We start from the raw sequence: 288,358 nt of genomic DNA on the forward strand, positions 1-288,358 counted from the left end.
TTATATCTACTATTTGACACAAAAATATCACACATAAATATGATATGAATAACTCTTGATTACAAAAACTCTGTCATATGTCAAAAGAGGAGGAAAAGTGTGCTATGACTTTTCCACCTTGAATTTTGCAAGAAAAGAAAATAATAAATGCACAATGAAACTAAATGTAACTGAGAGTTGACTCATTACTTAATCAAGGTGTGAGGAATTCATTGATTTTGGTTTTAAAAAGATATCGAAAATAGTTTTTATTGAAATATTTTTAGTGATCTTGATCCTTCCCTATGTTTGTTCATTTTAACTTTCCAATCTGTTATTATTTCCTGATCTCTGTTAGCCGATGCATACATTTCATGAATTTTTAAATGGTTGAATTTAACTGTAAACAGGGTCATATTATCCTCCAGTTTCCTGTGGGAGATTAAAAAGTGACCTATCTAAATCAAATACAGCAATACAAATTCAATCAATAAAAAGGAAAAAATCACAATTTTAATTTTTCTTATATACTTCAATAAAATCTACAAACATGTTACATAACTGTGATGAAAGATTGTTTATAGAAGTGGGTACTTCTTTGAAGGTTATTGCAGTTTCCTCCTGTGCCTGCATGAGCTCTTCTATCGCATCCTCTTTTTTTTTTCGTTGTGGCGTCCTGTTCAATAAAGCTGAGGCTGTTTCCTCTTGATGGGAAGGAACAGTAAGGGATACATCAACAGGTCCTGAAATGTGTATTCAAGTGAAGGAGATTTAACAAATAATACCTCCTAATCATATCCATTATGCATCAAACTTTCAGACAGTTATATACAATAATCATACAACCCAATGCCATCATGTCATAACTGTATGTGTTATAAGTTTCTGAAAATGCAGGGCAGTCTCAAACCTGGTGGGAGCCTATGCATTAAGACGGCACTAACTGGAAGACCACAAAACTCAATGGAAAATGCGTGAAATATTTCTGTATGCCAGAGGTAATAGGCTTATATCCCTGGAGGGACAGAGCCTGGGCCGCAACAGGAGCTCGACCATCTACTTGTCCCCGGTAACGATTCTATCGTTCACTCAGCGATTTCTCGTTATGAGCGATAAAAGGGAAGTTTTTGCGACCATATTCTTAGTGAACGATAAACGCGGATCGCTGGGAGGGACAATTGTGAACGAGAGCCGGGAACCTCTCGTTCAGCGGAAGGACAATTATTTCAGTAGGCTTAACAATGGCGATGGCGTCGACTTACGTGTTGTTAAATGATTATTACGATTCTCAAATGCCTGCACGTGCTCCGGTTTGAAATAGATACGTCATGGATGCGTTTGAGCTGTCGGATAAAGAATTCGTGAACCTTTTTAGGTTGAAGAAAAATGCTACGAGGAAAGTGTTCGAGGAATTGCGCCGATGTTGGCCCATAGGTCGGAACTCGAGACACCGCTGACAGTTGAGAGGAAGGTAAGTAATAATTAACGTTTAAATTAAAATAATTATAATCAGAAATTATTCGTTGTAGTGGTGTTTCATTTTGAATGAATGTTTTTTTATTAATAATGGAAAACGAATCAAGTACTTAACGTAAGCCTATTTAGGCCTATACATTTTTTATGTTCACGATGTTTTCAGGTAATTTTGATATTCATTAAAAAACACTAGGCTTTCAAACTAAAAGTATTTTGAAAAACTCATCCACAAAATATGTAGTTCTGTGCAGTGCAGTCTTAACACGTGGGGCCCCTTCCGGGCACAACCCGATGTGCATAAGTGGCCTCGTAAGAGTGAGAGTTGGTGCTATGATTTGAGCGAGGAAAGCATAAAATTTATAAGCTACAGGCCCTTTCAGTTAATTAAGGGGGTCCTAGAATATAACCTTGCCTGAGGCCCATGCATGGTACCCACAAGGGTGGGGCTGAAGGGGCCCGGGGACGATTTCTATCATTTTTCATTGTTTTACACTCTAAATTCACCTTTTCTGGAAAGGACCGGCAAAGATCCAAGCGTAGCGGTCCTGCGGAATGGGGGCACATGGACCCATTGCATTCTTGAGACAACCCCAGACCTGCGATTTCCAAATTTTGCAGGGCAGCTACGAAATTGGGCTGGCGCCTAAATATTTTTTCCATTTGTTAAGCCTTGCCTGTGTATATATGTGTGTGTGTAAAATTAATAAGTACCCTACACAAGTTTACAGTATTTTGTTTAGATCACCCTTTGTCCATCACAGTTGTTCCAATGAAATATTCACTTAATGGTTTACCTATTTTTGTGAGTACTGAAGCAATTGCACACTGCATGGATAATAATGCTATTCGCTTGTATACTTCTCTCACTGAGGGCCGCAACTAGATGCTTGGTCACCCAGAGCAAGCGAGTATTTTGACGCCCCTCTGTAACGTTTTGAAGGAGAGGTATCAGAATAAAATTTGCACCCCCCTCGGGTCTAGTGCCCGAGACCCATCTGCACCCCCCCCCACCCCCAGTTGCGGCCCCGCTCTCACTTATGCATGTTTTTCCCTTGTACTTTTGCACTGGGGGATGAGTGAGAGATACGGTATTCAGTCTATATGCTCATTATAATGACCTCATTTAATAGCAACCATTCCATTACTAACCGATAGCCACACTATATATCATTGTTTTTCATGTTTTTGGAGGGGGGGTGGTTACATTTACCGTGAGCGTGTTAGCATTTGTTTCTAACAGAAGTTTCTTGTAGCACTTTACCATTACATTAGTTTATTCAAATATAATAGTTTTACAATATATCTTGAACAACTACCTCATGTTTGATTTAACTTTTGCGCAGGTTCTATGTGCATGCCACTGGTGCCTACCAAAGAAGCCTGAGCCAAGACGTCTGTTTGGGGATGTATGAACAGTCTGTGAGTAACTCTATCCATACAGTTACTGAGGCCATCAATACGTTGATGCTACATAAGTATGTGAGATGTCCCAATATTTCGACGTGCAAGAGAGTTTTTGGGAGAAGATCAAATTCCTGGGAGTTATCTGTGCCATAGACTGTATACGCATTCCTGTTGTGGCACCATAAAAGTTTGACAAGAAGTATCCAGAGCCTTCCTACGTCAACGGGAAGCAGTTTCACTCCGTCAACGCACAATTGATGAGAAATATAGTATTACAACTTCTTGCCAATAATCATCCTTTATGATTTTGAAATTTGGGAAACGTCTGTGGAAAGGGAGGGGTTAATTTTTTAAAAGCGCCAGTTATATGGTTTTTGCATTTATACGACACCATTATTTGAGCCTGAACCTCTCCCTCCAAATTTTCAATGAGTTTATGCCCATGGGTGCCACATGGCATCACTATAACAAACATTAGACAGAAACAAGCTTCACATTAGGTCCATAACATGGACACGCACATTCAAACATGTATCAATTTGCTAGAAGTTCCGCAGAGCAATATGGCTGAGGTGCATGTCTGGTTTAGTAGTCATTTATGATACGTTCCATGAAAACTGTCGCTATGCAATGACATAAAATAAGAAAAGGTGTGATATCTTTATACAAACTATCAAACAGAATTTGTTCTTGTAGTACTATACACGTATGTTGTCTGAACACTGTTCTCAACCTTTATGTAAAGAAATTTTTTTTCCATTACTAAATTTCAGGATATTTGTAACGATTTCTGTCTGACACAATGTCAGGTTTTAGTAATTCACATGCTTCTATGCAGTCTTTTTAACTATCATTACATAGTTTTTTTTATTATTTCAGACAGAACTTCTGACTCTTAACATCGAGGCAATGGATGCTCAGCGGTAATGATGACTATTGCAAGTGAACTGTGTGTTTTTTGTTTTTTTTAAACGGTAAACACTGACTGCGGGTGTGTTTTTCCAACCTATAGGTGTGGATGCAGTCAAAAATAGGGAGGGAAAGTGTTATTGACCAGAAGGGCATGCACAAATGTTGCGTTTGTCTTCCAAGTTTTATCTTTGTGAATTTTTGATTGTGATGTTTTCAGTTTTTGAACATAGTATTGCTTATAAAATGTCTTGTGTTTCGAATGTTTTATGCTGCAATGTATTGTCCCGGCAGTTAAATTCTTGCCATACCTCAAATTTTGCAAGAAAAGAAAATAATAAATGCACAATGAAACTAAATGTAACTGAGAGTTGACTCATTACTTAATCAAGGTGTGAGGAATTCATTGATTTTGGTTTTAAAAAGATATCGGCAATAGTTTTTATTAAAATATTTTTAGTGATCTTGATCCTTCCCTATGTTCGTTCATTTTAACTTTCCAAATCTGTTAGCCGATGCATACATTTCATGAATTTTTAAATGGTTGAATTTAACTGTAAACAGGGCCATATTATCCTCCAGTCTCCTGTGGGAGATTAAAAAGTGACGTATACAAATTCAATCAATAAAAAGGAAAAAAATCACAATTTTAATTTTTCTTATATACTTCAATAAAATCTACAAACATGTTACATAACTGTGATGAAAGATTGTTTATAGAAGTGGGTGCTTCTTTGAAGGTTATTGCAGTTTCCTCCTGTGCCTGTATGAGCTCTTCTATCGCATCCTCTTTTTTTTTTTCGTTGTGGCGTCCTGTTCAATGAAGCTGAGGCTGTTTCCTCTTGATGGGAAGGAACAGTAAGGGATACATCAACAGGTCCTGAAATGTGTATTCAAGTGAAGGAGATTTAACAAATAATACCTCCTAATCATATCCATTATGCATCAAACTTTCAGACAGTTATATACAATAATGATACAACCCAATGCCATCATGTCACAACTGTATGTGTTATAAGGTTCTGAAAATGCAGGGCAGTCTCAAACCTGGTGGGGACCTATGCATTAAGACGGCACTAACTGGAAGACCACAAAACTCAATTGGAAATGCGTGAAACATTTCTGTATGCCAGAGGTAATAGGCACAGTGTCCCAAAAGTCAAATTTAATGAGATCACAATGTAAAGCAGCTCTTCGCTTGTGAGAAAATGTGACATTGGATGAAGTGAATTTCACTTTTTTTTCACAGCACTCTTGTAGTGAGTCCATGTCTACACAAAAAGAAATGTTGTGGTTTAAATAATCATCCTATGCATAACTGCCACATTAATTCAACCTTCAAAAACCAGATTCAAAAAGGCCTGTTTGGACCGCTGTTAATTTTTGTAACATTCTACCATTGTTTATATAAACCACATAAAAAACAATTACATTAGATTTTTTTTTTCCTTTGAGAGATGCTGATAAAAAAAAAAAAAATTTAGTTTAAGCGATTAAATGCAATATTTCCTTATTTCGTTCCTGTAATTTTTCTAACATCAGCAGGAAACAAAACTTTTGGTTTTATAAACGAAACATATTTAATAAATTAACTATATTTCATAAATTACAAGGTAAAATTCAACAAACTTGGAAGTACTCACCTTTTTCCAATCCTTCCCGTCTTTGCTGGGACCATACGGAATGGCATTTAATTTTTTCATATAGTATATTAATTTATGTTTAATTTTCTTTTATTCTCTCTTTCCCCACACACACACACACACATATTTTTAAATTAAATTATTGGAAAATTATGTTACTTACAAAAACATAGTTGTTTTATTTCCTTAACATAGCGCTGATTGGTCAGAAGATGAATTACTCTCGAAGAAGAATTTTCGCGTACTTATCGTATCACGTGGTCTGAACGAAAATCTTCAACGAGTGGAAAATGGTCGCTCAGAATTGTCGCTGAGAATTTTGTCTTTCAGAATTTGTCCTTCAGCGAGGGACAGATTGTTATGAACGACAAGTAGATGGTCGAGCCCCAGATTCTGCGCGATGATTGGGCGAAACGAAGGTTGCCGGAGCGCTGTCTGTTTGGTTACTTTCCCTTTGCTTGGCTAGTTTCTCATTCTACGTCGTGTCATTCTTTTTCAGTGATGGTAAGTCGTGGGATATTTCCCATATTCGTGGGAAAAATTGGCCACAATTTGGCCAAGTGGGAAATTTTGAGAGTTCATCACGCAAAAGAATTTTTTGAAAAAAATATTAATGCAGTGCAATACTTTTCTATTGTAAAATACTTGACTAATTTTCACCGGTTTATTTTACGATAATTGCAACTATATATGAGAATATTAATCTCCCACATTTGTCTTGAACGTTTGTTTTTCGTGGAATACATTTTAATCTACGGCAATTTGCAGCGATGCATCATTTCCCGCCATTGTGATTTTTCCGTAATTTCAACAATATTTGGCAACTTTGTTTGGTTTTGGCGTTGTTTTTGGCGATAATTGGCGGTGTCCTGTATTTTGAATCCCAATGTCCCGTATTTCTCTCGAAGAAATATGGTCAGCCTAGTCAAAAGGGAAATTTTGCTGGGAGAGGTTACCATCACGTTCTTTATACATTTTTCTCGCTTTATTTTTCCCCTTTTCGATTTTTATCTTTTAAATTTTTAATCTTACGCTTAATTTTATTAATTTAACAAAATTCGCTTCTCAGGACCAAATCACATTGATCGCAATGGAGGATCTTCCTAGTAATTACTGTTATAAAGTAATCAGAAATGACGAGGAGAGAAAAATCGTTGTTTTTAGAGTAAAAGATGTGACAAACGAAGAAACCGCTATGGAATTATACCAGAGGGCTTCAGCGTGTGGCCCGCTGATCATTTTCTGAAAATAGTTGAAAACATTGAAAAACGATTTATTCCAGAGAATTTTAATTGAAGAAATAATTTCGAAATCAAAGAAAAAAGTAATTTCAGAATTTATGCAAGAAGAAATATATACTGTAATTTCAGAATTTATGCAAGAAGAAATATATACTGTAATTTCGGAATTTATAAAAGAAATAATTCTAGAATAAATGAACGAAATAATTCTAGCAATGAATTGAAGAAATCTAATATTTAGTTAAGAAATTATTCCAAAACTAATCGAAAATTCAGAATTAATGATAGAGATAACTCCAAAATTGATGAGAATCCTGAATTATTAGAATAAATAATTCCAGAATCGATTCAGAAATGAAAAATTTCCTATGTGAAGCTCAAGACAATCACCCACATGATTGAAACACTTCTGACACCATGGAGAAGTGATCAGCCCAGTTTCCCAAACTTTAAATTTTTTCCTCCTTGTCAGCCAATAACTTCTGAGGGGGTGATGAAATGGCCCAGAGGAGCGAAAGCCGTAACGAGATGCCTTTGAATTTCCCTATAGATTAATGATTTCAAACTCATCTCGCCTATTGCTTGCTAGCACCCAAGAGTGCTGTTCAACAGCCCAATTAGAAACCACTTCAAGAATTAACATTATGCTGGTTGTAGTCAAAGAAGGGGGTAGATTTCTCTCTCCCCGCAGAAAACATTTCTGCCTATGTAAGAGAAATTCAGATCTTAAACAGCTACCTGAGACGCGGGTGGATGTGTGGCCAAGATTTTTCTGAGGTCCTACCTGACTAAAAATGGTCTGCCTATGAATTCACATGTATACTAAAGGAAATTTGAAGACGATCCCGCCAAGCTCGAGTGAGTTTGTGTTAAGACGACACTGTTCCACCCGTGTAAGGCATACATAGACAAGTTCTGGGGGAAGGGCACGATGATATGCAATATATAATGGTCGCCATGGCCCCCGCAAGGTTAGGTAGGGCCCGGGACAATCATTTCCCTTCATGCTACAAATTCACTGTTGAAGGGCCCATGAAAAGTTTGGTCTGCGGGCCCACAAAATATCCCAGCCTAGGAGCCTTGCTTCAGGCTGTGGGAGCCACGATGGTCCATAATCACCGGATTTATTACATTTACGGTAACTTACACAAAAAATGTATAGGTTACCCCACATCAATCAGCTGAGATCTTTGGCGTCCCATCCCCCACAGTAAATTTGTTCTGTGAAAAATATAAAAAAGTTAAAAGAATCATCTCCTAAGCTCTGTCAGACCCGTAATTGTGGGTGGACATGGGTCACCAGCATAGGCGGAGATAGACTTGAACATCTGGGGGAACACGTTGACGTCAATTCATGTATTGTATATATTTGCCTACGGCTGGGATCTCAGGGCCGCAACCACGGCCTCCACATGGGCGGGGCTGACAGGGCTCTAGCTCTGGGGCCCGAGACAATTCTCATAATTTTTTGCTTTTTCACGCTATAATGTAGCGTGGAATAAACTATAGAAGGACCCGTGGAAAATCTGACCGGGGGGGGGGGGCGCGTAAAACATCCCAGCCTAGGGGCCCTGCTCCAGGATATGGGCGCCTTGACCGCAACTGGGGGGGGGGCAGGTTGGTCTGGTGCCCCTGTCGCTGAACCAGAAGGAGGCGCCGAATTTCTTCTACATCAAGAGGCGCCGAAATGCCGGCTTGCCCCGGATGTCAAAATATATAGTTGTGGCCCTGCTCGGGGTATACACCTCAGGAATCAACTTTTGCAAAGGCCCTGGGCATGGCTCCCCACGAGAGTGGGGCTGACAGATCTCCAGCCCTGGGGCCCAGGAATATGGACGAGATGGCCTAGGACGCTTCTCAATATTTTTCACGTTATAAATTCATCATCATATAGGGGCCCGTGAAGGATCCCAGCCTAGGGAGCCCTGCTCCAGGATGTGAGGACCATGGCCTTGGGCAAAGCAGACATTAAATAACCCCCCACCCCTCAACTTGGGGAGGGAATTTTTTTTCATTATATAATGTGCACTAATAAATCCGCTTGAACCGAATAGGACCATTTGCGGTCGGAAGAAACGTAAAAAAACTTAATTATGCTAGGTGTTTGTATTTTCCTAGCGTGGCGCATCTGTTCCATCGTTTGCATATCCACATATTTTTGCCTTTTTACACAATAAAGAAGGAAGAGAAAAAGCGATGAAATGAAAAAAAAAATTATTTCTTGAAATTAATATTAATATCACAAAAAAATCAAATGAAAATGGGGGGGGGGGTTTCTTTTCAATATTTGCTATTCCGCTTCAAGTTATTTTTTCCCCGTGGTATTTAGTTAGTATGTTTGCTAACGTTATTATTTTTTCGCCAACGATAAATGGCCAGGCCTGACCACCCTCTACTAAATTAACCAATCTGGGAACAGAATAAGGGCTTCCGAACATTTTGTCTGTAGATATCGTGAACATGCAGTTTTCGCCTTGAGCTTGGCGCTCTGTGTCCACGCTCGTTGGCTCTTTGTGGCGTTAGCATTTCTCCTCCAATTGTTTTTCGGGAATTTTGGACATCCGCGAAAATTAGCTGGGTGGGGGGCCTAAGTAATTTGTGCACTGTACTTCGTGCTTCCCCCCTCTTGTTCGTGCACAGCGTCGTATGATGGTCGCCAATACATTTGACGCAGCGTGCCAAGTTCCTAAAATTTTTGGCGACATGTCGCCAATTGTGGCAGGAATGGCATTGGACCACTCCTTGCCTTTTCCTGTAATATTCTACAGTAATTTTCAGAAAGTTTATGTTGTCCAACTGATAATTGGTTTTACTTTTATTATTACGAGGATGCTCGATAAGCCAAATCGGTAATAAAACCACTATCTTATCTGGGTGACGCCCTCTATAGCTTTTTAGCTGAGTAACGCTAATTGGCCCGAAACTTAGTTCCTTGAGGGCTTCTTCTAGCTCCTCTTTTTTGGTTTCGTACTCCAGCCCTTTAATGACTACTTTCATTGTTTTATCAGACGGGAGGGTGTACGTCCTGTACCTGATCTCGCCGGTGTCGAATATTCTTGTTACTGCCCTATGGTCGTCTTCGGCGTGCAGTTGCAAAACGAGATTTTTTTTCCCGCCACTTTGGCTGAGTAAGGGGCCGTACACACATCTCTAATCTTATTTTGAATCTCGCTCCAGCTACCATATTTAGTTAAATGGAGTGGGGGTATTTTCATTTCCGATCTCCTGATCCTCCTTCCATGCGGGTTCTCCGGATCCGAGTCCTCGAAAGGGACGTTTTCTTGTTGTCACTGAGCTATAAGTAAAGTTTACTTATAGCGTTATAGCTCAGTAGTTGTTTATCTTGGGTGTCCGCCGCGGCGCTGGTAGCGCCATCTATCGGCGGCGTATTGTCGTTAGAGTTTGATGGTTCCTGCGAATTATTAATTTCATTTTTATCATTAGCATAGCTGCCAACTTTTGAAAATGAAAATTCGGGAGATTTTCGCGCAAACCCGTATTTTATGCTAAAACCACTCCCTAATAAATACAATAGGGATTTTTCCAAATAAAATAGGGATTTTCCAAACATAAAAGTTAAAGCGTAGGGAATAAAATCCCTACTGAAGTCAAATTAAAATAAGCATTTCACACACATGGAAGTTAAAACCTTGGGAATAAAATTCCTACTCAAAAAACAAGTGAAATTGGAGGTAAAAACTTCAATGATGTAATAATCAATATTGTGTTCAATCAGAAACGCTGTGAACAAACATTCTGCGCGAATGACCCCAAAATCATCGGAAGATGAAGGAAAACACCGTCAATTTTTGAAGAACACTGGCTTTTTGTGACACTTGCTTGATGGTTTTTTTTCACTTCACGAGTGATGATGGCAGTCCTTCCATGACCGATGTTTATGTCCGTAACACAACTTGTACAAAAAGGAAAAGTCGGCCCTCTTCTGGAACGTTTGATGAAAGGAAATTCATCGGAATAAGTATCTTTAAAATTGATTAAATATGTTTTTGCTTATCATTATTCATGCTTTGTTATATCGCACGTACGTAACTTAAACAAAAGAAATTTTGACCATATGCGCGTCACTAGAATCTTCAATTATTATCCAGAACTATTGGCTGCTAAGCCATTTCCCTGCACGATAAGACAAACAACTTTCTTGTTACCATCAGAGGGTTTGTAAAACTTCCTTAAAAAGGGAATTTCCCCATTTACGACGTGTGACGTCATTTCGAAAGGGGAAAAAAAAGAGGCTTCATGCCCCACAAGAAATTCCTTAGGGATTGTTTTCATAAGCGGGGATTTTTTTTTAATGAAGTAGGGAATTTTTAGGGACAATTAGGGATTCTTGTGATTTTCATAAAAATTCGGGAGATTTAAGAACTTTTCGGGAGGTCGAGCGATGAAGCTAAAATTCGGGAGACTTGGCAGCTATGCATTAGGGTCACCCAAGACAATTGAGATTTTCTCACTCGCGATAACTTCTTTTTTCTTCTTACCTTTTTCTTCCGTCCTTTTCGCAGTGGTTTTACCCTTATTTTTTGTTTTTTCTGCGGGCTTGTTTTCTTTATTTCTAGCGTCTTTTTTAAATTTACCACATTCTGTGAATTTATCGCTCGTTAGCAAATTTAGCGCGCCTACTAGTTCTGCTTGACTGTTAATCAGCTTTGTATCATTAGTGCTACCTTCAATTGCTAGCAATATTTCAAGAACTTTACGAAAAAGTACATCGTACGCGCATGGGACATCGCCATCTCTTATCAGATCGATTGCTCTCTTCATATTCGGGCAATATGTTTTAACAATATTGAGACACACCGAAGTGGCGTTTTCTAGGTCATCGACCTGTTCTTCGTCCAGCTTGAAAAGGTGCTCGTCAATCACATATTTAATCTGGTTCCAGTCGTCGAGACTGTCTTCATGAATTACATGCGAGTGTACATAACTATTTTTACTCCTAGCGGGGGCCATGGCAAAAAACGCAAATACACACTAGACAAAGCGGATAATGTGACTCACCGTTTCTGCCGCTGAAACCTCTGGTTGTCGAGATTCGACGATTTAACCGGGGTTTGCGACAAAAACGCGTAAAAGAGCGCTAAAACCTTTTAGAAAAAATCCAACATGTCCGGACTCGGGGGGGGGGGGGGGAAGGGGGAATCTCTCCTCGCTGCCATCCTGGGTTGAATGAGCCTCCGGAATTTTCTCCTCTTCGATTTCTCGTCCTCCTTCACTGGTGAGTGACCATTTAGCTCAGATCGAAGCACTTCCTCACTTTCGATACAATTTGTATGTGACCTTTGTTCTCTGGCTATAAAAAATGGCGTCCTCCTCGGACAACGGTCAAGCGTCTTTCCAATTAAGTATATACATTGTTAAACGTCACCAACAAAAATTTCACTGTCATCACTCATTTCAGCCAATCACGATGCGCTAAATTTCTGTAATGTAGCTAGGAACGTAAGGATTGTTTATAAGCATCCTGGCCCCGCCCACACAGAGCACCAACTCATCCCGATACTCATGAACAGCTGCACCTGCTCTCCTCGCCCTCTCTCAATAATAATAATTCCATAACCATAAATATACTTCTAAAAATAAGGAAAATTCAAAATGTCATAATTTTTTATTCACATTTTAACTTTTTTTTGCAATTAATTCAACATCTTATCACATGAACAGAAATCGTATATATAAATGTGAAAGTATGTATGTCTGTATGTCAGTTCTTTATACAAATCTACAGTTTTAGGCCGATCGTCGCCAGATTTTGCATTATACTGTTGGCAGGTCCTGTTATATATTGGTCCTGTTTGGTATATATTTTTTTTGGTATATACCAAACAGGACCGGGATTGATCCGTAGTTCAAAACCTTAATTAATTTCTTTTTGGTTGAGTTCAATCACTTAATAGTATCTTGTTACTTATGCATTGATGCTTGATGCACTGGAAAAAAATGAAAATCGTTCGAAAAGAAAATTTTCTTGTATGAAATTTGCAATTACGTCAACTCTCGAGCGCAATTTTAACAATAACAAAAATTTGAAGCTTAAATATTTTGTTCTCTTTCAAATCATTCGTGAAGGTTTAATTTGTGTATAGTCATTGCACTCATTAAAAAGGTTTCATTTTACTGCGAAATGATTGATTTTCTATGCCACTCGAAATGTTTAACGCAACAAGTTTTGAGACGGTTAAACTTGACGTTGTACGAGTTACACAGGGTGGTTATAAATAAATTGACACTACCCAGACGTGTATAGCCAACACCCACTAGAAAACAAGGCCTGTACACGGTAACCCAAAAGTAGTTGTGACGTAGCATAGTTAGGCCGAAGAATTAAATGGAATGGTTGCCATCAGCCTACGATAAGCCATTAGTTATTCGAAAAAACGCGCCAAGTGATAAAAAGCTATTTTTCTTCAACACATGTAGGCACGCTGTTTTCTCGCCAACAAAGCACGTTGTTTGGCTTCTACCTTGTATCTTCCACGTTGTTATTGTCAGACATGTGCGAAAACGAAGCTCTTAAAATCGTTCTTTTTTATTCGTTTCTGTGAATTTGAACACCTAAAAAAATTTAACAATCATGCCATATAAATGTTGTGTACCTTATTGTCGGGGAAACTATGTTAAAGGTCCCAAAGTATCAGTATTTTCATTCCCGGAGAATGCCATGTTGAGGAAGCGTTGGCTTTCAGCCATTCCAAGAAAAGACTTCGTTCCGACACAGAATCACAAGGTAAGTGCATAACTAAAATTATTTTTGAATATTGGAATTACGTAATTGCCAGATTTTAGAAACAAATAATACATATTTCATATTGTAGAATTTTCTTTTTTATTCCCGAAATTTGATACAAGTAACTGAAGCTAAAAATACTGATTTGAATAATCAATTTGCTAATGAACATTTGCTAACGAAAAATTTCTGATTTAAATCAGACTAATGTTTGAAGCAATTTTGAATATGATTATTTTTTAACATGTGTGATGTAATACCAGTAAAGTGAAGATTGGTTCATATTATTTACACATTAATATTTAAACAAATGTGATGGAGTTTTTTTTTGGGGGAGGGGCGAGATAAACAATTGGTAGAATTTGATGTCATTGGTATGCCAAATGAGATTTTTAGTATGTTTTAAAGACAGATCTTCAGAGCTTAATAATATTGCCTATAATTTAAAAACTGAGAACTATAACTGTTATGAAAAATATTTGATACCCCCTATTACAAATACCACAACAGACAAAATGTCCAATGAGGTGGCTGACAAAAGCTGCCCTTAAAAAATATGGATGTTAAATATATATCACAAATACAGCAACCCAATAAGAGCAATTAAACACCAATAATTATGATAAAACATAAATATACTGCCCATAAAAAATTATGGTTGTCTCATTTTTTATTATGTATAGTTTCTTGATTAATACCCATATGTTTATCACATTTCTTTTTAATATGTGACAGTTGTATTAGAATTCATGACCCCCAAAGGAAAGTTATTCTATTTATTCACAACACAGAGGAAAACGCCCTGCAAAGTTGAAATTTTCGATTCGACTCGAAATTTAGGAAAAATTAAATATTGAATTTTTTTTTCAAAATTTGGTTTTTTTGGAGCAAACAATTTTTGTCAAAGCTGACTATAGTGCTTCATTATCTTATCATGATCCTCATCAGGCATATTTTCGTATGATTTAATTGATATTTTAATGAATCCTTGTAAATCAGTGGATTGCCAAGTAAAATTCTCTTTTTCTTACACAGATGTGTGAATTACATTTCAGTGAAAATGACATTAGAAGAGTCGCTCAACATTATGATCCAGCTTCTGGCAAGAAACTGGTCGTCAAGCTCTCACAACCTCGACCTTGTGAAGGAGCCGTACCATCAATATTTCCAGGATGCCCAAAGTATTTGTCATCGAACAAAAGCTGTCGAGAAGATCCTGATGCAAGAAGAACGAGGCTCGAAAATGATCATCTTCAAGAAGGCATAGCTCAAAGTGTCATTTCTGAAAATGACTATAAAAACAAAAACCACTTCAAATCTGTGGAAGACCTTCAAAAGCTATTGGAAAAGGTAAATGTTCCACAGGAATATGATGTTATTTTCAAAAACGATATGGCTTTGTTTGTACATCTGAGTGTATTTCCATGCCCTGCAGTTTCTTATTGTGTGACTATCGACCAAAATTCGAGTGTATCAGTGTATCATAATAACTTGGTACTCAATGATGTGAATGGCAAACAGTTTCCTCGAAAAATGGAAAATATTTTTGAAATAATTTCTCTTTTAAAAGAAGTTACCAAACTCATAGTTTGCCCGAAAGAGAGTTGTAAGTTTGATTCCATAATTAAGTTGGCAAAAAGTGTTGTTGAAAATTTGAAGGGGTTGAAAGAAGAAAATGACTATGTTGTCGATTTCTTATTAGAACAGTTGTCATTAATCAATTCATCTTGCTCAACTCAACGACGTTATTCATCTTCATTGTTAATTTTTTGTTCATTGGTTTTTTCAATATCACCACATGCTTACCGCTTCATCAGAAATAGTGGATATTTTGTATTATCCCACCCATTCACTTTGAAAAGGTTATGCTCAAAATTCCAAACTGATCCCCACCATGAGCAGTTGGCAGACACATTTTTAAAATATGTGAAGGAAAAAATAACTTACTTGGATGATAAGGATAAATATGTCAATTTAATGATTAATGAAATCCATATAAAACCTTTCCTGGAATATAAAGGTGGGAGTATTATTGGATTTTCACACGATAGTGATAAAGTGGCAAACTCGGCCTTCACATTTATGGTGCAGAGTATAAGATCTAATTACAAAGATGTTGTACATATACTTCCGGTTTCAAAAATATCAGCTGAAATATTAAATGGGATAATATTGAAAGTAATAAAAGGGTTGGAAAGTGTTGGATTTCGCGTTATGTGTATTAGCACTGATAATAATGCTATTAATAAAAAATCCATCTCACTTTTAACATCTCCTCCACAGCTAAGCATTTGCTATCCGCACGATGCTGAACGTCCCCTTTTTTTCATTGTTGATTGTGTTCATATATTGAAATGCATGCGTAACAACTGGTTGAACCAGAAAACTCCTGGCATTTGCATGCATTATCCAAAGTTCTCATTCAGTTGTTCAGATGGTGAATGCAACTGCAATGGAAGTTCCCTTAAGTATGCTTCATTTTCAGCTATTAGAAAATTGCATGACATGGAGTCAGATTCTAATGTTAAGCATGCACATACCCTCACTACAAAATCTTTATTTCCTTCAAACATAGAGAAGCAAAGTGTAAAATTAGCGCTTCAGGTTATAAACCGGCATGTTGCTGCTGGGTTGAAAGTGGCAAGTGAAGCTTACGACATACAAAGTGTAAATGATACTGCAGATTTCATTGATATAATTTGTTCTTGGTGGGAAATTATGAATGTGAAAACATTATTTCTAGGCTCGCATAAACTTAATGAATTTCAAAAGCCACTGACCAATAAAGCTGGAGATACACGTTTGAAATTCTTAAATGATTTCCTACATTGGTTGGAATGTTGGGAGAGTAATTCTCAATGTGGTGGTTTTACCAAAGAAACACAACTTGCCTTGAAGCATTCTACCTATGCTATTACTGAAATGGTCAGTTATTGTAATGATGAACTCGGTACGAGTTTTATTTTACCAGCTAAATTCCAGACTGATGCTCTGGAAGACCGTTTTGGTCGTTATCGTCAGCTGGCTGGTTCCCAATATCATGTGTCATTGACACAAGTATATGAAGTGGAAAAAAAACTAAGGCTACAGTCCCTTCTACCACTGACTTTGAAGTCCAGTACATATGGTGTCTGTAATGTGGGTATTGATGATGTTGATGAGGGGCATAGTTGTGATCAAATAGAAAATGATGAGCCAAATGTAAGTAAAATACTTTCAAATGAAATTTCCATTTCATCTAATGACATGGAAGAATTAAAAATTTTCATTCCATCTATTACATATATAGCAGGCTATTGTATCCATGCTGTGCTAAAAAAACTTCAATGTCTTGTTTGCAAAGAAGTGCTCTTGACCGAAAAGTTATTGGCCGAGCAAGATAAAGCTGTAGTGCTGTCCACACGATGGCGCTGGCGTATCTTCCCAGCTTGTATAATTATTAGTCTATTTTCTGCTGGTGGCATCACAACAGAAATCGGGAGTCAAAGGCGTCTGGCTCGTTTTGTTGATGGTTGATGTTGTCTCACTCACCGACGCGCGTGTCTGCGTCTCATCATGCACGGGCCACATTTTCCTCTACCAGCATCCCCGTTTGTATTGTGTAAATATTATCCGTTGTAAATAAAGTGTAAATATATAAACGAAATCATTTCATAGATCAACTAAAGATTGGCGACATCGGACGTGAAGCAAAAGAAACCACCATGGCAGAGGTGAGTGCCGTAGTTATACCGCCATTCAACGTGCGTGATGTATCGTTATGGTTCATGATGTGTGAAAGCACTTTCGAGTTAGCCGCTCCGAAACCGATAACAGAGTCAAAAACAAAATACAACTACATCGTTGCAAATCTTCCTCCAGATAACGCATCTCTAGTACGAGACATTCTCATGAACCCGCCAACTTCGGAGCCATACGAAAAACTAAAGCACGAACTAGTCGCACGTTGCAGTGAATCCTCATCTACACAGCTTAAGAAACTTCTCGCTTGTGAGCCATTAGGAGATCGGAAACCGTCTGACATTCTCCGTGAATTAAAACGAAGAGCGGAATCTCTCAGCGTTTCGGACGAACTATTGACAGAACTCTTCCTGCAACAACTACCCAAATCTACTCGATCTATACTCGCTGTCGTGAGCCCACTAACCCTTGACAAAACGGCTGAGCTGGCCGACAAGATCCAAGAAGCAAGCCCACCTCATGTAGACGCCGTGAACAAAAGTCAACAATCGGACACGATCGCACAACTCCAAGAAGAGATCGCCCAACTACGCCGCGAACTGAAAACAGTTTTGCGTGTGCGTTCCCGTAGTGTTTCGCGCTCGCGTTTCTCCCGTTCAAAGAGATCAACATCACCACCTACGTTGCCGGATAGGCAATTTTGTTGGTACCATAAGACATTTGGCAATCAAGCCAGAAGGTGCACTTCACCATGCAGGTTTACAAAAAACGACGAAGGCGGAGAGTAGTAGCGACATGCTCCCTGCCAACGACATCTCGTCGCTTATTCGTAGCCGATCGAAGCAGCAACATTTCATTCCTTGTAGACACTGGATCTGACGTTTCAATACTCCCAGCGTGCAGCACTGACAAACGTCAACCACTTCTCCAACTTTCCGCTGCAAATTCGTCTCCAATAAACGTCTATGGTGAGCGAACAGTCACTTTAGATTTTAAACTCAGCAGAGTCTTCCGGTGGACTTTCCTCTTGGCCGCGGTACCAAAACCGATTCTTGGAGCCGATTTCCTGTATAACTTCAATTTGCTTCCGGACTTACGACGACGATGCCTCCTCGACATGCGGACGAAACTTACTGCAAACTGTCAACCAAAGAAGTCAGAAGTGCACTCAATCAAACTTTTCGACGGTGACTCAACTTATCAAAGCCTGCTCAGCAAATCTTCGCTGAACTCCAAACCATGCTGTGAGCATATCATCGAGATAACAGGTAGGCCAATTTTTGCTAAAGCTCGCCGTCTCTCTCCAGAAAAGTTATCTTGCGCCAAAAAGCAATTTCTGGACATGCAAAAACAAGGATTATGTCGGCCATCAAACAGTGCATGGGCCAGTCCAATTCATATGGTCAAGAAACCTAATGGTGCGTGGCGTATCTGCGGTGATTACCGTCAGCTAAATAAGATCACCACACCAGACAGATATCCCATTCCTCATATCCATGACCTAACCCACATGCTTCATGGGACTGCAATATACTCGACCATCGACCTCGTCTTGGCGTATCAACAAATTCCAGTGGCAGAAGCTGACGTGCCCAAGACTGCCGTCATCACGCCTTTCGGGCTTTATGAATTTCCTTTCATGCCCTACGGACTTTGCAATGCCGCCCAGACATTTCAGAGGTACATCGACCAAGTGTTGGCTGGTCTCAGTTTTTCAGCGGGATACATAGATGACATCCTCATCGCATCAGCGAACTCTGAACAGCATAAACAGCACCTGGACATAGTTTTCAAACGACTGGCCGAACATGGTCTAAAGATCAACTCTCTGAAGTGCAAATTCTTCCAAGATGAAGTCACATTTCTCGGACACAGAATATCATCAAAAGGAATTTCTCCTCTTCATGATAAAGTGAAGGCGATAAAAGATTTCCCAAGACCGGCAACCATCCAAGAACTTCGACGTTTTCTAGGAATGTTGAATTTTTATCGGAGATTCCTTCCTGGGTTAGCAGAAACACAAGCTCCACTATGTTTATATCTTCAAGAAAAAGCCAAAAGCAACGCGAAGATTGAGTGGACGGAAACATCAAATCAAGCTTTCGTAGATTGCAAGAAAAAACTCATTTCTGCAACCCTTCTTGCTTTTCCACATCCATCGGCCGAACTCTCTATCATGGTAGATGCATCCAATACAGCAATCGGTGCTTGCCTACAACAGCTTGTCAACTCGCACTGGCAACCTCTCGCTTTCTACACCAGGAAGCTTATCAAAGCTGAGATGAATTATAGCGCTTACGACAGAGAGCTATTAGCAGCATATGCGGCAGTGAAGCAGTTTCAACACATGATCGAAGGGAAACATTTCATCCTCTACACCGACCATAAACCCTTGACATTTGCATTTCGTCAAAAGCCTCACAAGACATCTCCCAGACAAACACGACATCTTGACTTCATTGGACAGCATACCACCGACATACGTCACGTATCAGGCGTACAGAACCTAGTCTCTGATGCTCTTTCTAGAATACAAGCCATTGCATGCCCTCCATCAATAGACTATTCCAAGATCGCAGCAGCTCAAGCTACCGACAGTGAACTTGACTCTCTCAAGCATTCCTCCTCTTTAAAACTCAACATCTGCAATTTAGTTGGTATAGACAAACCACTCTGGTGTGACACATCCTGCAATCGAGTACGCCCATATATACCGAATACTCTTCGAAGACACGTTTTCGATGTTCTTCACAATCTATGCCACCCAGGCATCAAAGCAACAACACGTCTTGTCTGCGATCGCTTTGTATGGCCTTCAATTCGGAAAGACTGCACCACCTGGACTCGATGTTGTGTGCCTTGCCAAAAGTCAAAGGTGCACAAACATACTGTTTCCGCTCCAGGAAAAATAGAAATGCCAGATGCTCGTTTCAAGCACGTTCACATCGATATCATTGGTCCACTTCCGTCATCCCAAGATTACACATATTGCCTCACCTGCATCGATCGATTCAGCCGTTGGATCGAAGTTTTACCGATGAAGGACATGACAGCAGCCACTGTTGCTTCAACATTCTATTCTGGTTGGATCAGTCGTTTCGGAACCCCAGAGAAAATAACAACAGACCAAGGTCGACAGTTCGAAAGCTTCATCTTTCACGAACTCACCAAACTCCTTGGCATTCAGCACATCAGGACGACACCTTACCATCCCCAAGCTAACGGGATGATAGAAAGAGTTCATCGACAACTGAAAGCAGCTCTGATAGCTAGGTCAAACATGAACTGGGTGAACACACTTCCAACAGTCCTGTTAGGGCTACGATCCTGCTACAAAGAAGACCTCAAAGCCACACCAGCACAACTCGTATACGGCACAGAGCTCAGATTGCCTGGCGATCTAATCACCAACAGTAGTAACAGCATACCGTGTCCCACAGAATTTGTCTCCATTCTAAGGGACCAGATGCAGCAGCTACAACCAACTCCTGCAACGGCGCATGGTGAAAAGAGACTGTACATACATTCGGAACTGAAGAACACCACCCACGTCTTCCTGCGGTCAGACACAGTAAAACGAGCTCTCGTCCCCACTTACAACGGACCGTACGAAGTGCTGAAACGTGGTGAGAAGACATTTTGCCTTCTCATAAAAGGAAAACCTTCCATGGTATCGGTCGACATGTTAAAACCTGCCTTTCTGCTCACCGGCAGTGTGCCTCAGCCAACCAACAAAAACACAGATGTATCCGTGCCAAAAACTTGCTCCGTCGTTCCGAAAAGCATCCTAAAAAAGACAACGACCTGCAAAAATATTTGGAAAAACCGTCTACGTTCATCGAAGCACGTGACTTTTAAACTTTAATTCTTTCTCTTCTGTCCTCGTCCTTCGGACTGCGAGGGGGGTACTGTAGTGCTGTCCACACGATGGCGCATCTTCCCAGCTTGTATAATTATTAGTCTATTTTCTGCTGGTGGCATCACAACAGAAATCGGGAGTCAAAGGCGTCTGGCTCGTTTTGTTGATGGTTGATGTTGTCTCACTCACCGACGCGCGTGTCTGCGTCTCATCATGCACGGGCCACATTTTCCTCTACCAGCATCCCCGTTTGTATTGTGTAAATATTATCCGTTGTAAATAAAGTGTAAATATATAAACGAAATCATTTCATAGATCAACTAAAAAGCTTTTGCTCTAATAAAAAATTTAGACCGAGGTGGTTTAAAATATCCTAATGATGTTATTATAACTATTGTTTACTATAATTATGTTGTTGTTTCGAAATTGTTAACAGTTTGTGAAACGGAATTTCTCAAAGTGAAAAATAAACGCAAAATTTGTTGCGATGTAACAATGCATATTTTAAGATGGTATGAAGTTGAGATACCAATGGATACATGTGGCAGTGGTCATTCTGCAGATTTAATAGCAATTTCTGTAATAAAACGAGCTACAAATGTATTTTTGAAAAATTACTGCAAAAAAGTAAATGATTATCAAATGATTACCTTTTTCCCATGGTCCAAATAACGTATATATACCAAAAGTTTCATCAAAATACTACCACCGCAACGGGCGCTACATAGGTCAGAGAAGTGACAGTAAAATTCAACTGGCACTACTCAGCTTAATTATACCGACACTACTCCGACCTATGTAGCGCCCGTTGTGGTGGACCTATTTCATTGAAACTTGGTATATACACGTTATTTGTACCATGGGGAAAAGACAACTGCGATAAAAAAAGCTCCACTTTTTCACCTGATGGTCAAACATTGAGCTTTTATATATTAAATCTTTCTTTTCCTCCATGGCCCATAGTTATATCTCATATACCAAGTTTCGTCGAAATACCTCCATCATATCAGAATGGACACTATATACGTCTGCGTAGTGTCGGTTTATTTATAACACCCTGTATATTGATCAAGACCTACGACACATTCTTCCTGCTCAGCACGAGGTGACATGTTTGTGCTCAAGATCTAGGGAGATACGGGTACTGCCCCCCCCCCTCCCCAAGCGTCATAGGTAGAGTCGAGTGATCTAATTTATATATGAATTGACATCATGCCCTCTTCCCAGACTATGTTGCAATGATAGTATCTTTAATGGCTCAGCGTAAAAGAAGAAAATTACAAACTTTTACAAAAATATAAAGGAATTTGATGGTTTGTGCGATACAACTGTTTATGAAATATAATATTTTTTAATAAAGTGTATATAATTTTGTAAATAAAGTTTAATGAAAGTTATCTTGTTCTCCTTTACTGTTATTAAGAACCATTTTATTAGCTTTTGAATATTAACATTCTGGCTTGTGTGTAATGAAAAACATTTGAAGGAAATTTTTAAATTATTGCTTAAATTGTTTGAGAAGACAATGTTTAAGCAGATAATGTTTTCCCAATTCGTAAAATATATTTGAAAATATTAATTTAAAAAAAACTTCCACTTTCTGTTGATTTTTTTTTTCTCTGTAGGTGTGTGATATGAAACTTGATTGAGAAAAAAAAATTCATATTTAAGTTATAAATTTATTTTCCTAAAACCCATTTCCAAGGAGGAAAAGGATAATTTCAATGGTTCTGTGAACCTAGACAAGTACAGGGAATTTTTTGTATTTTTGTCTGAACTGAAAAATGGGGAGGGGGGGGGGGTGATTAAAATAAAAAAATATAAATATATATAACCTAAATTCATCTAGTAAAACGTTAAGGCAGAAATATTTCATAGCACCAATTTCACTCGCGGAATAATAAATGAGTACGGTACATATATCAAGTCGATTCCACAGTGCGTAGCGCAAGCAGTCGCCTAAGTTTAGTGACGTCACGAGCTCGTGTTGCGGCCTTGAAAATTCTCTAGTAGGTGTTGGTATAGCACCCATTCTGATGGAGGTATTCTGATGAAACTTGGTATATAGGATACATGGACCATGGGGAAAAGATAGATAGGCCTACAATATGAAAAAATATAGTTCGATTTCTGACGTCCAGTTGAAAAGGTGGCATTTTTTATCGCAGTACCTTTTTCCCATGGTCCAAATAACGTATATATACCAAAAGTTTCATCAAAATACTACCACCGCAACGGGCGCTACATAGGTCAGAGAAGTGACAGTAAAATTCAACTGGCACTACTCAGCTTAATTATACCGACACTACTCCGACCTATGTAGCGCCCGTTGTGGTGGACCTATTTCATTTAAACTTGGTATATACACGTTATTTGTACCATGGGGAAAAGACAACTGCGATAAAAAAAAGCTCCACTTTTTCACCTGATGGTCAAACATTGAACTTTTATATATTAAATTTTTCTTTTCCTCCATGGCCCATAGTTATATCTCATATACCAAGTTTCGTCGAAATACCTCCATCATATCAGAATGGACGCTATATACGTCTGCGTAGTGTCGGTTTATTTATAACACCCTGTATATTGATCAAGACCTACGACACATTCTTCCTGCTCAGCACGAGGTGACATGTTTGTGCTCAAGATCTAGGGAGATACGGGTACTGCCCCCCCCCCCCAAGCGTCATAGGTAGAGTCGAGTGATCTAATTTATATATGAATTGACATCATGCCCTCTTCCCAGACTATGTTGCAATGACTGGATTAGTTTCGTTTCTTCTGAACTTTTTCTTTTGATCAAGCCCTCTTTTGAGGTGAAGGGAACTGCGGATAGAAAAAGTTTAGAAGTCACTGAAATACTGGTTAAGAGACGCAGCCTTTGAAAAACTTTTGAGTGGTCCACCTAAAAAACTGGCATCAAGGTTTTTACTCAACCGATATATTTCAGCTCAACCAATATAAACCCCCTGTAACAGGCAAGCTGTTAACAAGGATGTACAGTAATATTTTATTCACGAGACACGTGAGATTTAAGTTGTATCGAGAGACGAAGACATTCTCGAGAGTTCGATTTTAACCTTCATCACGAAGGGTTGTGTGTTTCGCATGTTAATGCAAAATAAAGGAATGCTTCATGTCCGTCGCTTCGTATACACCTCACCAATCGTCACATTGGCGCCCAACGTTTAAAATAGACGCGTGAGTGTTTTTAGCTAAGCGGACATCCTAATTAGGTACCAAGTGAGTGAAAATGGCATACTTGGCGAAATATCGAAAAGACGAACTCCGTCGCCTTGCCGAAGAGATGGGCGAACCTACCGAACCCGAGATGAAAGTGATAGAGCTGAAGAAGCTGATTACGTCCAGTAAAGAATACGATGAGGTCTTCGCAAAAGGAGTGCTACAGACCCTCGTAGAAGAGAGAATTCGACACGAAGAAGCAGAAGAAAGAATTCGACGAGAAGAAACAGAGGAGAGGATTCGACGGGAAGATGCCGAAGAGAAAGAAAGAATTCGACGAGAAGAAGCAGAAGAAAGAATTCGACGAGAAGAAACAGAGGAGAGGATTCGACGGGAAGATGCCGAAGAGAGGAACCGGCGAGCAGAAATGCAGTTCGAACTCGAGAGACTGAGGATAGAAGCGGAGAAGTGCCAAGCTTCCGTTCGACCGGCTGTGACAAATCGGGACTTTCAAGTGTCGGTTCCGCGTTTTGAATCATCAGATGACATTTCACTGTTCCTGGTCCTGTTCGAACGACACATGGGATTACACCAGATTCCGGAAGAATTGTGGATTACGTATCTCATCAATAGCTTACCGAAGGGGGTGGCTAGGATCTGTGCCAGGGAGCCTGACGAGAAGTTCAAGGACTATCGGTATCTCAAGGAACTGCTGTTAAAACGATTTAAGCTACATGCGGACAGATTTCGACAGCTTTTTGTAGAGCATCGGAAGAACTCGGAGAGTTCATGGCGTGATTTTTATTTTGAGTTGAAAACGTATCTTGAAGGGTGGTTAACAGAAGTTAAGGTCACAACATTCGAGGACTTGATTAATCTGGTCATAGCTGATCAGATGAAGAAGAAGTGCCCTCCACAAGTGAAAGAACATTTCATCGATGTATGGGCCATGTTGATCTCCCCATCGGAACTAGCGGAGAAACTCGACGCGTATGAAGATGCCAGGAGTACTTTCCCAAAGAAATTCAACCAACAGTACGATGTCGAGGGTCGTCGAAAGCAAACACCGAGGAAATATCCATGGACGTCATCAAAACCAGTGATTCATGCAGATGAACAGACACTTCCCATGATCAGCCTGGATGAACAGCGACCTCTAAGCTGCTACGGATGTGGATACCGAGCGCAGTGTCCGACCTGTAATCCCGAAATGACAGCGACAACCGCTCAGTTTGGTCAGTTGGAACTGAATCTATGCTCTTCTGTAACAAAACCCGTAGCATTGTTAAAAATTCATGTAAATGGCAAAGTGGGAACTGCCTGTGCCGACAGCGGTGCTACGCACTGTATCGCAAGTGATACTCTGCATCGTATTTTGAAAGAGCAAAACGCCAAATTCCATCAGGAAACTATCGAGATGCGTCTTGCAAACGGACAGCAATCAACGGTGAATGTGTGGACCACAACGGTATTGGTCAACATCCAATGGAAGCGACTAAGGACGAAATTTATAGTTCTTCCTGGAATCGTCGGTAACAGAACTCTTTTGGGAATCGACTTTCTAGAGAAAGCTGGTATCGTGTTGGATCTCAAGCGAAGGCAATGGTTCTTCGGGGAAAATACTCGGAAGCGATTCCACTTTGTGAACGAGTCTACGATTAAAACTGTTCAACATGTAGTAGAGCATGTTAACTTGAATTCTTGCCAACTACGACAAGTTGAAGGAGAGCAACGGAAACAAGTGCTGAACAGGTCGTGGAAAAAGAATGAAAATTTTTTCAGTCCAGGGGGAGGAGACACTCCCGAAGGCGAAGTTCACCATGGTGATATGGCATCGGAACCTCAGCGGTGGGATCGGTCTAGACGTCTCAGGAACCAAACAGGTCGCGTCCGTGACTATCCACGTCATGTTTCTGGCTATCCACGTCCTGCTGTCCATAGCGAAATCCACCGATCCGCAAGAAGCTTTCATCACCAATCGGTGCAAAGGCAACCACGAGTTACTCCGACAGGCAGGCAAGTACTAGACTTACGTTTCCGCAGGAACGAACGAGTCGAACTTTCCGGTGCCAGGCGACGCAGTCCAGGATCACCAGGATATTATCACATACTGCATCGTTGTAAAATGCCAAGCCAAACAATAACGTCTAGCAATAGCTTCCATGAGTCAAGGACCCAAACAAGTATAAACAGTGCTAGAGAAGGGAACGATAAATGCAGGGGGAGCGGCATTAAATATTCGGATCAAACCCCTAACGCGCGTCGATCAGAAAGTCGCAGCCATGCCCAAAGAAGTCGTGAAAACAGGTTGACTCCCATGCAAAGCCTTACAAGAGTTTCTGTGAAGCAGAAAGTGGAACAAAAACGGGATGAACGCAAAGGTTATGTTGACAACGGTTCCAAACCGAGTTCTCGAAGGAAGAACTGGTCGACAAAGTTCACGCCACAACGAGATGGACCGTACCCTGTGCTAGCCCAGAGATCGCCTACGAGGTACATAGTCGCTGATCCGGCCAAATCGGGTGTCTCTGTCAGCGTATATCGTACTTCTGCTCTCACACCATGTGCGAAACCGGATGCTGTATCCATAGTGTCATCACGAAAGAAGGGACGACCACTCAAAGTTGGAACTAACAAGAACACTGAACAACTTCCCATAACGCCTATTGCTGGTTCCTTGCCGGGACGTCCGCGAAACCAGAGGGGGAGTATGTAACAGGCAAGCTGTTAACAATGATGTACAGTAATATTTTATTCACGAGACACGTGAGATTTAAGTTGTATCGAGAGACGAAGACATTCTCGAGAGTTCGATTTTAACCTTCATCACGAAGGGTTGTGTGTTTCGCATGTTAATGCAAAATAAAGGAATGCTTCATGTCCGTCGCTTCGTATACACCTCACCAATCGTCACACCCCTTTCTCCCCTTTAAAAAAAGGTGATGTTGTCATTGTTTCCCAAAACAATGTGGTAAGCTGTATAGTTTTCTAAAGCCGTTAATCGAAAGTCACCCTAAGAGGTATGCGATTTTGTGCGGCTGCTCCAAGTCCTACGCTTAAGAAGGCGGCTTCATTCGCAGAGAATAGGAATATAAGAATAACATTTATAATTTTTTATGTCCTTCGATGGGAAAAGAGTTCATGAAAATCGAAATGATGTGAGGAATTAGTAAACATTATACAATATACTCAATTAACTTACCGCCGCCAGGCTGAGGGGTCCGCACTTCTTGATGTTTTCTGTCACTCTGTCTCTGTGTTACTACTTCTTCCTGAAGGTCTCATCTTATGTCGCCAAACACCTTCTTGTGCGCCAAACAGCGTAGTGTTCCCAAGTTATCGCTTACAGTTACGGTTGAATTATGAGGGAAACTATCACAAATTATTTCTCTCTATCAATATATATATCGATTATTTCGATTTTGCGCTGAGAAAAAAAAGGTTTTGAGCACAAATGGGTTTAAACTGTTACGATTATATCCCTCTAAAATCTTGGATGTAGTACGCCTTCACGTAACGATAAATCGGTCTATAGCGATGGTTTACAAAATATCGTTACAGATCGATGTTCAGGAAGATTCCAACTTTTTGAAACTCAAACTATCGGCTGTAAGTGTTATAAGAAATCCAAGAAATATTGTACACATTTTACGATAAATTTGATAATATCCAACTTAATTTCAAGGAATATAAAATCCATGTAAACCGTATATGCTCAACCCTTAGCCCGCGGGACAAATGTGGCTCTAGGAGTCATCTGATCTGACCCGTGATCTCAAACCTACATTTATAAATATGAACTAAGCGGCACATTACCAGATCACTTAAGTGAACTGAAACACTGTTCAGATCACTTAAATCACCGCGGCACATTTTCACTTCAATTTAGTACCCCGCACAAAATTTACAGATCTCTCAAGTGAGCTTGGACACATCCACAGATTACTCAAGTGACCCGCGGTGCTGCTCCACATCACTTAAATGGTCAACGTCACATTGTCAGATCACTTCAACTTCCGCGGCACACATTCAGATCACTTAAGTTGCCCGCGACACATTCCCAGATCACTTACGTGAAACGTGGCACATTTATAATTCACTTTAGTGTCCTGCGGCACTTTTGCAGATCATTTAAGTGGCCCACGACATGTATTCAAACCAATGAAGTGGTTCGCACTCCAAAAGGTTGAGCACCCTTGATGTAAACTATACACATAACTGTAATATAACACTAGATCGCGCATGCAGGGTTGTTTTTTGTTCCCTGCACCTAACCACGGGACGAGTGGGTACTTTCACAAGTGGTAAGAAGAAATTCCATGTTATTCCATTGGCCACTCCTTGGGTAAACACCGTGAGTGTTTAAGAAATCATTCGATATGCCGAAATCCTGCTGTGCTTTTGAGTGTAATGTATTGTTACGAACTTTCGACGATAGATGGCGCGATTTGTTCGATAGAAATATCGATTCAGCAATATCGATGATACCGGTTTCGGTTATGAGCGAGAAGGTCCGATTGGCGGAGATTGGCAGGGCGTGTAGAGAAAAATCTAGAAAGTCCCGCCCCTCCATACGGTAGAGCCGCCGACTAGGAAACAGTAATATAGAATTGTGTGGAATGTTCTTTTTCTCGAAGTTTCTATCCGGGTTATAAATACCGTGGCGCTCACAAGATGGCAGACTGAGAAAGATTGAGAAAGACTCAGAGAGACTGAGAGAGGCTAGACAAGGCTAAAAGAGACTCGAATAGCAGACTCTATTGCTGAAGTCAGTCGTGTTTAAACTTTGCGAGAAAGTTGTTAGCTCTCTGATTAGCTTGTAAATACGTGTAAAGTGCTGTTCTGTAAATAAATCTGTGTTTGTCCGTCGAACCGCTTCTTGTTTTGCAACATCGAAGTCTTGTGGAAAATTATCCGGAACAATTTGGTGTCAGAAGTGGGATAATTCAAGACTCGCATGAAGACAAGGAAGATGGACATGGACGAGATGCGAGAACAGCTGAATCAACTGATGTCTGTGATGGGCCAGATCAAAACAGGCATCGAAGAGAATACGAGCAGAGCCATGAGAGACGTCAACACATCCATTGCAGCCGTGAATGACAGAATAGAGGCTACGAGCGCTGCAATGAAAGATGATGTCACCACCCCCATTGCTGCTGTCACCACCTCTATCGCTGAAGTAAAGGAGAATGTCACCAACTCAATTGCTGAAGTAAAGCCAGACATCGCCTCCGCCCTTGCCGGTCTGAAGGAAGACATCGCCGCCGTTGAAATTAGAGTGGACGGGATGGTCGACGCCGTAAAAAAAGAACTCACCCAGGAAATGAACGCTGTCACGGATCGAGTGATTGCGGTCGACGCGAAGCTCTCGAAGAAGCTACAACAGCTAGAAAAGAGCATTCAAGAGCCTACATTCTCCACGGACGCGCACCAGGTCCTGCCAGCCACAGCTGATGTCAATCGGCCGAACATCAAGCCCTCGACGTATGACGGGAGGACATCGTGGTCGATCTTCAGGACCCAGTTCGAGATGATCGCCTCAGCGAACGGATGGGACTGTGTACTCAAGGCCTTTCACCTAGCCGCCGCCGAGAACCGATCCAGCTATGCAACCCTGACGAATGTGCTCGAGCTGAGGTTCGGAGAAAATTACCTCAAGGACTTCCACAGGCTGCAATCGAAGACCCGGCAGCAGAAAGCGGGTGAGACATTGCAAGAACTGGCCATGGACATTGAGAGACTCTCGCAGCTGGCATATCCCGATTGCCCGCCTGACATCAGGGACGGATTGACCCTACAAGCCTTCGTCGATTCCGTCAAGGACCCCCGACATCCAGCAGGCGCTGCTTCTGGGCGAGCACAAGGACGTGAGAAGTGCTCTTGTCTACGCCATGAAGTACGAGGCAGCCCGTCAAGCTTCGAGGGGAGAGCGACGAGGGGCCCGAGGCTCTGTTACGGAGGATGCCGCGGTGGACATCATCAGAGAGCTGAAAGATCTCCTAAAGAGCGCCAAGAACGATCGTGAGACATGAAGAGACAAGTCGTTGGGAACCTGGAAACGCCAGGGAAAGAGCCACCTGCGGAGCGTATGCTGAGTCACAGCTACCGGTACGGAAGATGTGCCATGCCGAGTGTACCACGTCTCACAGCTGCACGGAGGAGACCACGGACTCCACGTAAGAGGCGAGATTGAGGGACTGCCGTGCAGGATGGTCATCGACACCGGAGCCAACGCGAGCATCGTCAGGACGGACCTGGCTCGGAAAGTCCAGCAACGACTTCTCTATGTACCACCATCGTTAACGCTGCAGACAGTCACAGGAGAGAAAATGACTGTGCGAGGAAAATTGGAAGTCTCACTGAAGTTCGCCACGGTCACCTATCGACACACCGTCTTCGTGGCAGACATAAGGGATCCGTGCATCATCGGAGTGGACTTCTTGAGGAAACACGGATTTTCCTTGAACATGAGGAATGACCAGTTGCACACGCCGAAGGAGCGTATCGCCCTGCTCGGATGTGGTCGTGACGTGATGTACCTCCGAGGAAAGGGATAGACATTCCAAAGGCGGAAAAAGAGTGATGGATCGCCAATGCAAAGAAGACCAATGGCAGACCCGGAACTGTGCTCTCACGAAGGTCAGATGGCAGGAAGAGGACGATCCAGCCTCGTAAAGAGAAAGCGCATGGAAATGCCGACGCCCTGACGAAAGGACCGGGTCCACAGAACCGTTGTCGTTGCCCCAAGGCAGAAGAGGAGTGCGGACCGGTGGCATCTAGTGAGACGGATAACATCTCAAGTCTCAAGTGGCGATCCTTGGAGCGACGAAAACACCCGGAAGGCCCAACTAGAAGATCCCGACATACGGCCGATAATGGACTTGAAAGAATCCACCGGTAGTAAACCAACATGGCAAGACGTCGAATCTTTTAGTCCCACGACCAAGAGATACTGGGCGCTATGGGACTCTCTGGAGATCAGAGATGGCGTGCTGTACTTCACCGCCGCAACGTCGAAGCGCCGTTGGAAAGAATTCGACCGTTACCGAGGACCGCCCACAAGAGCACCGGATACTCGCCATCGCTGATGAGAGAGTCGCAAGCCAGTTGATCTGATGTTTCGGCAACCGAGAGATGCTGTTCTTCTACCGGAAGAATACGTCCAGGGACTCCAGGAGCGCCTCGAGGACATGCATCGAATCACCAGGCACCAGATCAACATCCGCCTCGAAAAGATGAAGAGCCGCTACGATGTGAGAGCTACGCCTCATGACTTCAAGGAAGGGGAGCTCGTCGGGCATTGGAACCCGAAGCGCCGGAAAGGACTGTGCCCGAAACTTCAAACGTCATGGGAAGGACCCTACAGAGTCGTGAAGAGACTGAACGACGTCGTAGCTCGGATCTAGAAGACGCCATCCTCGAAGTGCAAGGTGGTCCACTTCAACAGACTGGCCTCTTACCACAGTGACAACCCGCTGGACTGAACTGTCGAGACGAACAATTCTAAGAGAGGGGCAATGTTACGAACTTTCGACGATAGATGGCGCGATTTGTTCGATAGAAATATCGATTCAGCAATATCGATGATACCGGTTTCGGTTATGAGCGAGAAGGTCCGATTGGCGGAGACTGGCAGGGCGTGTAGAGAAAAATCTAGAAAGTCCCGCCCCTCCATACGGTAGAGCCGCCGACTAGGAAACTGTAATATAGAATTGTGTGGAATGTTCTTTTTCTCGAAGTTTCTATCCGGGTTATAAATACCGTGGCGCTCACAAGATGGCAGACTGAGAAAGATTGAGAAAGACTCAGAGAGACTGAGAGAGGCTAGACAAGGCTAAAAGAGACTCGAATAGCAGACTCTATTGCTGAAGTCAGTCGTGTTTGCGGAGTCACTACACAGAGCGACAGCTTCGGAATAAACATTTATTACGACGACACACAATAATTATCTGGGTTGATGAAAAAGTAAGACAGGCATAGAAATTTTCGAACCTCACGCTTTCGTGTGCAGTGACTCTCTGCTCTGCTGTTTTCCAGACGGTCGTCTCCAGTACCCGGGATCACGTGACACACTCGAGGTCGTTGACCCGACTCTTGGGGGGGGGGGTCGTCTGCGTGAGACACCACACACTCCCTCCCCAGTGATCACGAGTAGTAAGAGGTGATCGCGTACTATGGAGTAGCATCAGTGATCACGAGCACTGCAGGCGATCTGGAAAGTGGACAGTACGTCCAGAACGAGTGGTTCTGACTGGTTTCACAGCAGAATCAGCTGCGAGTCTGTCAGACGTAACTGCAGTTGGTACGTTTGGAGATACAGGTACCGGCTCCCCCGTCGGATTCACGAGAAATGCCGGTTTAAGCCGATCGACTGACACTGACACAGTTTTTCCTCTTATGTCCACGTTGAACACTTTGTCGGTCCGGCTGATCACTCTGTATGGTCCTTCAAATGGCTGTTCCAGTTTCACCCTATCAGTTCTTACGGAAACGTGAGAAGTAGTTTTCAAATCATGGTGAACAAATGTAGGATGTCCTCCATGCCGTTTGATTGGTCGTGGCTGGAAAGTTTGGACGTGAGTTCTCAGCATTTGTAGAAACTCGGAAGCGTCAGTTGAGTTGGAATTAGCTCGTGCTTGGAAAAATTCACCAGGTAATCGTAAAGTTTCTCCGTATAGTAGTTCTGCAGGTGTGCACCCCAAATCTTGTTTCAGAGAGCACCGAAGACCGAGTAGAACAGTAGGTAATGCTTCAGTCCATTTATGGGTTTGGTTGCATTTCAACGCGGCTTTGAGAGGGCGATGCCACTCTTCCAACATACCGTTTGCTTGTGGATGGTATCCAGTTGTTCTAACCCTTTTTGCTCCGATGAATTTGGACAGCTCTCGGAATAGCTGCGATTCGAATTGGCGACCTTGATCAGTTGTTACTGTTAAAGGTGTGCCGTATCGAGAAATCCAGGTGGAAAGAATAGCTGGAGCTACCGTGGTTGCTGTGATGTCGCGGATAGGTACCGCTTCTGGCCATCGTGAAAATCGGTCTATCATTGTCAGGCAATAAGAATATCCATTGGAAATGGGCAGTGGGCCAATGATATCCAAATGAATATGTTGAAATCGTTGGGAAGGTTCCACAAACGATTGTAGTGTGGATCTCGTGTGCTTGTGCACTTTGGATCTTTGGCATGGTATGCACACTTTTGTCCACTTAGTACAGTCTTTAGCTAGACATGGCCAAATGAATCGCTTTCTGACTAAATCAATAGTACGTCTAATTCCTGGGTGTGAGAGTTTGTGCATATTCCAAAACACATCATATCGAAATTTTTCTGGAATATAAGGTCGAACAGCACCTGTTGATAAATCGCAGTAGAGCGCTTTAGCTGCGTCTGGAAGAAATACTTTCTTCAGTTGCAAAGCTGATTTGCTCTTTAGAAGTTCCTCTAGTTCTTTATCCCTCTCTTGTTGCTCAGCGATGGCAGTAAAATCGAGAGGTCCAGGAACTGAAATTGCTGTTACGCGTGATAAGATATCAGCGGAAATATTTTGCGATCCAGGAATATGGCAAATGTTCGTTGTGAACTGCGATATATAATCTAAATGCCTTAGCTGTCTAGGTGAGCATTTTTCACTTTTTTGTCGAAACGCATAGCACAGTGGTTTATGGTCACTGAAAAGTATAAACTCACGAGCTTCAAGCATGTATCTGAAAAATTTTATGGAAGAATATGCGGCAAGAAGTTCTCGATCGTATGCGCTATACCGTGTTTCGGTGGGCGAAAGTTTACGTGAGAAAAAACCTAGCGGTTGAAGACCATTGTCCGTCACCTGGTGCAGTGCACCGCCTATAGCATAGTCGGAAGCATCTACGTGTAGAGCTAATTGGGCAGACGGGGATGGATGTGCCAACAATGCGGCATTAGCTAGTAGTTTTTTGCAATCTTCAAATGCTTTCAAAGTTGATGTAGACCACACAACTTTTGTTTTGTCTTTTCTTCGTAGAACCTTTCAATAGATCATGCAGTGGAACTTGTGTCTTAGCTGCATGCGGTAGGAAACGGCGATAAAAATTTATGAGACCTAAAAATTTACGCAATTGCTCAATTGTTTCCGGCTGCTTGAAATCGAGTACAGCTTGCACTTTGTCTGGACGAGGTGTGATACCAGATGGTTTGATCACATGTCCCAGAAATTCAAACTCAGAAACACCAAATATGCATTTTGACACATTTAAAACTAAGCCATACTGTTGAAGACGTTGGAATATTTGTTTTAAATGAATTTTGTGTTCTTCGGCATTTTCAGAAAAGCATGGAGTGTCATCAAGATATACATAGCAGAATGGTAAACCTCGTAATACTTCATGCATGAATCGCATAAAAGTTTGAGCGGCATTTACGAGACCGAAGCTCAATCTTGTATACTCGAATAAACCCCAAGGGGTTGTGATTGCGGTTTTTGGTATATCTTCTTCGGCAATGCCAATTTGATGATATGCCTTGAAGATGTCTAGTCTAGAAAAAATAGACTTACCATGAAATTCTTGAGAAAAGTCTTGAATATGTGGTATCGGGTAAGAATCAAATTCCGTAACACTATTTAGACGACGATAATCACCGACAGGACGTACAGTACCATCTGCCTTGGGCACGATATGTAACGGAGAGCTCCAAGGGCTTTTGGAGGGCCGGATAATCCCTTGTTCCAAAAGGAATTCAAACTCGGTTTTCACCTGTTGTTGAATTTTTGGATTGAGACGTCGAGGCTTCGAATCCACCGGTGGTCCTCGAGTGATGATATGGTGTCGCGTCACATGTTTCACCGATCTGTGAAGGGTTGAAGACATCTGGGAATTCTTGAAATATAGCACTGTATTCAGAATCTCCAATGGTAGTGACGGAAGGTTGTGTTGTGGGCTTGATCGATCCGAGTACCCGTAATGATGTTTGCGAATCGATGAGTCGTCGGTTTCGCACATCAACGATTAGGTTGAAGTTGCTGAGAAAATCAGCTCCAAGTATTGGTGAAGTGACGTCAGCTACGAGAAATGTCCAGGAAAAAGGTTTCCGGAGACCTAAATCAAGTTTCTTGACAGTGGAACCATAAGCAAGAATCTTGCTGTTGTTTGCGGCGAACAAATGGAAACTTGGATGTAGTGCTGACGAATTTTTTTTAGGTGGGATAACAGAAACTTCACTGCCAGAGTCAACAAGGAAATGGTCACCCGTAACTCTGTCAATCACGAAGAGCCTGCTGGATTTGCTGCCCGATTCCATCATACCAGCGATGATGGAAGGTCGTCGTTTTTTGTCTGGAATTTACATGGCTGACGGCAGTAGCGGGCTTTCTCACCGAACTTGTTGTGATAGAAGCAAATATCCCGTGCTTGACTTGAACGAGATGTTGAACGCTTAGCTCGTCGCTGTTGGGAGCTATTACGATATCTCCCTCTGGAGAGTCGATTCACCGTAGCCGTTAGCTCTGCCACTTGTTTGGTGAGCGTTTCGATGGCTGATTTCGAATCGGTTCGATCTGGAGTCGACTGCATTTGAGATGACGACGATGGCTGGATTCGACACACGTAATTTTGGGTAGTGACTTCAGCCACTTTGTCGGCTAGGACAGCAAGTTGATCTAATGGTTCACTCGAAACCGATAACACTGCTTGAATATTTTGCGGTAAGCGTTGCATCCACAAGGTGCGCAAGAACTCGTCAGTGACTTTGTTGCCGGAGAGTTCTTTCATCTTTCGCAGCAGTTGACTTGGCTTTTGATCACCCAGCTGTAGCTCGTTCAAAAGTTGCTTGACTTTTTGATGTTCCGTCGCGGTGAACTCCTTTATGAGGCGATCCGACAAGGCTTGATAGCGGTTGATTGCCGGAGGATTTAATATCAGATCCGAGACGAAAGACAAGCATTCTCCGTCCAAGGAAGAGACCAAGGCTGCATACTTCGTGTCATCGTTAGTGATTCCACTGAGTTGAAAAGCACTGTTGCACTGTTGAATCCATAGTTGCACATTCGATTTCCAAAACGGAGGTAATCGAAGTCCAATCCTCGAAACTTGAGCATTTTCTTCCGCCATCGCTCAGCTCCAACGGGAGAGAGAGAAAAAAAAAGAAAAGAAGAGACGAGAGAGAGAGAGAGAGGAGGAAGAAGAGCAGACGATGATGCGTGGGCGAGAGGGGTCTGTTCTTCAGGGGCCTGTTTGAGGGAAGAATCGAGTCGTCGTAACCACAGACATAATGGAGGCTCGGAAAGAAGAAAATTTCCGAAAATGTATGAGATGAAATCTTCAATGAAGATGGACTTTTTTTGATGGTTAATGTTCCTAAACGTCGCTGGTCACCACTGCAGAGTCACCACACAGAGCCACAGCTTCGGAATAAACATTTATTACGACGACACACAATAATTATCTGGGTTGATGAAAAAGTAAGACAGGCATAGAAATTTTCGAACCTCACGCTTTCGTGTGCAGTGACTCTCTGCTCTGCTGTTTTCCAGACGGTCGTCTCCAGTACCCGGGATCACGTGACACGCTCGAGGTCGTTGACCCGACTCTTGGGGGGTCGTCTGCGTGAGACACCACATGTTTAAACTTTGCGAGAAAGTTGTTAGCTCTCTGATTAGCTTGTAAATACGTGTAAAGTGCTGTTCTGTAAATAAATCTGTGTTTGTCCGTCGAACCGCTTCTTGTTTTGCAACATCGAAGTCTTGGAAAATTATCTGGAACAGTATCATTTATTAAAGATTACCTTTCACAGTTAATGAGTTAAATTTTCCTTTTCTTTTTTGTATTAGCATTTATTAATTGCATATTTTGTTCCGTGAAGCGTCCCACTGCCCACTGATGGAAGATTTGCGTACAATTTCGTTTCCGATAACGTTTTTTTCGCTTTGCTATACGTTAAAATACTGTACTTTATTTAGACAAATAAGAATGTTTATTGCCATTTTATAATGATTTAAAATGAATATATTGCGAATAACATTTTTGAAAGTGATAATTTTGGGTCTTCGAATGAGAAATATGTTTGGCGCGCCAAGTTGGCAAGATTTTGACAATTTGTCAGATGTATAAAATCTGGGTATGGAATGTTCATGAAAATTACATTTTATACAAATACAAATACAACGCCACAACAGGCAAAATGCCCAGCGAGGTGGCTGATAAAAAGATGCCCATAAAAATATGCTCTCTCAGCATCTCTTTATATCTCTCATATCTCTCATATCAGCTCTTTCAGCTAATTCAGAGCCGTGAATCATCAAATTTTTCCCCCTAATATTCTGGCCTTAGCCCGCGGGGCTCCAGTTTGGAAGCCTGGAACAATTAAAAAAAATTTTTTTTTTGGTTTTTCCTCACTTAAAATCATAAAACAGGGTCTCGTGAAAAATCTGGCCAAGAGCCCAGAGGCGTATGTGAGGGAAGAGGAGGACTCATCTCGAGCACTTCCCCCACCCCAAAGCCAACCAGAAATTAGAAAAAATAAATTAATATTTCGGTTAAGAAATTTGAAATATCGAAAACAAAAACCGATGTGGTGTTTTAATAAATTTCTGTTAATTAAAATGCCGGGGGGGAGGGGGTAAACTCTCAAAATTTCTAGGGAAGCCTATTTTTGTGTCCCTTCCAAAGGTCGATCCTATGAACGCCCCTGCTAGGGCAGACGAAAAATTCCAGCTTAGGAGTCCTGCTGCAGGACTCCTAAGCTGGTGGAAGCCATGGCAATTCCATAATGGAAAACTTTCGTATATTCCTTTTTAATCTACCCGAAAGATACATTTTTAAATCAAAAATGATGTCTGTCACACAATGTTATAAAATTCTCAGAGAACTAAAATTGAACTAAACGCATAATCTTTTATTTTATCTTCATGCTGATGATTTTTTTTTAGTTCTTGAATGCAAATTACTTGTAGGTTATATGAAGCTTCGACAAGTAATTACTAATATTTAATTTTTTGATACTGCGAGATGATTTTTCTTGAACAAAATACCATGCTTGCCTCCTAAGAAATCGGGCTCCTAAATATTTTTCGATTTGTCAAGCCCTCTGGTACAGTAACATTTGTTATGGGCTGTTGTTTGTATCGATGTTTTTTTCTTCTTTCAAATTGCTGTATAAGTTTCGAGAAAAATAGGACTAATAAAATTGTTATTGTTTGCAGTTGTTATCTTATACATTTCCCTGTCAAGACAACAAAACCCTCCAACGAATATGCCAAGAACTAATGGCATATATTACTAACATGTGTGAGCAGACATTTCCAATTCAAAACCTCGCATGGTGGAATGATGAACTAACGTTAGAAAGGAAACGTCTGAGGGCACTAAAGAGGAGGTGTGAAAGAGAAAAGGATCCAGACAATCAAATAAGTTTAAAGCAATTATATCGTGCAAAGATATAATTGCAAGTCAACAGTGAAAAAAAAGAAGGCTGGATGAAGTTTTGTGAAAAAGCGACGGAGCCTTTTTGGGAAAGCGTACAAGACTGTCACAAATACAAGTTCATTTCCTCCACAAACATTCCTCGTAAATCCTGATCATCCAACAACATCTTTGCAAGCTGCCCAAAACATTTTAGAAGAAATTTCCCCCCAAAATAATGGGGGAAACGAAAATACTGTAAGGCAGTCAAGAAATATACAGAATACTGATACTAGAAACGATCCACCTTTCTCAATTCAAGAAATTAATAGATTAATTGATAAACTAAATGTGAAAAAAGCTCCCGGTTCTGATGGAATAACAAACGCATTGATTAAAAGTATACATGCTTTCCACAAATTCTTTTTCCTGACTCTATTCAATAAATGCCTCAGCTTCAATATTTTCTCTACAGCATTCAAGAAAGGGCAACTGATACTATTTCTAAAACCAGGAACTCATGCCGTCCAATAGTTCTTCTAAACACAGTGGGCAAAATTCTCGAAAAGTTGCTGACACAAAGGATCAACTACTACATCGAGAAAACGAAGTGGATCAGTGATAAACAATATGGATTTAGAAGAGGATTCTCGACTGAGACAGCACTCTCAAAGATTCATGACAGCATACAAACATTTAAGAGCCAAAAACAAGATGTTGCCCTAATATCAGTAGATATTAAGGGAGCCTTCAATAACATTTCACATAAAACAATAGTCTCAAAATCTCAATGCCGGACAATGTGAGAAGAATAATGATTGATGCAATCAGAGAAAGACATATATCCCTTTTTACAGAGGGCGAGGCCACTATAGTTCAAACGAAAGGGTGCCCTCAAGGTTCCTGTAGTGGGCCGATGCTGTGGAACCTTGTCATAAATGACTTACTCACAAAAAACTGGCCTGAAAATACAAAAATTCAAGTGTATGCGGATGATATTGCTATGGTAATTGGTGATTCTACAATCCGCAAGGTCACTGAGCACGCAAAAGCAGCAATGGTATTATTGGATACTTGGCTCACGAAAAATAATTTAGAGATCGAATTCTCCAAATCAAATTACTTGTGGATTTCTCACAAAAAGGGAAGACCAACCATTAGACTGCGAAACAATCCAATAAGACACAATATGAACATCAGATATTTAGGAATAATGTTTGATAGAAACCTGACATGGTTCAAACATGTGAATTATCTGATCACGAAAACACAGAAATGCTTACAAAATTTTAAAAGAATGGCTGGTCCTGCATGGGGCATTAATACAAGAATTAGAAATACGCTTTATAAAGTTGTCGCCATCCGCATTATAGCATATGGTGCCATCGCATGGTTCGGTGATCCCAAACAGCAACTAAGAAAAAAAGTAGACTCTCTTCAAAGAAAATTCCTGCTATTCATCACTGGAGCCTTTTCCACAACACCAAACAGTGCTTTACAAGTATTAACTAACAATCCCCCACTACATGTACTTTTGGACAACGAAGTACAGAAAGCAAATTTAAGGCTAAAGCGTGAGATTAAAATAAACAATGTTACATATCTTCCTACAGATGTAGAGCATAAACATCCACCATGGACGTATCACCCGGTGAAAGATATTTTGCCGACACAGGTCTTGACCACAGATGCAGAAGAATCAACAAATCGAATTATTTTCACAGACGGTTCAAAGACCGTGGACGGTGTAGGGGCCGCCTACGTCAGTATATACATGGGTGAAGTAACGGACAAATGGAACTGCCGATTGCTCAATAACAACACTGTATTCCAAGCAGAGTTATACGCAATCTGGATGGCGGTCAATTATGCAAAACATTTTGCAGAGAAATCAACTATATGGACAGACAGCATGTCATGTATACAGGCAATACGAGACGTAGAATCCCCTCATAGCCTAGTACATGACATTAGAAAAATACTGATGGACAGCAGGAAGATTACAATACGGTGGGTAAAAGCTCATGTAGGCATTGAGGGGAATGAAATGGCGGATAAATTCGCGAAAGAGGCTACAAAACATCAACATGAAAACCACCTAATGAAATTACCGGCATCCTACATTAAAAATCTTCTCTCGCAAGAAGCGTCAGAGAAATGGCAACACCATTGGCAAATATGCACAACTGGAAGAAAGGTCTTCGACGTTATACCAAAAGTGGGTAAAATGAAAGAAGTCATGCCGAGAGAAATAATAATGTTCCTCACAGAACACGGTCCATTCGGTGAATACATGCAAAGGTTCAAAATCAGCCAGACCAGCACGTGTAGATGCGGCCATCAGGGAAGCGTGATACACTATGTGAAACAGTGTGAGTACACAAAGGGATACCATTTGGAGGCGCCGCCGAGCGGAAGAGAGATCTTGTGGAAACGGAAAATTATTTTGCAAAGATCTGCAACGAGAAAACTACAACAAGTCTTGGGCTATTTGATGAATAATAAAGAAACTATTTTGATAATAACTGAAAGCAGGGAACAATCCACTAATGATTCGGAAGTAGAATCTGAAACAGATGCAGATTCAACATAGAGGGGCGCACTTAGGCTCCTAAACCATAATATTTTAGTAATACACCCTGCATAAATTATGAATGTTTTTGTATATACAATTTCATAGTATGATGGTGGTTTAGTAACCTTGAATATTTGTATGAGCTCATTATGGCATTTTTTCCAATATATGTGTCGTGCATAGTAATGTTTATGTGTATCAACAATTATATAAAAACGGAAATTTATATTATGTAAATAGTGTATATTATATATGAGTAAATATATTATGTAAATATATGTATGGGAAATTCAAATGTGATCGCTGCCACCCAGCACTGTGAACGGGGGCTGTGTTTGATTGTTCCAGCCGCACTTTTATAGTATGATAGTAATTTTGTAACCTTGAATATTTGTATGAGCTCAGGGTGATATTTGTACCCAATACTACCTTCATAGTAATGTTTATGTGCATTCCCAATAGTATAAAAAAGGGAAATTTTTGTAAAGTAAATAATGTATGCATGTAATTCAAATGTGAATGCCCAGCACTGTGAAACGGAGGCTCTGTTTGATTGTTCCCGTCGCAGTGCGAGCTATGTGTGTATTCTGTGTGTGTATATATTGCATGTTCTGTAAGGGGAAGAGCGAGCAGAACACACTGTTCAGCGCTGTGGACGGAGGCTTTGTTTCTTCGTTTCCCGTCACAGTCGAGGCGCTGTATATATGTAATTTGTATGCATTGTGTATTTAGACCATTCTCAAATCTCTTCCACTTCAACATGCCAGCTTCTTTTTCTTCTTTCTTGTCCACAAGTCTTTTTCACCCTTCTTATGAAATCCCAGGCTGCGGTCTCCGGCCCTTATGTGCACCTGCAATTTTTCTCCCTAGTCATTGGATTCAGTCACCCATTTTTGTCAAATGGCTTGTACGTTGCATCGAGTTGATGGCTGTCTTCATGGGGAGAACGACGCGAGTAATTCGAAACTTGCGAGCACGGGGCAAGGGGAGCCACCGCTATAAATCTTTGCTAACTTTTCCGACACAACTCTGCCTCTTTTGAGGTAACGGAAGTAAGGTGCTTTGCATCAGTCCGGGGCTGTGAGCGGTTCTATCTATCTATCTATCTATACATTTCCCTAAAACAAAAGTAGAAAAGAATTATGGGAGAAGCTTTACAAAGAGAAGATTTTGTTGTAAAGGATCATACATTTATATACTTCAACATTTCGATGATGGCTGTTTGGACAGAGCCAAATTGAGTTGTTTTATGGTTAAAAGAGTACAGTACCAGGTTTTAATTATTTTAAATTTGTGTGAAATGTTTGTTCAAAGAAATGACCATTTTACACGAAAGAAAAAAAAAGACTTTTCTCTCTGCAGAAATTTACTTTTCAATTAAAAGAGAATAAAACTCTGCGTACAATATATTTTCGATTTATTATCCTGTTTCAGAATCAAGAGACTAGGCTTCGAATTAAAAAAATATATTGTGGCCAGAGTGTTTTTCATATAAAAAGTTCTATTGAGATAAGGAGATGATATATATAAAATATATACATATATATATATATATAATATATACACTGCTGGCCACCCAAATTGCAATACCAAGAAAGACAAGAGATATCGCAACAATATTTATTTTGTAGATAACATGTTGACCAAGCATCAAATGATTAAATTTATAGACTTCTGTGAAGTGTGGTTCCTGCCAAAATCAGTAGCCAGAGTAGCCGCCATTGTTGGAGATCACCGATGCCACACGCCTCGGCATTGATTCAAAGAGACGGATTTGGATGTGTTCTTGGGGTACAGCAGACCAAGCAGCTTCCACGCGTTGCCAAAGTTGATCTGGTGTGGCAGCTGGGGATGTAATCTGGGTCAATCGTTGAGCAACCATGGACCACATGTTTTCTATCGGCGAAAGATCCGGAGAGCGAGCTGGCCAGGGAAGCAATTCAATCTGGCGATTGACGAAGAACCTTTGGACAATGCGTGCCACGTGTGGTCGCGCATTATCCTGTTGAAATATGGCTGTGGGCAAGCCCTGAAGGTAAGGAAGAACAACTGGCTCCAACACCTCGGAGATGTAGCGCTGGCTTTTTAAAGTACCGGCAATGCGTACTAGAGGAGTGCGAGAGTGATATCCAATACCGCCCCATACCATAATACCCGGTGCAGGACCAGTGTGGCGGTGCATAACGCAGCTGTTCAGCATCCTCTCTCCACGGTGTCTCCAGACTCGAATCCGACCATCGTGGTGTTGCAGACAGAAGCGTGACTCGTCAGTAAAGACAATTTCATTCCATTGTGCCGTCCACATCCTTCTTTCATCGCACCATTGGCGGCGGAGACGTCTGTGGTTCTGCGTCAAGGGTAGACGAAGCAATGGACGTCTTGCGGACAGATCACTCTGCTGTAAACGGCTTCGAATGGTACGCGCAGACACTGGATGATGCGGTACAGACTGAATGTGCTGTGCTATGGTTCGTGATGTGGCTGAGCGATCCGTCACTGCCATACGCACAATACGCCTGTCATCACGTGAAGTGGTGCACTGAGGTGGATGCGATCGAACACGTCGGTCCGTCGTACCCTCCTGCATCCAACGATCACATATCCGCATTACAGTTGTTTGGTTTCGTCCAACACGACTACCGATTTCCCTGAAAGATAATCCACAATCTCGGTAGGCCACTATCCTTCCTCTGTCGAACTCGGATACTTGATCAAAAGATGATCACTGTTTTCTGCGAGGCATAATTGATCGTTTTTTTGAAAAAACCACAAGAAAAACACAATTGCCGTACTTCAAATCGTCGAAATCTCCAAGCCTTAAATAGCGCTTTGAAGTGGCGCCACAGGCGCACGTGATGTGCGTCTGCGCTGAAATTCTAATCATTTGCATATCTCACCTCCGCTAATGCATGTTGCAAATTTTATATTATTTGCATGCTTCCTTCAGGGTGTTGCATTTACGGTGGCCAGCAGTGTACATATATATATATATATTTTTTTTTTTTTTTTTCAATCATGTAAAATTATCAGAAACGTATGCAGGGAGAAGCACAGGGGGCTCGTGCCCCCCCCCCCACAAAGTGATCAAAAATTAGAAATATTTTTAAATATCTTTGTAAAAATAGTTAAAATATCGAAAGAAAATACCTTTATATGATATGTTCATCAATTTCTGTTAATTTAAAAAGCTTTTTTTGAAAAAAGGTCAATGACTGAAAATTCTCTGAAATAAATTCGCCGTGTTTCTCTTAAACCCGGTGTGTCCCCTCCAAAGGTCAATCCTGCGGACGCCCCAGTGTAATATCAACCACAAAAAAAGCGAAAAATAAGAGGAAAAATAAGAAATTTCTAGCACAAAAATAGAATTACTGCACTAATTTTGATTAGGGATTTCATCAGCGAAAGTTAGATGCCGTATACTTATTACTCTTGTATAATAAAATGCGCTTTATTTCCACTTTTAAATAAAACCACGAATAACGCGAATCTAAATTTTCTTCACTCTTCACGCGTTACAAGAAATGTGTCGTCAACTAAGAAGATAGCGCACAAGTTATGGATACCATCGTCTTGTTATTCACCTCGTCACGGATGGGGATGAGGGAGAGGGGGGGTAGCATGCTTGAAAAAAGAGGGGAACTGACCACGAGGTCGTGAACTGACAATAGGGTGCACAGTCTAGTTAATCTTATATCTATGGCTATACAGTATGAATACGTAAACTTTTAAAATAAACAAAATATTAATGTAGAATATATTTTGTAAGATATTTGCAAAAAATAAATTTATTTTACTGTTATTTCACAATAGTCGCGAACCGGATAATCAAGAGTACTGCAGTTAGTTATTCGTTTTGATGTCGCGATTGATTTATATGACACTTTTTTTTAATCAAACTTCAAAAGTTCGTCTCCATATCACAACTGATATCAGTGGCGTCGAAGCCGAGGGTGCTGTGGCTGCTCAGTGTTTTGTAGGACGGAGCAGAGCAAAGAGAAACTGCAAGAATTGGGAAAGAGAACATGGGACAACAGGAAAGGAGGAAAAAGTAAAACATCAAACAAATAAATTTGGGGCCGAAACATTTCTCGAGAATTCACAACAAAATGCACTCATTGCCATAAAAATTTGCTCACCCAGAAGAAGTCGTCAAAATGAAACGAAATTTTACACATGTAAGTACTACGTTGATATAAGTAAGTGATTAGAAAATCCAAGAAAAAGGATCATTTATTGCAGAAAAAAGTACAGATGAACAGAAGTTTTAGTACTCTGTTGGACCCCCCTCTAGCGCGAATGCACGATGCGATACGAGCGGGCATTGAGGCATACAAGTTCCGTATGATGTCCTGAGACATCTCGTTCCACAGTCGTAGTTCGACCAACCTCGTAGGGTGTCCAACTTGCCGTCCCAAATGATCCCAGATATGCTCGATTGGTGACAAATCTGGGGATAGAGCAGGCCAGGGAAGGGTGGTAATGTGGCGGAGGCAGTCTTGTGACATCCTTGCTGTGTGTGGCCTAGCATTGTCTTGTTGAAAAATGGCTCCTGGGAGCCCTGCCATGAGTGGCAACACATGTGGCTGAAGGATGTTATGGACGTACCGCTGGGCTGTCATTGTGCCATGGATCAATATTAGGGGTGACCGTGTATCATAAGCAATGGCACCCCATACCATGACACCAGCTGTGGGAGCGGTGTGTCGCTGTAAAGCGAAGGCAGAATTGAAGCGTTCACCCCGTGGCCTCCACACACGAACACGATTGTCATCACTGCTCAAGTTGAATCTCGATTCGTCGCTGAAGACGACCTGGTTCCATTCCGTTGCAGTCCAATCCCGTCGTGCTCGACACCACTCCAAACGGAGGCGTTGGTGGGTGGGTGTCATTGGCAGCACACGTAATGGGCACCGCGATACCAGATGTCCTTCATTAAGGCGCCTTGCGATGGTTCGGGAAGACACAGGGGCCCGTAGTGAAGCTGCTGCCTGTGTCTGGATAGCGGCCAATGAGGCAGTTGGCTCTACGCGTGCGTTTCTGATGATGTGACGGTCTTCTCGACGACTGGTCTGTCGAGGGCGTCCTGAACCTGGTCGCCGTGTAAATGACGTCTCTTCTGTCCACTGGTCCCAACACCTCCTCACAGTAAAATCAGAACGGCCTAGTTGACGAGCTACTCGCCGAGCTGACCACCCAGCTTCCATCATCCCGATGATTCTTCCCCTATCGAACTCTGACAACTGCTCATATGGTCTTAGACGGCGGCGTAACGGCATGTCTACCTCAGCATTTCCTTTGCAAACGATTAAATACACTCCAGCAAGCTCTGCTTACCTGTTTTATACTCCAAGGAGTTCGAAGTTCAACGCCCTCTAGTGGCATTACGCAATGCTCAATCACGCTGCATTTCTAATCATTTGCATATCTGCCCGACATTTACCTTCAGGCCAACTTTCGTTTCGATCCCACAATTATTTCTTGGTGCGCAAATTTTTATGGCAATGAGTGTATAACGAGGGATGCCGAATTAAATAAATAATAGTAAAATAAAATTAACATAAAAAAAGAAAATACGAAAAAAGAATGGAAATTTTTAAAGATTCTGCATTCCCTGAGCCGGGCACCATTCCATTTTAATACTAATATAAAATTTTATCTTTAAAAATCAGGGATTCCCAAACTATTCACGTTCACAGCACTCAGAAATTTTAAATGTTTCCAACCAGCGCTGCAACAAGATGCTGGATCAGCCGGGGCGAGCACACATTTTGTCACCCCCCCCCCTTGCAATGTTGAAGGAGAGGTTAAGGGGTGAATTTGTGCCTCCTCTGGTCTTGCATCCGGGACAACAGAACCGCCTGTTACACCCCTCCCACCCCCAGTTGTTGCCCAGTTTCCAGCTCCTCAGCCAACTCCTAGTCACACATCATCGGACATTTGGACTGAGATCTCTCACGAGGTCCCAGGGTAGGATTTTTTACAGGGAGTCTGGTCTGAAGTGATTCGAACCTGTCATAGCAGTAAACATGTATTGGGCCCATGGGCTCATGCCCCTTCACCAACAACTCTGCAGAGCAGTCTCAGCTTCCCCTCCCCTCCCCACAAAAAAATCGCATGTATATGTTTTCTACACCTGGACTCGGAAAAACAATTTTATGATAAAGAATTACTCCAAAAAAAAAGTTGGGGGAAAAAATCATATCCAAATTTCATTTTGTTACTTCTTTTTTTTTTAAATCTCAAACGCACCCTCGCTATAGGTGCCGGAACCTAGAGGTTGAGGCCATTTGAGTTTCCCCCCCCCCCAATAATTTTTGAAAAAAACAATGCAGCGCCTCAGAAGTACTGTGTACTTCAAGTTCTGTGTACTGCTTCAGTACACAGAAGCAGTTCCATTCATCCGTAGGCGATCCCTAATTGGAATATAAAGAAATCACTGTATAAAAGAAATGTGCCATAGGCGGGGTATAGTGATTCCGCTTACTATAAAATTAGAACAGCTCTGCTTGGAGCTCCTTGAAGTACTACTTGTTTTTCCTTGAAAAAAACCACTAATGTTGAGATTGGCAGATACTACATTCGTACTCAGACTGTTAGGTACACACACAGTTACTACTCACTAGGTAGTAAATCACCCATAGATGGTGATGTGTGGACCTGAGTTGTACTCGGTTTGAAAGAAAGACCCCCCCCCCCACCCCGGATCCTGCTTATAACGTTGTTCAAAAACTGTCATAGAAAACGTTGTAAGCAGGAAAACACTTTAAACAGGAAATCTTAATGAGAATTATTTACAGTTGGGATGACGAAAATAATTCGTACTAAGGGGAAAAACGTTCTAAATGGGAACGTTATAAGCGGGATCGACTGTATATTTGTTTTAGATTTATTACTTGTGCTAAATTCCACATGTTCAATTATCAGAGGCTTTTGCTACTAGTAGACAATGAAAGTAAATGAACCTTCGGATATAACATGTTTTTAGAAATGAATTATTTATTTCATTCACAGAGAGCTATTAAGCTTGAGCTATTTTAACAGCATCATGGGAGGGCCTTGACAAACTGATTTTTCTGGGGGCCCTCTCTACCAGCCTACCAATTTGCATACTAACTCTCGCAAATTGTAAACAGATCTACTTGTCACGAGGTCCTCGGGTTGTGACCGGGTGAGACCCATGCACTAATAAAACAAATCATTATCATTCCCAACCATCAAGGCCGTAGCGGGGGGTGGGGGGACTTGGGGGTCTGCTCCCCCCCCCATCCCGAAATATGAGAAAATGACCGAAAAAGGGGAAAAAGATGGCCAAACCTATTGTTTTATCACTTTGGTCCACCCCCCCCCCCCGAAATGAAAGTTGTTCCTCTCTGAAACGGAAGTCGTGGTTCGAACGAAATTTCTGGCTATGGGCCTGCCAACCAATATGATCAATACTAAATCAATACGAAAATTATGAACTAAGAAAATATATGTTAAAGAACAAAACAATTTGTTCTATTATTTAAGTTTATTATTTATTTATTACGGTTTTAAATGCATCTTTTCTATTTTTCTCGGTGCATATTCATTTACAAAAAAATATTCTCATGCAAATGACTTCAACATGTATTTAATTTAGTAATTTCTAGTTACTAGTACTGTAGCTGCTCACTAACAGAAAGAGAAATTTGCTCAAAAAAGAAGCAAACTACACGTGCACATCAGTAACAAAACATAAATAATGACAAAAATGGACAAAATTTTCTCCTTAGAGAGGCATTTTACTGGAAAAAATTAAAAATAAAGAAACATGACAATCGAATAAAGTGTCCATTGTAGCTAGAAGTTTCTGGGAGTTGATCCAGCCAAATATCAAACTATTTTAAAATTTCCAATTTCCAATTCTATGGAAAATGTTGACAGGTCCATATATCCATGGGAGTGAGCAGTAATTCAGACTTTAAATTGTTCAGTTGGTTGACTAAACAACTTTGATGATACAAAATCCCACGCAAAAACGCCTTGTACTCTTAGGGAATCAACTGCTTTGAGATCAAAAATCAGTTTCATGACTAGAGTTCTGTTCATTCGTAAATATTAGAACGAAATTATCTCAAAGATGTTTTAATGCAGATGAAGCAGCAATTTCCAAAAATTTTATATCCTTAAAGACGAAAAAGTTGAATTCGTTTATAATGAGAAGTACGTTACAACGAAAATTTTTCTCGTGGTTGTGAGCTGTCGTTATAACGAACGTTTGTTGTATTATGAGCAATATTAATTCGAAAAATTATAAAAATGTAATTGATCTTCCGCAAAAAATTGAAAATGTGCACTTATTCTGAAAATTTTTCAATTACATACATTTGTACGCATTAATGCTAAAAATAGATTAAAATCTGTAAATGCAAAACAACAGGACTCTAGTCATAACAAATTTATATATAAGATATACAGAAGACTGGATGTTGTGAAGATATTTATTATTTGAGATGTTAATTTTTTAAGGAAGGAAAAAACTCATCTCTGCCTCTACCGGGAGACGAACCCGGTTGAGATGAGTTTTTTCCTTCCTTAAAAAATTAACATCTCAAATAATAAATATCTTCACAACATCCAGTCTTCTGTATATCTTGTATTAACAAGTGGAGAGCGACATTCATGTCATACAAATTTATATATAAATAGTGCAAAAAAATCAAAAATAGACAAGTCGATTTCTCGTTCCCCGCTGGGTGACCTTTCGTTAAATTAAGTTGTGCAATAACCGAGAATGGCTACCAAAGCAGTGTTTTCCAAAGTGGACAATATCCATGGAGGAAAGAATACAAGGAGGTGACATCAGGCACGAAAATTGAAGCCGTTGTGGCAACCCTATGGGCTGACAAGTAAGCCCAAACAAACCGCTCTTTTCCCTATACTTAACATGTGTTTTGCCGGATCGAATTCTTTTAAAATATTAATAACTAAATAAATTTAAGCATCATGACTGTTTAATGCGTCTTCAGGTAATCTACATGATCCAATAAAGGGGGAAAAATAAAATCTTATCCTTATATAAGGGGTTGTTATATTTTTAATTTATTTTTGAAAAAGGGGAAGATCACTTTTCACTCTCGAATCGTCATACGTTTTTAGTTCAGTGCCTTCAATTTATTTAAAAAATTCGATGTATCACATTAATGTCCATGGAAATATGATTAATTAAAATAATATGAAGCTCCAATAAAATGCAATTTTCATAATAATTTACGAGCCGCGATAAGTCATCTCTCTGGCCTATAGTATTTAGGAAAATAATCACTTGGGCTGGTTTTTTCCCCCCTCTTCATTTTGTACCTATTACTTTGCTTTTAAAGTGGCATGTGAAGGAAAATTTGACAAAAAACAGTTTCGAATTGAATTTTGAAATCTAAAATTGTCTGTGCTCAAGTTTTTGTTGTTCTACCTAGACTGGAAGTATTTCTACAATATTTTAATATAAACAGCTGGAAGGCATTATATATGCTAATGTTTTGCATATATGTATAATGTTTTTCGCAAAAAAAAAGTCAGATTTTTTCAAACACCGCTTGTTCAAGTGTCTTTAAACATTGTCTCTCTCTCAGCACTGAGGTATTGCATGCTTTGGTATAATTTTTTTTTAATTAAAATGAAAGTTCTCCATATGAAAGTCCGACGTGAATCAGACTGCAAGCTAAACCCGGACTCGTCGAAAAACATCACACAAACCCACTGTGACGATGTCCACATTGCATGTTCTCTACTCCAGGCTAATCGCTGCGAACAGTGAGTTCCCGTGAGCGGAACACATCTGACAGGCCTGCGAGCATATAGACCAATATCTCCCAAACGTCTGTTCACGGTTTGCCTTGAAACTGTGGTACCCGTGGCTGCAGATAGCTGACGAGACAGGTCGGATGCTGTGCTCCGCCTGCTTCTTTTGGCAGTTACTGCCAAATACCGGTTTTCATTCGGCGTTGTAACTCGGGGGCGACCTGTACTGTAACGTCTACTGACATTTCCGTTCTTGGAATCGTTGCCAAAGCCTAGAGATGACACTTTGGGCAATTCCAAGTTCCTCGGATACTTCCATCTGAGTACGCCCACATTCCAGGCGGCCGATAATTCTACCACGTAAAAAATCATCCACATGCGTCCTCTGTGTCATAACTATTCGCTTACGGCACTGAGCACCTTACAGAACTCTTGTGAACAATTTTACTTCTTTGCCACCATTCCTTATATACCCCCCTCTTACACTCTCGTCATTGTGACGTACTATCGGCATCATCTGGTGGCTTCCTGAAATTTGCATATCATTCTTGCAGATGTGTGTGATAATTCTACAGGTGAAATTTTTTCTTTAGATTTCGATTTCCGCGTGATTCTGAATTATCCTTAATTTATGGACATGAGTGTATAAGGTTAAGTATTAGCAAGCGCGTGCTTCAGAATGAAACTGGTTTTGACGTCACCCGATTCCTCATGTGACCCACTCAAACGGGAGCATAATGTAAAATTGTTGGTTTTTAATGAATTTTTTCGCATAGTCTTTAAGCTCAGAACTTCATTTTTTTTGAGCGATGCCACAAAAACCGCTTATTGCCAAGATATTTTTTTTTTATTTTTTAAAAATTTATTTGATTTTTAATGAATTTTTTTCCCAACTCATGTATGCAATGTTAAGTCAATGGAAGCAGCTTCTCCTTGCACGAGCGGGAAATTCTAGAAACCATGAGGGAAGTTATCAGGGACGCGTCTTCACGGAGAAAAAAACATACAGGGAAAGAAAAATATTAGATACATTTGAAATTGTTTAATAATTTTGGTTGAATTGAAAAAAAATTATTATTAATTATTAATTATTATTTATTATTAATTATTATTTATTATTAATTATTATTTATTATTAATTATTATTTATTATTAATTATTATTTATTATTAATTATTATTACACATTGCATTCAAGGATTGAAATCATCCTGATTTCATGCATTCGTATGTAAACTTGCTGTAAGGGTGCTCTTCTTTTGATGATGAGTACAGGCAGTGCTCGCGACTAGAAAAAGGTTGAAGAACCCTATTTTATAATACGTTTGGTTAAACCTAGCGTGCACAACTTCCGGCCCCCCAGGGCCGAAATTAGGCAGCTGCAAAGGGTGTGATCGCACCGGGCCGTAAAAATGGGTTTTACTGCATTGATTATGTATAATATTTTACGCTAACTACATACTTTGAAAAGTCAAAACTTGAAATTTTATTGAATCCATTAATGAAAAATACGTCGATTTGTTAAAAGACACACACATATGGTAGTGCAGCCCCCCCCCCCCACATCCTTGGATGGGGGCCTTAATTTTTGAAAGGACCCCGAGACTAAGATTTTTATCTAGCTTCTTTGGTTGAAATTCAAGAAAATTTATATTTTTATATATTTATAAACATAAGACCGATAACTAAAGCCCCTACAGCCCGGTCTGCCTTTCCTATAAATTTGCCATGCCTTAACACTGTCATTAGCCGGTGCAAGGGACTCATCCTATCAGACTTAAAGCGCCAGTCATCCCGATTCAAAATCTTATTTCACAGTATTAGACATCAGGGCCGCAACTAGATGCTTGGTCAGCCGGGGCAAGCATGCATTTTGGCTCCCCCTCATAATGTTGAAGGAGAGATTAAAGAGTGAAATTTGCGCCCCCTCTAGCACAGCGCCCGGGGCACCAGAGCCGCCCTCAGTTGCAGCCCTGTTAGACATTACATTGTTTTACATATTTCTCATGAATGTGAAGCTTTGTCACCACCTGCACTGCCCATACCCAGTCTGCCCATGCGCTAGAACGACCCTACTTACTGGGGTCTCCTCCTCGGAAAGATTTTTTACGGATCCAAATTCGAAGACCCTCCCCCGCCCCTAAAAGAAATTTCGGTGGATTTATAGAGCAAAAATTAATTAACCTATCACCAGGACCGCAAAACTGTTCTTGCACCGGCTGAATGACTAAATCCGGTCCTTCCCCCGGGCCATAGGCACTGGAACCTGGGGTTGAGGCAGTTCGAGCCCCTCCCTAATAAATTTTACGAGGTGACTGAGCTCCCCCCCCCCCATAGTTAATAAATATACAATGCAACAACCACTGCCCCTCCCGCATAAGGGCTAGAGTCCCGTATATACGGGACAACCAGTCCCCCATCCATAGTGGCGGGATGACAAGAGATTCCATACGACTCGCGAAAAAGTGTTGTTAAGAAAGTACCAAGTGCTTACCACACGATAATTGTATCAGAGAGAGTTTGTGGCCCGCAGCTAAAAAGTACACGCCTGGGTAACACGTGTGCGAATTATATAATGCACTAATGATTGTGATGCAGTAGTAACTATGCGGAAATTATTCAAGCATCAATTAAACATTTTGAAATTAATTTTATCCCTGTTTTCATTGTCATATGGCCCGCAAACCGAGGAGTTTGAACATTCATGTCGGGGCCCAAATCAGACATGGGGGTTATCCGTGACCTGGATCAAAGACGTTTTGTTAATCAGTGAACGCATGTTGTTTAAATGTTGGAGCTAGTAGGCAGGGCCGTAAACGGGAGGGGAACGGGTGGGTCTGGTGCTCCGGATCCTGGGCTAAATTTTATCCTCTGACCTTTCTTTCGACATTACAAGGGGACGCCAAAATACTTGCTTGCTTGCTGGGGGGGGGGGCAGGTGGGTCTCGTGCCCAGGGCATGCCCCCCACAAGGGGTGGGCTGGCAAGGCTCCAGTCCTGGGGCCCCGGGACGATTTTCATTACCTTTTGTTTTTCACGCTATAAATCCATCATAAAACGGCCCGTGAAAGTCTGGTCGGGGGGTCCGCAAATTCCAGGCTAGGGGTCCCACTCCAGGATGTGGGGGCCATGGCCCAGGGCGCTGGACCAGAAGGGGCGCAAATTTTATTCCCAAACCTCTCCTTCAACATTACAAGGGGGCGCTAAAATGCGCACTTGCCCCGGGTGACCAAGCATCTAGTTGCGGCCCTGCTTGTAATGTTCATTGAAGGAGGGGAGAAAAGATGAAATTTGCCCCCCCCCCAGACCATATCCGCCTGCTCTCCCCTAGTTGCGGCTCTAAATGTAAGGCCGAGTTATAAGAAAAAGATGAAAACATAACTTATTCCAATCTATACATTCCCACTGAACGTTGAATATCTATCTAAAAGGCCATAATTTATGGGGAAAATGTTTTTTCCCCCATTCTGATAATTCCCTTTCCGTTTCCCTTTTTGATTTTACAAACGTGCACACTTCCCATTGATTTAACATTGCATACATGGGTCGGAAAAAAAATCTGTCAAAAATAAAATAACTATCAAAAAAGAAAGAGGCGAACCGGGAAAATACACGTAGCTCTTTCCACGTTGAACGCAGGATCACAAACTTCGACACGAAGATGGTCGGAGGATCACTTTACACACTCGCGAAGGAAGAACGAGGAAATATCCAATTGGCGACGAGTTATTACGTTAAAAAATCACTTCGCGAAAGAAGGAAATTTATCCTTTCGTTGTCGAGTAGCTCACGACGAAGTTAGGCCAATGCCTTAACACCACACGTCGGCAGAGTTAAAACGGAAGCCCACGTCGGCGGGAGCTCATTTTAGCATGACCTCACTCCTCAAAGGTCCGAGTAGTCTCCGCATGGGCCCACCCGGGCACGGCCCGGGGGCCTCAAGAGAAGAGGGGCCTCACAAAAATGAGATCCGGTTGAAATTTTCTAGGATTTACCAGGTAGGGCCTCCGGAAAACCACTTGGCCCGGGGGCCCATGATACTCTTAAGACGGCCCTGCCTGATGGCTAGTGTTCAATGTCAAAGTCTCTCGATTAACGGTAATACCACTATTATGGTATATTTTCCTTCGTCCGCAGAATATCGATATACTGAGATTTCACTGCAGTTTTATCATGCATAATACTAGCTACAATACCCGGCGCTGCCCGTGTTTTCTTCATTTATTGGGAGGATCGGAAAAGTGACAAACCATTACAAAGGAATAAATATATATTACTGGCAGGATTAAAGAAGTGACAAGCCATTGTAAAGGCACGAATAAAACGCATTACTAGGGAACCATGGTAATCAAAGTAAACATTCCAAAAGTGATTGTTGAGGCCCAGAAACCATTGTTGCCCGACGATTTTTCGTCCATTTCGGGTATCTGCCCTTCTCTGACGAACTTTTGAAGTAGCCCATTATTCAATCCGGGCCCTGTTTGGTATATATCCAAACTTTGATGACGATCGATCTAAAATTGTGGATTTGTATAGAGAACATACACACAGACAGAAAATCAATTATATATAGATATATATGCACAGTATCAAATTTATTCTTAGTTTCTCTCAGATAAGATATCCACCGCATCTTTATAGTTTCGTTGTTCACCAAGCAAGCAAGTATACTCATACTACACCAAATGAAACTACTGTAGAATCTCTACACATGACGAACCAGTTTGAAACGTGTTTTACACCAAACAAAATTTCTATCCAAACATTTAACTTCAATTTAGAACATCAAAGATTATTCCTATAACGCACGGGTTATCAAACTGTGCGCCTCCAACCTTTGTCATGGTGTGAGGTTTTCGAAAATATTCTTTGTTAAACAGCTCTGCAGAGCTGGTGGAGCTCGCGGATAAGCATTGAATAGGGGGAAAGGGCGCCTCAGTTGGAAAAAGTTTGAGACGCCCTGCTCTAACGTGAAGTTATTCCATGAAATGATTTTTTTGATAAAACGAAGCGATTCCGTTATGCCAGGCGATTCACTACAGGCGTGCAAAAAGAATAAATAAATTTAGTGAATTAAAGAGTTAATGTAATAATACTGAAAACTATTTTCATTGGCCTTGGTTGAAGCACCGGCCTGAAAAATTGTGTATGAGAACTGAAATAATTGAAATATTTATGTTCACTTCATCTATTCAACTGAGCAACTTTACAATTCTGTTACAGTCGTTTATACAACGTTCAAGAGGCCGAGTCAAAACGTTTTATGTATAAGTCGAAGTGAATATAACAGCCCTTTTAAAAAATTATCTCCCCCTCCTTCATACATATAAAATGTTATAAAATTTTATGTGTTATAATTGCATTCGAATTCTGTTCTAAAAAAATATTTCATACTTGAGAGGAAATTAAATCACATTTCAAATCATTTAAAGAAATAAAATTTGGCACAACATTACCTTTGGGACACGACATTGGGTACAAAGTTGCAACAATCTTCTCGACTTGCAAAAATTTCCCCATCTCGGACATTTTTTTTGGCAGTAGATGATTATCAATTAGGAGCTTGCTCTTTGGTTGTTTCTCTACTTTATAATCGTTTCAAAAAGTTGAAACGAACATATTCAACTGGTTTGCAACTTTTTCCAGGGGGGAAAACACGTGTACTCAATGTATGTGTACAACGCCACAACAGGCAAATTGCCCAACGAGGTGGCTGACTTAAGAACATCATGGATCCCCGAGCCATTTTTTGGAGGCCCTACCTACTACTGCTACACCACAAATGCACCCCGCCCCCCCCCCGATTGCACCGCCCCCGGAACCCCCCAACGAATCGGTACATGCGGGAATGTGCGTGTACGTGTAGTGAAACCTGACGTGAAGTTTTTGTTTCTCTGTAATGCTTGTTATGTGTAGTGCTGCCATCTGCCACCAGTTTTTCTAACTATGATATATATATTTGTATATATATACCATTTTTAGTGTATTTTCAAAAGCCAGGGTGGGGGGCCGTTGCCTCCCTAAATGACGGGCCTGTTTGCAAGATGAACTTTCGTTATCAATTTAAAATTCTTGTTGAATTCTTCGAAAATTTCCATTTTTTTTTAGAGAGAGCGTTTTTCGTTTTTCCGACATTACGAAAGACGAATTTGACACAGTTAGCAAGCAGTGCCGTCTGAACGCATGGACCCACTCGAGCACGGCCCGGGGGCCTCAAGAAAAGAAGGGGGGGCTCACAAAAATGGGAAGTAATTGAAATTTTCGAGAATTCTCTAGGTTGGGCCTCAGAAAAATCAATTGGCCCGGACGCCCACGATGCTCTTAAGATGGCCCTGTCAGCAAGCAAAGCACCACATCGAAAGAAAGTTCTACAGGAAATGATCGAAAGAACTTGCTGTGCATGTGTACCTATTTTCGGCAGACCTGTACCCCCCAAATGCTTACAGTAGACTTTCTCAACCTCTCGGGATAACGTTGAAAACATAGGGAGAGAAAAAATTCTGAAAGATCATACGGCCGTCAAAACAATTGAAACCCATTTCTTCGGGACTCTCCACATCTGCGTATTCTCAGAAAGAGGCAATAAACAAATCACTTAAGTCCACTCTAAATGGTCGTCAGCCAATTTTCGTATACATCAGCAATCACCCTAAAATTTATGTCTTTTGCGGTGACAATATGCTAGAACTGTTGCAGCAACGCTTTTTCACTGCATACAAAAATTTTGTGTGCATTTGATGATATATATTGCGTTTTTCTTTTTTCAAAAGTTTCCGAGTTTTAGTCGAAGTGAAAACGTCGAATAATTGAGGTTTTACGTTAAATAAATGAATGAAATATTTTAACATTAAAATGTATTTGTTGTATTGTTGTTTAAAATGTATTGTTACCAATTGCTACCCAAGTTAAACGTCGTATAAACATGAAAGTTGTATAACTGAGTGACGTATGAACGAGGTTACTCTGTAATTTGTAATATGCCCTATTAAAAATAATCGTTTTTAAACTTTATGAAACACAATTCAAGAAACATCGCAACTGGCCTCGATGCAGCGCCAAACTCTTCTGACATAGATTTATTATAGTTAACTCTTAATGCTCAAAATAAAAATTTAACAAAAATTCAAATTTTTAGTTTTGCTTACCGTTCTTTTGGGCTAGAACCGTAGGATTCATCCACGTGGGAAAAAAATTAATCCTTTATGTACGCAAACTCGTTCAACTATTTTACTAAAAGATTTCGAACTGTATTTTTGCAGACGCGAACCGTAAATATTTTTCTGTTCAACAATATCGTCTGTGAATAGAAGTTTTGAGGGGAGATGTATCCTCAAGACAGTACAGCGAATAAAAAAGGCCGATGCGGAATGTAGCCTTTTTCTTTCAGAAGCAAGGAAAAAACCCCTTGATTTGTTCCGACTGGGAGAGGGAGGGGGGTTACTAGAGGGGCCGTGAGCGAAATCACGTGATTCAGTACACACGTCATTACAGCCATTTCGTACAATACTTTTTGCGGGAAAACGCTTTAAACGAGAAATCTCGATGAGTATCAGTAATAAGAGTTGGCACCAGAGAGTAGCAGGACCCAAGGAGGAAAAAGTAATGCGGGATCCACTTTATACAAAAGCTTACAGCAAAGCTGACTCAGTATTGTAACCCGCCCACGAGAGTGGGGCTGGCGGAGCTTCAGGCCTGGGGCCTGGACTATTCTTGTAATTTTTTCTCTTTTTTCCACACTATTAGTTCACTATAGAGGGGGTCCGCTGAAATGCGCAGCCTACGGGCACCTGTTCCAGGTTGTTGGGGGGGAGGGTTCATGTGCTTTATCGGCACCCAGAGGCAATTTCACTGTCGAATACGACGTCTGTTTACTCCAATTTTCATTCTATCGAGACATTATGGCCTTCTACGAACTGAAACAGCAGGGGTCACGCGGTAGCCCTGTAGGTCCCTACACACGCTCGACGACTAGATAATCTAGTGGCTATAGCCCTGAGGACACACAAAATGCTGGTGTCCTTGACGTCTCAGTAGCCATGACTATCACAATGTCTTTTCATCTTCCTTCCTAGGAGAACGACTGCCATGAGAGCCGGGGGGGGGGCGGGTCCTTGTACAATGTTCTTTTCTTTGTTTCCGGGGAGGGGTTTCGTTTTTTTTCGTTTACTTGTACATGTGTATAGTTAAAAAAAATTCAATGAGATCTAAGGTACGTAGTTCAAGATATCCGTCCATACGAGTACAAATTGATATGATTGATATTAAAGAGTCCTGTCTATTTTCCTATGGGACATATCTGAAAGAAAAAAAAATCAAAAAGATCTTTCCACGGGGGCCCCCCTGACTCCCGGGCCCCAGGGCTGGAGAACTGTCAGCCCCCCCCCCATGTGGGGGCCATGTGCATATCACCAGAAGGGTATGGGAATGGGATATTGGAAAATGATAATTTATCAAAAAGACAGGAAGAACAATTAAAGGAACTAACTCAGAAAAAACAACCAGGAAAAGTTACATGGGGCAACGAGGACAAAAACGCATTTCAGGTTCTAAAGGGCCCTACACACGCTCAGGTATAACTGAGCGTGTGTAGGGGCCGTCAGTTGACCTGCACAGGCGACCTGAAGGGAATGGTTTTTCGATTCGGTATAACTGTACAGTTATGCCTGCGCAGATATAACTGAGCGTGTGTATGGGCCATCAGGTATAACTGCACAGTTATTTTTTCCCGCTTTCTTATATTCGCCCTTCTTTCTTCCCTCTTCTTTTTTCACTGATAATGTAATAGAACAATAATAACTGAATAACTTGTTTTGGAGAGGGATTCCATTTAATTAGAAGAAATTTTCCGAATGGCGTAATTTTCACGATATTTTCTTACAATTTCATATCGAATAAAAAAATCGAAATAAAATTTTAGAAACATTTCGACCATTGTTAAAATTCGCAATTTTGTTTCTGGAATCACTCTTTTCATAAATTTGCCCGAAATTATGCACCGAAACACACAAACTCTATATTCAAATAATGTGCTATGACTATTAATTGTTTATTGATTATTTAGAGGAGGTCTCTAACCAGGGTTCTTGGAGATTTTAGGGGCCCCGTGACATCAGATTATTTTAGTATTCTTTCACATGTACTTCCTTTAGAAATCAAGCAGGTGTTTATACGAGTCAGTTAATGTTTGCAATTGTTTGCAATTTCAAACGCAGAATTCCCACTCCTTTCTTGACCGAAAACCAGCAAGCATCAACAGGACAAAAATCACTGCAATTTATTATTTTCTTTTACATGTAATTCTTAATGAATCGCATTGAATTTGTTTTTTGGACACATCTCGTCAGATTGCAACGAATTTCAACTTTCAGCTCAAACATTGAAAGAAAAAAATTCAGATAAAATTACGCTAGTTAAACGTAAGAAAACAATCGAAAAACTCTTTGAGAGAGATATACGATTGAAAATATAATTATATCATTGAGTAATACTATTAATATACATACTGTGCTTAATAATAAGTCAATTTCTAATTGAGTTAAATTAATCGTAAGAGGTCGCGTGAAAATGCAGTTTTCTTTCAAGGAAAAACACTACGTAAGTTACCGTAAAAATTTTCAAAAAATTTAAAAAAAGACGTAAAAAAATTTGAAATTAAGCTTTAATTCTTTGAAAATATGGAAAAAACATGAAAAGATGATTTAGGGCAACAATTTGGTTACATGTAAACGATAAAAAAAAGCACTGTTTAGACATGATGCATGAGTTTCAATAGGGCGTGTGGTCTCCTCGAACAGCTAAGACTGCTGCACACCTGTTTGCCATGGATGCGATGAGGTTATCGATCAGACTTTGGGGAATACTGTTCCACTCCTCAAGAAGTGCAATCTGCAAGTCTCGGACAGTAACACGCGGCCTTGGTCGCGCAGCAATGCGTCGCATTCAGGTCAGGAGAGCACACTGGCCATTCCATACGCTGTATTGTTTCAGCTTCAAGCATGTTCTCCACCAGACGAGCTCTATGCGGTCGGGCATTATCATCCTGGAAAACAAAGGAATCTCCAATGGCTCCAGCGTAAGGGATGACATGAGGTCGCAGTATCTCGTCTGCATACCTTCGGGCCGTCAAAGTGCCATTCCGAATGATATGCAGGTCCGTACGTCCGCCTATGCTGATTCCACCCCATACCATCCAACCAGCTCGTCTGTATCGTGACCTTTCACGAACGAACGCGGGGTTATTTCGAGTGCCCCTGTCCCTCCATACCAAAACACGTCGGGTGTCACACTCCAGACTGAATCGGGACTCGTCTGTAAACAGCACTTGGCTCCAATCATGTTGCTCCCAATCTCGATGTTCAGCAGCCCATCTTCCCCGGGCCGCACGGTGGCGTGAGGTCAACGGAATGCAGACCATTGGCCTACGTGCATAGAGCCCTCCCTCATGAAGCCGATTACGTACTGTTTGGCTGGACACCCTTCGTCCTGTTGCCAAGAGCAACCGTCTTTGCAACTGCGTAGCATTCTTTGTTCTGTTTCGACGGGCTGTTAACCGTATATACCGGTCATCAGTTGCTGTAGCGGCGCGTGGCCGACCTTGCCCTGGTCGACGTCTAACATTTCCTGTTTCTTGGAATCGATTCCACAGCCTTGCAACAACACTTCTGGCGACTCCAACAGCGTCCGCGACACTACGTTGTGCTTGTGTTTGCCCGGATTCCTATAACACGCCATGCCATGGATTCCGGTAAATCACGTTGTTGAGACATCCTCAAGTCACCTTGTCCCAAAAAAAAAAAAATACTGCGCAATCGAATTTCACAGTTACGACAGTAAAACAGACGCTTCTGCAACATCCCGATTTCTGCCCTTATCTCCTTTTTCTGGTTTTTGACGTCATGAACTTTGATTTGCATATGAAGTTTTCTTCTTCCGTTTCCTGCTAGGCTTTAAATTATGGATGATTCATTTTATGTTACTTATTGGTATACATCTTTGCGTAATTTTGTTAAAACCATGTGCTCCCCTAATTGTTTTGAGCAGTGTATTTTTTAATTTAAATTTGATTAACGAAAAAGCAAAATAAACATAATAGAATACAGTAAAAATAGAATAAATCCCTTGGGGTCACAAAGTGTCTGTATCATCCTAATGTTACTTTTTGTGAAGTTTATTGTTTTGTGTTTTTTTCAGTTTTATTTGTATGTTTTATGTGTTGTGTTCAGTCCAATTAAAAAAAATATATTTTTAATCAATGTAAACTTTGCACTTGAAGATGGCGCAATGTCATCAAGTTACTCTTTACTGGATAAAATTTTTATTTTTTCCAAATTAGTTTTTTTTGTGTAAAAGATTTTGGTTTCATTGAGAAATGTCAGTTGTAGCTTCCAAAATGTGCATTCTTATAATGATAAAAATCGCAAAAAGTGGTAGCAAGCAGTTTTATTAATTTTATTCTCTTCCTGCGGATAAAAGTAGTAATGAGGGAGTAGCCACACAAATGAATCACAATTGAAAAGTTCAACCTTCCACATCGTTTTCAACAATAATACATGTATCAAGGATATAGGTTGATGTTGTAGCCCTACTATGAATTTAAAAAAATGAACTAAAATACGTGTGAAAACTTTTTTATATTTTTTTGAACCATTCATTCCAAAGAAATCATGTACGCAGTGACAAAACTGTTCATGTGAACATAATAATGATTCATTATCAGAATTAAAGCCCATCGGAAAATATAAATAATCAGATTTTCAAATAAGAAAATTATCAGTTTCTTGACTTCAATTTCGATACGCTCAAAATCTGATATTTCATTGGATGTGAGAAGCTACCTTCAAGTGGCTTTTTGGTTCATAATGTGACCGCTCTCTCGCAGGCGAACGAAGCAACGTGCGTGTTGGCTTAAACACAACACAATATTTTACATAACAGTCCGTACTATATTTAATATACAGGTCGCATAGGTAACGGGGCATATGGCATTTTACTGGCGAACCTAGATTGGTCCTAGAGGCATACTTCCAGTTGGAAAAAGTACCCAAATAATATGTAGTACTCAGATATTTGATTCACGTTGCCAGGGGTTACATAATTATAAAAATAAAAATGTTAACTTTTTATATGAACACCCTGTGCCCCAAAACCCAAGTGGAAAGTTGTTTCCCGGTCTCCCACAACAAAATTCAACGTGTCTAACTTCAAATTTTCACTGAGATATTCGAAGAAAGTTAGAAAAAGAACAGCATTAAATGAGGAGAAACCATTTTACCCGCATTTAATGCTATTTTTTCCCAAATTTCCTCAATTTTTCGAATTCGCATATCTCGGTGAATATTGCACTTAGAAACGTGAAATTATTTTAGTTGGCATCGGGAAAGACAGAGCAACAACGTCTTAATTGCAAGGGCGTAAAGTTATTGAAAATGTTGGGGGGGCTCAAGCCCCATACAATGGAACCTCGTTTATTCGTCGCGTCGTATAAACGAGGTTTTTAAGCATGTCGCCGAACAGTCGGGTCAAAGCGTCGTATAAATGCAAAAATCGTATAACTGAAACGTTATCTCCACCTTACTCTTCCGCAAAAATTTCCCTAAGAAAACTAAAAATTATTGTAATTCAAAACCATATTTCATGAAATTGAAATGAAGAAAAAATTATATTACAAAAAAAAAAATTACTCGAAATACAGCTCTAAGATTGACATAATATTGCTGTTTCATAAACCTCAAGCACTCTTATGATGTTCCTTTCAAGATTTGAAATACAAAAATGCGTTATTTATAAACTTAAACAAAAAATTCGTCTGTGTTGTTCGATTTCTATATTCAAGAAAAAAGTCAATAAAGCATCGAGTTCAGCTCTTCTGAAAAAAATCAGTTCTGTTTTAAAGAACTGTTTTTGCGTGCATCTACGGTCAACAATCAACCTCCGTTAGCAGTCAGTTCATTTCGGAACTTGCAACAGATATTGTTGAAGCCACCTCCATTCCGTGGTCGCATCCGCAGGAACACTTTGAAAATGATTATAATTTTTTTCAAGGACTTTTAAAGACTTGAAAATGAACTTTTTCTCCAAGGATTTTCAAGGAGGGTCCGAACCCTGTCCCTATATACCAGGGCTTGACAAATCTCGGGCTCCAGGTCACCATGGCGAATAGAAAATCGGTATCGGCACCAAACATTCTCTGCATGTGATTGCTAGAATGGAATCATAGGATGACGAAAACAGTGTGGCTTTCAACATGGGAGAGGGGGGGAGGGGGTCTCCGTAAGTCCTGAAAAAATCTAAAAAACATCATTTCGGACCGTTTTTCTTCAGCAAAAACCATGCTTGGCTCTTCAGGAATATGGCTGTTTCCTACATAGTTTTTGATTTGTCAAGATCGGCTATATTCAAATGACATCAAAACAGGAATCATTCAATGTTTTAAAACAGTATTGAAATTTATACTCGATGAAAAATTCAAAAAGCATGGTCATATAGGCTTATGCAGCCAGAGCCGCTATCCTATAAAATGTTTGACAAATGATTTTACTTCATGTTCATTTCTTTTTCTCTTTAGGGGTGGGGGGAAGAGGACAAAATCACTGAAAATATTACGATTTGATATTTTGGTTTTTTGTTGGTCGGCATTTCTTCGAGCAGAAATACTTAATTTCGTTTCATTTGTGTTCAATAATGTGCATTTCAATATAGTACAGGAGTACCGTATTTGATTTGCAAAAAATTCAATATAAACAAACAAAACAAAAATATTAAAATGTCTGAGTGAGTACAGTGTTTAAAGAGAGGAAAAATGCAACACCATACTGAGCTCTTTCACGTATTAATAATGAGAAAATTATTATTGCGTAATTAATGACAAAAGTTCGGTGTAGATAATATCTGATATGGTGATAATCTCATTATGAAATCAATGATGCAATAATTTTATTGCACCAATTAAAAAAATGTGAAGGAAGGGCAACTTTTTTGTGCATTAACCCTATATAGTCCCATTGATTTTTGAATAGACATGGTAAATGGTCAAAAAACACAAACAGGTTTTTTGGTATTTCAGAAAGTACATCCTTTAGTGTCATTTCAGTACAAGGTACAGCTATATAAGTACAATAATTTTTATCTATCTAGAAAAAGCTGATTCCTTGTTGGTGACATATTTGAGAGCTGTCTCAATTTTACGTGCTCAGAGATTTATATTATAGCACCAAATTGAGGGAAATGGAAATAAAATTCAAGGACGAAACTATTCAACTTTGCTGAGCAAAATTCTATCTGTTTATAGATAACATTAAAATTAAGGCAGACTATATTTTACCCTTAATTAGTTATTTTAGCTAGTTAAATCCAGTATAATTAATTAAATTGCTGTGATGATGTATTGTTTCAGTTAAAAATATGCTAACAGTGCCAATTTACATCGGTTTCTGGAAAAAAAATAATTTTCAATACGTTTTATGGAGGAGAACCATAGAGGGTATAAAAACATTGGTTTCGATTTTATTTGGCCAACATAGGTGATCAGTTGCTATTAATATTAAGGTGTGCCGCAGATAGCAAACGTTTAAAAATCCATTGGCATAGCAGCTCGCTTATTTTTCTTAACAACAAACACTTCAGTATTAGTATAATACTGAAGTCATACTGATATCAGTAAAAGTATAAATACTTTTTTTTTAAATCCATAAATCAGAAGGGGGAAAATCTTTGTTTACATGTAATATACGTCTGAGCGAGTGCTTATTAACCGAAATTTTAGTATTTGTATAACACTTATATTCAACGTATAGTGTTTTTTTGCTCATATACTACTGATGTATGTAAAAAATTTCAACGTTGAAAGACCTGCAGGACCGGTAATTATTTTTGGTCAAGCATTATCTTATTTGCAATCATTTTCAATAAATCAATTGGTATCAGTTTTGACCATAAACACCCACGTGATAGATATGCCATTCATATTTTATCCTAAAAATTAATTTTAACAAAAATAATCTAACGATATAAAAATTTTCAATCATGTAATGCTGACCACGGCGTATCAAAAACCACAGTTTAAATCACCAGGAATAACCAAACATAGCAGCAATAGCAAACAGTTTGAATGAAACGCATATTTATACATTTCGTTGATTTAAAATAAATATTTCTTGTATCCTCATGTTGTTCATGTCAAATACTCACATTTAAATTTACGCCAAAAATACACACAAGAACCTAGTTATACAATTATATGGTTTCTGAACCGGTCCTAATTTCTGCACGAAGTGGCCCATTTAATTTAAACAGCACAGTATTTACTCTATTCGCTAATAACTAAACATCTTTGACCCTATTTATGCAGGGTTATAATTGTCCACTTTTTTCTAGGGGCACTTCAAGTCAAAGGTCCTGACTTGCAGAAAAACCAAAAAATTTGGGTGTCATAAGATGTTTTTTTACACAAATTATTTTCGACTTATTTTGTTCCTTGTTATTAGAGACCACTGTTTAAGCAAAACAAATTTGAATAATCCAACTCGCAGTTTCCCAAACTTTTTGTTTCATTGTCCTCTTCAGAATTTGTTTTTTTCCTCAATCCCCCCCGGACCTTTCCATGCCCCCAAGGGGCGATATTGCCCATTTTAGGATACTCTGATCTAACTGATCATAACTTCAATAACAATCTCTGTTCCCATTCTTCTAATCACTATCACCGAATATTATTACCAAAATCTCTTGTGTTGTCTGATCAATAATTTCATGGTCGGTTTTCTTTCACCTTTCGTAGTTTTGTAATTTCTGAACTCCGGATAATCCACCCTCGGATAATCGAGGTTCTACTGTACTTTAGATTTCTTTAGCAATCTTGTTCCAAACAATGTTTGTCGTAAAAGCTTTTGGCCTCAAGAATATCTGTATAAACATTTTATGCAATCGCAAAATTCCCAAAAAATTAGAGAAACTGCTAATGAGGTTGTACTTACCAAGATTATTGTTGCTCTGCTACAAATTGGGCTTTGATGATGATTCCTTCATCATGAAGGATGAGTAAGGATGCAACGACCGATCAGCGTTGACTTGAAAATTTGTAACATGAACACTCAACGATGACACTTGTATTCAAAAACAACTGGATGCTTCTTCCTCTTCTTATATGCTATAGTTAATATGACAATCCTGTTTTCGGTATTGTCAACTCTGTACAGAAAAATTTCTCACGTCTTCGTGCGCAACCATTTGTCGGCAATTACCTTTTGCAACTACTATAGTTCGAATTCATCTTTTGTGAACATTTCGGATGTCTTATTCTTCGTTTTTTTCTCATGGTTAGTACATCTGGACAACATAAAAATGTAACACTGTGCTAGCTTCCTGAAGGAGGGACACATAGATGTGTGTTACTTAAACACCTATAAACACGATTCAGTTAGATGGCTGTATCCATGACTGAAAATTTCGGGAAAGTTCTCACGCTTCCTCAGGGAAAAATTTCCAATACATCTGGCTGCCCATTCGTGTGCGTCTTTGTTCGGAATTCGTCTATATATATGTGTGTGTTTGTGTATGTTCCGCCTCGCTTCAGGGCAGTTGTATTCTAGAAAGGCTACTAAATTTCTACAGTGGAACAAAAATAGTCAAAGCGCCGCTGACAGGAAAACTACAACATCTATTATTGCTATCATATAATACATTGCTACCTCCAGAGGGGTGTACAAACAATGAGGAAGGAGATCGTACAGGAAGCGATATAGACCCGTCAACCAGTTCCCAAGTTAACAAGTGGGGGGGGGGGGGGGTTTGGGGTGTATTCTGTTGAACAGTTTTCTTTCTTTTTTTTAACTCATAATGGGTATCTGTCACAGGCATAGTACAGAAGTGCATTCAAGAGGATTCACTGATGGCATTTTCTACTTCTGTGGCCAGCCAATCTACAGTGACAGTAAACAATCCTCAGCTCTAAGAAAAAATAAATTAGTGATTGCTCTTTTCTGATGCCCGTGTCAGAAGTACGTGCTTTGTTGTCCTCAATGGTTAATCCTGCCTATTGCGACCCAACGCTTTTCTTTGATCTTGTCCCAAAGCGATTTGCCTTTATCTACCCGCGAAAGCTGGTTGTCTGGAATAACTACTATATGGTCATACAGGCCCCCTAACTAGGCTGGGCAACCGGGGCATTGCACCAGGGCCACATGCCTAATTGGGCGCCACAAAATAATGTACATTTATTTTGCATAATAATAATCCTTTCCAAGGGCCCCCAGAAAAAGTGTGCCCTGGGGGCCCCGAAAAGGCACGCTATGGTCCTGTGTTCATAGAAAAAGAATTTTCTCCCTAAACATGGAAAGAAAACCTATAATTTTTCCTTTGTTGAATTAATTTTCAATTTGAAATCTTATAAACGGATGACAGAGAGAGAGGCTTGAAAAGATCTCTCGTCCAAAGATCTTGTTGTAAAGTCATAACTATTATCATCAGACATACATTGCACTATAAACATGCCCCCCCCCCCGCTCAACGGTGGGACTAACCAACACCTTCTAGAGCAAGCTGCTTTAGAAGGTATTGGACTAACAGGGCTCCAGTGCGGGGGGCACGATTCCCCTCCCCTATCATTTTTTGTTTTTCACACGAAAAATTCACTATATCCACCAAAGGCCCCAGCCTGAGGCGCTGATGCAGGATAGGGGATGCCTATAACATCTCTTTTATAGTCCTTGCCAACAAAATTAGTGAAATGGGATTACTCGTTATCAAGTTATCGCAGCTTCTAGTCATTTTTATTTGGTCCCCGAGTGACGTTATACCGAGGACTGACTATTTATGATTTATTGAATTTTAAATAGATAAATTTTGCGGCGCTTACATACCGATATTGTGCATGCATTTCACTATTTATAAAGGGGTGGCCAACCTGCTTCCTTAGGTAATTGAAGATTAATTTTTACTTTTTAAATTGAAGAAATTCTTTTCAATTTGTGAGCAATATTTTTCTTATGAATGAATGAGTCTTGTAGCCAACTTGTAGGCTATATCCCCCCCCCCACCGATAATGTGTAGTAGGCCATCTTTGCAATGACCTAATTGATAACTTCTTATTGAATTAGTTTTAGTTTCGTTTTTCATCTTCGAAATTCCCAACCAGATGGGGAGAAAACGTTGAGGGGGCGGGGATATCACATACCTCATTGGCGTTGCTGTCACTGCCTTTTCAGTCACCTCATCAATAAAAATTATACAGTTTGTACAATTTTTATTGATACACATGCACAATTTAGATTAGGATGTTCAGTTTTCCTACTCAAAAATTCAAAAAAAAATTCTAATTTTCTTTCCTAAATGAGCATTCTTACGAAAACGAAGAGCCAGTCAAATTATATTAGTGGAGGGTGCAAATCTGTTCCACAAAACAAGGGTTATGGTGTTGACTACACTCTTTAGGAAGACGTTGGCTGAGGTGTTGGGCAACATCTAAAATTTCCATGAGTGCTGCGAACGTAAATAGTTCAGGAATCCCTTAGTTATAAAGATAATATTTTGCATTAATTGTTAAAATGTAGTGGTGACTTAACGAATGGGCCAATAAAGCCCGGTCGAGGGGTTGGTCTTGGATCTTTGAAAAATTATCATTTATTTTTCATTTCCTTTTTAAAATCAATATTATAATTCACTTGTTGTTTATTTGATTCTATGTTCTACCCCCACCCCCAGTCAAATTTTATTGTAAAGGGGCTTGAAAAATGTTTCGGCATCGGTCCTCAATATCTGTTATGAATGGGCATTTAGAATGTGCTTTTTTCCCCAATATTTTTCAAAAAAACATTGGGGGGGGGGCTAAAAGATATTGGTCCTCCCGCATATACGGGACTCAAGCGTGTACGAAGGAGAGGGAGAATGCATTGCACAATGGTTTTTTTCAGTAATTACTGGGGAGGCTCAGTCCCCTTACAAAATTTATTGCGGGGGGGGGGGGGGGCTCAAATGGCCTCAGCCTCTAGGTTCTGGCACCTATTCTCTATAGAGTGTAATTTATTTCGGTTTCAATATTATTGCTTCCCAATTTTCAACCTCCCCCCCTCCATGCATCTTTGGGCTTATTTTCATGTCGGTGCCATGGCCGTCCTCCGGTCGCAGTGAACAAAAGAAGAGACACTCAGTTTTTGCCACAGGCAAAGAAGAAAGAGCCCCCTCAACACCTCAAAGAATCTTCCTCTCAGCCGTGCCTTCTGGCAGTAAGATTGGAACCGATGGAGGGTGCAATTGGGGATTGAACGGCAGGGAAGAAATGAGATAAACGTATTGTCATGGAACAAGAAAGCCAAAGACCATCCAGATTTTTTAAAAGAACTAAAATTTTAAGCAGATTGTTTCCATTAACTAATTCATAATTAGGCCAACTTTTGGTTAAAAAAAAAAATTTTCATCATTGCAAAATGAATAAGCCATATTCATAGGAATTTTTGGGGGGGCTGAGCCGCGTCTTCAAAAATGTTGGGGGGGGGGGGGGCTCGGGTCCATGGGCCGTATAGAAGTTTACGCCTATGCTTAATTGGGTTCTTTGGCACACGGGGACGGTATAAAAAGTTGTTTTTATTTTATTTTATAGCTATACAACCCCTTACAACATGAATGACATATCTGAGTTGGACACGTGATTTGGATACTTTTTCTAGTTGGGTATGTCTCTAAGATTAATGGCTCACCAATAAAGTGTCATACGCCCTGTTACCCATGCAGCCTTCAAATACACGTAAAAAAATAGTTTTAGACGAAATATAGTGAACTCTAATTTTAACAAATACCATTATAACGGGAAAAATATCGTTTTAACGAAAACTATTTTTATCCCTCGGATAGGTTTACATAAGAACAATATAAAAATCTGGAATTCCTTTGTAAATAAATTTTGTTATTAAGAAGTGATTTCTCGGGTCTCTCGGAGTTCCGGTCTAATGGGGTTTGACCAAAGCTTAATAAAGGGTCTTTAATACGCTTTGGGTTTGACTGTATTTCCCCCCAAAAAAATCTGACATTTTTGCAGTAAAGTAATTAAACTTCAGCAATTTGAGTCGAAAACAGTCCTTTTTACTTTTATAAATTAAGGAAGGAAACAAAAGGAGGGGGGGCGGGAGAAAAAGAAAAATGGTCAAGACGGGCTCGGTTGTGCGTAAATGCCTCGAAATTCCACTTGTGCGCAAGGGGTATAAAATATTTCATTTATACGAATTTCAATTATTTGACATTTTCATTTTGATTCGAACTCCAAATCTTTGGCATTTAGACATTTCCAACTATCAAATGCAAGCAGTTTTTGCAGATTGTGAAAACGCGTCGCTGAATTGGTTTTGCATGCGTATTATCAACACTAAAAACCATAAATTTTAGGTTGAGAGATACAAAGAGACGCATTAAGCGGGTTATGGACATTTCAAAGTGAAGACGTAGGTGAGAATTTATCACACTTTTTTTTAGAAATCAGCAGATGCAGTGAGTCTCTAATAAACGGATTTAAATTACGCCTTTTGTCATACGCCTTTTTAGAATTTTTTTTCTAATGTCCATAACATTGTTCTTGCAGGATAGGAAAATTGCATTGAAATTATTTAGGATGCTGCAGGCCATTAGTAGGGCAGTTAAAAGGAAGCATTACAGTATCGATTAAAAAAACTTCAAAGATGTTGTGCCAATCTTGGAGGAAGTCCCAATCCCAAGGGGCGGCTCGAGTGTACCTGCCGCCCGGGTACGAAGCCTCATGTGCCGCCCCTGTCAGGAGGCTAATAGGGCTTCGGTGAAGGGCACCTGGAGATAAACCTGATTTTTTTTTTTCCAGAAAACCGTACATCATTGCTTACAGTGCAAAATGTGTGTGACCATATGTCCCGCTTTTGAAGTAAAAAATTTTGTCTCTGTTTTTTGTTCTAGAATTATTTTACCATTCTTAAGAAATGCCAGATAACTTAATTCTTGAAAGTGCACTTATTTTTGTGAGCCACCATCACTTATCCCGTAAAGATGATATTTAACAGGGAAATTTTTATTAAGAAAATTTTTGCAAAGTTGTTTCTGGTATTCCAGGGGCCGGACAAGTGAAAAATCAAATTTTTCCTTTGCCTTCATTTCGCTATTGTGGATCAAATTCTGAGTGAGGGTATGGGCCCCTAGGCTGGGATTATTTTGCAGGCCCCCTCCCAGTCAGATTTCTCACGGGCCCCTTCTATAGTTAATTTATAGCCTGAAAAAGCCAAAAAATTATGAGAATTATCCCGGACTCTTGTGGGGGCCATGGGTGAGGGAGCCAAAATGCACACATGGTCCTTGTGAGTTACCCTTGTAGGCCCTTGTAAATGTTACAGGGGTGGCGCTTGGCCATGCGACCCATTGCGGCCACCGCTTAATAGGATGCTAAATCCCGGGTGAATGTGTGAAAAAAAATTCCATTGGTCTAAAAAAACCAAACTGTCTGCTCTGGAGAGGCGCAAAATCCGAAATGAAGGGCCGAAAAAATGTTTTGTTACGAAATGTTTGGATAAATTGTGAGGGAGGGGCATGACCTTCTAAGGGTAGGGCTGACAGGGCTCCAGCTTGAGGCCCGGGACTAAATCCTTATAACATTTCTTTTTTCACTCTATAAATTAACTGTAGAAGGGGCCCGTGGAAAATCGGGCATGGGCCCCACGAAAGATTCCCTGACGCAGGAGATAGGGGCTCTGGAAGGAGCAATAGGTAGGAGCCGCAAAAAATAAATCCCACACGGGTACAGATTTTGTCTCGAGCCGCCCAGATAGCCCATCGGAAGATGAAGGGAAAAAAAGCATCCATTTTTGAAGAACACTGACTTTTTGTGACGTTTGATGTTTATTTGATTTCACATGGGTGACGATGTCAGTCTTTCCACCATGACCGATGTTTATGTCCATAACACAACTTGTACAAAAAGAAAAAGCCCTCTTCTGGAACGTTTGATGAAAGGAAATTCATCGGAATAAGTATCTTTAAAATTGATTAAATATGTTTTTGCTAATCAGTATTCATGTTTTGTTATATCGCACGTAAGTAACTTCAACAAAAGAAATTTTGACCATATGCGCATCACTATAATCTTCAATTATTATCCGGGACTGCACGATAAGACAAACAACTTTCTTGTTACCATCAGAGGGTTTGTATAACTTCCTTAAAAAAGGAATTTCCCCATTTATGACGTTTGATGTCATTTCAAAAGAAGGGAAAAAATAGCTTCCTGCCCCACAAGCAATTCCTTAGGGATTGTTTTCATAAGCAGAGATTTTTTTTAATGAAGTAGAGAATTTTTAGGGACAATTAGAGATTTTTATGATTTTCGTAAAAATTCGGGAGATTTAAGAACTTTTCAGGAGGTCGAGGGATGAAGCTGAAATTCGGGAGATTCCCGAAAAATTTGGGAGACTTGGCAGCTATGTGCAAGGGATTATATAGTTATTAAATTTAAAAAATTAACTTTTTATATGGGCACCCTCTGCCCAAAAACCAAATTATATAGTTGTTACCCAGTCTCTCCTGATGCCAACAAAAATATTCCATGTCGTGAAGTACAATATATTCACTAAGATATTAGAATTCGAAAAATGCAGAGAAGTTGGAAAAAAAGAGCTCAACGTTGTTTTTCCCCCAAATTTCCTCCATTTTTTGAATATCTCAGTTAATATTGCACTTAAAAACACGGATATTTTATTTTGGTTGACATCAGGAGAGACAGGGCAACAACTTTCTAATTGGGGTTTGGGGCACATGGGGACTGCATAAAAAGTTATTTTTTTATTTTAATAACTCTACAACCCATCGAAACATGAATGAAATATCTGAGTACTACATGTTATTTCAAAACTTTTTCTAATTGGAAGTACAACTCTAGGATCAATGGTTTGCCAGTAAAATGTCATACCCCCCCCCACCATTCGCTATGCACCCTGTATATTGCAAATTTATCAAATTTACCAGTGACTTATGCACAATCAAATAAATTATTTCACATTATATCCACGAAGCCACCAAACACAGGAATTATGCAGATTTATATGACAATAATAATTCATTACCATGAAATATTATTTAATATTATTACATTGAGAAAACTAATTGCTAAAACAGTAGTAAATATTTTTTTACATAGACAGAAAAAATAACTGGCTATAAACTCCTTGTTGAAGCTTCAGGCAACAAAATCCAAAGGTCTGTTGAAACCACCTTTCCTGTTCATGTATTGTCTATAAGATTGAATAAGAAATCAAGATATGTAATAGCTGATTTAGCACAATACTAAACTCATCATATTAAAATCAAATACATTTTATCCACCCAATTTTATTTATAAAAATAAAATTTTCTTTTCTAAGACTTGGACACGCAATTACATAATTTCTACGGATGTCCCAGAACTATACTGCCAAAATGAGTGTGGAGATAGTTTTCTTCAAGACAAAAATTTTGCAATGGAAATTGAGGGTTTCAACCCACTTATTCGAGGGATACATACATTACAGCACTTCAGAAGCCACCAAAATATGACAATCTTGTTCTCATCATGAAGAGCTAAAGGAGGAATTTCATAAGCAGTGAGAGAGAGAAAAAAAATCTTTCATATCATAAGCCAATTTTTCCATCAGAAAAAAAAAGAATACTGCCCCTAAAGCTCCATTTACTTGGAAAATAAAAAAGATGATATATTTTACACAACCAATATGGGGAAATCACAAAGGATTATGGGAAAGGTGACATTAAACTTCATAAATCCATCCTAAAATGATGATTCAATATTTTACCCACCCCCTTTATTTCTCCATGAGAGAACTAAATTACCAAAAATGGGTTCATATTCACCTAATGAACTACCAGGGATTTTATTGTAAATCAGTAGATTAAATCAATTTTTTCAGATATGAGAATTTTTCATTTGAAAAAATTATTTATGCAGCATTAAAGTGATGTAGTCTTTTTTATTAAATTATTTAAAATATTGTATGTGTTATCAAACAGGGTGATAAAGTAGTCTTTATTGATACTACTGACACATCCAGCTCATCACATACTGGAAATTACTTAGCAAAATTATATTTCAGTGAATTCAACAGAAGAAAACTTCAAATGTAAAATATCAAGTTTTGTTACAGACAATACTGCAAATATGGTTTCTGCCAGAGAGACTCTGGATGAAGAGCTTGGCTTTTCAGGACTTGCATATGGGTACAGTGCCCACATTTTAAACCTGCTAGCCAGGATTTGGATAAAACTGATGCAACAAAGCATGTTACAAGTATATTAAAATATTTTCACAATCATCTCCTGAAAGCAAGGCCCAACTAGGGGGTCTCGTGCGCTGGACCAGAGGGGGCACAAATTTTATTCTTAAACCTCTCCTTCAACATTACAAGGGGGTGCCAAAATGTGCACTTGTCCCAGGTGACAAGGCATCTAGTTGCAGCCCTGCCTGAAAGCATGGTATCATGCAGAAAGTGGAAGTGCATTGGTACTTCCTGTAGATATACAATGTGATACTTATTGCGATTCTCTTGAATCTTATGTTAAAAATTAGTCAATTCTTACCAAAGTTTGTGAAGACTTCAGATAGATAGCGAGATCTCTAGTAAAATCTTAAATATTGGTTTAAAAAGAAATGTTGAGGACATGATTGCGATTCTGAAACCAATAGCCAAAACTATTGCTTTTGTACAAAGGAACAACTACTGCTTAGCTGAATGTGTATTAATATGAATAAAGATGGAATTCAAGATAAAAGAAGCATCAACATCAAACAATAAAAAAAAGTCTTGCCATCAGTATATAAAAATACACATGAACAATCATTAATAAATGCATACATTGCTGCATTTATTCTAAGCACCATCAGTATTAATTTCTAATGTGGGAATTGATGTCACAAAAGAAAAAAATATGGCTCTGGTTTCCTAACAATTATATTAAAATTTTTGGGGAAGTCTGAACCATTTCATACCGAAGGTTTTTAACCCTAAGGTTGTTGAGACAATTGTTGACAATAGCTTTTACTGTTCCAGGTAAAGATATGATTGTTATCTATTATTGCATATCATCTCTCAAAGTGATATGCAATTTGTGAACATGTTACATACAGCCAAAGCATCGACTGCCTGTGTTGAAAGGATTTTTGATGTATTTCTCTTTCAACAATTTGGAATGGAGTACACAAAACAAAAACTGTTTCTAATGAAGCAAATGAATAATTATTGAAGGTAAAATTATTTAATACTGCTGCAAGATACAGGGTGGGCAAAAAGCCCATAGAAACTTTACAAATTTATAAAAACTGGAAAATAACCGAAGTAAAAAAACAGTTTGCAGAGTTAGGTCACTGGAATTTTCCACTACCATTCAACTCCAATTTTGCTCATGTAGAGATGCTGCTGTACTCTAATTTACCTGGGTCTGGGACCCAGGATACTCGAAAAATCTGGGTCCCTCTTGAAAAAAATTATCTTTAAAAAGGGGGATGGTTCCTCCCCCAATAATTCACTGGTATTTCAATGAATTTTTTCCAGCTTGCCCAAGGTTTTTGATCATCAGCTTATATACTACGTTGAGACAAAGTGGTGAGCCATGTTCTGGGTAGGAGGAGGTATCTCTGAATCAAATGAATAAATTCATTTCTAAAAGCATGTTCTATCCAAAGGTTAATTTACTTTCACTGTCTATCAGTAGGAAAAGCATCCGAGAATTGAACATGTGGAATTTAGAACATGTAATAAATCTAAAACAAATATACAGTCGATCCAGCTTATAACATTCCCATTTAGAATGTTTTTCCACTTAGTACAACTTATTTTTGTCTTCCCAACTCTAAATAAGTGTCATTAACATTTCCTGTTTAAATTAAAAATATTTTCGTAGAAAATTAAAATATTGGAGAAAATATGATCTTGTACTATGTTAATTTAAAATTCTTTTTGACCCACAATTTCTGTGGAAGAAATCTTTGTGCCCCTCCAAAAGCCGATTCTGCCTACACCGCAGCAATTTTCGCTATGCGAAATGGTGACTACCGCATAGCAACTAGATGACACAACTGGATATTCAAGGTAGAGTTTATACACTTTTTTTTAACTATCTCAGAAAATGTTTTACACTAAGAACTGCAACGTTTTCATCGCATTAAGGGTTTTTGTATGCGTCGCTGCAAGTGACCAGGCAAAGACAAATTGACAATGAACAAATAATTTATTAGGTTTTCTAACAAAGAATACTGAACTTGAAAAGTTAGTCACCTTCACGAGTCGGGGAATTCGAAGGGGTCGAGATAAGTCCACAAAAATTTAGTCCTCTTGACAGGTAGTAACGAGTCTGTAGGATCCGGTTGATAACGAAGAAACCATACAATCCGATTAGCAGCGACGAGGAATCAACGGTGATGAGCCCGGCAACGACAAGGTCATAGGGTCCGATAGGCGGCAGTGAACGATCGGTACAAAGATTGTAGAATCTGGTTGGCAGAGAAGAACGGTCGGCGACGAGTCCGTAGGTTCCAGTCTGTGGCGATGAACAACCGACAGCGAGTCCGTAGGCTCCCAATATTGGATTTAGTCCATCTGATGATGATAAAGCAAGAGCGTTCAGGAATGGTAAGTTAGTCCAACGTAGCAGATCGAGAGGAATCTGACAACTCAGCATAGGCAACTTCTGGTAGAGGTGACCCTCAGTGAAGGGGGAAGTTCAATCCATTATTTTTCAGAGACCTCAGCAACGATTTGGCAGATCGCTTCCAAAGATGGAGAACTCCTAGCACATCAGCAGTGCTCACGTGCTAACAAATCACAAAAAGCAGCAAGTAAGAAGGAGCTACGCCTTCTTATACAAGTTAAAGTGCTCCAAGCGCCACCTAGGCTTATTTGCATACCAGGAAGAAATTCTCTCTACACAAGTGCAGTGACGTAGCCGAAAAACGTACATCTACGTGAGAAAGATGACGTCACTCCCAGGGAGACGTACAATCTAGGATCATTGTGCTATCTCGGATCGCGGAGATCGTCACATTTCCTCCTCCTAAACATGTGTAACTTATACATAAGTCACGAACATCACTGCCAGGAACAGTTATTTGACCATTGAAATTAAAGTTTTCCTTGGCAAGAGCTACACCTTGGAACCTTAAATATCGTTCCACTTCTTTGCCATTACGAAATTTTTGACCACCTGGAGAATAGTAGTAAACATCAGTCCTGTTCCCATCCTTTCGATGAATCATTTCTCTTTTCCAACCCATTTTTAAGGGTCTTTCTAACAGACCTCCAGTGAAAGAGTAAATCTGAGCCTGAGGCGATTTCAGTACACCTTGATCGGGAGGGTCCGATTCCGTTAACTCAACTTCAGTACCTTCCGTTACAACTTCAGGCTGCCGATTAATTTCCCCAGAGACTGGTTCCCAAACAGAAACATTTTCGATAATCTTTCACGCAAAGTTTTTAAATCACAGGCATTTATTCTTTCAATAATGACAGCTTTCTCCAGATCCTCAACTTCATACACAACAGGAGTTACTTTACGACGTACTATAAAGGGCCCTCTCCATTTTGGCATCAATTTCGCAGTAAGGCCTTCAGCGGCCGAAGATTGATAATGTGTTCAAGCAAGAACCCTATCACCTTTGTGGAAACTATGCAAATGCCTACTTTTATCATAGTAAAGTTTTTGACGGCGTTGTGCCTTTTTCACACTTTCCTTTACTTTATCAACCGCACAGTCAGTTCAGCTTTTTCCAAATCGGTGTTTTCATTGCCCAATCGAAGGGTATCGCCAACTCCCTTCCCATGAACAATTTTGCTGGTGTCTCACCGGTTGTCTCTGAAACAGCTGTACGAAGCGCCAACGCAAAAAAGGATAAATTCTTACCGCAATGCTTATGTTTGTCTTCAACATAGCACAATATCATTTGTTTGATATTTTTATTCATCCACTCCATTAAATTTCCTTGAGGATGGTATGGAGTAGTATAACATTGATTAATCGACACAGCTTTACACATTTCTCGCAATAATGAAAAGACAAAACAACTGCCATTATCAGAGACTAACGCCTTCGGAAACCCATAACGGGTACAATATTCGTACACCAGTTTCTTAGCAATCACTGAAGCAGTAGCCTTTCGCAAAGGATACATTTCTACCCACTTTGAGTAATAATCTACAACCACAAGAAGGTGGACATTACCACTACTGGAGACAGGAAAGGGTCCCATCATATCTACACCGACCAACTCGCCGGGAAAGTGCACGACAGTAGACTGCATTTCTCCCCAGCCTCTACAGTTGGAATACTTGAATTTTTGGCAGTCGGGGCAGCTCAACACGTATTGTTTGACGTCTTGACGCATTTTCGGCCAAAACACACGTGCTCGGCACCTAGCAAAGGTTTTTCCCCACCTCCATATGCCCGGCAAAAGCAGAGTCATGCATTTCCTTCAAAATTTTTTCACGTAATTCCGGTGGTACAATTAATTTTTTTTTCTCCCCTGACCAGTAAATACAACTTCCCATTCTCACAGGCATATCTTTTTTCTATACAGGGGTTCAAAGAAGTCAGTCCCCGTTTCTTCTCTTCAAAATAATTCAACACATCTGAATAAGAATTTTTTTTGTTTCACCACTATTTCCTCAGGAGTCAGCAGGGTTAATAAATACAACTTTCCCGAGATAATCTCATCGGCATCGAACGATTCCTGGGAATTCAGGAGCTCTCGTGACAAAACGTCAGGAACTTTCATTTGCGATCCTTTCCCATACTCAAATATTAACGGGTACTCTCGCAAAAGTAACTGCCACCTACTAAGACACCCTTTCAGCTGTTGTCCATGTTTGGTCCAGACTGAAGCTGAATGTTCGGTGACTATCGTAACCGCTTCACCTGTAAAACATTCCTTAAACTTTTGGCATGACCAAGCCACGGCTAAGCCTTCCAACTCAGAAATCCCATAATTTTTCTCAGCAGGTGACAAGGTTCTACTAGCATACGCAAGAGGTTTTGCTCCCATAGGCTCAACCTGATACAAAACTGCACCTAGCCCATCTCCACTCGCATCAGTATAAATTTTCAACGGTTATTCTGCCTGACGAGTCGTTAAAACAGGAGCATGAGTTAAACATTTTTTCAGTTCCAACATAAAATTTTCAGGGAGAAAAACAGGAAAAAGCTTTGTTTTTCTTAAGTAATTCGTACAATGGGGCAGCAATTTGAGAAAAATGCAGAACGAACTGCCTATACTATCCACACATCCCTAGGTAGCGTTGTAACTGTTTAATTGTCCTAGGAGGAGGCATTTTCTGCACAGCTTGTACTTTCGAAGGCTGTGCCTCCCAACCTTGTTCAGTCAATCTCATCCCGAGATAATCCAACGTTTTTTTCTGCAATGAGCATTTCTCCACTTTCAATGTCAAACCAGCTGCTAACAAACAGGAAAACACTTCTTTTAAATTCTGTAGATGTGCTTCAAAGGTAGTGGAATAAATCACCACATCATCTAAATAGAATTCACAACAATGTCCAACAAGGTGGCCCAAAACATGCGACATCATTCTTTGAAACGTCGCTGGTGCATTATTTAGTCCAAAGGGCATAACACAAAATCTGTACATTCCGCTTTTTGTAACAAAAGCAGTTTTATTTCTGTCCTCATACGCCACTCCGACCTGCCAGTACCCAGAACAAAGATCTAAGGTAGTCACGTACTGGGACGAACCTATTCGCTGAATTATCTCCTCTATCCGGGTAAGGGATATCGATCCGATTCAGTCACCTTATTCACCCGGGAAAAGTCAAAGTCAACCACGAATCTCCACTCGCCTCCCTTTTTTAGGCACCAAAAAAGCTGGGGAACTCCATCCAGTAGACACAGGCTCAATAATGTTATTTCTTAACATCTCCTGAACCTCTTTCTCCAAAATGTCTTGTTTATATTTCGGCAACTTGAAAGGGGGCCTAAACACTGGAGATCCATGTGTCATTATACGATGTTCAACATTCATTTTTCCTGGTAAATCACGCAACAAATCGGAATAGGTTTCCAGCAAGTCCTGAACCAGTTTTTGAGGATCCCCCAAATCAGACGGCTGAACAAATGCTTTCATTTTATCCCATTGTACATTTCCTTTATACTGAAGCAAGCCACCACGTAACTCACAATACCGAAAATCAACTAATTCAATTAAGTTCAAAATATCTTTGCCAATTAACAAGTTTTCTGTAGCTCTTAGCAAAACAGCAATTTTAGTTCTCAAAACGATTCCTTTAATCTCAATTTATTATATTATATTTATTTATTTAAATACAAACTACAGGCAAAAGCCCAGTTACAGTTTGCATATATGAATACAAGAAAAACATGTATATACAAAATTCAAAGTTTAAAAATATATATCATCAGTATTACTGCATCTCAGAAATCGGTACAATGGAAATTTTTCAAAACATCAGAACGATATGGAGGAACATAAAAAAGATTACGACATCTAAGATTGATTCGTGGGCAATAAAAAGTAATAAGATTTAGAATATCAGGTGCATCAATATCAGAGTGAATAATTTTTACAAAAAACCTAGTAAGGGCCCTAAGACGGCGAGTTTCAAGGGAATCATAACAGAATGATGAGCGAAGTATTTCGTTTGGTAAGTAGTGATTATATGACTGATGTTTCTTAAAACATACATAGCATAAAAACCTGTTTTGAACACGTTAAATTTTAACTATATTAAATAAGCAATGTGGATTCCAAATTATGCTACAGTATTCCAAAACAGATCAAACATAGGAATTGAAAAGTAACAAGATAGTTTCAACATTGTGAAAAAGCTTACTATTACAAATTATAAAACCAAGACTTCTGGATGCTTTAGACACTATATAATTAATAGTTGGTTAAACGAAAAAGAACTGCGAAATATCACACCTAAATCCTTCACAATCAACCCTTAGAAGTAATTGACCATCAATACTGTAATCGTATATAAGTAGAGAATGCCTCCTACTATAGGTAATACATTTGCACTTATCAATGTTTAAATACAACTTATTACTTATACACAATAAATTCAGTTTGTCAATAGATTCTTGTAATTTAGCAGCATCATCAGCATTATTAATAACATGAAAAATTTTTACATCATCAGCAAACATTAAGCATTTAGTATCGATACAATCAGGTAAATCATTTATAAATAAAATAAAAAGTAAGGGACCCAAAATCGACCCCTGGGGAACACCAGAAAAACATGCATAACAAGAGGATTTACAATCATTGAAAATTACTCTCTGAGATCTCCCAGTAAGGTATGACTCAATCCACTTGAGCAGATGTCCAGAAAAGCCCCAACCCCTGACCTTCTGAAGAAGAATAATATGATTGATTGAATAGAAAGCGTTTGAGAAATCAGTATAAACAACATCAATTTGCTGCTTATTATCTATAGTTTCAGCTACATATTGAGAAAATTCAACTAAATTAGTTAATGAAGATCTCTTAGCAATAAAACAATGTTGACAACTAGAAAATCAGGAACGAATGTGGCCATGAATTCTTTCATGGAGGATAAGTTCAAATACTTCACAAATAGAATTCATTTTAACTATAGGTCGGTAATTTGAAACATCAGATTTATCACCACTTTTGAAGACAGGCAACACTGAGCATGTCTTCCAAATTGAAGGAAAGACACCAGAACTAATAGAGATATTAAAAATGATAGACAGAGGACCAGTTAAATATGAGCCACAACCCTTAACTATTAATGGGGGAATACCATCATCGCCTTGGCCTTTATGACTTTTGAGTTTTTTTATAGCAGATAAAACATCCTGTTCAGTAATGGAACCAAAAAAACTATTCGCAAAATCATAACTTGGTAGTTCAGACGCAGACAAATTGTTGCAGCTACGAAAAACTGAACTAAAAAAATCTTTAAAAAATTCAGCGATAACAGGAAAATCTGAAGATGATCTGCCACAATAAGACTGGGAAAGCAATTACGGGATCTTAAATTTCGGCAGAAAGACCAAAATTTACGAGGGTTGTGATTAATATCATTTTCAAGTGAAGAAATATAATCATTATACTGAAGACGTATTTTATGCTTAATTTCAGCCCTGACACTGTGCACATCATTAACAGATTCAGAGTGACCATTCCGATATGAATTAAGAAGCCTATTCTTTCTTTTGATCAAACCAGCAATATCAGAGGAGAACCATGGTGGGAATTTACTTTTTTTTAGTCCTGAACTTAGGAATACACTTATTAAATATGTCATAAATCACACCGTAAAATACATCCAAAGCTTCATCAACATTGGAATTTCGACAGGAAGTAAGCCCCTTGGTCAACATTTTTGTCCAAGCACTGAAATAAATTCATAGCCCTGCCACGGGTTCCAATGTCACACCTCTGGACACCAACACCGCTGCAGCCCTGGAATCGACAATCAAAATATCCGCAGCCGTATCGATAATCCCCTTGCACGCATAACCATTGAGGACCACTACAGGACGAGGAAAATCATTTACGGGCATTTGTCAACTTCGGGGTGCGTTTCCTCGCTCACCGCACCCGACACAGGGTTTTCCGATCTAAGACCCCGAATTTGAGTACGTGGACAATTTCTACTAAAATGCCCAATTTCATTGCAGGAAAAACGACCTTGTTTCACTATCTCTTGAGGTTCACGGACAACCCTATTTGTACCAACTGAATTCAGATCTCTCAACAGTAGAAAAAGTTCTTGAATTTTTTTGGGACCTTTCACATTTAATAAATTACGGTACTCTTCTGGCAATTGCAACGTAACTAATTTTACAACCTCCAAGTCCGAAACTTTAGGATCAAACTGAAAATACAGTTCAACTGTTCGCAACACGAACTCTTCGATATCTCCCGAAACATATCTATGTGAAAAAAGGGCTTGTGCTAACTGTACTCTTGATCTTAACTCCGAAAATGTTTCTATTAAAAGATCACGGAAACTCTTCCAGTAATATAGCTCACTCCGAGAGTTCAACTCTCATTTCCCAATTCGATTCCACCATTCCAAGGCACGCCCTTCTAATGCAGTTACAGCAAAGTCCATCTTATTTTCAAGAATATTAGCCACTCGAAAAAAGCTTTCACAACTATTCAAGAAATTTATTACCGATCCCTCACCTGAAATATGTAACTAAGGGTTCCCAGCTAACCAATCACGAACCTGAATAGGGTGTGTTCTAAACGGCTCAACACTTTGTTCTCCTACAGCAGAACCACTCAAGTCATGATCATTAGCAAAACTGAACAAACCATCAAAATAATCTAACAGGGAATCTTGATTATTCATAATTGACTTATTCAAATGTCAAAAAATTGTGTCTCTAATCAAAGCAATGCATCCCACCGGTGCCTCCAATTTAAATGCAACGTTTTCATTGCATTAAGGGTTTTTGTATGCGTCGCTGCAAGTGACCAAGCAAAGGCATTGACAATGAACAAATAATTTATTAGGTTTTTTAACAAAGAATACTGAACTTGAAAAGTTAATCACCTTCACGAGTCAGGGAATTCGAAGGGGGTAGAGATAAGTCCACAAACATTCAGTCCTCTTGACAGGTAGTAAAGACTTCTTGGAGTAGCCCATACGGTAAGACGTGTCCAGTTTGGCTATCTATACAATAGCTCCTCCATTTTCCCTGCCGCGCGTATGTGCTTAGACTACGGTCAAGTTTTTCCCTGCGTGGAGAGTGCGAGAGCTGCTGTCAAAATCAACTGTTAGCAAAAACCCAAGTTCTGCTTTTGTCTTTGTTTTTGCGGTGTGTAATTCACGGCGCATATTCTGGATATTTTTGACCATGATATTTTGACGTACAGGTCTGATTTCAAGGAGCAGAAAGCAACATTTTTGTGAGTGTGTATTCGGGTGTGGACTGTTTCAACATTGGTTACAGGCAATATTTTTTGTGACAGTGATATGTGATCCTCGCCTCTTTCGTATCATATTGGATAATTGTAAATGGAAATCCACTGATGAATAACGGGGTAAGTCATCCGCTTTATATTTTTCACAGAGCAACCCCTTAGGGAAATAGATATACTCCCCCGCCCTAAATTTCTGTTCTTCTCAATCACTAGTAGTGTTGTAGCATATCCAAAGACTCAGAAAACGGCGCTAATCCATCTTAAAGATTTTTTGTCTCTGTGGATCGAGCTGTTCAGATTCCATAACATTTTTAAATATTCTTCTTGCACCATTTTCTTTCCACCAGCTAAAGAGAGAAGAATACACTATGAGCATATACCAGGTGTACAAGTATGAAATGCGGATTTCAGAAAACAGATGGTGCACCAATGCAGTTTGTGCTATAAAGATTTGACACTGCGCCATTTTGTTGTGTCATCAACAAGTGTCAGATGCACACGAGTGATAAATTGGAAAAGTGTGTGCATAGTGTTGTATTATTGTGTTCAATATGTCGAAAGTTATACTGAACAAAGAGCATTCGCGGCCAGCATTAATTTTTTTGTTTTCATTTGAAGAAAACTGCTGCTGAATCATACCGATTACTTCGAGAAGCTTATGGTGAACATGCTCCATCGTAAGATACATGCGAATGATGGTTTCGGTGTTTCAAAAGTGGCGACTTTGATGTTGCAGACAAGGAACATGGAAAACCGCCAAAAAAAAAAGAGAAGTGGAATTGGAAGCATTGTTGGACGAAGATGATACTACACAGACACAAAAACAACTCGCAGAGCAATTGGGCATTAGTCAACAAGCTGTTTTCAATCACAATGTCCCATGACAACGTGAAATGCTCCTTGACAATGTTCAATGGTCAATGTACAATGCTCCATCACATGCAGCAAAAGCGGCACATCGGAAGCACTCAGCTGGAAGTTCTACCCTATGCGGCTTACTCACCAGACTTGGCTCCTTCCGATTACCACTTGTTTGCATTGATGGGTCACGCACTTTCTGAGCAACGCTATGGTTCGTACGAAGATGTGAAAAAATAGCTCAATGAATGGTTCGCAACAAAAGGGGAAGATTTTTACCGCCGTGGTATTCACAAATTTTAAGAAAGATGGGGGAAATGTATAACAAGCAATGGAGCATACTTTGAATAAAGCACTTTTTATCATTCTTCCGAATTTAATGTGTTTTTTAAAAAAAAAAAATCCGCATTTCATACTTGTACACCTGGTACAAAGAAGGACAATGAAGGAAGACAAGCTACTTCACCAAACACCAACTCTGGCCATATCGCTATATTGCAATTTACTGCCATTAGTGAGATGGGTTGGAAGTGAAGGCGCTGTCTATCAGTGGTCGCCTCACATTCGTTAGGGAAAATATCTTATCGATATCCTCCCTTGGGTTCGAACCCGGGACCCTAACAACAACCTTCATGATGGTAGACGAGCATCTTACCACCATGCCACTCGGGAAGACAAGCTGGCGACAACGACCCCCCCCCCCTTCTCACTCAATCTGTGAGGAAGGGAAAGGAAATCGTCCACACAAACTCGTCCCAGGCTATTCAAGGGGTCTCTCTTCTTTTCCCTCGCGTAAATACGATTCCCGCATCGCTTTCTTTGGACTGCAAAATTTTTCCTTGTGAATTGCTGCTACTATTTTTTTTGCATCTCTTAAAAAGAAAGAGGGGTAATATGGAAACAATGAAGAGATCCCTGCTAATATGGACACGGATACCTCTGAGGAAAGAATTATGCTGGAAATATCGGACCATCCTAATTCAACCCCCCAAAATGGCAGCATCGAGGGGGGGCCAGCCTGCTGCAGGAGAGCTTTAATGCCGATCTCCACTCTTAGGAATGGATAACCAGCAACACAGAAGTAGAGACACAAAACAGTGCCGATTGTACTTTTCTCGCAACCCCAAAAAACAAGGGACAAATATCTACTCCCTGGCCTAAACATGCCAAGCGAATGTTTTGTTTTTTTTTAGCCTTATGGCCAAACAAACTTGCGTCCCCCTCCCCCTGATGAATAGGACACTGAACAGTCAGCATGTGGAGGCCCACTCAGGCCGGTGCTCACATCCTCTAAACGCAAGTGTAAGGTGACAAAATTCTTAAAAAAGAGCATCTTGAGGTAAAAGCGGCACAGGAACTGTGGACTCTGCTAACCTCCCAAATGAAAGGGGGTAAGAAAGAACGCCCTTTGGTGCCAAAAGGGAGGCAACACGAGGCATTCAACCCCCTAAGAGAAATTATAGATCAAGCCAGGATTAGCCACGCCCCCAACGCTACAATCGATACATACAGGACGGCAGACGGCAAAATATTTCCCACGGATGACCCGAATGGAAGCAAATTACTACAGTTGTAATTGGCGAATGAAATTGACCCACTGGCATCCGATATGCCCCAAGATGAGTCGGAACATCACAACTTTCAGCGGACACAGCCACCAGCAAGTAGAGGGGGGCAATACAGATTCAACGATTTGGAAGGGTCGAAACCGGGAGAAGAGGAACCCGCGGGAAATAAAATATATCAGTAGGGACACAAACAGAGGAGAAAGCCAGCCTGACAGTGTGCAACGAGAGCACTAAGATTCAGTGGTGGGATCAGGAGCATCAAGCGTGCAGGCAGAGGTAGCGAAGCAGGAAGTACCCACCTCAATCGGTGAGGATCTCAAGGCTGGAGAAGTGGGCCAGAACGTACCCCAGAGTATCACCCAAAAGAGCTGCCAGGAGAGACTTTTGGCGATGGCAGGATACCCCTGGAAAAGGTACGAGCACAACCTCCCCATATTGAAACGCATCCAGGCGCCCCGCAGGATCAATACATAGGAGCAAATAAGAGCATGGTAACTTCACGGCCCACAGCAACGCACCAAAAGATGCCACAACTAATGGCCACTAACTCACATGGACAGGAGAAGAGCTAGGACAACCGCGGCCAACACAAACCTGTCCACAACTTGCAAGAAAATGAACAAGGCAAGTCAAATGATAAGATCCGGATCAACAGTGGCTTCTATGGAGCGAGACTACAAATAGCAATCCACAATCATCTCGCCCCATCAACAAGTAGCAATGCCACATACAATCTCAACAAAGGAACGGTAAGCAGACCCCAAGCTAAAGATGCCAAAGGAAGAGAAGGAGCAGGGATCAGAAAAAAAGTGGCGGGGGAATAGAAAACAATATGAAAAAAAGAACCGCGACTGACAACGCCAAACCGAAGAGAGTTGAGACAAGGATAAACAGAAGCAACGGAGAGGAAAGCAGCCTTTTCAATCCCAACAAGAACTTAAGAGAGGCGTGGAGGAATACTGGCTCGCGCCAGCTGTACTCACAGGCTTTGCTGTGCAATACGGTGCACACAGTTTTGATCTACCCTCGCCTGGAAGGGGAAGATACGAATATCCCATACTTATTAGAAGATCACTTCAGCTCCTGTGATAATGAGATTAAAATCAAAGCCATCAGAAAAATATCCAGAGGCTTTGCTGTTGACTGTTTCAGTGAGGGGGGTAGTGAGACAATTCAACAAGCGATACTTAACGTTGAGCACCTGAGAGAAACCCTAGATACAAAGCTTCCAGGCAAAACAAGACACCATATTATGGCATAGCTGCCAACTTTTGAAAATGAAAATTCGGGAGATTTTCGCGCAAACCCGTATTTTATGCTAAAACCATTCCCTAATAAATACAATAGGGATTTTTCCAAATAAAATAGGGATTTTCCAAACATAAAAGTTAAAGCGTAGGGAATAAAATCCCTACTGAAGTCAAATTAAAATAGGGATTTTACACACATGGAAGTTAAACCCTTGGGAATAAAATTCCTAGGCAAAAAACAAGTGAAATTGGAGGCCAAAACTTCAATGATGTAAAAATAAATATTGTGTTCAATCAGAAACGCTGTGAACAAACATTCTGAGCGAATGACCCCAAAATCATCGGAAGATGAAGGAAAACACCGTCAATTTTTGAAGAACACTGACTTTTTGTGACACTTGCTTGATGTTTTTTTTCATTTCACGAGTGATGATGGCAGTCTTTCCATGACCGATGTTTATCTCCGTAACACAACTTGTACAAAAAGGAAAAGTCGGCCCTCTTCTGGAACGTTTGATGAAAGGAAAATTCATCGGAATAAGTATCTTTAAAATTGATTAAGTATGTTTTTGCTTATCAGTATTCGTGTTTTGTTATATCGCACGTTATAACAAAAGAAATTTTGACCACATGCACGTGACTATAATCTTCAATTATTATCCAGGACTATTGGCTGCTAAGCCATTTCCCTGCACGATAAGACAAACAACTTTCTTGTTACCATCAAAGGGTTTGTAAAACTTCCTTAAAAAGGGAATTTCCCCATTTACGACGTGTGACGTCATTTCGAAAGGGGAAAAAAAAGAGACTTCATGCCCCACAAGAAATTCCTTAGGGATTGTTTTTATAAGCGGGGATTTTTTTTAATGAAGTAGGGAATTTCAAGGGACAATTAGGGATTTTTGTGATTTTCGTAAAAATTCGGGAGATTTAAGAACTTTTCGGGAGGTCGAGCGATGAAGCTAAAATTCGGGAGATTCCCGAAAAATTCGGGGGACTTGGCAGCTATGTTATGGTGAGGGAGGTTAGACATACATCGACCTCAGAGAAAGTGGCAAAGTTACTAGCTAAAGCATTCTCAACCTCCGAAGACGCAGTTATCTTCAAGACCTCCCTACGCTCTAAGAACCCAGACACCGGACACCTGGTATTTCAGGTACCAATTAAGTAAAAAAAAGTGTTGAAGCCTTGCGTAGGGGACATCTACTCTTGGACTTCCTGGACTACAGGATATCAGAATTCAAAGTCACCAATCGCTGTTTTAAGTGCCAAGCATTCGGGCACAAAACAGCAGACTGCAGATCAGGCCACCCATTCTGCGCTAAATGCGCAGACAGACACAATACCCGGGACTGCCAGATGAACAAACTGCACTGCATAAACTGTCTGTGGTCAAACCAGGCAAAGGGCACCCAATTCAGGTCAGATCATATGGCTTCAAGTCTGAACTGCCCCTGCTTCAAAGCTTATAACGGGGCGCAGAGCAGTATGGCACAGGTCGAGAGACACCTAAACCAATAATCAAACGTCATAAAAGACAGGGAAGAGAAGAAAATCGGCGACTAACTTGGTATGTCCAAACTATCAACCAATAAACTGCTTCCTTCTCACGTGGGAGTAAATCCATCACTCGACAGCAAAGTCAGAATTTTACAGATTAACATGGACCATGCTTGGAAGGCCACAAACCAACTGACTCAATCAGTGGCAGAACTCCGGGTGGACATAATCCTCATTCAAGACCCATGGATCGCAAACGGGAAATTAAAGGGGATCCCGATGGCCAAAAGTGGTCCCCTGCAACCCTAAAGGCTGCCATATTTATTCCTAATCCAAATATTAGAGGAGCAATGCTGGCGGTGCACAAACACACGGTTGCAATAAAAACTGGCCTGATGAGGAAAGAGTCTATCCTCATCAGCAGCTACTGCTCTCCAATTCAAGACATCATCAGGCCAGCATTGGAGGAAATTTCAACAATATATAGAAAAGCAGGCTCTACACCTACGCATACTGCAATGGACCTGAACGGTAATAATAGTTATTGGAACTATAAACGGGAGGACGATAGGGGACAGGCCATCTTGGATATGGTCATAGAGCGAGATCTGTATATCCTCAATGAGGATAACATCAGACCAACATATCAGCTTGGGGATTCAAAAGGATGGCCAGACCTCTCATTAACGAATACAAGACAGTAAAGCCCAACTAATTGGCAGGTAGGGGAAGAGATCACTGAGAGCAGCCACAAGTATCTCCACTGGTGGCTCAATGACATTCCTCTGGTGGAACACGAAGTAAAGTTTAGTTCCTCCCAGAGAAGACTGAAAATATTTGCTAACAAGTTCGGGAAGCAAGCCACAGACTGGCTGGGCAAAATATCAAATTGCAACAACATCGAGCAACTGGAGCATACCATCACCTCTCTCATGCAGACATTGAAGTTAATTGGCGAAAAAACACTCCAATCCCAACACAGACTGACTAATAGAGAGGTGAAGTGGTGGTCACCTAAACTGGCAGAAGAGAGGAGAAAACTAAGGGCCCTACACAAAAGATGGGAGAAATCAGCTGATATGAACAAGGCAGTAGCCCTAACCAAATATAAGAAGCAGAAGGCCATTTACACCAAACAAATGACAGCAGCAAAAACTGACGCATGGCACGCATTTTGTCATAGCGCAGTCAACCCATCTGGCGCTGTCTACAAGGCTACGGTGAGGAAGTCCATGTTCCCCCCGCAAGTGCTACTCCTAGGTGATGGGAACAAAATGATCCTCGAAGCAGTAGAGGCACAACTACATACACTATACCCAATAGATGAGAGTGCAGATCTGGCTGAATATATATCTAACAAAGATGGAAATGTTTCTCACTTCACAACCAATGACAATCCGGAACCTAGCACTACTAAAAACGAAATCAGGAGAGCACTAGCAAGAACAGGCAAGAAAAAGGCACCAGGGCCTGACAAAATAAAGATCCCCATGCTGACCATTATACACGAAAAATTTTCGGATATCTTCGATGCCCTATACAACAAATGCCTCAGACTGAATTCAGTGCCAGCGGCTTTTAAAACGGGACAAGTGTTAATGTTCCTTAAGAATGGCAGATCCCCCGACAACTTGGACTCGTTCCGGCCCATCACATTGCTGCCACACATGGGCACGATTCTGGAGCGAATTCTGGTGCAACGTCTCACGTATCACCTCGACAAAGTGAACTTTTTTCACTGGCACCAATATTGCTTTCGCATGGACCCCTCCACAGAAGAGGCACTCTGTGACCTGCTGGACGCCATCGATGAGGCAAAAAGAAGCAACCGCTATGTGGCACTTGTGTCCCTGGACATAAAAGGAGCATTTAATTCACTGAGATTCCTCATTCTCCGAAAGCTCCTAAAATCAATTCTGGCGCCACGTGAAATAACAGCAACTCTGGAGAATCTCCTGTCGGACAGAGTTGTAGGCATGGAGACACAAGGACAGTTCGTCTCTCATCACCAGAACAGAGGCTGCCCGCAGGGGTCATGCTTGGGCCCCATGATATGGAGCCTGGTGGCAGATCAACTGCTAAAACGCAACTGGCCGGAAGGAGTGAGAATACAAGAGTATGCAGATGACGTCCTCCTCCTTTTATCAGCCCTGAAAATTAATGGCGTGACGGCTCAAGGGGCGACTGCGATGAAGATAGTCAGTGATTGGTTAACAGAGCACGACTTGGAAATTGCTGCAGACAAGTGCCGGTACATTAGGTTTAGTGAGAAATCCCGTCCCACTATCAAACTGAATGGGGATTCAATTAGACATACAGCTACCCTCAAGTGTCTAAGCCTAACCATAGATGGCAAACTAAATTTTTTAGCACACATGAAGGAGCAAAAGGCAAAGGCAATGAGGACCCTACAGCGAATGCGGAATGCAGCAAGACCACAGTGGGGCTTCAAAACAAAATACCGAAGGATTCTCTATACCCAAGTTGCGGTTAAGATAATTACTTATGGAGCAGCCGCATGGAGGTCTTCTATGACGGTTATAACGCAGCACATGCTGAATTCTGCACAAAGAGGATTTCTCCTGTACATGACTAGATGTTACCCCACGACGTCTACCATGGCAATGCAGGTGCTAGCAGGTACTCCTCCGTTGGCCTTGATCATGCAATTCCTTGCAAAATCAGCCAGACTCACCAGGCTGGGAAGAAACATCACGTCCGCAGGAATACATCTTGACTCAACCAATTATGAAAGAAACGTGATAGGATGGACCCAACACCCTGCCAGTGAGCCCATCTATGCCCAGATAACAACTGATGAGCAACTCGTGGACCCCAAATGCAAAGCAATCTACACAGACGGCTCCCAAACAGCGGATGGCACAGCAACAGCCCTTATATGCCTGACAGATGGAATCACTACCAATCAATGGGCCGCGAAGCTGCAGGGCGTTTGCAGTGTCTTCCAAGCGGAGCTGTGGGCCCTCAAAATGGCTACAGAGCAAGCCATAAAAACAGAGGACAGAATAAGGATTTACACGGATAGCAGAGCTAGCCTGGAAGCAATAAGAGACCCGCTCACACGACACCACAATGCCAGACAGATCCGCAACTGCCTGACCACCAACAGAAATGTCAGCCTGCACTGGGTGCGAGGTCATTCTGGTACCCATGGCAATGAGTTGGTGGATAAGCTCGCCAAGAAAACCACCAAATCTGCTCAGAGCACTATATTAATTAAGCTTTACCCTTCCCATGCCAAAAGACTTCTCAAAAGCCACCTATTAAAAATGTGGCAGGAGGACTGGGACAAACCTGAACACCCAGGCAGACTGATTCACGATATCCTGCCTCAAGTTGGATGGAGGGCTGTGGGGTGGTCACGAGAGAAAGTCATTTTCTTTACTGGTCATGGACCATTCCCCAGCTACCTCGAGAGATTCAAAATATCTAACAACAACAAATGTTTGTGCGGAGAAGTCGGCACACCACTACCCTATGCCACCAGCTGCCCTTACACAAAAGATTTCCACCTAATCAAACCAAGGCAAGAGCTGGTGAAGGAGTAGTTTAGGAGGATGAGCCGGCTCGAAAAAGAATCGCGAACACTTGAGAATCTCGTGCGCTACCTCGAAAAAGAGGGCATAGAGAAACTACACAGGAGAAAGATAGAAATAGGCAACCACACAACTAGACCAGAGCAGCCTATGAGAAGATCCAGCAGACTGGCAGCACAGGCAGCAACACTGGCACAGTTAACAATAAGTGCGCGACGTCACGGCCCAAGAGACCTCCCGGGACAAACTGTGATCAGGGCTATGAATATATGTGCATAAAAAAAAAATGTCGGTTTACATAGCGGCATGATATCTTTATTATGTACATACTTTCTGTCTTGCATTGTAAATATTTTTCATAAACAATAAAAAGGCCTGCATCAGCCCCCCCCCCCCCCCGAAAGGGATTCGGCAGTAAATTGTCCCTAGACGATTTGCTGGGGCTATTGTTGGCGAATTGAATTGACAGGTAGTAACGAGTCCATAGGGTCCGGTTGATAATGAAGAAACCATAGAATCCGATTAGCAGAGACGAGCAATCAACAGCGATGAGCCCAGCGCCGACGAGGTCATAGGGTCCGATAGGCATCGGTGATGAGGTCGTAGAGTCTGATAGGCGTGAACGATCGGTACAAAGATTGTAGAATCTGGTTGGCAGAGAAGAACGGTCGGCGACGAGTCCGTAGGTTCCAGTCTGTGGCGATGAACAACCGACAGCGAGTCCGTAGGCTCCCAATATTGGATTTAGTCCATCTGATGATGATAAAGCAAGAGCGTTCAGGAATGGTAAGTTAGTCCAATGTAGCAGATCGAGAGGAATCTGACAACTCGGCATAGGCAACTTCTGGTGGAGGTGACACTCAGTGAAGGGGGAAGTTCAATCCATTATTTTTCAGAAACCTCAGCAACGATTTGGCAGATCGCTTCCAAAGATGGAGAACTCCTAGCACACCAGCAGTGCTCACGCGCTAACAAATCACAAAAAGCAGCAAGTAAGAAGGAGCTACACCTTCTTATACAAGTTAAAGTGCTCCAAGAGCCACCTAGGCTTATTTGCATACCAGGAAGAAATTCTCTCTACACAAGTACAGTGACGTAGCCAAAAAACGTACGTCTACGTGAGGAAGATGACGTCACTCCCCGAGAGACGTACAATCTAGGATCATTGTGCTATCTCGGATCGGAGATCGTCACAGAACACGCATTCTAAATCCTTTACTTTTCAAAAAATGGGCATTCGCAAACAAAAACAGCACAAAAACGATCACACAATACACTTCATTCATGAATTTTCAGCATATCTAAGAATAGTTGCACATCTCCAAAGAAATTAAATAATCTGTAGATAAAAGGTAGATCAGAAACATAGGTATCCAGCAGGCGAATGAGAGACTGCTCATTTGATTCTATGGAATTAATACATTGTAAGATACATTTTCAGCGAAAAGATATTGGACAGTAAAAAACTGTATGAACAAGATCGTTAGCCTCATGTCTGTTACAAACATTGCACTCAGAGTTATTTATGAAAAACAAGGCTCTGCCAGTAGGATGTCTGTATGTCATGGTTAATCTCTTTCATAAAAGAAACCTTATTACGTTAATTGGGAGATTGATGAAAAGGTATTCTGCTGGTAAATGGAGAAACGGAAATGTTTAAAATGAGGAAAATGAGCAGAGTTGTGAATTTTGTTAACATCAGTTTGAAATCCAATATTAACAACTGCTTTAAGTAAACTAGGAAGAGATGTAGAAATGGTCCTGTGATCATTACTATTGACAAGAAATGGGAAACCGCATTCAGAAAACATAACATTTAGGTGTGCACCCACTTCCAGAAATGATCAGAAGCTGTATAACGCATGTTATTTAGTTTAGCCAAGTAGATTCTCGGAAGTCTGGTTTTGGGCATTTTTAACAATGTCATCCAGAATTTGATTATAAGACGAATTACTATTACTCTCAAAAGAGGAAGTCCCAAACCTGCTTTAATGACGTAACCAGGCACATTTCTAGGCAGGTTATAAATTCTTTTGAAGAAAATTTATTGAATTTTTTTCAAAATGCAGCTTAAATCAAAAATACTTCACATGGAGGTTGCGTAAGAAGATACAGATGTAACCAGTGATTGAAAAAGCTTACAATGTATACTTAAATTATTACATTTCATCTTTGCGAGAATTGGTATTAAATTATTGATTCCTAGCTGAGCCCTTCCTGAGAAGTGTTTGTTAGCTTTTGTGAAGAGGCCAGAGGAGGAGAAAGATACAAGATAGGTATATTCTGGTACTACACCGATCATTGTGGTCTCCCATGGCCAATTGTCATGAGAAGATAATTCATCTGCTTTTCGGAAAACCATGATTTTTGTTTTATTAAAGTTCACTGTTAGCTTTAAACGCTTAAATCTATCAAAAATTAAATTTTTTTTCTTTGAAGATAGCATCTTGTATCCGCGAGCAACACCATGTCATTGGCATAAAGTAAAATATGTATTTCTGTTCGATCATCAATGTTTATGCCAGGAATTTCTGCGTTTTGTAAAATATCTATAACTTCATTGATATAAATTGAAAATAGATTTTGACTACTGATGTTCTTCAAGGAGAAATACAGTAGACTCTCTGTAACTCGACACCCCAAAAGTATCAACAAACATTTAGACTTAAGCAGATGTCGAGTTAGCAGGGTTTCACTATAAATTTTTGTCCAATCTTTTTTGTTTACGTAATTACATACATTCTTAATGATTGTATTAAATAAAATGCTGATTCTCATTCATTTTAATTCTGGGTTGTTTCAAAATAGAATCAAAACGTATAAAAAAATTTACCTCATGAAAAATAATCATGTGTATTTGCTTGTTTTCTTTTCCGAAGAGAAAACAAAAATTTTTCTACACTACTCAGTTTATACCGCGATTGCTCGGCTTTTTCCTGACTGTGTAGGAAGTGACATATCACATCTAGAGTTTTTAGTGCATCATGAAGAGATGGTGCAGATAATTTTTCATCTGAACTTTCTGTGATTCTATTTCTTCGAAACATGAAGCACTTGCTTTGGGTGATTGATTCTAGAATATCGTCGTCTGAAGTTACAAGATCAGAAACAATACTCACAAATTCCTCATCGATACAAGTTAAAGTACTCATCTAATTTTGAAGTGATTTCTCTGAGATTTTCATCTAACTTATCCGAGAATATCTGGTGACATTCTTCCCTCCAAGTCAAACAAAAAAATTTTCGTCACAAATTTAAAGAGAAACTATTCGATTGACTCAGCCACCTCGTTAGGTATTTTGCCTGTTGTGGCGTTGTATTTGTATTTATAAAAAAAGTTGTGAGGGTCAGAAAATAATCAGAATCAGGAGAATCCAAAATTTCCAGCCGAGTAATATTAGTAAGTACCGGGTGTTTCACGAAGGACCCTTAACTTTGAAAATAAATAACTCGGAAACGGCGATAGATTAGAAGCATGAAATCAGTGGTTTGTTTATTGAAAAAACCGTAAGAATCCGATACAGAAACCTCAAAATTTTAGTTACAAATTTACTTTGGTTTTACCATGGTTTCTAGCAATGCGTTTCCAACAAGCATATGCCTTTACAAAGGTTTGCCACTTCTTTAATGCTGCCAGTATTATGTATAATAATTTATTCCTTTTTAATGGTTTGTCACTTTTCAATCGTCCCAGTAATTGAAGAAAACCTGGGCAGCGCCGGGAATTACAGCTAGTATACAATATAATTGCACGCCCCTCCCAGAATATGCCAACCCTTATATTTTGTATGTCAATCTTAAGTGATGAGTGTGATAGGTCTGTGAACTCTATCCTGAAGGATTTCTTCATATCGGTAAATCTGAACACAGAGTCAAACCATGTCTCTTAACACCCAACATTACAATGCATAATCAGAGATCTACTGTATTTATGTTGCAGAAATTTATGTTACACATAAAAATGGCTTATTAAGCATCCACAATAAGGTGTTCAGGAGTGGTTCTTGGGACACGTGACCTGTGAGGCTGCACAAAGCGCTGCTCTAGGAGAGGTGCTAGATCTGAGATGAAAGGCAGAAAAACAATTTTGACCAAAAAAAATTAGAAAAAATGATTTCTGTCCATTCTCCGAGAAGCACCAAATCCGATGCAAATGGGTGAAAAATAATTTTTCATCAACCAAAAAAAGGGAGGGAAAATAATTTGTCCACTCTAAGAAGGCTGCCATACCTGAAATAAAAGAATAAGAATTTTTTCCCCAGTTAGAAATTGTTAAGATTTATTTCTTGAGCCAGCAGTTTTCAATTAACGGCTTACTAAATTACTTGATGTTACAATTATAAAGATATATGTAAATCAAATAAATTTGGTGTGAGCATGTTTCCTTATGAATCATATACTCATACCATGACTTGACATGTGTATTCACAGGCTTTAAAAATTTAACTTCTCTTAGAATGGCCAAAACATGTAAGTGAACAATCAAGTGGTGAACAGAAAAATAAGAAGTTCTAAAATAAAATTCTGATGTTGCACAAGTTGGAAATGAGAATTATTTACCTGTACTTCCTTTTGTGTATGATGTGCACACCATATACATTGTTTCCTGGAACATGCTTGCCCTGTAACATGGAAAAGAAATTGTCAAATAAAAGAATACCTTATTTGAAAATCAAAACTGAATTTTGGCAGCTTAGTAAATCCAGGATTTTGGTTCAAAATTGTTTTGAGGTGAATCAGCAGTGGCTAACCACTCTAAGAAACCCATGTTGTTAAATAAATTTTCAATTAAAACAACAATCTGAAGACACATAATAAAAGGAAGTGACCTTTATATGTTAAAGCACTCCTGGGTGTCATTATCAAAGTCAATTGACTGTCAACCTACAACAACCAAAGGTCTGTAGTTTTCCTCATTTGCATCACAATTGGCAATCATCCCAATCCTCTAATTCAGTTTATCCCAAGTTGGGTGTTATTTGCCTTTGGAGGTAATGCAATGGTCTGGGGGGAAGCAAGTCGAACTCCCCCCTTCAAAAGGATCCTATGGGTTGGCTTGAGTTGGGGAGCAATGAAACAAGAAGTTTGGGAATCTGTTTTAATTGGATAGCTTGGATATGGCTGTCTGCTCCACGGCCCCCACAAGGGTGTGGCTGACAGAGCTCCAGCACTGTGTCCCAGACAGGGCCGTCTTAAGAGTATCATGGGCCCCCAGGCCAATTGATTTTTGTGAGACCCTACCAAACAACTTCTCTGAAATGTCAACCAGATCTCATTTTTGTGAGGCCCGGCTGGGCTCATGCCTTAAGACGTCGCTGGTCCCAGAATGATTCTAATCATTTTCTGTTTTTCAAGCTGTAACGTCACTACAGGTGAGGTCCTTAAAAAGTCTGTCCAAGGGCTCAAAAAATATCCCAGCCTTGGGGCTGGATGTGATGATACTACTACTAAACCATATATGTACCTCATCCATATTCCTCTGCTGTCCGATTGGTGACTGAGTAGTTGGTGTAGACATTTCCTGGAGAATAAAGTCAACCAAACGGATGGCATTACTGGTGTTGATTTCATGTCATTCACTACATAATTTTTAAGATGTTTGTCATGCCATCACATGAGCTTAAAATATTTCACATGCTTGTTTTAAATTTGTGCTCAACCCAATTTCATACTTACAAAGATGGACAGGAATATCCCAAGTTTCACTGCAAACAAGACACATTATCTTTACTACACAATTAGGGGACAACAATTAAGATGGAACAAAGTGCTAGCAGATAGTTAATTCTGCACAAAATCAATGATGAAACTTTACTGTGAGAAATAAAAAAGCAAACAGGATGTAATATATGAGAAAAATGTTATCAATGCAATGACTCTCTAACTCAGTTTTTTCTTCCTTTCACGAATATTTCTTTGTTTTGGCATCGTCCTAATATTCATTTTGAGATTTCCATTCCATCGCTTTTCTTCATTTTGACATAGTAATTTAAGATGTACAGGGTGAGAAAAAACTGTTTATTTCATTATATTTTAATTATGTAATGATGTACATATGTAGTAACTAACTTTCGGCTCTGCTCAACTTAGACAATTTTTCATGTTTTCTCAAATTTTTTAGAGGGTTATGGCATTGCATCAGCTTAAAATATTTCACATGCTTTTTCTAATTTGTACTCAACCCACTTTCATATTTACAAATAGGGACAGGTATATTCCCTGCCACCTCCCCCCCCCCCCAGTTTATGCATTTTTGCCACAAAAAAAATAGCCTAATTTTTTTAGAAATAGATCTTTCTTCTCAGACAGAGACATAGATGGAAAGTTGTCTTGTGTCAACTCTGACAACTATGGACGAAAAATCACTGCTCATCTAATTTCAATACCTATTGTGGAAACTGGTTTCTTCTGGATTGTCATGTACTTTTCCTTATCTTTGTATAATCTCAACAACATTTGGCGATAAAATCGAGTCTGGAAATTGCCGATGTGAAAATATGGAGAAATTATTTTTTCTGGTAAAATCTCTCCAATCAACATTAAGTTTGCAGTCAACGGGTTCCTGTTTTGGGACCTCCGGGTTCTCTCCTGGATTTAATACACTTTCCTTTCATGGCTTATTCCACAGCAACTCAACCAAAGAGGGTTGCACAACCGACTCAGATTTTTTTCAAATTCAGCACACATACAGGTGGTGCCAAGGTACGAGAACACCCAGATTTTCAACTACCTGCTCCATGTATTTGCAGAGCTACGTCAATTTGAATATTGTGGAATCATTGAAAAAACCGAAAAAATTGTTTTGTCCTTTTTTTTTTTTGTACAGCAGCTTTATGTAAAGCGATATAGAAGTGATAGGTATCTATGAAAGCAGTATTTTCTGTATATTCAGAATAAAAATATTATAAAATCTTAGTAGAAAGTGGGAGTATCATATCACACCTTGAACTTGAGCTTCTAATTTTTGAAATTTCTGATTTTATCAAAACTCCATTATTTTCAACAATAAAGCTTCAAGAACTAGGGTTTCAAATTTTTCTTGTTGTAGCAATGGTATTTGGTGAAACTTTCTGTTCAATCAATTTATTTGTGTCGCCTTACTTTTCGGGGAAAGTTTAACTTAAAAGACGCTCTTTGAGCAGAAAATCGAAAAGGGCACACAGATAGAGCTTTCCATATGGACCTGTACAATATTCCAGAGTCTGTTTGTTGTTGTAACTATCAGTCACGTAAAATTTCACTCTCGAGTTAATTGAATAAATGTTAATTATTTGTTAACTTGTTCATATTATTTTATGTCACGGAATAATCGGAGACATCAAATAGCTAAACTGAAATAGCTGAACCTATGTATACTAGGGGTTATTAAAACAGAAAAAATTATCTTTCCAGATCATTAGAATTACTCTAATCATACATTAATTATGAGTATATAATTACATTGCATCATATTATGTTATGTAATGTAACACATTCACACTCATACATATTCAGTCATAAAATAATATTCAAATAATAAGCAAAAGTTTCATTTATATTCCTGAAAAACCTTTTATAACCTTATCACACAAAAATGTAAACACTTACATAATGTTTCAGGAATAAAATAAATTAAATTTTTCAAGAAAATTACAAAACCTCATCATCAATAATTTCTCTAAATTATAAGAAATGAAATTTTGTGTAGAGTATACCAGGTATATGTATTAATTTAAAGTACACTGGTGAAATAAATTAAGAGAATTTGCATACTTTATCGAATTTTATGAACTGAACTGAATGTAAAACCACTGCTTCTACACAAAAATGCAAATCTTGTACGTCAAATACGTAAGCGTACACGTGTGTGTAGGCGGAGCCAGTAGAGAAACAGGCTTTGAAAGCGTGCGTAAGTTAAGACCCATTTCGTTCGCTAGCACACCTCAGCGAATTTCTTGATGTTATTTTGCAGCAATCGGTTAATTTCAAATTGTAACAGTAAAAATGAGTAACCACCAACGTTTAGATGATGGAATGAGGTAGCAAATTGTGGGGAGGCTAGAAGCAAGCCAATCTCAAGTCCAGATTTGTAGAGAGTTCAATTTAACGCTACTTATGGAAACAGTTCCAGGATACCGGATCCATCGAGAGAAAGCCTGGGCAAAGTTGTCCAAGAAGATCTCCATTTGTTGATTATAGCGAGGCGTAACAAGAGTGCTACAGCTTCTCAGCTCTCTCGTAACTTGTATGCAGCCACGGGAACCCGTGTATCAAGAGTGACTGTTTCCAAAAGACTTCATGAGAGAGAGTTGTTTGCAAGAAGACCTGCTGTTTGCATCCTGCTCACTTCTACGGACGGGAGAATCCGTTTATCATGGTGCAGAGAGCATAGAGATTGGAGTATGGATCAATGGGCGACCATTCTCTTCACTGATGAGTCCCTGTTCAGCCTAAGCACTGATTCTCGCCGTACGTTCATATGGAGAGAACCAGGGATCCGCTACCTACCCTCCAATGTCCGCGAAATCGACCATTATGGCGGAGGAGGTATAATGGTCTGGGCAGGCATCATGTTGGATGGCCGTTCTGCTCGACGATTTCCTAGAGAGTGAGGATATTCGCCGGATGGATTGGCCAGCCAGATCTCCAGACCTTAACCCTACAGACAATGTCTGGGACGCTCTGGGGAGGGCAATTGCAACTCGCAACTCCCCTCTGGGCATCATCCAGGGAATAAAAAAAGCGTTGCTGAACGAGTGGGACCAATTGCCACAGTAAATGATAAACTGCCTTATTTCAAGTATGAAATCACACTGCGAGACCTGTATATCTGTAAGAGGGGACTATACCCCCCTATTAACCCATCTATTAAACCATTTTTTTGTTTATTCTGCAACCGCTGTTTCATACCTTCCAACTCCAACGAGTGTTATGCACGATCATGCGTGTGTATTACAATTATTGAATGGTTATTTGTTTTGTATTGTATCAATGTATGTACATATCGAATTTCATTAAAATCGGTACAGTAGTTCTAGAGATAATCGACCAAGTCTGCAAATTCTCTTAATTTCTTACACCAGTGTATGTGACATATGTGTAACCTCTTCGCTCCAGAAGTATACATATGTGAATCTTCATTTTTAAGGTATTAGTTTTTAGAATGATTCTTTTTTCAAGTTAACATCTGAGGTACACATAGTGACTTCAGGTCTTAACTCAGATGGTCCTAATAAAGATATTGACTCAAAATTAATTAACTAATTAATTTCTTCGTTTGAGGGTGATTTGCACATACAACAAACAAATCAATCGATAAAAAAAATTCTTTTCTGTAATAGTTTTATCTCAGGCGTGAAGAGGTGTAAAAATACTATTTTTAGAGGTAATTATACGTTTTCATGCAAAACTGCCATTGTCTAGAGCAGTGATTCCCCAAGTGGGCTTTAAGCCCCCTGGGAGGGGGCAATGGAATGTTCCAGAGGGGGCAGAAGCTATGGGTTTAACATAGGTTCCTATGGGTTAGATTGTGTTGGGGACGATGGGAGAAAAAATCTCTGAAGAAGGGGGCGATGAGACAAAAAGGTTGGGAAACTATGGTCTAGGGCATAGTTCCCCAAATTTTTTGTTCCATCGCCCCTTCTTCAGAAATTTTTTTCTCTCATTGCCCCTCCAACTCAATCGAACCCATAGGATCCTATGTTAAATCTGTAACTTCTATTGCCCCCCTGGACCATTGCATCGCCCACCAGGGGGCGATATTGCCCACTTTGGGAAACACTGGTCTAGGGTCTTCAACCAGTGGCCCGCCAAAACATTTCGATCGATTATTCGAATTTATTCCAGGGCACACCGTTATTGGCAGTCGAAGACTTAGCTGGTTGGCTTCTGGCTTTCTCTGTCTTTGGCTGCCGGTTAGGAGCTCTGTTGGTTCCCTTGGCAAATGAACATGAAAAGAACTGGCAGTCTGATTGCTTGGACATTTCCTCCTTATACTGGAACCATTTCGGTGATGATTAAATCTCTTAGTTGCTCAAACGTCATGACCCCCAAAGCCGCCGTCCATCCATCAAAATAGGTACACAGTTCGTGGTAGAAGTCTCTCCAGGTGCCCTCTTGATTTTTGTGGAGCGAAGAAAACATCTGCAGGAACTTCTCTGGGGCGAGTTTGAATCTCCTCAATAATAATTCTTTAACTTGATTATAGTCCTGTACTTGCTCTTCTGTCTCGTGGGCAATTAACTGGTTCATTTTGTAGGGAAGAAGTCTCAAGAGCTCAGCTAACCAATCTTTCCCAGCCAGGACCACTTGCCGCTCGAACAGCACCAAGTACAGACTTATGTCTTCTTCTATCCTGAATTTTTGCATCATGTTCTGGAAATCCCGGCTGGGGGGTTCTGCAGCGCCCAGCCTGATTATCCTCCTCTCTTCTGGATCCTGTCTTGATCCTCAGTCTTTCGAGCTCATATTCCTTTTCTCTACGTCACTCCTCCATCTCTCTATCTCTAGCCGCCCATCCATCTCTCTCTCTACACCGTATCTCCATCTCTTCTATCTCTTTCCTATTGCCTATGATCGTTTTCAGCATCTGTCTGCATGTCGTTTCGTTGTACGCTTCCCCTTCCTGTATTGCACTAAGTTGAACTCTGGTCGGACCTCTACCCCAAAGTTGGTGGCCATGGTCTCCAGATCTTTCTTGTTCCCTTTTGGCAAATACACCATCTTTATTTATCGTCTTGATACAGCCGCACAATACTTGCTTCTCTTCCCTAGGCAGGATTGCCCCTCTCAGCACCGTAGTCGGGTTGACTTCATGAAAAAAAAACAGTGTGGGAGCTCGCAGATGCTGCTATCCTATACTAACCGGCTAGGACTCCACAGTGGCTAGGACACTCTTCTAATTCAGCCCACAGTCTTGGGTCATTGAAGCCATGATCCTATCCTGTCGACTGCACCAGTAAAGTTTCCCCCGTCTTCTTCTTATCGGTCATGGGGGGGGGGGGGAAGGGGTAATGTTTTTTCTACAGGAAAGCCAATATTGTTCCCAAGAAGACTCCTTACTGTAGTGATCTGTTACAGTCAACTCCCAAAATCATTGAAAATATATGAAATACTAGCTATAATACCCAGCGTTGCCCGGGATTTCTTCAATGAGGCTTTTTTGGATCACGTGATATCTCCCTCTTTCTTTGAGGGACACGCAAACCGTGTCTAAGTTCACCAATATGGCGACTTCCTGCGCGATTTCATGAAATAAATAAATCTAGATTTAAAGAAACGTAAAAATAAATATATATTTTTTCTATTTTTAAAGGGTGCTAGTTATTTCGACCCCCCCCCCCCGAACTTCAAGTTATCTATCTCTGCCTGTTTCTGCTTCAAAAAATGCTTAATTAAAGCTGTGGAATTTTTTCTTTTTACGGGCCCATAATTAATTTTAAAACAACCTAAACTATATGTGAATTTATGCAGTTGAATATTAAAAGACAATACGGAGACATTAATTTTCATGCTTGAGAAGATATAAATAAAAAGTTGAAATCAATGTGTTATTTCGCATGGATATCCAACTCAAAAGTAGGTCCTGATAATTACTTCATATTTAATTTTTTGGGCTTCGTATATCTATAAGCGAACTCAATATTTCAGAAATCGACAATTTTATACAATTTTTAAAATTATTGATGTGACAGAAAACCCCACCAAATTTCAGCATTTCTATATTAAAATCGGCAATTTTAACACTGACTGCTATGAGGATCACCCTTTTCCTGACCCTCAAAGCAATACTGATGATGATTATGACGTCATTCAAAAAACCTCATTACTGGGAGTATTGAAAATATGGCAAACTATTATAAAGGCATAAATATTATACATGTACTGACAGCGTTGAAGAAATGACAAACCATTGTAAAGGCATATGCGCATCTAAAACGCATTGCTAGGGAACCACGGTAACCAAAGTAAACGTTCCGAAAGTGATTGTTGAGGCCCAAAAACCATTGTTGCCCAACAGTTTTTTGCCCGTTTGGGGCATTTGCCCTTCTCTGACGAAATTTTAAAGTAGCCTATCGTTCAAGTCGGGTCCCATTTGGTATATATGCAAAATTTGGCGACGATTGATCTAAAATTGTAGATTTGTATACAGAACATACATACACACAGACAGACAGACAGAAAATCAATTTTATATATATAGATCACATGATTCTGAGAATACTGTATGGTATATTACAGATGTTGAAAGGTCCAGACAAGCAAAGAAAGAACAGTTCTTTCCAGATAATTCAGGCTAAATATTTTATAATTCGAAATACATGCAGCTTCCATGTGTTTAGGCTTCTGTCCATGAAATTCATTTCCTAAAATTTTGCCCAAATCTGTGGCAGTCATCTTTGTAGGAAAAAATACTTTGTTGATTTTTGCAATGAAAGAAAGGCAGCATACATGTCATCCACTCCAAGTTGTTGACTTTACCTGCTGAGAATATTTCAAATGGCTGCTACAAATACATCCATAGCCAAGTAGGCCACAGCTTTCAGGTGATTGGTTTATGTCTTGATGCGTTTCATTTCTAATATACTGTGACTCGTAGTTAATAAAATTTAAGGTAATTAAATTATATTTCATGAATAAAAAGTACACACTGTTGTGTCTAAAATTGTAAATAAACAAACACACCTTTGTGGTATCAAAATTACCAAAACCCATCATCTTCATCATTTCCCTTTCTTCGTCAGTTTTTCCTTCCAGATCTTTATCTGCAAAAATCATATTTACTTGAGCATAAATATTATAAACAAGAAAAAACAGACCATTTTACTACTGTCACTTAACCTTACGTGCACTTCATATAAACATTCCCCTGGGAATTTTCATTCCCAGGGTTTATATGTCAATTTGGGCATTTCATTCTTGTCTTCGCCGTCATTGTGATCAGACGTGCTTTTATCGCACTCCGTTCACCGATCAATAGCAGCAGTTTTACCCAAAACCGTTGACGGGAGATTACCGAAGGATTAGCTGTCACGTCAGTGCACCATTTTGTCTTTCTTTGTGTTTTTCTTCGTTCTCGCATGTTTTACTTGTGTTTTTTATTTTTGGGTTATATTCTGCAGTGTTTTCTTTTTTTTTCTAGCTCATCTTTGGATTTGCAAGATAAGTGGTTTTTTTTTATTTTTTGCTCTCAATTTTTTAAATTTCCGTTGGTATTTTCGGTTTATTTAAATTTTTTCTCTGTCATTCATTTTCAGTGTACTTTCGCCAGGTTTGTGACCGTTGCTTTTTATCGATAATCAATCTTTTGTGCCATTTTTCGTGTTGGTTTTTGATATATTTTCGTGAGTTTTTTGGGCATTAGAGTTGGCAAACGTTTTCCTTGGTAATCCCAGTAATTTTTTGTCCTGTTTTTTCATTTTGGGCCCTATTGTTTTAGGTTAGTGAACAGATATAATTTGCTAGTTTTGTACTTTGTAGCTCAGTACTTTTTTTAGAGTGAGCAGTATTCTTTTATTATATATTTTCTTCCTCGTGATTTAATGTTGTGAGCATTCTATTTTACTTAAGTTTTTCATACAATCTCGTATGTATATTTTGCATTGCAATGTATTTTACGTTTCTTTAATTTCTTGTTCACATTTCTCATTTTCCTATTTTTAAATATTATTATCTAGTTTAGCAATAGTGTTAGTATGCCTCGACCTGGACTAGTGTTGTGTAGAGCTTGCGACGGGAGATTTCCCTGGTCTAGGGGTATAGTAGCTGATAGTTTCAATTACAAAGGGTGCTTGGATAGGGAGAGGTTGAAACTAGAGGTCGAAGTCTTACAGGAAAAAGTTAAGGTTCTAGAGGGCCCAGTTATAACGGACCCTCTTGTCGTTGAGCCATCTGTTGATGAAGAAGCGCAATCTCCACGAACAACGACAGTTTAGAGGGCGAATGGGTGGTCGTGGATGAGGTAAAAAGGGATAGTGATAAGGGTTTAATCATTGGTGATTCTATGGTTAGGGAACTTGTGTGTGGGAACAGAGTGTGTGGGGAGTTTCTGGGTTTCGAGCGCTGTTGTCTTCCTGGGGGACAGATTAGCAACATTCGAGACGTTTTTCATCGCCGAAAGTTGTCTTTGCGGGTGATTCTGGGTGGGAACGAAGCCTAGTTGGAATCAGTAGGGGTGGTAAGTCAATGGGAAGAATTTAGTATGAAACTGTCCTCTGTTTTGCACAACGTCATACCCTTTGTTTGAAAAAAGTGTGTTTGTACATCGCACCCTCTATGATTCATGGATAGCGTATGTAACTTTTATCTTGAAAAGATAAGAGCATTCAGAGAGTATAAAAGTGGGCGAGGTGACCTATCATTGTTTACTGATAAAAGAAGAGTGTTGAAAAAAACGATAAGGGATAGTAAAAAAGAAGTTGAATCTAGGTTGGCAGATAACATTGGCTCTGACCCAAAATCATTTTTTTGATACGTCAATAATGGATGTAAGGGTACAGTTGGCTCTCTCTCAATAGGAGGGTCTAGGTTAGAGAGCAATGTAGACATGGGTAGTGCTTTCAATGACTTTTTTGCATCGGTTTTTAATGGAGATAATGATATTCGATATACAGGTGTTGCATGGGGTAATAAAATCCTGAACCATATACAATACATACAAATACAACGCCACAACAGGAAAATTGCCCAACGAGGTGGCTGACTCAAGTGGAAGACATGGAAGTCCTAAATCTTCTAAGAAATGTACGTGCAAGCAAAGCACCAGGACTGGATGACATCTATCCCAGGGTCCTCAGGGAATGTGCTAATGAATTGTTGGGGCCAGATGCACAGATATGCTGAGGGTATCGTCCCAAAGTAATGGAAACTTGCTAATGTTGTTCCGATATTTAAGAAGGGTAGTAGATGTAACGTGCCGATGATCCCCCGGTGTAAAAGTCCGTAGTCGCCATCACGTTATCTGTTGTCATAAATGTTACTAGTCTGCAGCTGTGATCGTATGGCGACGATCAAGGCCGATCGTGATGTCCGCCTGCGATCGCATTCAAATGAGGTGACCTTGAAGCCGATTGGCTTGATCAGACACGTGCGGTCGGATGTTTTTCCTTTAAATATCGGCCGTACGTTGTAACAGCTCTGATTCTGCGTTCATCTAATCTAGTTCTATTCAACTGAATCCCTCTAGTAGGACAGTTCACCGTCTTGCTACCGTATCCATTGGCCTTAAGCTGAATTGTTAAAATGCAATAATTTACATTGTTTGAATCCGTTTTCCGGCAGGTCCGGAATCAAAAATATTAAATAATCTTCACAGTCAAAGTTCTTCATTGCTGATCAAGGTGGTCCGGCCCTCAACCGAGAGGCCCCCCCGGAGCTGATCAAGGTGGTCCGGCCCTCAACCGAGAGGCCCCCCGGAGCTGATCAAGGTGGTCCGGCCCTCAACCGAGAGGCCCCCCGGAGCTGATCAAGGTGGTCCGGCCCTCAACCGAGAGGCCCCCCGGAGCTGAGCAAGGTAGTCCGGCCCTCAACCGAGAGGCCCCCTGGAACTGATCAAGGTGTTCTGGCTCTCAACCGAGAAAACTTCTCTGATATTTACGGGGAAAGGCTAACAACATCGGATGTCCGATCACTATACAAGTTGACTGTTGATGATCATCAATTGGTGAGCCAGTATCTTTACTGTTAACGTCAAATAGAGGGCTCCACATTATACTAATCTATTGTTAAAATTGACTAACCCTATAATTAATTGAATAAATAATATTTCATGCGAAAGTTTATTTGCAATCATTTTCCACTTGTCATTTGCCGCTTTATTACTGGATATTTCGAACCGGGCAAGCAACTCCCATAAGGGACGTTGCAATTTTGGGGGCTCGACCAGATTCAGTAAATGTGACAAACCCCGGGTGGAAAGTACTTTCGCTAAAATTTTTTTTTTTTGAAATTTAACATTGATTTTGGAAATGAATGCAAATAATCATAGTACGCCGTAAAATTCGGGCGATCATCTGATCAAGGTCAAATCTAAATTTTGCGAAAATGTGATTTAATGTTCTAGTCGTTTTGTGATTTTACATTCTAGTCATTTTCAATATTTAAATGTTTGAGACTAAGGACTTTTTCTCCGGTTGCACGATCCTGTAGGAGAGTGGGGAGTGCCTGTCGAAATTAGTGTGTATAATGTGTATTTTGGAGGGAAATGATATTTCATGTATTTTGGAGGGAAATGTTATTTCATGTGTTTTGGAGGGGATGGTGTGTTTTTGTGTTTTGCGGTTTTTAGATAAATGTGATATTTGGTGTGACATTTAGTGATATTTGGTGTGATATTTTGAGGTAGTGGTGAGGAAATTGAAGTTTTCGGAAGGTTGATAGGGCAGGGCCCTACATCTATATATTGTATTTTGGTGTTGCGATTTCATGCGGGATTTGAAGTTTTTGTTTGAGTGTATAATTATAGTTAGTGTATTTCATGCGGGATTTTTGATATTTTTAGTGTATAGATAGTGTGTATTTAATGCGGGATTGTTTATTATATTGCATTTCATGTTTTCGATAGGTTTCTTTTTCCTCGGGATATGGATTGTTAGGATCAATGATCATCAATTGGTGAGCCAGTATCTTTACTGTTTACGTCAAATAGAGGGCTCCACATTATACTAATCTATTGTTAAAATTGACTAACCCTATAATTAATTGAATAAATAATATTTCATGCGAAAGTTTATTTGCAATCATTTTCCACTTGTCGTTTGCCGCTTTATTACTGGATATTTCGAACCGGGCAAGCAACTCCCATAAGGGACGTTGCATAGAGAAGCTGTGTCCAATTATCGTTCAGTGATTTTGATGAGTTACCTCTCGAAAATTTTGGGAATTATCAAAAATCAGTTCGTGAAGTGGATAGATGAGAATAATGTATTGTCGGAAAATCAGCATGGGTTCATGGGTTCAGGAAGGGGAAGTCATGTGTAACTAACCTATTGTACTTCTATGATCATGTGACTAAGGCTTTGGGTAAGGGTAAAAATGTAGATGTTGTTTACCTAGATTTCCAGAAGGCATTCGATCGGGTCCAACATGGTAAACTCTTGAAGCATTTACATAGGATTGGGGGCAACTTGCTGATTTGGATAGAATTGTGGTTAAGAGATAGATCTCAACGAGTTATGGTGAATGGGGAATTCTCTGGTTGGACAGGCATCTCAAGGAGGTGTCCTTGGTCCCATACTTTTTTTCACTTTTCGTCAATAAATTCTATCAGGGTATCGATGGGATTGTTAGCAAAATTGCAGATGACGTGAAGCTAATGGGGGTAATCAGGAATCAAGGCGATAGGGAGTTTATGCAGACCAACTTAAACAGGAATGGAGCATGACGTTTAGCGTTGATAAGTGCATGGTCGCTCATTTTGGTTCGAACAACCCACGGTTCTCTTACGAGTTGAATGGTGTCACTATACTGGATGCAACTAGGGTCACCGATTTGGGAATTCTCATTGACAAGCGGCTTAGGTTTTCTGAACATTGTTCATCGGTGGTCAAAAAAGTGAATAGAATGCTTGGTTTCATTTTCAAAAAGGTCTCTTCGTGTTCTAATAAAGTAATTCTTCCGCTTTTTTGAGGCTTAGTTCATCCGGGACTGGAGTATGCAGTAAGGTTTTGGAGATCATATCTACAGAGAGACATAGCCTTGGTTGTAGGGGTGCCGAGAAGAGCTACACACGTCCTTATTGGCACACAGGACTTGTGTTATGACGAGAGATTTCATTTTTTGAACATGCTTATTGGATGAACGTAGGTGTCAAGGAGATATGATCAAAGTGTTCAAAATTTTCAATGGGATGGATAAGATGGACCTTGAGCTTTTAGTACACCGCCAATCGACTGCTTTTACAAGGGGACACCAGTATCGATTGATAAGGGAGAATGCGAGGTTATGGTGTCGCAGGGAATTTTTCTCTAATAGGGTTGTTAATAGATGTAATAGCTTACCCCCGGATTGTAACACAATTGACACGTTTGAAAAGAAATACGATAAACATGTTGGGGTAAATCTAGAAGCTATCCATACTTAGAATAAGACAACCATAAATACATTATGGGCATTGTATAGTATTTTATCATGTGTATATATTTTTTATAATTTTAGTTTTGGTTGCTGTATTTTTGAAATATATGACATCCATATTTGTTATGGGCATAGTTTTCTCAGTCACCTCGTTGGGCATTTTGCCTGTTGTGGCGTTGTATTTGTATAATTTCTAACAAATTGGTTACATGTGGGATCATGTCATGTGTGCGTATGTGTGACACTAACATATTTATGTTGCCAAAGTCATGACTGTTTACTGTTATATCAAATCGCTTCCATTTTGAAGAGAAAATGGCAAATTTTTTAATTTTCATGATATGCAATTATCATGTTGGACTATTTTACCAACAAAAATTTGATTTAAAAACATCTTTTTTTTTTCAGAAGGCTTTTATAACCCCTTATCTCATGTGAAACAATTTTTGTTCCCCGGCAGTAACTCTAATTTCACAATGACTTATGATTAAAAAAGGCAGAAAATTGCACCTTTGCTTTTGAAATCAGGAGAGCCATTTGGGGGGTCAGACATTTGTGAACAGAGTAGGAAAAAAATCATTATTTAAAAAAAAATAAACAAAATCTAATTTTTTAATTTAAATCAGATTTTTCCATTAAATTTAATTGTGCACGTGTGCGTCACTGCTTATTATTCAAAATTTTTGTCGATCATTAAGAATGCATATTTTCATATCACCCACCTATTTTTTTCACCTAATATTTCAAATTTGATTCCACATTGATGAATAATTAATTAATAAACAAACTACAAGCAAAAGATATGAACACCAAAGTTGTGTTTATGTAACATGAAAAGTCGTTAGGCCCAATTAAACTATATGGATTAGCATTTCTCTTGTAGAGAAGTTCTTTTATTCATGTGGTCCCCTCCTTAAAGTGAATGCCTGGTGGCGATTCAGTATCACTTATGGTGCATGGGTTCTCGATTCATTCTATACAGCCAAAGAGCCATTCCACATCAAATAAATGAAAAACATATTCTATTGACAAGATTTTTTCTAGCACAATTGATGCATGCTTTTATTGTGTTTCCGACTTGCCATGATGTTGATATCAATATCATATTACAATATGATGTTATAATGTTGTTGATATATAAATATACAGTATGATGATTAAAATATTTACCAATTTTTACAATGTTGATATCATAAAAATTCATTCACTCACACATTTTTATTCCTATACAGATTTAATGAGTTTTGGTAAAAAACAAGCACAGATGTGCCAACCATAGTCCCCATAAGGGGTGGGCTAGCAAGGCTCTAGCCCTGGGACCCAGGATGATTCATTGTTTTTTTGTTTTTCATACTATAAATCCACCATAAAGGGGCCCGTGAAAGTCTGATCGGGGAGCCTGCAAAAGATCCCAGCCTAGGGCCCTACCCCAGGATGTGGGGCCCATGGTGCCAACTTTTGGAATCCAAAAATCTGGAAATTCTCCCGAAGGGGTACCCCCCTCTCATAGACTTGATCAAAAAAAAAATGATTTTTTTTTTTTTTAATCAATTAAGAAAAATATGTATTTCCTCCCCCCCCCCCAACCAAGGCAGGTTCTGCATTGCCCCCTCCCGAGCAGAATATAATTCCATGTCAGTCTTTACATGCTGAATATAGAAATCACATTTACTTATGCTGTTCATAAAACAAGTTTCCTTTCATGGATGCTATCAGTGATTGATAATCTTTGGGTATATGAACTCTTAAAGGCTTTATATTTAGCTTTATACAGCTTAAAGTTTTATATTTTCTTTCGGAAGACATTTAATCAGAGGAAACAATTAAAAAAACTTCAAAATACAAAGCTGCTGACGAAAAACCGCACAGCTGTTAATGGAATACAATAACGATTATACAGGAATTTCGGCAACAAAGGTCATGCCCCTACTAAACGATTGCCGATAAACGCTACGTAAACAAAGTCATGTCTTTGCCAGTTGCTTAAATGCAGTCACCAAGACCTTTTTTTATGGCTGCTTGATGGAAATGACCACGGCTGTCCTCTATGGGTGTTTTCCTTACCAACGACGGCAGTCACTGACATGATGACAACGTGAAAGCTTGCATAAAATCTAATTTTCTGCGAAAATCTGGAGTTTGGGCGGAAGAATGAAAAATCCTGAGTGTCCCGCCTAAATCTGGAGAGTTGGCAGGTCTGCAAGCAAACTTTAGACATTTTCACTTCTCATCATAGGCGGAGATAGACTTCAATTCATATTTACACAAATACATTAGATCAGTCCACTTTAACTTGGAGGATGGAAGAGGGATGCTTCCTCCTCCGCCCCGTATCCTTGCCCATGCTTCTTAAATTAAAATTTTAAGTCCAATGGTATTTATGTTGGTACAATATCTATTATTTTCAATTAGCAATTAGGGGCATAGAATTCGAAGCTTCATAATGTTGTACAAAAACTAATTTCTAAAGGGGTTTTCGGGGTTCTAACACCTCCCCCTTGAGTCAAGATTATAGTGTTATTTTTGCAGGAGAAAAAAAATAACTCCCCCCCCCACCTTCAGAAGGAAAAAAAATCTGAAAACCCCCAACCTCGAGAAAATTCTGAGTACGCCTATGCATGTAATTAGTAAAAAATTAGTCATGGATTTCCAAGGCATTTAATTTCAGACAATGAATCCTGTTTTACTTCAAATTTATTGAAGGAAATTTGTGATGTTTTAAATGTCAACCATAAGTTTACCACTACATACCATCCTCAGAGTAATTTAACTGAAAGAATGAATAAAGTAATTAAACAGATAAAGTGGGTAATAAACATCAAAATATTGGGATTCTAAGTTGTTATTTTTTGGATTGACTATGAGGGTGGCTGTTTCTGAAACAACGGGTGAAATATTCCAGCTTGAATATTCATGGGGAGAGAACTGGCTCTAAAATTTGATTCGCCCACCCAAAATGCAGACTGAAGTATGGAAAAATAGCAGAAATACCTGAAGCCTTAATTGAGGTCTGAAATAGTGTTGTCATAAATCAAGCTAGACAACATTATTATAATCTTCGAAATAAGTATGTATTTGAAGATGATTTAGTTCTCATTAGGACAGACGCTAAAGATGGCTGCTAATAGGAAGGATACGTGCGTCATAATGTTGTAACATTATGACATTATGTCATAATATATCACTTATTCAGCTGCCATTTCGTTGCCAACAGTGAATATTCCAGATAATGACTCTCTTCAACAAGCCAACTCGCCAAACCACTGTACAAGAACTGCTCCTCTTGCAGCGCCGTTATCGTCATCAGGACTGGTCACTCCAGCTATTCCAAATGGAGAGTGTCAGCACAATAAAAATGACAATGACGACTTACCATTCAGAGGTGGTGAGAAAACGCTGCAGGAGACACATAAAAGGATCCAGAGAAGAAGGCTGTGCTCTCTCTGCGGGTCCTGTAATCCCAAAAGATTCTGTAATTTATCTAGTGTGATAAAAAGACCACTGAAGAGATGGTGGTTAGTTTCATGCTATCAGAAAACATTTTCGTCTCTGACTGCAAATGTTTGAACACAGAAACTGCTGTATACTCGTCTTTCAGAATCACTGTCCCAGCTGACAAGGCTGCACACCTGCTGCCCAGCCCAGCATTCTGGCCAAAGGGAATTCTAGTCAGTAGATTCTAGGAATCAAGACCAAGATTTGCAAATTTCACTTGAAAAGAATGTAGTGTCTTCCCAGTACTTACAAAAAATTATTTTCCTCTTTGTGGCAACACCAAAAAAATCCAATGTCAAGGCCGCCTGGCCAGAGAGCTTTTGTTGTTTATATTCACCGGTCACATCTTTGTACATGTCCCTGCTCTATCCGAATAGCGTATTATTTTACCTTCATTTATATTTGTAAATAAATAATTGTTTTATTGTTTAATCTACTGCTTCGAATAATATAGTTATGTCTCAAAACCAGCTCACATAGCTATATATTGGTGACCCTTATTTACTCGAACCCGCCCGATATGGCAACCGATTCTACTGATGGATCCACCACGCAAGGCCTGCAAACAGACAGCATGGCAATCAAGCCACCCCCTTTCTGGTGTGAGACGCCAGCGTTGTGGTTCGTGCACTTGGAGGCCCAGTTCAAAACGGCAAGAGTGACCAGTGAAGAAACTAAGTACAACATCGTGGTCGGCGCCATGGACCAACGACTCCTCAACGTGGTCAGTGACATCGTCATGTCTCCGCCTAATGATCGTCCATATGCTGCACTGAAAGAGGCTCTCACATCAAGAATGTCTGAATCAAAGAGCACCCAAATTAAAAAATTACTCTCCGGTTTAGATTTGGGCGATCGTCGACCATCACAGTTGCTCAGGGAGATGAGAAACCTTGCAGCAAACAAGGTAAGCGACGACATTCTCAAATCCTTATGGCTGAAGCTCTTGCCACAGCATGCGCAAGCAATCTTGTCGGTGAGCTCGGAATCGTTGTCAAAATTAGCCGACATGGCCGATAAAATTCTCGAAACTTGTGATTACGCGAATCCGAATATTATGACTATTGCGAAACCAGGAAATGACGCGTCTCAGTCATCGCATGAAATATGCCTCACCTCTCTTTCATCTCAGATCGCAAAATTAACTAATGAGGTACAAGAACTAAAACGAGCTAGAAGTCGACAACGCTCGACCAGTCGATCGCGATTTCAACGGAGCAGTAGCAGAGATGTGACCCATTGCGGAAAGGACATTTGCTGGTACCATAGGCACTATGGAGATGTACAAAGCCCTGTGCATATATCAGCTCATCTAATCAGGGAAACGACCCGGGGCATCACTGATGACAACGTGTGATGCCAGCCAAGTCTCCAGTCGTCTTTTTCTATTTGATCGCTCTTGTAATAGACATTTCTTGGTCGACACAGGAGCGGACGTTTCCGTGATACCGGTAAATACAAATCGACGACCCTTTCCAGACAAAAATTTTTCCTTGTATGCTGCAAACTGTACCAAAGTTCAAACTTTCGGCACAGAACGTCTATACCTCGATCTTGGTTTAAGACGAAGGTTTCTCTGGACTTTCATCGTGGCAGACGTGTCCAAGCCAATACTCGGCGCGGACTTCCTCAAGGAATTCGGCTTACTCGTAGACATCAAACGCCGACGCCTCGTAGATCCTGTCACTTCACTTAGCTCATCCGGCAGGGTTGTTGCTGGTCCTTCTTGTGCATTGACGACTGTTTCTCATGACATCAGGGACGACCGCATCAGAATTCTACTGGCTGAATTTTCCTGTTTGACTCACGAATCACCCGTTCTGAGAACTGTACCCCATCGTGTCGAGCATCACATTGTTACGAAAGGCCCGCCCGTTGTTGCCAAAACACGTCGCTTGGCTCCAGACAAGTTGCAAATTGCCGAAAAGGAATTAGACTATATGCTGCAACAAGGAATATGCAGACCCTCCCAGAGCTCATGGGCCAGTCCTTTACACCTGGTGCCAAAGAAGACTGGTGGTTGGAGACCATGTGGTGATTACAGAGGTCTCAACGCCATCACTCAACCGGATCGATACCCGATTCCAAATCTGCAAGACTTTTCATCAAACTTGCACAGTTGCACGATCTTCTCCACTATCGACTTGGTTCGTGCATATCATCACATACCAGTTGCACCAGAGGACATTGAAAAAACTGCCATCACAACACAATTCGGCTTATTCGAATTCACCAGAATGACATTCGGCCTACGAAATGCGGCCCAGACCTTCCAACGTTTTCTCCATTGTGTGCTCAGAGGCTTCCACTTCTGTTTCGTATACATTGATGACCTCTTGATTGCTTCAAAAAATGTAGACAAGCATCACATCCATTTATGACAAGTTTTCGAGAGACTCAAAGATGCTGGTCTTGTAATCAATCTCAAAAAATGCTCGTTCGCTCAAGCTGAAATCACCTATCTTGGTCATCACATCACTGCTGAAGGTATCCATCCAACATCCGAATGAATCAATGCCATCCAAGACTACAAGAGACCAGAGACTATAAAAGATCTACAAAAATATCTCGGAATAATCAATTTTTACCGGCGATTTATTCCTAGTGCTGCGAAAACTCAAGCTATTCTTAACGACTACCTCAAGGGCAGCAAGAAAAACGACAAATCTCCAATCGAGTGGTCTGAAGAAGCTATTGCAGCATTTGAGTCAACCAAGCAACAGCTCATTGATGTCACCATTCTCGCTCATCTGTCCCCTGATGCGGAACTTGCTGTAATGGTCGATGCATCCAATATGGCTGTTGGAGGAGTTGTTCAACAAAAAGTCAAAAATGATTGGCAACCGCTAAGCTTCTTCTCTCAACGATTGACTCCAACTCAGACTCGTTACAGCACGAACGACCGAGAACTTCTTGAAGGCAGATAATTCACACTTTACACTGATCATCGTCCTCTCATTTTCGCTACTCAGCAAAAAGCAGAAAAGGCTTCTCCTCGTCAAATACGCCATCTGGATTTGTATTTCAGTTCACAACAGACATACAACATATCTTGGGTAAAGACAATGTGGTAGCTGATACCTTGTCCAGACTCGACGAAATTCATATGCCTCAAACTGTTGACTACACTGAAATGGCTAAAGCACAGGAACATGACGATGAACTGATCAAAATACTTTCTTCAAACACAAGTTTCAAACTTCAAAAATTTCCAGTTTTTGGTTCCAACTTACAAATCTACTGTGATGTTTCCACTGGACAAAACAGACCGTATGTTCCAGAGTCCTTCCGAAAAACTGTTTTCAACTCTATTCATGGACTTTCACATCCTGGCATCCAAGCTACTGCCACAACTATTGCAAAAAAATTTGTTTGGCCCTCAATCAAAAAATATTGCAAAACATGGGCAAAATCCTGTCTGACATGTCAGAAGTCCAAGATACACAAGCATACCAGAGCACCTGTGGGACATTATCTACCAGTTTCCAAGCGCTTCGGTCCTTTACCCTCTTCAGAAGGACATCAGTATTGCGTAACCTTGATTGACAGGTTCACGAGATGGCCTGAAGCAATACCAGTTCCAGATATCCGAGCCGACACAGTGGCGGCAGCAATATACTACGGATGGATCGCTCGTTTTGGTGTTCCTAGTGTCATTATTACCGACCAAGGTTCCCAATTTGGGTCCCACCTCTTTACAGAACTGTCACACATAATCGGATTACCAAAGACGGCGCACCACCGCTTACAATCCAAAATGCAACGGCTTCATCGAAAGATAGCATCGAACTCTGAAAGCTGCAATCAGATGTCACAGCAACAAGCAGTGGACTCGAGTGTTGCCTACAGTCCTCCTGGGATTAAGGTCCACATTCCGGGAAGAGTTCAACACAGCTCCAGCTGAAATGGTTTACGGCACGAACATCCGACTGCCAGGGGATTTTCTGGATACATCTGCCTCATCTCCATCTTCTTCCGATTTCATTCAACATCTTTGTGACCATTTCAACGACCTTAGACCAGCTCCGCCGTCAAGGCATTCAACACCGCATGTTTTTGTCTCTTCAGCGTTAAACACCTGTCCTAGTGTATTTATTCGTACGGACGCTGAACCGTCCCTTGAAAACCCTTTCAAGCTCCGTACGAAGGTCCATACAAAGTCATCACAAGGACTGAGCAATATTATACTCTCTCAGTAAACGGTAAAGAAAAAAACATCTCCACAAACTGGTTGAAACCCTGCTTCACAGAGAACTTCGACTCGTCTCAAGTCAATGGAAAACCTAACGAAAATCAAGCACCTCATCCGAAGACTTCACAACCTCTTCATACGAAGAAAAAGGTTCATTTCAACACGGCAGTGAAGACTTCGAGTGAGACTGATAAATCGGAACCGCAACGACAGACTCGTTCTGGAAGACTCATCAAACCACCTTCTCGTTACAAATCGTTCTCTCCTGTTCACTAGAGGGGGGAGTAATGTAGTGTCTTCCCAGTACTTACAAAAAATTATTTTCCTCTTTGTGGCAACACCAAAAAAATCCAATGTCAAGGCCGCCTGGCCAGAGAGCTTTTGTTGTTTATATTCACCGGTCACATCTTTGTACATGTCCCTGCTCTCGTCCGAATAGCGTATTATTTTACCTTCGTTTATATTTGTAAATAAATAATTGTTTTATTGTTTAATCTACTGCTTCGAATAATATAGTTATGTCTCAAAACCAGCTCACATAGTTATAAGAACCAACCCTCGACAACAATCCCAAAGGTGAGTAATCTTCCTTCACTCATTACTACAGGCGTAGCTATTGGCTACCCCAGGGATGGAAAATTAAAATTTGATTTTTGTAGCAGGAAAAATTTTTTTACAGCAACATTTATCAGTTTTGTAGCACTTAAAAATTTTGGCAGTAAATAAAATACACTGTTTTTATACACATATGTGCAGTAGCGTACACAGGATTACTTTTTACTTCAAAAAACTGTGTTGTCTTAGCTCAAAAGAAGGGGGTGTCCCGTCTGTTAAGAGAGCATTTTTGCATTTTTTGCGAGTCTGTTTACACAAGCAAATCGTGCGTAAACACACGATTTGAGCATACTTTACTGAAGTTTCGGCGTCATCACTTAAGCCACTAACTTCAATGCCTCTCTCAGTGAAGAAGATGTTGATTTTACATATAACATCAACACCCATAAGCATCTGATTGCAGAGGTTGTTTACGACATACACTTGCGTGGAAACATTGTATCTATCGATGAATATGTCAGCATAAAAAAACCTATGGGAGAGACATTTTCTCCGGCTACACCCATCAAAGTTATACCATCAAAACACATACTGGGTGATCCTAATTCAGAGTGAAAAGTTTGATTGATCATGGTTAACTTCCCGTATCAAATAATGCATCACTTCTTTATCCATGATCTTCACGATTTTTCAGCAATTATTTCCTTCACATTTACCTGGGAAACTAACTGTTTTATTCACATCTTTTTGTGTGCAATCAATAGATTTGTGGCAGAGCTTATTACACCGGAAGCATTTAATGCCACGCATCTTATTTCTACAGTCTTTTGAGGGATGATTTCTTTCTCCAGAGTTGTAACATCTGATGCTAGCTTTGTGAGCCACATCTGGTCTTAGCATCGGGTTGTAAGATGGCTTGTGTCCACCCTCACATTGACACTCGGTCGAAGGTGTTGGATAGCCGTGCCCCTCAATTATTGCTAGTTTTCAAGTCATCATACACCACCAACTTCGCCTTGAACTTCCTCACCGACGGCGCACCGTACAGCAAGATTTTGTGTTTATCCTCTGGAATGTCGTCCAAGACATCCTCAATAATTGCAGCGTCCTCGATATTGCCTCTGCTAGTAATTTCTTTCATATGCAAGAAATGTTCACAAGATATCTCGTTTTTCAGTTTCCTCTTGGACAATGTAAGGTTCAGGAGAAAAGTAGTTGGCGAAAGGACGAGGAGAAACAGGAGTCGCGAGGCGTAGAGAGAAAGAGATGGAGGAGAGGCGTAGAGAGAAAGAGATGGAGATGGAGGAGGGGCATATAGAGAAAGAGATGGAGGAGAGGTGTAGAGAAAAGGAGATGGAACATGAACTCAAAAGACTGAGGATCGAGACAGGAGCCAGAAGAGAGGAGAATAATCAAGCTGGGCGGGCAGAACCCCCAGCCGGGATTTCCAGAACATGATGCAAAAGTTCAGGATGGAAGAAGACATAGGTCTGCACCTGAGGGTGAACAATCCTGTTGTCCTTAGAACCAGTTTTTTCCTTACGCGCGCTGTTTGTCGTTATTTGACGAAAAAGGGAAAATTTCCGCACTCCCCGCTCGCCTTTCCCTAAATAAGGAAATTATTTTTTCCTTGTATAACGACAACGATAACGACAAAGAAGCCGCTCTCATTAGCTCGTAACGACAACTTTTTCTCTGTAATGGCGGCGCGATGTGTGCTTGCATGGAAGATATATGTTCGATTCAAACAATTCTCTTCGTGTTTTTCCACGCTAATAATGCTTGATACACGCATTTAATGTAAAAAAAATATATTTAGGCTAAACGAAAAATACAGCCAGCTATGCGAGGAGCTTGAGCCAAAGACAAAGACAAGAGTTACTGTTGAGTGGAAGGTAGGCTAACTTATGATATGAAATCAATATTTTTTATTTTTCTTAACATGACATTTCACTCATTTTAAATGAATATTGATGCTTTATACATACTCGAGGCTTTGGGAGAAAAAATCCTACCGACCGACCTCGTATAATATGTACTCACAGGACCGTAACTAGGATTTTTGCTCCCCGGGGCAAACATAATTTTGCCGCCTCTGCAACTTTAAAATTCGACAATTTTACAACAGTGTTTTTTGTTCCCACCTAAAATTGCCGCCCACCCCCCTAAATTTTGCTGCCCGAGGCGATTGTCCCCCCCCCCCAGTTCCGGCTCTATGTACAGATAGGGAGATGATCATGTATGCAAGCTATATTCACAAATGTTAATTCGTTCATATATATATATATATAAACATGTATCATGATAATGAATTATGTTTGGACTATATTGATAAGGTCACATTTTATATTTCTGTGTTAGCACATATTTTCGTGCCATCTAAAGCGTGTCGTAGACCAGCACCAACTATCTCTAGGAGGTGCTGCATAGACCTCCGGGCCGAGTAATCTTTCTGAGCCCCCCCCCCCCCTCAAGAATTAGAAATACCTGACCAATTACATACTTCTGTCAAAAATTGCACGCAAATCCTCATTTGCACTACCAAACCACACATGCACCATGTCCACATTCTCTGCAGAACTTGTAAGCATTAAATTACTGCAGCACTCTTAGTGATAGGTTGGTTGCTGACACAGATTGAAAAATGTTCAATATTATCAGTTATGTATTAAATCTTTTGATATACTGTACAGTACAATCAGAGATGCAGACATGAAAACATTGAGGGGGCTGAAACTTGCTGGTTATCCCGTATATATGTGACTCGAGCACGTATGCAGGAGGGGGAAGGTGTAGTGCATTGTTTTTTCAGAAATTATTTGGAGGGGCTCAGTCCTCTTTCAAAATTTATTGGGGGGGGGGCTCAAATGGCCTCAGCCCCTAGGTTCCGGCACCTATGAATACAATATAATATATGTCATTTGCATTAAACAATGTATTTAAAATTGGCTTGCACAATTTTGTTTTATGAACTTGTTCAAATCAGTGGCGGAGAAGGATTTAAAGTTTGGGGTCCTTCAGATGATTTCCCCCAAGAGATATAAGCATAAATCATAATAAATTATAAAGAACAAATTCTTGATATTAATGGGTCTGTAGAGAAATTTCAGAAAATAATTGTCTGTACTACTGTGTCATACTTATTAAGTAGGAACACTGTTACAAGTGTTCAATGTAGTTGTTCAAATTGTACAATTGACACTTGAGGGTAGGTTATTCATTAGTAATTGTTCCTAGGTGTATTTTTTCTCCTGTTTAACAAATATATATATACATAAAACAGACTACAACAGACAAATTGCCTAACGTGGTGGCTGAAATGTGTACATATATATATATATATCTGTCCACAGAACAGATTGACCCTTAATATAGTACTTAGAGCACAAAAATTCAAGCACATATCATCGCTTTCAGTATCAAAAATAGATGGTGATAAGTCGAGCATGAAACATGCATTCCTTATATATTGCAATTAATTTGCTAAGGACACAAAAACTTATGTATACACATAACACTTTCCAAGGCATGTCAATTATAAATTCCTCAGAACTATATCACTTGTATATGTGGTTTAGTAGTACTAGCAGTTTGTTGGGAAATTGTTTTAGTTGACAACTAACGTATTTTATTCCATCACACCGCTGATACATTGAAATATGGTACTATTATTTATATATTGGTACTTTGTTATATACTATTTGAAATGCTTATTAGGTTCTTGACCATTTGCTGAAACGAGAGTCGCAAAATGAACACATTACATGCCTGTTGAAGACAAATCTGTGCTCATGAAGTGTACTTATGTACTGATGGATTAAACATAGATACCGCAGGTAAGTTGAATCTTTTTCATTTTTATCTTTGGAATTTTTTATGGAGTGCACAAAGTTCAATACTCAAAACTATCATACAATTTACCCTTTTCATTTCAGGTAAAAATGTTGAATGCAATGACACAAGTTATGGCTTACGAGTGTAAAACTAGAAATTTTTGTTTTTCAAGCAACTCATTTAACCAGCACCTATATGTATATTCATACACAGCCGCAATAATACATGTGTATGAAATACTGTTCACACATTTATCTAATAAATTTATTCATGATCATAAGCAAAAAATGAGTGTTTTCTTTGTGATTATAATTAGAAAAAATGTTAATGAATGTTACATTTTTGTACTACAATAAATTTGAGAATTAGTTGCATAGAAAACAGGATTTAAACAGCTCAGTGGAATGAAGTGTTGATTTTGATTTATCTGAACCAGAGTTATATAATTTATTTTTGATTAAATGCAGTTGAAATCACAAAATGAATAATAACCTTCCCATTTAGAATGACTTATTTTTGTCGACTCATCAAAATTTTCTGTCCAAAGCGTTTCCCTGCTTAGTTTCTCACGAGTGTTTCTTGAAAGACAAGCGGGATTCACTGCAGTTGATAAAAAATTTAATAAAAAGATTGGAAAGAAATTAAAATTTTATTGCGAGATATGGTGAATGACATGGTTCTAGTAATATCGAAATATATAGTATCAAATAATATTTGCCAAACATGTATATGGGGCAAATAGCTACAATTCCAACATGTCAAGACCTGATGAAAGAATAAGAAATCTCAATACATTTTCCTAAGTGAGAATCGTTATAACATTAAAACATGAGCGTTAAATTCATAGAGCTGGAAAATCAATATTTTTCCCCCATGATTGAGCATGATACTTGCTGTATTAACCTCTATGATGTAATGTCATGAGAAATTAAAATTATAATTCAGAAAAATTGTAATTTATATAAAATTTCTATTCAAAAAACTTGAATTGTCTCTAAAACAAATTTATATGTCCAGTAAGAAAATTATTAAAATATAAGTTATTAAAAATGCGAGGAAACTTGGGCGCAATCTAACGTAAATAAAAGAAAAACATTACGCGAAATTAAAGTAAATAAAGCAATCGTTGCCACAAATGTTGACGAAATATTGATTTTTAATACGTAGTAGTAGTTGTAAACTTTTTGCTTTACGTTGATTGGTTGAATAGTGAGCTGAACCGTAGAAAAGAACGAATGAACCAAAAGACCGGTTTTTTCCTCCGCAACCCGTCACGTGATCCTAAGGACAATGCTCAACGCAAAGGGGAGAGTGCCGCTTAAGGAATTTTCCTTAGCACGTTCCTTACGATAGTTCCTTATCTAATGACAAGCGCGGAACGGGCGTTATATAAGGAAAGTGGGATTGTTTACCCCCTGGTGCTGTTCGAGCAGCAAGCTCGTCATGTGGCCCTGGCACGGGAAGATTGGTTAGCTGAGCTCTTGGGACTTCTTCCCTACGAGATGAACCAGTTAATTGCCCGCGAACTGGAAGAGCAAGTACAGGACTATAACCAAGTTAAAGAATTAATATTGCGGAGATTCAAACTCACCCCAGAGAAGTTCCGACAGATGTTTTCTTTGCACCACAAGAATCAAGAGGGCACTTGGAGAGACTTCTACCACGAACTGTGTACCTATTTTGATGGATGGACGGCGGCTTTGGGGGTCACAACGTTTGAGCGACTAAGAGATTTAATCATCACCGATCAAATGAAAAAAAAAAACGCGTCCCAGCAGAATTTAAAGAACAATATCTGGACGAATGGAGTGATATGGTGTCTCCAAGTGAGCTATCGGAGAAACTAGATAGGTTCGATGAGGTGAAGAGGACTCTGAGGACACCCTCCCCTAGTGACAGAACGAGAACCCCAAGACCTGTTCATCAAAATCCGAGATGGAAAGCCAGCAGAAACCAGAGGCTTCAGGGTGAGTCCTGCCAACCTAAGGCGACGATGGGTTCGAATTCCAAAGATAGAGCTGCAGTCACTTGTTATGTGTGTGGAGCAGAAGGCCATATAGCAAGGTTTTGTCCTGCAAGAGGCCAGCAGGAACCATTGAGTCGGGCCCAGGCGAACTCTGTCCAGACAGAAGAGGGGGACACGATTGAAGAAACCACAGTCCTAACAGCACATATCACGGTGCCGGCAGCTGATGTTGGTGCAGACATTGACACACCGCAGACCGTGAGTTTGAAATGTGGTCAGAAGACAATAAGAGGCGTAGTTGATTCCGGGACCCAGATCTCAGTCGTTAGATCTGATTTGGTTGAGATAGACGACAGTGAAGGCGAGGTGAGAATAAGGATCAAGTCCGCATTTGGCGAAAGTGAGATAGCCCCTCTGAAAATATGTATGATGAAGATCAGCGATGGCAAACACGGGTACGTGGCAATTACTTGCGCAGTGTCGAGTCGCTTGATAAATGAAATGTTAATATGTCCGACGGCATACAACGCACTCTTGGAAAATGCACTAGTTCTAAGTCCGATCAATGAGCCAAGCCGTAAGGACGGCGTGTGAACTTTATCTGCCGATAACAAACAGAAAGCCAGCAACGACAATAACAATGATTTTTGCATACCTAACGAAGAACTTGAAGAGAGGATCACATTCCAAGTCGAGAGCTACTTCACCGACTTCAACATCATGAAGAATAACTTCCTGCTGAAATAAATCCGGAGAAACAAGGAGGGCTACATCAGCCTGAGGTTGGTCTGATCTTTCAGGAAGGTCAAGACTGACCAAGGACTGGAGGGTCGTCCGGTATTGTCTCAGGAACTCGAACAAATTCCAAGTCAACGGAGGAGGCACTAAAGTTGCGCCGGATTGTGCCCGTACTGGCTTGCAAGACCAGATGTGCTGAAATGATCCCGGCCTCAACATGCCATCCGAGGAAATGACACCCGAGTAAGTGTCGCAGTTTAGCCCGAGTGGCGCAGTGGTAAAGATGCAAACAAGTTCTTTACCTACCGAGCCTGGGGCGACCACCGATGGATGGAGCTTTCATTTTCCTCCAACTCCAATGATTGGAAATTACCGTATGGCGATATATAACTGGAGTTGGTGTGCGGTGAAGTAGTAGTGTCGCAGGTCGTCAATCGAGGATCCAAGATACCAGATGTCTGTACAAGGCGCTGTCCCAACGTCAACGGGAACATGGTGAAGAAGACGCTCGCCTTCGTCAAGTGCAAGACCAATCGGGACGGGTCCGCATCCGAGGGCAAGGCCTCGCAGCTCAAGGAGATGAACTCGAAACGATACGACGATGGTCATGCTGTCAACAGGAGGAGATCGGCACCGAACCGGTTCCCAGCTAGGCAGGAAACGTCCAAGCAATCGGACTGGCGATTGTTTTCGTGTCCATTTGCCAAAGGAATCAACGGAGCTATGAACCGGCAGTCGAAGACCGAGAAAACCAGAAGCCAACCGGCTAAATCTTCAATCGCCAACAACGGCGTACCCAGGAATCAGGGCAGGGAAAGGTCATCCTGCCGGTGGTGACCATGAACTCTTGGATGAACAACCGTTATTTGCCATTCAAGGGTGGTATGGCCGCCGCCAAAGTAGCTGCTGCTGCACGGTACAAGTGTTCGCCTACCAGATAGCGTCATGCATTGGCTTGGGGGACCCGAAAGGGTGATACGCAAGGTAATGCCGACGCCCTGTCACAGTAGCCGTGAGAAACCGAGTTACACTCTTGAAGCATCATCATCATTTAAAAATGATGGATGTGCTTTTCGATGATGGGACGTGTAAGGTTCAGGAGAAAAAAGGTTGGAAAAAGGCCGAGGAGAAACAGGAGTCGCGAGAGAGAGAAACGAGAACGAGTTGAGAGATTCGAAAAAGAGAAGGGGGTAAAAGTTAGTACCGAAGAGACAGGACGGTTTCATTGGAGGTGTTGGATAATAAATTAAATAAAGTGTTGTTTTCTTCTTTTGGGAGTCTAGAATCCAGTTATTTCGTCCTGAAATCGTAGTGGAGGTACAGCCGTGGACCTACGACCGAGAAGAAGTCGGGGGAAGTTTACTGACAACATCTTGTGTATTTGAGCACTGCTCAATTCTGAACCAAATTCACCCAGGAGCACATCTTTCCAGATCGTCCACGAGCTGATACCTTGCTCACCTTGGATGAACAATTTTGCGAGACCTTTGAGTCGTTTCTTTGTGAACACAAACAAATACAACTCCGGCCACTTGAAAATTTGAGCCATGTTTTCCAGTTCGACGAATTTCTCGAATGGATAGGTGCTCTTGCCATCAAATGGTTGTATCGAGTCCTCGACATCTTTCAGATTCATGGCAAAGTTCATTATGAAGCACTGGGAATCAGCAGAACCAGGTCTTGGAACTATCGATTCGTTGTTGCCATTTACCAGAAGCACAGTCTCTGACACCTGTTGTAACGCTGAGGTCAGTTCGCGAGTCCGAGTTGTCATACATCGTTGTCCATATAGCTTTTCTTCATAACTGGAAACACTATGATGGTCATCTTATTCATCGTCAGTCGAAGTTCAGACGCTTGAACTTTCTGATTCAAGCCATTAAAGTCCATTAGAGTTGATGAAATGTTTTTTGGCAGTTGATCCTGTCTCACATCACAGTCTAGGCACAGGAAATTTGCAACCAGCAACTGATCTGTATCACTCCATTGCTCAACAATTAGAGCCAGTCGGTATTTGTATTCATCGGAGCCATGCTCGCACCGAAGACCATTGAAGTTCCTGAGTCTCTTTCGATTTCCCCTATCACCCTCAGACCCGAATGTGAGAGTTCATGTAACTTCTTAACAATCTTCGCGGACGCGCTCTTTATGTTAGCGTTAATTTGAGAGATTTCACCCAAACAAATCGACATTCGTTTTGTCTGAAACTGATCAAAACGCACTCACCGTGAACTCAAAATCGCCGTCGTTGATTAGCGTGTTTTGTCGTTAAATGCTGTTGCCGTCGTAGATCAGCGAGATTCGTTGAATGGAAACAGTCTTCGTTGAAAGGAGTTGAAATCGTCGTCGCCTTGAAATAGCGTCATCACTAGAAAGAAACCGTCGTCTTGGAAATCGCGGGAGTGATCATCGTCATCTTGAAAATCAATCAATCCATCCCGGCCGAGCCCCCAAATGTGTGAGATTTAATCATAAGCAAAGCGGCTCGAGATTAAGCTTGCCCACTTATTGTTAAAATTTGATGCAAAAGTGGCTGGCAGCGCCATCTAGTGGTAGGAGTACCAAACTGGCGGAGGTTTAGCCACATCATCTATTTTGATTGGCAGTTCATCCTCCTCCCTTTACCCCTTTCTTCACCCCTTTCTTTTCCCCACCAGTTTGATATTGTATTATTTAAAACCCAACATATTCTATTAGAAACTAGCTATAATACCTGGCGTTGCACGGGTTTTCTTAAATGAGGCTTTTTGGATCACGTGATATCTCCCTCTTTCTTTGAGAGGGACATACAAACCGTGTTCAAGTTGAACCAATATGGCGACTTACTGCGTAACTCATGAAATAAACAAAAATCTAGATTTAAAGAAATGTAGAAATGAATATTTTTTTTTTTTTTCTTTTTCAAGGGGTGCCGAGTATTTTATTTCCCCCCCCCCTGAAGTTCTAGTTATTCATCTGCCGGTTTCTGCTTCAAAATGTATTAAAACTGTGGAATTTCTTCGATGTACTGTATGAGCTCATAATTAATTTTAAAACAATCTAAACTATATGAATTTATGCAGTTGGACAATAAGGAGACATAAATTTTCATACTTGAGAAGATATAAATAAAAAGTTGAAATCAATGTTATTGCATGGATCTCAACTCAAAAGTAGGTCTGGCTAATCACTTCACATTTAATCTCCTGGGCTTCGTATATCTCTAAGTGAACTCAATATTTCAAAAATCTAGAATTCAATACAATTTTTTTAAATTATTGATGTGTGGCAGAAAATCCTGCCAAATTTCTGCATTTCTACAGTAAAATCGGCAATTTTAACACTGATTTCTATGAGAATTGCTGATGATGATCATGACGTATATTCAAAATGCCTCATTACTGAGAGTATTGAAAATGTGGCCAACCATTATAAAGGCATAAACTATTATACATATACATATGCTAACAGGATTAGAGAAGTGACAAACCATTGTAAAGGCATAAATCACGTCTGAAACGCATTGCTAGGGAACCATGGTAACCAAAGTAAGCGTTCGGAAAGTGATTGTTGAGGCCCAAAAACCATTATTGCCCAACAGTTTTTTGCCCGTTTGGGGCATTTGCCCTTCTCTGACGAAATTTTAAAGTAGCCTATCGTTCAAGTCGGGTCCCATTTGGTATATATGCAAAATTTGGTGACGATCGATCTAAAATTGTATATTTGTATAGAGAACACATACACACACAGAGACAGACAGAAAATCAATTTTATATATATAGATTACTTGTTTTCCGGATAAAGTAGTAATTTATTTGTAATCCACCCTGGATGGGTTCTTTATCTCTGAAGATATAGCCACGATTTAAAGAAAAAAAAATTCTCACAAGATATATCAAATTATATGGGCGGAAGTGTGTAAAATTTGAAAAAAATATTTGAGGTGTGCAGTAAATGAAGATTAATATGGTTGCAATATTTACTAAATGATTTCGCACCCCAGAAATATATCTACATAATACTGATGGAAAAATCTAGAAAATGTCATTACTCCACACGATTTCAACTGGATGCCCACCAAATAGTAAAATTGACAATAAAAAACAAATGCATAAATATTAATGTATTGAATGTATCATAAAATGCATTGGCTATGACATCAATAAGCAGAGCTTTACTGATCAAAACATCAGTAATAATATGAAAAATGCTAATGATTTATTCAAAATTATATGGAATATTCAGCACATTATGAGGCTATTTTCTAATCAAAATATTTCATACAAAATTTAGCAATTTTAATTAACCTGTGATTTGTTAATACATGTTACAGCGCATAACTTCATACAATGATCAAATGATGTTTCATTTTTAATGAAAAGCATTTAAATTAATTTCATTGAACTCAGAACTCCCCTCACATATATGTATAAAAATTTGCCATCGTCTGTTGTTGCAAAAAGTAAAAACCAAGTTGTGAAGTAAGAAAAAATTCATTTATTTTATCAGCTTTAGTTCCATTACAAACTTGTGTATTGTGAAAATGAGTTAGTTACAAATGTGACTTCCAATGTAAAACAACCATAGGTAACATGCCAATGACACAAGATTTCAACTTCATACTGATAAAAATCTTAATGATGTAAATGAGTAGTTCTAAACTGGTGGTGTAATAAATAATTTTTGGGGTGCAAGATGAAAAAAAACCCAATTGTAATAAGTTGATCGATTTATTCAGGAAAATCGAAATGAGAAAAATTGAATTTCTAATTCTTTAAAAATTATAAATCATACCAACATTTAGACATCTCATATTTAGCTGTCACTTACAAAAATGTTGAATGCAAAATTCGTGTTGCCAAAGTTTCTTTTATCATTGGTTTCACATTTCCAATCAGGAAAAAATTTCATTAATGGACAAAATATTGCAAGGTTTGTTTACATCTGTATCAAACGTCCATAACTTAAAAAGTGCCAAACAAACATTTTAAAACGGTATGTTGTTGCTGCTCAAACTAATACAATAAAAAATTTATATAAACCATTAATTACAAAGAAAAAAATAACACAGCATATACAGCTTACCATACATTCTCTTACAAGGGGGAAAAAACCAAAAAAAAGGAATGTTATCAACATCAGCACTTAACGTGGACCAAGTATGTTTTTAATGACAATGACACTTCCTCAAAAACCAGGGCAATCTTTCTTGCTTGCCTTTCTCTTGCAAAACATATTTCAATGCACTTTAAATATCCAGGCTCAGACAAACGTGATGAAATAAATCTTTGAAACAGGGGATGACAGTTGCAATAGGAGTACTGCGAGACTGGAGTTATCACAGTAATCTGCAGGATATTATCCAGTTATCTGGAGTTATCTGCAGTTGATGGTTAGTAGAAGAGGATACAAACATGGACCCAGAAAGCACACCTGGATGATTGCTGACGATGGTTATAGGAGATATACATGTGATGTCTGTGAGAAGAGTACCATATGTCCTGCTTGACATTGCTTGGGAATTTGGAATACCGTTATGAACCAAACAATATTTCTGGCTGGTGTTTATGAAACACTATTCCTGGAAATGATGGTTGCAAAAACTGGCAATCATAGTCAACTTTGCAGCAAGAATTCCATCTAATATTGGATTTCTACTCACATCTTCCCATGCTTGACATCTAGAAAAAAATGAAAGAAAATGTTAAATGCAAGGGAAAATGTTACAAAATTTGAATTTATAACAAAATTACGAGAAACAATCTGTGCAACAATGAATGTCTTTTGCTATCCATAAAGCTGGGCATGACAAATCCCTAAAAATTTGAGGTGGAAGGAAAAGACTTTTAAGAGATAAACATTTTTTTCTGGGAAAAACAGGTTCAAAAATATCATTTCTTTCAATTTTTCCAGGACATAGCAACTGCCAAAATTTATGTTGTCTTGACTCTAATTTAGTAACCCCATATGTACAATTTTGCCAACTAATTTGAGTTTTTAATCGCTATGGTGACCTTGGATTTGTCAAACCCTTCTATGAAGCATTCTAAAAACAGTGGATACCGGAAATATTAATGTGCCAGAAATTATGTACAGGTGTCCCTCACTTTACACAGTTGGCTGGTTTTGCAAAATAATCATGTAAGAAAAAATCATGTAAAGTGAGTTGAGTTTAACATGGATAAGATAAGAAAAAAATGAACTTGATTCTCAGCAGTAAAATAAATTTTTATAAATAAATTATTCACAATTATAAATTTTTCTGTGTGAATGAATCAATAATCTTTATTTATTACTTCCTCAATCAAATTGGATGGAAAAATGTTTCTGGCAATGAAAATTGAATTGTATTTCATTTTAATAAACAAAATACATATATTTTTTCATTATTTAAAAGAATATTTTCCAAATTTTACATTCAGGAGAATATTCTCACCTCACGACTCAGTCAGTGCCGTCTTAACTCATGGCCTGGGGGAAGTGAAAAATGAGAAGTACAATCATTTGATCATTTTTGTCATACCACAGTCATTTTCTGCATATGAGGGCTAATTAGACCGGGACCTACAATATATTCCAGATTCCGAACGGCAGGTTCGATTTTTAATCTACTTCGAGGGGGTTGGTGCGCTAACCCCTCGATGGGGGGACTCCTTGCGGTAGCAATTTTTTCCTCTGGTCTTGTCGCTGTTTTTTTTCTATTGTACCCTGTGTTCGAACTCGCGACACCTCTAAACATCCTTTAGGATCTAGCATCTTATCGACCTGGGCTACCGCACCCAAAATGAGAAGTAATTGAATTTTTCCAGAATTTGCCAGGTAGGGCCTCAGAAAAATCACTTGGCCCGTGGTACTCTTAAGACTGCCCTGGACTCAGCACAGCAACATGTACCCCACAAGGGTGGAGTTGAAGAGGTTCAGCCTTAGCTCGCCCCCCTCCATGCACAATTTTTTTTTCAGGCTACAAATTCCCTAAAAACAAGTATACAAAGGAGACCCGTGAAAAGCCTGAGCTAGAGGCCCTGCTACAGGTTGCGGGGCATGCACATTACAATAATTTCTGTCATAAGCAGTGAACAATTTTGGATCATTGATGCTTTTGAAATGAACTGTGAGGCATACGTGCGATCAAACTTGGAATAAGAGGGGGGGGGGGCGGCAAGGAAAATCTTCCAGCAAAATTTTTAAACTTGGAAAATATTTCTATAAGCTGAACTGTAGAAATACATATTTTACTCACCTGCTGTCATTTTTCAGAAATCTAATCAGATGAGCTTCTTTTCTCGCCATCTTAGGAAGCCACAATAATTCGATTTTCAAACGTGATGAAATAGAGAAGAATAAACACGAAGTAAATGATGAGGAAAAAGAGTTTTGATGAATTAATTAGGAATTATTGATTAATAATACCGATTTTAAGATGAAATGAGACAAAACAAATGAGCACCAGCTACAACGTGACTGGGAGAGCAGTAAAAAAAAAGATGGCGGCTGCCTCGCTGAAAAATCTGTTTACAATTGTAGTGCGTACTTCTGCCGCTTCTATTTCTGTGGCGCGCAAGTTTGCATCAGGCCTCTCCATTGAAGTGATGCTTATCTTTATACAGCTTTGATCATAACCGTAATTATTATTTACTATACAGTTACAGACATTATTCCTATACGTCTTTCGTCCGTGTCGTCAATCCTTCTCGTTCACTCTCTGCGCCACACCCCCCCCCACCAACTCGAATCCGGCATGTGGCGCCATCTTTCTCACAGGAATTACATTTTTTTTGCATTATTCCTATATAAACTTATCTGCAGGGTTTAAAAAAGTGTTCGTTAAAACGAGATTTTCATTACAACGGTATTCATTAAAACCAGATTTGGCTGTATATAGAATCCTGTTTCTATTCATACCTGTGATTGGTGCTCTCTCCATCAAATACTTTGGAACGGCTCTTTTGGGGCCATCTTTATCTCTTCCCCTGGAATGGCAAGGCAACTAAATTATGCTAAGCAAAATATAAGATGGCATACTAAAATCTAAATACACCTCTGCTCAATTTCACTACTGACATAAAAAATTCTCAACAGCATCAGATGCAATTTCATCTTGTCACAAAGTTATTCATAGGAAAAAACATCGAAATTCTAAAAAATATGGCTGAACATCTAAATACACACATTTTAATTCCTTTATTTCTAAATTCATCTAATTTAATCATCTTCCCTACCGGCATTCCTAAAATCATTACACACAGTCAGCGCTAAATTTTACGACTCTATTTACAAACTAGTTCTCTGGTCACAACAATATGCCATTTGTTCAAACGTATTTCCCATTTATGAGCTAATTGCTCATGTTCATATGGGTTTGTAAAGTATTGTTAAAATCATATGGGTTGAAAAAGTATTGTTACTTAGCAATGCAAGTTGCAAAAAAATCTAATGCTTTTCAGGAGTGAATGGCAATAAACCATGTGTACGAGAGGTTCTAAATTTCTCTGTGCCCGTACCTAATAAATTATGATGTTTATTTATTTATTAAAACCTGATTGTCATTTATCTTTTATAATGGTGCTCAACACCCGGTCATACTATAGACTGGGGCTGCAGGCCGTGCTCTGAACAGCAAGCTTCTCCAATTAAGCCTGTAATCGTTTCATCCATTCAATGTACAATCCGCTGAATGTCTATAGCATCGCTATAAAGCTGCCTACATTTTGGAGAAGCAGTCCGTTTGTGGAACAAACAGATGTTTCCAACTTGTGGGTCATCCAACTAGAAGCACAATTCTCGATTACAGTGATAACTGCCAATGGCAAGAAGTTCAAGAATGCTATCTTGTATCAAAGCCGATATTTTATTGACAGTCCAAGATTTGGCTCTGGAACCTCCCCCCCCAGCAAAACAAATGACATGCGATTGAGACATATTCCATGTAGGTTTACGCAGAGAGTAAATCATCCAAAATCTGTATGCTACTGCAAGGTTTAGAGCTAGGAGATCAAAAACCATCCCATCTGCTTGCCTGAATGCATGAGCTTGAGATCTATCTTAGGAGACATAGATCTATATGCTGGATCTACACTCATGTCCATAAATTAAGGATAATGCCAGCTCCGGCAAATAATGGTTCAGAAACAAAACAAATGTTACTTATTCATAAAGTCCATTTATTAAACAAAAGATAAAGAACAAAAACGATGGTGTACGTATGATACCATTCATAAAAACTATGATTTTTGCTCCCTGGAGCAATTGTAAAAAATATCTCCTTTACAAAAACTTACCATTACATGATTGGTATGATGGTAAATACATTGTATGTCTCCCATGCGATGAAATACAGTCCATACAACGCCTAGGCATTCTGAGTATCAAATTATCGATCTGATCTTGGGGAAGATCACTCCACTCAGCAAACAATGCACTCCGAAGTTCCGGTACACATGTAGGAGGTGGTTGACAGGTTGCAACTCATCGGCCAAGCATGTCCCACACATGCACTATCAGATTCAAGTCAGGTGAGAATGCTGGCCATTCCATACGGGTTATATCCTCAGATTCAAGGCATTCATTTACGATGTTTGCTCGGTGAGGACGGGCGTTGTCATCCATAAACACAAATTCTGCGCCCATGGCACCCCTGAACAAACGTACTTGTTGTTCCAGAATGATGTCCCGATAAATTTGGGCTTTCATGGTTCCGGTTTGAACATGCAGATCTGTTCTGAAACCCAGTATAATTCCACCCCAAACGAGCAATGCTGCACCACTGTAACAGTGTTGTTCAATGATGTTGTCTTGGTGGTAACGGGTACCTGGCATTCTCCATATGAAAGTCCGACGTGAATCAGACTGCAAGCTAAACCCGGACTCGTCGAAAAACATCACACAAGCCCACTGTGATGATGTCCACATTGCATGTTCTCTACTCCAGGCTAATCGCTGCCGACAGTGAGTTGCCGTGAGCAGAACACATCTGACAGGCCTGCGAGTATATAGACCAATATCTCCCAAACGTCTGTTCACGGTTTGCCTTGAAACTGTCCTACCCGTGGCTGCAGATAGCTGACGAGACAGGTCGGATGCTGTGCTCCGTCTGCTTCTTTTGGCAGTTACTGCCAGATACCGGTCTTCATTCGGTGGTGTAACTCGGGGGCAACCTGTACTGTACCCTCTACTGACATTTCCGTTATCTTGGAATCGTTGCCAAAGCCTAGAGATGACACTTTGGGCAATTCCAAGTTCCTCGGATACTTCCATCTGAGTACGCCCACATTCCAGGCGGCCGATAATTCTACCACGTAAAAAATCATCCACATGCGTCCTCTGTGTCATAACTATTCGCTTGCTTATGGCACTGAGTGCCTTAGAGAACTCTTGTGAACAATTTCACTTCTTTGCCACCATTCCTTATATACCCCCCTCTTACTCTCTCGTCATTGTGACGTACTATCGGCATCATCTGGTGGCTTCCTGAAATTTGCATATCATTCTTGCAGATGTGAGATATAATTCTACAGGTGAAACTTTTACTTTAGATTCTGAATTATCCTTAATTTATGGACATGCAGGGGCGTAGCCAGAAATTTCGTTCGGGGGGGGGGGGAGGACCACTTTCATTTTGGGGGGGACCAAAGTGACAGAACAATGGATTTGGCCATCTTTTTCCCTTTTTTCGGTCATTTTCTCACATTTCGGGGGGGGGGGGGTCTCCCCCCCCCCCGCTTCGCCCTTGTGGACATGAGTGTAACATAAATCCATATCGTCAATCTAATATATATCTTTGACAGGTTCACAATCCATCGACCTGATATAGATCTTAGAAGACAGATCTATATCGTGAACCTGACAAAAATATATAGAAGATACACAATACGTTGATCATTCAAAATCATTTCATCGATTATAATTTAATCCTTACTGTGTATGCATGCTTTATATCGTAGGTGTTGGTATTTTAGGAGGAACAATAACTTATCCGACATTAGCCTTAATTGGCACTTTACACTTTCACATAATTTTTAATTTAGAAAAATTTGCTTTTGTTTTTGTTGTATATGAGTGTGTTTTCCTTAAAATGATTTAGTATTACTATTTCTTTGAGATGTTCTGTTCATTTTTTATCATACTTTGATAATTTTAACTTTTTTGTGTTGCATATTTTTTTATTTTCTATTTTTTGTTGTATTATATAAATTAATCATTTTCAGGGGTGGGAAGTGACTAAGTCCGCTTTGGAGCAGCAAAATTCAGGATTCGAAGCAGACATTCATAAATTGGAGCAGTGAAATTAGTAAGAATATTTTCGTTAACACTCGACCCTTTTCAAAATAAAACTGCACTGTCTTTTGTTATCAAACATCTTTTCATCAGCTTGATTTTTGTTTTTGGTGTTTTAGGCTTTTGACACCTTGTTTGAAAGAGCGGCTGTCATAATTATTTTTTGCACCCGTCTATTTAAGATGATTTTTGCTTACTGAGACAACTATTTGCTGCCTTGAACAGCAGCACTTCAAATGAGCTACAAAAATTTTATAAGTTTTTAATCTTTTTATACTTGGAAAGAAATTGTTGCAAAATGGGAGAGAATTTCGGAAGAATCAACACGATGTCCGGCGATTCAGCACTCATTATCTGGAGAGATTGGCGATCTGACACTCGTTATTTGGTGAGATTGGCGATATGACATTCGTTATTTGGCGAGATTGGCGATACGACACTCGTTATTTGGCGAGATTGGCGATTTAACGCTCGTTATTCGGAAACATTGGCGATTAACGCTCGTTATTCGGCAAAGTTTCTAAACTAACATTCGTAATTCGGCGGACATGCGCTTTTTACTCCCGGAATTAAAAAAATTTTCACGAAACATCGGGATTTAACACAATGACGATCGACTACAGTAATTTCTGCTGGCGACTTGTTCCAGTGGCGACTTGTTTTTTAAACGGAAACACTCACATTTGCACTTTAAAGCTGAAAGACATTGCAAACCATCATCAGTTCCACGATCACGGACAATATCTGAGTTTCGCGATGGAAAGCCCGATGAGAGGGCGATAGTTTAAGTATAGTGGAATAAAACACGCTCTTCTCGGAAAGAATCGTTTCGTGGCTAGCAGGAACAAAAATTTTTTGGCGTCCTTTCCGAAATTCCGGGCATACTGAAGCAAAATTCGCTATTTGGCGCAGAAAAATACGAAAATACGCTATTGGAGCAGGATGGCGCAAAATATTAGTTTTGGTGCAGTGCGGCACAATTGGAGCAGAGTTCCCACCCCTGCATTTTAAATAAATATGTAATTAATATATTACACAATACATCAATTTTAATGCATTAATTTGTCTTTATGTTGTGCTTTTATTTTGTATTATATATATAATTTCTTTAATTATAATATAATTTTTTCAATCATCTGCCTCTAGATCAGTGTTTCCCTAAGTAGGCAATATCGTTCCCCTGGTGGGCGATGGAATGGTCCAAGGGGGCGATAGAACCTACTGATTTAACATAGGATCCTATAGTTTTACTTGAGTTGGGGGGGGGGGCGATGGAACAAAAAGTTTGGGAGACTATGCTTTAGATCAGTGGTTCTCGACCGGGAGCCATATGACCCTAGGATATCCCAGGGGGGCCACGGATGAAAATCTCGCAAAAGGGAAGCCACGGCTACTGATACGGGGCCACAAAGAAGTTTATGAATTTAAATTTCTTTTAGTCACTCTGACTAAAAAAATTTAATTGCAAACAAAATGTATAGAATAGCATATATATCATGTAATCTCTGTGGTTTTACGACTTCGGGGTGACAGTAGGCCCTGACACAAACTATTAGAAGATGTTTAAACAAAATGGAGTAACTGTAAAGACAGAAAATTGTTTGTGTTCGAAGACTTTTCATTCAGAGAGGGCTGCCATAAAGAAAGCAGACAAAGATTTGTTGACCATTCATTGACATTCTTTTTGAGTGCTGGTAGTAAATGCAATCCAAGAAGTCGATGAGTGAAAAATGAAAGCTCGTTCGTTTTCATGCAATTACAGACGGATAGCCATCTAGTTTAGCACAAAGCTATCTTCAGTAGTGGTCTTATGGGGAATATATTTATAAAAATCTAATAAAGAATGATTGCTCTGGGGTATTTTTTTTATGAATTTTGAGGGGGGGGGGTGCCAATTCATTGCCTTTGCTGAAAACAAATAAAGTTGAATTCAGTTATAACGAACTTCAAGAGACATGAGAAAAAATACCTGCGAAATTTAATTTTTTAAAACTACATTGCTGTATAACTTAAGAAACTATAATTGCATAAAATTACTGTTGTTTCAATCACAAGTGTTCATATGCCATTCCTTTCAATTTAACAGGAAAAACGTAATTTTGGTACAAATTTAAGACGATCTTAACGTCATTTGGTTTGCTGATTGGTGTCTATATGCAATCCAAGAAGATAATGTATTAGGACTTCCTCTAAGATTGACACTACACCTTTAAAGTTTTTAATCTATACTGCAATGCTTCCTATTAATTAACTGACTTACTACTTAAGCCTGCTGCTGGCCTATTACTGACCTTTGACGACCAAACACACCCTGCTTCCCATCTCATTGAGATATCGAAGCGTTCCCAGAGGATGAGTATGTCTGGAAATTTTATTAGATATCTTCATGATAATAAATAAAAATATTACATAAAGTTTGCACGTATAAATTCACACATAATCACTGTTCGTCAATGGACGGATCATAATATATGGAGGAAAATCAATCAACTATAAAATCTACATCTTAATCTTCCGAACGTTCTTGATTCCATCCGAAGATGAACACTAGCGTCCATGCGCTCTAAGCAGTGTCCCTTGACACCGTGGTCATAGCCTTGTTGAGGTATAATATATATAATCTCAATTTTTACAAGTTGATCAGACATTTATCAGTACGAAATGTCGATAGGCGCCTACCACTGGCCTGCAACACCCCAAATAATTTCAATGCAATTTTCCTATCCTGCAAAAACAATGTTGTGGACCATTAGAAAAAAAAAAAATTCTTAAAGGGCATATGACCATATTTAAAGCAATTTAAATCCGTTTATTTGAGACTCACTGCGTCTGTTAATTTCAGGGTTGGTTTTTTTTGCTCGAGACATATCTGAAATTTGTCGGACGAACGTAGCAAAACATAAAATACCTTGGAATGGGAAGGAAATACAAAGATTGCCAAGATATCGCACCCCGTACCATCTAAGAACTGAATTAAAGAAACAAGTGGCAGACATGGTAGAGAGTGGAATCATATCACCCAGTTTGAGCAGTAATCCGGCACCCACATTAATGGTCCATAAGAAAAATGGAGGGTATAGGATGTGTGTTGATCTTAGGAAGACTAATGACACCATTCAATCTGATTCCTATGCACTGCCTTTGATCCAAGATATTCTAGCACAATTGGATGGTGTAAAATATTTTAGTAGTTTATGTCTATGTAGTGCCTACTATCAGAAGTGGCAGAAGAGGACCGCTCTAAATTATCCTTTGTGAATGAAAAAGGGTATTTCTCTCTTATAATGTAGTACCAATGGAGTTGAAGACTGCTCCGGCAGCGTTTCAACGGTTGGCAGATACCTTATTATCGAAATTTCATGATGACAAAATACATTGTTTTATTGATGACATACTCATTGCCAGTCCTGACATAGACACACACTTGCATAAATTGGAAAAGGTTTTCATTTTGTTAGAAAAATACAATTTGAAATTGGCACCCAAGAAATGTGACTTTTTGAAGAAAGAAATAAAATACCTAGGACACATAATTAGGGAAAAGGGAGTACGTCCGCATCCGGACAATGTTAGAGCTATACAAACTTTTCCCCAGCTGAAATCCTTAAAGGATTGCAGCCGATTCTTGAAATGTGCAATTTCTTCAAGCGATTTATACATTTCTATTCCTAACATAACATAATTTATTTGTCCCCAGTCAATTTCAATAATACTATACAAATTAGTTTACAATTAAATTACATATTTTACAATATTTGAAAGAAAATGCAAAGAGAAAGACTAAATGTCTGAATGGACCCGGTAGAAAATAGTTAATTCATAATATGGTGAAGAAAGCTGGGACAGGGAAGAGAGCAATAGCTAAAAGCTAGTAAAATGCTCTCGACCCTATGACATGTTTGCTCTTGCGATACACGTAAATCTTCTTATTTCTTTTGACCTGAAAGAAAGATAAAAAGAACGAAGTATATCGGCCAAATGGGTGTAAATATATTTATTTATTAAATTAAAAAATGAATTATGGCAACCCAAAGCTGATATTAGAGAATTTCATTCCACGTGTTTTTTTCACTTTAATTCAATGGCAAATTTTTAGTAATACAGAGAAAAAGCTAGACAGAAATAAAAATTAAAATAAATAGAATCTACACTTGATGTATCCACATAACCAAATCAAATTATTGTTTCCACTTAAATTTACCTGTCGAAATTATTTATAATCTGATATAGAAAATTTGATATCAGGTTAAATTAATTTTTCATTGCGCAATATTTGTTTAAATTTCATTTATCAATTGTCTTCCCATTCATTAATTTGTTAATGTGACATTGCTATTGCAGTACTTTGCTAACCACAGTTGATGAAACAGAAGAAAAGTTGCTTTCACCAACTAAGGAGTTTATCTGAGTTTCTGTGAAAAGTTCATAATTGTTTGTATAATTAGTTCAGAAGAAAAAGCCAGCAAAAAGAATTAATTTTTTAAGAAAGACCAAGCAAGTCACTTTACAAGGGTCGTTGATATTGAATATTTAAAAATTACCTGCTAACCGTTAACCGTGATATACTTTAATGCTTTATTTGTGGCAACACATGTTTTATTTACATTCGTTTGTTTTGCGTTCGTTCAGTTCGGAAGGCTTGTTTTTGTGTATCCATTAAACTTCAATTTGTTTCTCTGCTCACTCGTACTTTAATAATTTGAATAGGTTATGGGCCCAGTGACCCTCTTGTTTAATGGTCGTGTGTCTACGGTTGCGGAATTTTGACTTCGGAAACGAAATTTAGTATCTGTTTACTTTTCGAACTTAAGTTTCCAATTCAAGTGGGAAAATGGAGAAGCTTCATTCCATCGATAAGTTGGAAGGTATACAGAACTGGACAAGCTGGAAATTCGATGTGGAACTACAGCTGACTATCCAAAAAGTGATGCCGGTCGTTTCGGGACAAGTCACGTATCTTGCTTCGTTGGATGAAAACGCAACCGAGCCTGAACGCATGAAGTTTGCCGCTGATGTCAAAGCGTTTGAGGAGGCTGATGCTATTGCACGATATACAATCGGGTCGAGTGTTCGTGGTGAGTCAAAGCAGCATATTCTTACCTGCAAATCTGGCAGAGATATGTGGAATGCATTGCACACTGTATACGGACAGAAAAATGAGAGACGCTTGAACTTACTGTATTCGCAGCTATTTAACTACACCAAGGATCCAGCTGACAGTATCGCCTCCCATGTATCAAAACTGCGACGAATTTGGCAAGATTTGCAAGAGGAGCTCAAAGAAGAAAATGTAAGTCTTCCTGTTTCAATGTTGCTGAATAGGATACTCAATACTCTTCCGAGTGAGTACCTGGAGTTCCAAAACGCTTGGGAGTCAGTTCTGCATAACGAAAGAAGTGTAGCGACTTTGACTGAACGTCTCAGGCTTCACGAACAGAGACTTGAAGAACAGAGATCTAGCAGTTCCGAACCGGGCACTGTAGCATTTATTGCAAAAAATGCTAGTTCGACGGCTAAGAAAAAGCTCGAAACTTCGAAAATTCAAAAGCAGAAGAAGAAAATTGTGAAGTGCTACTCCTGCGGGAAAGTCGGTCATATCAAAAAGAACTGCTGTTCAAGTAAAGATTATGAAACTTCTGACCAGAGTTCTCAGGGACAAGCATTCATGTCTGTCACAGATGTTAACAAGGACTGCTGGATAATTGATTCGGGGGCTTCTCATCACATATCGACTCGTTCGGATTTCTTCTCTTCGTATGTTCCTTTTGATGAGCCAAAACCGCTTCGTCTCGGTGATGGAACTTCCATGTATGCTGAAGGATACGGCACGATTGATGTGGAAATGCTGGTATGTGGGAAGTGGAAACCAGGCCAATTGAAAAATGCTTGGTATGTCCCTAAATCTGACCAGAATCTGTTCTCATCGGGATCTGCTCTGAATCATGGTCTCATCGAAGTTGCTACACAAAGCACAAGAGAGTTCCGAAATGAGAAGTTGCTGTTGGAATTCGTCAACTCAGTGGTGTGTACAAGCTTTTGATGCGTGTCATAATTTCTAAAGCTTGTCTTGCTGTGAAAAATTCTGATATTCAACTGTGGCATGAGCGACTAGGTCACCAGAACAATCAACATGTACAGAAATTCCTCAAAAGTAAAGTTATGGACATTCAGTTCAGTCGAAATTTTTGTGAGGCATGTGCATATGGTAAAATGCATAGACTCAGTTTCGGTACCAGAACAACGAGGCCAACTACAGTTGGTGAACTGATCCATGCAGATGTCTGTGGGCCGATGCCTGAAAAATCGTTGGGTGGAAGCAGATATTATGCTGTATTCAAGGATGACTTCTCGAGGTACACATCGGTATACTTCTTGAAGGCAAAGTCTGAAGTTCCTTCAAAGGTGAAGCATTTTCTTGCTGAAGTACGAACTCGAGGTCATACTGTTAAAGAGCTACTAACTGATGGTGGTTCAGAGTTCAAGAATTCCGAAGTTGAATCCACTGTAAAAGAAATTGGATTGATTCACCGAAACTCAATGCCATACACACCAGAGCAAAATGGAGCAATTGAGAGGGAAAATCGGATTCTTGTGGAAGCTGCCAGGACTATGCTACACGCCAAGGAATTGCCAGAAAAGCTATGGGCAGAAGCTGTTAATACCGCAGCCTATGTTATCAACCGAACTGGACCGAGTAGTGTTGAGGAAAAATCTCCTTATGAACTGTGGTATAACAAAGAGTAACCATTCAATCATTTACGTGTGTTTGGTGCTGAATGTTTCGTGCGTGTTCCAAAACAGAAAAGAAAAAAGTTTGATAAGAAAGCTCAGAAAGGATATTTTGTTGGGTATTGTGGCGATAAAGATGGCTACAGGGTATGGATACCCAGTAAAGATGAAATAGTGCTTTCGAGGGGACGTTGTGTTCAAGAATGAAATCACGAGCAAGCAAATTTTCATCAACAATCCAGAGTTTACTGAAAAAGTTACCGAAGAAGAGACAGATGGTTCCAAGCAAGTTGGATCACAGCCAGACACAGATACGTATAATTTACGAGACAGGTCTAAGCTGAAGAAGCCATCCAAGTTTGATGATTATGTCATGCTGGCAGAATGTGATGAACCAGTCACTTACACAGAAGCAATGTCATCAAAGGATTCAAGTCATTGGCAAGCTGCTTTACAAGAAGAGATGAATTCTCTAATTGAAAACAAGACATGGAAGCTGGTGGATTTGCCAAGTGATAGAAAAGCCATAGGAAGTCGATGGGTGTTCAAAGCTAAGAAAAATGCAGATGGTGCAGTGACAAGATATAAGGCACGTCTGGTCGCGTCTGGTCGCGTCTGGTCGCTAAAGGATTTGGGCAGATACTTGGTGTAGATTACACTGAAACGTTCAGTCCAGTTGTTCGCTGGGATACTGTGAGAACGATGTTAAGCGTGGCTGCTAAGAAGAAATTAAAGGTTGCTCAGTTTGACATCAAAACAGCATTTCTTCATGGAGAACTAAAAGAAGAAATCTACATGAACCAGCCAGAAGGTTTCGAGAATGGTTCAAATCAGGTCTGCAAATTGATGAAGAGCATCTATGGACTGAAACAGTCCCTCAGGTGCTGGAATGAAAAATTCAGCAAATTTCTAGGAAATCATGGCTTAAAATCTTCAAGTTCAGATCCATGCTTGTTTGCTAATGCAGAGAAAACCTTTTTTCTTATCCTTTATGTGGATGATGGTCTGATATTTTCCAAGGACTTAAAAATGCTAAATATATTTCTTGACCAACTCAGATCTAAATTTGCAGTTGTAATAGATAATGCCAAGTACTTTTTGGATATGCAAATTAATTATTTGGATGATGGATCGATTTTCATCCATCAGGAATCTTATTGCAGACGAACCTTAGCCCGTTTCAATATGACAGATGCAAATCCGGTAGGCACACCTATTCAAAAGTGTTGTTTAACAGCAGAGATGTCTGCTGCTCCAGCCCTTGATGTTCCTTACAGAGAGGCTATTGGGAGCCTCATGTTTCTAGCTACGGTCACTCGACCTGATATAGCTTACACGCTTGGTATGCTCTCTCGGGTATTAGACAAACCTCAAGAGTGTCATTGGAATGTTGTGAAAAGGACATTGAAATACCTAAAGGGTACAGTGAATTGGGGTATTTTGTACTCATCTGATTCCAAAGCTGGTGCTTTAGAAGCATTCAGTGATTCAGATCAAGCAGGGGATCCTGTGTCAAGGAGATCAACCTCAGGCATGGTGTTTTTGTGCAGCAGTGGCGCAATAACATGGAAGAGTCAACGTCAGAAATGCCTAGCTCTATCTGCAACTAAAGCTGAGTTTGTGGCGGCGAGTCAAGCTGCAAAAGAAATAGTATGGCTTCATTACTTGTTTCAAGAACTTGGTATTTCAAGTGGTGTTCCTTTACTACAGGTCGACAACCAGAGTGCCATCAGACTCATAAAAAATCCAGTTTCACTGCAGAACCAAGCACATTGATGTGAGATACAAGTTCATTCGAGAACTGTACCAGAAAGAACAACTAGATGTGCATAACTGTTCGACTCAAGAGCAAGCTGCTGATTTATTCACTAAACCACTTCCTTGTGGAAGGTTTAATCATTTGAAAGAAATGATAGGGATGTGTGCATTGAAGGAAAAATGATGTGTTGCATTCTGTATCGTTATATATATATTTTTTTTTCCTTTCGTATCCGTTCAGTATTCTTGCATCTGTGCTTATGTATTGGTTGTTTTCTTTTTTTTGATTTGTTAGCATGTTTAATTTTAGGGGGAATATTGAATATTTAAAAATTACCTGCTAACCGTTAACCGTGATATACTTTAATGCTTTATTTGTGGCAACACATGTTTTATTTACATTCGTTTGTTTTGCGTTCGTTCAGTTCGGACGGCTTGTTTTTGTGTATCCATTAAACTTCAATTCGTTTCTCTGCTCACTCGTACTTTAATAATTTGAATAGTTGATAGAGGGGGGGGGGGGGAAGATAAAAAAAAAAGTATGGATAAAGTAGAGGTGCTGATAAGGACACGAATGGGAGACCCCATGCCGATTACAAAATCCGGTAATGTCCCTTCAACAGTTTGGTTATGGAGAACAGGTGTTAGAAAAAAAACAGAATGTATAAAGGGAGAAACATTTACAAAGATTGGATTTAAAAAGAAAATCGTTTTTGGCGAGAGGAGAGGGAGGGGGGTGAAGGAAAAGAAAACCTCTTATCAGTGATAACAAGTGCTTTTGTACATATGTACAGGCGAGCACGCGCGCACTGTTCATTTCAAGGGATTTTCATCCAGAAGATGGTTAAATACAGTAATTTTGAACAATGCTAAGGATCTATTTCGAACACTCAATGGCAGAGAATTCCAAAAGTGAATACCCCGGAAGAAAACCATATTTTTCTTGAAATTAGTTCTCACTGTAGGGGTCGGGATACAGTTTCTAAAGGAGAATCTTGTTAGATATCCGTGTGCAGTGATAGGAAAAGAGGGAATATGTGTTACTTTATGCAGTGATTCATACATTATTATAGCTAATCGATATCTAACGGAAGAATTCACCATAGTTTAAAAAGAGTAGTTATGTGATCATTAAATGAGGCAAAGCTCATTAACCTCAATATTTTCTTTTGAGCAATTATCAGGGGTTGTAGAGATGTTTGAGTGGCAGATGACCATACTTCCAAGCAATAAGTTAATTTAGAGAAAAAAAGTGAAAAATATAACATGCGCATTACATAAAAAGGTACGAAATGCTTTGCTTTCGAAAATATGTATATATAGGAGTTTAATGATTTGCTGACTTCTAGTATATGGTTAGACCATGAAAGATGCTCATCAATTAAAACTAAGGTATTTAACCGAATCGACAAACTTTAACTCATCTTGTTTGAATTTTATTGGCAATGGCACAGTGTCCAACAGCTTTTGCCAAGATCTGAAAAGTATGCAAACTGATTTACAAGTATTGAGTTGTAGTTTATTCACTGATAGTCAGGTGCTTAATATGTTCATATCGTAGTTGATTTCATCTATGATTTGAGGAATTTGATTTCCTGAATGTAAAAGGGCCGTGTCATCTGCATACATAAATACTTTGCAATTTCTGAATATTTTATAGATGTCATTGACATAGATCAGAAACAAAAGTGGTGCGAGGCAAGAACTCTGAGGTACCCACAAGTGACGTTGTTGACACTAGAGTTGTACGCTCTGATATTTACAAATTGTTTCTTGTTTGAGAGGTAACTCTAACTCTAAACAACTTTAATGCTACACAGCGAATTCCATAGAGAGCGAGTTTTTTTAGTAAAATTTTGTGGTTTACAAAATTCAATGCTTTCTTAAAGTCTAAGAATATCCCGTACGTGAAATTACCATCATCCATAGCGCATCGCACTGTGTCAATGAACCATATAAGTGCAGTTTTAGTTGACATATTTTTATGAAATCCAAATTGTTTTTCATATATGGAGCAATTGTTTTCTAGAAAATTCGAAAATCTATTGTACATCGCCTTTTCAATGATTTTACTCAATGTTGGCAAAATTGAAATGGGAGGATAGTTTAGGGGATCAGTTTGATCACCCTTTTTAAATAATGGAATTACTTTTGCAATTTTTAGTTGATCTGGAAAAATTCCGCTTTCAAAGATCAAATTTATTAGATGTAACAGAAAAACTTGAAAAAAAATCTATATTTTCTCTCACAATATACGTACACTTATCTTATCGAAACGAACGGAAGATTTAGAGCTAAGTTTTGATATTATTCTGTTTAGTTCATCAGCAGTAACTGGATTCAGGAACAAAGAATTCAAGACAGATGTTATATTATAATTCACAAAAATTTCGTTATTAACAGCAGATGACACATCAGATTACAGAATACATGATTCAGTGTTTCTGTAATCTCTAGAGTATTAGTTGATTCTGATACAGACCCTAAAATTTTTAGGCTCGGGACCACAGTAGTTTCTAAAATATTTCCATTAGATTTTAAAAATTGATCTTCAAAATACTTTCTTTTGGCATTTCGTAAAGTAGATGTCAGTATAATTCTATAGATTTTATATTTTTCTCTTAATTGAATGTTGAAAGGATTGGATTTTAATCTACTATAAAGCCTGTCTTTGTTTTTAATAGACTTGAGAAGTGAGCTAGAGACCCAGAGTTGTTTGGGGATGCTGTACTTTTTAATTCTAACTTTTTTTATTTCTGCTTCTTTCAATATATCCTCAAAATGTTTAGAAAAGATTTGATAAGCAGGATCATTGCATTCAGAGTATGCAAAACCCATAACAGACCTGACTAGGAAAGATGTTATATTCAACTGGGTTCCAGAGCAAGTGCAAGCATTTCAATATCTTAAAAATGCTCTAATTAACCCCTGTGTTGGTTTATCCAAGGTTTGATAGGGATTTTACTATGTCCGCAGATGCAAGTAAGGTAGGACTGGGTTGTTGTTTGTATCAGAAAAACGACGATGGAAATCAACCTATAGGATACATGTCCCATAAATTTAAGCCAACAGAGCAACGGTACCCGGTCATTGAGCAAGAGCTATTGGCTATCATGGAGGGTAAATAATAACTATAAGGGTAACTATAAGTTATTTTCGGTTATATCTTGTAGAACGCAGATTTACTGTTGAGAGCGATCACAAGCCTCTGAAATAACTAATTTTATTAAAAACTCAGAATCCGAGATTAACTCGGTGGCTTCTAAATCTATCTGAATACGATTTCGAAGTGGTTCATAAACCAGGGAAGGATAATGTGGTTGCGGATTGTCTTAGCCGACAGATAAGCTCAATAGATATAGAGACCAATGATCTTGAAGAATCCATGAGAGAATTTCAAAGGAAAGATCCTCAGTTAAAGCGATAATTGATCTATTAACTCTAGATCAACCAGAGTCAACTAGAAAGGTAGCAGATGCGTATTTGATGAAAAATGAGTTATTATGCCACTACGCTTCCAAGGACATCCACCCCTCTAGAGATGATTACATTGAACAAGTGGTAGTACCATCAATATTGAGGGGGGAAATTTTGGAATTAGTCCACGACACCCTCAGTAGTCAAATGGGCTTTGACAAAACGTTCAAGAGATTGCGCACCAAATATTTCTGGCCCTGATATTATCGGGATTGCCAAATACATGTCCAATCCTGCAAGGTGTGTCTCGAACGCAGAAGTCATAACCTGAAGAGCAAGGCCCCATTGCAACAAAATTTTATTCTCGTTAGACCATTTCAGTTAATCAGTGTGGACATTATGGAACCCTTAAATACCACCATAAATGGAAATAGGTATATATTCGTATTAATGGACAACTTTTAGAGGCAAAAAATTTGCCTCAAAATTTTTAGAGGCAGTAACATTGCCAGACGTAAAATTCGAAACACTAGCGAAGACATTCTTTAGAGAAATTATAGCGAGATATGGACTTCCTGAATTTTGCTTATTGAATAGAGGGTCAAACTTGCATAAATCAGTATTTAGGGCTATGTTGGATAAATTAAAGATAAAAGCCCTGGCGACATAAGCACTACATCCTCAAACCAACAGCATGAACGAGCGTAGCCATGCGACTATTACACACACCTTATCGTGTATGATCACTGACACCGATGAATAGGATGGAATGCTACCGCATGTCTTGATGTCGTACAGAAGTGCCATTCATGCGGTCTTGAAAGAAACTCATTTTATTTGGTATAGACATGTAGACTGCGGGTGATCTCTTAAAAGAACCCCCTTGTATTTAATTATTTATACCCACGAGAATTACGTCAAATCTCTGTTACCCAAGTAGGAGAAAGCCCATGAGTATGTGAAACATAGTATGGTAGAGGCAGTGGAGAAACAAGAGAAATATAGGGAGAAAACAGCTATGGATAAGAACATATTGCTAGGCGATTTGGTATACCTATATAATCCCAGATGGCAAAAGAGAGGTCAGAGTGCGAAGTTGAATAGGCCTTCCACAGGTCCTTACAGGGTAATTGAAAGAAAGTCTCTGGTTTTGTTTCGCATACAGAATGTAGCGCATCCAAAGGACTTGCAGTTAGTTCATTCAGATAGGTTAGTAAAAGTTTCTCTTGAAAGACCATATGAGCCTTTCAGACCACAAAGGGGAGGAGGTGAAAATTTGAAGAAAAAGAAACCCGGAGGGTGCACAGATAGACATTGAAAGTGCGGGAGAAGACGTCGCCAACAGTTTTGGAGCAGAGGAGGATGAAAAAAAAAGTTTTGTATTGCCACCCTACCTTCTATGTCCCTTTGTCCAGCAGAATAATAGCAATGGCCAAGTGACAAGTACAGAAGATACTGATGTTGTAAATACATCGTTGCCCCAGGATAATGCTCATTCGGAACCTAATGACAGTGTTACTGATAAGGATGTAACTGATGGATGTACTGATGTCCTCATCAGTAACACTGATAAGGACAGTGTTACTGATAAGGATGTGATTCATACGTAAGTGAAAATAGGGAAGGTCAAAATTTACCCCAATCTCGATATAATTTAAGAAACCGAAATGAACGAGGGCAAGTACAGAAATTAAATACTGTCAATGGGACCACCGAAGCTTCAAGTGTTCCAGAGCGGCAAAATTTACCAGAGAGTAGTCATGCAGAGACCACTGACAATAGAACAGAGCAGAATTTAGCTGACAGAATATATTCATGGATGATTAAACCAGTAAACATTCCTGAATCTGAGAAAACGTTATTTGATCGATTACCAAACAGTATAGCTGAGAAATTAGTTAATGTGATTAGCTAAGTATAAATTTAAACACTCAAGGCGAGAGTTCGAAGAAAGAGGAAAATATGAGACATATATCACTTGTATATAGATTAAAAGAAAAAAAAGAAATGCGTAATTGTGTATAAACTGCTGTGTAATTGTATGAACTAGTATAAGTGACATATTAACAATTGGGAGAGAGATATATCATGGTAATCACTTTGTCTATAAATTACATGCAGTACTGTAAACAGTGTTAAAGTTAAGGCGAGAGTTTGAAGAAAGAGGAAAATATGAGATATATATCACTTGTACACTGCTCAAAACAATTAGGGGAGCAAGCAAAAAAGTGAAGAAAACCGTGCGAGACAGCCACGTATTGGCATACAATGGATAGTCCACGCGTATCAATGCGCAATACAGAAAAAAGACGTAAAAAAATTTGGAATTAAGCTTTAATTCTTTGAAAATATGGAAAAAACATGAAAAGATGATTAAGGGCAACAATTTGGTTACATGTAAACGATAAAAAAAAGTACTGTTTAGACATGATGCATGAGTTTTAATAGGGCGTGTGGTCTCCTCGAACAGCTAAGACTGCTGCACGCCTGTTCGCCATGGATGCGATGGGGTTATCGATCAGACTTTGGGGAATACTGTTCCACTCCTCAAGAAGTGCAATCTGCAAGTCTCGGACAGTAACAGGCGGCCTTGGTCACGCAGTAATGCGTCGTCCGAGCTTGGTTGGTTGGATTGGATTCAGGTCAGGAGAGCACGCTGGCCATTCCATACGCTGTATTGTTTCAGCTTCAAGCATGTTCTCCACCAGACGAGCTCTATGCAGTCGGGCATTATCATCCTGGAAAACAAAGGAATCTCCAATGGCTCTAGCGTAACGGATGACATGAGGTCACAGTATCTCGTCTGCATACCTTAGGGCCTTCAAAGTGCCATTCCGAATGATATGCAGGTCCGTACATCCGCCTATGCTGATTCCACCCCATACCATCCAACCAGCTCGTCTGTATTGTGACCTTTCACGAGCGAATGCGGGGTTATTTCGAGTGCCCCTGTCCCTCCATACCAGAACACGTCGGGTGTCACACTCCAGACTGAATCGGGACTCGTCTGTAAACAGCACCTGGCTCCAATCATGTTGCTCCCAATCTCGATGTTCAGCAGCCCATCTTCATCGGGCCGCACAGTGGCGTGGGGCAACGGAATGCAGACCATTGGCCTACGTGCATAGAGCCCTCCCTTATGAAGCCGATTACATACTGTTTGGCTGGACACCCTTCTTCCTGTTGCCAAGAGCAACCGTCTGCAGCTGCGTAGCATTCCCTGTTCTGTTTCGACGGGCTGTTAACCGTATATACCGGTCATCAGTTGCTGTAGTGGCGCGTGGCCGACCTTGCCCTGGTCGACGTCTAACATTTCCTGTTTCTTGGAATCGATTCCACAGCCTTGCAACAACACTCCTGGCGACTCCAACAGCGTCCGCGACACTACGTTGTGTTTGCCCGGATTCCAGTCTGCCTATAACACGCCATGCCATGGATTCCGGTAAATCACGTTGTTGAGACATCCTCAAGTCACCTTGTCTCAAAAAAAAATACTGCGCAATCGAATTTCACAGTTACGGCAGTAAAACAGACGTTTCTGAAACATTCCGATTTCAGCCCTTATCTCCTTTTTCTGGTTTTTGACGTCATGAACTTTGATTTGCATATGAAGTTTTCTTCTTCCGTTTCCTGCTAGGCTTTAAATTATGGATGATTCATTTTATGTTACTTATCGGTATACATCTTTGCATAATTTTGTTAAAACCATGTGCTCCCCTAATTGTTTTGAGCAGTGTATATAGATAAAAAGAAAAGAAAGAAATGTGTAATTGTGTATAAACTACTGTGTAATTGTGTGAACTAGTATAAGTGACATATTAACAATTGGGAGAGAGATATATCATGGTAATCACTTTGTCTATAAATTACATGGTACTGTAAACAGTGTTAAAGTGCCGTAAGGTGTTAACAGTGTCGACCAGAGCACTGATGCTATTTCACGAGAGAATGGAAGAGACCTAAACATCTCTACCTATATGCACCTGGTACCATTTGGGGTGTGCATCACACGTGACAATGAACAGTAGCCGAAAATAAGAGCGTAGTTCGATGAAAACTCTCATTATCATTGCAACTTCATCAGCAGATGGGCAGCTACTCATCGTGATGGGAAGCGCCAAGATTCCAGATCATCCCAGCCTTCCATTGGTAAGAATCACGATGCACAGGTTTCAGAAGGTATGCCATGGATTACCTGTGAACACAGTGCCTAGTGTCACTGCTATGTAAAACCTAATAGCAGGGACATACATTAGATGGGAGTAATTCCATCACGAATTCCCAAGGAGTCTTACGTTTTATGCGACCGATATGAACTGTATTCGATGAATACGACCAGACTAGCAGCTGGGAGCACCCAGCCTAAAATGTCTCCTGAACTATTATATTCTAATCCAGTGAGCAGTGAATCTTCATATATCTTAGAAATCTGCAATTATAGTGGATTGTAGTGGATGAAGCCAGCGGGTGTGTTCAAAGTTCGCCTCAGGGAAAAGACCAACTTTTTTTTTTTTTTTGAAACCGAGAACAACTCAGGTCTATCGCCATAGGCAATTTACTACCTAGTGAGTTGTGCCGGAAGTGTAAGTGTGTGTGTACCTAACAGTCTGAGTGCGTATCTAGTGTTGTGTATGATTTTTCAGTGCTGCCATCTATATCTCAGAAGTGAAGTGAGTGATGTGTAGTGACTGAATATTTGTACTGTTTGTAGGACTGTTGCTCTCTGTGGCGAGACTTTTTAATGGGGAGATCGGCTCGCATTTGCACCTCAAAGTTGGGAACAACAGAAAACCAACTTCAGCCGACCACCATTGTGGCGGCGGTGGGACTCGAACCCAAGTCCCCGCGATGCGAGTCCGTCACTATGACCACTCGACCACCACAGCGGAAAAGACCAACTGTAACGCGTAGTTTCTAATAACAGTCGCGCACTCGGAAAAACAGCATTTGAATTTTCAATTGAGTTTTCAGCAGGAACCATGCCAGCTGACAGTTCTTCTCTAATTGAAGTGTTGTCCAATTGGTACATTTCATCATGAAAGAAAATAACGAACTATTTCACGTGTGACGGTAAGAGACACTGAACGTCGAAATAGTGACATTCTAGTGCTTCGATAGGACGATTTTCAGATTTGGAATCATATGAAGATAAATACTCTTGCGAGTAGAAAATGCAGCAAGAATTTCCGAATAACACATCAGGTGTTGTTCAAGTGCCAATATATAATATACTGTACAGGCTACATCTCTCTGATAGCAAACAGTGAATAATATACTAAGCAGCATAGGTTGAAATCTGTGTGTTTATATGTCTTACTGTATTATATATTATGTTTTCATTTATTTCTTATAGGTTTGGTGCATTTATTTTGTTTTATTGGTTCAGATATTGCATAGTGTATTTCAATATAAGTATCATGATATTTGTTTAAATGTTTGAAAGTGTACAACATGCGTTATTAACATATGTAATAGAAAGAAGATGAGTTGTGACATGAAGAGAATATTAGATTGTTTGAGGAATATGTTCATTTCTAGCAACATGAATGGTAGTTTGCTAATATGCTGACACATTGTAAGGGAAAGAGTATCATCATCAGCTCTCTCTCTCATTGCTCCCTCGCCTTGGAAAGGGGAAAAAAATTTCATTTTTTTTTTAGAAAAAGGGGAGGAATGTTAACTAGCTTGTGCTACTTAAAATAGAAATATAGAATAGAGGGAATATTTAAAATTATTATATTCGGATGTATTAAAATTGATAGTTTTGAGTATTTAAATTTGTAATTTTGGATTTAACTATATAGAACTGTAGGTCTCCGGGCACCGAAAAGCAGGCGACAGTAAGCGATATACTATAGTACAGCAAACAAATAATTGAATAATAGGAATGTAAATAAGAATGGTTGTCTATGGATGGTAGACATTGAGGGTTTAAAGTAAGTGACGTTATGTTGAGAGAAGCTTTGTCCAAGCCGGTGGAAACATAGGCCCAATTAAAAGAAATACAATCACAGACCAATGTAAGTACCGTATATACTCGTGTATAAGCCGACCCCCCTACTTCAGGACCACCAAAACCACAATAAATTGAAAATCCATGTATAAGCCGACCCCAAAAAACAAAAAAAAAAATCAGTGCATTTTAGAGAAAAAATTCTTATATTTTCATGCAAAATGAATAGTTTGCGGAGATTTACAATAGAAAATGATTCAAACTTTTTAATCCATTTCTTTTGAGTCTCCAAGCTCATCGTAATCCATCAGATCATCATAGGGGATGCTGCATCTTCGTTTTTATCTTCATTTGGGCTGCCATCGCCATTGCACTTTCAAAGACAGTATCATCTTCAGTTCCTTCCATCGCATTGCTGACGCAACACTTTTTGAAAGATCGGCAGAAACAGAATTTCACGCCTCATGTACCCATTGGCACACTAGGCCAATGTCAGGTTTCTTCAAGGCACCACTTTTTGTAGTTTCTTTATCATCGGAACTCATCCATTCGATCCCCAAATTCCTCAAATAGTCTTTGAGAGGCTTGTCGATGCTCACATCTAAAGGTTGCACAATCGACGTTAGTCCACCTGGTATCAAAGCCAATGATGTTTTCGATTTCTTTGCCTCGGCTTCGAGATTATCCATTCTGTAGGCTTTGAGCATACCCCATACCAATAAAGCCAGATTCTCAAACACTGCTACAAAAATGACTACTGATTGCAGGAGTCGATATTTTCTCATCAAAAACTGACCCGAGTATAAGACGACCCCCCCCCCCCACTTGAGGAACGAATTTTTCCACAAAAAAACTCGGCTTATACACGAGTATATACGGTAGATGGGGCAATCGCCATTCTAGGGAATCTTTTAGTTACTCTCACAAAGCATCTGGTTGGTTGTATTTCACGGGTGCCCTAGGCAAGAAGGATCGTCCAAGGAGTGTTTTCTTGGAGAAAAAGGGGGAATCGTAGAAAATAAAGGGGACCAACGAATGAAATACAAATTTCAAGATTGAGAATAGATGACAGCCATTTAAGTAGAAATAGAATCCCTTTATTTAGGGGGGTGCAATTAAAGCATAACAGAGGATATAAAATGCCGAGTATGTTAGGCATGGGAAGCTTCAATGTAAGTTAAAGGTTAGGCCATGGCCGTTGGGGTTCTCAGGGTCCTGAAGAGAGAGTCGCTTAAACAAAGAAATTAGGGATGGATCAGCAATGGCCAATCTTATGAATAAACCTTCATAAGATTGTATAAATTGTATATTGTATAATAGAAATATTTAAATCTGTATATACTTATTATTATTTTTTTAATAATGTGTTTTTATATTCAATGTTCATGTATTTTATATTTTATATGCATAATAAAGCACCCGACATCGCCCAGCCCCTCATCCGGGCAATGGCTAAAATTGACAATGGTCGATAGAGCCTGGGCGGGGCACGGAATGAAATGAATAAACCTTCAAGAAATGAATAGAAACTTTGAGATGATGGGTAAACATCAAATCAAATTAAATGGATGGAGTTTTCCAAGGGACTGGGATGTCCGTAATGAAATCTTAAATGGCAAGAGAAAATCTGGATACAGAGAGTTAGAGAAAAAGGCAGTAACAAACGAGGCTGAAAAAGAGATGACGAGTGAAGACGAGAGCTGTAATCTCGGGAATCGGCTTTTTGGCTGCGATGAGTTTCTAAGGCGCTAAAGACTACAGAGGACAGGGGCGTCTGAAGTATTTCCGACCAGTGGGTGCTCACACAGGCGTCCGCCGGGATGGGGGGTGCCCCCCCTAAAGGATAATAAAAACTGAAAACGTATTTGTAAAAATAAATTAAAAAAAAAATCACAAATATATTTTTATATAAATTCTGTATACCATGGGTGGCTTGAGCCTCTGGGCAAAAGTCTCACCATGCGAGACGACATTGGTTACGCGCCACTGTGGTGTATTATAATCCACATCAGTGAAGCGATCCTGAAAATTCTCAACTGTGTTCCTAGCTAGACAAAAATACATAAAAAATTAGTTTTCTGAGAGTCATTAATGCACTATAGTTCGGGAGTGTTTACGGACACGAAACACATTCTTTCTTTCTCTTAACTTTTCTGCAATTATATTTCTCTTTACTCCTGATTTAATACTTTTCCCTATAGCAATAAGAGACATCCCTGTTTATATGCTGCTACAATATACATCTCTCATCATCTATTTACTCTTCGGTTCCAGTACTTGATAAATTAATTTTTTTATTTTTTTTCCCCGTGATAAGATACTTTAGTAATAATTTCTAATAATTCATTACTGGAATCTTAAGTCATGGTTTTTTCTTTATAATTATTTTTGCTACGAGCCTAATCTATGAAAACATTTTATTACGTAAAATCTTTGAATTTATACAAAATGTTTCAATGGTTACTTGCATGCAATAATGATAGGGTAAGGTAATTAACTAGTCAGGTGACCTATTAATTTCTTTTTCCTTTTTTCTCCTTTATAAAAGTTTGAAGCTAATAAAATGAATTTTCCTGATTGAAACTTTTTATGAATACATTTAAACTGACTTCCTCATACTTTTGAAATCACCAACCAAAAAAATTATGAGAATTTAAATAATTACTAATTAATTTTCAAAAATTGAAATAATTAGATTAAATATGGGCGCGACGGCATATGCTGTTGTAAAAGAGGTTTGGCTGTTCTAGCAATTTTCACGCAGTCAGATGCACCAACTTCAGGACTGCAACTAGCTCTTGGGCACCGAATACATCATTAATTTATCATCATGATAATTTATACTGCAGTAAAATATTTCATTTCGTACTTTCAAAAGGGACGTAACTTGGGGGGGGGGGGCAACTGTCCCGGGTGGCAGTTTTAGGTGGGAACAAAGAAAAACATTACAAAATTATAGAATTTTAAAGTTGTGGGAGCAGCAAAATAATGTTGCCTCGGGTGGCAAATATCTTAGTTACGGCCCTGCTTTGAATATAGTGATTAAAAAATTGAAATACATATAAGGAAATCGTCAGGAAAAATGAATTTCACATGCAATATAGAATTATTTGCATTTTACATAACCTTTCCTCGTCAAACTTTATTGGATTCAGCTTATGCACCGCTTATTTTTCAAATAATAGAATTAATAATGAGAACTATAGTCTGTTTCAGGTTAACTTTGCAGTGAAGAGAAAGGTAGAGAGTGTAATCTTTCGCCGCAAAATATAGTTCTTATATATCGGAGGTTTAAGATGAACATTTATACAGAATATTTCAATTTTTTCTATGATTTTGAAAAAAATACTGAAAAAAAACATCTTTTTGAACCGATGTTTACTTGTTTAAAATTGTTAAATAATAAAAAATATTGGTTACCATTATCAAAAATCCATAGCAACGGCAACGACATTCTGGCGCGATATCCTAGAAATTTTCCCCGCCAATATCACTGTCGTGTTTTTTCCGTTACACAATTGTATACTGTATATGTACATTTTTTTTCGTTATTTGGTTGAATTTTCCATAACGATTCAATTTTTCATTCAGTTTTACATGCAGTTATAGGCTTACATAAAAACGAATATTCAATCAGTTTTATTTTCTCCCCAAAATAGGCTTCAGTGAGTTCAGATATTTACTCATAGATTACAAGAAGTGTTTCTCTTCCACGAGAGTGCCGATACTATTGTAAGAGGCCGTCTATGGGTGCAGAAGTTTTTTGTTTTAGATCCTCTTTTTTTTATAATTATTTATTTTTTGCTATGTTTATGGGATAGTTTTAGTTTCCGATCACAGAGAGTATTGACAGAGTCGCGGCTTCCACTCACACGAACGGACACCATCTTCCACCCACCTGTTTCTCCCGATACGCCCCTTGCGTGTCTCTTCAGATAAAATAAATGGGGGGGGGGGGGTCCACAGTGGTTTGGGCTTTCATCTTTTATGTGACAGTTGTGTCTTTATTTTCACCAGAGATAGCCACGCTAAAGTTCTCTGCTCTTCCATTCCTGAATACTATATTTTTGCTTTTTGAATACTCGCTGTAAACAAAACTCGATAAGAATCATCCGTAATAACCATGAGCAGCACATCAACCGTAGCAAAAGACTAAACCTGTCGTGAAAACAAGTGGCATCGACGTATACCATTCGGGGAAGGGGGTAAGGTCGAGCGACGGAAATTTCGGCAAGAAAAGTGAGTAGAAAAATTCTAAACTTTTCCGTATCATTATCATTATTTGGTGCTATTCCTGCATTTACATGCGAAAACAGAGTTAATCTGCTTCTTCTTAATTTTATTTAACATTCATTTTTTCCATATAAATTGAAGAAAAAATTAAAACTCCCCAAGCTTTTGAGAGTCATGGTTAATATACAGTATTTTAAAATTATACGTTGCTTTCATAATATTGTTTGGATTTTTTTTTTTTTTTTTTTTTTTTTTTTTTTTGTAAATAAATTTCAGCTGAGGGAAGGGAAATATTGCAGAAAAATATGACTGTTTTTTGAAATTTTTAGTATTACTTACAGCATATTAATGAAGAGTAAGTGACACGCTGATAGAAGATAATTATTTTTTCTAAATTTTAAAACACTTTCTAATCAAAAAACAAAACAAATGATTTCAAAAACCTCACTTTAATTTCTGAAAGTATCAGCAATGGTTTCCTTTTAATTGTATAATTATAACTAATTTAACTGTGCAATTACGTTACACATAAAAAAGATTTTTCTCAGTGAGATTGGCGAGAATCGGCCATACCTTACCGAGGCAGCGCATCGATACATTGGTTAAGAGGCTTTCGTTCCCATAGGAACGAGTGACGCGGTTCCCTCGTAGCTTCTCCTTCACTGCAAAGTTAACCTGAAATGGACTATAGAATACACAAACTCACCCCTGATGTATTTTTATCGAAGAAAAACTTTTCGTGCACAATCGAGCACGAAAGTTTCAACTGTAAATCTATTGATTCAAGTCCGGTAATTAAGAGAAATAACACTCTGCCGTTAATTTTCGAAACAACATCCTATGAGAAACAGTTTCCGTACGAAAAATCTACAAAGATATCGCTGATAACAGTTTCGTTTAACAACAAATTATATGAATCTTACCACTATCTAAGAGTGAATTCGCCTGCTGGTAAATCCAAATATGAAATGCCTAGATCTTTGATAGAGTAATTATGTTTGTACTTCATCTTCATACCAATGGTTCTCAAAGTGTGCATCACGGCTACTAGGGGCACTGCGCTGAGCCGTCAATATTGATGTGTGCCGGTTCGGTGCATTGAAGCGATTCTTTGTTAGACTATTGTGGGAAGCTACGAGAGGGGCAATGCCGCTATATTGGCAATCATTCTGGCCAGCAGTAAACATGTACTTTTACTCGCTATCTAACATGTAAAAAAAAAGACAACGATGACTAAGGCAATTTGTGAAATGTTGTTGCTGTAGGCACAACCATGCTAATAACATCTAATCACAATAAAGAATTGCTATTGGCAAAATCGGGCAACCAAAAATATCTACAGCTGGTTGTCGGCAAACTTCACTGATCGTTTAATAGCATTTTTAGGGTTGGGGAAAATAAAAGAACTTCGGAAAAAAAGAACGGGAATATCAATGGTTTCAAAATCTTCTTTCCTTCCTTGGAGTTACCTACCACTACCTATATACCATTTACTCCACACAAATATACCCGCTGCTAGCTACTTCCGCTTTCTGGCACCCAAGGGGATGTTGGTCAAACTGAAAAACCCTGTCTTTGCATATGCTCTGGAGAGAGAATTCCTTCACTAATTGTAATAGCCACGAGCACTTTTTGATGTTATCAGGGTTTGAAACTGGAAGCTGTTTCTTCTCCCACGAAATGTAAGTTTCAGGAGGGGAAAAAAAATTTTCCCCATTTCAGAAGAAAAGGATTTCTTTTACGAAAATTGCGGCCCCCTAAATTTTGCCGCCAGGTTGCACCTTTCATAACTGCCTAGGTCTGGACAATATATTTCTCTATATTGGTATATAGAGAAAATACCCATATATATATATATATGATATTTTAATTAAATTCTTTCATCTTAAAATGCTAATTTTTAAGGTTAGTATCGCAAGATTTTTCAGAAGATATTCCCTGTATCCTCTCTATGGCCTCCCTCATCCAGCAGCAGAGCCTCAGACTAAACTTTTTATGTGCCCTTCTATAGTTAATTTGCAATGTGTAAAACAAAAAAATGATAAGAGAATCGTCCCGGGCCCCCGAGCTGAAACCCTATTAGCGAGCTGCTCCTGCCCAATATAGAGTCTTTTGCTATACATTAATGTAATGAAGTTTATTTTTACATAAACAAATTTAGATATCAGTGGTTCTAAAAAGTGCACGTTCCTTCAAAGGGGGGGGGGGGGTTGCGTTGTTTTGTGGCACCGGTCTGCCGGTATCAGTCATAAACAAGGAGACAAATTTTCCTTAAAAAATCTTTGCAGGCATTCATTTATTCGACTGAAACGTGTGTCCGCATTACCTCATCAAAAATGCAGAGAATTTCATTTATTATAAAATACTTTTACCCTGAGGTAAAGGGAAGGACGCCTCCGTGCAGGGCCGCAACTAGATACTTTGTCACCCGGGGCAAACCGGAAGTTTCACGCCCCTTGCATGTAGAGGAAGCAGTTAAAGAATGAATTCGGCTCCCCTCCTGGTTCAACGCCCGGGGCACCAGACCCGCCTGCATGGTCAGAAACGGTAAAAAAAATGGGTGTGGGCTCCAAAAATACCCATCATAGGTGCCCGAAGCTGGATGAACAAGACGTATAGGATGAAGAAAAATATATTTTTCATTGTGCAAAAAACACATATGCAAAACATTGTGGGTGTTTTGCAGCAGCAGCAGCAGCACCCACGGTTCTGACGCCATACCAAAACATATGCATCTGGATGAGACTCTACATCCCTTAGGCAAAACAGGCACAAGCAAAAATGTGAGAAAGGGAGGGGGGGGGTATGGGCACACTACAGTAAAATGTTTGCTGTATCGGCTCTATCAATTGTGATGAGAACTGAGACTCCAGCAAGATTTCAAGACTCATAGAGAGGAAACGGGCGGTTTTTCCTTTAATTTTTTTTTCTTTTTTTCGTGTTCGATCTTTACGGGGGGGAAAAATCAGAAATCTATATAGAAGGTTTTTATTCCTTAATCAATTCTGTGGGTGCTCTGCCCCGTTCTACAAGAGAGTGTGGGTGCTTGAGCACCCACAGCTCCGACACCACTGCATAGCTGCCAACTTTTGAAAATGAAAATTCGGGAGATTTTCGTGCAAACCCGTATTTTATGCTAAACCACTCCCTAATAAATACAATAGGGATTTTTCCAAATAAAATAGGGATTTTTAAAACATAAAAGTTAAAGCGTAGGGAATAAAATCCCTACTCAATAACTGAAGTCAAATTAAAATAGGGATTTTACACACATGGAAGTAAAACCCTTGGGAATGTGAAATTCCTACGCAAAAAACAAGTGAAATTGGAGGCCAAAACTTCAATGATGTAAAAATAAATATTGTGTTCAATCAGAAACGCTGTGAACACAATCAGAATCTTCGCGAATGACCCCAAAATCATCGGAAGATGAAGGAAAACACCGTCAATTTTTGAAGAACACTGACTTTTTGTGACACTTGCTCGATGGTTTTTTTTTTCATTTCACATGAGTGATGATGGCAGTCTTTCCATGACCGATGCTTATGTCCGTAACACAACTTGTACAAAAAGGAAAAGTAGGCCCTCTTCTGGAACGTTTGATGAAAGGAAATTCATCGGAATAAGTATCTTTAAAATTGATTAAATATGTTTTTGCTTATCATTATTCATGCTTTGTTATATCGCACGTACGTAACTTCAACAAAAGAAATTTTGACCACATGCGTGTCACTAGAATCTTCAATTATTATCCAGGACTATTGGCTGCTAAGCCATTTCCTGCACGATAAGACAAACAACTTTCTTGTTACCATCAGAGGGTTTGTAAAACTTCCTTAAAAAGGGAATTTCCCCATTTACGACGTGTGACGTCATTTCGAAAGGGAAAAAAAGAGGCTTCATGCCCCACAAGAAATTCCTTAGGGATTGTTTTCATGAACGGGGATTTTTTTTAACGAAGTAGGGAATTTTTAGGGACAATTAGGGATTTTTGTGATTTTCGTAAAAATTCGGGAGATTTAAGAACTTTTCGGGAGGTCGAGCGATGAAGCTAAAATTCGGGAGATTCCCGAAAAATTCGGGAGACTTGGCAGCTATGCCACTGGCAGAGGGTCTCTCAACGAACCTGGTGAGTGATGCATGGATCATATTCTCTCTCCCATATGTGATTTATAGTATAGGTTCTCGTAATTAATTGTTTTGGGGGCGAACTGAGGTGTAATGAAATCACAGGTCATATAATGTTCAGGGTCAAGAACTTAAATGTTTTGGGGGCCAATAGAAGAATTTGTTAAGTATTTTTGAATGGAGTTGTATTATTTTCTTTTAATAAGGATGGTAATCTGAAAATACAATTCACATTAATTCATTTAACTACAGTGTAAATAAATTAAATAACTTCCAGAATCTCGAGCATGACTACTTTGTGTAAAATCTTGGCCTGGGTTATACTTTATATATACACAACGCAATGGAAACCAGGGAACAATATTCTCTTACATACTTACGAGAAAGGTCTCAAACCTGAACAGGCTGACACCCACATCTGGCAGCAGGGCCCCTAGGCTGGTATCTTTGGCGGGCCCCTGCTCAGTGAATTTAAAGTATGAAAAAACAGAAAATGGTAAAAGGAAAAAGACTTTTCTCTGCCTCAACTGGGAGGCAAACCCAGACCCCTCGTTTGCCGGACAATTGCTTGCACCACTAAGCTACAGAGGAGATAAGAGAATTTTCTTCCTTTCAAGGAAGAGAATTTTCTTCCTTAAGGATCATACATACGCTAAATGGGACTGCGCAATACACTGTAGCTTAGTGGTGAGAGCACTCGTCCGGCAAATGAGGGGGCCCAGGTTCAACTTCCAGTAAAGGCAGAGAGGAGTTTTTTCCTATCTCAAAAGATAGGCATCTTCATACAACATTCAGTTTTCTGTACATCTTACATAAACAAGTGGAGTGCAACATCTTGTCATATAAAAACTAGAAAGTAAAACAAAACCATTAATGTAGGACATTTTACCAAAAAGTAGGAAGAGTGGGAGCCCTGCATATGTTTAGCTTCGTATTTGGTAGGTCTGTATCATTTAAAAGAAAATCTTTTCAATTTGACGGTGGTGATTTTTGCACAATAGAAAACTAACCACTATGGTTGTTTCTAGTGTATTATAGTAGGGCTTGACAAATTCCTGATGGTCATAGCGACTATAAAATTAATATTGTCTAATTTTTGACTAATTTTTCTCATGTTATTTTTTCCAAATTATGTGTTATAACTGAACTGAAGCCTCGTGACAGCACAAAGTTATCGGAAATTATGGCAGTATGTCTGCTAGCCGCTGTGGTGGTCGAGTGGTCATAATGACAACTCACATCGCAAGGATCCAGGTTCGAACCCCACCGTCACCGTGGTGGTAGTTCCCAACTTCGAGGCGTAAATACGAGCCGATCTCCCCATTAAAATATCTCGCCACAGAGAGCAACAGGCCTACAATGATAAATTATTCGATCATTACACTTCACTCATAGTTAGAAAAACTGGTGGCAGATGGCAGCACTACACATAACAAGCATTACAAAGAAACAAATTTCATATCAGGTTTCACTACACATGCACGCACATTCCTGCATGTACCAATTCGTTAGAGGTTCCGCAGAGGAATATGGACGAGGTGCATGTGTGGTGTAGTAGTAGTATGTCTGCTAGCATAATCATACCTATCCCTAAGACCTGGGAAGGTGCAAAAATACACTATGGTATGCTTGGTACCTATGAAATTTTGCTGGTGCCTAAATTTATTTTTGATTTGTCAAGTGCTGTGTTATGGTGTAAAAAATTCAAAATATAGCATATGTTTTTTAAACATTTGAATGATATTCAAAGGGGCCAAGTTAGGCATATGACATCACTAATAACAGATGACAAAAGCTATGAAGTCAAAACTGAGGATAAAAGTACAGAAGTGAAGGAAGGAAATGGCTCTGACTACCACATATGCTCCCTCACTCTGATCACATTTTTCACTGGGATAGAACCTCTGTTTTTGCACCTTGGCAATGGCATCCATTAGTGCCGAAACATAGTGTGCCAAACACAAGTGCATTTTAAATTGGTTGACCTTATCTCATGTTGTTTTTTTTTTATCTCGTACAATTTCAGGCGGGGTTGGTTTTTTGATGTCAGAAACAAGTTTATAACCATCAAAAAACTGTCAGAAACCTAAATGAATACAATAGGTATGTAACATGATGCATCAATTTTTGTTACATGAAACTTACTTTCTGCATATTACGTTTTATTTTTTAATTGATTTATTACAATAATTAAAGAAAAATATTAATTATAATTTGCAACTTTGAATTTTTTGATATACGATGATGATATATAATTTTATTATTCATTTTATCTGAACAACTGATTACCTGTGTTCAATTTACTGTGAAATAGAGCTGTTTATTCAAAATATGTGTGGGAGGAGATCAGCGTTAGGTTTTTGACCTCAGAAACTAACTCTGTATGTAAAAGTCAAACTTATTGTCAATATTGCAAAATATTTTTTCAAACCTGATAGATATATTAAATAACAAAGCACTTACTTTTATGTAGATTAAAGTGTTTTATATTTTGAATTATAATTACTGAATACAAAATGTCTATTTTAATATATATATTTGAAATTTTCTGATTGGTTCAAAATTTTATTCCATATGAAAATTCTCGAGCAGCATCTGTAAATACACTAATTAAACCCAATTGTTGTCACCTAAAAATTTTTTATCTCAGGTTGTATAAATCCAGAGTTTTGAAGAGTATTTTTTAATCAAAGCAGACCTGGCAGGACTTGATACCCAAAGCATTGTTTTGCACGTAGAAAGATACAGCTTTAATTGGAAAACCCATTGCATTATAAATGCTAATAAATATACCCAGATATGCCAACATTGGCTTAAAGTTTTCAGTAGTGATAAATGTTCAGCTTTGCCATTCTTGAGTTCATTTCCAGTCCAATGAGTTAGAGCAGAGCAATATCAGTGAATAACATGTTTATTTCTTGGATAAAGTGCATAAGATAAGCCAGATAATAGATATAGTAAATACTAACAAAAAAATAACCAGACTGTATTCTACTGAACCTCCTACCTCTCCAATACACAATCAACTACTGATCTATGGATCTATAAAGCTGCATTAAGAGTAAGCGTGAACAGTCCTATGGATATACCGGAATCCAAACATGGCATCAGTGCCATCTGTGTTGAGAAAGGAGGTACTCCTACCACAGGCTTGTGATTGACTGCTAGCATCTAATAGAAAGTGTCTTTTTTCCCCATCCCAGTGCCATTTTGTTTACTCACGTGGAAACGATAGATTAATTAGGTTGGCTGCTTGTGGTTTGTTTTTAGGCTAATTGTTTATCTCTTAAATTATCGAAAAAGGCCTTTTAGGACCAACTAAAATTCTTGGCACAGCTGGTGTTATATTAGGCATGTCTCTGTATCCACAATTTTATTGCTAATATGTTTCCAAAATGAACACTAAAACGGGAGAATCCATATGCATAGTTTTCCAAAAGTTAGCAACAGGTATGTGGTTAAATCGCTATTTTTTTTTTTTTTTTGAACAAACAGCACAATGGACAAAACAGACAAAAAAAAAGATAATATATATATATATAATATATATTTTATATTATTTTCAAGAAAAACTAGATATATAATTCTAAGATAATATATTCTAAGGTTATGGACAGAAAGTTGAGATACTTGCCACTTGAAATAGCTAGCGAATCTGAGTTTTTCAATTTTTTATGACGATTTCATCATTTGTAATCCAAGATAGAGGTCATGAAGTGCAATTCAGCCATATTAAATAAATAATGACTATTTAATTATTTTTAAATCCCTATGCTTGAATGATTAATCAATTTCCTTTGTAATTCGATATTAACGCCACTTGAAAAGCTTTCTTTGGTGAAAAGTTAATTCTCACATCATTAACAGCTAATTTAGCAGCGAAAATCTATCGCAAAGAGCAGCGATGTAAGCAGCAGTAGAGAAAGGGGGAAGCCAAGCCCATCAGTCTGCAAGTTCCCCCTTTCGCAATTCAGATGGCACTGCTATCAATTCTGTGGCATTTCTTACCTTTCAAGCGGCTTTAATAGATCTACTATGACAAGGGGAATTTTCCCAGAATCCCCTAGACTTACACTGATTGGAAAATAATGAGTGATGTCACATAATCGCTAATTTACATATACTGGCAACACTTTCTAAAAATGTATATGTACCAATTATCTCTTCAAGCAAACTCAAATTAAACAAATATTATCTCTAACTTATAATTACACAAATCATGTTTATGATTTGTAAATTATAAATATAATATATATTTCATTTCAGCAAAAAAACAAATATATAATTCTTTCAACCTAACATCCATGCCCCCGGGACAACGTAATCAAGGTACTATTTTAAAAAATCCTTAAAAAACTTAATTAAAAAAAAAATTTAATTGAAAGTTCATTAAATGCAGCATTTCATTGGCACTGAAAACTAGAAGGCTCAGGCTACATGAGCCCCCCCCCCCCCGCCCCCTCCTGAAGCAACTTGCCAAGGTTGCTGAGTCCCTTAATAATTCATGAATATTAAATGCAATCCTAACTTGAATACGGAATGGGGGGGGGGGCATATATATGGACGTCCAGCAACCCTAGACCCCCTTCCTGTTTTCTTCGTATTGGAGCTCTTACGGCACCTACGCCAAAACATTCTTTTCGACACAAGATCAGAAAGCTTGACCATGCACTATGCGAATGAGGCCGGGTTCAAATACAACGGGTCCAACTCACCCTGCTGAACCACTCGAAAATCTGTTTTTAGCCCACGGCATGAGGTGGTTTTGATGGAAAACAGTTGAACATCACGTAGAGTAGCTCGACCATGCACTATGCAAATGAGGCCGGGTTCAAATACAATGGGTCCAACTCACCCTGCTGAACCACTCGAAAATCTGTTTTTAGCCCACGGCATGAGGTGGTTTTGATGGAAAACAGTTGAACATCACGTAGAATGGCAGGTTTAGACCCGGCTTTATAGATTGCTTTCTTGGGCACAGACAAAACAGATCGGCTCCTCTCTCACATGCGTATACGAATTAATCTCTACGGTAAAGATCTATGCAATTTAAAAGAATATGAATAAAAATAAGTAAAAAACAGCAAGAAATAAAAATACCCTATTTTTAAACCAATTTCTGTAGTACTGAGAGTATCTCCTGTCGCTCTATAGTTTATTGTGGCTGTCCATAGAAACTACAGACAATCCCCAGCAGCTGGCAACTCTGTATACCATATTATAGTTAAACTTAGTCATTTTTACTTTTGCATTAAATATACCATAGCACCCAAGTTAGATGTTTGTCTTCCACCATGAAGACTACCGTCAAGATCCAGATTTTAATCCGGCAAAGAACATCAGAAATAAGTTGTTTACATACCAAGCCACAAATGGGGCAACCACCAAAGATGATTCCCCACCCAGTTGGCGATATATGACCGGAGTTGATGTATGGTAAAATAGTAAATATACCATAGTCAAACTTGATCATTCTCACTTTTGCACTTAAGTTACTTAAGCATCATACAAAAGTCAGTACTGCCAAATTAAAGGATGTGACAGTCAAGACCGGCTATATCTGTGAATGTAGGCAGCGCGCCCGAGATTCGCTCTAGAGACAGTAGTGTTTGAGAGTTGTTCTAACAAAGAAGTTGTTGTCATGGCGTCCAGGCTGTGCTGTTTGTATTGTGGGTACCGTTGTCCCCGATGTAATTTGTGTTTTCCTTAAATTAATTATGTTCCAAACAGCGTGTGACTACAATTCGGCACCCAATATGAAAGATGACATTTTTTCAATTCAAGGGGAATCATCAGCATTCAGCCTGAACGTGCCTACCAATTGGCAAGTGAAACTTCCATCACAAATGTCTGTTTTCAATCTGAAAGGAATTCATCGCATTAGTTGTTTTGAAATTCGTGAAAGTGTTTGCCGAGTGTGAAAATGCTCATCTGATGTTCTATTGTTTGTTTGTTTTTTTTTGGGGTTTTTCATGTCACTTTGTGCATCTCAAAAGTATCAATTTTTTATTGTTATGGAAACGTTGCTTTATATATAGTGTAATATGGCTTACTGAGCAAAAGGAAAGAAGCAAGACCTCATCATTCTTGCAGAAGCTTTGGGAGTAGCTGTGTCAACCGACATGACAGTCGTTCAGTTGAAATCTGCCATAGTCAACCATGACCATTATGATTAGGACTTTATGAAAGAATTTCTGCTTCATCGATGAGAGAATTTCAAACTCTAAGTACCAAGGTCAAAGGGAACAAGCCACACTTCAAACAGAAAAGGAAATTGAAGTCTGAAAGTTGAAGATGCTGTTCAAACTTGAGAACTTTAAGCTTCAAAACTGAGTGAATAATAACGGTGCCAGTAGCTTTGTGTCGCGTCCGAGTGGTGCAGTGGTAAGATACTCGTCTACCACTGTGAAGATTGCTGTCACAGTCCTGGGTTCGAACCCGACGGAGGATGTAGATAAGATATTTTCTCTAACTCCTGGATGTGAAAGTAGAATAACTGCACTGGAAGAAACTAATCTACTAACTAAACTGTATTGAAAAACCACTCGGGTAAAAATATTCAAACTTTGGATCACAAAACAAAAGAAAAAAATTGCACAGGAAAAAATATTTCACTTGGACAAAAATATCAACGCAAAAAAAAAAATGTTGATATACCCACAGCAAAACTTAAACCACAACAATAGAAAAAGAAAAAATGTGCTAAACTTTCAAATATCTTAGATGTTTTCTTCCTTCCAGGAAAAAAAATAGGTCGCACATAGAGCTTTTATCAGCTAACTAACGTTTACATACATATACAGCAGACCCTAGAGGGGGCGTGGTTGCAGAAAAGTTCTTTTAAATCGCATGTCTTTAAATATATAGAATCACATTATTGATCGTATCTCAGGTTCTAATTGACGTACACTCAAAATTTTGGTTTCAAAACATTCAGGAAAATATGCTTTACTTTTTTTTTAAATGAAGAAAAAAAATGAGTTTTTCGAAGCTTCAACAGTCCTGTATTGTGGCATGGCACAATGAAGTAGAGGCTCAGTATCCTCTTAACCTGGAAATCCTGTAACTTAAATTTAAACTCCAAAAACTGCTCCACAGTTTTGACGTTCAAAAGGATGACATATCATTGTTTCTCTCACTGAACAACAACTCAAATTGATGAAGAACCCTGAAGAATTTTGGGTATCCCACCTCATCGCAGTTATGCCGAATAGTGTAACATCTCTCATCTCACGGGAACCTGAAGATAAAGCATCTGATTATCAACATACAAAAGTATCTGTACACGTTGGAAATTGAACTATTGATACCACCTTTTTAGTGTTTCCAGAAGAAAAGGGTAACCAATCATTGCTGGGATTGGATTTCCTGGTAGCAGCAGGCATCACTGTGGATCTGAAGAGGAAATGTTGGTTTTTCAGTGACACTCCTCATCGCGATTCTCATTCCAACAGTTTCCAATGGTTGAGTGCACTGTACTTAGCACCCTGCCAATCAAAGGTCAGAATGTCCTCAAACAAGGACATAACTGCCAACTTTTGAAAATGAAAATTAGGGAGATTTTCGCGCAAACCTGTGTTTATACTAAAACCTCCCTACAAAAGGGATTTTTCACACACAAAAGTTGAAATGCAGGGAATCCCTACTCAAAAAACAAGTGAAATTGGAGGCCAAAACTTCAATGGTGCTATAAAAATATATATATTGTGTTCAATCTGTGAAACGATGTGAGCAAACATTCTGCACGAATGACCCCAAAATCATCAGAAGATGAAGAAAAAAAAAACGTCAATTTTTGAAGAACACATGACTTTCATTATGTAATTATGTAAAAAATAAGTAAAATGTATTAAATATATTTATTAAGTATCACATCAACACCAGTAATGGTTCACCAACAGCTGTGTCTCCGTACCAAATGCCTCCCGCTAAAACCAAGAAGGGTTGCGAGTCTGTCCCAGCGGGACTCACGGACATCCTAAACCATAGAGTAAGGGGACACAAAGAAGCAGAGGCCATGATGGAAAGGACAGCTATGCCCAGAAAAGACGATGCGAAGAAACAAGGGCCATCCCTAAGCCTCAGTTGAAAGTGGATTAACTCCAAAACACGTTTGCACTGAATACTGAATCTAGCAAAGGACAAGAAGTCTGAAGACTGAGGGTTTTTGAAGTGACAGTTTAAACCACCATTTAAACTGTCAAAACTTGCCAACCCTGGTTTCAGGCAAAGCCATTCATTTTGATTTATTTTAGTTAGTTTCTAGTGGTGCATATAGGAATTTGATTGTAAGCCCTGACCAGATCGATGGTAGAAAAATTTTTTTTACCATGAAGATCATACGTCAAGTCCTGAATGTGTGGTACCGGATAACGATCGGGCAAAGTGACACTATTCAACCTGCGATAATCCCCACATGGTCGCCAATCACCAGAGCGTTTGGGAACCATATGTAATGGACTGGCCCACGGGCTCTTAGAAGGGCGACATATGCCTTCTGCAATCATTAGGTCAAATTGTTTTTGAGCGATTTTTAATTTCTCAGGTGAGAGACGTCTTGGTTTACAATAAGTAGGAGGACCGTGAGTTTGAATATGATGAACTACATCATGAGAAACAGTTCCATACTTAAGTGATGGTCGAATGATATCTGGAAATTTTGACAAAAGTCCATGAAAATCAACATCATTAGACGCTGTTGTTATTCCAATTGTAAAACAAACTGAAGTCCCCCCAGCCACGCTACATGTCGTAGTGCTATTAATTAAACGGGTTTTATTTAAATCAACAAGAATTTTGAAATGTTTTAGAAAATCTGCGCCTAAAATTGCTCAATTTACGGAAGCCAAAACAAAATGAAGAAGGCCAAGAAAATTTACGTCGCAAGCCAATGTCAACGGTCATGATTTTTGTCCCAAACGTTGAAATTTTGCTGCCATTTGCAGCAAAAAGGGCAAAATCACGAGCTGGCTTTTTAAGACCAAAATAGGGCAAAACTGATATTACAGCACCAGTATCAACAAAAAAACTAGTTCCTGTAACGCGATCACGTACAAAAAGGCGACTTTGTTTGGTGCTACCATCGTGCGTCGCCGCTAACGATGAGCCACTCAGTTTTCCGAGTTTTGTTTATCCGAATTTTGAAGACCGTTAAACTGGCACAAGCCAGTACATTTTTTAGCTTTTACGCCAAAATTCGAATGATACCAACACAATCGTTTTCCTGAAAATGACCGATTTCTATAACGCTCTCCTGAACGAGATTGTGATCGAGAGCGCTGTAATCTTGATAACTTATTTTCAAGAACTTCAATCCTGGCGATTAGGGCCGCAATATCCGAATTGGACGAGACACTAGCACACGTGACTGGGGATACCTCATTTATTCTATCAGCCATAATAGCTAATTTAGATAAATCTTGATCACTTATAGACAAAATTTGTTGCGTATTGTGGGATAATCGTTGCAACCACAAATTTTTTAAAACTTCATCACTGAAGTTTTTTCCAGCAAGATTTTGCATTTCGATTAATAATATAGAAGGTTTTTTATCACCAAGATCTAATTCTTGAAGCAATTTACGTAAACGACGAGTCTCAGAATCGGTAAACTGGGCGATGATTCTATTTTTTAGACTGTCGTACATGTGTTCGACAGGTGTGTTTTGCAACAAATCGCTAACCACGTCAAGAAGTTCTGGCTCAAGAGTAGAGACAAAACAATGAAATTCAGTCGAGTCTTTGATTATACCAGAAACTTCGAACGAAGATTCCAACCGGTAAAAATACAGGCTTGGATTCGCACACCAAAAGGGCGGTGGTCTAAAAGCCAGTTTTGCCAATTCGGAAGTCTCGTCATTTTCTTTTGCCATCACAATGCAAGAAACAAATATCTATGCTATATATAAATTAACACGCTAATATATTCAAATATGTTATATGTATACAATCTAAAAATTCAAATAAAATCCTTGTAAAATTATAATGCATTAACATAAAAAAATTTTAGTGGGCATAACTATGCAGTAATAGTAACAAAATGAAAATGCACACATGCACTTACGATCGTCTCAATCGACTGCAGCACGGCGGGGCAGAAGCACACGGTTATTGACGACACGATTATTGACGATACGATTAATATGACAGAAAACAACCAATTTTTAGCACGATCAAACTTTGGCGATTCACAAGAATGAGCGAACGCATCGGGAAACTAATGCAGCAAAGCAACGGCGATGAAGACGTGCACCAACCTATCAGAATTAAAACTTTTCCCGGGTCACCATCTCTAGTGGTGCGGTGTATGACTCCAATATTAAATATACAAACTTGAAAAGGGTTAATAACTATTTATTAAACTATTAATAATTAAACGTTCAACAATTAAACAATTAAATATTAGGATGTAATTGACATAAAAATTAAAGAATTCAGATCATCAGCACGACCCGCGTGGATGTGATGGCTAGTGACGGAGTGGTAAAGAGCAGCTATTTCCAGGTTGATTCCGGTTTATATGCGTATGGACTGCAGCGCCAGATGTACACGTCACAGCACGGTAATTTGCATACGCCATAAGTTTTGCTTTTTGAACAACAGATGAGACTATGGCACCAGTGAAAAATGGGGATATTAGTTATAATAATAACAGGTGAAGTGTGTGGGACAAGATGGCGTCAGTGTGCGTGTGTGTGTGCTTTTTTTTTTTTTTTTGGTTTTTTGTGTGTGAAATAAATGAATATAAAAATGATTTCGCTTTTTGTTTGTTGAAGTTTATACACCCCATAAGCAAAACTCACAGGGTGAGTTTGTTTTTATTATTGTAAAAATGTGTAAAAAAGAAATATTTTATTGTGGTATAACTTTTAATTTTCTAATTTTTCGATGAACCTGAAGTTCAACCTGATTTTTTAGGAATGGAAATGAGCAACAATTACCACCTGTTGCAGGGTAGTCATATCTCTTCATATTTTCATTACGGAAGCAAATTTTCAGTTTAGTGATATTACAGTCAATCAATAAAAATTATAACAAATTGCTAGGAAAATAATAAAATTATAGTAATGAAACTGAGAGTGTGCACTGTGTACTTGTAATTAAATGTCCAAGGAGAATTACAAAAATTTGGGGAAATTTTTGCACTGATTTTAGACAGTCAGGTTGAATTAATGTAAACAAGTGCAGATTTTGACTATAGAAACATGTCAGACTGTCTGTATATTCTTTCCTTATTTGAATTAAAGGGGATTCATTATGAATGTTTTTTGAATGGCATATCCTTATGTCAGAACTTTTCATATCTTTTCTCTTAAATCCAGATTCCAAGAATCTTCTATCCTAGTGAACATGAGGGGATTGATCATGTATCAGTCACACACAGGTATTTATTCCTCAGGCAACCCATTGTCATGCCATTCTTGGCAGATTATAAATTCTCAAACAAAAAAGGTCAATTTCAAACACGCTTAATAAAGAGTCGCTGGTTTGAAGAAAAAGTCAAAAATTAAAAATGGGGCACATTTTACAAACCGGGATGTATGATCGTCAAACAAAAATGTAGCTGGATGCCTTGAGCAACACCAATCATTTCCGACTTTCCTTGGTTCAAGGGCCCCCTCCCCCACCTCAATACTTTCAATAACTTCATGCCTATGAGATTAGTCCAGTAGATTATTATTGACTGTCACCTATTTGGGTAAGAGTATCAGAGTAATAAATATAGTTCTATATGTTTGTGATCTTGTTCGTAATTCTAATATGCTTTAAATCAAAGCTAGCAAAAGTGAAAAAAGCTTCAAGAAATCATCTGCGTTAAATGTAAAAGTGCCAATTGAATTCCTAGACTATTTCAAATTTTTCTACAGGTATGAACACTTCTAAAATACACTTGTTATGCCACTGGTTTCAATAATAAAAAAAAAAAACTTTAATAATAAGGAATATTAAGTAAGAGTCTTTAAATTCGAAATAGATTCATGGGTTGCAAAATTGATTGGGTCATTGATTTTGGGTCACTGCTGAAAAGGTATAGAACCCCTGGTTTAAGGTACGCAGAGCTGCCTTTACCAGATGTGTGTGCGAAAAGCAGTATCGTTGAGCATTTTGACATTGAGTTTACAAGAACATGCTTTACTGATGAAACTTTTTTATGGTGATCTGTAGAGCATGGGGAATCTGTACCAAGGGGTAAGCAGAGATTTTCGATCCTAAAAATAACTTTGAAAAATTTCCCTATATATTCAGTAAGATGTTTTCTAAGGTTTCATAACTTTTTGATGGGTAGTTAAGGCTCTAGACAGCTCAGAATAGAGGAACTTTATTTGTGTGCACTCAGTATGTACCCAAGCATTATACAATGAAACCTTGCTACAATGATACTTGATATGATAATTCACTCTGCAACCATATTTTATCTTAGTCCACACAGTGTCGTTATACAGGGGATGATTCACTGTACATAAAAAGTGCAATATATTTTAAAATTTGTTGTCGATAAATTCAGAAATTAAAATTACCTAGAACCTGATCTGCTTCTTCTGTGATGTGGAGACTTGGATCTTCTACGGATTGGTGGAGACCTGGTTTATTTTTTAAGAAAACATGAAAAAAATCAAAGACAGTATAATGATGTTTTTAATTGATGTCTGTATAAATTCTATTCACATTCATTATCTATATTGGTTTACATAATAAAAGGATTTATTGCGGGTCATTTTCATCAATATATCTCACCAATTAAATGTAGAGCTCTGAATCTCAATAACTTATTAGCAAAATCCAGTATATATGAAAAATTACTGAACAGAATGTATAATGGAGCTGGGCAGAAACTTGATAAACTTGATTTATGAATTACCCTGCATTAACTGGCATGCTGTAAAAATAAAGGAACACCAGTTTTTTTGATTGTTGGAATCTGGTTCATTCAACGGCATTTCAGGAAAAGCAAGGTTCTATAAGCCATGGTGCATGCTGAAGCGATAAGACTGACAACAATTAATTAAAAACCTTAAATCACAACACTGGTTTCATGTTTTTAACCGATCTGTGTCAACATCATAGTCATATCGCTTCTGTGTGCACTGTGCCCGAGAATAACACAATACATTAAGAGGGCTGATCATCATATCACTGATCATTTTTGTTGCACCATGTTCTTTTTCTCCACATGAGGCTGGAGACCTGGATCTATAGTTTATTGCTGAATCTAAAAGGCCAAGTTCAATTTTAAAGGAAGGAAAGCCTTTTTTCTGAATAGTATGCCAAGGTGAACTCTGAAAGGAAAGAATACTGGTATCTGCTGGGAATCGAACCCAGTCCTCTTGCAAACTGGGCAAAAGTGCTATTCGTATACACCACAAGAGATATGGTCAATCCTTCCTTGGGGGCACAGGACTGTTCAACATGGGGAAATTGGGTAAAAAGTAACATTTGTTAAAAATTCCATTAAAATTCATAAATAGCATTTTTTTTCAAAAAATTTTTTTTACATATCTTGAAGGGTTTCTATACTTTATTGTAATTGCTTCAAATTTTGAAAATGCATTCTAGTTTTTTTCTAATTTGAAATGAAATTGAGAAAAATATTGTCAAAATTTTTAACATACATACCCTCACTGCATGATTTCATTTCTATTTATGCATATTTTTTAATCAAAAAAATTGTTTTGTGTTCAGAATTAACTACTTAATAGAATGAAGCGGGCTGTTGAATAGCCTTTACTTAACTAGAAGAAGACCCTTTAATTGCTTCATTATGAGGACGAAGGAATCGACTAGAAGTAGAGGCTTAAAGTCCAATCCGCACCTTCTCGTGGTGCAGCCTGGAAGTAGTCATGTTTAACACATGGTGAACAGACGCAGGTGGGCTTCCTCCAACCCGCACTGGCCAGCATGGAGGATTACGGCCAAAAACCCTCTAAAAAGAAATATTAACTCTGTCAATAAACTAAGACTCTCAGTCCCCAGCAGTCTGAGTGTCTCTGGTTATGGCAGCAACCTTCAAGACGTGAATACAGAGGGTGCTAAGAATCTCTGGGTTGGACCAGGCTGCCATAAGATGACCTTGGCCACGTATAACAGACAATCTCTTTCTTCAGAAAATCATTTGCGAAGAACTGGAAAGAATAAAGAGTTGAAAGAACTGGAAAGAACAAATTGGGACATCATAGGCATCTGTGAAATAAGAAGAAAATTGAACTTGCCAATGAACGTGCATTTTACTACAGAGAAACAGATAATGGAAGAACCAGTAGAGTAGGATTTCTCATTCATAAAAAGTGGGAAAATCGCATCGTTGAGTTAGATAGTACATCTGATAGAAGTGCAAAGCTGGTTAGCAAATATCAAGCAGATACCGGATACAGATTATACAAGTCTACGTACAAACAACAAGCTATTCTGAGGAAGAAGTAGAAGACTTTTATGAAGAATTGGACAAGCTGCATAGAAAAAGAAACCTTATATCAAAATAGTAATGAGTGACTTCAATGCCAGAATTGGAGAGAGAAGAAATGGTGAAAGCTCAGTTGGAGGTCATGGTTACTGTGTACGATCATTTGAACATTTTTGTCGCACCGCTGTCATTTTCTGCACGCACACGAGGGCTAATTAGACCGGGATCTTCAGTTTACTGCCGATTCCGAACGGCAGGCTTGTTTTTTTATACTCGTCGAGGGGTTGGTGCGCTAACCCCTTGATGGGGGACTCCCTGCAGTAGCAATTTTTTCTGCGGTCATGTCGCCATTTCTTGTTGTACCCCTGTGTCAGGAAAGTTTTCTGACAAGGACGAACCGGGTATCGAACTCGCGGCACCTCTAAACAGGCTTTGGTACTTTAGACAAGTATCTTATCAACCTGAGCTACCGCGCCCTACTGTGTACGAAACAACAGAGAAAACCGACTTGTCGAATTTGCAGAGAGCGTGCAATCATGCATCATGAATTCATTTCTTAAAAAGAAATCCAAAAGAAAGTGGACTTGGAGAAGCCCAACCGGAACAACTAGTGAGATCGACTACATCCTATCTAATAAGAAGCATATGATCCAAAACTGCAGTGTTCTCAACAAATTCAATACAGGAAGTGATCATCGACTGGTGAGATGTAGAATAAGGCTTAACACTAGAATGGAAAGAGCAAAACTTATCAAAAATACAAAAAACTGTCATCAATATGGTAAATCTTCAAGAACATAGGTCCATGTTCTTGAAGATTTATGTTCTGGAATTTATGTAGACATAAATTCCAGTTAGAGCTGAAAAACCGATTTGATTTGCTATATAACACCACTGAGGATGAACAAGATGTCACCACGATGAACAAAACTTTAACCACTACCCTAAAAAGAAGTAGAAAAAAAAGTCGCCGAAAAGAAATCAAACTGGTGAAGAAAATAACAGAAAAAACAAAGAAACTAATGAAAGACCGGAGAGAATTTCAGATTAAGAAGAATGACCCTAAATCAAAAGTGGAATATGCAGAACTTTGCAAGACAGTACGAAAGCGGATTACGGAAGATGTCAGGAAGTTTAATTGGGATAAATTGGGATAAATTTGGATCCATAAAGAAAGCATTGGAAGAAAATAGGAGCTTAAAATCAGCAAAACCAAAACTGGGTGTTGGGAGAAAGGAAATTTTTGCACTAAAAAGGAAAGATGGGACCATTACAAAAGATGGAAATGAGATCATTAGTATTGCTGAGGAATTTTTATATTACTCTATACAAGCATGAAGAACAGGATTGGAACACAGGAAAGGGAGCAGGAAAAAAAGAAAATGGAGCAGAATTTGTACAAGTAGCACCTGTGCTGAAAGAGGAAGTCTAGGCTATAAGATGTATGAAAAAAGGGAAATGCCCAGGTGAAGATAGTCCCCATGCAAGATGGATTGACGAGATCAGGAAAGTGGCAGGAGTCAACTGGATACCTAAAGCATCAGTGAGAGCAAAATGGAAAAATTTAGAGACCTTCATCCAGCAGTGGATTGAAAATGGATGATGATGAGAATGAAGCAGCCATTTGAAAATATGTTATTTGGAAGTATTTTTAAAAATTAAAAACTTTAAAAATTCAATTTTTATGAATTTTTTTCAATTTTTAAAATTTTATAACATATTTAAATTTGATTGTATTAACACCATTGAGGTTCATTCTATGCACCTAGGACACACACAGGAGCACATTCCTACCAAATTTCATAGTCACATCTGAATATTTGTTTTTAAGATATGCACGCAATGGTCAAAAAACACATTTTGAGAAAAAAACGTTTAAAGTTGAAATTTCATTTGGGGAGATAAATTTGCGCCTTACCTTTTTAAAATAGTCCTGATTTATGTGTAATTCATATTTCTTCCTGTTTTTCTGTTTAAATTGATATAATTTGCTTTTTTTAATTTTTTTTTCTTGTAGAAATGTAGCAAAATGCCTCTATGCTACTTGTTGCACTCGATGTATATTGCTGCAAGCAGCCACACTTTCATAAAAAACACCAGGTTTCGAACCCACAGCCTGTAAAGTTTCCAACCAGCCATGAGCACTTTTATTAAATTCCACCACAGCTTCATAAGACAGTTTCTGACACAAAACTGGTACCAGATGCATCAGGGCGAAATTTCCTTATAATCGAGTTTAATGATTTGTTGGGGTTTTGGGTATACATTTATGAACTTTTCTTTTTGAGGTAGGGCTTGAGAAAAACCACTTGGTCCGGGGACCCATGGTGCTCTTAAGACGGCCCTGCCTCCAAACTGGTAATGCGTGCATTTGAAGTTTAATGTATACATATTTCTGTTGTAGGTCTGTGTAATCGCAGTGGCAACCAGAAGTTTTTTTTCAAAGGAATAGCCAACTAAAAATTTTAAAACCTTAGAAAATCGCATTTTTAGTCGATTACCATAATGCAATCACGGATTCCAAGCTCATATTTTCACCAAAAGCAAAATTTGGGGGGTTATAAGGGGCCTCTTTCCCTCCCCCCCCCCCTCCAAGATCAAAAATTTTAAATATTTTTGTAGAGAATTAAATATTGGAATAAAGTCATTTCTTTTACACTGTGTTAGTGACCCAAACCTTCCGTGAAGAATTAGATCCTTTCAAAGCTAATTCTGCATACACACCCCTGACTTCCGCGATCGATGCGAAATGGTGACTACCACATAGCAGCTAGATGACAAAACTGCGGATATCCAAGGTTGAGATTTTACAGATTCGGTTTCTTCCCAAGATCTTGGGAAATTTTTACAATTTCAACTGGCATTCCGATCCTTTACGATTTTAAAAAAATGTGCATTTGTAATATTGTAGGAACAAGGCGAATTTAGGCCATTAGACGCTGTCTTTGAATGCTGATAGATAGCTGCAAAAGTACCGTAATTTCCGGTATGTGACCAGAAGGGAAAAAATCCGCAGGGGAATAAAAATTCCAAAATTTGGCAACTATATGGCCCCTCATTCAGGGAAGCAACTAGACATCTCTTGTCTTATTCTTCAACAACCCGCATGTATATCAATACAGTACAGTGTACAAAGTAGTAAAACCACTTTTTCAAGGTCGTACGATCATGATAGATGGTAAAAAAAGTTGGGGAGGTTTCTCTCTCTACTTTTTTCTTCTTAGAACTAGGAAAGGACGTGTGAACAAAATTTTTATGCGTCCTTTTCCGAAATTCCGGGTGGCATCTCTGCTATTATCTGTTTGGTTTTGAAATACTGAAATGTGAATGTGTAACTTTTGTTCATGTTTGAACCTACATAATGTCTGAATATGCTGTGTTGGTCTCGAATTGAAGCCTTAAGAAGTTAAGATTCTCCATGTTCTGTAATAAGGCAATAATATCTACCCCTACTCGTCCCCCTGATCCCTCTCCCTTTTATGTTGGAACACACTAATCAGATGCAGGCAAGAGCATGTCCTCATTTTAACTAATATGTTTAATTTACTCTCAACTGAAAATCAATGCTATGAAATAAACTGATATATTTGACTCCAACTATAAATGATAATGTCGTTTCTTAGGCCCTTTTCACATGGAGCGGATACGGACGCGGGTCCGGAAGAAGTTTTAACAATTGGTATATACGGAGCCTTTCAGAAGAGGCAAAATTTGCCCGACTCCTTCGAAGTGTGAATAGAAACTGAATGGTGACTTTTTCATACACAATAAACTTAACACAGAGAAAGCAGCATCAGATGTGAAGACAAATGCTTTTCTACTAGAATAGATTTCTAACCACTTTAATGGAGTTCCCCAATATGAAAATTTGTGGAACTTCTGATTCGTGTTTCAATGAAAAATGGTCTCCCCAAATGGTCTGTGACAAATACTCATGGTCTACCCCCATAGACACAAGGCCTTTGGTCATGCTCAAATGGGTCCTTGAGTTAAAATGACTGGTTCTATAGTCAGTTCCACTAGATTCTGAAAACGTCAATAGTTACATTTTTCTCTCACTATATTTCACTTGGAAGCTTCATTTATCCCCATCCAAATTTATTTTTCCCAACTCTTTATGGTACTGCCTTAGACACCTTTCATGGCTGTCTTTCAACTTGATTTTCACCCATGGCCCCTTAGAATATCCCGGAACTGCAAGGGGCCCACATAGACCCAGGTTGAGAACTACTGCTCTAACCGATGCCTTTGTGATACATTTGATATATACAAGCAACTAGAAATTCCACACTTGTTTAATTGCTCTCAAAGCATATGAATCAAAGGATAATTAATGTAGTGTTTTCAACTGGTTAACCAATTTGCATTTTCTGCACCATGCTCACTTTATTTTCACAGCCTCTCAACTTTAAAACATTTCTTATTTACATAAATAACCATTATAATTTTCATCACTTTTCAATCAGATAAAAATGTTTTTGATTTGGTTTTCTCAAACCCTCCCCCCCCCCTTTTCAGTGGTATGTGGGGCTTTTGCCAACTTTTATCAAATATTTGTATTTTTCCCTTACTTTTGCCAATATTTTATACTTTCCCTGATTTTCCAGGTCATTGGGAACCCTGCATTAAGACAACACATTCATTTCCGAATTCTGATCCAAAAGTTCAATTCAGATGATGCTCTAATACTGGTTAGATGTGTATAGACAGCTTAGTGATAGATTTCCATAGTAAATACAGATCAGAGAATTGCTATGTCAGATATTTTACACAACTTACCAGCTGCGTCTTCTAGGTGAACGGGATCTACTGCGATATCTATCTGAAATTTTAAAAATAAATCAATATAAAACCTTTGGTTTGATAAAATTTATAAAAAAACACTGAATAAGTACTGAGGATAATACAGTAAAACCTGTCTTTAACAGAACCTGTATTAAGCAGAAACCTGTCTTTAACAGAACCTGTATTAAGCAGAAACCTGTCTTTAACAGAAAAAATCTTGGTCCTGTGATTTCAAAATACCAAAATACACATTTAAAAACCCGTATTAACCTGATTGGCAGAGAGATGTGGAGTTATCTGATTGGCTGTTGTCGTCATTCTGTTGCTGGATCTTGAAGGGGAAGGTTCTCGTTCTTCTGAAAGCTGGTGTCCAGGATTCAGGTTCTCCCAGCATAAGAACTGTTTTCAATTTGCTGCCAGTCATAGGATCAACTGACCAATCACAAAACAATAGTGTATGTCAAGCCACTCATGTATGTAAATACAACCAGAGACTCCCGAAAACTGACTTTTGATCCAGTTTTATCGATTCTCCTGCTGATGTCAACCACTAGTGTTAAGAAAACGTTGAGAACTCAAACGGATGAGGGTCTTCGAACCCAAATAAACAATTTTTATCAGATTACAGGACATTTTTTATTCTCATTTTTCAATGCTTTAAAGTAGCAAAATGCAAATTTGCAACTTATTACAGCTATGTACTTTTGTTTTGAACATGCATATTTTTTGGCAATTTCACTGTCTGGAAACATTTTCTTAAAAGCCCACTGGCATGCTCCGAAGATAATGATAAGTTATGTTCCACAATGAATGATATAAATAAACACTCTGAAGGGATAACATGATCACAAGCGGAACCGCTTTGAGCAAAATTTAATTTTTTGTTACTTTCCATGACCTTACAATTGCCCACATGCTCCTGTATACAAACACATTTTATACGACATCTGCTTTGCCTTCGTATGCTACAGAAAAATCACATCTACAAATGAAGCAGAAGGCAAACTGCTGGCCATTCCTTGATTCAATTATGCAAGGATAATCTACCGTGAAACATTTCTGGAAAACACTGATATTTTCGACCAGCCATTGTGAGCTCTAAAGCTGGGTTTTCCTAGGATCAGGTTTTCTGTGCCGCACAACGTGATTCACCCAGCACAACACGCCGTCCACTCAACAATAAAAAAAGCAGTACCACTGTTTTCCTACAGAGTGCAATACAGCTCACGAAAACGCTTCAAGTCGGACATGATTGGCCGACTGCTTCTAAAGGAGTCAAATGCGTCATGAGCCGCATGTTTCGCCTATCTCTTCATTTTTGTTGTTTTCTTTCCCTTCAAACCAGAGCATGCGGACAATAGAGTAGCTGATGCCATGGCCATATATTATATAACCGCCCTGAGCTGATGCGCAAAGCTAGGAAAACACAAACGCATAACGTGATTATGTAACACGTTTTTGCCAACGCGATATGATCCAATTCAGTTCATATATATGTGATGCAAAAAACCTACTCCTAGGAAAACCCAGCTTTACACATTTAAAAAAAAAGGATTTTGATTGAGTTAATGCAGGGCTATCGGCTGCACGTTTATAAGGCACGCTATTTATGTTAACAGGTTTGAATGGCTTTGACCATGTGTAACAATAGTTGGGAACCTTTGGGGAATTTGCCAAACCTGCCTCTATCTCTTATTTTTGAAACATGTTTATATAGTTGTAATTGTATAATCTTTAATAGAATTTGTTATGTTATCTTGCCTTTTATAACCGTGCACAGGTGATTCAATTAGTCTGTCATATTTTCGTTGCTCATAGTCCGGTAAAATGTGCGATCTTGATCGCATCACCATTATAATTTATTGTTGTTGCCATTTTTATTTTTGTAAAAGTTCCTATAAAAAATCTATTGTCATTTATTTATGTAAATTAGATGTTGTATTTTCCTATTGGCTGTGCTCTGATGTGTATTTTTCTGAGATGGTCGGTCCCAGGAGTTGGATTGTTCCGTATTTCCTTTTATAGGTATAAATATCCGGAGCCACTTCGCATTAACTTGCATTCGTTCTCGCCTTTCAACTCAAAATACATCACTTTAGGTGAAGGTGGTTGCCTTTGGGTGAGTCATCTGAAGAATGAAATTGTTTGTCTCACTGGTGCTTATACATCGCTGGCTGGTTCCAGACCCATCATGCCACATCTCTAGTCAATCGTTGTCGTCCCGGTTCCTGTCATCGTTCATCCGTCCGTCATATGGTTCCGCATCGATCATTGCTTCCGATTGTCATCTCGGCCGTGTTTATGCAGCTCTTCACGCCACATGAGGCCTCGTCTCGGATCGTGACCTTCCGTTCAAGGTCGATGACATCACGTCACGGCTCGTGTGACCCGATAATGATCACCAAACTCTTGCAGTCGGACTAGATTGATGAGACAACGGACTTGCATTGGTGTACGGTATGAAAATTAAGAAATAATTCTGTTATTCGTAACCTATTTAATTGTTAAAGAATTAATCAATTTACTTTTGTTAAAAATTAGAAATTTCTTTGAAATCATTTCTCTCTCCCCTTTGTGTATCGATTGCACCGATTTCGCCAGACCAGAATTCTGGGTAGTTATGCTGGGTTGTCGCATATAATTTTTTTTTTTTTTACCATCCTTTGAATTTTTTTATTTTATTCATATGAAAATAAAACATATTTTATTCTTATACATAATGCTAACATAACATAGATCTCACAGTCGAAACCTGCAATCTAGTAACAGAAGCTACTGTGAATGTTCTGTAATTGCTTAGCACAGAGAAAAAAAACAATAACAAAACAAAAAAAACTTTAGAAACAAAAGAAAATAAAAAAATTTTCCTTTAAATTTTGGATTTCATATTCATAAAAATCAGAGAATCACTGAGCGGAAAAAAAAAAAGACTTGACACATTTCATTCAAAATTCTATTGAGATTTTTAAGCTCACACAGATTAAAAAAATTTGGCAATTTAAAATTAATAAGTTTTAAAACTATATTTCACTTGAATCATAAATCAAAATATATATTATTATATTTACACAGATTCAACACACTGTGGAAATTTACTTTCTTTTTCTTAATATTTCATCAACTTTAATATACATCCAGGTTCACATTTTCTTCTTGTTTACATTTCTATTCAACATGGATACATGAACAGGTTTGACTTTGAATAAAAATGCTTACATCAGATTAAAATAAATAAGGTACTTTATGAGTTCACAACAAAGGTCATCCAGTGAGTGGCAATCGTTTCATAAGTAAGAAAAAATCAGCAAGGATTTTTAGCAAAAAACTTTTTATTTTAACACCAACATACTTCACACTTTTTTCTACATAGTCACAGTATAAATTCAGATACAATGAAAATGACACTCGATATAATGATGTATAAATCTCTCTACAATTATATGCAACAACCCAGCATAACTACCCAGGATTCTGGTCTGGCGAAATCGGTGCAATCGATACATAAAGGAGAGAGAGAAATGATTTCAAAGAAATTTCTAGTTTTTAACAAAAGTAAATTTATTAATTCTTTAACAATTAAATAGGTTATGAATAGCAGAATTATTTCTCAATTTTCATACCATACACCAATGCAAGTCCGTTGTCTCATCAATCTAGTCCGACTGCAGGAGTTTGGTGATCATTATCGGGTCACACAAGCCGTGACGTGACGTCATCGACCTTGAACAGAAGGTCACGATCCGAGACAAGGCCTCACGTGGCATGAAGAGCTGCATAAACAGCTGAGATGATGATTGGAAGCAATGATCGATGCGGAACCATACGACGGACGGATAAACGATGACAGGAACCGGGACGACAACGATTGACTAGAGATGTGGCATGATGGGTCCGGAACTAGCCGGCGATGTATAAGCACCAGTGAGACAAACTTTTTCATTCTTCAGATGACTCACCCAAAGGCGACCACCTTCACCTAAAGTGATGTATTTTGAGTTGAAAGGCGAGAACGAATGCAAGTTAATGCGAAGTGGCTCCGGATATTTATACCTATAAAAGGAAATACGGAACGATCCAACTCCTGGGACCGACCATCTCAGAAAAATACGCATCAGAGCACAGCCAATAGGAAAATACATCATCTAATTTACATAAATAAATGACAATAGATTTTTTATAGGAACTTTTACAAAAATAAAAATGGCAACAACAATAAATTATAATAGCGATGCGATCAAGATCGCACATTTTACCGGACTATGAGCAACGAAAATATCACAGACTAATTGAATCACCTGTGCACGGTTATAAAAGGTAAGATAACATAACAAATTCTATTAAAGATTATACAATTACAACTATGTAAACATGTTTCGAAAATAAGAGATAGAGGCAGGTTTGGCAAATTCCCCTAAGGTTCCCAACTATTGTTACACATGCTTCAAAATTTCATATCATCCTTAAAAATATCACCATGAAGGTACCCTGGAGGACAAAAGATCTAGGAGTCAGGATTGTATGACGCTTCACATTTTATTTTACGTAATTTTTTCGTATAATCTCTTACGTATATTTTGCACAGTAATGTATTTTACATTATTTTAATTTCCAGTTAACGTTTCTTATTTTTCCTATTTTTAGTATTATTATTATCTAACTTTAGCAATAGTGTTAGTATGCCTCGACCTCGACTAGTGTTGTGTAGAGCTTGCGACGGGAGATTTCCCTGGTCTAGGGGTATAGTAGCTGATAGTTTCAATTACAAAGGGTGCTTGGATAGGGAGAGGTTGAAACTAGAGGTCGAAGTCTTACGGGAAAAAGTTAGGGTTCTAGAGGGCCCAGTTATAACGGACCCTCTTGTCGTTGAGCCATCTGTTGATGAAGAAGCGCAATCTCCACGAACAACGACAGTTTAGAGGGCGAATGGGTGGTCGTGGATGAGGTAAAAGGGGATAGTGATAAGGGTTTAATCATTGGTGATTCTATGGTTAGGGAACTTGTGTGTGGGAACAGAGTGTGTGGGGAGTTTCTGGGTTTCGAGCGCTGTTGTCTTCCTGGGGGGAAGATTAGCAACGTTCGAGACGTTTTTCATCGCCGAAAGTTGTCCTTGCGGGTGATTCTGGGTGGGAACAAATCAGATAGAAGCGAATATTAGTGAGTCTGTCAGAGTACCGTGATTTACTATTATTCGCTAGAGAGGGGGGTTCAGATGTGGCAGTGATTCCAGTGATGCCAAGGAGTAGTAGGGGGTATAGGAGTAGGATCCACCAATTCAATATACACCTGAAAAACATTTGCTCCTCATGTGGGGTCACGTTCTTGGAGCTTCCCACATTTACCGATAGGTGGCTTCGTTCGGATGGGATCCATCTAAATAAGAGGGGGGTCTGGGAGGTTTACGATAGCATAGCTGCCAACTTTTGAAAATGAAAATTCGGGAGATTTTCGCACACACCCGTATTTTATGCTAAAACGACTCCCTAATAAATACAATAGGGATTTTTCCAAATAAAATAGGGATTTTCCAAATAAAATAGGGATTTTCCAAATAAAATAGGGATTTTCCAAACATAAAAGTTGAAGCGTAGGGAATAAAATCCCTACTCAAAAACTGAAGTCAAATTAAAATAGGGATTTTACACACATGGAAGTTAAACCCTTGGGAATAAAATTCCTACGCAAAAAACAAGTGAAATTGGAGGTCAAAACTTCAATGATGTAAAAATAAATATTGTGTTCAATCAGAAACGCTGTGAACAAACATTCTGCGCGAATGACCCCAAAATCATCGGAAGATGAAGGAAAACACCGTCAATTTTTGAAGAACACTGACTTTTTGTGACACTTGCGTGATGTTTTTTTTTTAAATTTCACACGAGTGATGATGGCAGTCTTTCCATGCCCGATGTTTATGTCCGTAACACAACTTGTACAAAAAGGAAAAGTAGGCCCTCTTCTGGAACGTTTGATGAAAGGAAATTCATCGGAATAAGTATCTTTAAAATTGATTAAATATGTTTTTGCTTATCATTATTCATGCTTTGTTATATCACACGTACGTAACTTCAACAAAAGAAATTTTGACCACATGTGCATCACCATAATCTTCAATTATTATCCAGGACTATTGGCTGCTAAGCCATTTCCCTGCACGATAAGACAAACAACTTTCTTGTTACCATCAGAGACTTTGTAAAACTTCCTTAAAAAGGGAATTTCCCCATTTACGACGTGTGACGTCATTTCGAAAGGGAAAAAAAAGAGGCTTCATGCCCCACGAGAAATTCCTTAGGGATTGTTTTCATAAGCGGGGATTTTTTAATGAAGTAGGGAATTTTTAGGGACAATTAGGGATTTTTGTGATTTTTGTAAAAATTCGGGAGATTTAAGAACTTTTCGGGAGATCGAGCGATGAAGATAAAATTCGGGAGATTCCCGAAAAATTCGGGAGACTTGGCAGCTATGCGATAGTCTTAGGTTAGGTTTTTTTACTCCTAGACCACGTAATGCGGGTAAGTTAGTGATAATCATAACAATACTGATGGGGAATTACCCACCTCTGACTTCGATGGCTTTTCGATTGACACTAAATCACCGGGAAAATTAAAATATGTGCTAATTAATGCCAGGAGCTTGGGTAATAAGAAAGATTTTTTAGAAACTATGATGGCTGTGGAGGGCCTGGATCTTATAGCCATTACTGAATCTTGGGCAAACGATGGAGATGAATCTTTCTTACACATCTCAGGATACGATACTTTTTTGAGAAATTACACTCTCTAAAGTTACACTCTCTACCCTTCACACATGATTTCACGTATATCAACACTCCACCCCCTTTCCTATCTGATCTATTTGAGAAATAGATCAGATAGGACGTGAAGAGAAGTGATATTGAAACTATATGGGTTGAGCTTGAAAACAAAAGACATCATAAACTTATTGTTGGGGTTTGTAACAATCCCCCGAATAGGGATTCAAGCTACATCGCCAAATTTCATGATGAAATTTCCTATATGTGTAAGCGTAAGAGGGTTCTCATACTAGGGGATTTCAATTACCCAGGTATTGATTGGGAGAACCTTTCATCTGGAGATCAGTATGAGAAAGACTTTCTTAAGGTGGTGCTCGAAATATTTTTGTATCAGAAGCCACTAGGGGGTACTGCTATTTTGGATTTAGTTCTTACTAGTTCTGAGGATCTTGTTGAACATGTTTCGGTGGGGGAAGAGTTTTCTTCCAGTGATCATCGTATAGTCAGATTTCACTGTAACTTTTCTTCGGGTAAGGTTGATAACAAAAGACTGGTTCCTTGTTTTCAAAGAACTAACTTTGATGTTTTGAGAGGAAGCTTAGCGGAAGTTTTCAAAGACCAGTTGGAATCAGTAGGGGTGGTAAGTCAATGGGAAGAATTTAGTTCGAAGTTGTCCTCTGTTTTGCACAACGTCATACCCTTTGTTCGAAAAAAGCGTGTTTGTACATCGCACCCTCTATGGTTCACGGATAGCATGCGTAACTTTTATCTTGAAAAGATAAGAGCATTCAGAGAGTATAAAAGTGGGCGAGGTGACCTATCATTGTTTACTGATAAAAGAAGAGTGTTGAAAAAAACGATAAGGGATAATAAAAAAGAAGTTGAATCTAGGTTGGCAGATAACATTGGCTCTGACCCAAAATCATTTTTTCGATATGTCAATAATCGATGTAAGGGAACAGTTGGCCCCCTCTCGATAGGAGGCTCTAGGTTAGAGAGCAATGTAGGCATGTGTAGTGCTTTCAATGACTTTTTCGCATCGGTTTTTAATGGAGATAATGATATTCGATATATGGGTGTTGCATGGAGTAATAAAACCCTCAACGATATTCAAGTAGAAGACGTGGAGGTCCTAAATCTTCTAAGAAATGTATGTGCAAGCAAAGCACCAGGACCAGATGATATCTATCCCAGGGTTCTCAGGGAATGTGCTAATGAATTGTTGGGGCCAGCACACAGTCAGATATACAGGAGTAGTGTTGCTGAGGGTATCGTCCCAAGGGATTGGAAACTTGCTAATGTTGTTCCGATATTTAAGAAGGGTAATAGAGAAGCTGCGTCCAATTATCGTCCAGTGAGTTTGACGAGTTCCCTCTCGAAATTTTGGAAATTATAATCAAAAGGCAGTTTGTGAAGTGGATAGACGAGAATAATGTATTGTCGGATAATCAGCATGGGTTCAGGAAGGGGAAGTCATGTGTAACTAACCTCCTTTGCTTCTATGATCACGTGGGGAAAACTTTGGGTAAGGGTAAAAATGTAGGTGTTGTTTACCTTGATTTCCAGAAGGCATTTGATCGTGTCCAACATGGTAAACTCTTGAAGCGTTTACATGCGATTGGAATTGGGGGCAACTTGCTGAATTGGATAGAATCGTGGTTAAGAGATAGGTCGCAACGAGTTATGGCAAACGGGGAGTTCTCTGGTTGGACTGAAGTCACAAGTGGAGCTCCTCAAGGAAGTGTCCTTGGCCCATACATTTTTCAGTTTTTATCAATAAACTCTATCAGGGAATCGATGGGATTACTAGCAAATTCACAGATGATGTGAAGCTAATGGGGGTAATCAGGAATCAAAACGATAGGGAGTTGCTCCAGACCAACTTGAACAAGATTGCAGCATGACGTTGAATGAATGGAGCATGACGTTTAGCATTGATAAGTGCATGGTCGCTCATTTTGGTTCGAACAACCCACGGTTCTCTTATGAGTTGAATAGTGTCACTATCCCGGATGCAACTAGAGTCACCGATTTGGGAATTCTCATTGACGAGCGGCTTAGGTTTTCTGAACATTGTTCAGCGGTGGTCAAAAAAGCGAATAGAATGCTTGGTCTCATTTTCAGAAGGGTCTCTTCGCGTTCTCCTAAAGTCATTCTTCCGCTTTTTCGAGGCTTAGTTCGTCCTGGACTGGAGTATGCTGTAAGGTTTTGGAGACCATACCTACAGAGGGACATAGACTTGGTTGAAGGGGTGCAGAGAAGAGCTATGCGTGTCCTCATTAGCACACAGGGCTTGAGTTATGAAGAGAGACTTCATTTTTTGAATATGTTTACATTGGATGAACGCAGGTGTCAAGGAGATACGATTGAAGTGTTCAAAATTTTCAACGGGATGGATAGGATGGACCATGAACTTTTAGTACACCGCCAATCGACTGCTTTTACAAGGGGACACCAGTATCGATTGGTGAGGGACAATGCAAGGCTATGGTGTAGCAGGGAATTTTTCTATAATAGGGTTGTTAATAAATAGAACAGCTTACCCCCGGAGGTAGTAAATTGTAACACAATTCACACGTTTAAAAAGAAATACGATAAACATGTTGGGGTAAATCGAGAAGCTATCCATACTTAGAATAAGACGATCATAAGTATTCTTTATGGGCATTGTATAATATTTTATCATGTGTATATATTGTTTATAATGTTTCTAATTACATTTTTAATTGGGTTGTTTTTTTTTTTGTAATACATGACATCCATATTTGTTATGGGCATCTTTTTCTCAACCACCTCGCTGGGCATTTTGCCTGTTGTGGTGTTGTATTTGTACAGATTTTCCTGGTGATAAACCTGCAGGAACCATCGACTCTACTCTATGGTTCACTTCTGGGAGGAAAAAATACTTGTCATGCCGTTTCTTGGTTTTTTTCCGCCATCTCCTTCCGATGCAAGCCTCGTATGATGTTGCCATTTGATTTGGAACGTAGCCACCAAATCACCCATCTCCGAAAGTGGTCTCGTCTCTCATCCGCTGCTGCCACCTGGATTTCGTTATCGAAGTGCATGTATAATATTTTATCATGTGTATATATTGTTTACAATTTTTGTTAATTGCATTTTTAATTCGGTTGCTATATTTTTGAAATATATGACATCAATATTTTTATGGGCATCTTTTTCTCAGCCACCTCGTTGGGCATTTTGCCTGTTGTGGCATTGTATTTGTATTTGTAAGCGCCTCTATTCTGGTATTGCAATTAAAGTTTGAATAATAAAGATTCCTGCAGAAAAAAAATTCGTTTGAAGATTAGTTTACCAAAAAATATTTTGATTATTTAATAAGAATTTTTATTATTTAACCCGAAATATAATTTTATTTAATTTTTTTTCAATTTTTTCCCTCTTCATCAAACTCAACAATTCGTAATTAGAATCCAGAAATCCTGTAAACATTTTAAAAATCCAGCATTGTCGAACCGAATCGGAGGAGTTGGCAGGTCTGAAGGCTATATAAGGTTTCCAGAATAAATTAATAAGACTGATATTAATTTATATTTTGTACTGAATGAATAAACGAATAAGAATAAAATATGATTAAAATTATTTCTACTGTAGCAAATGCGTTTTGTCAAGAAATTTGATGACATTAGTAAAAACCGAGCATTAACTTATTGCTCCAATTAATTTTATATTATGTTGAAGACGTAATTAATAACATAATTACAGATATTTCCTAGATTTTCCTGCCAGTTCAGAGGTTGCTATCACTTTTGTACTACAACAACATGGTTTGCAGTGCAATTCTTAAATTTTTCGAGCTGCTTATTCTAATTTTACAGACATGGTATCCCATAAACTTCAATCGATCTTGTAAACTTCAGATTATTGAGACTCCACTGTATGTTGATGATACACGCATATTCATTGGCTGAAAAAAAAGTGACAGAAAATATGTTTTTCACCATTGAAACTGAAATACAAATAAATCAAGTACCTCTCACTCTTCTGTCTCGATCCCTTTCTCTTACTCTGTCCCGATCTCTAGATCTGCTTCTATGTCGTTCTACATGAATGGAAAAAATTGCCATTTATGGAAGTAAAAAAAATTAATGACATAAGCTAATCTTACAATTCAATTTTTTAAATGAAAACATCAACACAAATCACAGTGAAACCATAGGTGTCCCCTCCCTATCAGCTGGCAAACATTTTTTTTAAGACTAAGGCGTAAGAATATGAAACATGCTACGAAGAAAAACTACCACAAATGTTCAAATAGTATTGCTTGCAATGATGTTTTCTACCATGAGAACGATGGAATTTGATGTGGGACGTAATGATTTGGTATTATTCTAATAAACTTCACATTCAAAATATTATCTTTGAATTAATGTTTCAATAGAATGTTCTTTTTGTGCCCATAATTCAGAAGTGGGATTGATGTCATATCAGATCAAGATCAATAGTGAACATGCGATGAATTAATTTGACTTTCAAAGAGACTAAACAAGGTAATGGTACACCACAAGATTCGACATGGTTTCGAGTATACAATCTCCAGATAAATATTTCAACGACATGGTGAAAAACGATTCCTGGCCCTTCCATGATCATTGTTCAGGCCACTAGATTACAGCAGTATACTATTGGCGAGCGGCTGTTGCCTTGGGCAGCTGCGTGACCGTGACAGTGAAACAGAGCGCCAGACCCATTTTTTAACAAATGGTCTACATCTCCATCATTGTGACCACTATTGGTGTGGTCGATTAAAGGGCTTTGGGTTATAATATTTTTTTTTTTTAATATTTTTATAATTAATTACTGCAATTTTGCAGTTCCCCAGGAAAAGCTTATTTAGACTTATCTTGTCACTATTTTTTTATGCACTCTGTCATCGCACGCAGGATCCATGTTAGGCAACTCGCCATATCGTCCATCTTTTTTTTTTTTTTTTAAATCTTTTGAAACCTTTTGATTTTCTCTCCAACTTCCCTTCTTGTATCATTGGTTTTGTACTTTTCTTCATCTTTCTCTCCAATATCATTCAATATCAAAATAATTCTGATATTTTTCTCATTTCCCATTTTACCCTCAATTCTTTTTTTTTTCTCATGAATTCTAACATGAAATAATACAATCTGCAATTATATTCAAAACTACAAAATTATATATTACAAAATTATATTCTCAAAAATATTAACATTGATTATGCGGCTATATGCGATTATCTAACATATTTACTCTTCCATTTGATTATGCATAATATAATTAATATAATTGATCTAACTCTTACCTAGTGTTAGATCTATTCAACTCTTTACCAATAATTTCTCTTAATTGGCAATACTGACTATTTACAAAATGAAAATAATTAGTGACACTGGTTATATATTTTACCAATTTTTGCTATAGTTAAAAACCTTAAAATCCTGTCACCACTTACCTATTTACTGAACTTCCTAAATGTGTCTCCATTAGACCTCTCTCTCTCTCTCTTTCCCCCCCCCCTTAAAACTCACTTCTGTACTGAATCATCAACACATTTTTCGGTCTTAGATGTCTCATTCTTTTATCATGGTTGTATGCAACTAATTCTTGGAAATGTTCAATATTTGAATTTTCCAGCCTATTGAAAAAGTTTTCTGCTGTTCTTTTCACATATTTGTTAATAGATTCCACATTCAATTCTTTATGTAGATCTATTATCTTAAAATACTTTGGTGCTCCTGTGAACCTTCTCAGAACTTTATTCTGAAACACCTGTAGTGTATAAATATTTCCTTTTGAGGCATAAGCCCATGCCGGAGCAGCATACAGTAAGGATGGTCTAATTACTTGTGTATACATTAATATTTTGTTTTTTATGCTTAACTTTGTTCTGGGATTGCAGAATCTCAGAATTTGATCAATATTTATTGTGGCATGTTTAATTCTGTTTGCAACATGTTTTTTTTAATTCAATTTGTTGTCCATGTATACTCCGAGATATTTTATACCTTCAGAAGGGTAGATCATATGTCCCATGATGTTAACAAAAGTGTTTGTGGGTAGAACTCGAGAAGAAAACCATACCATTTCACATTTTCCTGGGTTTAACTTTGCTTTGTTGAAATAGTTCTATTGTTCAATTTTATATATTTCATCTTGAACCATTTTTAGTGCCTTTTGTGGATCATCGTCTGATGTCATCAGGATTACATCATCAGCATACATACATCCATGAATATGTTGTGAATGTATGAACTCAAGTTGGACCCCTGGTTAATTCCTGCAGTTATTTTTCCCACTCTTGATTTTTCTTCTCCAATTTGCACTTGAAAAATTCTATTTGAAAAATATGATGATAAAAATTTGATAATAATTGGTGGATATCCTCTGGTTAGCATTCTGTGAAGTAGGCCTGCTTGCCATATGCAATCAAAAGCCCTGCTATAGTCTAATGCCACTGCTACTGTATACTTTTTTTTTTTATTCTTGCCCTTTAAACATGTTCTATTATCCTTAGTAGTTGGTGGCATGTTCCATGCATGGTCTTGGAACCAAATTGTTCTATACGACCTAGCTTGAGTCGATTTGTAGTTTCCACAATTCTCGTTATCGATTTTTCCAACAACTTGGACAAATGCGGTAACAAAGCTATTGGCCTGTATGAGCTAGCTTCTTCTTTGGGTTCCCAGCTTTGTGTATTACTTTTATTATTGCTTTTTTCCACATGCTTGGAAAGTATGCTATTCCCATGATTAAATTAAAGGCATTTGCTATTGATATAATGACATTTGGTGTGATTAATTCTATGGCTTTTGATTTGTTATTTTCTCAATCATATCCTCCGCTTCTTCTTCTTTTGTATCTTGATTTGGTATGAGGATCGGAGCCTGTTGTAATTTTTCTTGGAATTTCTTCCAATTTGTAATTTTATTTATGACCATTTTGTGCAATATTGAAAAGTCCATAATTATTTTAACTGGCAGATGGTCCGAATCCAGTTCATTTAGCACTTTAGGTTCCACATAGATATTGAGTCTTTTGGATAACATTATGTCCAGTATATCTGGCTGATTTGTAATAATTCTTGGAAAAAAAGTTGGTTCTTCTGTTGTATGCACTCTTATCCTTTCTGCCTAACAGAATCTTTTGAGTATTTTTCCTTGGCGATTGTATTTTTTGCAGCCAAATGAAGTGTCCAGGGGTGCAAGCGCTCCTCATCTATTTCGGAGCTGCAAATTTCATCTTTGGAGCAGAAATTTTGAAAATGGAGCAGAACTAAAAACGAACTATATCTGCAATATAAGGAGTAATTTTTCTGTGAAATGCCAAAAGTTTCGCCAAAAATGGTTGAAACAAATAATTCTAAATAAATTTCCTTCACAAATTAAAATCCATTTAAATTTTTTCTGAATTATCTTATGCCACTACTAAAACATGCATTACTGAAATGACGAATAAAAATTATTACTCTTTTCAAATTAAGCAACATGCATACTAAAAACCTAGGCAGCAAGAATTTCTGCTGCTTGAACACCAAAATCTTATTCATCCTGATATAGCAAAAAAAAGTGCATGCAGAATATAATAAGGGTTTCCGGGGAAAAAAAAATTAGCTTCTCACAGAATTTAAAGTAATTATTAAATTTAAAAGCAAAATGCAAAAAACGAGAAAAATATAAAAATACCTTATTTACTTAAACAATTTCTCAACCTAATAGCATGTTAATAGATTACGAATCACAAGTCGCTTTCAGAAGTTCAGCATCTCAATGATAATTTTTTTCAAATTTTTCACGCCCTTGAACATAAGATTTTGTATGTCTTATTCCATTAAAGCATTGGATGGACAGATTTTTCAATGTTCGAACAGACTTTTATTTATTTGTTAACAATGAACTCTCTTTCACTGTCTGCATTACCATGTGCTAAAGAAAAAAAGCCTTCACCAAAACTGGCAAAATTCTGAAATTTTGGGCTGCTTTCAAGGTCACAAAGTTTGAATATGTCTGCCCAATATCTATCTATCTATTCTCTGAACTGATTTCACTTCTTGTAATTCTTTGCATTGTAGTGTAACCCATTCATCACACATAATTAATAGTTCTGTTGGTGATACAATGTTAAACAACATCCCAGCAATACGCGAGGGAGTAATGTGACATCCCAGCAATGCACGAAAGGGAGTGCAAAAAACAAGAAAGAGTGCAAACGTTTCGTTCTCTCCAACATGTTTTGAAAAGGTAGGACATTAATATAAAAAATGTATTTCACAGAAGTTATGTAAAATGAGCACATGCTCCTAGTACAAACTCCTTCCTTTGACTATTGTTAAGAGCATGCCCCTCCCCCACCAATGCAGTGGCGGACCATGCGGCCATATTGGGCGCCGCTCTAGGAGGGGTAGCAAATGGAGTGGAAAGGGTGAAAAAAGCTTTGTTTACCAAAAAAAACGCCGTCAGTAGAGCCAAAAACAGGTTCCGCATGGGTAGAAATTTTTTTCCTCGAGCCGCCCCTGTGTGTGTGTTCACCAAATCCGGATTTTCGCAATGCAAATTGTCACGACCGGCAACCGCCGACGATAACCACATGACCGCATAGTGGCTAGATAACAAAACTATGAACATTTTAGCTGGAGTTTTTACAGATTCCATTTTTTCCCAATGAAAATGTCGGTAATTTAAACGAGTAAACCAATCCCCTTTTCGATGTATGTATGCCGTCTTTGAACGCAGGTTGGCAGCCGCGAAATTACCGTTATTTTCAGTATATAACCAGTAGGAGAAAAAACGGTCTCCGAAATCGGAAAATTCGGCATATTCATTCAGGGACTTTGATAGCCCACCGGTTAACCAATAACAGTATAGGACTTTATACTTCAAGGTAGTAGAACTACTTGCCAAGGTCAAGAGATAACGCGATTGTGGTAGATGGTGGGAAGTGAAAAAAAATTCGGACAAATTTCCCCCTCCGTATCTTTTTCCGTGTCTTGAAAAGACCGCGTCCCGTGAACAAAATTTTCATGCTTTTTTTTCCTAAATTCCGGGTATTTGACGCACTACAGTGCATTAGCGGTACCTCCGCGAACCACAAACAAGAATTGGCGCAAATGTGCAGAAATTCGGCGCCTTGGCGCACCATGTAGCAAGAGAACCGTTTCGGCGCAGTTTGGTGCAATTGGCGCAGCTCTTGCACCCCTGAGTGTCTTTACAGTTAAAATCACCCATTATTACAGTCCATAATTTCCTTTAAGAGCCCAAGATCTATGGGATTACCTGGTGGTTTGTAAATGGCTGTAAATCTTATCAGTTTTTTATCATTGTACTCAATGTCCGCTGTTATTGTCTCTGTGGTTGAGGAGTCTGTTGTGTTTATTTTTCTATAATTAAAATTAGTTTTGATATATATCGCCGCACCTCCTTTCCTTCCATCTACTCTGTCTTTTCTCACGCAATTACAGTTCGGGATATTTGCCTGCCATCCTGGTTTTAAGTGCGTTTCACTAATGCAACAAATATCTGTTTTCCTATCTGTGAGTAATTCTTTCAATTCTGCTATTTTATTAATTAGTCCATCTGCGTTCCAGTGTATAACCTCTAAAGGTCTGCTCTCGTTGTTCATTGTAAAAGTACTTCTGTAATTTTCTTAAATGCTTCTGCAAGAATTTCTTTTTTTGCTGCATGATTTTGTGTAGCCAAAAATTTCCATATATATTTCATAGCTACTTTAGATATTTTTTCTATGATAAAGTTCAAATTGTTTATATTTTCTCCATCATATCTTTCCTCCTCCCATTCTCGTCTTTCTTTCCCTTCCACTGCTGCCCTTGCTTCTGATAATTCTGTATCCCTTGCTGCTAGTCTATCAGCATTTTGTTTTTCTTTCCTGCATTCCCAGAAATCTGCTTTACTGACTATTCTTTTTTCAGCATTCCCTGCATTTTCTTGCTTTTTTTCCTGTCTTGTCAAGGTATTCTTTTTCTTTTGCCAATTAGGATTTATCCATACTTTGTAATTTTTCATATTTGCTATATCTTTTCGATTCTTTTCCCCTTGTTTAATTTGACTTAGTGATCGAAAATTGCTTGTTTTTGATCCCATCCATCCTGGAGCTTGATTAGTTCTTACTGGGATTCTTGTTATATTATTTGTGGTTCTTCTCCAATCTCTTGTTGTATTGCTTTTTTCCCCTTGATCATACATTCTCTGCCCTCTATTTCTTGGATTCATTTTGCATCCTGACCAAGCACTGATATGATCCCCTAGGCAATTCGCACACGAACCCGGTCCATCCTCTTTTTTTCTTGGAGCACTCATGGGTCAGGGTCATGTGACCTTGGCCACATTTCATGCATCTGGCTGTATTATTACAGCTGGCCTGGCTGTGATAGAACCGCTGGCATCGAAAACATCGAACTGGTCCCCCACGCCTTTTAAATGTCTCTACTCGAACTGCCATGTTCAGAGGACTATCAAGTCTGAAAATTTTCTCATTGTTTTTATTTTTAGGCATCTCAATGACAACCATTGGTAGTTCCTTTTTGCTCCTAAAGCTCACCAGTCTATTTATTGAGTCAATTTCAAAATCCAGAGCTTCCAAGTTCTCTTGGATTATTTCTGTGGTACATGAAACATGTATATTCTTTATCACTACTTTTATTGACTCTTTTTCCTTCAATTTGAAGCTGTGAAACTCATATCCATTGGTATTTAGAAACTGCTTGACTTTTGCCCAGTCCTTGATACTCTCCACTTGCAGCACCCAGTCCCCTCTCCTTTGAATTCCTTTAAAACCTTTTTCACATATCTCATTAAGTTTATTTCTCAGTGTTATCCAGTTTTCCAATTGAGTCAGATATATGTCTGGAGGTTTATATTTTCTCCTGTCTGCTTTTTTTGTTCCTTTCTTAAGCATAGTATGGAAACCATTTTTTTCTTCATCTCCTTCAGTATTTTGATCACTTTCATTGCTTGAGGATTCCGCTTCTTCCAGCTGTTTGAACGAAAATCCAAATTTAGCACTACTCCTTGATTTATTTACCTTCTGACTATCATTTCCTTGAAAATCATTATTGCTATGATTTTTCCCAACTTCATTACTACTTTCTTCGAAGTTATGCTCACCAAGTCCAGAATCATATGTTAGCACCACACTGTACTCTTCTCTTTTTGCTCTACTCCAGTTGCCTCTGCAATCTCGTTCACTTCTGCTGACTCCGCCCCTGCTTTGCTGGTTAAAGCCATGTAGCTTCCCAAAGTGTGCGTGTTTCCCACTATTTTTTTACTTTTTTCACTAATTGTGACACTTTCCTCATTTCGATTGCACTGAATATCAGTTAAAGTCTCATTTTTTTCTTCTACGAGACACCCTTTAATTTTTTCACTGTTATTTCTTTGTACCATAATATATATGAGAAACCCTTTGGACTAAATACACCCTTAGACTTACCTGTTTCTCCCTCAGATACTGACTCTGAGCTTGAGAATCGTACCTCTGAAAATACATTATCACCCTTAACTACCTTAGATTTTTTCCTGTCTTACTTACCTGAAGTTTTGTGACTACACTCATTTCTAAAAAAATGTTACTACTTTGTTTACCAGATCCATTTGTTTTTTTAACATACCTCTACTACTATTAGATTCATTACACTTATAATACAAATCAATCAACCTTCTGATCCTTACAAGATCAATGCATGTAGAACTTCCAATAGGCAATTGCTCTTCATATTGCCTATTTAATTCAACTACTAATGTTTGAAAACAATCAAACACAATTTCATGGAAATTATCTGCGTTCTGTTTTTCATACCTGGCAACTGTAATCAATTTTGACCAAGCAGCCTTAACATTTACCGACGGCGAATGACCGAGTGCGCATACGAAATCCCTTTCCATTTTAAACTATTTTCCGCCAAAATAGAGATAATCGTCGGGCGCTCTGAATAAATGTAACACTTACCCTTTCGAAGCTGGAAACCAGTCAGCTCCCTCGATGTCTCACAGTCACTATCTCCTGTACCAGACGACGATATGAAGCTATCTCCCTTACCGGACAACACTATGAAGCTTTCTCCCGGCGACGGCTTCCTCCGTTCCGCGCCTCGCCCTTCCACTACAATAGTTGCCACTTGCACGCTTCTAACTAGAAAGCCCAGCCTTCTGCCTGAGCTCTCTGACGATGGGTCAGAGTTATTTTCGTTTGAATTTAAATTTGGCCTGGACTTGTGTAGGAGGAAAAAAAATTGTGACTTGCTCAGTCCGCAATCACTACATAGCGATCAAACAGACAACACAAGGCTCCTGTCATTTCCCGCATATAATGTTTCAATAAAATTCATGTTTTGTTAATATTAATATTGTAATTGTTCTTTTATTATCAATGATTCACTCCGCAGAAGTTTGTAGTTTTACCTGAAACTCATCCTGAAAGTCATGCCACAAGATCGTGAACATTTATGGTGCCGAAACCCGGGATCGAACCAGAGACATTTAGATGGAGTCCTTGGTAAAGAAACGAAGCTTAGTAAGAGGCAAGATCAGGAGGCTTAGCAACATTGTCAAGCCGAAAGTCAACAGCGAGGAAAGCATCTAGTGAATTACCGCATTGTCCATCTTTTTTTAAAGGGATTTGTTTATATTTTACTGTTTAATGTAATCGTTTTTGACGAATGAAGCACTTTGATTTCTTAAGTATGAAAAATGATTTTAAAGCTTCATTATCGATTCTTTCAGGCCAACCAGAACATACTTCAAGACCATTCCCAAAATTGGGTCATTGCAAGTTGCCTTGGCAATATCTGAACTAGTTATCGGCAAATCCTCACAATATGAAATCTTAAATACATCAGATTGTGCATCAGTCTCAGATTCTACTGGAGCACGAGATAATCCATCAGCATTGGCATGATGAGAATTCTTTTTGTACTCAATAGAATACTTGAATGAAGATAACAACAAAGCCCACCTCTGCAGCCTAGCTGCTGCAATTACAGGGACACCTTTGTCTGGTGCAGAAATGCTTATTAAGGGGTGATGGTCAGTTACCAATACAAAAGGTTTACCAAACAGTTCTCATACAACCCCATCCCCCCCAAATAATCTTAAAAACTACACAATTTCTGCTTTGGCAAAATCATTAATTGTGATATACAACATTTGTAATATTTGATAATATATCAATGGTGGCTGATGAATCAAAATGAATTACATGAATTTTGTTGATAGGATTTGGTAAAAAGTAGAAAAAGTAAGACAAAACTGAGAAAATAGGACAACGGTAGAACATTTTACCAAAAAATAGGAAAATTAGGATGAGTGGGAGCCCTGCATGTGGTGCTGGACTGACTCTACTATAATTCTAGTCTGGGTCTCTTCACACAGATGGAAGACGTTTTTGGCTCATCAAGTCACAAAAATTAAGCATCTCCTCTCTGAGAGTCATTGCAATTACATTGGCAGAATCAACAATCCCACTGATTGTGCCATGAGGAATACCAGCCAAGAAATTAAAGACATTTCCCCTATGGTGGTATGGTTCAGAGTTCCTCTCCAAGCCAGATCAAGATCAGCTTGCAGGCAAACCTGTGTTAAGCAGAGCCGTGGATGAGAAGTTCTAACTAAGAAGAAAAATGCCTCTTGTAATCAATGTGTTCGTAGGTATTGCACATGACATGGAAATTATCTACAAGTTTTCTTCCCTTAATTCTATTTAGAAAGTCACGGCATATGCCTTCAGATTCATTGACAACTGCACCTTAAAAAGAACATAGCTTTCCCTCACTACTCAAGAACTGAAGTGTTGTGATCTGACAACACTCCAGACTAATTTGCATATAAACGAGTGTGCAGCTACTGTCATGCCCACTTTGAAGCATATATATTGTTGCTAATCCAATGTGATCACTGCTACTTCTGCTTAACTATGTAACTTACTATATACTTGTTATACAACCTATGACAATAAGGTTCGGTGAATAGTCCTGTAACATTAACGTAGATGAAATGTTAACGAAAGTTACCTTTTCATCTACTGTCCTTCGAAATAGTCACTTCCCATTACTATGCACAGCTGAGATCTCCTATACATGTCCTGGAAACTTTGCAAGAAGTCTTCTTTTGGGATGGAGTTCAAAAGCCTCATCACGTTTCGTTGGATGTCAGGAATATCGTCAAATCGCTTTCCTTTCAAAGCGAGTTTGAGTCGTGGGAATAGGAAGAAGTCTGGAGGATTGAGATCTGGCGAGTATGGTGGATGTTCAATTTGCACCACCCCCTTTTTTGCCAGGAACTGTTTGACGATATTGGCTGTGTGAGGGTGAGCATTGTCGTGAACAAGAAACCATGAACCTTGTGCGTACAGAGGTCGTACCCTGCATAGAGGTTTCATGAAACGGGTCAAAATTTCAATGTACCTTGCAACATTCATCGTCGTTCCCTCGGGTAGAAATTCCTTGTGGATAATGCTTTGACTATCAAAAAAGGTGATTAGCATCGTTTTGATGCATGATTTTTCTGCTCTGACCTTTTTTCGACGAGGTGAGGCAGGGGAACGCCATTCCATGCTTTGCCGTTTCATTTCAGGGTCGTACCTGAGACACCAGGACTCGTCTTCAGTGATATTCTGTTCATTCATTTTCCTGTTCTCAGTTATGAACCAACGCACTAAACAAGCACTTTGTAGAACAAGTCTTTCACGGAACACAAACAACGCTCAACTGAACAACGGTGGCGGCAGATGGTCAACACCTGCCGCTACGCATGTGCAGCGTTTTGCTTCACCAGTGTTGCCAGATCGGCCGCTCTGATTTCATTCACCAAACTTTATTGTCAGAGGTTGTAGTTCAAATCTAATGTTAATCACATAATAAATTCTAGTCAGTTACCAGCATGTTCTTGCTGTGTTTCGATCTTTTCCCCACTACATTCTTGGCGACGTAAATGGGATCCGATTAACAGAAATTTTATGACATGGAAAAACCTTAGTTCACACCATTGGTGGAAAAGGCAGAATTTCGCTAAGTTCATGCCAATGTTCGTGATCATCCATATCTTCTCAAAGTTGTCCAAATGCTGTTGTTGATCTGCAATTGTTCCAGTGAATGGAGTTCGCAATGTTCCAATCATCGAAGTTTTAGTGTTGCTGAACTGACGATTTTGATGCGTTTTGGCTGTGCTTCCCAGAGATTTTTTAGACATTGGTATGCATTCATGGTGGATCTCTATTATTTTTTGGAATATTTAGGTAACTATATTATACAATTTGTTTTTAGTTTTACTAATTTTTATGAATCATGTTTATACCTAAAATTTGTTTAGGATTTCGGTAAAATTTCATTCCTATTCCTTTGCAATTGCTAGCACAGATTGATTCATGAATTTGACATGTCCGACCCAAATTCTTTCAAACTTTATGCCGAGCAACTAAAATTTTTTCTTGAGGCAAATTACACAGACAATCTGGGTGAGAAGCATGCCACTCTGTTGGCTATTTGTGTCATTAAGACCTTGAGCGTAATTCAGACTTTGGTTTCTTCGAGAAAGGTCCTGGAACATGCCAGAGAAATGCCTCTTTTGATGAAATTTTAAGCTTGCATCAAAATTACTTTTGTACGAAATCATCAGAAATTTTAAATTTCTAAAGACGTTTTAAATTTCAAAAATGAGTCCAGAGTGAATGTTTGTTACTGAACTGCGTGAACTCGCTGAGGTGTGTAATATTGAAGACACGTCTGAATGCTTGAGGGACCAATCTGTCTGTAGTGTGAAGGACAGCAATGTTCAGAGGCATCGGAAGTATTTCCACTCCGTGTGTGCTCACATGGGTGTACGCAAGGGGGGGGGGGGGTTGCCCCCCCCATATTTAAAAATATATATATATTGAATTTTTTCTATTTCTGTTATATTTCTATAGAAATACTGTATCACAGTGGTTCTCACCCAGTGCTCTGCAGAGCCCTTGGGGGCTAGGGCTCCGTGTGCACTTCCCAGAGGCTCCGTGGTTGTTCCAGGGCAATAAAATTAATCTGTGAATCTGATAAATAAATAAAAGGAGGCTTGTGTGCAAGGCTCGCCATGGAAATAATATACTAAAAAGAGCTCTGTGAGACAAAAGGTTGAACACCACAGCTGCATTGGCGTTAAGCAAAAGGGGCCGATACTATAGTTTCATTTCATAGGAAAAAGCGTAAACCCTCCTGAGAAGAAAAAAAATTGAAAACCCCTCCCTCGAGAAAATTTTGTGTACGGACGAGAGCAGGGTCATGTACAAAGATGTGACCGGAAAATATAAACAACAAAAGCTCTCTAGCCAGACGGCCTTGACATTGGATTTTTGTGGTGTCGCCACAAAGGCGAAAATAATTTTTTGTAAGTGCTGGGAAGACACTACAGACCACCAAAGAAAGAATTCTTCGTCTGGATTCCTGGAGACCGGGATCCTAACAAATCCCTAAAAGTGCTCAGTAAATGCAATGAAGATCTGATGCCTGGCCAACTTCACCTGCAAGCTGTCATCCCGGGAAATGGGGGTAATACCCTGGTGATCGGGGTGGAGCAAGCGATGGTGGAGAGGCTTGCCACCAGATCTTTTACCGTGCATTGTGGCTTGAGCGCTGTTATGTTCAGGGAGCCATCTCGACAGCACAGGCCAACAATCTCTACTCAGCGGCCTGAGAAGCCAACAACTGTTCAGGCAGAAGAATGGTCAGCACACGCTGATGAAGCTGGGTCTACCTCCAGACCCTTAGATGTAAATAAGGACAATGACCCAGAGATGGAAATGGTGTTGGACCTGGAGTGTAACACCAGGTCTGACTCTGATCTATCTTAGGACATCTTTGCAACCTCCTTGGTTAAACCTACACACTGAGTGGTATTCTTTTACCCACGGGTAAGTAAATTTTGTAATATACCTTGCCAATGTTATTTAGGCAGATAAATTTACAACATAGCAAGACTGCATCCTACAACCTTGCAGCTTCCTTTCGCAACCATAATCATTTTGTAGCTCTGATTCAAGAACCATGGGTCAGAAACGGGATGATTATGGGCCGTCTACCGAACTCCAAACTCTTCGTTAAGAAAGGAACAGGGTTTCATCCAAGAGCATGTGTGTACCTTGCTAAAAGTATCCATGCCTGGGCACTGCCACAATTCACATCAGAAGATGTTGTCGCAGTTCTGATAAAGGGTAATGGACTAAACAAGATTCGCCCTATCATGATCTGCTCAGCCTATATGGCCTATGATCTCAAAATTCCGCAAATGTTCTGTGAACTGGTGGAATACTGCGAACATCACAATATAAGCATGATATTTGGATGTGATGCCAATGCTCACCACACAGCATGGGGCAGCTCAGACATAAACCAGAGAAGAGAAACATTACTAGAGCTCCTCATGAAAACAAATCTGGTTTGGGCTACGAGGGCACACACCAACCTCCCATACACATAGAAGTTATTGATCTGACTCTGGTCTCAATAGATATTGCAAACACGATCAAGAGATGGAGGGTCAGCGATGAACCTTCCTTATCTGATCACAGGTTCATAAACTTCTACTAAGAAGCACCATTTATTCCCACTTTTTTTCGGAATTTTAAGAACACAAACTGGGATCTTTTTAAAAGAAACCTGGAAAGACAGTTCAACACTCTCGCCAACCCTGGTGACGAGATCTTAACAGCAGATGACTTGGACCACCATGCTGCCACTCTGAAAGAGGTGATCAGGAACTCTTCAAATCAGGCACGTCCACTCAAGCCTGAAAAATCCAAAGTCTACTCACAAAATTGGTGGACTAAAGATCTTGAATTCCTTTGTAAAAAAACAAGGAAATCACACTGGAAGGTTGTTAGGACTAAACGTGAATCAAATTGGATTTACTATAAGGAAGTTCAAAGAAAGTTCAAGAAAGAAATCAGAAAAGTGAAAAATACTTCTTGGCAGAAGTTTTGCACAGAGATGAATTCACTGTCAGAAACTGCAGAGGTTATCACAAATTGATCAAAAACAATTTCTATGATAAAATTAATGTTATAGAACGAACAGGTGGTAACTATACCGCCAGTCCAGTGGAGACACTGGAATGTCTTCTGGACTATCACCTAGACGGACCAACAAAACCAGACTGTGGTGTACAGACTAGGCCCATCCTGGAACCAGTAGACACCCCAATAGCCAACACAAATAGTTGAATATGACAAATGTACTAAAGACTTGAGGGGATTTTCTCCATTCAAGTCACCAGGCACAGATGGAATATATCCTATCTTTTTACAAAAAGGATGGGAAGTTATAGTCATTGAGCTGATTCGCCTCTTCAAAGCCAGCCTAGTTTTGGGATATATACCCAAAGTATGGAAGAGCTCCAGAGGTGTCTTCCTACCAAAACCAGGAAAAGACACCTATTATAAATCATCATCCTTCAGAATGATTACATTATCTTCTTTCCAGTTAAAGTTACTGGAAAAACTGATACTCTGGCATCTTCAAGATATTCCTCTCTTAATGGGTAAGATTAATGAGAACCAGCATGGTTTTAATACCGGGTTTTCGACTGACTCTGCTCTTCATCAATTGATTTGGAGAATTGAAAACACAATTATCAATGGACAATTTGCTATTGGTATTTTTCTGGACATTGTTGGAGCCTTTGACAACGTTACTTATGACTCTGTATATAAGGCACTAATAGATTATAACATTCCACCTATGTTAATTAGATGGATCGATCACATGCTCAGAAACCAAACAATCACTGCTCGTGTTCTTACACCCAAGCTGAAAGAGCTATCAGAAGAGGATGTCCGCAAGGAGGAATCCTTTCTCCTTTCTTGTGGAACATTGTCTTCAGCTCTCCAAACTAATAAAGAGCCCAGGATATACACAGGCCTATGCAGACGATCTAGTCGTGCTCATTCAAGGGCATGATTTATCCACAATGAGGATTCTTGCTCAACAAATTTTAAACTCGGTCAGCAGATGGTATAGCTGCAAACTTTTGAAAATGAAAATTCAGGAGATTTTTGAGCAAACTCATATTTTATACTAAAACCGCTGCCTAATAAGGATACAATAAGGATTTTCCAAACATAAAAGTTAAAGTGTAGGGAATAAAATCCCTACTCAAAAACTGAAGTCAAATTCAAATAGGGATTTTACACACATGGAAGTTAAGCCCTTGGGAATAAAATTCCTACGTGAAAAACAAGTGAAATTGGAGGCCAAAACTTCAATGATGTAAAAATAAATATTGTGTTCAATCAGAAACACTGTGAACAAACATTCTGCGCGAATGACCCCAAAATCATCAGAAGATAAAGGGAAAAACCGTCAATTTTTGAAGAACACTGACTTTTTGTGATACTTGCTTGATGGTTTTTTTTTTCATTTCACATGAGTGATGATGTCAGTCTTTCCATGACCGATGTTTATGTCCGTAACACAACTTGTACAAAAAGGAAAAGTCGGCCCTCTTCTGGAACGTTTGATGAAAGGAAATTCATTGGAATAAGTATCTTTAAAATTGATTAAATATGTTTTTGCTTATCAGTATTCATGTTTTGTTATATCGCATGTAAGTAACTTCAACAAAAGAAATTTTGACCATATGCGCATCACTATAATCTTCAATTATTATTCAGGACTATTGGCTGCTAAGCCATTTCCCTGCACAATAAGACAAACAACTTTCTTGTTACCATCAGAGGGTTTGTAAAACCTCCTTAAAAAGGGAATTTCCCCATTTACAACGTGTGACATCATTTCGAAAGGGGAAAAATATAGGCTTCATGCCCCACAAGAAATTCCTTACGGAATTTTTAGGGACAATTAGGGATTTTTTGTGATTTTCGTAAAAATTTGGGAGATTTAAGAACTTTTTGGGAGGTCGAGCGATGAAGCTAAAATTCGGGAGACTTGGCAGCTATGAGATGGGGTGACAAACACCAACTAACATTTTCCACAGAAAAAACCAGAATTGTGATTTTCACATGGAACAGGAAATTCGAAACTTAATCCTCAAGGGACAAGAATTAACCATATGTGACAGAGTGAAATACCTTGGATGTCATTTGAATTCTAAGCTCTCCTGGAAATCCCATATTCAAGAACGAGCCAAACGGGCTACTAACTTATGCTATGCAAATGAATTATTGGCAAAACCTGGGGTTTAAACCCTAAAACTACTCAGTGGATCTATACAGCTATTGCACGCCCAATGCTGAGCTATGCAGGAGCTTTAACCAGCTCTCCCTCCATCCAGTGGCGGATCCAGGGGGGGGGGGGCAATAGGGACAATCGCCCCCCCAAGAGCTTTGAAACAAAAGGCGATGGGGTGATTGCCTCCCACCCCCAAGAGCCCTCAAACAGGTGTTTGAACAGTGGAACAGGGAAATTCTGAGAGTTCATCAAAAAAAAGAATTTTTGGAAAAAAATAAATTAATGCAGTGAAATACTTTTCCATTGTAAAATACTTGGTTACGTATTTTCCATGCTAGATGACTTTAGAAAGTAAAAGACAGTGACGTGTGTTGGTCATTGTATAGGGGTTGAACGATCAATTGTAAGCCACATCGAATGAGATGAATCACCGTTTTCCAGCTATTATTTTTTCTTCGTTTGTTTTTTGGCTTCAATCCTTATAAACATGCAAACTTGATTTCGACCGAAAAATGAAAGAATCTATGAAAAGAAAGCTATTTTCGGTAAGTGAAAAATTTAAAGGTTTAATATTGTCGGGTGAGGAAATCCATTCCTGTATTTTTTGTAGCACATCAGGGTTTTCCCAGGAAACAAAGCCACATTCCCTTGTGGATTCACTGATAATTGTATTGATATGGCCTCCCACAATGCTGAAGATGATTTTGACCACCTTTTATTTTTTCGCTCCAATTCACTAGAGTATAGGGTGCATGAAAAATCTTTCCAAGGATCCACAAAAAATCGTAATTTAGATGTTCTACTGCAGGAGGCGGAATTGAACATAACCTTTTAATGGCCATTCAAGTATTACGTAAGCAGATTTTCAGCCATTTTTGACCCCTTCCCTCCTTGTTAGCAAAACACTGACCCCCCCCCCCAGCAAAATTTCGTCAGAAGCTTAGAATATTTCATATCTTCAAAATGGGGTGGTTGAGGATGTAAGCAACCTTCAAACCCCCCCCCCCCGTCATCAAAAGTCAGCAAATCCGAAACACCCTTCCTCAATGCTGACGTAATACTTGAATGACCCCTTATCTATCAGAACATAGGCCCCCATCATGCTCTGCAGGAATTAATTTTAATTATGAAGAATCTTTTCAAATAAAAAAATTTCAAAATTAATATTGAAAGCACTTGATATAATCATAATGAATTATATTTAAAAAATACAAATAATTTAATTTGGCATGAAAGTAATGTTTCTTCTTATTTAACACGTCTGTTGGCAGAAAAAATATATATATTTGAGCAATTTTCTGACGACCCTTGTAAGTACGAATTTGAAAGAAAAATTTATTATTTTCAATCCTAGAAGTCGATTTACATTATGATATTTATGTCTCTTTAAATTTTGCTGAATTTTGCACACACACCAACTATTTCTTAAAATATGCGTTAATTATTTCTTGTTATCGAGAACAGCCTATATTTGTTTCTCTCTAACTTTAACTTAGTGAATACAGTAAACCAGGGCTGGACAAATCCCAGGTGCCAGTTTGCCATGGTGACTAAAAAATTGGTAATGGCGCCTAAAATTTTGATTGAAAAGTGTGATTACTAAATTGCAGGCTGAGAGCAGCCCAAAATGCTTGGAATTTATAGCAGCATATCTGTCAACATGAAAGAGGGTCATTATGCCCTGAAAAATGAAAAGAAGCATTAGTTTGGACTTTTTTTTTCGGGTAAAAATTATTTTGGTGCCTATAAAATTGTTCTGCAGCCTAGATTTTTTTTCGATTTGTCCAGTTCTTTAGTAAAAACCATTTAATTAATTTCATATTTTTTTATTCTGTCATGACTTCCCACTTGCATACGCCCGATTTACCATTTGGTGCTTTAAGCATGTCTGAGATTTTATATTTCTAGATTAGTATTTCCGAAACTCGTGACAAGGTGTTTCTAAACAAAAGTTTTCATCCTTTATGAGAAATTGCTCATTTCAAAATTTACGTTTGAAGATCAAGTAATTCTGGTATGGTTTTCAGTGGCGGAGCCTTCGGGTTGAAAATCTGTGTTGTAGAAAACAAAAATTGAAGAAAAAACTGAAAAAATAGCAGAAAAAACATAGATCGAGTTGATTACTGTCACAATATTTAATGGCTATAATATATATTGCTATGGCTAAAACTGGCGAATTTTGCTGGTGGAGCCAAGATCATGTACGGTATGAAAGAAAATGGCTGGAGACTGTCCACCTCCAAGTTACAATATATCTACATTTAAAAAGTAAAACTTTTCAAATATATTTACTAATTATTTGTTATATATGTGCTGTGTGTGTGTATATATATATTGTATGGATTATCAGGAATATTATTTACAGGGGAATGACGGAGAAACTAAAAAATTTGAAAAGAAAATTAAAACAATCGACAGTTTTTTCATCCCGAAGTCTAAAGGCTCGTCGACTTGCCCCATTCCTGTTATACCACCACCAGAACATGGAAATACTATTCAAAAAGTCAATAGCAATGTTGACTACCCTAGTATTCTATTATCCCTGATGAACGCCATGAAACTCACCCTGAGTTTGATAGTGAATCCAAACTTAATCAAGGCTTAGTCAGTGCGACGTGGAGGCAATATATTTTCAGCTTTTCCTTTTTAAACGACCATCAAACTCAACTTGGAACTGTTTGAGATCTCACCAGTTTTCATTGAATCGAATTGCATTTTCTAATGCCAAATCTTGGATACAATTATTAATTCAAGATTATCTAAATACAGTCACTTAACTAAACATACGAACATATGTTAAAGTATCTACAGTAAAAAACCTGATTTAACACCACCATTTATGTTGCAGAATTCTGGTGCAATGATGAGTTTCGCATCATACCATATCACATTTTTCATTTTCATGCAACACGCTTTCTCAAAATATGTAGCACAACAGATGAATATCACTAATACAAACGATTGTGTTGTACCTGAACCAAGATTAGAAGCATTATTTTACAGGAAAAAGTCTGAATGCATGTAATACGAGCATCATTGCACATATTATTGAGTCATTCATTACAAAATGGAATGATAAGATAAATGAATAGAACGACAAATGCAACAAACCTCTTCTAGCAGGTGAACGTGACCTGCTTCTTGCCATGACTGCAAATAAAAGGCGTTACTTCGAATACCTGAAGGGAAAAAAAACCTGGCATGTCTTATTACAGTAAGACCTCAGTGTAACATCATTACTTTTAATGCTATGTGGCCTATAAAATAACTTTTTATTGGCCCATGTGAGCATATTAGTGTGAATTTGGATAACTCAATATCAAGTCACCTGCACATGAAGTCATTTTTATTCTGCCCCAGGGGTGACATTATACGGGAGTCTAACTGTAAAATTTTAAAGTTATACAAACCCTTTATTGATCATCAAAGGAAATAAAATATTCATTAAGACTTCCTCTCATAAAGCTTAACTTAATAGGAATATATGCAGGGAGATATTGAGGTCCATACAGTAAAATCTGTCTATAACGATACTCTAGGGACCTAGAAAAATATTTTTCCCGATAATGTCTCTCACAAGCACTCAAGATGGCAAAGCATGAAGCAATTTCAAGGACAACACACATTTATTTTGCACTGGTCGTCATTTCAATGTTCACAGATTCACAGGTTTGAAAATGACAGTGGGCTTTATCACGTACCTATACACATTTGTGCAAAACATAGTAAGTCTATCCCTACTTGCCTTAAAACCAGGAGCTTGCTTTTATTCTCTTGCTTAACTTCTTTGCTGCATTTTCAATTAATATAGTGCAGTTTTGTCAGCATTAAACACCTGCTGAAGTGCATAACCTCTCTTTAATAATTTTCTGCAAAGTCTTTGGAAATTTTCTAGCTGCGTCCTGGTCGGCAGAGACTTGATCACCAGTGATTTTAACATTGCATAATCCAAACCCTTTCTTAAACCTATGAAACCAACCTTTACTTGTATAAAATTCTCTCATGGAATAGATGTTTCACCCCAGCTCTTTTCTTTATAGAAGAGTAAAAAATTTTCCCCTTTTCCTTTATAATATTACAATCAATTGGAATATTTTTTGCAGCAGTCTTGACCCACAAAATATCTAGGATTTCAGGCTCAAGAGCTCCAACACCAGATTCCAGAGCCGTTGCGAAACCTGCATAAAAAGGCTGAAACAACCTCGACTTCAAATTGGCACGTATTATGGAGACCCAAGTAAGTTCCTAGAGCTGGTAGTTAAAATAACTTTGCCAATCTCCCCATTACAAAGTTTCACCGCAGAGAGCAACAGATCTACATGTTATACTATTCAGTCATTACACTTCATGCATAGTTAGAACAATTGATGGCTGATGGCAACACTACACATAACAAACATTACACAGAAACAAACTTCACGGAAGGTTTACCACACACACACTCCAACATGCACCAATTTGTTAGAAGTTCCACAGAGGAATATGGATGAGGTGGGTCATTCCATGTCAAATCACCCAGCCATGACACCCATAGTCTCAGATTTCAATGATTTTTTTTTATTTGTTGCATTTACCATTCTTATTAACCGTGTGAAATATTATTTGCATATCTCTAAAATTTTTTGAGAAAAAAAATGTTGAAATTTATCAAAAACTGATGCAGATGACTTTTCCGAGGCTCAATTTTTAAGGGGCATTGTTTGAGAAAATAAATCATAACTTTTTCAATTTTCAATATATTCAAGTGAAATTTTCACTAAAGTGTTCACAAAAACATACAGAATATGAATAAAAATAATTCATACACTTACATTTGAAATTTACATGCAAAACAATTATGTAAACTTTGTTTTTGTGGAATTTTTCGTTAGAAAAAATACAATTTTTCAAACGTATTTTTAGACCAGAGGCACAGCAGTTACCAAAACAACTTTTATTTTAAATTTCTCCTAAATATATGAAGTAAAATACTGGAGAAAAAAAATAATGGTTTTTTGACTGTTAATATGTTTATTCTGGCTCGCAACACAAAATTCATCGAAATAAGACTGGATCGTTCCGATTTCAAATCATTCAACTAGATACTGAAATGCAACCCATCATCCCAGATTCCAATTATTATTTTTTATTTATTGCTTCTACCATGCTTGTTGACCATGCAAAGTTTCATGCAAATATCTCAAAAACTTTTTGAGAAAAAAAATGTTTTCTAACCTCACGAATGACGTCTCTTAGGCTAACTCCATTCAAGCAATATTATTTGTGAAAATATATCATAACTTTGCAGATTTTTAATATATTCAAATGAAATTTCCACTAAAATGCTCACAAAAAAATGCAGATTATGAATAGAAAAAATGTAAACCTTAGAGGGAAAAAGTCATTTAAATTTTATTTATTTATTTATTTTTTTATTTTTGACACAATTTTTTAAACACTTTTTTTTGGATGCACAGCATGAATTTTCAATTTTATTTAAATTTAATCCTGTTAATATATTAAGAAGACTAGAAAAGTAAACATTATTTTGACAGTTAATACATTTGAGTAACAAAACAATTGTACTTATATGACTACATTAATTATATTTGTACATTTTGACTTAATATAATGATTCATGCTTAGTAAAAAGAAATTTATATTTTATTTTTCATGTACGCTTATACATTTATTACAGTATTAATTAAATTAAGTTTCATGAGTAGTTAATGCAATAATTCAAAACAATTAATAAATTTTAAAATTCTAGGATTAAATGAATTCATGAAATAATTAGAAATGTTAATGTAATGTGTCAAGTGGGAGTTGGTGAAAAAAAAAGGTTTTGGGTGAATAAAATAATTTTTCAAATTAAACCTTCATGTTCAGATTCTTAGAAGTGTTCAAATTCCAAATAATTAATTTCACTTTTAATTGATCTATAAATATTTCTTATGATGCAACAAAGACAAACTTTTGCAATCTGATATATTTTTGCATAAAGAATTATTTTGTATTTGATAAATCCAGATAATGTTAATCATATATATAGATTAATTTTTGAAGTTTTTTTAACATGCTTAATTATAAAGTTATTTTACCACAACAGTGTTAAATTTTTTTTTAATTACTTCGACTTATGATCTTGCTGAAGACAGAGAACATGCTCCATAAAGTAGCCTACTCCAGGGTTAGCAAATTTTTCTTATGATAACACAATTTCCATTTGAGCTAAATATTTTATATCATCATTTTGGAAATAAAGGAAAATGTCAGAAAAGACACTTGAAATTTATAGTGTTGGAAAAAAAACTGGATCTGACTGTCATAAAAAGTGTTATGCAAAAGTGTAAAATCTGTTACCCATTACATCATTGGACCCATCAGACATCAATATTGAGGAGTGGAGCAAGTTCTGAACATTTATCTACTGTGTGTTTAAGCATCATAGAGCTTTTTTCTCAAAGTATGAAATATATCCGGAAGCATGCTTTAATCCTTTAAAATGTCATAAGAAAAAAATAACAGAAGGTTTAAGGATAGTAAACTTGTATTTTTCATGTATAAATGAAATAAACGGTTGTACAAAATCAATTCCAGAGCAAAAAATATGCCATGCCTGTAGAGACAGCGAATATAAACAACAATAAATTAAATGAAGAAACTGAATACTGTGAAGAGATGAACAGTGACAGTAATGTAGAGAAGTAACTTGGAAAAATGTCAATTATTAAACAAGAAGCACTTGAAGAAATAAATTCATCTCTACAGAACATAGAAGAGTCACCAATTAAACTTCATACGGTAGCTCCACAGTGCAAGTCAAACAATGCCAAAAGAAAAGTTGAATCTGCTTGCAACACTTTAAAATCAAATGTTTGTAAAGTTTTTGAAGAATCACCAGGAAATGAATCTCAATGTACACTTATAATAATGAAGATATTAAACAGAAAGCAAATATGAATATTTTGATAAAGTTAATTAGAAATAAGACTCAATTTACCCATCACAACAAGGGCAAATTTTAACTCTGGCCCCTGCTTTAAGAAATGGGAACAAGGAAAAAAAAGAGTTCAATGTCACTGAATATGCCATGAGAGAAACAGGAGAGCTTTTGTAAATGAAAAAGCAAAGGTGAGCCATTGTGTTTTTATTATAAAAAGAATCAAAAATTAAATTTCAACGATTTTTTTGCAATCTAATTTTTTAATGCAAAGGTTTAAATTTTCTTTCCTAGTCATAATCCACATTTTTTTGTGAGCATTTTAGTGGAAATTTCATTTGAATATATTGAAAATCTGCAAAGTTATGATATATTTTCACAAATAATATTGCTTGAATGGGGTTAGCCTAAGAGACGTCATTCGTGAGGTTAGAAAACATTTTTTTTTCTCAAAAAGTTTTTGAGATATGTACATGAAACTTCGCATGGTCAACAAGCATGGTAGAAGCAATAAATAAATAATAATAATTGGAATCTGGGATGATGGGTTGCATTTCAGTATCTAGTTGAATGATTTGAAATCGGAACGATCCAGTCTTATTTCGATGAATTTTGTGTTGCGAGCCAGAATAAACATATTAACGGTCAAAAAACCATTATTTTTTTTCTCCAGTATTTTACTTCATATATTTAGGAGAAATTTAAAATAAAAGTTGTTTTGGTAACTGCTGTGCCTCTGGTCTAAAAATACGTTTGAAAAATTGTATTTTTTCTAACGAAAAATTCCACAAAAACAAAGTTTACATAATTGTTTTGCATGTAAATTTCAAATGTAAGTGTATGAATTATTTTTATTCATATTCTGTATGTTTTTGTGAACACTTTAGTGAAAATTTCACTTGAATATATTGAAAATTGAAAAAGTTATGATTTATTTTCTCAAACAATGCCCCTTAAAAATTGAGCCTCGGAAAAGTCATCTGCATCAGTTTTTGATAAATTTCAACATTTTTTTTCTCAAAAAGTTTTAGAGATATGCAAATAATATTCCACACGGTTAATAAGGATGGTAAATGCAACAAATAAAAAAAAAATCATTGAAATCTGAGACTATGGGTGTCATTTTGGCATTTTGCCGGGTGATTTGAAATGGAATGACCCAGGTGCATGTCTGGTTTAGTAGTTAAAATCACTTAAAGTTGTTGAAACCATATTCTATTACAAATTTAATATTCATTTTGCAACATTTCAGAAACTACATTCATGGTTTGTAATTTTATGCCATATAATATCCTGTGATCTAAAATACAAGCAAGTATTGTTCTGTTTCCATTTTTTTTTTGTTCCCCCTCAAGTTTGATTAAATCGAATGCAATATATTACCACTAATATGATCTGGCCTTTCAATTCATTTGTATTTTTGCTCATTGTCACTCTTTTCTCTTCCCCGTTTTAGATTCATCACCACTCAGAGATAAGATGTACACCACCACCAAATATTTATTTTTCTTTCATTATAGGGGGCCATGGGCTGGATACAAGTTTACACCCATGTAATCTGTATAATAGATTTTTTAATTACAGCTATCTCTCACTTACATTCAATCACATTTCTCTTAGTTATAAGACAATTTTCTGCACAAAGGTGCATAACACTATTCACTCATACGCCTCTCTCGTTTATGCATCTTTTCCTCTTGTTCCCCCTCGCATGATGGATATATATAAGTGAAAGATTACTATACTTATATATATAGGTTCTCAATTTCAATCCACTATCATTCTTAATTTCAATCCACTATCATTCTTAATTTCAATCCACTATCATTCTTAATTTCAATCCACTATTATTCTTAATTTCAATCCACTATCATTCTTAATTTCAATCTACTATCATTCTTAATTTCAATCCACTATCATTCTTAATTTCAATCCACTATCATTCTAATCAATTGCATAACTCGTTATAATCATTAAAAAATGAAAATCTAATTCACGGTGAAGAACAGGGAAGTGACTAGGATTCTTGTGAAGGGGCACAAATATGGTTTTGCTACCCCGCCCATAGCCAAATCCAAATGATTTTACGTTATTTTTGTTTTTTCCTAAAATTTGTTATTCCCCTCCCCCAAAATAGTTTGTTGCCCGGGGCTTTCCAGTCCTGACAGACACACCAAACTTTTCTTCCTGCAGTTCACGTCAATTTTTACACTGTTGCCAACTGGGACAGATGTTACCGAAGTCAAGGCAGTGTTTCTCAAAGTGTGCGTCACCAAACTTTGTCAGAGGCATGGCAGTGAGCTGGAGATATTCATTTTTATGCATATGCTCTGAAGTGGTTCTTTTGGGGAAATATCCACCAAACTATTGTTGATAGCCGCAGATGAATCATGAATTCAACAAGGAAGCCATCTCAACCTTTGAGAATCATTGATTAAGGGAAGAAGTAATGTCTCTCTACTCAGCTCAGCTACAAATAAGCTCTACTCAGCTTGCTGCTTTGCGTGTTATAAGGAAAGTTGTCACCGTGGAGCATTGGTTAGCATACTAGCTCATTTTGCAAGAGGGCCCAGGTTCGATTCCGCACTTCATAAAGTTTTTTTCCCGAATCCTTTGTTCCGTGGAACATCGATAGTACATTCCTTAAAACGAAAAAATGACAATAAAAAGTGAACAATAACAAAACATTCTTCTACTACATAAATGAAATTAAATACAGGGATCGAGATTAGAAATGTAGCATCCTACACCAGATAAAGGGCCATTCGTTCAAGTATTACATAAGCAAATTTTTAGCCATTTTTGACCCCCTTCCCCCTCTTGTCAGCAAAATGCTAACCCCCCCCCCCCCTCCCCCAACCTTGTCAGAAAATTTCATCAAATCTTATCATCACTGCTCCCTAACGCATATTGGTGGGATCAGAAACGTACGTTTGAGGAGGGCAATAGGGGGTTCGTGCACCTCCTTCCCTCAAGAAGAAAAATAAAAATTTTCAATGCAAAAAATTTATTTTTTTCAAAAATAAAGGTCAAAAATTTTTTTTTTTTTCAAAAATTTTCTTTTGAAATTTTAAATGTTATTACTATCAATTTCTGAGGGTAAGAACTCAAAATTTCTCTTTAAGAAATTCATAGCAAACCAACCCTTTAAGCCATATAATGATAAACCCTTGACCAGCAGACCAAATGTGTCCCTGAAAGTTATCCAATATGGCTTGGCCCCTCGAACCTAATTTTGTAAAAATAAACTAAGCGCGGCACATTTACAAATCAATTAAATGACCACTGGTACAATTCCAGAACATTTAAGTGACCAATGACACATTTTCAGATCACCGAAGTAGGTCTCAAAGATCACTTTCACATTCAAAGATCACCTAAGTAATCCAAGACACAGTTACAGAACACTTAAACGGATCCGTGGCACATTTAAAGATCCCTTGAGTGACATGTGGCACAGTTTTAGCACTTATGTGGCCCCCAGTGCAGTTCTACATCACTCAAGTTACCCGCGGAACATTCCCAGATTACTTAAGTGATACATGGGAAGATGACGGTTCACTTGAGTGAAGTGTGGCACAGTTCCAGAGCACTTAAGCGGCCCGGAAACATTTCCAGAACCCTTGAAGGATCCATGAAACATTTAGAGATCACTAAAGTGGCTCTGTAGGGGACTTATCAATAGGTAGAATGTTAGTTCAGGTGCCCAATAGTTAATGAAAGGTTTTTCCGTTTTTGGCGCACGGAATAAGATGCCATTAATAAAATTTCATATCTTCATAAAGGATGGTTGACGTAAGCATCATCCAACCACCCTTGTCATCAAAAGTCAGCAAATCGGGAAACACCCCCCCCCCCCCATCGATGCTGACATAATAATTGAATGGCCCCTAAGTGATTCAAATTATACAGACTACACTAAATTATTTTATACTACAGTTGTTCCTTTTGTGAGCAAATCATTTTCTCAATTGCATTGATAAAACGGCTTTCATCAATTTACCAGGCCATCACTTTTCACTTAAACTTCATTTTATTACTCAGGGTTTTCAGCATCTAAGAAACTAAACTTCAATATGAAACATGTTGGTGGTAGAGATCGCTGCGTTTAGAGAGCAAAGTGAGCATTGCGAGGTTGCCTTAAAATTGGCGAAGAGACTTAGAATTGAAGGTTAGCGAAGAAAATCGCATTCTGTTTTTTCCACTATTTTTTCATTTTGTGTTTCGCTTGTCATCGTTTTCTTGTTGCTTGTTTTCTGCTATTTATTTTTCTATTGCCACCCTTGTTATGTCAGTCGATGATAGAAATAAACGGCCCTTATCAGGACCAAATACCTCTTCTGACACTGTAAACAACTATTTACTCTGCAGTGTCTGATTTAAATGCCATTCTCATTTCCAGCTGCACAGTGCATAGCTCCAAGACTGCAGTTATAGAACAGCGAAGAGATAAGCGGGTGATTTGGAAGTAGAAAATGCATTGGGGCAGAGGAAGAGGTGCCTACACATAGTAAACAAGGTGGGAAAGAGCAAAAATTACCGTAGCAGTTCTGAAATGTAAGGGGATGATGATACCTCCGCAGAAGAGGGGGAGAGAGAAAAAAAGGGAGAAACGAACCAATCAGTAAATAGAGAAAATCCTTACCTCGCGGTGAGAACAAGTTTTTTTTTTTGACTCGTATACCTTGTTGAGTGGGCTCTTTCTCTTTGTGTCTCTGCTCGAGTACGTGACGTGTACAACAAAACGATTGTTACAGCTCATTTCAATCAACTAAACTACCAGCTATTTCCAACCTGTTGCTCCCCGAAACACCTAAGTGTCAATGTTTATGTCCGATTTCAGTGCTCGCAGGTGCAAGCATTTAAATTAAACATCCTTTTAAAATTGCATCCAAGGATTATAATTATGTTAATTTCAGGCATATTTATGTCAAAATTGCCTCGAGGGTGCTTCTTTATTTGATGGTGGGCATAAATAGTGCTCACTGCTCAAGGAAGGCTGAAGACCCCTAATCTAAATACTCCAACACAAAGTTGTTTTTTCATTGCTAATTTGGTAATTTTTGTTAAGGTTATCAATGTAGTATTTAAAAATGACAGGTATGAATTTATAATTTTGAAACTGTTTTTTTTTTGCAAATTTTGATCTTTGGAAAGTGAAAATGGAAAAGCAGTCGAAATGTTTCTATCGAAGGCACCATCAGTATAGTATAAAAGGAGGAATGCGGAAGACCTTTGTCTGTCATAGGTGGAGAAATTTCATCAGCAAATCCACTGGCCAGAGATGTTGTAAAAGTCAAGGTAGTAGAAAGATTGACGCCTGGTGTCATGCAGAAATAATACTTCTAGTGTGCTCTGAAAAGGTTCAAGTACAGCATTGGAAAAGTCACTTTGGACATACTAATGATTTAGAACATTTAAATCTTACTGAAACAGAGAGGCAAGTGAGTTCATGTTCACTTTTTCTTTCATTTTTTTTTATTTCATTTGCCCTATCCTTGTATCCACCTATGAAGGGAAGTTTAACATTTGAACAATGAAAGGACCAAGCCAATCATTTTGATCTCGCTTCATTTTCATTATGAACCAGATTGTTTAGAATGTTGAAATTACACAACTTTTTCTAAACCTACTACTTGACCATACATGCACATCATGCATATTCCTCAGAATTTCTAACAAATAATGTGTTATGTGTGTTTCATATTTTCCATAAAAATACTGAAACATTATGGTGTTTATCATCAGTTTAAAAAATAAAATCAAGATATTCTTAGTTCTATTCAAAGGGACCATGGCTAGTCAATTTGACCGGAACATTATAAACACTTTCACTGCATGCATTGCTAATATTTTGTTGAATCATGAAATTTTGGACTAGAAAAATTTGTCAAAATAAAATTCTCACTGATATAGATGTTTGGCTAGTTGAAAGTGGTAGAGACGGGCGATCAGCTCATGAACCGTCTAGAAGAGCGGCTCTTTTGTGAAGAAGCCCGGTCGCAGAGTTGCCAGATCTTTAAAAAATTTCCAGCTAAAATCATCCCAAAAAGTAGCTTAAAAATATTTGAGCTTGTGCCGCCATCTAGGAAGGAAAATATTAACTACAGTTTAATAGTAATATCTCCAAGTACTATCACAATCTATCATAATTATGATAGATTGTGATAGTATTAATACTACAAAAAGCAGATCATGGGTCGAGTTACGTCAAAGGTGGAGTCGACTGATCTAATGTATATATGAATTGACATCATCATCATCGTGCCCCCCCCAAACTTCCAAGTCTATCTCCGACTATGAAGCAGATATATATATATACGTATTATCAGAACCCTCTCCCAAGGGAGTAGCAGGCTCTAAGCAGACTTTTTCTTAGTGTCCCCTCCTTGGAAAGGTTATTATTATGCAAAATGACTGTACGTTTTTTGTGGGGGGCCAGTTCCCCGTCCCATTCAGGAGAAAATTAAAACTTTTTTTATTGAATAAATTTATTTCTGGGAAAAGTTGGGAACGTTCAGGCTACCTACTCGATACTCTCTCCTCCTTTTAACGCAAGGACCCACCCAGCCACAGCCGAAAGTGCATAGACGACCTTGTCCTCGTGATAATGAAATTTGGTACAATTTATTCAAAGAGTAAGTATGTGAACTATAGGCAGTCATCTTTTTTTTTTCAGACTAGGTGGGGGCCCATGATCCTCTCTCTGGGTCATCCTAAGATCATCATGGATCCCTTGGAAAAGTGACTTTTCTAAGCCTCCCCCTTTCCTTGCCTAATATGTGGTTTTCATGTGCATGCTTGCAACCGAAAATGATCAGATGTCATTTTTATGAGGCCAAGCATTAAGGCGCCTTTGCCCTCTCTGTTGTGGAGGTCCTACTAGATTCAGCAGACCATATACAGTCGAATCCCGTTGTAACGAACTCCAAGAGACCAGAGTAATCACTTCGTTACCACGAAATTTCGTTATAAAGAAACTCCCGATTTTTACATTGTTCCTATTAAAAATTATCTGGGGATTAAAAAAGTTTTCGTTAAAAACGAGATTTTTTCGGGATTCGACTGTATACATAGGCCGTGTGTGCGCGCGCGTCCCTAAAACGTCATAAATGCTTCACATATGTTTCTTTCATGGCCCCAATCTTTGGTGAGTCCCACCCCCCCCCCCCCTCCCCCAATCTTTGGTGAGTCCCAGCCCAGTTTTCACGAGCTCATGCATAGTGACGTTCTAAAGTGAAAATAATAATAATTGTTTCCGGCTGGAACTACCTCTATGAAGTATGGCTGTAGCCTTGTCTGCACTGCCCTGATGAGGAGCCATGGTTTTCCCGTTGTCAAGAAGAAAACACCAAGTAGGTGCGAACTGAAGTGAAGAAAAGAACATTTTTTGCTCTCACAAGCAAAACAGAGACATTTGTCATCCCAAAACAGTTGACAAAAGCCGCCCAAAAAACCGCCACCCACCAAAGCCCAAAATTTCCCGCCGAACCGTTTTCAAACAAGCCCAATTTGGCGAGAAAACCGCCAATCTGACAACTCTGCCCGGTCGCTAATTTCACAGATGCACCGCTATTCCGGGATTGGTTTCAGCCAATCACGTCTCTTCTTGGTTTACGATAATTCCCACTACCTTAATCAGAGGGTGCCCTAAAACCGGTTTTCTAGCTACTCTTTTCGAAAAATCAAGTGACGTCACCCGATTCCTCACGCGACCGTCTCCCGTTGGAACACTGAGTAAAATTACTGTTTTTTGATAATTTTTTTTGCATAGTTCTAATTCACAAAACGCTATCATTTTTTCAGAGTAGATTATCAAAATGTATTTTTTTACTTTTTTGATAGTTATTTTATTTTTGACAGATTTTTTTTTCGGCCCACGTATGCAATGTTAAATCAATGGGAAGTGTGCACGTTTGTAAAATCAAAAAGGGAAACGGAAAGGGAATTATCAGAATGGGGGGAAAACATTTTCCCCATAAATGATGGCTTTTTGATATTCAACGTTCAGTGGGAATGTATAAATTGGAATAAGTTATGTTTTCATCTTTTTCTTATAACTCGGCCTTACATTCAGAGCCGCAACTAGGGGAGAGCAGGTGGGTTTGGAAGGGAAGGGGGCAAATTTCGCCCTTTCACCTCTCCTTCAATCAACATTACAAGCAGGGCCGCAACTAGATTCTTGGTCACCCGGGGCAAGTGCGCATTTTAGCGCCCCCTTGTAATGTTGAAGGAGAGGTTTGGGAATAAAATTTGCGCCCCCTCTGGTCCAGCGCCCTGGGCCATGGCCCCCACATCCTGGAGTGGGACCCCTAGGCTGGAATCTTTAGCGGACCCCCCCCCCTCTTATGATGGATTTATAGCGTGAAAAACAAAAAATAATGAAAATCGTCCCGGGACCCCAGGGCTGGAGCCTTGCCAGCCCACGCCTTGTGGGGGGCATGCGCTGGGCACGAGACCCACCTGCCCCCTCCCCTGGTTGCGACCCTGATTACAAGGGAACGCCAGAATATGTACTTGCTTGGCTGACCAAGCATCGGTTGTGGCCCTGCCCACATTACTTGTTGAACATAGAACAGGGCCTGATTTCCGCATGTGGAAGTGAAGCATTTGCTCTGAACCGCAAATAGATACTTGGTCAGTCGGAGCAAGCAAGTATTTTGGCGTCCCCTTGTAATGTCGAAAGAAAGGTTAGAGGATAAAATTTGCCCATGTGTTAAGACCACACTAGGAAAGAGCGCGATTACTTTTTTTAATGAAGTTAAAAAACGAACCCCTTCCTCTTGTTATTGCCCCTTACCCACGGTTCCGTGGCATCCTGTTTGGGAATCAATTTCACTACATTATAACTGTTTAAACAAGTTCAGGTGTGGGCAAGTTCAAAATAATGATAATAATAATAAATAACTATTAATAAATAATAATTAATAATAAATAAATAATAATTAATAATAAATAAATAATAATTAATAATAAATAAATAATAATTAATAATAAATAAATAATAATTAATAAATAATAATTAATAATAAATAAATAATAATTAATAAATAATAATTAATAATAACTGTTATTACCACGAAATTTTTTTTAATTCAATCAAAATTATTAAACACTTTCAAATGTATCTAATATTTTTCTCTCAAGAGAGAAGCTGCTTCCATTGACTTAACATTGCATACACGAGTTGGGAAAAAAATTCATTAAAAATCAAATAAATTTTTTAAAAATTAAAAAGAAATATCTTGATAATAAGCAGTTTTTGTGGCATCCGCTCAAAAAAAATGATGAAGTTCTGAGCGTGAAAACTATGCGAAAAAATTCATGAAAAACCAACAATTTTACATTATGCTCCCGTTTGAGTGGGTCACGTGAGGAATCGGGTGACGTCAAAACCAGTTTCATTCTGAAGCGCGCGCTTGCTAATAATTAACCTTATATATAATAAAACGTGTTCCTCACGTATTCCCAAGGGATCAGCATGATCCGTCCAGGGAATTTGTTAGAGTTAGTAAACATCCATGCCCGAACCGGGATTCGAACCCAGACCTGCACAGTGAGAAGCTAGTTCCCTAACCACTCGACTGCCAGGCGGCGAACCTATATTCTAGAAACCTTGTACCTTAATATCGTACGATTTGTTGTGCTTTCGGTCACAAGGTGGCAGAGTTGCCAGATTGGCGGTTTTCCCGCCAAATTGGGCTGGTTTGGAAACGGTTCGACGGGAAATTTTTGGCTTTGGCGGGTGGCGGTTTTTTGGGCGGTTTTTCCAAAATTGTGTTCATGGCGAATTTTTCTTTATTTTTCTTCGCTTGCGAGATATGGTTAAGATTTGCGAGATTAAGCATGTGAATTGGTAAGTAGGCATTTGCAGTCTGGATAGAGGGCTGAGCAAAATCAATTTGCCGGGGGCCCATGATGCTTTTAAAACGGCCTCCACTCCAGCCATCTCTGGGCCGTTTTTCCAGGAGAGAGAATGTGTAGCCCTGATATTCAATAGCTCAGTTAAAAATGTAACCTAAAAAATGCTACTACTGTGCATTAATGAGATTCAATCACGCAATTTAACTTAAACACGTACTCCCATAGTACTAACTTTATTTTTAAAGGGAGAGCCTACTGCTCGTCTCCTTTCCTTGTTAACGACTTATTTCGTAATACAGTCACAGAAAAACGCTCGTTACAATTGGCGTACAAAATAGCCGCCAACTCACATAATTTGATGTATCGGCCTAACATGCCGCTGAAATATTAATTTCAATAAATACGACAATATAAAACTTGAATACATAAACAAAATTCATATATAACAAAAATTCGATGCAGTACAGATCTCATATTTGCGAAACAAAATTAATTATATAAAATACAAATGCACTATATTATACAATTATAATTTCAAGGCGGAAACCTAATGATTTTTTTTTTCTATCGAGACCCTTCTAATGGCAACAACGCGATTTTACATATTGATCTTTTGAAGATTCCATTCATTGTTTTTACATTTGCAATTCTCACTTTATTATCCCCACCCTGGAAAACCTCCACGACTCTTCCCAAAATCCATTTACAACTTGGGAGGTTTTCTTCTTTCATGACAACCATATCTCCAACATTGCTGTTGGGCTTGGAACCTTTCCATTTATTTCGTTGTTGCAAAGTGCTCAAATAATTCTTTTGCCAATGCTTCCAGATTGTTTGCACCAACTTAGATGTACGTTGCCATAAATTCAATCTGTTTTCCTTAACATCAGTCAGTGATGGCTCTACAATGGCAGTGACTGGGCGACCAATGAGGAAATGACCAGGCGTAAGAATATCTAAATCATCTACATCACTAGATAATGGTGCTAACGGACGTGAATTTAAAATTCCCTCTACTTGATTGACAATAGTTAACAGTTCTTCGTATGTTAGTTTCGAATTCCTACACACTTTCCTTACGAAAACTACACGTTTCAAATGGTGCTTAAAGGATTTTACCCCGGCCTCCCACAAACCACCGAAGTTGGGTTCTCTGGGAGGTATAAATTGCCACTGAATACCCTCTGCTGATAAATAGTTGACGAGATTGTTATTACTCTGCACAATATCAGCATACCAATTTTTCAGAGTTTTATTAGCACTTACGAAGTTTTTTGCATTATCGCTGAACATTTTTTGAGGTTTGTCTCTCCTGGCAACAAATCTTTTCAAGCAAGCGATAAATGCTTCGGATGTGAAATCAGACACTATTTCCAAATGAGTGGCCTTCGTGACCATGCATACAAAATGCAAATATACACCTTGTGGTAGACCCCCCCCCCCCTTCTCTGGCCCTTATATTTGATCAGAAACGGTCCACAAAAGTGAACACCAGAGCAGTTAAAGGGATAGTTCACAGTGACTCTTTCTTTAGGTAAATCCCCCATGAGTTGTTCTACTGTTACAGGTTTTATCTTGAAACAAGTGATACAGTCATGTACAACCTTACGACACATATCTCTGCCACTTAATGGCCAAAATTCTCTCCTCAAAGAATACAATAAATTTTGCGGACCAATGTGTAAATCTTCGTTCAGATTTAGAGTCAAAGTCACATCAGCATATTTCTTGAACTCCGGGATGATCCAACCCAACGCTGTTGTTGAGTAAGTATACAGACACACCTTGTTCACTTCTACACGCAGAGAAGATAGCACCTTCTCAACAAGATTTGAGAGCAGTTCTGCAGCACAAAGTTCAAGACGTGGTATGGTTACTACTTTGAGAGGTGCAACTCTGGATTTGCTACAAAGAAGCACCACCTTCACGTCACCCACGGCAGTAATAGAACGCACATATACAACAGCCCCGTATGCATCCTTTGACGCGTCGGAAAATGCATGAATTTCTAATTTTTCTTTTTTAAAAGTCTGATAAGATGAAACGATCAATCTGAAGGTTTGTCAACTTTGTAAGGCCTTCTCGGAATTTTCTCCAGTTTTTCGATTGTTGAGACGGCAGTTCATCGTCCCAGTCGATTTTCAACAGCCAGAGCTTCTGCAAGTAAATCTTTGCTTGTACTAGAACAGGACCAAGCAAGCCTAACGGATCAAATAATTTTGCGATATCTGTCAACACAGCACGCTTGGTAGGTATGTTGTTACCAGGAGCAACAGTGAACCCAAAAAAATCTTCTTTAGGGTTCCATCTTAAACCCAAAGTTTTCACCGTGTCATTTTCAGGATCCTGAAAGCAATATTCTCGTTCGTGGACAGGGACATTGTTCAACAATGCATTTTCGTTGGAGCACCACTTGTGTAAATCCATGCCTCCACATTTTAACATAGAAATCAGCTGTTGCTGCAATTCAATGGCACTTGTTATATCGTTAGAACCAGTTAGAATATCATCAACATAAAAATCAGTATGAGTTGTGGCAGCAGCAAGAGGATATTTCTTCTGTTCGTCATAAGCTAACTGCCTTAACACCCTAGTGGCTAAATATGGTGCACATTTTGTTCCATATGTTACTGTAAGTGACTTGTACAGCTTGGGTTCATCTAACAGACTTTCTTTCCATAAGATGCATTGTAAGTTGCAATGATCAGGATTGACCCAGATCTGCCTGTACATCTTTTTCACATCGGCAGTGAAAGCGATTTTATGTCTTCTAAATCTTAGCAGTATCGAAAAGATGTCTTCTTGGACCACACCCCCCATTCAACAAGCAGTTGTTAAGTGATAACCCATTGGTAGAAGGGGCTGATGCGTCGAAAACTACTCTTAATTTAGTGGTACTGCTATCAGGTTTGTAGACTCCATGGTGAGGCATAACATATTGTATATCCTCATGTCCCTCCATCATCTCCTCATATACGGTCATAAAATTTTTGTAAAGAACAGACATTTGGGGATTTTTATCCAATTTTTTCCACAGCTAATTCAGCCTTTGCTCAGCTAATTGCATGGATTCTCCAGGTTCAACATTTTTCTTCATCGGAAGATCAACTATATATTCCCCTCTTTCATTTCTACGATGGATTTTTACAAAATGATCCTCGCAAAAAAGTTCTTCTTTGCTTTTCAGGGGTAGCTTCTCCTCAATAGATTCAATTTCCCAAAAACTTCCTAATGGTTTGATCTAACACATCAACTTCTCTCGAGAGAAAACAGCATTGCTGAGATGACGAGTGAGAAATTGTCCCACCCAAATACAGAATTCTGAAGCAACATTTCGTTGCTGAGATACAGCTGTCTGCTCTTCAATGCCTCAAAAAATATTTTTGCTCCGATCAAAAGTTGTATTTTCCCTGGCTTGGAAAAATGTGGGTCAGCAAGTTCACCTCCTTCGGGAAACTTCAAGCCAGATAAATCAAGAGGAGACTATGGGGTGAAATCTGTTATTTTGGATACAATCAAAAAATCCAATTCTTTCTTGAACTCGCCGCTTTTATTTGCGACTACCCCGGTAGTTTTGTTTTTCACGGTATGTGACAAGCCATTAATGCCACAAACGGGGCCATAAACTTTTTCTTTCTTCAACCCGAGGGCTTCGGCACAGCTTGTCATCATGTTCACTTGACTACCATTATTGAGTATGGCCCTAACTCGAGTCTCTTTTCCTTGGGAATCGCAGACGTAAACATTCACAGTACTGAGAAGTGCTGCTGAATTTGTGTTTATCACATTGTCAGACTATGAAGAACATCTGGCTGTTGGCCCCCTACTGCTCCTCCCTCTGAGGGTACGGGGGAAGCGCTTTCGCTTTTTCGTTGGATGACATCTTTATTGCTTTTTGGAGACGTCGTTCCTCCCCGATGTAAGAGAGTGTTGTGTCTCAAATTGCAAATAGAGCAAATGACCTTTGATAAGCACTGAGACGTAATATGGCCAATTTTTAAGCAACAATAGCATAAATTATGCTTTCGCACAAATTCATATCTTTGCGAAACACTCATTCTTTGAAATTTTACACATTTATATAATGCATGAAAACCTTTGCAAGAGACACAAGATCTTGTATATTCTTTGATATTATCCCTATCATATACCATGAAAGTTTTTGCTTTCGGTTGTATTCTGAGGTCAGGCTGCTGCTGACGACTATTTATTTTGCCGACACTTTCAAGCATGATACTTCTTTTTTCAATGAATTCCAGAAAATTGTCTAGTTTAGGAACCTCGGTAGTTGTTAATGTTAACTCGTATTCCTTTCTGGATTCTTTATCTATTTTCTGAAGTAATACATTCAGTAACATGGTGTCTGATAAATCATTTCTTTCAAATTTTAATGATTTCAACTCTCTTAAATTTCTATTTACATTGTCAATTAGATTGCGCAATTCCTTAGCTGACTCGTGTTGAACTTTAGCGCAATTTATTAAAGCTTGAATATGAGTGTCAACAACTATTCTTTTGTTTTCATAACGAGTTGTTACCGCCTCAAACAAAGAAGCATAGCTTTCGTCAGCTGTTTCAAGCTTTTTTGCATCCCCTTTTAATGATGCTCGCAAATAATACAGCTTTTGTACGTCGGTTAATTGTTCGTTGCCTTCAATTAAACACTTAAATTGATTTTTGAACTGACTAAATCCCTGATACTTGCCAGAAAATTCTGGTAGAGGAATGTCTGGCAATTTTATATGAGAGATTTCTTTACGCTCATCAACATTAACTTTTTGATAACTTTTCATCGACTCTTGGTAGAAAAGAAATCTTACCTCCAGAGTTTCTAGTCGCTCATCTATGTGCAGTAGCTCTTCGTCGAACACGCTAATGTCTATAGTCTCTGATTGAGCGTATAATATTTTCCTCAATGCTTCAACATTTTTTTTTTATGTCGGCGATATTGTTCAATTTCACATCAAGTAATTGTTTTGAATCCAATGATGGCTCAAAGTCCTTGGCAAAATTTTCCAGTTGAGTAACTTTAGATTTTACAGTTCCTTTTTGACGATTATGTTTAGCATTCATTTTCAGTTATCCTGTGGCTATAGCCGGACCAAATATTCAATCGCTCAGTTAAAAATGTAACCTAAAAAATGCTACTACTGTGCATTAATGAGATTCAATCACGCAATTTAACTTAAACACGTACTCCTATAGTACTAACTTTATTTTTAAAGGGAGAGCCTACTGCTCGTCTCCTTTCCTAGTTAACGACTTATCCCGTAATACAGTCACAGAAAAACGCTCGTTACAATTGGCGTACAAAATAGCCGCCAACTCACATAATTTGATGTATCGGCCTAACACCTGACTTTCCCAACTTTTCAAAGAAATCAATTTATTCGGTAAAAAAACCCCATATTTTTACGGAAAAGGGGGGGGGGATAACTGGAATATAACAAGAAAAGCTATAAACCACACCTTTGCAGACTAGAATATCGTCAAACTGTAGCTCGCTTGTCGCTTCATAGATGGCAGCACAAGTTCAAATATTTTGGGCTACTTTTGAAGAGGATTTTGGCTGGAAATTTTTTAAGGACCTGGCAACTCTGCAAGATGGCTTCATTATGTAATTACCACTGAGCTATAAGGAAAGTTTACTTATAGCTCAGTGTTAATTACTGGAATATATTCTGAAAGATTAACACTGTATGCCAAACAAAATTGTTCATTTTAATTCGCGTAAGGGAAGGATTAAAATTCCGTGGTTAATGGGGGAGTGAGCGATGAAGGTGGTAATACATTTCAAACAAAAACAAATTTTTTTCACTAAATGTTTATGCTTTTGGCAGGGCCGTCTTAAAAGCATCATAAATAAAGCTGAACGAATCTGAAATTCGTTCAGCTGTAGCTGCACCCGTGGCAGTCGAAACTATGCAGCTCCTACAGGATCTATGTGTTTCACGTACATAAAATGTTGTTTTTTGTGGGTACAAGACTTCTACAAAAAGGTATTCCAATTGATTGTATTATTATAACAGAAAAAACCTAAATTTTTACTCTTCGATAAGGAATGGGCTGGTGAAACGTCTATTTCATCAGAATTTTATGCAATTTAAGCTTGGTTTCATAGGTTTAAGAAAGGATTCGGATCACGCAATGTAAAAGTCACTGGCGATCAAGCCTCTGCCGAACAGGAAGCAGCTAGAAAATTTCCAGACTTGTAGAAAAGTATTAAAGAGAAGGGTTATGTGCACCTCAGCAGGTTTTTAACGCTGACGAAACTACACTATTTTGGAAGAAAATGCCATAAAGAAGTTAAGCAAGAGAAAAAAGCGAACTCATGGTTTTAAGGCAAGTAGAGATAGACTTAGTTGCTGTTTTGCGCAAATGCGTATGGGTACATGATAAAGCCTACAGTCATTTTCAAATCTGCTAATCCGCGAGCATTGACGGGAAAGGGTAAATCAAAGCTCCAAGTATTTTGGACGAACAATGAAAAGGCTTAAAAGAAAATAAACAGTATTATGTTGTACGAAGGTGGCAACACTTCAAGGGAATGATAACATGCCGGGAATGGGTTGTAAATATTGTTCCGTAATAAATTAGTTAGGAATTATCGTTCAGCTCATGATTCACTACAGAAACGGCTCATAAAATACAATAAAGTTGGCGACGTGTGAAAAAAAAATCGGAAATGGCAGACATCGACGATCTAGTACCCGTTTTAAGTAATTTCGTCTCGAAGCTACACGAAACCCATCCAGCACCTTCAACCGGCGTCAATGTGAAAACGCAACGCTTCTTCAATCACAATCGTTCTCGTTTGAATGCTACGACGAAGCTAATGAAAGTTGCGGTGAATACAAGACTCGAAAACTACTTCCAGCTCAAAGGGCTCACGGATTCAATAGCAGACGTCGCCGAAGCCAAGAAAATGATGCTAATCAACTGTCTCGGATATAAGTACTATCACCTGCTTTTAGTCTAACTTTACCTGATCTCCCTCAGTGGCGGATCCAGGGGGGGGGGGGCGATCGCCCCTCTCAAGAACCTTCAAGCAAACATAACTCCAGTTACCTCACTTTTTTTCTTTATTAATCCTTAATTTTTTTAATTAATTTCCTTTTTTTCTCAAAGTTCCTTTCCCTAAAATTTGTTCCCCAAGTTTCACCTTGAGATTTCTTCTGCTGGTAAGGTCGAAAAAATAAAGAAGTCATAGCCGGAGGAGGGTCAATTGTATTCCCACCAAGGTTCTACAGGGATTCCATACGATTCGGCTGTCACGCTGCCTTTTCGCTTACCCCCTAGCGCCTAAGGGCTCGTGTAGAGAGGCAAAAAAATGTACACCCTTCAGTTTTCTTGGTAACGCGCAATAAAGCACAAGTCATCCAATAAGATGAATCATCGTTTTCTAGCCTTTGTTATCTCTTTTTTTTTAAATTCAGTCCTGAAACCCGCAAGCTTGACGTGAATCAAAAAATGACCATGTCTTCGAAAAAAACTGTTTTCAGTAAGCAAAAATTTAAAAATTTTAAAATAAATGGATGTTAAGAAAATTAATTCTATTACTTTTTGTAGCACATCTGGGGTTTTCCCAGAGAATGAAGCTGCATTCGCTTACGGATTCACTGATAATGACATTAACGGGGGGTACCCCCACAGGGTGAGGCTAACAGGGCTCAGGACGATTCTTATCATTTTTTGATTTTCACTCTACAAATTCACTATAGTGGGGCCTAAAAGTATGAAAAATCTCAGCAAAGCCCCCCCCCCCCTCCTCGAAAACGTAGCTCAAAAGACCTGCGCCAGAAGGTGAGCATTTGAACACACATAGTTTCTCTATAATATCTATGAAAATATAGGCCTCTGCCCCATCTAATAATTAAAGCCTTTGTAATTTGAAATAAGTACCTGGATTAAACATTATAAGTGGATCGCGCGTACAATGCTTTTACAAAAACCGCCATAAAATCGTTTTAAGCGGAAAAACGCTTTAAACGGGAAATATTAATATTTCCCGTTTAAAGCATCTCTATGGTCTGAGCATTAGTTGAAGATGGAACCACGAAAATGAATCGCACTAAGCGGGAAAAGGTTCTAAGAGCAGTGCCGCAACCAGATGCTTGGTCAGCATCTTGGTGTCCCTTGTAATGTTAAAGGGCAGGTAAAATGTTGAAATTCACGCCCCGCCCCCTCCGGTCCAGCGCCCGGGGCACCAAACCTACCTCCTCTTCCCATGTTTCGGCCTTGAGGAACGTTATAAGTGGAATCCACTATATAAAATTGATTGTGTGGAGTCGGATGTTCTGCGGGAATTAAATTTAACCACCATCTTTTCAGACAAAAAATCTGAAAATTAATATTGTGCACTTGATAATCATAATTAAATAATAATGAAAATTATTTCAATTTTCATGAAAGTAAGCTTTTGCTATTTAACGTATCTGTGGCGAAAAACTGTTTTTGAGTAGGGTTTTGACAACCATATAGTCTGCATAAAATGGAATAAGAAATTTATTATTTTAAATCGCGCAATATTAGAATTTCATTAGGAAGTTTTTTTACTTTTAAATTTTTCTTAATTATGCAGACAAATTAGTACCCACATATTTTATTGAAATATGCGTCAATTATTTCTTGTTATCGAAAACAGTCTATACTTGTTTCAATAACTTTTCAATGCTATATTTTCATATTTAAAAACATTTTCATATTTTATCTTGACGTCCTATTCGAATAAGCAAGATTTACCATTTAGTATTTCGTGTATTTGTGTTTCCAAGATTTTATATTTCCTGATTAGTAATTCTCTGAAACTCCTGCTAAGGTGGTTCCAAATTAAAGTTTTCATCCTTTATGAGTTGTTTATTTGAAACCGAACCAGAGATTCAGGTTAGGAGATTGAGAGTAATTTTGATGTTCAGTCAGAAGCGCATTTACGGTTTTGCCGATTTGTAGGCTATTCAAATTTCACCGCCCTTCCACTCTAGTCTAATTTTCTCGACTACTCTATCCACGAATTTTCCATCCCATGTTATAGCCCTCCCCCCACTCATGCAAGTACACCTGTATTAAAGTCACTCTTTTAAAGGTCCGTCCCACGAGAGTTTGCTAGGTGACGCTGGATAAGATAATTAAAGTTAAAGATAATAAAAGTCTTTGTCAGGATCCGCGGTCGTCTCGGGCCTCGGGGAAGCAATAATTTTTAAGGCTTTCAATACAAAGGCAGAGGAACGAGCGTCTTCCTTTGTGAATGACCGAACAAGCACGGTTTACTTCACGCCGGCTGTTATTTTTGCGGTTTATGTCCGACAAAGACTTTTATTAACTTTAATTATCTTACCCAGCGTCCCCTAGCAAACTCTCGTGGGACGGACCTTTTAGTCATTTACATGTTTGCACCCTGTTTGGTCACACACGTGTTTGACGCTGGTTTTGGTAATTGTTTCGTTACTTACACGCGCTCTAGACAATACCGTCTTAACGCATTCCCCGCGGGCGGGGGCCTCAAATGCAGAGGGACCTCTGGTTTAAAATTTTAAAAGTAAACGTGTCTCGCCAGGTAGGGGGCTCAGAAAAATTACTTTTTCCGAGGGCCCAGTATACGCTTCTGACGGCTGACTCTAGGCCACTCACTGAACTGGTCCCTCACTCTTTATGTCACTCATTTGATCATTCATTACTTCCACTCTAAGTCACGCTTTTGCTCATTCACGTGCTTGCAAACTCTCTAGGTCACTCACTGACACGGTCACTTGCTGTCTGGGAAGAGGTGGGTTTATTTGACGGTTATAAAAATTTCACCGCCCTTCTCCCATTTTGCTAATTTTCTTGGCCACTCAATCCTCAAATTTGCCGACCTTCTGAACTTGCCGCCCTGGGCCCATTTAGTTCTGTAAATAGGACATTGTCTTCAGTAACGGGGCATGAGGATGGTTAAAATCAGTGTTGCAAAAAAAAAAATTGAGGGGAAAAACTGAAAAATTACCAGCAAAAAAAAAAAAAGGCTGATGGAATTCAATTTTTCTAGAACTAATAGAGATATGAATTATTAGTACAGTAGACTCTCGCTAATCTGGCACATATCACACCAGGGTGTACTGGGTTAACGAAATCGCCGAATTACTGCAGATTGATTGAAAAAGTCCATTTAAATAACAAACTTCTGCTCATAAACATGTGCGCACTGTTTTCCTCTTCTATGCTCGGAGAAAACCGGCCTGAAAACACCGGATTACTGGAGGGATTATTGAAAGTCTGACTCTATACGTAGTAGTAGGATGGGAAACTTTATTTGAAGACAAAAATGGGTTTCAGACGCAAAATATTTTCATAAATCGGGTATACAAAGCTGGAAATTTGTGATTTTTTAAATTTTATCGTCTCGTTTGAAAATTATAAGTGATAAATGAGGAAGTTAAAGGTATTATTTGTAAATACAGACATGTCATAAATGGGTGTTTTATTGTGTGTAGTACTTATTTTCATTTTAAGAAAGGATACAAGTTTGGTGTGCTATAAAATTGTTCACAGAAAGAAAAATTAACTGTTTAGAACTGAAAGAAGACTGCTTAATGTTCCCTATACCAATCGCCAAGTCCTCGAAGCGTATACGTGAACACGAAAAGTTGCTGGAGTGAGTGTAGCTCGGCTTTGGATGCTTGAGTTTCCAGCAGCGGTTCCGAACCTTTTCAGTGCATACGCCAAGCAGATCATGAGTAAATACTAAACAAGGTATTGAGCGAAACAAGAGGGACCACCTTAGGGACCCCATGGATGGAAAAAAAGTCCCTTTGGTCGGGTCCAGTGCCGAGTGGGGAGTACTGAGCTGATATGAATTAGTACGAGACAAGCAGAGCCAGTTGAGGGCCCCACATGGATCTGCCGGCAAATAGATAGAATTCTCTATCGAACGAGACAGACCACAGAGGGCTCACCTGGAATCACTGATGTAAACAAAGCTCATTTGGCCGATCCCATCACCGGCATTCAAAATCTGAACTGGGAAAACATCTACCCTGTGCTGTACTGAAACCGAAACTGCCTTATCACGGACCCTACATATGAGAGGACAAAAGCTGCGCCGCATAGGTTCAGCTTTTTATCTGAAGCCATGAAGTCATTTAAAGTTTGACAAAGATCACAAGAATTTTTCGCAAGTTCAGTGCGACTCGTTACGGGTAAGGGGGCTGTCGGTGTGCGCGTAGTAGCCTACCTATTTATTTGATAACTACTTTGCTGTTGTGCGTAAAGTTCATGCTCCCAAGGGTGGAGCTGACAGGGCCGGGGACGATTCTCATCATTTTTTTTGTTTTTTTAAGCTATAAATTAACTATAAAGGGGCCCGTGAAAAGTCTGGTCTGGACCCCCACTAGAGGCTTTAGCCTAGGGGCCCGCTCTAGGATGTGGAGGCCATGGTCAGGGCTTTAGATAATTTTTTTTTCCTTCAAATGTTCAAGGATCGTCTCTCTTAAACGAGGTTTCTTGTATCCGAGTTAGCTTAGAATTCATTTCCTCTGGTTGACCGAGATCCTTATTTTATTCATATTAATTTGCCTAATTGTTATCATAACGTCACAAAGAGAAACGTTTAATACTTTCACAGGGATCAAAAAAATTAAATTTAAACGGAAAGTATCTCTCTACTTTGACTTGAAAAGCTGGAAAAAAAGCATTTATCGAATACATTCGGATGAATTTTTATTTGTGCGCATTGTTTTGTCCGGTTAACTGTGAGCCTTAATTTTTAATTTTTATCAAGCGAAGGAGGAAGAAATAGTATTCTAGGAACATTTTAAAATACCAATTCTTCATACGCTTTTCATATTCTGCTCTCTTTTCATCTGCAAAGTGTTTATTTATTTGTACAATTGCTCATGATACTGTTAATAAAAAAACATTTTTAACTGGTAATGTGCATCAGAATTCCTTACAATGTTTATAAATATAACACACATTATTCAGTCTGCACCTCAAACTTTAAATAAGTTTTTAAATAAGTATGCTGCATATTGAAAAAATATAATTTTTATAAATATAAATTTTAATTTAGATTTAATTTTTAACTGCCTTCAATTATTATTAATTTCTATTTTCAATTAAAATGTAATCGTAATTAATTTTAATGTTAATTTTAATTAATTTTTTAAATGAAAATTAATTGAAAATTTTAAATAATTTTAATTCTTAATTAATTTTTTATTAGTTTTTTTATTTTAAGTACGTTTGGCACCTGCGGACACTAGGTTGGGTCTCACCGATCGACATCTTCATTGTGAAAAATCACCCCCCCCCCCAACACATCACCCTGGATCCGCGCCTGATCTCCCTTCATCGGAGACGTACGTCGACCTGCTGAAAATCTTGAAAGATCATCTCTGCAAAAGGGTAAACATCCTGACGGAACAACACAAGTTTCTTTGCCGCACACAATAGGTGAGCCGATTTCGAGTTATATCGCTACATTAAAAGAACTTTCGAAAACCGCCGAATTCAAATCTAGCTGTGAAAATCCTGAGTGCTCAAAATCTGTCATCAACCTCATGCTACGTGCTCAATTTATACGAGGATTACAAGATGCCGAAATCCGTGAAAGAATTCTACAACAAGCTGAACTGACGTTTGACGAAACACTCGAAGTCGCATTAGCGATTGAAGCTTCGAAAATCGAAAATAAAGAACTCTACAAGAGTAATTACTGTTCCAGCGTGAATAAAATTGTGCAATGTAATAACAGCGGGAGTTCGCGACGGAAATCGACTCCGCATCGACGCGACAGATCGGCAAGTCGAAAGCGAAACCTCAACTTGAGAGACATCGGATTAGAAAACCCGTGAGACGTACGAAAAATTTCCAAATTTATTAGTATTTTTACGGAAGTAAAAATATTATTTTCGTATATATACGGAAAAGTACCGTCCTTTTTTCCTTCATTTCATTCAAGATTAATAAAATTTGTATGTGCTGATAAATACTTTTTTTTTTTTCCTTCAAAGCAATGAAAATCGCATTGGCTGATTATACGTGGGAAAATACAATACATGCGATATAAATTATTTGCTAATAACGATATATATAATTTACCTAATCTGAGAATATTAGCAATTCCGTAGCGAAATGAAAAACCATCTTTATAGATATATCGGGAGTAGGAAAGAAAAACGTAGCTGGAATGAAATGGAATTTCCATTAAAAACGGGATGGTAAAACCATGTTTTGCTTATCGAAAAAAAAATTGTTGAAAAACGTAAACACAAGAATCCTACCGTTCAGTTTTCTACTTCATTAGAAGATCAAAAACCCTCATCCAATCAGCATCGGATCTACTCTCGCCAAGCTAATATACGCCAAATACTCGCCAACTGGACCGAGTTTCACTTGATACTCGCTTTTGTCTAGTACATTTTGTGAGTTTATAATGTACGAGGCTCCTCAAGAGAGAAGGGGGCTCCACAAAAATTAGATCTGATTGAAATTTTCTAGAATTTACCAGGTAGGGCCACAGAAAAATTTCTCGTCTCGGGGGACCCCATCCTTAAGATGGTCCTGGTTAGGGAAATTTTTTTTTTGTATACAAGTGTGTTTTTTTTGTATACACTGTATACAAGTGACAATTCCTGCAATTCAAGAGAGATATTCATGACTTCTTTTCAGACCCATGATACATTATTTTCAGAGAGGAAAAAACTTCAAAAGCGTGACACTATGCCCCACCATTTTAACCTTTAGGTCAGGACCGTAAACCCAAGGGCCGAGAGAATGGGGCCCTCACACAAAAATGTACACTTTAATTTACATAATAATGCTTTCGGGGGCCCCACTCAAGAAAAAAGTCTGCATCGAGAGAGCTCACAACGACTCTGCTTCAGGTACTATAAAGACGAATTTTTCATTAATATCAATAGGTACATGAGTATATTACGCATACAATTCTATCATTATTTGATAATGATAATTTTGTTAGCGAATAAAGTTCAGATTTGAAGGAAATTATCGAAAAGTATCATTACTCACCTTCTTTCATCACTTACTGATGGCTTCAAGAAGTAGTTGCAAGCTTTCATTGATCGGGGATAATTATTTAACATATATTTAATACCTAAATGCGGTCACTCATCACCTTATAATTAATAAATTATTCTAAATTCCCTATTTCATTCCGGCTCATCGTAAAAACAATTCAGCATGACCGCCATTACTACGTCGATGTTTGTGTTTTCAGCGACGATAATGCTCACTGCGCATGCGCCGAAACTCGATCCACCCTGCTGGATCACCGAAATCGGAGGTTCAGTTTCAGGCTCGAAAAGCTGGTCCCTGGATCTCGATTCAGGGGCGGTGAATACCAATTCTGAGGTGAAACGCGGTTTAGAACCTGGATCGTGTTCTGAAACTGGACGGTGAATACGGCCGTTAATTTAGTGTGTGAGAATTGGTATGTATCTGACAACACCAGAAAATAAGCAGTATTATGTTGTACGAAGGTGGCAATACTTCAAGCGAATGACAACATGCCGAGAATGAGTTGTAAATATTGTTCTGTAATAAATTAGTTCAGAATTATCGTTCTGCTCATGATTCACTACAGAAACAGCTCATTGAAGACAATAAAGCTTTGCAAGCTCAAATCAGCAATAGATTATTCTCATAACATAGATCCCTACATTTTACGTTCTTCACATGAAGAAAAATTAGTAGAGAAAGCCTTGTCAACATATTCCAACATACTTGATGATATGAAGAAGACACGACAAACAGAAAAATCATAATGTTCTTTCAGAAAACATCGCCAACAATCACTGCACCCTCTTTCACATTCCCTTCTACCTCTGCGTCACCCTGCTCTTTCTCGTGATATTTAGTAAACGAGATATACAAAGAAAAACCTATGGTTTCGGTTATTCGTGGACTTCCGCATTCGCGGTCACCCTCGGAACGTAACCCCCACGAATACAGGGGCCGACTGTATATAATTAATCAATTAAATATTATAACAAAAAATATGTACAAAAAAGTATTAAGACCAAGAATAATGTTTCAAAAAATGTAATTCCTCTTAGCATATCTTTACTCTTTTGAGGTTTAGATATTTAAATAGTTGTTTATCAACATGCACGATATATTTTTTATATACTATAATTTATCGGTTTATATTTAGTCGATTTGCTATCGAAAAATGCATAAATGAATAAATTGGAGAAATTTTTTATTAAAATTTGCAAGTATTTTCTATCACATTTTCAGAAATTTGAAATCGATATCCTCTTTTAACTGTTAGAATATTTAAGTTTGCTTTCAATAAATAAATTTGTTGGTTTAAAAAATAAAATCGTTTATAACATTGAAAATAGCGCGGTTGCACACTTGAAATCAGGGGCGTCGGAAGTATTTTTGACCCGTGGGTGCTCACACTGGCATAAGTGGGGGGGGGGGGGACCCCAAACCTCTCCCCCCCCCCGCTTTGAAGGATCTCAAAAATTTAAAATGCATTTGTAAAAAATGTATATATAAAGTGAAAAAATTAAAAATACTTTGTATTAAATTTTATAATTTTATTAACTCATAACAAAAAGCTGGACAAATCTCAGGTGCCAGGTCACCATGGCGTCTAAAAAATTGGAAATTGGAATTGGTGCCAAATCTTTTTTATTTGTGATAAAATCTTTTTTATTTGTGATAAAATATTTTTTATTTGTGATAAAATATTTTTTATTTGAGATATATAAAGATAATATTTGAAGACGAAGGGCAGCAAAAAATTATCGGATATTATGTTAGCGTGTCTGCTAGCATTCAAAGGGGTCTCTAAGTCCTTGGACAAGTCAAAAAATGAACTAATTTGGACATTTTGTCGAAGAAAAAATTGCTTTATTCCTATTTATTTTTATTTTTTTTTGATTTATAATATCTTTGTACTGTAAATAAATTGCTCATGAATGCATTTCATGAGAGAGAGAGAGAGAGAGAGAGATGGTACTGACAACGCCACATTAAAAATTTAAAAGAGATGTCAGCAAAATTTTAAGTTTAAGAGTACGTGATATATAGTAAACAATAATCCTAGCTTTTTTACCGACACCCCCCAAAGCAGAATGTGCCAAAATCTGCGACGTACGTCGCAGAACAATTTGGAAGAATTTTAAGAAAAAGTGCAAAAATGCACTATTACATGTATGGGATTTTTACCGCAGAACATTTCGTCAGCTGATATCTCGTCGCAGAACAGTACGAAACATTCTGCTTTGGGGCCGATACCTTTAATTCGTATCACCCCCCCCCCCCCACAAAGCAGTATATGCCGAAATCTGCGACGAACGTGGCAGAAAGAGCCACTGTTATGGAAGAGTTCCATAACAGTGCGAACAGTGTAAGAATCAGTACGATTCTTACACTGTTATGGTTGTTTTTACTGCAGAACATTTCCTGTCAGCCGGGGGATGGCTTGTTGCAGAACAGTGCAAAACGTGTTCTCGATCGACCCGGCGCGGTGCCCTCTAGGTTTACACTAGTACACGAGAATGACTATATCAAACTGTGCATTACTATAGAATGGTAATAAAGAGCTATTTGACAATAAATTTGGGCAATAGTACCCACCACCCAACAAGAAAATTTGTAATTTGTATGAGTGGGCCCGGGCACTTTAACTGCTCTATTATGGGCTGACATGGCTCCAGTCTGAAACGATTCTTATTATTTTTCTCCTTCACCCTGTAAATTCACCATAGAGGAGGGCCCATGAAAAATTGCCCTAATGGTTCACCATAAAGCACAGCCAAGAGGGCGCGGTAGCCCAGATCGATAAGATACTCGCCTAAAATACCAAAGGTGTCGCGTATTCGATAGCCAGTTCGTCCTTTTCAGAAAACTTTCCAGACACAGGGGTACAACAGAAATGGCGACATGACCGAAGAAAAAATTGCTACCGCAGGAAGTCCCCCATCGAAGGATTAAGCGCACAATCTCTCGATGATCATAAAAACAAGCCTGAAGTACGGAATCGGCAATAAATGGTAGGTCCCAGTCTAATTAGCCCTCGTTTGCAGAAAATGACCGTGGTGCGACAAAAATGATCAAATGATCATAGCCATGAAGCCATGTCTATAATATCTATACGCAGGTGTTATACTGTAAAGGAATTAGCAAGGTTAAACAATAGTATCGTTCGAGGAATAATGGTATGAAAGGATGGACTTTGAAATTATGTATTTCAAAGCCATACCAGCCAGGTGTTATCCAAGTGTTAGGAGTTAAGAGTCCCAAAGAATATGGATCATGAAAGAAACCTATAAATTTGGCGCGTAGCACGTAAGGAATACAGAATCGAAGAAGTAGTATAAAAAGTAGCGATAAACAGAAAGTCCAGGGTTAGAGCAGATGGTTTTAGGTGAAAGGAGATTTGCGGATTCCGGGAATAGTTCCCACAGGAACGTCAACCGAACCAAAGGGATAGCAGTAGCCAATGAAACGCATGTCCATAGGAAAATGTTATCCAATAATGTAAAGTGAAGAGAAGTTCGGTAAAGAAAATTTAGGAAAGAAAATCGGAATTAGCGAATGAGATGAAGTTTATGGAATATAGGTAGGAGTAGGCGGATAGCCAAAGAAAAATATATATATGAAGTTTGAGAGAGTGGAGAGACAGAGAGTTAGAGAGAGACTAAGGCCGAACACATACTGGGGATGTGAGCGGAGAGGTACGAGATAGCGGCGAAAACAAATGTACTGTTTTGTTCTGCGCCTCACATACTCGGGCAGCGAGACGAGGAGGAGAAAGAGGCAGCTCAAGAGGTACGCGATTCTTTCAAGCCGGTTTGTTTTCATCGCGAGGTAAAATCAGACGCTATTTGGGGATTGGTCAGTTTTCTTCCCTTTTTTTTTCTCCTCACTCTCTTGGAAAAAAAAGAGAACTTCTGAGGGGGATCATCATCATCATCACCCATTTGGTTTGGAGGGGGTTTTCGGATGTTTTTCCACTTTTGGCGCTCTCTCTTCTTTTCGATTCCCATTGTGCTTAACCCAATTTATCCTAATTTAAAAGTTTGACGATTGTTGTGGTAGCATTTTACGGATTAATTCCCCCCGTCATTTTTTTAGACGTGAATATTTTCCAAATCTTACTGGGACTACGAGATAGATATTTCGCAAATTTCCGCCCATCCCATTGCGCTTTTTGCTGGAAAACTACACTATGTGCAACAGAACTTCCTTCTGACGAACGAACAGTTCTGCAACTAGGAAGGGAGCGGGAGGGGGTGTGGTTTCCCGGGCGTAGTATCAGAAGGGGCGCAAATTCCATCCCTTAAATTTCATCTTTTCAATTGTCCCTGAATAGTTTTTAATAACAAACGTACTGCCATGGGACATAGGCACCAGAACATGGCGGGGGGGGGGGGGGGCTATTTCAACCCCCCAATAAATTTTGTGTTAGGGGGCTGAGAACCCCCTTCCCAATTAATGAATAAATAATGCGGGGCACTGCACCCTTCTACATACGGGCTCGAGGCTCACCACGGAACGATTGGCAACTTTCAGCCCTCTCAATGTTTTTCATGCCCACGCCTTTGCCCTGGGCTGCAAAATGTAAAGGGTGGAAAATTTTTGTCGGAAACTGAAAAACCACTAAAAGATCATAAGTTATATACCACTATAAATCATTATGCAGTCGCTGGGGCGGAAAAATCATTTCTTCCCCACAAAGACATCAAAAATCTTTTACAAAGAAAACTATCTATGTACTGTCTATACCAGCGGTTCTCAACCAGTGCTCCACGTGCACTTGTTGAGGAGGCTCCGCGTTCATTCGATGAAAGTAAAATGAACCAGTAAATTTTATTACCAAATGAAAAAAAAAAAAAAACGTAGCGTACCGGGCTCCGTCGTAGAAATTATATTCTAAAAAGGGCTCCGTGACTCAGAAAAAAGGTTGAGACTTGCTGGTCGACACTAATTTTCTACTCAATACTGAACATGTTCTTAGAATTTCAACAAAAAAATTTTTAGAGATTTTTCCAGGAACGTCATTTCAACGTTTTCCAGGGTAGGGGGGAAGGCAAAGAGAGAAAACACACATGAACTCAATGTATGTATATCCACTCTATAATATAAAACACAAACTCGAAAAGTGCCCGTTTCTAAGCAACTGAAATTAGTGACGATTCTATGTTACGGAAGTGGGTGACGTTTTTTGAGTGGCGGAAATCTGTTACGATTTTGGGTCAAGTATTCATTTAACTCTACATATTCGGGACCCATTTAACCCATCGGGACCAAGTTACGTGCATTTACGGAGAGGCTCCCACATCCTACAGTAGGGCGCCTAGACTGGAATAGATGGCGAGCCCCCAAACCAACTTTTCAGGGGCCCTCTATGGTTAATTTATAGTGTGAAAAATCAAAAAGTGATAAGAATCGCTCCGGCCTCTGTCAGCCCTGCCCTTGTGTGGGGGGGGGGGGCATGTCGAGAGGTATAATATACATATAACACCAGTGCTCCCAACACACAGGGTCGGGGTATCCGGGGGATTGCACGTATACCTTAATGGGGAAGTTAAAAGGTTTGATTTCCAGGGCCCTTGATGGATCTCGTTGTTTTCTTGCTGCTTTAACATTGAAAAATTTGCGATAGCGGAAGCCCAAGATATATCCAGTCTGGGGACCCCATAAAATTTGCGAATTCGGTCACGGGTAACTGAGGGGGGGGGGCTGGAATTTATTCGTTGGTAAAATGAATACAAATGAACATTTGCCATGGCACTCACAGGGGGATGTATGACAAGCTCCGAGTCAGAGGACCGTTTCATTTTGGGAGCCTGGATGAATCTCATTTTTTTCTGTTATTTAACATTTTAGAATTTGCAACAGCGAAAGCCCGAGATAAAGCCAATCTGGGGGCCCCCACTAAAAGTATGCGAACTGGTGTCCCAGGTAATTGGTTGGGGGCCTTGGACTTTATTCGTTAGTAAAATGAATGCAAATGAAAATTTTTCATGGCACTTGCAGCGGGGAATGACCAACAAGCTTCCAAGTCGGGGCCCCATGTTTACAGGTTTCATTTTGGGGGCCCTGGATGAATCTCATTCTTTTCTGTCGTTTAACATTGTGAAATTTGCAACACATCGATAGCCCGAGATAAATCCAGTCTGGGCCCCGCTAAAATTCAGCGAATTGGAGTCTGGGGACCCCATAGGCAAGTTTTCTGGGGGTACTTGATGAATCACATTTGTTTTATGTTGTTTTATTATTGTAAAATTCGCTTCTTCAGTAAGGTGCTTTCACATGTCCCTTTCCATAACGCTGATGAAGTGGGACGAAATAAACAAGATATGTTGTGATGAGAAGGGGGGGGGGGGGTGGCCGCCAAAGGCTGCAGGGGCACAGAGCCCCTAGTATATATATATTTTAGTATATATATATGTTTGTATGTACATATAAAATTTTTATTGTATTTTCAAAAGCTCCCCTCCCTCGAATGGCGCCCCTTGATTTGTCAATACGTTGATGGATTAGCAGGGGTTCTCAAACTGTGCGCGCCAACCTTCGTCAGGGGTGCAGCTTCGCAGTGGTCCTGACAAAGGTTTTTCAAAGAAATGCTTTGCTTACAACTGTTCTTCACATAGGCGTACGTACGGCAGAATTTTCTCGGGGAGGGGGGTTCAAATTTGTTTTTCCTTCTGGGGGTTTTACGTTTTTTCCGGCAAAATAACACTATAATATTGGCTTAGGTGGGTGGGGGGGGGGGGGGGGTTAGAACCCCAAATCCCCCCTTTGCGTACGCCAATGGCTCTTCATAAGGGAAATGGGTGACGCGGGTGGAAAATGTTTGAGATCCCGTTTTTTAGGAAAACGAATAAACACCGTGATGATTGCTCATCGCTTACTAACATTGTCGAAACATGGTTTCTGTTTTTTCTCTTTTATTTTATTATACTGAATACTGTATCTATTATTTCCGTGGATTTGAATTGGAATGTCGTGTGTTATGAAAGAGACACGAGATTTTTTTCTGATGCAAATAATGAACATCTCACACACAATACATATTTCTGTATTTCTTAAAAAATCGAAGCCAGTTGATTGCAGTATCCGTGCGTTCATTGAAATTGGTTATGCACAGAACATGCCGGTTATAAGCAGTGCCGTCGTAAGGCATGGGCCCACCAGGGCAAGGACCGTGGGACCTCAAGATAAAAAAGGCTTCACAAAAGTGAGATGTGGTTGAGATTTTCGGGAATTTGCCTTGTAGGGCCTCAGAAAAATCCTTTTGCCCTTGGGCCCATGATGCTCTTAAGACGGCCCTGCATATAGGAGGAATCTGTAATTCTGGGATTTCATAAATAATGGATCCACACTGATAATTTGTGCTTAACCACCACGTATACATTTATCGCTAATAACAATCATTTTCATAATGATACGCTGGCCATAAAAAAATTACGGTTTCATCATCGAGGTGTATGGATAACTTCTCGCTTCATCTCATTAACGGTGATATTTTCTTTGGAAAGTATCGAAATTAGCTTCTGCGGATTATAGGCATGTATTTTTATTCAGTGTCTACTAATTCTGTTGTCTCTCTATCTTGATTGAAGTATAATTATTTAAATCTTTATACATATTGTGCAATAATATTCGAAACAACGGTTTGATACAAGAAGTCATTAAAAACATATATAAACAGGACTTGTAGTCTTTTGAGGATTAACGCGTTTATTGCAGCGCTTCTCAACCTTTTTTGACCCACGGAGCCCTTTTCCGGTATGTAATTTCTATGGCGGAGCCCCAGACGCCTATTTTTTTTATTTATTCATCAAAGTTTCTGACTTATTTTTATTATTCAAAAATATTAATTATTTTTTTCCAATTTACTGTTTTTTTTTATTTATTTCCCTCGAGTGGCCACGGAGCCCTAAGGGATCTGCGGGGCACTGGTTGAGAACCGCTGGTTTATCGGAATCCTCCAATATTGCCAAACTGATTGATTTGGCATGAACAGGCTGGTAGGGTTACTAGTTGGCGAGATGTCATGTTTCCCGCTCAAAAGCTTTTCTTCTTTACCCTTCAGAACGCCTGCGGTCATTTTCACTCTCCTCTGCCTCCTCAGTATGTTACGGGACATCGATGCTGATCTCGATGTATTTTCTCTTTTGAAATCGCTCTCTTTGTCGTCTCCTCAGTATGTGTTCGGCCTAAGGCCCCTTTCACACGGAGCGGATGCGGACGCGGATGCGGAAGCGGGTCCGCATACCCTTTCACACGAGCACTGAAGATGCGGGTGTTTCGCCCGTATCTTTAGGTTGAAATTCGTGCATAAAAACTATTTTTTCGCAATTTTTGTAACTGTTTTTCTCCTTCACCCCTGATTCAGTGCCCATATGCAGCCTAGAGGTATTCTTTGGTGGTTTAGTCTAGAGCCACATAGAATATGGGAATAAAGATGTCTTCATTCCGATCCTCACAAGTAGTCGATGGGAGAAAATGTCTTAAAATATTTTCAAAAGATTTTGAAAACAAATCTGTCTTTCCGGAAAAATATGAAAGAAAAATTCCGAAAACATCCAATGTTCGAAAAATCCAATCCAAAAACATCCGAAACTAATATGTTCCTAAAAAAAAATTCAGGAGATATCAAAGAATTTGCAAGTAGAAAAAAAGGGGAGGGGTGGGGACGTTCAAAATGTCTGTGCTTAGAAATATTCACATCACAATTCTGTCTTAGGCCAGGATTACACTATAAAAGTTTTGTAAAAGCTCTTTGATAAAACGTGAAAAATTCAACCAATATTATCTTATTGGTTGAATTTTTTGAATGCAAACTGTGTGTGCGTGTGTGTGTGTGTGTGCACCGGTTGCATTTTCTGGAATGCAACCGATGCGCCTATTGGTTGAATTTTTCAACTTTTATAAAAGATCTTTTACAAAACGTTATAGTATAATCCCGGCTTCAAGTACGGATTACACTATAAAAATTTTATAATAATTCTTTTAAAAAAGCAACTAATAAATTTATCGGTTGCACTTGCAATTTATTAGTTGCTTTTTTCAAGTTTTATAAAATAACTTTCATAAACCTTTTAGAGTGAAATACCATCCTTAGATTAGTCACTTCTGAAATATAAAATTTCATTTTTTCAAGTTTATAGACTAAATATTGAGTAAAATATACTTGTAGGTATCGAGGGAACCGCCAAAAATATTCAAGTGCTAGGGTCTTCAAACGTCTTAATCCGGCCCTGAGTGAACACGTACGTGGATAACGTTGTTTAATAAAAGTATTTTTTTTAAAGTTTAAAAAAATTAACAGATTAAAAATTTTAAAAAATAACAAATATTTAAAATAATATTTCAGATATTTATATTTTTAAATAATTTTAAAAATTTAAAAAGAAAAAAATTAAAATTTTTAAATTAAATTTAAAAGTTATTAAAGTATGTAGTCAATTAAATATTCGTAATGCACAGAACGGCTTATCGTTTTTGTTCCGTCAGTGGCCGTTGTTGGCAGGTTTTATTGTATAAAATTGTAAAGTATGGACAAAAGGCAGTTAAAGTTGCTATATCTCAATCTCAGAACGAAACAAAGGGATAGACGTATGTAGGTACATTATATTAATGAGCAGGGACCATCATATGGTGTTTTATGATGGTCATTTTATCATTATGGCAAATAATTAAAAAAAATTCCGTGAAAAATCACCTTCAAAAAGTACCCAAAGATGCGGACGAATTCGCTCCGCATCCGCATCGTCTGAATAGCCCCGAATAAACCTATTGTCAAAACTTCTATGTGCGGATGCGGAGCCCGCACTTAGGCCCCTTTCACACGGAGCGGATGCGGACGCGGAAGCGGGTCCGCATACCCTTTCACACGAGCACTGAAGATGCGGGTGTTTCGCCCGCATCTTTAGGTTGAAATTCGTGCATAAAAACTATTTTTTCGCAATTTTTGTAATTATTTTTCTCCTTCACCCCTGATTCAGTGGCCATATGCAGCCTAGAGGCATTCTTTGGTGCTTTAGTCTAGAGCCACATAGAATATGGGAATAAAGATGTCTTAATTCCGATCCTCACAAGTAGTGGATGGGAGAAAATGTCTTCAAATATTTTCAAAACATTTTGAAAAAAAAAATCCGTCTTTCCGGAAAAATATGAGAGAAAAATTCCAAAAACATCCAATGTTCGAAAAATCCAATCCAAAAACATCCAAAACATTCGATGTTCCTAAAAACAAAATTCAGGAGATATCAAAGAATTTGCAAGTAGAAAAAAAGGGGAGGGGTGGGAACGTTCAAAATGTCTGTGCTTAGAAATATTCACATCACAATTCTGTCTTAGGCCGGGATTACAGTATAAAAGTTTTATAAAAGTTAGTTTATAAAACTTGAAAAATGCAACCGATAGGCCGATCAGTTAAGTTCGCTCGAATGTAACAGATGTGTTTATTGGTTACATTTTTCAAGTTTTATAGTGTAATACCAGCCTTAGGCCGGGATTACACTATAAAAGTTTTGTAAAAGCTCTTTGATAAAACGTGAAAAATTCAACCAATATTATCTTATTGGTTGAATTTTTTTAATACAAAATGTGTGTGTGTATGTGTGTGCACCGGTTGCATTTTCTTGAATGCAACCGATGCGCCTATTGGTTGAATTTTTCAACTTTCATAAAAGTTCTTTTATAAAACTTTATAGTATAATCCCGGCCGGATTACACTATAAAAATTTTATAACAATTATTTAAAAAAAAGCAACTAATAAATTTATCGGTTGCATTTGCTCTAATGCAACCGATAAATTTATTAGTTGCTTTTTTCAAGTTTTATAAAATAACTTTCATAAACCTTTTATAGTGAAATCCCATCCTTAGATTAGTTCCTCAACTAAGTTTTCATTAGTCACTTCTGAAATATAAAATTTCATTTTTTCAAGTTTATAGACTGAATATCGAGTAAAATAAACTTGTAGGGGTATCGGGGGAACCACCAAAAATATTCAAGTGCTAGGGTCTTCAAACGTCTTAATCCGGCCATGAGTGAACGTCCGGCCGCTCCGTGTGAAAGGGCCCTTAGGGCCCTTTCACACGGATGCGGATGCGGACGCGGATGCGGGTCCGGAAGAAGTTTTAACAATTGGAATATACTGCGCCTTTCAGACGAGCCGAAAAATCTCCGCACCTAGGAAATGTTCATGCGGGTCCGGACGTCGTCCGCATGTGTCAAAACCTAAGTGCGGGCTCCGCATCCGCACATAGAAGTTTTGACAATAGGTTTATTCGGGGCTATTCAGACGATGCGGATGCGGAGCGAATTCGTCCGCATCTTTGGGTACTTTTTGAAGGTGATTTTTCACGGAATTTTTTTTAATTATTTGCCATAATGATAAAATGACCATCATAAAACACCATATGATGGTTCCTGCTCATTAATATAATGTACCTACATACGTCTATCCCTTTGTTTCGTTCTGAGATTGAGATATAGCAACTTTAACTGCCTTTTGTCCATACTTTACAATTTTATACAATAAAACCTGCCAACAACGGCCACTGACGGAACAAAAATGATAAGCCGTTCTGTGCATTACGAATATTTAATTGACTACATACTTTAATAACTTTTAAATTTAATTTAAAAATTTTAATTTTTTTCTTTTTAAATTTTTAAAATTATTTAAAAATATAAATATCTGAAATATTATTTTAAATATTTGTTATTTTTTAAAATTTTTAATCTGTTAATTTTTTTAAACTTTAAAAAAAATACTTTTATTAAACAACGTTATCCACGTACGGTGTTCACTCAGGGCCGGATTAAGACGTTTGAAGACCCTAGCACTTGAATATTTTTGGTGGTTCCCCGATACCTACAAGTTTATTTTACTCAATATTCAGTCTATAAACTTGAAAAAATGAAATTTTATATTTCAGAAATGACTCATCTAAGGATGGGATTTCACTATAAAAGGTTTATGAAAGTTATTTTATAAAACTTGAAAAAAGCAACTAATAAATTTATCGGTTGCATTTGCTCTAATGCAACCGATAAATTTATTAGTTGCTTTTTTTTAAATAATTGTTATAAAATTTTTATAGTGTAATCCGGCCGGGATTATACTATAAAGTTTTATAAAAGAACTTTTATGAAAGTTGAAAAATTCAACCAATAGGCGCATCGGTTGCATTCCAGAAAATGCAACCGGTGCACACACACACACACGCACACACAGTTTGCATTCAAAAAATTCAACCAATAAGATAATATTGGTTGAATTTTTCACGTTTTATCAAAGAGCTTTTACAAAACTTTTATAGTGTAATCCTGGCCTAAGACAGAATTGTGATGTGAATATTTCTAAGCACAGACATTTTGAACGTCCCCACCCCTCCCCTTTTTTTCTACTTGCAAATTCTTTGATATCTCCTGAATTTTTTTTTTAGGAACATATTAGTTTCGGATGTTTTTGGATTGGATTTTTCGAACATTGGATGTTTTCGGAATTTTTCTTTCATATTTTTCCGGAAAGACAGATTTGTTTTCAAAATCTTTTGAAAATATTTTAAGACATTTTCTCCCATCGACTACTTGTGAGGATCGGAATGAAGACATCTTTATTCCCATATTCTATGTGGCTCTAGACTAAACCACCAAAGAATACCTCTAGGCTGCATATGGGCACTGAATCAGGGGTGAAGGAGAAAAACAGTTATAAAAATTGCGAAAAAATAGTTTTTATGCACGAATTTCAACCTAAAGATGCGGGCGAAACACCCGCATCTTCAGTGCTCGTGTGAAAGGGTATGCGGACCCGCTTCCGCATCCGCGTCCGCATCCGCATCCGCTCCGTGTGAAAGGGGCCTTAGGTTTTGACACATGCGGACGACGTCCGGACCCGCATGAACATTTCCTAGGTGCGGAGATTTTTCGGCTCGTCTGAAAGGCGCAGTATATTCCAATTGTTAAAACTTCTTCCGGACCCGCATCCGTATCCGCGTCCGCATCCGCTCCGTGTGAAAGGGCCCTAAGAGAGTGAGATAGAGAGAGACAGAGAGAGTGAGGTTGTGTAAGTCCACAAGATAAGTGTGAGATGGGCACTCACCACAGAGTAATAATACTATATCTTAAGTCTATGGCACTCACGAAGGAGTGAAGTTGATCTTCACCGGATTAGGGGTAAGTTACACTTCCGACTTTACGAACCATTTATCACTCTCCATGTAAATTGAAAATATGTAATGCACTATCCTAGCTTCTATTTGTAAATTGCATATTTAATGCCCTTATTTATCGTAGCCTAATAATTAAAGAATAATTAACTGTTTTATCTTTGTTTCCTTGGACTTGTCATTTACACGGGCCTGTGGTTATTGACTTCACAGCGCAGTAGTACTATGGAGCCTAAAATTAGTAAGTTTATGAATTAATTCGATCACGGCATTTGGGATGTTTACATTAGTGGGATGATTAGATTTCAATGTTGCAGTAGGGTAACCAAGACCTTTGTAAGTCGGTGAAATGAAACAATATTGAAAGTCACACCCGTTTACTATACAATAATGCATATGCGTTAACACAGGCCACCAAAACGAAAGGGCTTTAGAAGCTAGACGATCACTTCCCAGAGCAGCATTTAAATAGTACGGCCGGGGCAAGCATGCATCCCCCTTTAATGTAGTTCTAAATACGTCATTGAAAGGAGAATTTAGCGCTCTTTCTGATCAAGCGCGCAGGGCATAAAACCTGCGCGCTTTTTGGCTTTTGGGGGGGGGGGGGGGAGTCAAAACTCTAGGCCTGTGGATTCCCTGTCTGGAAAGAATTTCAAGCTATTGCTCTATTAATAAGTCAAAATTTAACTTACTAAAATTATTACTTTTTATTCCGTTTTAAAGTATTTTTACTCCGTTTTGCGGCCCCTAAAATTTAGAGGCCTGGTGCGGCTGCACCTTTCGCACCTGCCTAAATCCAGCACTGATTTCAATCCCCGCATACTCCACTGAAATGAAGTGGTTGAATAAAACCAACACCAATACACTGAAGAGCCAAAAAAACTGGTTCAGGCATGGGTATGCAAATAAAGAGATATGGAACCAATCAAAGTACGGCGCTGCGGTCGGCAACGCCTATATAACACAACAAGTGTCTGGCATAGTTGTGAGATCGGTTACTGCTGCTACAATGGCAGGTTATCGAGATTTAAGTGAGTTTGAACGTGGTGTTATAGTCGGCGCACGAGAGATGGGACATAGCATCTCCGAGGTAGCGATGAAATTTGGATTTTCACGTACGACCATTTCACGAGTGTACCGTGAATATCGGGAATCCGGTAAAAAATTAAATCTACGACATCGCTGCGGCCGGAAAAAGATCATGCAAGAACGGGACCAACGACGACTGACGAGAATCATTAAACGTGACAGACGTGTAACCCTTCCGCAAATTGCTGCAGATTTCAATGCTGGGCCATCAACGAGGGTCAGCGTGCGAACCATTCAACGAAACATCATCGATATGGGCTTTCGGAACCGAAGGCCCACTCGTGTCTGCACGACACAAAGCTTTACGCCTCGCCTGGGCTCGACAACACCGACATTGGACTGTTGAGGACTGGAAACACGTTGCCTGGTCTGACGAGTCTCCAATTGCTTCGAGCTGATGGACGTGTACGGGTATGGAGACACCCTCATGAATCCATGGACCCTACATGTCAACAGGGGACTGTTCAAGCTGGTAGAGGCTCTGTGATGGTATGGGGCGTGTGCAATTGGCGTGATATGAGACCCCTGATACGTCTAGATACGACTCTGACAGGTGACAAGTACGTAAGCATCCTGTCTGATCACCTGCACCCATTCATGTCCATTGTGCATTCCGACGGACTTGGACAATTTCAGCAGGACAATGCGGCACCCCCACACGTCCAGAATTGCTACAAAGTGGCTCCAGGAACACTCTTTTGACTTTAGACACTTCCGCTGGCCACCAAAATCCTCAGACATGAACATTATTGAACATATCTGGGATGCCTTGCAACGTGCTGTTCAGAAGAGATCTCCACCCCCCTCTTACTCCTACGGATTTATGGAGAGCCCTGCAGGATTCATGGTGTCAATTACCTCCAGCACTACTTCAGACATTAGTCGAGTCCATGCCACGTCGTGTTGTGGCACTTCTGCGGGCTCGCGGGGGCCCTACACGATATTAGGTAGGTTTACCAGTTTTTTTGGCTCTTCAGTTTATATATATAAATTCTTTCATAGTGTGAGTAAGTGGATGTATTGAGGAATTATTTAAATTAACATTATTCAAAAAGTAATATAATACACATGCACACACACTCATCAGTGGCGGATTAAAGTCGGTCGAGGCTCCTGGCGTAAAAGAAAATATTAGGCCCCTTAAATTAGAGAAAAGTGTGAAATTCGGTTTTTTCTGGGTCCTTTTGAAGTCGAGACGTCCGGTGTGCCCACTGTTAAATTCGCCTCTGTTACCCATACATAAAAAAAATTCTTTTCACCGTATAGTGCAGTTTTTTGTTAAAGATACAAAGGCTACAAAAGGCGAAGTGCCCAAAGTTGGCTTAAAAAATGCTCATAAAAAATATGGATGTCAAATATGTCTAAAAATATATATATATATAATATGCAGCAAGATATCTCGCCTCCTTATAGTCCTCATATTTAAACATTAAAAAGCTAAATTATTTTTGTGAAGTTGATTTCTCAACTGAACACTTTTCCGTATCAAGGAAACAGTTATTTTCCGGATATTATGCTGAGGTGAGCTCGGAAAGAAAAATCATCACGTCTCCGCCGGGACTCGAACCCAGGCCCTCTTGCATACCGGGCAAGCATGCTACCATCTACACCACTGGAGACACATGAATCTGCCTTCCTAATTTCACGCACTGTGTCGTGAGGCGCTGAAGTAGAGGCATTAGTAGCCTCTCTTAACTTCAGGTAGCATGCTTGCCCGGTATGCAAGAGGGCCTGGGTTCGAGTCCCGGCGGAGACGTGATGACTTTTCTTTCCGAGCTCACCTCAGCATAATATCCGGAAAATAACTGTTTCCTTGATATCTCTAGCTGAGAAAAAAGCCATCTATATCACTTTTCCGTATATTATATATCCCAATCCCTTAATTTTCACCCGCTAAAAAGCGTCAGAAAAACAACTTCCCAGGACAGTTCTCGTCATTTTTTGCTTTTTCATGTTATAAATTAAAAATTAACTACAGAAGGGGCCCGTGAAAGGTCTAACCGAGGGCCCGCACAAATCTCATCCTGGGGGCCCCGCTCCAGGATGTGGGGGCCATGGATATAGCATTTGTAGGGGTTTGGCGGTTTCTGCTGTGCTGCTTAAAGGTTTAAGCATTGCTGCTTATTTACAGCAGGGCATTTTCATTAAACAAATTATCAGTGTTTTCTGCGTACGCGGGATAATACATGCTGCATACATGTGACAAATATACGCCGTATTTTCCCCTAAAAATTAATTTTAATGAAAATAACTCTAAATATATAAGATAACGATATAAATTTTTAGTTTTGTATAATTTTGGCTGAACCTCGCCACCTAAAAATCTATAAGAGAATTTCATCATTACTTTTCAGACGATTATCAATCGTAGGCCTTCGTTAACTCACTTGAACTACAGTCGAATCCCCATTTTAACGAATACCGTTATAGTGAAAATCTCGTTTTAACGATCACTTTTCTAATACCTCTTCTTCTAAGTTTACATATTACGATGCAAAAACCTGGGATTCCTTTATAACGAAATTTCGTGATAAGGAAGTGATTTCACCGGTCTTTTGGAGCGTTATAACGGGATTCGACTGTCTATACCTGGAAAACTTCGAAATCGATTCCTTAGAACAGTGGTTTCGAACCCGGTGCTTCGCAAAGCCCTTGGGGCTCCATGTGAGCTTCCTAGGACCTCCACAACCGCTCGGGAAAAATAAAATCAGTAAATTTGATAAATGAACAAAAAAGAAGAATGGGTTCCTCCATATAAACTATACGCTAAAAAGGGTGCCTTGAGTCAAATAGGGCTCCACCATAGAAATTATACACTGAAAAGGTCTTCGCGAGTCAGAAAAGGTTGAAAACCGATGCCTTATTAGAAATCCGGTTTTTGATTGCATTTTTTTTTGAATGAATACTTTTTTGACTGCTTCATGTGAGAAAGCTTAGTAAATAAATAGTTATTTAATAGTAAAAATGTTCAACTGCAGTAGAACCTCGATTTTCCGGAATAATGTTGGAGAACAAGGTCACGGATATCTAAGAACCATAGTTAAACATAACAGTAATCACAAAACAGTTCAAATAAAATATAATATTCATACTAGAATTGTCCGAACCACCGAATCAGTTTGTGAGCGTGACTCAGAAAAAAATCGAAAAATTTATCAAATGGTAAAAAACATACATGCAGAGCCGCTACTAGATGTTTGGTCACCCGGGGCAAGTGCTCATTTTGGCGCCCCCTTGTAATGTTGAAGGAGGGATTTGAGAATAAAATTTGCGCCCCCTCTGGTCCAGTGCCCGGGGCACGAGACCCGCCCCCTAGTTGCGGCCCTACATACATGATACTGCTTTTTCCTGCTGGAATCAATAAATAAAGAACAATTCCTCTCGAATTTTGAAGTGCCAAAAAAATATATTATTTAGTATGGTTTTTGAATTAATTTTCAAAGAGTCAGAAAAACTACTAACCATAGTCTAAAAAATATATACATATAAAAGAACTTATAAAAATTAATTAATGTAATTAACTGCATAAACTAAATTTCATAACAAATAGAAAACGCATTACAGTATCTAAGGCGGTGCAGGAAGGTAAATCGTATTGCACTGGGGGTGCAGAATGGAAAAAGGTCAAGAACCAGTGTGATATAGATATTTTATCCATATAAAAGAACTACTTCAAAGCATAAATAGGCATACAAATAAATATCTCCAGCTAAGTGCGACGCCCCTAGGAGCCAGGACGCACACTTTGAGAAACACTGCAGTAGGCCATCCAAAGACCCTCTTTTAGATACTTCAAAAAATTGAAGAATTTTTTTCAAATTTAGTTTTTACCTTGAATTTTCTCTTGCAGACATTCCTTACAATTTCTAAAGGAAACAAGTGACAGAAGATCGAAAGTAGTTTCGAAATCAGTAATAACTTAAAATAACCTTTTCTTTTCTTTTTTAAAAAAAAAAAAGTTCAAGATACTGAAAAGGGCCAGCATTTGATAATTATGTTCAACATATTAAAATGCTTTGTAATACTCGGGTACCCTAGTTTCTTAATCTATTCCAATATACAGTATTTGTCTATTTACTATATCTATCAAATATGTTCATGAAATTAATAAAATATATTTTATGGCAACAATTATTATTATAAAGGTACCAGTATTAAGTTTGTTATGAATGGTTAGCGTTAAAATTCAGTAAATCAGCTGAATAAATGATTAAACATTCTTGATTAATCCGTAAAAAAATTTGAATGGGATTGCGATAGCCATCCTTCGAATGCTGCCGCCCGACTTGCGCAGTGGTAAAATGCTCGTCTTCCACTATGAAGGTTATCATCGAGGTCCATGGGTTCGAATCCGGGCATACAACATCAGAAGCAAGTTCTTTACCTGGGGCGACCACCGATGGATGGTGCCTTCATTTCCAACCCAACTCCACTGGTTGGAAATTGCCGTATGGCGATATATGACCGGAGTTGGTGTGCTGTAAAGTAGTAGCCATCAATCAAAGCTGTATTAAAGAGCTTCTTAATACATCCATTGATGTTTGTCGTAAAAGCTCAAGAACATCCGTATAACATGTGGTATCCACAAAATACCCCCAAAAATTTAAGAGAAATTGTTAATGAAATATCACTTACCAAGATTAAATTGTGGTCGATATATATGATATGCTCGCACTACAACAAATTGTGTAGGAACACTCTCAACGATGATAAAAAATAGATGACTGTCTGAATATGCTCTCCTTCTCTTATAAATATACGCACCACTTTTCTATATCCTACGCAAAAATTTATATACCTCCATACACAACCATTTGTCGGCTTTTACTTTTTGTTCACTTCAGTAGTGTGAGGTTGTTTGTCTCTTTCACGAACTATCCTTTTGGGAACAGTCATCCACATGTTAGCCTTGTATGGTGGGTCCTTGTCTGGACACCATAAAGGCTGCCGGCACACTACGGTTCGGCTGGCGCGGTTGATCTTATCAGCAACCGTGGAATTTCGCGTGAAACACACACTGCTGTTAGAAACCGGGGTTTTTTTATTTTTTAATGTCACGTGACATCTCGGGATTGGCCAAATTATTTTCGCCAAGCTGAAGTTGGCTCCAGTTAGCATGCAAATTCGTGATCATAAGCTGCATTGCAGTAAAACCCCCCTCTTAACGGATACTTCCTCTTTTACGGACAAATAATAATTTACAGTTGTATAATATATAAAAGTATGAATTTCAAACCTCTTTTTAACGGTCACCCATTTTACATGTATTTAATTTTTTTGTCCTGTCCGTGTTCACAAGAAGGAGGGGTTTCACTGTATATACTAATAAAAATATTCATGTAATGGAATTTAATTTTCTGTAACAATATTTGCCGTTTGAAATTAATTCAAAGTTGAAGAAAGACAACCTACAAGTTGACCCATTTTTGATGCTTTTATGATTCGCGACCAAATCGCACAAATTTTTTTATATATCATGACTGGAATCATCATAATTTATTTAAATAACATATATTATAAAAAACTATTTAAATAACATATTTTTGTCATATAAAGCTGGTCTTTTTTCAACCGCGCTTATGATTTTTTCGGAATAACTATCGCTTTAATGTAATTTTTTTTTTTAATTTATTCAATCACACATGATACAGTATAACGCTATATAATAATACTAAGAACATCCATCAACGGAGGATTAGTAAATTCGTTGTGATGAACACGAAGAACCGTGGTAACGAAAAAAGTCATAAAAACTTCTTCGTTTATCATTTCTCCCGATCAGTTATCAGATGATTTTTTCCAGATGATACGATGGGAACGTAATGTCCTTATACGAAATTATTTACATGCTTCACACTAAATCCGTTTCCAGACACAGATTTATGGCCTCGCCACGTGCTGGCTATTCGAATTGCTCTGCCCCCATTCACGTTATAATTTAAAGTTCTTGACCACGAATTACTCAAATTTGCCGCCCCTCTGAACTTGCTACCCCGGCCCGCTTAAAACCCTGTACATACGGCATCAGGGCCGCAACTAGAGAGGAGCAGGTGGGACTGGTGCCAGGGTCGTCTTAACCGTATTATGCCCCCCCCCGGGCCAAGTGGTTTTTAGGAGGCCCTACATGGTAAATCCTTGAAAATTTCAATCGTATCTCATTTTTCTTCTCTTGAGGCACCCGGGCCGTGCTCGGGTGGGCCCATGCGTTAAGACGGCACTGACTGATGCCCCCGAACTCCGAGCCAGACAGGAGCGCAAATTTTAACCTTTCATCTCTCCTTCAATATTAAAAGGGGACGCCAAAATGCGTGCTTGCCCCGGCTGACCACGCATGTCGTTGTGGCCCTGTTCATCAGTATGTATGTTGCAAGGTTTAAGGTACATACAGGGCCGCAGCTGGATACTTTTTTAACTGGAGCTAGCAAGCTTTTGGCGTCCCCGTATAAGGAAGGGTTAGAAGGAGTGGTGTTAAAGGGGCAATTCGGCGCCCCCTCTAGTTCAGCACTCGATACAGCGTACCCGCTCTCCCTAGTTGCGACTTTGTGTGTGTATGTAAATTAAAAACTGCTTGGAAAGAACGGTAGGTGTGAAAATTGTTTTAGTGCACTCTTCGATATTACCCGCATACAACGTTTTGTCTAAATCAGCGGTTCTCAATCGTTTTTGACCCACGGAGCCCTTTCCAGTATATAATTTCTATGGCGGAGCCCCGTAGGCCTATTTTTTATTTATTCATCAAAGTTACTGATTTATTTTTATTGAAAAATATTAATAATTATTTTTTTCAAATTTACTGGTTCTTTTTTTACTTTCCTCGAGGGCCGCGGAGCCCTTGGGAGTTCACACGGAGCACCGGTTGAGAACCGCTGGCCTAGATGGTTTTTTTTCATTGCAAAAACAACAGATAGACAGCCACATTCATATACGATACAAAAATAAATACCAAAAAGACAGAATAATGAAAGCAAAACACACAATGCAACTCTTAATATTTCTTCCCCGGTTCATACTTAGGCTTTTAATAAATGTTTCAAAAGTTTGATATGGAGAATTTGCAAACATAAAAATATATTCCCTCAGATGTCTGATTATTTTTACTTCTAATTTTTTATGAATTTATTATAAATGGTTGGGCCCCGTGGTAATTTGTACTCTTTTAGAAGAGGTAACTAATTGGTTTTTTGCTAAAACGTTATAATCGGGATCCAATGCATTTCATTCAAGTGTTCTAAAATATACATCTCGGTTTTAGCGTAATCACGTTAGTTTATGAATGTCATTATAACCGAGTTTCAATGTATGCTCATGTAGGAAAGCAAAAAAATTTCACTAGTTAGAAAAATTTAAGTTTTTCTTCATTGGTTTTTTTATTGTTATCAGTGCAAAAGCGCCAAACAAAGAATTAGCTTCTGTCGAATAGAACTTCACCATACAGTTCTTCGAATTTTTCTTCTCCTCTCATTTTGTTATGGCAACCTGAGAAGGAGAGCAATTCCTTTGTCCAGTGCATACGAAATCCCATCACCCTCCTTGTCAAACCACTTAATAGACAATGGAAGAGAGCAACCGCAGGTCCAACCGAACCGTCATCAGGGAGCTCAAGCCTTTGCAATACATGATGGCAGCTTTCCGGTTATCCCAACCGTCCCAAAAAATGTGGATTTTCTCGGTTGAAAAAACCGCGCTCAGCGGTTGCAGTTGTATCTGTGCGTTGACAGAATAAAACTATAGATGATGCCTTCCCGCCCAACCTCAACCGCGTGCAACCGCTCCGTAGTCAGGTCCCAGCCAAAAACGTAATACGTAAAACTGATAAGTGTGCTGGAATTGCCTGGAGATGCGACAATCACCAGACAAACATTTAATTATCATGTGAAGTATGTACATGAAAAAAATGGTTCAGTTTGGGTGTCTGAAAGAAGTTTCTGGGAAGTTCTCACGCCTCCCCGGAAACATCAGAGGTTTCCAGGGAGGCGTGCGTACTACAGCTCATACAAACATCTGGTTATCTAGTGTATATATACTAGTATGTTATACCCAAACGACAATCAATGTTGTCTCGCTCCGGGGCAGTCGTATTCCCAGCGACGTCCATGCTAAAATCCAATTTAAAACATCAATAGTCAAAGCACCGCTGTAAGCAACATTCACCTTGGGAGCATTACCAGAGGAGTGTACACAATCATGGAGGGCTGCTCAAGAAGAAATAAAGAAAATATAAAATAGAAAGCGATTAGCGCCCCGTCTACTAGGGAGGCAAGCAAATTACCCACCCATTCCAGACAAGTTGGGGGGGGGCGCTATTGCCAGACCAGACCAGACCAGACCCAAAATTTTACGAAACTGACTGGCCCTTAAAGCGGGCCATTAGCCTACAAAATGGCTGGGGCCCCTTGGGGACCCCCGGTGAAGAGAAGGACAAGTGAGTAATGTATGTGAAGTTGTGAAAGTGCATGTATGAGAAGGGAAGGTTGGGAATAAATCCTCTTTTTAAAAATTCGTGGTCACTAAATGGTCTGTCGATTTTTTAAAATTTAGAATTTAAAATTTAACGTCGGTAAAATGCCACCACTGCCTTACGTTATTAGTATTATTATTATTAGCTTCGCTTGTGAAGAAGCCCGGTCGGGCAACGCTTTGATGTTGGCCTGCGCGTCTGGGATTGGCTTAGACGCCTTCTCGATTCCGTATTGGCTGGAATCTGAAAATTTAACATATTATGCACAAAAAATATTAGTGGCAAGGAGTGAAGCTTTTTAAAAAAAAAAAAAAAAAAAAAAGGACATGAAGTCTTAAAGTTAAAGTTCTGAACTTAACGGTTAATTATACATCACAAATTAAAAGGGCATCAAATAAAATATGATAATATACTCACAACAAAAATCATACCCGCAAATAGTTCAACATGGGCGCCTTAATTATTATGCAAATAAAATTAATCAAAATCACAATGATAATACTCCTCTAACATAAAAAATGAAATGTTAAATCTATCATCAAAAATATTCAATATATAACAGATAAAATAATCTAAAACTTAACTTACAAAAATCACTAGCAGATGGCGGCATAGGGATATTCAGGCTCATTAATCCACTCATTCTCTGGCCTCAGGATGACTATCTCCAATAAATACGGCTTACCAACATACGAAAACGTGGCCAACAGATGTAACGCTACCATAAATGTATCCTCAAGAACAACTTACACATTGTTTTAAATCAGTATGTACATAAGAACATCCTAATCTAAAAACTCATAATTAAAATAAACAATCAACTTCCGGTGCGAAATTCCACGCTAAGCCAACGAGACGCATACCTCTTCAGGTAACTCTCAATATGACTGATAAGAATGATCAACATATCCTCGACACCCTCAGGCCAATTAATAACTAGATTAATTTAATTCAACGAGATTAAATAAACGAGATTAAAATTCCCCGAAGTTCATCAGTCCAACAACGATCAATAGATGGCGCCAAAGATTTAGCATAATTAAACCCAAAGCGAACTAAACAATCAAAATATCAGATACCAATGAAAAATCTATTATCAGATAGACGAAAATAATACATATAAACGATCACAGCAAATTATACTGCTAGAAACAGAAAAGATCAACGAAAAGAACAGATAATTGAAACATCAATTGGAAGGCATCAGGGAAGAAAAGGATGCAATAATGACATCAGGAACCGCCTGAACAAACGGTTGAAAGCCATAGAATAATGGTGAATCGCCTGACGGAGGTCACGGTGTTACACCGTTGAAATATCACTATGGACCCTAAGTACCGCAATTAAGTAGAACCCCGCATCAAGCAACGGAGGTTGTCTTGTTACTGGGCTCCTTTCTTGTGAGGAAAAGGAAGAAAACCGGAAAACTAAGTCCTCTAGTCCCGGCCCTGCATTGAGCGGTGGAGATCGTGTCGTTGCTGGACCATGGGATAGAGTGAAATCAGTTCATGAAAAACTGGACCGAAAAAACGGCTAATCCAGAAAATCTCGACGAAGCAGCATAATCAACAAAAATCCACAGAGGAGGCGGTTTAGATACCTCCCTGTGTGGTTTTGATGCCTCCCTGTGTGCACAGATGGCGGCATAGGGAACAAAATGAAAAATACCCATACTATTTCTATAAAGAGTGCAAAGAAATGCATATTAGCCAAGAAATCTGCGCATATATTATATTTAAAAAGAAAAAATATTAAAAAAGAAAAAAATATATATTAAAAAAAAAACTCAGATCAATACTTATTATAATCATATTTACTCGTATAACCACAGATATCAATCTATTGTATCATAATCAGGATAGTGAAAAGAAGATATACTCGTCAATAAACATTGGAAAATCGACGAAAGTTACCCAAGGGATTTCAGAACATAAAAATGATCCCAGAAAATATCCCATGTATATTAACCCCATATATAACCACATATATACTGTACATAATATATAATCAGGATTCTTTACCATTACAAACAAGGACTTTGTCCTTAATTGAAATCAGGAATAAGCAATGATTTTTTTTCGATCAACAAAACACCTGTCTAAAAACTATGTTCATTTATATCCTAAAATGAACATAAAGCCATGCTTATTTGCCAAATGCAACCCAAGACGGAGAAGATGTGGGGATAAGTCCCGGCGCTTCACATAAAAGTTCATGGTAATGGTAATGGTGGCAAGGAGTGAGAAAATAAGAGATAGTGTTAATACGATTATTTTTTCAAAGTCAAGAAAAGATAGTATTGTTATGTTGGATTTTCTATTGAGAGAACACGGCACCAATATATTATGTTGTTCTCCCCAAAAGATATATTTTACCATAACAATTTTACTTATGAACTATGATCATTTTTCCCCTTATATGAATATCTTTCAACACTTTGGCCAGTGATTCGAATAGGGCATACAGAGCGTGGTTACCTTGACCACAAAATAACCCTTATCAACGGGGAGTGCTAGTGTTCCATCTTAATTAACATTTACCACATGAAAACAAGTAAAAAAAAAGAACCAAATTACTACAAGTCACACATACACATTTATAATAGTTAAGATAATTAAATTTTAATTACTTTTCTTCCTCAATGAGATATTTTAACAATACAGCAGCTTCATTTAAAATACTTCAAAACTGACATTGAGCAAATTCAAAAGTCTCTTATAGCAGAAAATAAATGCTTTTCCAACATCAACATTTAACAAACCTTTACTTTAAACAGCGAAACAAACATATTAAAATAAACACAAATGGGTGCATTGCCATAGCGATCATTAGCATTAAGACACATTAAAGAAATTTCTACTTAACTGAATAATTCAACGGGGGGAGTTTGATCTAACCTCAATGAAATCATGATATTAACAAAAACTTTACAAATTTCCGGATCACCGCCACGAACTCATAAGAAATGGTGAATGAGAGAGAGAAACAAAGAGGAAAATACCTCACATACTCACAAATTCCGAGTGACTCGTCGTTCTGCCACCCAGGGGTCAGTGTTCCTGCCACAGTTCTTGGATCTCGAATCAAGTTCTAGGGACATCGGGAAACAGGCGGCCTATCCAAGATAGGACAAAACTCTCCGGATCCTTCTCCGCTGGCATAACAGGCTCTGCTCTGGACATGGTGACAGGCCTCAGGATTGCCTCGGCAACAAAATGGAGAAACTACTGCGGTAGCGAAAGCAACATCTCGCGAGAACGATTTCACATTACTAACATCAAATTTACCGCGTTTTTCTCGACGAGAGAAAACACGGAAGACTGAAACAAGACTGACCAACGACTAACCAAAACTGACCAACCCACCGACGTTTCGAGGGTATAAGTAAAATGACAAGTGGGCGTGGCTTCGAAAATGCGCACACTTTGATTTGTGGCGTAAATTTTTACGACATCAATTTTGACCAATTAAGGTGAAAGGGCAAGTCTAAAATCCGGACAAAATAACGCCCTGAACGAAACTTTCTTCCTACGGGGAGACTCTTCTGATCCCAAGGACAATGCACTAAATGTTATACAAAAAGGAAAACGCTTAATTATGCACACACATCATTAAAAAAATACAAATTAAATTTTTCCATTAGATGGGAAATTAATTCCGCGTTCCAATGATAGGTCACATGACATACTTCGACGCATAATTAATGATACAGAAAGAATTTCGTCATATGACAGAGAAAATTAAAAAAATTAATTAACACATGATTTTAAATTCAAGATGACACATAGAATACACTTTCTTGAAATATCTAAATATTTTCCAATCAGAATTATTATCCAAATTCAACGTTAACAAATATCAACGGCACGTGTGTAAGTTTCCATTTAAAAAAAAAGAAATTATTAATGAATTACTTAATTTATGATTCCACAAAATAGATCAGCATGTATGTCTCATCCTCCAGAAAATTCTGATGACGTTGCAAAAAGTTTCAAACACAAAAAGCGGTAATTTTGTGTGTTTCCCTCTGCAAAAATAAACAAACAAACAAAAAAAATATTCTCTCCGCGTCACCTTCGAGATCGGAAACGAAAGTTCGAAAAATGGCCATCTCCTGCTTCACTATCCTGGAACAAATTTAAATTTTTACAAACTCTTAATTTTTCCAACAAAGATGCCTCAAAATCGGTTCACTGTTGGCACCATGGAGCAAAAATTTCCAGGGGATTAATTTAGAAAAAATCGGTCAAAGTCTACGATATCGAGATCGTGTGGAAAATCAAAAATTTCGAAAACACATACCGTGTGTAAAAAAAATAGGTGTGTAACCTACTCGTTTTCCCAACTGAAAAAAAAGGACAACAAACTAATTTTCTTACAACACATGACACATATCCACTATTTGACACAAAAACATGACACATAAATACGATATGAATAACTCTCGATTACAAAAACTATATGTCATATGTCAAAAGGGGGGAAAAGTGTGGCATGACTTTTCCACCTTGACAGTATTTTCGATGAAGAGAAAGTTTAAAAACACGATTTTTTTTTTTTTTTTTGACAGATGAAAGTTGTGGAAAGGAAAAAGAAAAGTATACTTTCCGATTATATGTTGAAAAAGATTTTTTCGATTTTTTGGCGAGGCTTAAGTTTCCGAGATGATGCTCCCGGCCTCATAAAGGAATTTTTCAAAGACTGCACGCCGGTCTTTTTTAGAGTTGAATTTCAGAATGTCCTCGAAGCAAAGTTTTGCGTATTCAAACATGTATAAGGTTGAATTAGGACATTCGTCGTCAACTCGGGTGCGGTCGCCGGTTTTTTTGGCTTTTTCGGTAGCCGATGGCGTTGTGCGGCCTTCGTCTGAGCCGGTATCGGGGCTTCTGGGTGCAGCCATGGTGGCGGCCGATAGTGCCGGTCTTGTTGCGGCAGGTCCCCTCGCTTCTTTGCCGGCTCGTTTGCCCTTCGCTTGCGTTTTCGATTTTCAAAGTTTTTCTCAAGGTCCGTAGATTTTTCACTCGATGTGAAGTCCGTAGATGTTGAGCTCGGGTTGGGATTGGCTCTTGCTTGTTCTTCGGTCTTGTGCGTTTTGGCTGAATCCTTCGGACTTGTATTTTTCAGCGGCTCTTTGGACTTGGTCGATTTTTCGTTGACCTGATTTTTTGTTGCTTGATGAATTGATTTTTTGCCACACACTGCGTGGCAGGAACATGACACGTTCCGGCGATTTCTCTGGGATCTCGATCTCCCTACTTTGCGAATGCACCGGGCGTCCCGTTTTTTCCAGTTTGTTGGCTCCGGATTGTAGCTGTTTCAGGGCGGCTACGTAAGCGCTGCATTTCTTGTAGCTGGCTGGGTGGGCTCCATTTTCGCAATTTACGCATTGTGGTTGATCGATGCCTCTGATTTTTTTACACGGTTGGCCGGTATGAGATTCCGTGCATTTGATGCATCTTTCTAGGAAGCTGCACGTCTTTACTGTGTGTGTCCACCTTTGGCAGTTTGTACAGCGGTGCGGCGAGACGCGGCTTGGGTGCCGTCGGAAGTACACAACACTGATGGACACGAAATTCAGTTGACGGAGTTTTAAGGCGTCCTTCGATTTTTCGTTCTTGGGGAGCACAATTTTCCACATGGGGATCTTACGCGTCCGCGAACGTTTTTTCACGGTGGAGAGTTTGTCGGGGCCGAAATAGCTTACATTGGGAGAGCAAATGCGTAGAAGGAACGATTTTTTATTACGTAATACAAGACGAGACATGCGTACGCGTAGGCGTCGAACGAACATATCATACTAGGGAAAAAAGATACAAGGGAAAAGAAGACCAGCGAAAAGTCACGTAACGTATCAGTTTCGCCATCTGGAGGTGACCAGAGGGATTACAAACGTAAGCTCGTACTATTCCCAACATCCTCCCCACCCTGGTCAACCTCCAGAGGAATTACCAATTGAATTGGCCGTCGAATTTCTGTTCCACTGGCTGTACGTAGAATACACGAACGAATGTTGCCGTCACGACCTTTGACGAGGGATGATATGCGTGCCTTCGTCCACATGTGTCGAGGTCTTGCATCTTCCTGTAGGAGGACGACATCTCCAACTCGTAGCTGAAGACCTTGGTCTTTATTTTTCACTTCGTGGAATGTCTTCAGCTCTAGTAGGTATTCTTTCCTCCATCGGTTCCAAAAGTCATTCAGTGAATCTTGCTGCAGTGACCACGATTTCTTGAGGTCGGTAGCTGCAGGAACCTTTTCGTGAGAAGGAAGGGTTGTCAGTCGTTGTCCAACCAGGAAGTGGGCAGGCGTGAGAGGTTCTTCGAAGCTGTCATCTAACTCGATATCAGCTGTCAATGGTCGGCTGTTGACTGCGGCTTCAATTCCAGCCAACGCAGTCGTCAGTTGTTCGTCATCGAGAGATGCGCGACCTAATGTTTTCCGTAAACAACGTTTGACGACACCAATCATGCGTTCCCACCATCCTCCCCACCAAGCCGCTCGAGGGGCTATGAATTTCCAAGTGATTCCGTGGGAGGCGTAGTACTGGTGAGCAGAAGGTGAAGTCATGGCACCCCAAAGGACGGAAAGCTCACGATTTGCGGTGTGAAAAGTCTGCGCATTATCCGAATATACAGTGTTGGGAACACCTCGACGAGCAACAAAACGTGAAAATGCCAGCAAAAACTTATCTGTAGAGCAATCCGTGACAAGCTCGAGATGAATCACTCGAGTGACAGCACATGTAAACAACAAGATATACACTTTCACTGAGATAGAGCTTCTACGAACGTATAGTGGGCCAGCGAAGTCTATCCCCACGACACTGAATGGTTTCGTCTGTGTGACTCTATCCGAAGGAAGTGGTGCTTCAATTTGAGCCGGTGGCGTGTTTCTAAAAATTTTACAGGGAAGACACTGGCGTAGGACACTTTTAATAATCTGTCGCCCTCGAAGAATCCAGTAATAATTTCGCAGTTCAGATAGTACCACTCTCGTGCTCAGATGATGGAGACGAATATGTACGTGACGAATGAGCAATTTCACAAATGGGTGTGAACCATCGAGTACCAAAGGATGTTTTGAAGCAACTGGAAGTGATGCAAACTGCAAGCGACAACCAACTCGTATCAGATTGTCACTAAGAAATGGATGGAATTGTGCAATTTTCGAGTCTTTCGGACGTTGTTTACTATGTCGGAGAGCATCATAGTCAGACGGAAAACAATCTATTTGAACTTGACGAATCCAATAACATTTCGCTTTTTCGAGTTCTTTTGCTGTTAATTCGCCATGAAGTTTGCAAGACGTGCGACAGTTGTATATGAATCGTTGCATCCACGAGGTAACCCGAATAAGTTTCGCGTAAGAACTGAAACGAGAAATGTCAATCACTGGGAGAGACGTAGATATCAACATTGAACTTTTCACAGTCTGACGAATTTCTGTCGAAGGTAGATTCGGACCAGTCTCAAGAGCATCATTCAGAGATGGGTGTCCGTTGACATGAGACGATGCATCAAATACGATACGACACTTTTCCGACTCAAGAATGGTCTTCTTCACTGCGTGGTGAGGGAGATAATAAATTCTAGGACTTGACGATTCTGGCGCGATTTCGACGTGGCCGTTCTGGATGTAACGTTCCATTTGCTGAATGTACATTTCCCGAAAAGGGCGATCCTTATCCAGACGTCTACGAAGACTGTCAAAGCGGCGTGAGGCAATAGGTCGATTGTCCGACATGAGGCATACGTTCTCTTTCCACGGCAGTGAAACGACACGACGATGGTTTTCCAGGCTGTAAGATTCGTGGAAATCTCGCAATATTTTTGCTTCACCAGTCGAGAGTGATTTTTCGTTTACATCGGTGATTCCCATGGCTTCGAGTTCCCAGAAGCGTTTGAACGAGTCATTTATTTCTTCAGCACAAGTAGTAGCCATGCAATGAACAGTAGTGTCGTTCGAAGCAGGAGTGTGTTGGACAAGAACGTTGGAACGGGTACCGCTCAAGATATGTCCGAGATGAGACGGAACAAGAACGAAAGTGTCTGACAACTTGACCGGCGAATCAGTTTTCACTACTTTCCAGTAATAATCGCTACCGATGAGAATTTGAATCGGGATGTCATCAGAAGAGTGAGGGTCCGCAAGATGAATTCTGCGTGAAGTAGCAAATGCACCAATGTCTACCGGAGCCGTAGGATGTGAGGCGTAGGAATTATTGCTTTCGAAAGCAACTATCGGAATCGATCTGTTATTCCAAATGTTAGATAAGAAAAATTGCACTTGACGTCGATACATCGATTGTTTTGGCACAGCTTCGAATGCACTAATAGACAAGTTGACCGATTGCAGCACATGCAATTGCAGTTCATTCACTAAACTGCAGTGAATGAAGGAGGTTTGACTTCCGGCGTCTAACACACATCGAGACAATTTGCAATTTCCGTTGGGACCTAATACCTAAATACGTGCAGTTTGCAAATACGTAAAACGGGGAGATACATCAATTTTACCAACAGCAGTAGAGGCATGAAGTGAAGGACAAATGGATACGTGATGTTTCCTTTTACAGTTAGAACAGAAAGCTCTAGCACGGCGTGGACAAGTTTTAGCATTATGCGAACGGTTAGTACACAAAAACAACTATGAGTTTCTTTTAGCTTCTGCACTCGTAATTGAACATCAGTTATCACCGAGCAATTTTGAGGCCAATGATCATACGAATCACAAAATGGGCAGAAGGGTGACGGATTTTTCTCGTTCCGTCGAGTGCGAACATGAAATGCTTCCGTAGTCGGGCGGAAATTCGAAGTTGGCAAAGGAAACTCACCTTGCACTTTGCTTGATAATCGAAGTCCGTCGATTTCTTCAACGAGGAACTGCATCAGCTTGGATATGTCCATGTCCGAGATATCTTGCCGTTTAGAGTGGATAATCCACCGTTGACGAATGTCCGTAGGAAATGTGCGAAGGATCTTCGGTGTCAAAATCCGACTGTAGTTATCGACATCTTCACCGAGTGATCGAAGAGCTTGAATATGGGCGTTAATTTCCAAGTAGGTGTCGTTGAGAAACTCGGGCGATGAAGTTGTCGCTGGGCGCAGGCTGTCGAAGAAATCGATGTGGGTCTGTATGATGGTATCCTTGTTGCCGTACCTGTCGATCAGCATCTTCTTCACCGTCTCGTAGGCTTCCGATGTGACGCCGATTCCCTCGACGAGCTTCTTGGGTTCGTTTTGGAGATACCCCCGTAGAAAAACGTGTTTGTCGATGGTTGACAGTTGAGGATTCTCGTCGATCGAAGAGGTGAATTGTTGCCAGAATGTCGGCCAGTCTTCAACACAACCGCGGAAGGGCTCTAGACGTATTGTAGGCAGCTTGAGAGCACATGGTGATGAAGTCGATGTAGGTTGAGCTGAAGCGGGAATCGAAGTAGCAACCAGAAGAGGCACCGTCGTTGGAGACTTGTTGCGTTTCGTAGCACGAGGGAAGCATCGAACAAGGCACGTTTCGCTTTCTCAGTGTATTCCTCGCATTTTTCGATATCGATAGCGTAGTCCTCGTCTGATAGTAGAGCGTGAATACCGTCGTCAAGGCGAAGTAATTCGTCCAATTCCTCCGTCAAACGAGAAACCATGAAGTCGATTTCCGAGTCGGTTTCCTTCCCGGCACTGTCCAACGTTGAAACGAATCTAGTCACCTTGGCGCGCACCGTTGTCCGTTTCCGATGGAGCGTCGTTAATTTCTCCTGATCCATATTAAGACGAGTTTCGTTGGTCAAAATGTTCATCCGACAGGTTTCGTTCACCAAAATATTCGTTCCGGCGGGTTTCGTGCACCAAAATATGTCGGGGCCGAAATAGCTTACATTGGGAGAGCAAATGCGTAGAAGGAACGATTTTTTTTTACGTAATACAAGACGAGACATGCGTGCGCGTAGGCGTCGAACGAACATATCATACTAGGGAAAAAAGATACAAGGGAAAAGAAGACCAGCGAAAAGTCACGTAACGTATCAGTTTCGCCATCTGGAGGTGACCAGAGGGATTACAAACGTAAGCTCGTACTATTCCCAACAGAGTTGGTGAATGTCAATTATTTCAAATCTAAGTTGTTCAAGCGCGTCTTTGATGTCTCCGGTCGGCGTTTGGGAGTCTAAGCCTTTTAATAACATGGCTGTCGATTCGCTCGCTTGGGTTGAACAGTGAATTATTTGAAAGTTCTCGTTGCGTAGAAACGAAAGAACGCTGCGTAGGTCGCTTTCACTTTGCAGAAGAATTTTGCAGCGATCCTTTTTGACTCTGACATCGAAACGATGTGCGCATGTGTCACCGATGGTCTTTGCGATTTTCAACCAGCGGCCGTTGCTTAGGAAGGTTACGGCGTATTTCAGTTCTGCTGCCGAATTGAGTGGCGAGCTGTTACTCACGGGCGCTGTGAGTGTGTCTTCCGTTATTTTGAAGTTTTTTGCTGGGTTCTTTTGCCGTTTATCGCTATGCGATACAAGGGGACGGTTTATCGATGTCGCTGGCAGAATCATCGTATCGTTTGGGCGGTTCTTTCAAATATCACAGTGGGAATTGGCTGATCGATGGAGTCGCCATCTGGTGTATTTGGAAGGAAGTCCAGGTTTTTGGTTTGGGTTTCTTGGAGCATCTCTAGAGTTTTCCTGTTTTTTTGGGACCGCTTTAGGTGGCCCTTTTTCCACTTTTGTGGATACAGGAGGTTCCTTTTCCAGTTTTAGTAGAATTTCCGTTCGCTTCATCTGTGCCAGTCCTGGATAATCCTCGTAGTAGCAGGGTGACGGGTAGTTAAGAAGGAACTTGATGGCTCCTTCGATGATTCGAAAGGCGTGTGATCTCTTCCCGGTCCTGCATTTCCTGAAGTCTGTCAGTGCTGTGCGAAAGGTGTGTCCACTTTTGCAAGCTTTGGCTGTGGTGGTAACTGCATCGATTAGCTTGTTGTGTTTGACGATAAGATTCTTGAAGAGAAGCAATAACGCTTTCTCCTTGGTGCCTAGATCAGCATTCCGTTTGTACACCGATACCAATTCGTTCCAGCACTTGTTGGTGGACTGTTTGACTAGGTCGTGGAAAAGGCATGCGGGTATTTCGTTTGGATTAATGGGATCAGACATGGTCAGGAAAGCTTTTACTTCACTTTTGGGAATGTTGCCTACTAAACAATAAATATCTATAGCCGGTCGTGGTTCGGCTATTCAGTTAAAAAAAAAGCGGAATGCCCCTGTGGGGTTTGCTGTCAAGTAAATACCCGACAGATGGCAGCACGGATACTGGGAGAAGGAGAAAGTCTTTCTGTGAGGACACCATATATCTGTCGACACCACTAATCTACGAACGGTGAGTTGTTCGTCTTCAACCGTTGAGTTCGCCATGTGCCATCGACGCCGTCGCATTTCTCTTTCTGTGTAAACATGTTTTAATAAATAATAGTATTCATTCCCGTACCGCTCTCGCCTTACCCCTTTTTATTAAAGCTGTTTCAAAACATCCCCAACTCAATGCTAAAATAGTGTTTGCTGCAGGCAGAGTGTTTAAGTAGATGTATATGTCCACAAAGCAATTTCTTTGTCGCCACTAGAACTACAGCGACAGTAAACAGAAAGGAAAGAAAAATTCCACATTTTCTTTTCTTTTTTTTGCGGTGCCCCTTTTCTCTTGATGTCCTAAACATGTGTTTAGTTTGCTTTTTCCCTTACTGAAAGGAGAAAACATACAATAAGTTTTCCCTTTCAATTTTTTTTTAAATTGTATTCGATGCTTGGGAAAAAAAATCAGAAATCTACATAGGAGATTTTTATTTCTGAATCTATAATTCTGTGGGTGCTCCGCCCCGTCATACAAAGGACTGAATGAATGAACGCCAGGGTCTCTGCCACCGGACTTATCCCGTTGCCGAGATCTCTTCCAGCCCAGCTTTGTGGCAGAGTCTGGAACAAAGTGAGTGCACCTAACAGTCTGAGTGTGTAGCTAGTGTTATGTATGATATTTCAGTGCTGCCATCTATACTTTAAATTGTGAGTGAAGTGTAATGATTGAATATTCGTAACGTTGTAGGCCTGTTGCTCTCTGTGGCGAGACTTTTTAACGGGGAGATCGGCTCGCATTCGCGCCTTGAAGTTTCATACAAAGGACTGTATCGTCATACAAAGGACGGATCACTCCCGGCTCCGACGCCACTGCTTGAAATGTCACGCGGAACATCGGTGGAAACAAAGCTGTATTAAAGATAAGCGTTGTCACTTCAATGGAGAGGCCTGATGCAAACTTGCGCGCCACAGAAATTGAAGTGGTAAGCGTACGAACTACAATTGTAAACAAATTTTTCATGGAGGAAAGAAAGGTTATTCTATCCTCCATGCAAATTTTTCAGCGAGGCAGCCGACATTTTTATTGCTCTTCCTAGTCACGTAGCTCTTTTTTCCCGTCTCATTCACATTTTAAAATCGGTATTCTTAATCAATAATTCTTAATTTATCAAAAGGTTCTTCTCTGGGTTAAATTAATTTGTTTTCGTGTCTCTACACCATTTCCTTCGAGTTCATTCTTCTCTATTTCATCATGATAGTAAATGTTGAATTATTGCGGCTTCCTAGGATGGCGAGAGAAATTCCAAGTCGAAAGAAGTTCATCTAAATAGATTTCCGAAAAATGGCAGCAGGTTAGTAAAATATGTATTTTACAGTTCAGCTAATATTATTGTAAAAAAAATGACAATATCGAAAAATATTTCACATTGTAGGCTAAGGCCCCTTTCACGCGGACGCGGGTCCGCATACCCTTTCAAACGAGCACTGAAGATGCGGAAGAATCGCCCGCATCTTTCGTTCGAAATTCGTGCATAAAAACTGTTTTTTCGCAATTTTTGTAATTATTTTTCTCCTTCACCCCTGATTCAGTGCCCATAGGCAGCCTAGAGGCATTCTTTGGTGGTTTTTATCATTGAGCCTAAAGATGCCTCCATTCCGATCCTCACAAGTAGTCGATGGGAGAAAATATCTTAAAATATTTTCAAAAAATTTTGAAAAAAAATCTGTCTTTTCGGAAAAATATGAAAGAAAATTCCAAAAACACATCCAATGTTCGAAAAATCCAATCCAAAAACATCCAAAACATTCGATGTTCCAAAAAAAAAAAAAAAAAATTCAGCAAATATCAAAGAATTTGCAAGTATAAAAAAAGGGAGGGGGGGGAGTTGGGACTTTCAAAATGTCTGTGCTTAGAAATATTCACATCACAATTCTGTCTTAGGCTGGGATTACACTATAAAAGTTTTGTAAAAGCTCTTTGATAAAACGTGAAAAATTCAACCATTAAGATCACCGGTTGCATTTGCTTGAATGCAACCGATGCGCCTATTGGTTGAATTTTTTAACTTTTATAAAAGATCTTTTACAAAACTTTATAGTTTAATCCCGGCCTCAAGTACGGATCACACTATAAAAATTTTATAATAATTCTTTTAAAAAAGCAACTAATAAATTTATGGGTTGCACTTGCAATTTATTAGTTGCTTTTTTCAAGTTTTATAAAATAACTTTCATAAACCTTTTAGAGTGAAATCCCATCCTTAGATTAGTCACTTCTGAAATATGAAATTTCATTTTTTTAAGTTTACAGACTAAATATTGAGTAAAATATACTTGTAGGTATCGAGGGAACCACCAAAAATATTCAAGCCCTAGGGTCTTCAAACGTCTTAATCCGGCCCTGAGTGAACACCGTACGTGGATAACGTTGTTTAATAAAAGTATTTTTTTAAAGTTTAAAAAAATTAAGATTAAAAATTTAAAAAATAACAAATATTTAAAATAATATTTCAGATTTTTATATTTTTAAATAATTTTAAAAATTTAAAAAGAAAAAAATTAAAATTTTTAAATTAAATTTAAAAGTTATTAAAGTATGTAGTCAATTAAATATTCGTAATGAACAGAACGGCTTATAATTTTGGTCCCGTCAGTGGCCGTTGTTGGTAGGTTTTATTGTATAAAATTGTGAAATATGGACAAAAGGCAGTTGAAGTTGCTATATCTCCATCTCAGAAGGAAACGGAGGGATAGACGTATGTAGGTACATTATATTAATGAGCAGGGACCATCATATGGTGTTTTTAAGGGTATTTATGGCAAAATAATTAAAAAAATTCCGTGAAAAATCACCTTCAAAAAGTAGCCAAAGATGCGGACGAATTCGCTCCGCATCGTGTGAATAGCTCCGAATAAACCTATTGTCAAAACTTCTATGTGCGGATGCGGAGCCCGCACTTAGGTTTTGACACATGCGGACGACGTCCGGACCCGCATGAACATTTCCTAGGTGCGGAGATTTTTCGGCTCGTCTGAAAGGCGTAGTATATTCCAATTGTTAAAACTTCTTCCGGACCCGCATCCGCATCCGCTCCGTGTGAAAGGGCCCTAACTGAATTTTTGTAAATTCAAATTACCTGTGTGATGATTTATTAACTTAAAATTTTTCGCTGAGGATTTTCCTTTTTCCCCCATTCCCGAAGTTCGATCGTGCTTACGCCTCGCAGTTCATTTCAAAAGAGCGTCAATTATCCGAAATTGTTCACTGCCTATGACAGAAATTATTGCATGCTACCCCCCACAACCTCTAGCAGAGGCTTTTCATGGTCCCTTTTGTAGTGAATTTATAGCCTGAACAAAAAAAAGAGAATTGTCCACTCCTGGGGGCCCAGGGCTGGAGCTTTGTCAACCCCACCCTTTGTGGGTACTATGCAGAGTCATGAGGGTAGAATATTCTCATGAATGTGAATTCGGAGAATAATTGAGAATATTCTTTTAAATAATGAAAAAAAAATATTTTTTTTTTTTTGTTATTAATATGAAATACAATTCAATTTTTTCATTGCCAGAAACATTTTGTCATCCAATTTCATTGATTAAGTTATGAATAAAAATAATTTATTCATCCACGCAGCAAAATTTCAAATTTTTAGTAAATAATTCATTTATAAAAATTCATTTGGCAGCAGAATCAAGTTCATTTTGTCAGTGGCTATATCTTGGAAAAGTTGAAAGAAATATTTTTGAACCTATTTTTCTCAAAAAATGTTTGGCTCCTAAAAGTCTTCCCGCCACCTCAATTTTTTAGGGATTTGTCATGCCCAGCTTTATGTATAGCAAAAAACATTCATTGTTGCGTATATTGTTTCTCGTAATTTTGTTATAAATTTAAATAAGTAACATTTTCCCTTGCATTTAATATTTTCTTTCGTTTTTTTTCCAGACGTCAAGCACGGGAAGATGTGTCTAAAAATTCAATATTAGTTGGGGTTCTTGCGGCAAAGTTGACTATGATTGCCAATGTTTGAAACCATCATTTCCAGGAATGGTGTTTCATGAACATCAGCCAGAAAGATCGTTTGGTTCATAACGCTATTCCAAATTCCCAAGCATCATTGCAATGTCAAGCAGGACATATGGTACCCTTCCATATGATATTAATGAAATTTTTTTTCCTAAATCGAAATGTGAAACCAACCATAAAAGCAATGTTTGCAACATGAATTTCACATTCAAAATTTTTGCAAGTGACAGCTAAAATATGAAATGTCTAAATGACAGTATGATTAATAATTTTTTGAGAATTAAAAAATTCAATTTTTCTCATTTTGATTTTCCTCAGTAATCAGTCAACTTTTTTTAATTGTGTTTTTTTTTTTTTTTCATTTTGCACTCCAAAAATAATTTATTATACCTCCAGTTTAGAACTATTTATTTATGTCATTAAGAGATTTTTATCAGTTTGAAGCACAAGTGTTGTCATCGGCATGGTACTTGTGGTTGTTTTATATTAGAAGTCACATTTGTAACTCTTTTGTAATACATGTTTCTAGCTGATGAAATAAATGCATTTTTGTTATTTCACAACTTGGTTTTTCTTTTCTACAATAACAGACAATGGCAAATTTTTATACGTATATGTGAGTGGAGTTCTGAGTTCAATTAAATTAATTTAAATGAAACACACACATCAATTGATCATTGTATGAAGTTATGCACTGCAACATGGATTACTGAACCACAAGTTAACTGAAATTGTTAAACTTTGTATGAAATATTTTAATTAGAAAATGGTCTCAATTTTCCATATAATTTTGAATAAATCATTAGCATTTTTCATTTTGGAAACAGACTGGGACAGCTCTGCTTATTGATGTCATAGCCAATGCATCATAATACATTCAGTACATTAATGTTTGTGCATTTAATGCATTTTCCTAATTTTTATTTTATCAATTTTACTATTTAGTAGGCATCCAGTTGAAATTGTGAGGAGTAATTATATGTACCTTAAGCTAGTTTCTAAATTTTTCCATCAGTATTATATTATGTAGATACATTTCTGGGGTACGAAATAATTTAGTAAATCTAGCAACCATCAATTTTAATTTACTGCACACCTCAAATATTCTTTTAAAATTTTACACATTTCCGCCCTGATAATTCTTCCTGTATAATAATAATCTACCTGTTGTGAGATTGTTTTTCTTCTAATCATTCTTCAAACATCTTCAGAGATTAACATTTAAAGAGCCATCCGGGGTGGATTACAAATAAATTATTTCTTTATCCGGAAAACAAGTAATAATGTAATTTCTCTTCGAACATGTTGAGTTTCAAATAATACGCAATATCAAACTGGTGGGGAAAAGGGAGGGGTGGAGTACTGTCAATCAAAATAGATGAGGGCGTGGTCAAGCCTCTTCCCCAGTTTCTTACGCTTACCGCCAGGTGGCCAAGTTTGCATCAAAATTTAACATTAAGTGGGCACGCTTAATCTTGAACCGCTTTGGGTGGAAATGTCTACCTTGTTTGCAGTACTGTTCCGCGATCAGATATACGGAAATGAAGATATCGTAGAGTTATGCAAATTATCGTAGAGGCTGAAGCAACGTGATTGGCTGTGCGGAAAAAATAACGAAAAAAATCATGTAATCGTGGAATAGCGATGCGTTTGTGAAATATGCGAGCGGTCTAGGTTCGAATCCGTACCACAACGGTACACTTTTTTCCCTTCCACCTTTTTGAATGACGCCATCTATCTTCCGAAAGTCGAACGGTCATTTTTAACGTTTCCAAAAAATTCACATAATAACTATTTTATCCCTTCATATTTGAGACATTTTATGACTTCCAAAAACCTTTTTTTATTGACGTCAGGCGAAAACTTGGGGTGTTATTCACCGCCTTCCCAAATAGTATTGCCGCAAGTAGAGGTGGGAGGGTGAGTAGGCCTCCAGTGAAGCAAAGTATCACTCATTTCGGATTACTTAAGGTGCTGGAAAAAGGACCGAGTTCAGCCGACTTCCCCTAAAGAAGGTCGGGGCATCTTTTTTGGCGGGCTATCGAAAGCCTGTTTCTCACTATGACTGGGTCCAGTCAGATAATTAGTAAAAGATAATAAAGTCTTTGTTGGACATAAACCGCAAGATAGTATCGGCAGCCGTAGCCGGCGTCAAGAGCAACCGTACTTTTTTCGGATATTTTCTAAAGGCCCCTACACACGCTCAGCTATACCTGTACAGGTCAACTGTGCAGGCATAACTGAGCTTTTGTAGGGCCCAGGGCCGCAACTAGAGGTTTTTCACCCGGGGTCATGGGCGGAGATGCGTGGGGGGGGGGGCATTGCAACCCCCAGCGTCAAAGGTGGAGTCGACTGATCTAATGTATATATGAGCTGACATCATCATCGTCGTGCCCCCCCCCAGCAATAATGACCTGCCCCCCCCCAGACTTCCAAGTCAATCTCCGCCTATGCCCGGGGCAAGTGCGCATTTTCGCGCTCCCTTGTAATGATGAAGGGGAGGTTTGAGAATAAAATTTGAGCCTCCTTTGGTCCGGACACGAGAGCCGCCTGTCCCCCCCCCCCCACAGTTGCGGTCTCTTCTAGGAGCCGTCAGTTGACCTGAACAGAATGGTTTTTCCATTCGGTATGACTGAACAGTTATGCCTGCGCAGGCATAACTTTGGATGACCGTGTGCGACCAATCCGGGCGCAGAATCTGGACTCTCGAACAATTTGTCTGTAGATGTCATAAACTTTCATTCGCGACTTTTCCTGAGATTTTATCATGAGTTGGCAACTTTGTTCATTTTTGGTGATTATTGCCTGTCCCGTATTTCGAAGCCCAATTTACGTATTTTTCTCGAACAAATATGGTCCGCTCACTCGTACATCTAAGAGGCTTTGATACTAAAAAAGTCTCTGTTCCACGAGCTCTGGTTTGTTCTATAGTTTTGTTGTGACAACCTTTTTATTTGTTTATTTTATATTCCTACTTTCAGGAAATGGTCATCGCAGCCGATTAGTGATGGGCAAAACGGTTCTTTTCCGTGAGTGGCTCTGAACCGCTTGCTCACCAAAATGAACCGTAGCTCTTTCACGGCTCTTCCGCTCTTTTGAAGAGTTGATTAAGAGCGCTACCTAGCGAAGGGTTTTGTAAACTCTCGTGATTTATCCCCTCCTCCCCGCATGTTCACGATATCTACAGACAAAATGTTCGAAAGCCCGTATTCTGTTCCCTGATTGGTTAATTCAGTAGAGGGTGGTCAGGCCTGGGGGTCTATTACGCTCACGTCGCAGCGAGGTCGTTAGTGACGTCACGCCCTTAACGCAAATTCTCAACGAGCCTCATAACGCAAATCTCAGCGACCATCGTCAAAAACTTGATTTTTCTCAGCAACCAGCGGTATGTCGTTATCTATTTTACGAAAAACTCCCTGGTCCGAGAGTTGCGTTAGCTCCGAAAGGGATGGACCAATCGGATAATTTTCTCCGCTGCTGATAATCATCATCACTATCAACGAGTGCTGCAGCACGTGCGTTATTTTATTTATTTGTGCGCGTTAGTGTGTTGGTTGTCCCTAATTTTCTAAGCTGCATTTTTTTTAATTCATCCGGATTATTTTTATTTTCATCAAATATTTGAGAAAAAGGTAGGCTATGCACGCACATGATACTGGCGCGGGGAAATTTTCTAAATTATTACGTTTAAAAAATGATTTTCTATTGAAGTTCAATGATGTTATGAATTTCCAAAACGACTATCAAAAATATATCTTACCATGTTTTTAACACATTTATCTACCGTCTTGATATTAAGTCAAAATCAAGAACAACTAACCTTTTATTTACATCATTAATTAGAAAATTCAAGATATACGGAAGACTGGATGTTGTGAAGATATTTATTATTTCAGATGTTTATTTTTTAAGGAAGGAAAAAACTCATCTCTGCCTCCACCGGGAGTCGAACCCGGGTCCCTCGATTGCCGGACGAGTGCTCTGAATTAGAAAATTGGTTTTCTTGTTTCACACATGAAAATGAAGTACCACCAAATTTACACTGTTGTTGACATCTTTTTTATACTCCGATCAGAAAATGCACTCAAGGATTAGAAAAAATTTATTTGTTGATTAATAAAATTTACTTTGATTTTTTATAGTGTACAGAGTATAGTGTGTGTGTAATGGTGTTTACTGCATTACACTTCTGTGTACTGCACAGAAAGTAGCAACCAAAGTTGCATTAAGAGTACTTACAAGCGGCTTTGGTAGCAACACTTAATTGATATTACAAAATATCAATGTTATTAAACGAATTAAGAAGGGGAAAATCTGGGGACGTTTAAATATATATTGACGTCGATTTTCAACGAGATGTAAAAAAAATATTGAGCAAATTTCAAAATGTCTTGAAAACATCGCGATAGAGAGATTTCAATCAGTATGTGTACAGATAACATTTTAAACGATAATGCTGTCTCTGAATCATGTTACTAAATGTTAACTCATGTTACTAAAGTAATGTAATTCAGAGAATTATTATTCATTATAATGAACAATTTGGAAATTATTCATTGATTATTAATTTATCAATTCTAACTAATTTGTCTGCGTTGCTCTCACCATCGAAAAATGTACGCGCGAGCGGCCATGTTTATTTCCGTAACGCGAACATAACGAGTGGTCTCCGGTTCTCGTTAGTTAACGTTTCACGTAGCGATGTCGATAACGAAAATCGCTAGTAACGATGTGAGAAAAATCAACCTTTAGCGATGGTGACGTAAATCTATCTGTGCGGTGCACAATGCACCGCAAACACGTTTGAAACGCGGGCATAACGACATGAGCGTAATAGGCCCCCAGGCCATTTATCGTTGGCGACAAAATAATAACGTTAGCAAACATCGTAACATAACTACCACGGGAAAAAAATACTTGAAGCGAAATAGAGCAACTATTGAAAAGAAAAGCCCCCCCTCCCCTTTTCGTTGGATTCTTTGTGATATGAATATCAATTTCAAGAAATAATTTTTTTTTTCATTTCATCGCTTTTTCCTCTTCCTTCTTTATTGTGTAAAAAGGCAAAAATATGTGGATATGCAAACGATGGAATAGATGCGCCACGCTAGGAAAATACAAACACCTAGCATAATTAAGTTTTTTTACGTTTTTGCCGACCGCAAATGGTCCTATTCGGTTCAAGCGGATTTATTAGTGCACATTATATAATGAAAAAAAATTCCCTCCCCAAGTTGAGGGGTGGGGGTTATTTAATGTCTGCTTTGCCCAAGTCCATGGTCCTCACATCTTGGAGCAGGGCTCCCTAGGCTGGCATCTTTCGCGAGCCCCTATATGATGAATTTATATGAATTGAATATGAATGAAACGTGAAAAATACTGAGAAGCGTCCCAGGACATCTCGTCCATATTCCTGGGCCCCAGGGCTGGAGATCTGTTAGCTCCACCCTCGTGGGGGCCATGCCCAGGGGCCTTGCAAAATTTGATTCCTGAGGTGTATACCCCGAGCAGGGCCGCAACTAGATACTTTGTCATCCGGGGCAAGCCGGCATTTTGGCGCCCCTTGATGTAGAAGAAACAGTTAAAAGGTGAATTTGGCGCCCCCTTCTGGTTCATCGCCCGGGACACCAGATCCACCTGCCCCCCTCCTAGTTGCAGCCCTGGTCCCCACATCCTGCAGCAGGGCCCTTAGGCTGGGATCTTTTACGGGCCCCGCCCCCCCCCCCCGGTCAGACTTTCCACGGGTCCTTCTATAGTTAATTTATAGCGTGAAAAAGCAAAAAAATTATCAGAATTGTCTCGGGCCCCAGAGCTAGAGCCCTGTCAGCCCAGGCCCACGTGGGGGCCGTGGTTGCGGCCCTGAGATCCCAGCCGTAGGCAAATATATACAATATACATAGCTGCCAAGTCTCCCGAATTTTTCGGGAATCTCCCGAATTTTAGCTTCAACGCTCGACCTCCCGAAAAGTTCTTAAATCTCCCGAATTTTTACGAAAATCACAAAAATCCCTAATTGTCCCTAAAAATTACCTACTTCATTAAAAAAAATCCCCGCTTATGAAAACAGTTCCTAAGGAATTTCTTGTGGGGCATGAAGCCCTTTTTTTTCCCTTTCGAAATGACGTCACACGTCGTAAATAGGGAAATTCCCTTTTTAAGGAAGTTTTACAAACCCTCTGATGGTAACAAGAAAGTTGTTTCTCTTATCGTGCAGGGAAATGACTTAGCAGCCAATAGTCCTGGATAATAATTGAAGATTATGGTGATGCACATGTGGTCAAAATTTCTTTTGTTGAAGTTACATACGTGCGATATAACAAAGCATGAATAATGATAAGCAAAAACATATTTAATCAATTTTAAAGATACTTATTCCGATGAATTTCCTTTCATCAAACGTTCCAGAAGAGGGCCTACTTTTCCTTTTTGTACAAGTTGTGTTACGGACATAAACATCGGGCATGGAAAGACTACCATCATCACTCGTGAAGTGAAAAAAAAACATCAAGCAAGTGTCACAAAAAGTCAGTGTTCTTAAAAAATTGACGGTGTTTTCCTTCATCTTCCGATGATTTTGGGGTCATTCGCTCAGAATGTTTGTTCACAGTGTTTCTGATTGAACACAATATTTATTTTTACATCATTGAAGTTTTGGCCTCCAATTTCACTTGTTTTTTGAGTAGGAATTTTATTCCCTACGCTTTAACTTTTATGTTTGGAAAATCCCTATTTTATTTGGAAAAATCCCTATTGTATTTATTAGGGAGTGGTTTAAGCATAAAATACGGGTTCGCGCGAAAATCTCCCGAATTTTCATTTTCAAAAGTTGGCAGCTATGAATATATGTATTCACGTCAACGTGTTCCCCCAGATGCTCAAGTCTATCTCCGCCTATGCTGGTGACCCATGTCCACCCACAATGACGGGTCTGACAGAGCTCAGGAGATGATTCTTTTTTATATTTTTATAGATGATTTTTTATATTTTTCACAGAACAAATTTACTGTGGGGTATGGGACACGAAAGATCTCAGCTGATTGATGTGGAGTAACCTATACATACATTTTTTGTGTAAGTTACCGTAAATGTAATAAATCCGGTGATTATGGACCATCGTGGCTCGCACAGCCTGAAGCAAGGCCCCTAGGCTGGGATATTTTTTGGGCCCGCAGACCAAACTTTTCATGGGCCCTTCAACAGTGAATTTGTAGCATGAAGGGAAATGATTGTCCCGGGCCCTACCTAACCTTGCGGGGCCATGACGACCATTATATGTTGCATATCATCGTGCCCTTCCCCCAGAACTTGTCTATGTATGCCTTACACGGGTGGAACAGTGTCATCTTAACACAAACTCACCCGAGCCTGGCGGGATCGTCTTCAAATTTCCTTTAGTATACATGTGAATTCATAGGCAGACCATTTTTAGTCAGGTAGGACCTCAGAAAAATCTTGGCCAGACATCCACCCGCGTCTCAGGTAGCTGTTTAAGATCTGAAGTTCTCTTACATAGGCAGAAATTTTTTCTGCGGGGAGAGAGAAATCTACCCCTTTCTTTGACTACAACCAGCATAATGTTAATTCTTGAAGTGGTTTCTAATTGGGCTGTTGAACAGCACTCTTGGGTGCTAGCAAGCAATAGGCGAGATGAGTTTGAAATCATTAATCTATAGGGAAATTCAAAGGCATCTCGTTACGGCCTTCGCTCCTCTGGGCCATTTCATCACCCCCTCAGAAGTTATTGGCTGACAAGGAGGAAAAAATTTAAAGTTTGGGAAACTGGGCTGATCACTTCTCCATGGTGTCAGAAGTGTTTCAATCATGTGGGTGATTGTCTTGAGCTTCACATAGAAAATTTTTTATTTCTGAATCGATTCTGGAATTATTTATTCTAATAATTCAGGATTCTCATCAATTTTGGAGTTATCTCTATCATTAATTCTGAATTTTCGATTAGTATTGGAATAATTTCTTAACTAAATTTTAGATTTCTTTCATTCATTCCTAGAATTATTTCTTTCATTCATTCCTAGAATTATTTCTTTCATTTATTTTAGAACTATTTCGTTCATTTATTCTAGAATTATTTCTTTTATAAATTCCGAAATTACAGTATATATTTCTTCTTGCATAAATTCTGAAATTACTTTTTTCATTGATTTCGAAATTATTTCTTCAATTAAAATTCTCTGGAATAAATCGTTTTTCAATGTTTTCAACTATTTTCAGAAAATGATCAGCGGGCCACACGTTGAAGCCCTCTGGTATAACGGAAAGGCTATAAAGTCAATTCCATAGCGGTTTCTTCGTTTGTCACATCTTTTACTCTAAAAACAACGATTTTTCTCTTCTCGTCATTTCTGATTATTTTATAACAGTAATTACTAGAAAGATCCTCCATTGCGATCAATGTGATTTGGTCCTGAGAAGCGCCTTTTGTTAAATTAATAAAATTAAGCGTAAGATTAAAAATTTAAAAGATAAATATCGAAAAGGGGAAAAATAAAGCGAGAAAATTTGCCGAGAGAAATGTATAAAGAACGTGATGGTAACCTCTCCTAGCAAAATTTCTCGCAAACATTTTCCTTTTGACTAAATGTTTCCCACGCATTCCAAAAAATGTGCTGCCATCTACCGGTAAAAATTAGTCAAGTATTTTACAATAGAAAAATATTGCACTGTATTAATATTTTTTATTTTTTTTCAAAAAATTCTTTTGCTTGATAAACTCTCAAAATTTCCCACAAATGCTAAGAAATTTCTCACTTGGCCAAATTTTCCCACGAATATGGGAAATTTCCCACGAGTTACCATCACTAAGACTAAGAGAGAAAAATTTTTGGCGGGGCCTATCTGTTTGCAGACATCTGCCGCCCTCAAAATAGGTCCGCTTAGGACCAGTGTGAAGGAAAGGCAAGGGAGCAGTGTATGTGTGCATGCATGTCATGCATGTGCATGCATGGGAAAATGCATGTATGTCAGTCAGAAATTGGGAGCACTGTCTAGTGGGGAACCCACAGCTAATTAAAATATTTCATTTAATTAACTAGGAATTTTTAAATTGAACATGTCTGGACGAGCATATTAGTCATATTACTTGTTAATATTTTAGGCAGGAAAAGTGAACTGCTTTTTCGGCGCCATCTTGGATTCGCCGTGTCTCATCCTCATTGGCCGGATGAGTTGCCAGTCTGGTATTGGCTGGAAAGAGAGCATACATACAAAAATACAATTTATTAATTCAAAGTTAATTAGAAGGTGAAGAAAAAATGAGGAATAGAATTAGTATTTTTAAAAAGATAATAGTGGACAGGGGAAGAAGATATTTTTGAAAATTTTTCATTTCCAATATTTCTATTAGAAATAAATTTTTTGTTTTTTATGGGATTTTTTAGAAAATGTTTTCGAAAAAGATGGGGAAAGGAATTGAAGGAAAAGATAGAGGATAAACGAAAAATTTTCAGAAATTAAGTTTCTGAATGCTACTGAGCAAAAAGTCTCTCGGAATTTGCTTGCTATCACTGCAAGTCGCTCAATGAATTTTTCAATGCGCTAGAAATTGCCCAGCCTCCCTTTGGAATTCTTGTAACAGTTCACGTTTGTCTTTCCGGGAGGTGGCTTTCATGATGTTTTTCATATAATTCTTTGCG

The 288,358-nt window shown here is 38.9% G+C and overlaps 6 protein-coding genes and 1 long non-coding RNA gene across 8 annotated transcripts in view; 3 read left to right on the plus strand and 4 right to left on the minus strand.

Moving 5' to 3' along the window:
• The window catches only part of LOC149076626 (uncharacterized), a 4,554-nt gene extending 4,389 nt beyond the window's left edge, over positions 1–165 (plus strand). The window contains exon 3 of the long non-coding RNA XR_016194079.1: positions 1–165. This exon is cut by the window's left edge and continues 440 nt beyond it. This is a non-coding gene — a long non-coding RNA (uncharacterized LOC149076626).
• Positions 166–12,891: 12,726 nt separating this feature from the next.
• Positions 12,892–16,913, plus strand: LOC149076627 (uncharacterized). The gene is made up of 2 exons (XM_089242264.1): positions 12,892–13,397; positions 14,415–16,913. Exons 1-2 carry the CDS (start codon positions 13,245–13,247, stop codon positions 16,911–16,913), a joined length of 2,652 nt encoding a protein of 883 aa, XP_089098390.1. The 5' UTR covers positions 12,892–13,244.
• Positions 16,914–17,101: 188 nt separating this feature from the next.
• Positions 17,102–17,866, plus strand: LOC149076628 (uncharacterized). The gene has a single exon (XM_089242265.1). It carries the CDS (start codon positions 17,102–17,104, stop codon positions 17,864–17,866), a length of 765 nt encoding a protein of 254 aa, XP_089098391.1.
• A 16,971-nt stretch (positions 17,867–34,837) lies between these two features.
• LOC149076629 (uncharacterized) lies at positions 34,838–35,398 on the minus strand. The gene has a single exon (XM_089242266.1). The coding sequence runs from the start codon at positions 35,396–35,398 to the stop codon at positions 34,838–34,840; it is 561 nt and encodes a 186-aa protein (XP_089098392.1).
• On the minus strand, positions 35,398–36,207 carry LOC149076630 (uncharacterized). The gene has a single exon (XM_089242267.1). The coding sequence runs from the start codon at positions 36,205–36,207 to the stop codon at positions 35,398–35,400; it is 810 nt and encodes a 269-aa protein (XP_089098393.1).
• A 37,674-nt stretch (positions 36,208–73,881) lies between these two features.
• On the minus strand, positions 73,882–222,797 carry LOC149076631 (U4/U6.U5 small nuclear ribonucleoprotein 27 kDa protein-like). Of its 2 annotated transcripts, XM_089244244.1 has the most exons (9): positions 222,700–222,797; positions 212,981–213,048; positions 193,712–193,780; positions 182,955–182,997; positions 176,296–176,358; positions 134,188–134,255; positions 106,139–106,218; positions 98,036–98,097; positions 73,882–74,053 (listed from the first exon to the last, which is right to left on the minus strand). In XM_089244244.1, the coding sequence occupies exons 2-9, from the start codon at positions 213,015–213,017 to the stop codon at positions 73,999–74,001; spliced, it is 477 nt and encodes a 158-aa protein (XP_089100370.1). In that variant the 5' UTR covers positions 213,018–213,048; positions 222,700–222,797; the 3' UTR covers positions 73,882–73,998. The 2 variants fall into 2 exon arrangements, 1 of the variants encoding a protein (XP_089100370.1); XR_016194080.1 differs by lacking the exons at positions 73,882–74,053; positions 98,036–98,097; positions 106,139–106,218 and adding an exon at positions 130,764–131,966 and having other exon boundaries at positions 133,526–134,255.
• A 45,286-nt stretch (positions 222,798–268,083) lies between these two features.
• LOC149076632 (uncharacterized) lies at positions 268,084–273,112 on the minus strand. Its single transcript, XM_089242268.1, has 4 exons — positions 272,863–273,112; positions 272,186–272,770; positions 269,302–271,589; positions 268,084–268,509 (listed from the first exon to the last, which is right to left on the minus strand). Exons 1-4 carry the CDS (start codon positions 273,110–273,112, stop codon positions 268,084–268,086), a joined length of 3,549 nt encoding a protein of 1,182 aa, XP_089098394.1.
• Positions 273,113–288,358: the final 15,246 nt, after the last annotated feature.

The sequence above is a fragment of the Pholcus phalangioides genome, unplaced genomic scaffold (genome assembly GCF_987345545.1).
Source record: "Pholcus phalangioides strain wild (caught in Gottingen) unplaced genomic scaffold, Ppha-v1.0 ptg000015l_1, whole genome shotgun sequence".
Lineage (NCBI taxonomy): Eukaryota > Metazoa > Arthropoda > Arachnida > Araneae > Pholcidae > Pholcus > Pholcus phalangioides.

Excerpts from the sequence above, each read along its gene's own strand:
- LOC149076630 (XM_089242267.1), bottom strand. The coding sequence starts at position 36,207 with ATGGCGGAAGAAAATGCTCAAGTTTCGAGGATTGGACTTCGATTACCT.
- LOC149076628 (XM_089242265.1), top strand. The coding sequence starts at position 17,102 with ATGGCAGAGGTGAGTGCCGTAGTTATACCGCCATTCAACGTGCGTGAT.
- LOC149076629 (XM_089242266.1), bottom strand. The coding sequence starts at position 35,398 with ATGGAATCGGGCAGCAAATCCAGCAGGCTCTTCGTGATTGACAGAGTT.
- LOC149076632 (XM_089242268.1), bottom strand. The coding sequence starts at position 273,112 with ATGGATCAGGAGAAATTAACGACGCTCCATCGGAAACGGACAACGGTG. Across the intron at positions 271,590-272,185 it reads ATTATCAAGCAAAGTGCAAG|TTGCTTTCGAAAGCAATAAT; the intron begins GTGAGTTTCCTT and ends CGATTCCGATAG. Across the intron at positions 268,510-269,301 it reads TTCGACGGCCAATTCAATTG|GTCAACGAAAAATCGACCAA; the intron begins GTAATTCCTCTG and ends ACAAAAAATCAG.
- LOC149076631 (XM_089244244.1), bottom strand. The coding sequence starts at position 213,017 with ATGGCAAGAAGCAGGTCACGTTCACCTGCTAGAAGAG. Across the intron at positions 193,781-212,980 it reads ACGTTCACCTGCTAGAAGAG|AACGACATAGAAGCAGATCT; the intron begins GTTTGTTGCATT and ends CCATTCATGTAG. Across the intron at positions 106,219-134,187 it reads GGAGAGAGCACCAATCACAG|ATAAAGATCTGGAAGGAAAA; the intron begins GTATGAATAGAA and ends TGATTTTTGCAG.
- LOC149076627 (XM_089242264.1), top strand. The coding sequence starts at position 13,245 with ATGCCATATAAATGTTGTGTACCTTATTGTCGGGGAAACTATGTTAAA. Across the intron at positions 13,398-14,414 it reads TTCCGACACAGAATCACAAG|TCTCTTTTTCTTACACAGAT; the intron begins GTAAGTGCATAA and ends GCCAAGTAAAAT.